General features: G+C 55.4%; 12 protein-coding genes across 39 annotated transcripts; all 12 read left to right on the top strand.

The window, feature by feature from the left end:
• The first annotated feature begins 10,124 nt into the window (after positions 1-10,124).
• LOC309805686 (uncharacterized protein) lies at positions 10,125-19,165 on the top strand. Its single transcript, XM_082623808.1, has 5 exons — positions 10,125-10,309; positions 12,246-12,280; positions 13,148-13,250; positions 16,411-16,483; positions 18,289-19,165. The coding sequence occupies exons 1-5, from the start codon at positions 10,247-10,249 to the stop codon at positions 18,708-18,710; spliced, it is 696 nt and encodes a 231-aa protein (XP_082479934.1). The 5' UTR covers positions 10,125-10,246; the 3' UTR covers positions 18,711-19,165.
• Positions 19,166-27,398: 8,233 nt separating this feature from the next.
• LOC309804932 (tubulin polymerization-promoting protein) lies at positions 27,399-49,461 on the top strand. Of its 5 annotated transcripts, none has more exons than XM_082622641.1 (4): positions 27,399-27,829; positions 41,679-41,999; positions 48,299-48,452; positions 48,590-49,457. In XM_082622641.1, exons 2-4 carry the CDS (start codon positions 41,683-41,685, stop codon positions 48,782-48,784), a joined length of 666 nt encoding a protein of 221 aa, XP_082478767.1. In that variant the 5' UTR covers positions 27,399-27,829; positions 41,679-41,682; the 3' UTR covers positions 48,785-49,457. The 5 variants fall into 5 exon arrangements, with proteins under 5 accessions (XP_082478767.1, XP_082478766.1, XP_082478765.1 ...); XM_082622640.1 differs by having other exon boundaries at positions 41,682-41,999; XM_082622639.1 differs by lacking the exon at positions 27,399-27,829 and adding an exon at positions 28,539-28,645.
• A 2,164-nt stretch (positions 49,462-51,625) lies between these two features.
• Positions 51,626-78,043, top strand: LOC309804803 (palmitoyltransferase ZDHHC11-like). 4 transcript variants are annotated; one of them, XM_082622406.1, is made up of 8 exons: positions 51,630-53,236; positions 58,414-58,589; positions 58,958-59,059; positions 60,131-60,255; positions 60,893-61,048; positions 63,273-63,385; positions 64,268-67,329; positions 70,924-70,958. In XM_082622406.1, the coding sequence occupies exons 1-7, from the start codon at positions 52,910-52,912 to the stop codon at positions 64,304-64,306; spliced, it is 1,038 nt and encodes a 345-aa protein (XP_082478532.1). In that variant the 5' UTR covers positions 51,630-52,909; the 3' UTR covers positions 64,307-67,329; positions 70,924-70,958. The 4 variants fall into 4 exon arrangements, with proteins under 4 accessions (XP_082478530.1, XP_082478529.1, XP_082478531.1 ...); XM_082622404.1 differs by lacking the exon at positions 70,924-70,958 and adding an exon at positions 76,705-78,043 and having other exon boundaries at positions 51,626-53,236; positions 63,273-67,329; XM_082622403.1 differs by having other exon boundaries at positions 51,626-53,236; positions 63,273-67,329.
• Positions 75,684-85,646, top strand: LOC309804804 (uncharacterized protein). Its single transcript, XM_082622407.1, has 5 exons — positions 75,684-76,768; positions 78,717-78,751; positions 79,625-79,727; positions 82,891-82,963; positions 84,770-85,646. The coding sequence occupies exons 1-5, from the start codon at positions 76,706-76,708 to the stop codon at positions 85,189-85,191; spliced, it is 696 nt and encodes a 231-aa protein (XP_082478533.1). The 5' UTR covers positions 75,684-76,705; the 3' UTR covers positions 85,192-85,646.
• An 8,229-nt stretch (positions 85,647-93,875) lies between these two features.
• Positions 93,876-117,945, top strand: LOC309805687 (tubulin polymerization-promoting protein). Of its 5 annotated transcripts, none has more exons than XM_082623813.1 (4): positions 93,876-94,310; positions 110,164-110,484; positions 116,786-116,939; positions 117,077-117,944. In XM_082623813.1, exons 2-4 carry the CDS (start codon positions 110,168-110,170, stop codon positions 117,269-117,271), a joined length of 666 nt encoding a protein of 221 aa, XP_082479939.1. In that variant the 5' UTR covers positions 93,876-94,310; positions 110,164-110,167; the 3' UTR covers positions 117,272-117,944. The 5 variants fall into 5 exon arrangements, with proteins under 5 accessions (XP_082479939.1, XP_082479938.1, XP_082479937.1 ...); XM_082623812.1 differs by having other exon boundaries at positions 110,167-110,484; XM_082623811.1 differs by lacking the exon at positions 93,876-94,310 and adding an exon at positions 95,020-95,126.
• Positions 117,946-120,108: 2,163 nt separating this feature from the next.
• On the top strand, positions 120,109-146,898 carry LOC309803851 (putative palmitoyltransferase ZDHHC11B). Of its 4 annotated transcripts, none has more exons than XR_014294006.1 (8): positions 120,112-121,724; positions 126,891-127,066; positions 127,435-127,536; positions 128,608-128,732; positions 129,370-129,525; positions 131,750-131,862; positions 132,971-136,039; positions 145,414-146,898. XR_014294006.1 is itself a non-coding variant. In XM_082620691.1 (7 exons), the coding sequence occupies exons 1-7, from the start codon at positions 121,317-121,319 to the stop codon at positions 133,007-133,009; spliced, it is 1,119 nt and encodes a 372-aa protein (XP_082476817.1). In that variant the 5' UTR covers positions 120,112-121,316; the 3' UTR covers positions 133,010-139,624. The 4 variants fall into 4 exon arrangements, 2 of the variants coding, with proteins under 2 accessions (XP_082476816.1, XP_082476817.1); XR_014294007.1 differs by lacking the exon at positions 145,414-146,898 and adding an exon at positions 139,632-139,666; XM_082620691.1 differs by lacking the exon at positions 145,414-146,898 and having other exon boundaries at positions 132,971-139,624.
• Positions 144,393-154,355, top strand: LOC309803852 (uncharacterized protein). Its single transcript, XM_082620692.1, has 5 exons — positions 144,393-145,477; positions 147,426-147,460; positions 148,334-148,436; positions 151,600-151,672; positions 153,479-154,355. The coding sequence occupies exons 1-5, from the start codon at positions 145,415-145,417 to the stop codon at positions 153,898-153,900; spliced, it is 696 nt and encodes a 231-aa protein (XP_082476818.1). The 5' UTR covers positions 144,393-145,414; the 3' UTR covers positions 153,901-154,355.
• Positions 154,356-162,634: 8,279 nt separating this feature from the next.
• On the top strand, positions 162,635-185,401 carry LOC309803722 (tubulin polymerization-promoting protein-like). 5 transcript variants are annotated; one of them, XM_082620354.1, is made up of 4 exons: positions 162,635-163,022; positions 177,621-177,941; positions 184,240-184,393; positions 184,531-185,400. In XM_082620354.1, the coding sequence occupies exons 2-4, from the start codon at positions 177,625-177,627 to the stop codon at positions 184,723-184,725; spliced, it is 666 nt and encodes a 221-aa protein (XP_082476480.1). In that variant the 5' UTR covers positions 162,635-163,022; positions 177,621-177,624; the 3' UTR covers positions 184,726-185,400. The 5 variants fall into 5 exon arrangements, with proteins under 5 accessions (XP_082476480.1, XP_082476479.1, XP_082476478.1 ...); XM_082620353.1 differs by having other exon boundaries at positions 177,624-177,941; XM_082620352.1 differs by lacking the exon at positions 162,635-163,022 and adding an exon at positions 163,732-163,838.
• Positions 185,402-187,561: 2,160 nt separating this feature from the next.
• LOC309804230 (putative palmitoyltransferase ZDHHC11B) lies at positions 187,562-212,989 on the top strand. 5 transcript variants are annotated; one of them, XM_082621462.1, is made up of 8 exons: positions 187,565-189,174; positions 194,340-194,515; positions 194,884-194,985; positions 196,057-196,181; positions 196,807-196,962; positions 199,188-199,300; positions 200,183-203,249; positions 206,840-211,503. In XM_082621462.1, exons 1-7 carry the CDS (start codon positions 188,734-188,736, stop codon positions 200,219-200,221), a joined length of 1,152 nt encoding a protein of 383 aa, XP_082477588.1. In that variant the 5' UTR covers positions 187,565-188,733; the 3' UTR covers positions 200,222-203,249; positions 206,840-211,503. The 5 variants fall into 5 exon arrangements, with proteins under 5 accessions (XP_082477585.1, XP_082477584.1, XP_082477586.1 ...); XM_082621459.1 differs by lacking the exon at positions 206,840-211,503 and adding an exon at positions 212,622-212,989 and having other exon boundaries at positions 187,562-189,174; positions 199,188-203,249; XM_082621458.1 differs by having other exon boundaries at positions 187,562-189,174; positions 199,188-203,249.
• On the top strand, positions 212,476-221,566 carry LOC309804231 (uncharacterized protein). The gene is made up of 5 exons (XM_082621463.1): positions 212,476-212,685; positions 214,634-214,668; positions 215,544-215,646; positions 218,812-218,884; positions 220,690-221,566. The coding sequence occupies exons 1-5, from the start codon at positions 212,623-212,625 to the stop codon at positions 221,109-221,111; spliced, it is 696 nt and encodes a 231-aa protein (XP_082477589.1). The 5' UTR covers positions 212,476-212,622; the 3' UTR covers positions 221,112-221,566.
• A 7,793-nt stretch (positions 221,567-229,359) lies between these two features.
• LOC309804561 (tubulin polymerization-promoting protein) lies at positions 229,360-253,491 on the top strand. Of its 5 annotated transcripts, none has more exons than XM_082621982.1 (4): positions 229,360-230,230; positions 245,711-246,031; positions 252,329-252,482; positions 252,620-253,488. In XM_082621982.1, exons 2-4 carry the CDS (start codon positions 245,715-245,717, stop codon positions 252,812-252,814), a joined length of 666 nt encoding a protein of 221 aa, XP_082478108.1. In that variant the 5' UTR covers positions 229,360-230,230; positions 245,711-245,714; the 3' UTR covers positions 252,815-253,488. The 5 variants fall into 5 exon arrangements, with proteins under 5 accessions (XP_082478108.1, XP_082478107.1, XP_082478106.1 ...); XM_082621981.1 differs by having other exon boundaries at positions 245,714-246,031; positions 252,620-253,487; XM_082621980.1 differs by lacking the exon at positions 229,360-230,230 and adding an exon at positions 230,940-231,046 and having other exon boundaries at positions 252,620-253,487.
• Positions 253,492-257,392: 3,901 nt separating this feature from the next.
• LOC309805549 (putative palmitoyltransferase ZDHHC11B) lies at positions 257,393-270,514 on the top strand. Of its 2 annotated transcripts, XM_082623546.1 has the most exons (7): positions 257,396-259,008; positions 264,175-264,350; positions 264,719-264,820; positions 265,892-266,016; positions 266,654-266,809; positions 269,035-269,147; positions 270,030-270,514. In XM_082623546.1, exons 1-7 carry the CDS (start codon positions 258,601-258,603, stop codon positions 270,066-270,068), a joined length of 1,119 nt encoding a protein of 372 aa, XP_082479672.1. In that variant the 5' UTR covers positions 257,396-258,600; the 3' UTR covers positions 270,069-270,514. The 2 variants fall into 2 exon arrangements, with proteins under 2 accessions (XP_082479671.1, XP_082479672.1); XM_082623545.1 differs by lacking the exon at positions 270,030-270,514 and having other exon boundaries at positions 257,393-259,008; positions 269,035-269,653.
• The last annotated feature ends 5,976 nt before the right edge of the window (positions 270,515-276,490 follow it).

Below are 276,490 nucleotides of genomic sequence, written 5' to 3' on the forward strand. Positions count from 1 at the left end.
GCTGCTCAGCAAAATTAACATCCACTCTTCAAAGGCCAGCATGAAGAAAATGAAAATAAAAGCCACAGACACAAATGATTATTTGCAGATCATAGACTTGTACCCAGAAAATGTGTAGAAATTTCAAAACTCAATTATAAGAAAATCGACCCAGCTTTTTAAATGGGCAAAAGATTTGAACACACTGCACCAAAGGGGATCTATGGGTGGCAGATAAGCACATGAAAAGATGGTCAACATAATTCATTGTTAAGGAAACACAAATGAAAACCACAGTGAGACATCACACATGCCCATCAGAGTGGCCATAATCAAAGAGACCAGCCCCGAGTGTCGGTGAGGCTGTAGATGGCGGTGGGGATGCGGAACTACATCACTTTGCAAGGAGGTTCGGCATTTTCTTAAAAAGTGAAATATATACGTCTCAGTGACCCAGTCACCCCACTCCCTGTCTCTTGCCAAAGAGAAATGGAAACGCGCACACATGTGTAAGGGTGCGGGGGAGGGTGCCCCCCTCCCCTCCTGTGAGGTCCCTTCCCAGGACCCAGGGGACTCTTAGGTACCACTGCTGCAAATCAACTGAAAGTGTCAACAACGTGCTTTCATTTTATGACTTTCCTTTATCTCCCACAGGAGCTGGATAACGACCTGAGATCGTCTGTGCAGGGGTAAGTCGTCATCTGCCTAGAGCAGCTATATTCTCCTCTTAACTGGCTTGCTTTAAAAAGTCTTTCTTACGGGCTTCCCTGGTGGCGCAGTGGTTGAGAGTTCGCCTGCCGATGCAGGGGACACGGGTTCGTGCCCCGGTCCGGGGGGATCCCACATGCCACGGAGCGGCTGGGCCCGTGAGCCATGGCCGCTGAGCCTGTGCGTCCGGAGCCTGTGCTCCGCAACGGGAGAGGCCTGCGTACTGCAAAAAAAAAAAAAAAAAAAAAAGTCTTCCTTAGCCCAAGGAACATCCTCCATATTCTTTCCTAATATTTTTGTAATTTTTACGTGCTTTCTTTACATTTGGCTTTTAAACCATCTTCTATTTATTTTTGTATTTACTGAGGTTATTTTATTACAGCATAACTGTTGGTTGCCACCTCATTAATTAAATGGTCCACTTTTCCTCATCCAATCGAAAGGCCGTTTTCCTGATACCCCGAGCGTCCGCAGACGCTGGGCTTGTCTGCTTCTGGACACCAGTCTGTCCCTCTGCTGAGGCTACTAAGGACACTGTGCTCTTTTCACGATAGGACTTCATTTAGCTACCTTTTAACATCTAGTAGGTGAATGCCCCTCTTAAGATTTTTGCTTTTCATTACTTTTGACAATTCTTTCCTGTATTTATTTTTCCATATAAACTTGAAGATCATTTTGTGCAGTTCCAAGAAACCTGGGAGTTTGAACTGGAGTTACGTTAGGTGTGCACTTTACGTGGGAGGCACAAAGCCTGCCTCCCCACCTTCACAGCTCAGCGTCTGTGTGGGGAGCAGACCAGGAAGCCAGTCTGCGGGTGGGGAGGTGGGGAATCGAGGGGCTGGAAGTGCCGGGCACACCGTAGTAAGGCTCCTTCTTCCCGGAAACCTGCAGGGGAAGCTCCAGCGTTCCTGGCAGGGAAGATTGGCCCAGGGGTCCTGGGGGGCTTCACGTCTCCCTTGCCACAGCTCACCTGGCAGAGAGACTCAGAAAAGGAGAAGTGCACCATTAGTCAATTCCCCAAAAGCTGAGAATTGCTGCAGATTTTTGCTTAGTTTAATAATCAGGGCATATAGTTTAGTGTGAAAGAACATTCCTTTTCAAATAGCCCACTATTTTTGTTTCTAAATTTATTAGAAACCTGATTGGTACTAGTATTGTGACAACCTAAGTCATTTTGAATTTCACTTTCAAGTGTCTATGGTCCTTTAAATAAAATCTAAGAATATTTTTTCTTTTATTTCTTTCTGGCAAGAAGGATTGAAGCGTACCTGGAATCAGCGTGGTGAGCTGAGCTCGAAAACCAAACCGAAACAAGACAAAAACCTAGGTTTTTTTCAGGTTGCCTAATCAATGCATATGCATTATAGAAAATTTGGAAACTGCACAACTTCCCAGTGTAAATACGAACATCCCTTCTTGCCCCCCTCCACCAACTGCCACTGCTGGCATTTTGATTAGTATCTTTTAGGTCTTCCTTTTAAATACTTTTTGTGTGCATTGTATACATGATGGGTTTTTTTCTAAAATTATAATCATACTGTAGAACTCTTTAGAAGTCTTTTTTAAAAACTCCATATATTGTGAACATTGTTAACAGAAAAAATAATGATTTTTATGAATATAAATCATGCCAACTTTGGAATGTACCGTATTCCTCATTTTTGGAATACTATTCTTTATTTTCAATCTAGTCTTCACTTTTGCATCCCTTTATTGAAAGGGTTGATTGTGGGAGAAGTGTGATGCAACGAAATACAAGTTTACAAGCCCTCCAGACCCAATGGGCAATAAAACACCAATGACCTTTTTTTTGCTGCAGAAATGTTCCTGGGGTGACCTGGGAGTCAACCTAACAGTTGACGAGTAGACACAGCCCGATTTGGGGGAAAGTTTGCTGGAGTAGGTCCTAGAAACCTGGGAATATGTTTAAATCACAAGACACTGAAGTGTCTCACAGGCGTGTTTTGGTGGAAAACACTGTGGGACTTCGTAAAGTGTGTCTCTAGTAGCAGTTATCAGACCAGTTTACTGGGAGTGTTTCTTCTGTTCTGGACTGTTTGCCTGCCGTGGAACAGTAAATAGAATAGATTATATTGATAGAAATTGACCAGCTAGGATGAAAATAAAGTGGGGAGAGGACCACACACAGGCAGACACTTCCTGTCTGATTTTAGAGGCGTGGCCTGTGCCAGTTCCCATTGCTACACAGCAAATCCCCACAGGCTTAGTGGCAAAGACGACGTGTGAACTCTCGGTTCCCGCAGTCACACGCCTGCGGGCGCATCAGTCTCTGCTTGGCACTTCACACAGAGCCGCCAGGGCTCCTGGGGCAGTGGCCTCTGCAGAAGGTGGGTCTGGAATGTTGACAGAGCCAGTCCCGTCCTCACGCTCCATCTCTAAGTCGGTAGCGGGGGGCCGAGTCCTCCTCATGCTTCAAACCTCCCCAACTTCCCCCTTCCATGTTCCTCGGTTTGTGGAGGTCCGTGTGATGACACTGACCTACCTGGGCATCAAAGACAAGCCTCCCGTATTCATTTCCTGGAGCCCCTGCGGGAAAGTGCCACAAAGTGGCAATGTTGTGGCCCCGAGGCACGTCACTGTGCACTTGTAAAGAGCCCCTGCACCGCTGCTGCTCACAAACTGGCAAGTGCAGTTGTCCTGGGGGGGCTCAGTGGGGCGAAGCCCGTCTTCCTGGCATCCCACTGGCAAGCAGCCATGGTCCTTTACATGCACAGCCCCTGCAGGCTGTTTTACATCGAGCGTTCACACGGCCTCCCAGGGCTGCTGCTCTAAGGAGGAAACGGCAGCATTGACGCTGGCGTGAGGCTTTGCAGCCTTACCCGCCCCGCGTGCGCTCCTGCCCCCAGCCAGCTCCCTCCTCGCTGACCTCAGTGTTCCCTCCGCCTGCCCCATCCTAGCAGAAAGAAGCCCAAGGCTTTCCTGCCAACTTCCATGCACCTGGGTCTGTGCTCCACCACCGTAAAGCCAGAGGACACCTCGTCATCAAAGGTAAGCCCACGGCCACCAGCGTGAGACTCACCACGGGGGTCAGAGCCGAAGGTGGGTCTCAGGCCCTCCAAGAATGAGGGCAGAGCAGTATTTGGAATCGCTTGTTTGATGAATTGAAGCATTTATGTGGTTCCCAGGGATGCCCCTTACGTGGGAACAAAGGTAGGTGGGGAACAGAAGAGAAAGTGAGGGGCAGAGGTACTCTTAACTGTGAGGCTTGTGTTGTGTGTGTGTGTGTGAGTGTGTGTGTGATGCATGTGTGTGAAGTGTGTGAAGTGTGTGATGTGTGTGATGTGTTTGTGATGTGTGTGTGTGAGTGTGATGCATGTGTGATGTGTGTGTGAGATGTGAGTGTGCCATATCATTTCCATAACTTCACAGGATCAAGCCTGCAGGGCTGACTCATTGTAGGCCCTCCCAGAGGTCAGATGCTCCAGGGGTTTCTGGTAGGCTACTTGTGAGCAGGCGTTGCTACTATGCCAATTTCTGAAGGTTGCTGGTGACTTTATTTTCTCTGTGGAGGAGCTTCATCTCACCACAAAGCCTGGAGGGCATCAGAGAAGGTGGATCCTTGTAATAATTTAGAAATAGCAAGAGGGTCAGCACCCACCTTTAGCAGCAGTGAAGTTGTCAGCAGTCTTTTTCCTTGCTTGCGCTCGTGCTAGCAACTTCTACTAGAAGCTCGGAAGCAACTTCGTGGAAACTGTCATCCTGCCCACCCACCCCAGACCCAACCACCAAAGGTGACCTTCACTGCAAGCCAGGAGCAGGCGTCCATGGGTTTTCCTTTGCTGTCGTTAAAGCCAGGGTGACCCTATGTTCCAGTTTGCCTGAGACAGTCCCATTTGACACCTGCTGCCAGTCCTGACCATGTGGTCACCACTCTGATGGACACTTGTCATTGATCATTATGTTAAATCTCACTAAGACTCTCCTGGACACATTATTATATCCATTTGGTGGCCAACAGGAGAGAAGGAGGCCAAGCTCAACTCCTAAGAGCAGGCAGATCTTCTAAGACTCTGAGATTTGAAACCTTTCTCTCTCCTGCACTGGAGAACACATTATCTTTGGCATTTAAGAACATGAAATTCCAAATTACCAATGCACAGGTGACTTTCTAATGCAAAAATATAACATTATGGGTTTGGGTCTCTTAAACTTTTCTATACTTAATTGTAAGTGTTCTAAGGTTGAAATATTGCTTTATTACTTAAGAAAGGGATTTACCATTCTACTTAGTTGGTACAAATTCCCAAAACCAATTCAAGAAGAAATGGAACATTCAAATGGTCATATAACAAGTAAAGACACTGAACTAGTAATTTTAAATTCTCCACAAAGAAAATCCTAGGCCCTAATGGCCTCATTGGTGAATTCTAACTGTTATTTTAAGGGGAAAAAAACCCAAATCAATTATGCACAAACTTCCAGAAAATAGAGGAGGAAGAAATACTTCCCAACTCATTTCTGTGAGGCTAGTACATAATACTAAAGCCAGATAATGTCATCAAAAAAGAGTATCATTAAAAAAAAAGAGTATCATAAGCCAATATCACTCATGAATACAGAGGCAAATATCATTAACAAAATTTAGCCAACCAAATGCAGTCACATATATACAGAACTATACACTGTGACTAAGTGAGCTTTATTCCAGAAATGCAAGGTTGGCTTTAACATCTGAAAACGTATTAATGTAGTAAACATATTAATAAAATAAAATACAGTAAACATACAAGCACATCAATCAATCAGAAAAAACATTTGCTAGTAACACATCTAGTTATGATAAAACAATTTCACAACCTAGGGGGGAAAACACCCTAAATCTGATAAAGAACACTGGTGAAACTTACAACTAATTCATACTTAATTCATACTGAAGGCTTTCCCCTTAAGATTGGGAGCAAGACAAGAATGTCCATTCCAAACTTCTATTTGACATTTTACTAAAGTTCCAGCCAGTGCAGTAAAGCAAGAAATATAAGTTAAAGGCATATAGATTTGAAAATGAAACGGTGTTTATTTGTAGGAAACATGATCTAACAAATCTGCAGAAAAGCTAGTAGAAATAATAAGATAGCTTAGCAAGGTGGTAGGATATAAAATCAATGTTAAAAACTGAATTACATTTCCGTATACTGGCAGTGAAAAGTCTGAAAATGGTATTAAGAAAACTATTCCATTCACAGTAGAATCAAAAAATAATAAAATCACGAAACAAGCCCCAAAATCTTTATATGTGAAGCTACAAACTATTGCTGAGAGAAATTAGACACAATCCAAATAAATGGAAAGATTTACAATATTTATGGATTGGAACACTCAATATTGTCACGATAGAAAATTTCCCCCAAATTGATCTACAAACTTACATGATCCCCATTGAATTCCCAGCAAGATTTTTTCTTTAAGGAAATAGCAAGCTGTATGTGGAAATTCGGAGGACTTAGAGTGGCCAAAATCATTCAGAAAAAGAAGAACCAAATTGGAGGGTTTAGACAATCTGACTTCAAATTTCACTACAAAGCTACTGTATGGTTGCCAGCATAAGGATAGACATAGAGATCAATGAAACAGAATAGAAACTCCAGAAATAAAACCTTTACATTTATGGTAAATGGAATTTTAAACAAATGTGCCAAGGCAATTCAATGGGGAGAAATGTATTTTCAGTAAATGATACTGGAACAATTGGATACCCACAAGGAAAAAAAAAATGAACTTAATGTCCTACTTCACAGCATACAAAAAAATAACTCAAAATCAATCTTGGACCTAAATTTCAGGGCTAAACTACAACACTTTAGGAAGAAAACAGAATAAAATCTTTGTGATCTTGAGTTAGGCAAAGTTTTCTTTAATATGACACCAAAGCACTATTAAAGAAAAATATGAAAAATTGGACTTCATCCAAATTTAAAATATTTGCCCTTCAAAAGTCACCGCTACAAAAATAAAGATATAAGTCACAGACTGGAATAAATACTTCCAAACCATATACTTGTATCCAGAATATAAAGAGTTTTCAAAACTCAATTATAAGAAAAGTGACCCAGTTTTTTAAATGGGCAAAAGACTTGAACAAACTGCCCCAAAAAGGATATATGGGTGGCAAATATGCACACGAAAAGATGGTCAACATCATTAGGCATTAGGGGAATGAAAATTAAAACTAAAATAAGACCCCACTACACATGAATCAGAATGGCTAAAATTAAAAAGGCTAACAATACCAAGTGTTGGTGAACCTGTAGAGGAGTTGGATGTCTTAATACATGGAAAGGAAAATGAGAATTTAAAGTGACACCACTTTGGAAAGTAGTTTGGCAGTTTCTTTAAAACTTAAATATATTCTTATCATTTGACCCAGCAATCCCATTCCTGACTAGGAGAAATGAAGCCACCTCTGTACATGTAACCTGGGTTGGGAGGAAAGATACTATCCCACCAGTGAGATCCTTTCCCAGGCCTCAGAAGCCCCTGAGACACCATTGCTTGAAATCAACTATAACAAACTTGAATTTTCTGAACAAATAACCTCAACATCGACAATTTCTTCCTTTACAATTTTACTGATTTTTATTTATTCTCACAGCAACCAGTTGCCAGCCTGAGTTCACCTGTACAGAGGTAGGTTAGATGCTTACTGGAGTTGTTGTATCTATCTGAAAAATAGCTATATTCTCTTCTTAACTCAAATTACTTCGAAAAATAATTCATCTGTGATGGAATATTTTTAAATAATGTGTAACACAATGGAAGCTAAAATTGTTTCACCTAAGATTACTAACAATTATAGCCATTCATGTCTCTCATTTTTACTTATCTTACTTGCAAAAACTACAGTAATTCTTCTCGCCCTTCTTTACAACTACTCTCTGAACTAATACACAAAAACAAGACAAGGCTCTTTACTTTCCGTGCCAGTGGGAGAACATGGGCTCCGCTGAGTCCGAATGTCCCTTTGACGGCCTCTACTAACGTTAGGGTTCAATTAAGCCCCCAACAGTCAGGCTGACTCATGTTGAGTCGCTGTTGAGTCAGTTAGATGCTAAGGTAAGTGACACTCTGCCCCAGGAGCACTGCACACACGCACATGACCTCTTCACCTTCAGAATCACAAAAGCAGACCATGGCCCATTATAAAGGTCATCATCCAGGGTAAGAACACATTTTAAGAGTACACGCTGTCTCCGTGATGAAATTGTATGCAGTCATGAAAAGTCATCTTCTCACAGAAGGTGGAGAAACAGGGAATTTACTTGCAATGTTATGGTGGGTGTTTTCATTTACTAGGGCTGCCACAGCAAAATACCACAAAACAAGCAGCTTAAACATTAGAAACAGGTCTCACTGTTCTGGAGGCTGGAAGTCTGAAATCAAGTGTTGGCAGGGTGGGTTGGGATCTGAGGGTGGGGGGATCTGTTCCAGGCCTGGCTCCTTGGCTTGTAGACGGTGATCTTCTCCCTGTGTCTCTTCACATCATCTTCCCTCTATGCCTGTCTCTGTGCACAAATTTCCCCTTTTTACAAGGCCACCACGGGTATTGGATGCTTCTTCCCAGCACCACTGCTCCATGTGGAAGCACAGGGAAGCCTCGATTCATCTCTCCTCAGTGGAAAAGGGGCCAGAAGTGCAGCCCCCACCCTTCTGGAGGGACGTGCTGGGAGCTGGGGATGGGGAGTGCTGGGGCTGTGCCCCTGTGGGTCACTCTCCCTCCATCCTGCATCCAGCAGAGCTGAGAGGTTCCCTGGACCAGGAAAGGGGAGCTTAGAAGAAATGCACCACTAGGCAGTTTCTCAGATGCTGAGAGTTACTTAGATTTTTGCTCAGTCTAACAATCAGCCAGTAAATACAATTTAGTGTAAAAAGATCATTCTCTTTCAAACAACCCAAGAAATTTTCTTCTAAATTGACTTCCTGAGAAATCTGACTGGCAAGACTATCATGTAAATCCAAGTCATTATGAATTTCACTTTACAGCATCATCTAACCATGACCCTTTAAGTAAAATCTGAGAACGTTTCTCTTTTATCCTTTTCTGGTAAGAATGATAGAAACTTAACTGGAACCAGGATGGTAAACTTTCACCTCAGAACAATTGTTTTCAGATTTCCAAATCAATGCATATTTATTATAGGAAATTTGGAAATACAAAATTCCCAGTATAAAAACAAAAGACACTCAGCGTCCCCCACCCGCCAATAACTACTGCTGGAATTTTGATTTGTATCTTTTAAGTCTTCCCTTCTAATAATTTTTCTGTGCATTGTATACATAATGTTTTATTTTATAAAATAATGATCATATACAATTCCTTAGGAGCCTCATGTATTGTGAAGTTCATTCTGTTAAAAGAAAAAAATCAAGACTTTTTCTCCTACCTTGGGCATGTGTCATATTCATCTTTACCATCTTGATTCTTTTTCTTTTCCAATCCAGCCTCTCCTCCTCCAACTGGAAAAGGAGCTAGCATTGTTTAATGAAAGGGTTAATGATGGGTAACATGTGATACAAGTACAATATAAGTTACATTGTAACTTATGTACAATAAGTTGAGATGAGATGGGAAATAAATTACCAGTAGTCTTTTGTGTGGCAGAAAATGTTGCTAGGGTAACATAGTCGTTTGGATCCAGTTGAGGAAATCTGCACTTTTGATGGCCATTCCCAGCCTCACCCCTACGGCTGACCCTGTTAGAGCAGGTCGGATCTCGGCTCACAGAGACCAGGGGAAATACGTAAGTCACGTGACACCTGCCAGGGGAAGAATTGCGCCCCATACGTGCCCGTGGATGTGACGGTGTTCTGTGGGCAAGTTGCCACGGAGAACCTCACGGAGGACTTTACACAGTGTCTCTTACTCTAGCAGCGGTTGTCGTACCAACTTCTAAAGAGTATTTCTTCTGGACTGTTTATCTGTTACGGAATGTTACATGGATGGGATGAGGATGTGAACAAGGAATAAGATCTTACATGTGAAGACGCACATCAACACTTGCTGTCTCATGGTTTCCTTGGGGCAGAAACCTGGTCGAGTGAAACTGGGTCTCTTCTCTGCACCCCACAGACAGCAACCGTGTGCCCCCAGGTTTCGTTCATCCCTGGAGGTTCTGGGGGAGAATCCACTTCCAAGCCCACTGGGGACAGTGACAGAATTCACTTCTCACCTTTTCTCGTCCCCCTGAATCGCAAGTTAGCAATGGCAGTTTAAGTCCTTCTTACGTTCAAATCTCTCTGAATTATTCTTCCTGGGTTCTCCGTTTTTAGAGGCTCAGATGATTACACTGGGCCCACGTGGCTAATTCAACACGATGCTTTTGTGTTCGTTTTAGGTCTAGTGCAACGAATCCTCACAAACTAAGGGGCTTGAAAGAGGAGGCATTTGTTCTCTCAGCGTCAGAGGCCCGACCCCAGGGCTCAGCAGAGCTGCTCTCTCTCTGAGCCTTGTATGGTCGCGCAGCCTCTCACAGCCCATTCTGAGCCCCCAAAAGTCCACATTTGCTGATATGTGTCCTTTCTTCCTTCTGTATGTCCCACCAGCATGAAGCTCACAGAGCTGGACTCCACCATCAGCAACCTAGGCGAGAGCTCCTCGGGGCTGCAGGTAAGCACGGCGCGGGGCCAGGGGCCAGGCTCAGGGACCCGGGGGAGGACCGCACAGCGCAGGAGTTGCCTGTTTGACTCGCTTGTTTTAAACATTTATAGTGTTTCTGGGGCTGCTACTCTAACGGAATGTTCCTACGTCCATTCTTACATCCAGACGGGCATCTAGATCTTGTGTTAGGCAAAGTTTTCTTTTATACGATGCCAAAAGCACTGTCTATGAAAGAGAACAGTGGCATGCGTGTACCTGGCGAGATGATCGCATCTCACGTCGTCACCTTGTGTGTGAGAGACAGAACCTTGAGATCTAGTCTCAGCAAATTCCAAGGACAGTCACCAGGATGCACGTTAGATCATAAGGTTTATTTTAGAAGGTCTTCCTTTGGGTAAACCTATTAATAAACTTTTGGTCCCAGGAATTGCACTCCTGAGAATGAAAATAGACTCTAAGCCTTCCCGGGTTCAACCCAGTTCTGCCGGTTACCTGGGCGGGGAGCCCTGTGCATGTCTACTCCTGTGCAGACCTCTAAGTTTATTGATGATGACTGCAGAGATGTTTCACTAGCACAGTACCCAACACTTGGGAGCACGCAACTGTTTCTTACCATTAACTTGAAGATCCAATCGTAAATGTGGACAAAGCTCTATTGCAAAGATGTTCACCATAACATTGTTTACAATAATGAAAAATCTGAAATAATCTAAAAATCCAAATTCAGGTGAATGATTAAGTAAAATGGGATGAATATCCAGTCCTGACAGATGATGGGCCAATTGAAAATTCTGGCTTTGAAGATGAAATAATAAAGTTGAATGCTTCTGATGTAATAGGTGGGGAAAAGCAGTATATAAAATTACATATATGGCATGTTTGCAACTGTATAAAACAAAAACCAAATCCTATAAATAGGGAAAAAAAGATTGACAGAAAATGCATGAAAATGCATTAGGATGATTGAACTCTGGGTAACTTTTAGTTTTCTTTTTCTATTTTCCAAAGTGTTATCTGCGGTTGCATGATTTTTGAGTAAAAATACATGAAATATTTCATTTTTTAGGTTAAAAAAGGAAGAAAAAAAAGTGATACATTGGACATCATCAAAGCTTAGGGTTAGGGTTAGATTCGAACAAACTCTTTACCAAAAGGGATCAATGGACAGCGAATAAGCACCTGAGAAGAGGCTCAGTGTCACTAGACACCGAGGAAATACAAATCAGAACTGCAATAAGGTATCACCACACACCCGCCAGCGTGGCTGTAAGCGAAAAGTTCACTGATACCAAGTGTAGTGAAGAGGCAGGAGGTGGAGGCCTGTGCCCTGCGGGTGAGATGTGGATGACAGGCCAGGCCAGCAGCACCTGGAGCCAAATACATGCTTGCATGTGACCCAGCCGCCCCACTCCCGTCCTCACCAAACAGGAGTGAAAACACGTGCACGTGTGGCAGTGTATTTCTCTGCTTGGGCTGCAGAGGCCAGGCAGCCCAAACTACACGTTTATTTTCTTACAATTCCGGAGGCTAGAAGTCTGCAGTCAGGGCGTGGTCAAGGTTGGAGCATCTCTCCTTGGCCATCACACGGCCTTCATCCTAATCTCCTCCTCATGTGAGGAGACCAGGCACAGTGGACTAGGATGCACCCTAATGACCTCATTCCACATTAATTGCTGCTCTAAAGGCCCTATTTCCAAATGCAGTCACAAAGTCACGAGGGGCTAGGACTTCAACATAGAAATGGAGGGGATGCAATTCAGGCCAGAACCCGAGGACTGGGGGTAGGGTACCACCCACCAGAGATCCTTCCCTGGACCTGGGAGCCCCTGAGGTACCCTTACTCAAAGTCCACTGATGATGGACTTGATTTTGTGTAAGATAAGCTCCATGTCGAGGGCTTCTTTTTTAACTTGATGAATCATCATTTACTCCTTTCCCCCCACAGGAACTGGATGCCAACCTGAGTTCATCCACAGTGGGGTAAGTCTGTGAGCTTTTCTCCCTGACAATGGGCTGTATACTCCTCTTAACGCAGATTCCTGAGGAGGGTGGTTTATCTGTGATGGGGTATTTGAAGGAAGACATAATAGAAAATACAATTATTCAGGTAACTCTCTGACACTGTCACCCACGGCTGTCCCCCAGCCTGGAAAGTCCTGAGTTCTCCCTGTCACCTTCTTTACAACTTACACCTGAGCTAATGGACACATACGAGTCATGCTTGTTTGATTTCTCTGTGAACATGTAGGACGCCCTTCCGATGGTTTCCAATAGTGTCCTCCTGACGCAGGCCTGAGTCCAGTGGGCGCTGAGTCTGTTCGCCTTCCAGGAACACGGGCCAGCCCACTGCCCACCTCCCTGCCTCAAGGGCAGGAAGTGGCCCTTTACAAAGGCCCCGACCCAGTTTCAAGCACACGTGTTAAAGCGTATGCTCTGTCCCCTGGCAAAACTGTGTGTGGCCACGAGAGCCTTATATCTTAGAATAGCGTGTAACAATGGACACACTCACAACTTGACAGTAAGTAAATTACTCTTTATTCACTTACTCAGCAACAGGGAGAGTGTTAAATAAAAAGCTACTTTTACAAAACATTTCCTATGTTGTAAGCATTTGGAGATTGCACCCTTACCCTCCAAGCTCAATCACTTTCATCTGGTGTCATTTAATACAATTTAAAATAAAAATTAAAAGGAACAAGTCATTTACTTGAATCTCACACCACACACACACACACACATGCACGCACATGCTCGCACACCTCTCCAGCCCTCAGACACTGCACGTGGTCTCCTTCCGTGTCCCCCACATGCCAACCCCCGCCTCCCTGCTGCTTCTGTTTCCCACAGCTCCAGCAGAGTGAAGTGGAAGGGGTTCCTGCTGCCACGGTCCAGGCGCTCAAGTGTGACCCCCCTCAGGACCATGGGCCCAGAGAGCTCCCTGAAACTCCAGGTGAGCCCGGGGGACCGACCTCTGAGCCCCAAGTGCAGAGTGAGGCTCTGTGTAGAAGTCAGGCTCCCCAGACTGAGGTTAGGATGACTGGTTTGCCTGTGACCCAGGAGTGCTGCTCAGGGCAGCCCAGCTGAGTGCAGAGCAGCAGAGAAAGGGGGGGCCAAGGCTGTTCTTGGCCGCGGGATGGTGTGTGTGTGTGTGATAGAAGCAGACGGACCCCAAAACAGAGGCACCACCAGCGGCCCTTGTGGGAGTCCTGATGTCCACAAGCAGCTTTGAAAGACTGTCTAGTACCTTTTCATTTTAGCCTGAAGAATTTGGAGGGGCTGTGTAAACTGTGTTAAGTCTATTGGTGATAGATTCCCTCGGCATTTATTTACCTGAAGATGTCTTGATTTCTCCATCATTCTTAAAAGATACTTTTGTTGTGTATAGAATTCTTGGTTGGCAGGGGTTTTTTTTTTCCTTCGTGACATTATGTCACCCCAATGACTCCTGGCCTCCATGGAATCTGATGAGAAATCACTGTTTATCACAATGAGGATCCCTTGTTTGTGATCAGTTGCTTCTCTCTTGCTGCTTTCAAAATTCTCTCTTTAGGTTCTGAGAATTTGGCTGTAATATCTCAGTGTGGATTGTTTTAGTTTACCTTGCTTGAAGTTTGTTAAGCTTCTTGGATTTGTAGATGCATGTTTTTCATCTTTGGGAAGCTTTCAGTCATTATTTCTTCAGGTATTTTTCTGTTCTCTTCCCCTCTCCCCTCCTCCTGGGACTCCCAAATGTGTATGTTGATACCTTCGATGGTGTCCCACAGGTCCATCAGCCTCTGTCCACTTTCCTTCATTCTTTTTTCTTTACGGTCTTCAGACTGGATAATTTCAGTTTCATCAAGTTTTCTGATCCTTTTTCCTGCCTGCTCAAATATGCTGATCTCCTCCAGTGAATTTTTTATTTCGGTTTTCGTGTTTTTCAGCTCCAGAATTCGTTTAGTGTCTTTTTCTAATTTCTACCTCTTTACTGATATTCTTATCTGTCCGTACACCATTTTCCTGATGTCCTTTACTTCTTTGTCCATGATGTCCTCTGCCGCACTGAGCATTTTTGAGACAGCCGATTCAATATCCTTGACTATTAATTTGAAAGTCTGGGCTTCCTGTTTCTTTGTATGTTTTATAATTTTTTGTTGAGAACTGGATATTCCGAGTATTATAATGTGGTAACTCTGGAAGTCAGATTCGCTCCTCAGGGATTATAGATTTTTGCCTGTTGAAGGTTGGAACTATGTGCTTGTGACTTTTCCAAACTATTTTTGCCAAGTGTGTATTTCTCGTCACTGAAATTTCTCTTCCGTTATCTCTGTGGTCAGCTAGTGACCTGACAAAGCCTTTCTTAAATGTCTGGCTGCAAATAGAGGGGAAAGGTTCTGTCCCTTTAAATCTTCCAGAAGGTGGCACTGACGGAAGCTCTTGCTGCCAAGGGGGCCAAAACCAAGGCAGGCACCTGTGCCTGCCCCTCAGGGCAAGGCCAGACCAAGCAAAACACACAACCCCAAACTTGTGGAGTGCATCAGCCAGCTGCTCTGGGAATGAAGGTTCTTCTGCCCAAAGCTGCAGCAGGACTAAAGAACAGAGGGTGGCGGCCTCTCCCTCCCCCCCAAGATGTTACAGTATCTGATCAGTCTCCAAGTGTGAGATGGGTGACTGACAGCTCCTTACAGCATGAGGGTTACCTCAGTGGAGGACAAACGTCTAAAGCTTGCGACTGCACCCCTTTTCCCTAGCAAACCATTGCTGCACTTTTGATACACAACCTTCTTCAACACAGTCATCAGCCACATCCTTCCCCACAAATCTCCATTCCCCAGTCCTCCACTGTTTCACCTACCTGCTTTGTCTGGTTTTTATTTTCATTCCAAAGTAATATTTTGTTTCCCCTTAGTTCCAGTAATTTTTAGATGGTTTGGCAACACCTCACCTCGCCTTTGCTTCCTGGGCATCACTTCCTCTGTGTATTGTTTCTCACACTGCCCTGTCTCTACCAAGATTACTGCTCCAGTGCTTTCATCTGGGGGCAGACACCCCATTGTTGCCTGTGGACTCAGGAAGGTTTGTAGCAGCGATCGTTTGCCTGGCTGCTCGGCCTGCAGTGGTCCCAGCAAGTTATCCATTGGGGGTACCCCCCCCCACAACCACAGCAGCACCCTGCCCCCCTCACGGTGGATTCCACGAGGGTCTCTCCCACCTTCCACAGCACACTCCTCTGACCATGTCCTTCTGTGCCCATTTGCTTCCTCCTCTTTGGGAGCTGTCTTTTCTGGCCCAGCAAGGGTTTCCCTTCTTGCTTTCCCCTGAGGTTATATCTTTACCCCTTTGTGTATCTATTTATCTATTGACTATAATTTTAAAGTATTGGATCAGGGAAGGGAGACTATAGCGTATTTTAGACATGCTGTTTTGATTTAGAAGTCTCCTAGTGACATGTTTACTTGTAAGTCTTTCCAAAGTTTCAAAGAACAATTTTGCATAGTCGCAGTCTCTGGTTCCTGCCACATTCAGCACTGGAAGTTGAAATGATCACCATCCCTGACCCTTTGGCAAATCTGGCAAGAGCTGTGGTCACCCTTCCTGTTGGCTAGCTGGCAGACATGGGACAATAAAGTCTTCAGTCTGCTGGGCCAGGTTAGCACCAGGGCAAGGAAAAAAATGCCTGTATTCAGATGTGGGTGTAAAACACTAGGGGCTCCCTGGTAGCCAGACCCCAGCACCACAGAGCAGCGAGTTATATGGAGAAGTTGCCAGGTTTGCGATGACTTGTGTGTGCCCCAGGCACCCCCCATTTCTCGTGCTGGGAACCCACACAGGTCTCCTTGGCTTCCATGAGACCCTCACACGCATTAGGCAAAGCACACTTGTCTTTATCCTGATGTACATGCTGGAGAAAAAGCCAACATTCTCCACCAGAAGCAGTGGTGGTTCTAGCCACACACAGAGATGAATGCTCTGAGGCTCTAGAGGTGACCGACTGCCCACATCTCAGAGCTCATCCAGGGGAGAGGCAGGCTTGTCTGTCTCTAAAACATCCTCTTGTCACTACATTTTGTCCCCTTTGGCAGTTTAACAAATACTGCATCATGGATTCCCTATTACTTCTCTTTCTGTAGAATGCAAAGGATCAACAAGAAATAAAGCTGCAAATGGAAGGAGACATGGCTGAAAACCAAGGCTCAGCTTCAGGTTAGCTATTTGGCAATTTGGGTCATGTTGAGATCTACCCAAGTGTGATTTTCTACAGAGTTAAATATTTTCTAAGGAAAAAAAAAAAGGAGAGAGAAATCAGCATGGAAACTCAGGGCTGGGACAGTTGTCTCTGTGATGTGTCCGCAGACAGCTCCTGACATCCCATGTGTTTGCCTTCCCCACTCTGTGCCAAAAAGCAGTCCAAGGGGTGGAGCTGGACCCTGGCCGAAGCACCAGCAGCGAACGTCTGCCCCTGCCTGAGGGCTGGCTCTGGGCGTCCTTCTGTGGCCACCAATCCGAGCTGTGGACCCCAACCAGTAATGGTGGCCAAGCTCATGGTGGCCACAGGGGGCAAGGTCCCACCAGAGAGTCTGGATGGCGACTGGAACAGAAGGTCCAGTGTGCTCCATGGACACTCCAACTTGGCTCCACCACATCCCACCTGCCGGGGTCTCGAGTGATTTCACGCAGTGTCTTCATTGTTTGCGAGTCTTCATCCTTCCAGAGTTTAAAAAAATATTCACCACTCAGCCTTTCACCAACTAACGTTCATGACGATATCGTCTCATGAGTGTGCATCCCGGTAGAGCCCACAGGGCACCTCCTTGAGCTGTTAACTCTTCAGCACGCTCGATGTAGGACTCGGAGACTCTGACTCCTGGAAGGGAGATGGAGGCTGGAAGGGTTAACTGATGTTACGTTATTCCACGTAAGCTGGATTTGAAGGCTCACAAACACAAACATGGCATCAATGAAGCAGGGAGGGGAGAAGAGAGAGGCTGTTCCATGAGCCCGAGTGTGCAGGTTGATTCTGAGGACAGAGGGTGCTCCCGACAAGTGAGCACCATAGGTGTGTGAGGGTGCGCCCACGTGTGGAGGTCCTCCTAAAGGTGATGATGAACCAGCCAGGCGCTGAGGGGTTCTCAGGCTGGGACTGAGGCAGGGAGACCCCTAGAGAGAAGCCCAGGGCACCTGCCAACCCTGGTGACCTTGATCTTCACCGACGTACAGGAGGTAGAAACAGAAGGCCAAGTTCAGAGCCAACTTAACTTTATGGGTTAAGTTGTCCCATAAAACTGGAACCCCAAAATGTGGAGGTGAGCCAGAGGACCCCAATTCTCTAGCCCCAAAGGACATAGGAATAATCAGCCTCAAACCTTGGGGATGTGAGGAAAAGAGAAAACTCATTGCTGACTATTCGGAACACCAGGCTGTCCCTAACTTTGTGAAAGGGGGCTGATCCCCTGAGCCCTCAAGCTGAGAAGTGACATAGAGGGTTAGGGTCATCCTGGGTGCCAGGCGGAGACCCTCTGAGACTCGCCCTTCATTGCTTGCTGCTCCTTCATCAACGACATCACAAAGAGAACTGCACAGAAGGTGAGCAGCTCTCAGTAAAATGACCGACTTCACATGGGGACAGAGCACTGGCGTGAGAATCCACAGAAACTGTAGCAGAAACAGACACAGAGGCCTCGGGACTCATCAGACGAAAACACCAAATAACTATGAGGATTTATTTTGTTTAGAGAACTAAAAGGCAAAGTTCAAAATATCTGAAGAGAACAGAAAACTATTCCTTAATTACCAAACACATTTGAGGAAGGATGAACTAAAACTTACAGAAATGCAAAAGGGCAGGACAAGAGGTGCATAGAGCTGAGCCTGGTCTTTGCTGCAACGGCCGCTCTGTGCCGGGTGGGGCGCCGTGTGCCGTGTGCGGGGCCGTGTGCCTGGGCTCGGAGCCCCCCACCCCTGCACACACCCCTCCGAGGTGCTCACGGGAATGTCTCCTTTTTCTGCAGGAGCCCAGGGACCTGCGCCGACTGAGAGCCCCTTCCAGGGCTCCTTCTCCGCCAGTGTGCTGCCTGTGAAGTCGGTCCCGGAAACGCGCACTCTCCTGTTCCCTCTGCGTGGCCACAGGAAAGACACGTCGTCCCAGAGGCACTGTGACGTCCTCCCCAGCAGCCAGAAGCCCTGGAGCTTGGAGGCCACGGTCTTCTACCTCCCCGGGAGCTGCCAGGAGGAGCCTCATGAGTGGGCAATGGTCAAGAGCCTGCCCGTCATCGAGGAAGAAGAGTATGGGATGAAGGTGACCCCTGTCATCAGTGTGCAGAAGGATTGCAGCCCCAAGGAGGCCACTGAGCCCGGCATCCCCACCAAGGTCACCGTGATCATAGTGAATGAGGTCCCAGAGCCCGAGGACCGGGCTGCCCAGCCTCAATAGAGCAAGCGTGTCCCCCAGGGCCCCAGGACGCCCCTTCCTCCAGAGCTGCTCACACAGCCTGGCCTCATTTCCAATTCTAGGAGGAGACCTGGGTGGGCCCTGCCGTCCACGGCCAGACCCCGCGGTCCACCTTCAGACCCCACACCCTCTGTGAGAGTCAGGAGGGAAGAGGGAGCATGAGCCCCTCTGCTTCTGGCTACGTGGGAAGAGTTTTATGATCTCTGCATTTCACTCACTCTAGAAGCCATATTTTAAAGACTTTCATATTTTTCTAAACACGTCTAAGTGTTATTCCAGAAAGAAAGAGGATTCAAGATGGAGTGGGTGCCATGTTTTTACTCTGTTGACTATTAATGTTTTTAACTGTATGAATTTAAGTAGCTTTTAAGAAAATTCTTCAGAATTCCTTAGTAAGTTTTATAAGAAAAAATAAAAATTAATTTTAATGGCAATAACCTTGAAATCAGTCTTGGTAAATTTTAAGTCCCCGGGTTTCAAGTGGCTGCTTCTGTGAAGGCCTGGCCGCCGCTCCCTGGCCTGCCCACCACACTAGTGCTGGGCTCTGAAGTCCAGTGTGAACCAGGCCTGGTTTGGGCCTCCAGAACTGGCTCCCAAGCCCATTCCCGGGGGCAGCCACCCCAGCCTTGTCCCGGTCACTCCCCTGAATCGGGCCCCCTGCAGGCGGTGACCATCCAGGGCACAGCCTGCCTCACCCGCACGGCCGTGGTCATCCCCACCAGCACGGTCCGAGGCCCTGGGCAGGCTACTGAGCTCCCATTTCCTCCACTGAGCCGCACGCTGATGACGTCCCCTCCTAGAGGGTCAGCCTCCAGGCCGCCTGTGTGGCCCCTCATCGGGAGAGCACACGCATGTGTCGTGCGTGATGCAAGGAGCCCCTTGGCCTCACCTGCTCATGACCATGTTCTTCAGTCACAGAGTCCGTTTCCAGCGCCCTCCTCCTGATGGAACGTGTTCTCCCTTGGGGACCACCTAGAAGACCCCCACACGCCCTTGGGCCTCTCCAGGGTGGGGGTGCCCTCCTACAGCCCACCTCCCCCACCGCACACACTTCTCATTCCCATCAACACAGTCGGGGGGCCCTGCCTCCAAGCCGAAGACAGCTGCGCCCTCTCACCTGCGGGAAACCTGGAGCGGCCCCTCCCTGTCCCTGTTTTCCTGCCACCTCCAGCCCTCTCTGCCCTCCCCACAGGGTTTGGGTGTCCCTCTGGGCTGCCAGCAGCACTCTGGCTCCTGCCCCCAGGCCCCCAAGTCTGCAGAGACCTGGTCCCCACAGGACCTGCTAGTGGAACTTCTGTCACCCCAGTTACTTGAAATCGGATTATGGCACCAGGTGGCAGCTCCCCCGGCCCCATGGCATGGGGACCTCCAAGTCCACGTGGGCTCTTGGGACTGAGGGAACCCAGCCGCTCATCTGACCTCAACCTTAAGAAAAGAGGAGCCTCTGGCTTCCAGAGGGGAGGTGGTCTCTGCCTCCCACCCAAGCTCACAAAGAAGATCCAGAAGATCCCCCAAATAGAGAACAGGTTCAGAAGCTGGGTGGCTAGAACGTACTGACAAAAAGCATGCAGGGACTACATGATAGGCGTTAGGGCTATGGCCCTCTGAGTCATGAATATGGACTGAGGACCTAGGACACGAGATATGAAGAAAGGGCTCCCAGGCTGTATGGTGACGTTTTTACTGCAGAACAATAAGCACTTGCTTAAAAACGCATTTTTATTGCGTCCTGCATTGAAGAAAGTGAGGAGACTCTCAAGAAACTAGAGAAAGTGAGCTGGGAGACAAGTAGTGAGCACACAGAAGGGGGGGCTTCTTTGAAACTAGGCCTTGAACCAAGAGCAGGGCTGGGTGCAAGATTCCAGGACTAAATCAGGGACTCCAGCAGAAATAAACTGAAATAAGGCGGCCGAAGTTGAGACCCTAGATTTCTTAGATTTCTAGATTTCAGGGTTTAAGATCAATCAAAATAAGCTCACAATGAAAGATCAGAGAAAACACACCATTGTGAGTGGAAGTCAACAGAAACAGTAGAAGTGGATTTAGGCCCCAGAAACTTGAGATTTGGAATTAGAAAGATGGAATATTCAATAGGGTGCATGAAATATTTAAATATACGAAAATCACAGAAATAAGCAAAAAGAAGATTTTCTTCATGATCAGGAAGATATGTAAAAGATGCAAATAGACTTTTTTTTTTTTTTTTTTTTTTTTTTTTGCGGTTCGCGGGCCTCTCACTGTTGTGGCCTCTCCCGTTGCAGAGCACAGGCCCCGGACGCACAGGCTCAGCAGCCATGGCTCTCGGGCCCAGCCACTCCACGGCATGTGGGATCCGCCCAGACTGGGGCACGAACCCGCTTCCCCTGCATCGGCAGGCAGACTCTCAACCACTGTGCCACCAGGGAAGCCCTGCAAATAGACTTTTTAGAAATAAATATACTTGTTAAAATAAACGTAACAGGTAAACGAAACATCAGATTAAACATAGTTGAAGAAAGAGTTATTAAACAGGAAAATCATCTGAAGAAATTACTCAGAATGCAGACACAGCAGAGAGGATGAGAGATGGACAGAAAGAAGGGAAGGTTGGCAGAGACAGAGGAAAGATGGGGTCTCAGATGCTAGAGGACAGGAAGACAAGAACGCAGGGAGGGAAGTGTTATAAGGGCTCCCCTGAACTAACAAAGGACATGAAAGTACAGGTACAGGAGGCATAACGTATAACAAGCTGCATAAATAAAAAAGTAACCCACACCTAGACACCTTGGAGAGAAAGGCAGGGCACCAGACCATCTGACCTTGAAAACAACCAGAAAGAGAACGGATCACCTACAGAGAACAGCAGACTTCTGGACAGTAACAACGAAAGGAGGGAAGTGATGTCCACCAAGTGTGACAGAAATGGGTGTCAACCCAGCGGCGTGTACCCAACAGTGCACACTTAGGACAAAGAGCCGAAACACATTCTTAGATAAATAAAAGCTGAGTTCACCACCATCAAAGGAAAACGTGTAACGCAAACATTGGCAGAAGCCACGGGAAAAATGGAGACGTGCTTCCAACACACCCCTCTCGGCTGTGTCAGGCCACCACATTGGAAAGGAAGTAAAAATACAGATGGGACAACACGACGAACAAGCCCGATTTAGGGGGCATCATCAGGACCCTGGACTCGTTTTCTGGAACATGTGGGTTCTGCTCAGGCACACAGGGATTATTTCCCAGAACAAAGCCCGAGCAACCCTCTGGTCACGGGGCGGGTGGGTGAGGGACCTCACCTCTGTCCCCACCTCCGCCCTGTGGGGTGCCGTCTCCTGCTGCCTTACGGGCTCCCCGTGACCACGGAGTTGAGCAGTGGGACTGATGTACACGCTGAGCCTCCCCTGGGTCTTCATGTTTGGGCTTCATCGAGCTTTTTGCACCTCTGGGTTTAGTTTACATCACATTTGGAAACATTTTGGCATTCATTTTTTTTCTAACATCTTTTCTGCACTCCAACCCCAATATTTTCTCCCCTTCTTCAAGAGCTTCAACTAAACATACATTAGGCTGCTTCAAGCTGTCCCACAGGTCACTGATGATTTTTTTTTTTTTTGGTGGTGCCACACAGCATGTGGGATCTTAACTCCCTAACCAGGGATCAAACCCGTGCCCCCTGCAATGGAAGCACAGAGTCCTAACTAGCAGACCGCCAGGGAAGTCCCTGTGATGATTTTTTTTAATTCTCTTTCATCTCTGTTTCATCTTGGAGAGTCGGCATTGCTACACTTCTCCATGGTCTAACCTGCCAGTAACCCCTTGTGTACTTTATCCCATGCATCGTAGTTTTTACCTCCGTGAATTTAACCGGTAGTGTTGGTATAGTCTTAGAACACGTGGAATACGTTATAATACTGTTTTATTGCCCTGTGTCGGTTCTAGGTCCATTTCAATGGATTCATCTATCTTCTCACTATGGGTCTTATTTTTTTTTTTGCTTCTTTGCACACCTCATAGTTCCCATTGAATGCCAGTGACTGTTAAGGGTACCTTTTGGGTGCTAGATATTTCTGTATTCTTATACAGTAAATTTTCTTGAAGTTTGGTCTGAGATGCAGTTTGGTCCCTCTGCCTTGCTGCTAAGATTTGTAGGCAAGACCAGGGCAGAGCTCGGACTGCGGTCTCCCATCCCCTCTCCAGAGCAATCCCTTTCTTTCCAGGCACCCCAACGCCCAAGAATTGTGAAGTCTTCTTGTTGGCTGGTACACGCGTCGCTCATGACCTTGTGTGTGTCAGGCTCTGCCCCCTCTGACATTTGCAGTGGTCCACTCCCAGCCTTGCGGGTGTCCTCACCTAGGTGAGGGGATCAGCACTCGGCTGCACACTCTAGGGGGCTGTGCAGCTCTCTCTGTGCTACTCTGTCCACTTTGGACCTCCCAGTCTCTCCGCTTTGTCCCCTCACCTGGGGAGGCTGCCGGCTCCGCCCGGGTCCTCTCCCTGCACCTGGACGCTATCTAGGACGCCAGCTGGGGCTCCCGTCACTCGGGTCACTGTCCTTTGTCACCTGCTGTCCAGTGCCTTGCACACCATTGCTTCATAGATTTCATCCAGTTTGGGGCTGTTTCACATCTAGTTCCTGTGGTTACTCCATCTTGCCTGGAAGTGGAAGAGTCTGTTCAGTGATAATTTGAGGCATATTGGCTACTGCTGCGCACACACCCATTTTCCTTTGCAAACTCAGGAAATGCAATGACGGGAGCGGAGCCAACTGAACCCACACAGGCTCAGGCAGCTGCTGTTGTCACCGGTGAAGACGTGCCAGGGCCGAGGGGTCGCAGACCCCAACCCCCAGCAGGGACGCGCCCCCGAACAGCAGGAAATGGGGGCGGCGCTTCTCAAGGGCGTGTGTTCACAGAACGCAGGGGGAGGGTAGCTGACCCAGTAGCTACTGCCTTAACAGACTAGGAATCGTGCTGAGATCTCCGTGTGCTAAGAAGGCAGCACAGAAGAAGAGGTTCTCAGTTTAATGAAGTGGGAAAGGCTCGGACTGGGCTGAGGGGCGGACTCTGCTCCCACGGGGCAGCTGACCCCGGCGTGGTTTCCGGGGACACATGGTGCCCCTGTCCCGGGATCCCTTCCAGACGACGAGACACGGTGTCAGGCAGAGCCAGTGACTCCCCTGCAGTGGACGTCTTCTGATGGATTTTCACAGATGCTGGAAGAACAAGCTTATCAAAATGGCTTTGATTTCTGTTAAACTGTTTCGATTTTTATAACCTCTATGACGTGGATGCACATCCACGTCCTCTTGAAGGGACCACAGAAAGCCGCCCTGTTCACACACCCACCTCAAGCCCTGCAGTTTAGAACGCCGTCCGCCGTGACTTCGGGGTGTCCGACTGTCCTACTGTCCTCTGGCCCTCACGCCCGGAGTGCGCAGGCGTTAAACGAACTTGATGGCACATTCAGGAAACCGTGTGCATGCCTGTGCTGGCACCATACGCTCTCAGCCTCATGCAACGTTGGGAAAAAGGAAAAGCCAAGGTAGGCTGCCTCGGGTGGACACAGGGGCACCACCTCGGCCACTATGATCACAGCAACGATGACCAACAGCCCCGGGGAAGAACTCAGAGTCTGTCACTGTGCTCAGAGCCCACGCACCATGTTGCCAGGGTTAGCACCGCAGGTTTGGCATGACCAGAGGTGCAGAAGGATGCGTGGGCAGGAGGGGTCCCCAAAGCCAAGGGGACACACCAGGCCTCCACCCCGAGTTGGTGAGCTGATGCCCCTTGAGACTGTCTTAGAAGCAAAGTTAACAACAGACCCCAGGTCCTGAAAGTCTTATTAGAATAAAAATTAGGGAATCATCTTAAACCATCAGAAATGTATATGGCTTTCTTAAATAAGACTTTATGCCCAGGTTTATGACTGCAAGGATAAGTCTACGAGCCACAAAAGCAGGTTTCCAAGGTGAGTACCAAGCACGTGCTGGTGGTGGGCGCCAGCCCTGCCCCAAGCCTGCTGTGTGTCCTGGGTCAGCTATTCAGCTTCTCTGAGTCCCAGGGGCACCGCCTGAAAATCGGGACAGCGATCAGCGCTGCGCACGCCTAGGACCCCCAGGAGGATCCCGTGCTGGCCCAGGGCTCGGCCGCCACCATCATGAGATTCTTCACAATCTGGAACGAGGGCCCCAAGGTTTCATTTTGACTGGATCCCGCACCTGACGTCGGCGGCCCCGATCGGACATCCACTCCAGGCGGGATGTGCAGCAGGGCAGGGACAGCGTGGGCCACAGAGCGGGCACTGGGCGTCCACGGTCACCGTGCTGGGCTGTGGTGAGGACATTCCTCCCCAGGAGCCATCTGTCTGTCCATCCCGTGCACCTCACCCCGAGGAGGGGGCCCTGCTGGGCACCGACCAGCAGCGAGCAGACAGAGCGGTCCCCAGCTGGCTAAGGCACCCCACCCTGGGCAGCAGCTCCCCAAGGGGCTCAGAGCTGGCTGGAGGTCGTCCCTCCTTCCTTGGCTGCCCGGGGTTATTTTGGCTCCATTGGGTCTAGGCTTCGATGAAGGGCAACTCTTCCCTGGTTGAGCAGCACCAAGCGGGAGTCGCCAAAGCTCTGTCCCCCTGGCGAGATGGATGGGCCGCCTTGTGCCCACCAGTGTCCCCCTGCCGCCTGGGTGAGAGCCTGCACGTGCCCGCGGTCCACGAGCAGCTTCCCACGTGGGGGAACACCGCGTGGCCGAGGATGGAAGCTGCCTGGGCCTCCGAGCATGTGGTCAGGAATGCATTTCAACCAAGAGGACGGACTTCAGGTTTTAAAATAAGGAACACTCTCATGCCTAGTATGTGGAGTTAGGTATATAGCCTGAGGCTCCAGCCATTTCCCGCCCACAGACGCCCTCTGCCTCCCGTCTGGGTGGCCCTCGGTGGGGGGCGCCCAGGGTCCAGAGCCTGAGGTAGCCAGTGGGAGCTAGGGTGGACAAGGCATGGGAAACAGAACGTGCCAGGAAGCCAGGCCAATGAGCTGAGCACCGTCCTGGGGGGAGCACAGAGGTGGTCTCTGTAGATGTAAGTAGGGGCCTCTACAGGAGGGCACCTCGGATTACCCTCGTGGGCCCTAAATCCACGAGAGTGTCCTTAGGAGACAAAGGGAGGAAACAGACACGGGGGAGGAGGCCACGTGAAGTCACAGCCCGAGGTCAGGGTGATGGGGCCACAAGCCCAGGGATGCCTGGAGGCCCCCAAAGCCGGAGAGGCAGGAAGGGTCCCCAGACCCCTGCAGGGAGCACGGCTGCCGACGCCTTGACTTTGGACTGTGAGGGCTTCTGTTGTTTAAGCCGCCAGCATGCAGTCCTTTGCCCCGTGGCCCTGAAAAACCAGCACAGTGTCTTACAAGTACAGATGATTCCGCTCACGGGCGGCCTCCGTGTGGCCACCGTGCAGACGTGCGTGTGCCAGCTCGAGTTGGGTTTTGATAACTGGGGTGTAGACGGAGGCCGTCCCAGTCTTGTCAGTGGACCAAGGGCCAGGGGGCAGTGTCATCCCCCACAAAGGGTGCGCTGGTGCAGCAGCCAGAGCCAGAAGAAGGGTCCTCCGACTCCCACACCAGGATGGAACCTGCCATCCCATCCTATCCTGAAGGGGACTCTCCCAGCTTGGTAAGAGCCCATGTCACTATTCCAGGCGATTTTTTGAGTGTGGCCAGGACTGACCCTATGCTGTGAACTCAAAGCACAATCTCATTCACAGACGACCAGTGGTAGCCTCCAGGAATGGTACAGCCGGCAACCCCGCTGGCTGGCTTCTGGCGCCTGCGCCGTGGGGCGTGGCTCCGTGGGCTGTAGCTCTAGCCACCCCATCGTGGGGGTGGGAGTGCTGGGAGCCCGCCCCGTCCCCCAGGCCCTGCCTCTGGGATGACTCTGTCCCTCACACACTTCTGCCCCCGGAGTCTGGCACTCACCTCCCAGAGCAGTTCTGCCATCGGCAAACCCGCACATTTATGCCACAGCGCTTGCACAGGTTTTGAAAGTGGACCGAATGCTCGCCTTTTGGCTAATACGATACCGGGAACATAATAACGAGTAGTGTTTTTCGTTCTTTCGTTTGCATCGTTAATAGTAACTTCAGCGGTGCTCGGGGCTGTGTGGGACAGAGAAGGTGCAGCCCAGCTTCAACCTAAAGAGTCAGGACCGCAGGTCACGAGGAGCGGGCCTCAGGGGGACCTCCTGCTTTCCCTGTCCTTGCGACTCTAAGATCCTGGACTTGCCTGGTGTCCAGAGCGTGAAACTTTTCAGGGAAATGAGAAATAGAAGCCCATCTTCGGCCAGTTTTGGGCAGGAGCAGAAACCAGAGGGGCTGAGAGAAAGGCACGTCACCCCAGGACCACGGTGGGGATGGGCGGGCTCAGCCTGCCTGTCCCTGGTTCCCAAAGGGTCGAGAAAACCGCATCCTCTCTCCCGGGGGCGGGCGGTCTGTTGGACAGCAGCACCTGTGACCCCTTCTCTGGCTCAGCACCCCGGCTTCCCCTGCTGCCTGGCCCGGCCGGAATCCCAGGTGAAGTCGGAAGCTGCTGCCCGCAATTCCGACTCAGACGAGACCTGAGAGCTGGGCAGAGCCTGGGGTCAGGTGTGGGGTCTCTGCAGCCAGGACGAGCACAGAGACTGGGTGTGGGGGGGGAGGGAAGTCTGTGGCCAGATGGGCCATGGAGGTGTGTATGTGTAAGGCTCAGGGTGGGGGCTTTGCAGCCAAGAGGGGAGGACAGGGCCTGCGGTGGGCTCCTTGGCCAGCGCCAGGTACCACGGCAGTGAAACTAAAGGCCACGCTTCCCCCTGGAGCCCGGGCATCTGGACAGTTTGGGGCGGCTTGCTCCACTGGAGGGGGGCCTGGAGGATAGAGAGGGAGACCCCTGCACCCCAAGTCTCAGGACTAGAACCTCCCTGTCACCCCGGCCCCAGAACCTTCGGCTGAGCAAACTCCTGGTGAAGGCGGGGACGCGCCCTGTCTCCGAACCCACCCCTCCTGGCGCAGAGCCGGCCTGGTGGAGAGGAAGCAGCAGGTGTCCCGAGAAGAGAGACGAAGAGACCCTGGAAGAGGCTCTGAGGTCTGCAGCTTTCACCCAGGTAACCCGCGGAGGCCCCGGTCGGACGCAGGAAGATGGCCCGCCTCCAGCTGGAGTCGGAGCCCGGGTTGGGGCGCCGCCGCTCGCCCCCGGGAAGGCGTCCCAGCTGCGCACCGCGCCCAGGGCCCGGCACGGAGCCGCCTCCCCGCCTCTGGCCCACCCCAGCCAGGCGCTCGCCTCACCCTCCCACTGTCCCCCAAACTCTCGCGGGGCGGCCCCACTCCCCGCCCCACCCTGCTCCCCTCCTTGAGGCCCGAGCCCGGTCACCCCGGACCCCAGCGTTGGCCCGAGCGTCTCCGCAGAGAGGCCAGCGTCCAGCCGACCCAGCCGGGAGGCCCGTCCTCGCGCCCATCCGTCGACCCGCGTCCGGGGTCCCGGAGGGCCAGGTGGGACCGCACGGGCGACACCCCGCCCCGCGGAGCCGTGTGGCCCTGGGGCCAGCGCCGACCCGCCTTGTAAGGCAGGGTCCGCGCTCGGACGGCCTCAGTGCGCCTGGCAGCCCGGGAGGGAGGGGGCGGGGCGGAGCCGCCAAGAGAGTGCGGGGCGGGCCTGGGGGGCGGGTCCGAGAGGGGGCCAGTGGGGGCTGGGGGCGGGTCCTGGGACGGGTCCTCCAATAGGAGCGCGGGGAGGGCAGGGCGTGGGGCGGACCGGGCGCGGAAACTGGGGGCCAGGGGGCGCGCCGGCGGGTCTGGGGGCGGGCCTGAGGCCGGGGGCGGAGCCGGCGGGCTGGGAGCTGCGGCGCGAGCGCAGGCCGGGTACCGGGTTGCTCGCGCGCGAGTCGCGGAGGCGCCGCCGCTGCAGTCGCCGCATCTCCGAGGTAAGGGGCAGCGGGGCTCCGTCCCGGGGCGCGGCGCGCAGGGCCACCTGCGCCTGCGGGCCGGGGCGCGCCACCCATTCCCGGCGCCCGCCCGCGCCCCTTCCCCGAGGCCCAGTGCGTCCGTGCGCCCCGCGCCCCGGAGCTGCCGGCTATCCGCGCGGCGCTCGGGCCCCCGTGGCTGCGTCCGGGCGCGGGTTTGGGGACGCGGGGGCGCGGGCTGGAGCGACCGGCGATGCAAAGGGCAGGTTTATAATTGGGCCCTAAATGAGGCTCCTCGGCCTTTCTTCGTGTCGGTGCGTAACGCGATAGAGGACTCCCCTCGCAGCCCCTTCCCTCTCCGTGTCCTGCTGCATAAACACCGTTCACATGCCCAGGCCTGGGGTGGCGGCTGCCAGCGAGACTGCGGGACATTAGGGCTTAGAGGGTTTGAAATGAAGCCACTGTCATACAGCACGAATTTAAGGAGCCCCAGGGCCACAGAAAGGGCCGTTTGTGTCCAGGGGCCGAGAATGTACGTGATCCTTTGGCGAGAACTCGGCCGTCCCTCGGTCCGGCATTAACGTCGCCATATCGGTGCAGGTGAGAGGGTCAGGCCTACACTTTGCAAATCCAGAAGCATCCCCGGAGGGGTGTTCTGTTTTCTTATCGCATGTGGGCACATAACCCGGCAATCAAGATAAAGAGGTTGGCTGCCAGTGTATTTTTTCCACACGCCCCTGGGGACCAGTGCCCCGCCCTTGAAGGAGGATCCAGAGAAACCCTTTATTCTGCGGTTTCAGTTATGTAAATGAAGCCTTGAAATGAGGTGGGAAGAAAACCCTCCCTGTGACTGCTGTTTTGATAGGCGCTTTGTGCTCTGATGATGGGACACCTTTTAGGCTAAGCTGGCTATGCTGTCATCCGTCTGTGTGTTTACTGGCTAATTCATCTGACGTTTATAAACGATAAAAGACCTAGCTCCCACGGCCCCCCCCCGCCACCACCTCCCAGGACTCCCCGTGGCCAATCTCTCAGGGAGGGTGCGCTGGGGGGGTGCTCCCCAGGGCCTGGGCCAGCCCCTGCCGCCTAGGAGGTGATCAGTAAACCCTGACCTGAACTCCAAGTGCCCTAGGACCACATCCGGGGATGGAGCAATGGGCCTGGGGAGGGAGAGCTTGGAGCTGGCAGGAAATGGGGGGAGGGGCGGGGGCCATGGGACAGGCGCCTTGCGAGTGCCTTAAACTGGACTCCATGACCCCTTCTCTGGTACCAGCCCCTGTTCCCACCACGTGGTTGGAATCCCAGGGCTCAGTGATGAGTGATGGGGGAAGGGGGTGCTGGTGAATTGCCTGGGGGCATCTGCAGAATGCGTGCCACACAAGGGTATGTGTGTTTTCCTGGGGAAGGGGCCTTCGTGATTTCCAGAAGGATCTGTGACTCAGAAAGGTACCCTAATTTATGTACTACATTAAAAAATTCTTCTCCATCTTTTTGGAATGACGAAGTGATGGAGATTAGTGGGAGCTGTGTTGGCCGAATTCTTATCTCCTCGGTGTTGTTTGGCTGATCTTCGTGAACCCTTTGAAGTTGCAATAAATAAGCTGTTTTAACTGTATACAAGGTTATAGATGCTCATTGTGGGAAATGTGCAAATCACAGGAGAGTTTCGTGAAGAAAATTAAAATCACTCGTCACTGATTGAGGATTAAGAGAAATCTTTGAGCAGCCAAACTGTCCTCTGGGGCTGCGTCCTCGTGGCTTCCCTCCCTGGTGGGCAGTGGAGCCGCTCCCTGCAGAAGAGGCTGAGAATTAGAAGCTTCCTCAGGGAGAGGCTTGCTGGCTTAGCGCCAGGGCTATTTATAGCTGGTGATGTTGCTGTGAGGCCAGAGGAGCACGTACAGGAGCCGCCATCCGGGGCCACTGGGGCCACGAGGCACAGCCCCCACTGCACCTTGAAGTATCAGGGCCTCCCTGGGTCGGGAGGTCTGTGCCCTGGGCCCAGCCTGGCACCATCTGGAAACCACCCCAGACCGAGGGTGCCGGGCACTGTGCAGAGGCCACCTGAGCCCCAAACCCTGGACCAGGCGGATGCTGGGATTAGGCAGGAGAATCGACACACGCCCAACTCCTGCTGCTTGAGCAGCAGGTGTTTCCTGGGAAGGAAGGTGGGGAGCTGCCTGGGGGGTGCCCAGCGGCATCTGGGGCTCAGACGTGGTCTCCGGCGCCCCGCTCTTCAGCCCCTCCTCGGGAGACCAGCCCCCTCTTGGGGTGGGGAGGTAACCATGGTGTCACAACCCATGGAACCCCCAAGCTTGGCACCCCCAGTCCACAGCATCCCCGCCACAAGTCCCAGCTCAGCAGAGTCTCTTCAGAGGGGGAACGTCCTCAGTGGCATCCACATGGCAGTTCCTGGAAATGGCTTTGATTGGCCCTGCTGGGGTGACAGGGGAGGGTGCGGGTTCTGTGATCTGCAGCCCCCAAGAAGGGCATATGGGGGAAGGGCCGCTCCCCACAGGGACGTGGCATGCTGTCTCCAAATCTCGTTTGCTGACAGGGAAGCAAGACTGTTTTGCGCTTGCAGATTTCCCCTTTAACTGTACGGGATGTGCAGTGACGTGCAGTGAAGCTCAATTGTAATTTAATGTCTAAATGTCCAAATGTAGGACCTTCCTTGGTGAAGAAATGTAACAAGTCTTTCACAGGGTGTGAGGAAATGATGGTGTTCTGACTTTGGTACCAAACCCAAGTGTCTTCTGCGACCCCCCATTAGCTGGGGGTGTGTGTGAGCTTACCCTCGGGAGAGCACATTCATGGCCACTTTTCCTTTTCTTAATTAGATTTGTGAAAAGGAAGGACTGGCCCTTACCTTTTTTCAAGCCTAAAAGTTAAGAACACCTGGAGCCCTTTCCTGCCCATCGCCTTGTGTCCCACAGAACAGTGTCCCCGTGTGTCCCCCTGTGTCCCCAGCATGTCCCATGTCCAGTTGTCCCAGCACAACCTCCCCTCTTTGGGCCACAGTCCCAAGGTCTCATCCTGTAACCCTGTTGCACCCATTTGTTCAACAGACATCAGGTGCCAGGTGAGCCCGGCCAGGTCAGCCCCGGGAAGCTCTCGCTCCAGCGGGAATGTCACAAAAGCCAGCATCCTCCGGGGGCCTCGTTCAGGCCTCACGCTCCCACTGCCTCTGGGCGCGGGGGGCCACGGGCCTCGGAGCCTGGGAGGAGCCCCCAGCACCAAGCTGCCTTCCTGGGAAGGCGGTTCCCGCAGCTCATCTGGGCCTCGTCTGCCCGGCCCTGGCCCTGCTGGCTGCTCGGCCCCCAGGCCTCCAGAGGTCCCGGGCCGCTCCTTCTTCCTCCTGCCAGGGGTTGTGGCTGCCCCCCAGCCCGTTCCTGGGGAGGGACTCTGCTTTTGCTGTGGTTTTACTCCCTGCGCCTGTTTCCCGCCCCCCCTCCGGTTTAGTGTTTAACCTTCCTGCCTCACAGCACGTGCTCTGCGATGCTGGCGCGTTTCGGGCAGTACCGCGTGGAGCCGGTGCCTGCTGCGTTCCGTGAGCCCCTCACCGTCCGCTGATCCCTTGTGTGGGCCACGGGCCTTGGGGTTATTTCCATTCTCTGGCGTGGCTGCCTGGAGCCCCCCTGCGTGTTCCTCGGAGAACACGTGCGAATGTTTCTGCTGGGCCCTCGGCGCCCCGTCTTAGCCGATGGTACCGGCGGCTCCCCGGAGTTGAAGCCCCTTGACGGCCGCGCTCCACAGCCGCCGGCAGTGGGCAGGGCGCAGTGGCCTCTTGGCGGGTGGCCTTCTGGAGGGTGCGTGCCAGAGCCTGCGTTTCAGGCTAAGGTAACGAAGCCAGGCGTCCCCGCCAGTGACTGGGTGTCTGGATGTGCTGGGCCTCCTCGAGTCCCTTGCCCGTTTCTCTAGAGCTGTCTTTTTCTGGTTGATCCACAGGGTTCTTTCTAGATTCTGGAGACGGCAATGTGTGTTGCATGTAAGAGACACCTTCTCTGCCCACAGCTGTCTTTTCAATCCTTAGTGATATCTTCTGATGAATGGAAGTTCTGAGTTTTAATCTGGTGCCATTTAAGAATCTTTTCCTTTAGGGTTAGTGGTTTTTGTGTCCTGTGTAGAGTCTTTCCCACCCAGGACATCAGATACTCTCAAACATCCCCTTCCTGAGGCTTAATGATTTTGCCTTTCCTGCTTCAATCTGTACCTGAATTAATTTCCATTTTTCTCCATGTGTCTGTTCAGTCAGCCCATCTCCTTTTGTTGAAAAAGTTTTCTTCCCCGCTTTTCCTTTGTTGTCCACACTGTCTCTGCACCTGTGCGGGTGGATTGGAGGCTCTCTTCTGCCCAGTGGTTTATTTTCTGTCCTTGTACCAAGACCACACACCACACTGGCTTCATTTCCAGAACTTTCCATCAAGTCTCGAAACCGCTGGGCAAACCCTCCACCTGTTCTCCCTTCAAGATCGCTGGTTAATTCATGGTTTTTTGCCTTTTTGTGTATATTTTACAGTCAGCTTGTCTCACTACCCAGACATAAAAAGTGTTAGAATTTTTATTTGGATTAAATTAAAACTGTGGATGAATTTAGGGACAATTGACCTCTTTGTATTTCAGACTTAACCCATGTTCATAATATCACTGTTCTTTCAATGATGCTTCATAGTCTCTGTGTGGACGGTCTTACACATCTTTTGTTAAATGTATTCCTAGGTAATTCATATTTCCTCACTTTTTTTTAAATGGTATATTTCTAAATACCTTTTATTGTCTGGTTTTGCTGCTACATGGAAATAGATTTTTGTATGTTGACCATGTATCCAGAAACCTTGCTAAACTCACGTTGATTCTAATAGTTTTCCTGGGATCCCTTTGGATTTTGTGTGTACACAGTCATAGAAACTGCAAATAATGCCAGTTTTATTTCTTCCTTTCTACGTTTATATATTTATTTCCTTTCCGTATCTTACCACACTGACACAGTGAGTAGAAGTGGTGATAGGCAAGCGTCTTTCTCTTACTCCAGTTTGAAAGGAAAATTTTTCGATATTCAAAGTGTGATGATTTTGTAGCTTTTTGTAGGTACCCATTATCAAATTAAGGAATTTATTTCCTTTTCTAATTTGCTCAGAATTTTTACGGTGAATAAATGCTGAAATCCATCAAGTGCTTTGGCTGCATTTATTAAGATGATAATATGATTTTGGTTCTGTGTTGTGTTATGTGGTGAATTATATTAAGTTAATGTTAAATGAACCTTGCACTCCTGGCATAAACCAAACTTGATTGTAAGGTATTGATCCTTTTTATCTATTACTGGATTCAGTTTGTTAATATTTTGTTTAGGGTTTTTGTATCTGTGTTTGTAAGTGAGATTGGCATCCATTTTTCTTTTCTTGTAACGCCCTTATCAGGTTTTGGTACCAGGATTATTTTAGCCAGAATGAGTCGGGTGGGGTGTTTCATCTTTTACTCTTCTCTGGAAGAATTTGTGTAAGACTGACAGTATTTCTTCTTTCAGTATAAGGAAGAATCTGCTGGTAAAGTCATCCAGGCCTGGGGTTTTCTTTGTGAGAAGGTTTTAAATAAGAATTCAAATCCTCAATAATTATAAGAATTAATAATAGATACAAGAGCAATGATAAGAATATATTTCTTGGGCTTCCCTGGTGGCGCAGTGGTTGAGAGTCCGCCTGCCGATGCAGGGGACGCGGGTTCGTGCCCCGATCCCGGAAGATCCCACATGCCGCGGGGCGGCTGGGCCCGCGAGCCATGGCCGCGGAGCCTGTGCGTCCGGAGCCTGTGCTCCGCAACGGGAGAGGCCACAGCAGTGAGAGGCCCGCGTACAGCAAAAAAAAAAAAAAAAAAAAAAAAAAAAAAAAAGAATATATTTCTTCTTGTTACTGTTTGGTAAAATGGCTTTTGTTTTGTTTTTAGGAATTTGTCTGTTTCATTTAAATTATCAAACATGTTGGTCCAAAATTGTTTATAATATTCTCTTATTATATTTTAATCCCTTAATATCTGTCGAGCTTGTAGGGATGTCCTCATTTTCCATCTGATATGGGATATTTTGACCTTCTCTTTTTTTTACTTGATTAGCGTCCCCAGTATTTATCAATTTTATCAGTGTTTTCAAGGCATTAAGTTTTGATGTCGTTGGTCCTCTGTATTATAGATTTGTTTTCTACTTTATTAATTTTTACTTTTATCTTCATTGTTTCTAACACCTTTGTCCTTAATTTGCTGAGGTTTTTTTCCTAACTTCCTGGATGGCAGCTTACCTCACATATGATGGTGTACCCACATACCATTTTCCTATGTGTGTACACCATACACATGCACATGTGTATGTACATGTGTGCACACACACACGTTTCCGCCATGTCTAGCTGTTTTCTTTTGGGTATTTCTGATCCACGAGTTCTTTAACCTGCTCTGCTGTGAATCCCATCCACTGAGTTCTGAATTTTAGTTATAGTGTGTTTGTTTTACGGTTAGAATTTCCAAGGTGTTCTTTTTTCAGATCTGCTACCTGCATTCTTACAGGCCCCATTCTTGGCTGGAATTCCTCACCTTGTTCTTTTTCTTCTTTGCACACGGCGCGCACTGCCCATTTCTTCTCTGCACACGGTGCACGTAGTTACTTTAAACTCAATGTCTGATCCAGCTCCAGTAACTGGAGCCTCTCGTCGTTTCTGCTTCCTGTTGTTTCTGCAAGTTCTTGGCACTTGTTCCCCCTCTTGGGCCTGGTTATTTTTTTTATCATCATATGTGGATATTGTGTTTTTCCGTCTCCAACGGTCGTCTCCTCCTCAGGAGTGCTTGTGTGTGTCCTGCCGCTGTTTGGGGCACCAGCGCTCCAGATCCCCGCATCCACGCTGGGGGTAGAGGGGAGCCGGCCTGACCGCCCCTGACTCCCAGGCGCCCGTCCGCCCACCCCCAGGGCAGGGCTGGTCTGTTCAGGGTGCCCTGCCCTCCCGGGTGGGGGGCCTGGGGCTTTTCAGTCCCCGTGGTTGGTGGGAAGCCTCCCAGCTGTCTGGCACGGGGTGGGTGGGGAGTGAGGGCTGGGCTGCAGACCACTGCGGAGACCCTCGGGCTGCCTCCGGCTTTGCGCTTCACACCTGCGCCGGCTGATCTCCTCTTCGGCTGCTTGGGGCCAGGAGAGGCTTTGCGGCCTGCAGGCGACACTGCCGCCCACCTGCCAGCCGTCAGACCCAGGCAGCGGCCCTTCCCCGCAGGCCCCTCTGCTCTTCCTGGCCCTGCGGTTGGCTTCCCCGGGCCCCGGCCTGCCCCCCACGCTGTGGGCTCCGTGGGGTCTCGGGCGGCCTGAGAGGCCTGGCCCCAGGACCTGCCGTGCGGGCACGTGGTGACCGCAGGGCGCCTGTCGTCGGGGAGAGGCCAGGCCATCCGCGGGCAGCTCCACGTTCCTGGAGCTAACAGACTTCCTGTTGAGGGTCTCACGTGCACGCCAACTCGAGGCCGGACCCCGTCTGCGGGGAGGGGCCTCTGCCCGCTATCGCCCCTGGGTTCTGTGCCGCCGCCCAGGCTTCACTCCTCTGGGCCTTTGCAGGCGCTTTTCTCCGGGGCAGGGACCCCCTTCTGGTGTCCCTGCTGTGTGCGGGTCCTGCGGCCGCTGTGACAAAGGACCACAGACTTTTGACTGAAAACTACAGAAATATGTCCTCTCCCAGTTCTGAGGCCAGACTCCCAGTCCGAGATTGAGGTGTCGCAGGGCCGTGCTCCCTCCAGAGGCACCAGGGAGGGTCCCTCCTGCCTCTTCCAGCTCCCGGGGCTCCGGGCATCCCTGGGCTTATGGCGACGTCCCTCCCGTCTTGGCCTCCGTCTTCACGTGGCTTCTCTGTCTGTGTGTCTCCTCTTCCGTCCCTTGTAAGGACACCTGTCAATGGACTTAGGGCCACCCTGGTCCAGAGTGGACCCATCTCGAGATCCTTAGCTTGATGACGTCTGCAGAGACCCTTCTTCCAAACGAGGCTCCTCCACCTTGCGAGGACGTGGACACACCTGGCTCGGGAACACCATTCACCCACTACACGTGCCCTGCACAGGGTCCGCCCGACCGCAGGTTGGCTGCAGATGCCGTGTTCTTGGATTTTGTAAGAAACTTGCTGACAAACAGTAGAGACCGGCTCTGGGACCGGGGGACTGAGGCCCAGGACATGGTTCCTGGGAGGCCAAGGGGTCCCAACGGAGTGAGTCCCCCAAAAAGCCCCAGCTTCGTGGTGACCCAGAGAAGCTCCTGCTGTCCGCATCAGTTCTTCTGAGGGGCAGGGGTGGCAAACCTGTCCTGGCCCCTTCCTCCCCCCCGCCCCCGTCCCCTCCCCCGCCAGCCCGACCAGCAGGAGCCCCCAGGCCCGCGGGTGCGGCTCCCGCAAGATGGCCACGGCCCCCAGGAAGGCGCCCGCTCAGCCACCCACCTTCTTCCCTCTCGTCCCAGAGAAACCGCGTTTGACTTGGGCGCAGGGGACAGTGTGGCTGTGACTGTGGTTCCCAGGCTGCCCCGAGGGATGGCCTAGCCTCAGTGCAGGAGGTCCCAACCCCACGGGCCTTTCCGGGCCTACGGCCTGAAGCATGTGACCCGGGACCTGAGTGGCATCCTGCTCGGACGGTGCGGCCGCTCGCCCCGTGCTGTCGGGGCCCCTGCAGGGACCGTGGAAGGCAGCGCCGAGCCGGCAGGGCTGCGTCCACGCCTGAGGCTCCGGGACCGTCTGCTCTGCGGGGCAGGCACTCAGAGGCCGCTTTGTGCCCGCCTGGGAGGCCCCGCTGCCTGGGACGAGTGGTCATTCACATCGAGTGTCGGGCAGCCGAGCTGTGGTGGCCGTATTATGACTAAAATGTGGACAGTTGCCAAAGGGCTGTGTCGTGTTCCAGTGGACTCTGAAAGAAAGAGCCAGAGCTGCGGGCCGGCGGCCCAGACGGTGCGCAGCCCCGACGCCTCTGTTCCCCTCGGGCTGTTCCCTCGGAGGCTGTGCCTCTTCCAGGGGCTGCACCGAGGGCGAAGCTGGACCCCGACCCTGGGGACCTAAGCCCTGGTGGACAGAGGGGAGCAGGGGGAGGCGACGGCATCCATCCCCCGGCTTCTGGCCGCTTGGTCTTTTGCATTTTCTGTCCTAACCCTCACCCGCCCACCTCATCTTGGCTGCACGGGTACAGCGCGCCCACCCGGCAGGGGTCAAGGAGGTTCTCCCCGGGACCAGCTGACCAGGCGCCCTGGCCTCCTGTGCGGCCCCGGAGCAACTTGGGACTTATCTGGGGGCTGCTGCTGTTACTCCCTCGCCCCCTCCGTGCGCCATCAGTCCTGGGACTGGGCCCGGTGGGCTGAGCCGTCCAAAGGGGCTGGGCTGCCCTGGGAGGCGCCTGCTTGCCCTGCACTCTCTCCTCCTCTCCTTCCCGCACTTGGCACAGAGCCTCTGGGTTGCCTCTGCGCGTCCAGCGGCATCCGGCGAGGGGCGTTCTGTGCCCAGGCCCCTGCACGGCCGAGGTCAGGTGCGCTCAGCAGACTGTCAGCCCGGTGGGCGTCAGGAGCTCCGTCGAGGTCCAAGGAGGGCTAGTTTGTCAGATGCTCGGGAACCTGGCATTTCCAGGGCCCGTGCGGTTCTTGCGCAGAAGCAGGGTCTCAGCTGGACCCCGGGCCTCGGGGGCACATCAGCGGGCGCAGCCACGGCCCAGGGACTTGGGCTCTCGGCCCTGGTGGAGGGTGCCGCCCCTGGGCCCGGCTTGCTGTAGACATCTGGAGGGTGCTGGCACCACGCCGGCCCTGAGAACGCAGGAGGGTGGCACGTGGGGTGGGCCGACGGGGCCGAGGACCAGGAGCTCGAGAGCCCAGGGCTCCCACCGCGGCTCGTGCCTCCAGAAGGTTCCTTCTGGCGTCCGCTGTCCCGGGAGCCCTTTCCCACCTGCGGGCCGGTCTCCCGGTCCCGAGCAGCCTCTAGGACGAGGTCGGGGACAAGAACCCCAGTCGAGCTCTAGCGCGTCGTCAGCGACACCCCCAGGGCATCCCGGCGGCCACAGAGCGCTGAGGCCTCTGGATCCCCTGGCTCTCCGACCCTTCAAGTAGGGGGCTCGCCAGTGGGGCTGATGTGTTGCGGGGAGGTTCCGGACTTGGGGTGCGATGCCCGGTGACCCGGCAGAGCCCGTGGTGGGGTTCGGGCGCCGTGACCCGAGTTTCCCCCGGGTCAGTTTCCCGCCGGCCCAGCTCGCTCGGCGTGAGGTGGAGCCGGGTTCCGAGTTCCGGGAGGTTTGGCGTCAAGGAGGCCGGCGGGACGGGGCCTGAGGCCTGAGCAGCGCCCCCGCAGGGCCTGGGAGGCGGGGAGTCCCCTGTGCGGGTCCCAGCCCCCAGACATGCGCATCCCCTGGCCCGCATCCTGCCCCCAGAAGCACGCCCCCCCAGACCCCCCACCCGAGGGCCGGCAGCTTTCCCAGGCCGCCCTCCAGCGAGCCTTGGCCATCCTGGTGCACTCAACACCCGCCTGGGGCTTCGGGCCCAGAGGACCAGGGAGGTGGAATGGGCCCCGGGGGCTGGAAGGCACCTGGATCCCAAGGGGCAAGATGCTTGAGGCCTGGTCCGATGCAGGAAGTGCCTGCAGGTAGGGTGTACATATGGGCAGCGTGAGGAGGGGCATTGGGAACGAGAGGCTGAGAGTTGGTCTGGGGGGCCCGGGGGTGGAGGTGCGTTCACACCTGCGGGAGCAGGAACACACACTCCACCTGTGGTCTCAGTGCACACCTGTGTTCTGCTCGAGGAGGGGGAGCCAGGGGAGGCGGAGCTGCTGTTGCCTTTAAAACAACACGTGGCCCAGCTCACATGCACACGTGGCCCAGCTCACAGGCACACCTGGCCCAGCTCACATGCACACCTGGCCCAGCTCACATGCACACCTGGCTCAGCTCACATGCACACGTGGCCCAGCTCACATGTACACCTGGCCCAGCTCACATGCACACCTGGCCCAGCTCACATGCACACTTGGCCCTGCTCACATTTACACGTGGCCCAGCTCACATGCACACCTGGCCCAGCTCACATGCACACGTGGCCCAGCTCACATGCACACGTGGCCCAGCTCACATGCACACCTGGCTCAGCTCACAGGCACACCTGGCACAGCTCACAGGCACACCTGCCCCATCTCACAGGCACACCTGGCTCAGCTCACAGGCACACCTGGCCCAGCTCACAGGCACACCTGGCCCAGCTCACTGGCACACCTGGCCCATCTCACAGGCACACCTGCCCCATCTCACAGGCACACCTGGCTCAGCTCACATGCACACCTGGCCCATCTCACAGGCACACCTGGTCCTGTTGCAGGCACATTGCTAACATGGATTCCCAGCCCTCCTGGCTGGGGGCACTGTGTGCTGATGTCACGCAGAAGCTGTGACTGTGGCAGATAAGGGTCTGTCCTGGGTCACCTTTTCTACAGGTTTTGCTTCAGATAGTCACGTCTTAAGGGCGTTGCCCGGGAGAATCATTCTGGAGACACAGGCCTCGTGGCACCTTTTTGGGGCGCGGACAGCCTGTGAGGGGCTGGTGGGCCAGGGGGTCACGTGGTGTCTGAAGACAGCTGGGCCCCCATGGTGGGTGGTCCCTGGAGCCTGGTGGACACTCTGGGGCCGGCTTCCCCAGGTCCGCTCGTCCTGCATCTCCTTCCACTCTGGTCTGTGAGTCCACCTGGCAGCTGCCTTGCCCTCTCCACACCCTCATTTGAAAATGCAAATCCGGTCATGCCGTCCATCCCCACACCCACCGTGAACCCTCATCAGCTCCCAGCTCCGGAGCCCGCGGGGTCAGCCGTGCCTCAGCAGGGCCTGGCCAGGGGACACTCACACAGTGTTCTCTCCACCTCACCTGCCCACCCCCGTTCCTCCTACCCCTGGCCCGGGCCCCACCCCGTGGACCAGCGGCTGACAAGCCTCACGTGGAGGGAGCCGGGCCTCCTGTTTGCCACGTCCACGGCCGGCCACAGCGACGCCTGGCCACGGGGCGCAGCCCTCACGTGGATGCCGTTTGTCCTCGATGGCTCCAACACCGGCTGTGTCGTTTCTGCTCCCCGCACCGTCCTGCTTCTCCCCACAGCAGGAAGTCACCTTGGAGAGCTTCCCATCTGCATGTAGGGTCTCACTCCTGTTAGTTTTGTTAAAGTAATTTTCAAGTTACTTTATTAAGCTACAAACGTGGAGCCCAGGACGGAGAGCTGGGTCCTGGGGCTCATCACCACATCCCCAGTCATGTCCACCCTGCCCTGAGCCCCTGGTGTCCTGGACCATCCTCACCAGCCACTGTGCCTTCTTGAGCTGCACTGCCTTTTCTGTTTGGGGAACTTGTAGGTCCTGAGTTCAGCAGGGCCCTGCTCGGGACCCCCACAATGCCAGGTTGCCTACTGCCCCCCGCTGACCACTAGCCGTGACTCTGGGGGTGGGCATTGGTGCTGAGCTCCCGGCTCCCCAGAGCTGCTGGAGGTGGAGGTGTCTTCTCAGCCCCATGGGGACCCGGGCCCAGCTTTGGGCATTCACTGGGCTCCTGACGCCATCAGCCACCCCCCAACGTGAGCCCCCCCTACCCTGGGCGCAGGCCGCAGCCCCGCTTGGCCCTCGGAGTCTCCACAGACCCCTGCTCTCGCCTGGGGCTTCCCTCTTCTACTAGCGGTCTGTTCGGCCCGCTGGACCCTAGTCAGCAGACTGGGCCCTGAGGTGGGCGCAGCAGCGTGACCGGTTCTGGATCCCTTCCCCGAGGATGGTGTCACCCCACTGATGCCCGGGAAGGTGTCACTCAGGGAGCCCCCAGAGCAGGAGGGTCCTGAGTCCCCCAGGAGGCTGGCTCGTGCCCCACCGTGCTGGAGGCTTTGACTGTCGGGGACTTGGCGGCCAGGGCGCCAGGGCTGGAGGGGCCTCGCCGTGTTCTGCAGCAGATGGACACTTTGTCCCGGGGTCGCACAGTTGCTGGCGGGCCACAGCCCCTGTCCGCGGGCAGCGGGGGCCTTGGGCATCTGCCCGCAAAAGCAGGTGACCTCTTGTTGCTTCCTCCCAGTAGCATGGCTGACAGCAGGCCCAAGCCCCCCAAGCCCGCCAACAAGACGCCCCCCAAGTCCCCAGGGGACCCCGCAAAGGACAGGACAGCCAAGAGGCTGTCACTGGAGTCGGAGGGCGCCAGCGAGGGCGCGGCCGCCGCGGGCCCGGAGCTCAGCGCCCTGGAGGAGGCCTTCCGGAGGTTTGCGGTGCACGGGGACACCAGGGCCACCGGGAAGGAGATGCATGGCAAGAACTGGTCCAAGCTGTGCAGGGACTGCCAGGTGATCGACGGCAGGAACGTGACCGTCACCGATGTGGACATCGTCTTCAGCAAGATCAAGTACGTGTGCGCCTGGGACCAGGGGGGTGGGAGCGGGGCTCTGCGTTCTCTCGGGCGGCCAGGAGGGCAACGCCTCAGGACACTCTCCCTGCCCGGAAGAAGATGCCCGGGAGTTTGAACCAGAACAGGCCCCAGTGGGGCCGGGAGCCCAGGTCAGGGACGTGCCGCAGCCGCCTGCCGCAGCCTGAGGGGTCTCAAGTGGCAGAGCCCGGCCCGTGGGGGGCTGCTGGGGGCCGGGGGCACGAGTCCGGGAGGTGGGCGTCTGTGGCGCCGCTCCCCTCAGCTCTGGGGGACGTTCGCGTGTGAAGAAGAGCGGGGATGACGAACGGTGGGCGCCGTGTGCTTGTCCGTGTGTGTGTCTGCACGCGTGTGCACACGGGCTCGGGCGTGTGGTCCGGGCGTCGATAGGCCCCCTCCCCCTTCTCCCGCCCTTCACACCCCGGGACCACACCTTGAGGACAGCAACAGCATCTCCGAGGCATCACACAGACACGCACACACGCGCACGTGCATGCCCACACGTGTAGAACTCAGGTCTCCACTCTGCTGGTCACGGCTCACCCGGAGGACAGATGCCCTGGACAGGCCTTGGAGACCGCGTGTGCAGGAGGCACGGGCAGTGGAGGCACACGGGCCCTTGTGCCCCCTGGGAAAGGGAGCCCCATCTGGTCCCCGTCCCGCTCTGGAGGGCAGGACACTGCTCAGACACTCAGGGAGGAGGCTTGGCCCCTGGCGCCCAGGCACTGCGGGGGCCCCACCTCAGAGCCTGGCTGCTCTGGGCCCCAGGGTCTCTGCCTCGGCTCGTCGCGGGAAGTGGGCGGCTGCAGCCCCGGTCCGGCGAGGGGTCGTGGTCAAGACACGGTCAAGACCAGTCTGTGGCTACTCCCCCTCTGCCCTCCTGGACCTGAACTCCCTGTGGGGTCCCTGTGACCTGTGTCCCACTTGGGAGAGCCTGTTCTGGGGGAGGGTCCCCCAGACCTCCCAGCTGTGCAGCGGGGGACCTTGCCCTTGGGAACGGAGAGGGAGACAGTGCTCCCTGGGGGGTCCTGGGGGGGTGGTGCCCTGAGTCGGGTCGTGGGGTCCTGCAGGACAGGCTGGGAGCCACACCTGGGGGACCAGGTCTGAGGAGTGTGGGGCGCGGTGGGGACGCGCGCGTCCCGGCGTGCGGGTCGTGGGACCGCGGCCGCTCCAGGTGGCAGCCGTGGCAGAAGCGCCGCAGCTCGCGGGAGCCGTGGGCGCGGAACCACACGGGTCGCTGACTGCCGATGGCTGTTTCTGTTTGGGGCGGTTGCCATGACTCTGCAGCCCTGCCGCCAGCCCGGTATCTGCAGCCTCTGTTTAGGCCGGTCGTCATGGCAGCGCTTGTTTGTTTGGATGTTGCTATGTGTTAAGTTTTAAACACGGTTCTTGCAGCTCTTCCCCAGGCCTCGACTGAAGACTGCCGTCTCCGGGACCAGGGCTTCCCCCGGCCCCGTGCCCGCCCCCCCCACCCCCCAGCCCCAGGGCGGAAGGAATTAACTCAGGACCCCGTTCCCATAAGCACGAGTGTCACCCCAACAGTCCCGCCGGGGGCCCGTGGGCCGCAGGGTCCCCTGCGTGTGTGCCCAGGTGGGAAGGCCGGGGAGGCGGATGGCGGCTCTGCTGGCCCTTCCTGGCCCCCACTCGCCGGCTTTCTGGCCAACGGTGGCGTTGCCCGTGACTCTGGAGCCCTGTCTGGGCTGCAGGTTAGGAGGACGCACGCCGGGGCGGGGGACGCGGCCCATTCTTGCTGCACGGGCTGCGGAGGGAACCGTCTGAAGCGCAGAGCTTGGCGCATCGGTGCAGAGACCCAGGCCACGCGGGATGCCTGCGGGAGCGGTGGGCAGGGCAGAGCCGGGTGCGCTGTGCAGTCCCAGACACGCCAGCGGGGCCCAGCGCCTGCTCGGTGCCTGGCGCCCGGGCCTGCCCTGCCCTGCCCTGCCCCTCCCTGCAGGCTGGTGGGTGAGGCTGTGGCATTCGGGGCCCTGACCCCAGCACGTGCTTCCAGCTGTGGCGTTGGGGGTCTCACAGTGTCCTCCGCGGGGGCCTCTCCTGGCCGCCCGAGGCTGTGCAGGGCATCCAGCAGCTTCTGCCCTGGCCTCCTTGGGGCCTGCCTGGCGTGTCTACAGAGGGCCAAGGCTTGTGGGGGCAGGAATCGGGCAAGTCCGTCCATGCTGGCTCCTCAAACCGCTGATATTGGTGTTGGACGCCAGTGCACACAGGCCTTTTGATGACCTTCCCCAAACATCCAGAAGTGGTTTCAACGACCTCAGGTGCATCTGTCCCCAGAACCCGTCCCTGAGCCTCCAGCCTGCGTTAGGCCCTCGCGAGGTCGGGAGGAACTTAGGATGCTCTTCCCTGCTTGGGGGGCAGCTGACTGTCGGGGTCACAGGTGCCCTTCAGGCGGCCGGCCTGGAGGCCGCCAGACCTGGGTGTGAGCAGCCTCCTTCCAGGTTGCCAGCAGCGTGGTCCCTGGGGCCCAGGAGCAGGGGGCTGGCATCTGCCCGCTCCCAAGGCCTGGTACCAGACGTGTGGGCAGCTGCCACATCACACTGCATCCTCACCCTGCATCCAGGTCCTCCAGACAGCGCTCCCGTGGCCACCCGCACAGCCCCGCTGGCCCAGGGTCTGATGGGAATATCCCGGGGGCTCCCTCCTCTGGCCCTCGTTGGTGCCTTAGCCTCCCCCTCCAGACCCCACTTCCTGCTCTCTGGACGGGTCACCCAGGTCCCAGCTTCTGCTGCTCAGGGGAGCCTGGGAGTCGGCTTTCTCCAGCCCCCAAGTGGCATGTTATCTGTGGTCCAGAGGGGGCCCCTTGCTCCGTCCTAGGACATGTTAGCCAAAGTCCAGCGGCCTTCATGACGCTGGCCCTGGAGACACAGACCTCTGTCCTCGGAGGGCTGTGCTGCCCCCCCCCGCCGCCCAGATCCCTGGCCACCGAGTGTCCCTGGTGACCTTCGGGAGTGGCCGGGCTCAGCCCTCTGCCTGCCCTGCGTTGGGCCTGGAGGTCTGGGGACACAGGGCCTGGGAAGCACAACCCATGGGGCCTCGTGTGTGACCAGTGACCCCATTACTGCTGGACCAGCTTTCCAGCAGAACAACGGCCTTCTGAGCAGGGCACTGGTTGGCCCCAGTGCTGAGCCGGGAGGAGGGGGTTTGGTGGGGGGACCCTCTCCGGTTCTGTGCACTCGGGAGAACAGGCTCCCTGTGTGTGCGGAGCCGTGTAAAGTGATCACGTGTCTCCAGGGAAGAGGCTGGCAGTGTCATTCGAGAACTCCCCAGGGACTGTTCCCAGCGGGGGCCGCGGGGCCCCCTGGGGAAAGCTCCCTGCCAGCCCAGACCAGGCTCTGAGACCCTGTCTGGCGGTCACGGTGGGGACATGTGGGGACACCCGGCCCCGCCAGGTGGAGCAGGCAGGTCAGCGCCCTGGGCCCGCACGTCCACTCGATCTGAATGCGGCCTCTGACGGAGGCCCCGTCGGCCATGCCCCGCCCCCAGCCCGAGTGACTCACACTGGTGGTGCCTGGTGCCCCAGCGGCCGGTCACCAGGCTGGCAGGCAGGCCTGGCGTCCGTGAATAGAGACAGGAGCGCCTTGGACAACCCAGGACAAACAAGTGGGGCCCCACGACCGTCGTGGGTCAGCGACCAGCAGGGATGGCAGGTTCCCCGCCCCAACAAGGCCAGGACCACGCTGCCCGGGACAGCTGGGCCAAGGGATCCCCCCAGCCCGGCCCACGGACCTCAGAGCCGCTGTGGTGTCGCAGCCAGGCTTTGAGGGGTGGAACCCACCGCCGGACACGGGGGCTCTGATGAGGCCTGCGGTCCAGGTGCCCCTCCCGACAGCCGTCCAGGCCTCTCGGGCTCCGCTCCCCACCCGCCCACATGGCCTCGCTGGCGGCACGACTTGGTCGTCCTCCCCGTGGCCCCTGCGGCTGTGTCCTCCCTCCACTGTCTCCCCGACCCCGGGGTGGCCGGTCAGCACGTCCCGTGTCCTCAGACTCGCGTGTCAAGTGCCTGTGAGTCCCGGCATGCGCAGGGGACGTCCTGAGGCATGTTTATCGCTTACCGCTGGGCTGTTGGAGTTCTGGTGACTGAACAGAACCACGAATAGGAGAGTGATACACACAGGTTTACGTGCGAGTGAGACCCAGGAGGGGTCAGGGGCTGTGCATGGGCTGCCGGCCCACCTTCTGGGGGTTGCTGCCGCCTGCACCCTTCCACACCGTGGTGTCCTTTTATCTGGTTTACTTACTTCCGCTGTCCCAGTGGGTGTGTGGCAGGGCCGCATCCCGGTTTAACCTGATTTCCCTGGTGCCCAGTGACGTGGAGCGTCCTTCACGGGCTGGTTTGCACTTGTAGGTCTTTGACAAAGTGTCCGGTTCAAATATTTGCCCAACTTTTTTTTTTTTTCTTTCTTGCGGTACACGGGCCTCTCACTGTTGTGGCCTCTCCCGTTGCGGAGCACAGGCTCCGGACGCGCAGGCCCAGCGACCATGGCTCACGGGCCCAGCCGCTCCGCAGCATGTGGGATCTTCCTGGACCGGGGCACGAACCCGTGTCCCCTGCATCGGCAGGCGGACTCTCAACCACTGCGCCACCAGGGAAACCCTGCCCAACTTTTTACATTGGGTTTTTTCTTGTTGTTGAGGTATAAGAGTTCTTTGTGTGTTTCAGATACAAGTCCTTTATCAGATTTTCTCCATCTGTGGCTTGTCTTTTACTTCTCTTAACAGTATCTCTTGAAGAGCATGGTTTTAAAATTTTTGGTCAAGTCCAATTCATTGTTTTTCTTTTATGGACTGTTTTTGGGGGGTCATTCCTGAGAAAATCTTTGCCTAAGCCAAGGTCACGAAGAGTTTCATTTGGATGCTTATCCAGAAGCTGGATGGTTCGGGGTCTGTGATAAATGCAGGACTGTGGTCCAGTTGAGTTAAACTTGTAGACGGCGTGGGGCACAGGCCAGGCCCTCTCCTCTGTGCGCAGCCTCCAGCCGCTGAAAGGACAGTTCCACCTCCATTCACTGGCTTTTGCAACCTTGTCAAAAACCCTTACATGTGGCCTGTTTCTGACTGTCCTGCGGCCGCTCTGCGGCCGTGCCTGTGGCTTTGCGGCCGGTGCTGACGTGGGGGCAGCCCCCTCCCACTCTGCCCTCCCCTCTCCAGCCGGTCCCCTGGGTGCCGTCAGCTGCGCTGTCTCGAGCCCTTGGCTTCTGCAGGCAGCCTTTCTGTTGGTCCCCGGGGCACCTCCCCCCACTCCTCTTACTGTAGAACATTGAGAACCTCACCGGATGGATTCGCTGGGGAAGATCCAAGGTGGCATAAGTGCTTTTCAGTTAAAACTCATAGAGACCAAGAGCCAGTCTAGAGCCATTTTGAAATTGCGAGAATGGACTTCCCTGGTGGCGCAGTGGTTGGGAATCCGCCTGCCGATGCGGGGGACATGGGTTCGAGCCCTGGTCTGGGAAGATCCCACATGCCGCGGAGCAGCTGGGCCTGTGCGCCACAACTACTGAGCCTGCGCGCCTGGAGCCCGTGCTCCACAATGGGGGAGGCCACTGCAGTGAGAAGCCCACGCACCTCAACCAAGAGTAGTCCCCGCTCGCCACCGCAACTAGAGAAAGCCCGCGCGAAGCAACGCAGCCAAAAAGGGAGGGAGGGAGGAGAAAGAAATTGCGAGAATGACCTACCAGATCCCGGGCGGCCGTGGGATGCCTCCGGATGAGGAGCTGCTCCCGGGTCCCGGCTGTGCCCCAGCGCGCCCAGTGCTGGTCAGGCCCCGGCCATGGGGAGGCGGCCCCCAATCCTGTCCCCGAGTGGGGACCGTGCCCCCCACCCCCTGGCGACCCCGCGCAGGCCGGTGGCCCCAGCCAGGACTGCAGCTGCCTTGTGCCGTGGGATCTGACGTGCTTTTCACCCTTTCCCTCTGATGAAGGCGACATGCTCGCCCACTTTAGCACCAGACCAGGATGTGTTGGTGTCCAGTCGTTTATGAAGGACGTGCTTCCTGTCAACTTCACTCCAGGACGATTTGTATTTGCTGCCATTGCCGACGGCAGCCGACTATTGGGTGTAACGCCGCAGACCAGGGCGGGGCAGGGCACGTTCTGTGTTTTAATGGATGACTCGCTCTGGGCTGTGGGAAAGAGGTGGGGTGAGGGGTCCCCTGATGTCACCGAGGCCCTGGGTGGGGTGCGGGTCCCAGCCCAGTGACTGCTCAGCGCCTCCTCCCCGTGGGGGTGCCTGGGCCCGGTGGGCGCCCCCTGAGCCCCCTCTCCCTGCAGGGGCAAGTCCTGCAGGACCATCTCATTCGAGCAGTTCAAGGAAGCACTGGAGGAGCTGGCCAAGAAGAGATTCAAAGACAAGAGCGGAGAAGAGGCCGTCCGGGAGGTGCACAGGCTCATCGAGGGCAAGGCCCCCATCATCTCGGGGGTGACGGTGAGTTCGGTGCGCGGGTCTCGGGAAGGAGGCAGAAGCGTGGCTCCCGGGCACCGGCGGCCCCCGTCCACGGTCTGGGCCCCTGGGCTGGACTCGCCCTGGCGGCTTCCCTGACCTCGTTCCCCGCTCTCTTGCAGAAAGCCATCTCCTCGCCCACCGTGTCGCGGCTCACGGATACCACCAAGTTCACGGGCTCCCACAAGGAGCGCTTCGACCCGTCGGGCAGGGGCAAGGGCAGGGCGGGCCGCGTGGACCTGGTGGACGAGTCGGGCTACGTGCCGGGCTACAAGCATGCGGGCACCTACGACCAGAAGGTGCAGGGGGGCAAGTAGCCGGCGGGGCCTCCTCCCGTCGCCCGGTCCCCCGCCGCCTCACACTTCGTTACATTCCTGTGCTTGCAGGCAGAACTCGGACCCGGGGCGGGGCGGGGCGGCCGCGGAGGCTCCAGGCCCGCCTCCCTCCCACCCGGGCCCGCACCCCCGCCACCCCAGCTTTGGCCCCGACTCACCTTTCCTAACACACCTGCCTCGTGCCCGCCAGGAAGTGGGCAGATGGCCCTTTCCAAAGTGTCTCCCGGGTCCAGACCACACCGGCCACTGGTTTGCAGCAAAGGGGGCGTTTTAAAGGAGCTGGTGGGCAGACCCTCACGGGGCAGTGTTGACCCACAAGCGCCAAGGCACCAACCAGCAGCCCCAGTAAAGCGGAGGGAGCCCCGGACAGGGCGCCGCGGGGCCTGGCGAGCCGCACGGAGGTGTGGGAGGCGGGGCTCACAGGTGGAGCCTGACAAGAAGGTGGGGACAGTCCCGTCTCGGGGCAGAGGGCCCGGCCCCGCGTGAACGTCCCACGGATGACGCGCGCTCGCAGCCCTGCGTGGCCCTCGTCACCCCGCGTGTCCCCTCGGCCGCGCGGGGAGGCGGGGCTCAGGCCGCAGGGCGCGGCTCACGAGGAGAGACGCGGGACGAGCGTGGGCCGCGGCCCCTCCACCCCATCAGCTCTCTCCTCCCCCAGGTCCTCTTGGTCGGAACAACCCAGCTGATCCCGACGTCCCAGCGCAGGTCCTGGAGAGGAAGGACTTAGGCCACGGTTGCCAGGTGTGTGTGCAGGGGGCCCTGGGTCAGGGTCGGGGGGGCCCGGGCGCCACCTCGCGCCACCACATGGCGGGCCTGCTGACGGGCTGGCGGGTGTCCGCACGGCCAGCGCCGTGGGCTCCGGCTTTCACTGAAGACCCACCCGCTCGGCCCTGCATTCTGAACTTGAAGTGCCCGGGGTGTCAGGGTGACTCTCAGGTCTGATGGAGTAAATCTTTTCAGAAGACCTCTGGGAAAAGGTGAGTGGGTGCGCTTGAGTCTCCAAGCCTCCTGGGGGCTTGCTCTGTCTCACCTTCAGTGACAGGCTGGCTGGTCCATCTCAGGACAGAAGACTCAGCACTTGAACTTGATAAATGCCAGTTACATCATGTCATAGGTGATGTCATTGTTCCTTCTTCCGGGACACCTGTAGGACTCTGTGTCCTGGAAGCTCGCATTTTCACCACCGTAGATGTCTTCTTTCCACTGTCTGGTTCTTGGAGGATAATTTAGTCTTCAATCTCCTTGCAGTGCGGACATTGCTTCACTTTTCTTGGGGTGGGGGCAGTGTGGATGGGGTGGGAACAGATGGGGGACGGGGTTGGGGAGGGGCTCTGTCCGCACTGCGGACAGGTTAGGAGATCTGGGACCCCCCCTGCTTCCATGGCGACCACGGCCTGTGAATCTTGGCCATGGTCGTGTCGGGGGCCTGGAGGTGATGATGACCTTACGGGTCATCCCAGCACCAAACACAGACTCTGGAGCCCCAGGGAGGCTGGAAAACAAGATGCAGGAACCAAAATGGGGCAAAAAGTGGACCCAGGCACCATCATGCCCCAAACGGCTAATTTCCTGAGCCCGACACCAGCGGTCTGCCCTATAGTGAAATCAGGATGTCCCAGAGGAGGTGGCACCAGGACAGGGCACGGAGGGAGAAGGCGGCTGTTCCCAGGGTGGGCAGGGGCACAAGATGGCCCCAGGGCCCCGGCCCAGGAAATAGCCTGGAAAACACTGAGCAGTGAGAAATGAGCCCAGAAACCTGAGAGTGTGTGCAGCTGTGGCGAGTGGTGTGTGCTATGTGCTGTGTGTCTGTGTGGCGTGTGTGATTGTGTGTGTGTGTGTGGTGTGTGTATTTGTGGCGACGTGTGTGGCATGTGTCTGTGGCATGTGCGGATTGTGTGTTTTGTGTGTGTGTATGTGTGTGGTATATGTGTGTGTGTGGTGTGTGTGTGTGTGTGGTGTGTGTGCGTGCCTGCGTGTGTGGCGTGTGCTGTGTGTCCGCGTGCAGCAGCAGTGTGGAGCTGTGTCTCAGGACGGTTGGGGCAGGAGAGCCTGTCGCCTAGCGACCGGCAGGGTTCCGGTGGCCGTGGCGACGGGGGACCAGGCTCCTGGCAGAGGGCTGAACGCAGAGGAGCTGGCAGGACAAGCCAAGGCTGCAGTGGGAGGTGGAGCCTGACAAGAAGGTGGGGACAGTCCCGTCTCGGGGCAGAGGGCCCGGCCCCGCGTGAACGTCCCACGGATGACGCGCGCTCGCAGCCCTGCGTGGCCCTCGTCACCCCGCGTGTCCCCTCGGCCGCGCGGGGAGGCGGGGCTCAGGCCGCAGGGCGCGGCTCACGAGGAGAGACGCGGGACGAGCGTGGGCCGCGGCCCCTCCACCCCATCAGCTCTCTCCTCCCCCAGGTCCTCTTGGTCGGAACAACCCAGCTGATCCCGACGTCCCAGCGCAGGTCCTGGAGAGGAAGGACTTAGGCCACGGTTGCCAGGTGTGTGTGCAGGGGGCCCTGGGTCAGGGTCGGGGGGGCCCGGGCGCCACCTCGCGCCACCACATGGCGGGCCTGCTGACGGGCTGGCGGGTGTCCGCACGGCCAGCGCCGTGGGCTCCGGCTTTCACTGAAGACCCACCCGCTCGGCCCTGCATTCTGAACTTGAAGTGCCCGGGGTGTCAGGGTGACTCTCAGGTCTGATGGAGTAAATCTTTTCAGAAGACCTCTGGGAAAAGGTGAGTGGGTGCGCTTGAGTCTCCAAGCCTCCTGGGGGCTTGCTCTATCTCACCTTCAGTGACAGGCTGGCTGGTCCATCTCAGGACAGAAGACTCAGCACTTGAACTTGATAAATGCCAGTTACATCATGTCATAGGTGATGTCATTGTTCCTTCTTCCGGGACACCTGTAGGACTCTGTGTCCTGGAAGCTCGCATTTTCACCACCGTAGATGTCTTCTTTCCACTGTCTGGTTCTTGGAGGATAATTTAGTCTTCAATCTCCTTGCAGTGCGGACATTGCTTCACTTCTCTTGTTTCTCTCACGCCCTCTTCCTTTTCCTCTTCTGGAAACCCTGACAGACACACATTGTGTCTGTGTCACTTAAATTTGCTCTCACAATTATCCCTTCCACACGTCTCTGTTTCAAGATCTGCAGTAATCCCTTGATGTGACCTTGCACGTGACTGGAGTTTGATTTTTGGCAACATCTTTTCTGTTAGTTGGCCCTTCCATCTGAATGCTTTCATCTGGGAATCATGTTTCAATACCAAGCCTGCCTTTCTGGGTTCTGAACCCCTGGTGCCTTGGTTGTGTTGTACAGATGTGCTATTAGATGCTCATGAAACCCACGCAAACTCAGGGCTGCTGTGTCCCGATGTCCACATGGCGTCACATCCAGAGGGCCAGAGCAGATGACCAAAAGCTGTGGCCAGCAGCTGAAACCTGCTCTTAGGACAATCCCCAAGGGGAAGTCACAGCTCACAGAAAAAAAGAGTCTTAGAATATTTTTCAACATTTCTGTCTCTTCCCAGAGTAACACATTAATATCAGCTGTATTTTCTGTGCATTTCTTCCTGAAGAGACAATGAAGGCCGTGCACGGGGCCTTCTAACCTCAACATTCCACCTGTAACAGCCGTTAACATCCTTGCCCCCTCCAGCACCCCCAAACACCCGACAGCCTCCCTGGCCATGTCCCTCCCTTTCCCAGTGGCCCTGCCCACCTGACTGGCTGGTTCCCTCCCACCCCTGGAGGGCCTGTTCCTGTGGAAGGAAAAACACAGGACTCTGGAAATGTGGCCTCTCCTGCCACAGGGGAAACTTGTAGGATTTCTGGTGGATGAAAGTGTCACATGATCACACCAGCTAAAGTTGGCTTTTCCTGCCCCGCCCTCGGTTTCCCCGGGGATGAGGACCTTTTCCTCACTGGGTCCACCATATCCCATGAGTCTTCTGATGAGGCGTGTGCATCTATAAACCAGCCCCCAGACTCATTGCTGCAAGTGGCCCCCAGGCCATGAGGGGCTGGGAGCTGCCCGCCCAGCGGTCATGGTGGGGGGCAGGGGGTGCCCTTTGTTCCTCATCCAGGGGGCCACACCCCCCCCCAAGAGCTGTTTTCCGCAGCTGTGATGTCACCGGGGCCCCGGGCAATGCTGGGCCGTGGGTCCCACCCCGAGTCCCCGGGCCACGAGGGCAGGAGAACATGGCCTGCCATGCCCCGTCCTGCCTTGCAGATGGCGTTCTGTGCCAGGATCTCGAGGCTCACCCTCCGAGGAACCATGTCCAGGAAGAGCACGGAGACTGTGCCACCCAGGCGGTCCAGGGTGAATGGCTGGTCGCAGCCCATCCACTGCTTTCAGGTCGTGATCTGGATCGTGTTCCTGATCCTGACCTTCACCACCTTTGGCATCTTCATTCCCTTCCTGCCACCCGAGTGGAGATACATTGCCTACAGTGTATCCTTTTACTGGGGGCATTGCTGTCATCTAAGGGGGCGAGGGGGTCCCGGAGGGGCCTCCAGTAGGCCTGGCTCCAGGCCACCCGCAGAGGTGGTCAGACCTGCCCTCCGCCCCGGCTCCCACTGTCACAGTGCTGGAAACCCCACAGCTGTCCTCCAGGCCGCCGCCGCCTCAGGGTCTGGGCTACAAGTGCCCACCAGCGCTGGGGCCGGGAGAGGGTGCCCAGCTGGCAGCAGGGGTGGGAGGGTCCCGGGTGGACAGAGACCCCAGGAGCGGGGGAGCCGCAGACGGGCCACGCACTTTCCCAACCATGGCTGAGCGGTTGCTCTGTGCTGTCCAAGAGGATTGGTGGGTTTTAATAAGGACTTGAAGAGCTCGCGTGCCCCCGCGAGGGTCACCTATGTGGAGCCGAGGCGCTGACGTCTGTGATAATGTGTGGTGGCTGTGTTCTGGGCGAGAGACGTCTGCTCTGAATGCTGGGGTGGGCGTCGGGGTGGCGCGGGACTCCACCAGGAACCCCGGCCCTCACACTGAGGGTCGCCACACGTTACAGCCAGTGGACAGGCTGGGCTGCTGCGATGTGGGCATTGGAACCAGCTTCTAAGAGTGGGGTGTTTGCGCCTGTGGCTACACTGCCTGCCTCGTCTCCTAGGCTGCCCCGTGCCCCTGGCCAGGTGTGTGTCAGTGGTGGGGATCGGGCGCGAGGGAGGTGTCAGGACCAAGAAGGGCCCTCTGTCTCCCGGGGCCTCCCAGCCCCTTATCGTGGCGCCTTTCAGCTTTGAAGAAGTGGAGAGAGCAGTGTGATGGACCCCAGCTACCAGGTACTCAGCTTCACCAGTTAAGATTTTGCCAGTGTTGTTTCATATCTCACACACATACACTGAGTATCTTTAAAAACCCCAGACATCATGAAATTTCACTGGAATGCCCCAGTTTGCATCTGACAGAGACTTTTGTCTCCACACCACCATTCTTCTTATCTCATCTAAAAAATCCCATGGGACGTTACCAAGATTGACACTTGTTGTTTTGCAGATGTGGGGCCCCCTGAGCCCCAATCAGTCAGAAAAAGCAGGGCATCTGCCTGGAGTGCCTCTCACTCAGATGAGGCCCATTTTTTCCCCTCGAGGTCATAGAGATAGATTTCTTTGTGGTAAGGTTTGCAGTGATCAGTTTCCTGAATAGGAAAAGAGCTCTTCAGCTTTTCTGTTTCATCTTCTGTCTGTTTTGGCAAGTCATGTTTTTCAAGACATTTTAGTATTTTGTCTAAATTGTCAAATTTCTTGGAATAAAATTATTTGCACTATTTCCTGTTATCTGTAAGATCTGCCGTGATGCCACTGCTGATCAGTCTTCCTAGGGTTTATTGCTTTTATCAATTATTCAGAGAGTCAGCTTTTGGACTTACTGATTTTCCCTGTTTTATTTTTTTGAATTTCTGCTTTTATTTTTACTATTTATTTTCAATGTATTGTGGCTTTAATTTCCTCTTTTTCTACCTTCTTTTTTTCTTTTAAGATTTATCTTTATCCATTTATTTATTTATTTTGGCTGTGCCAGGTCTTTGCTGTGGCACGTGGGATCTTCACTGTGGCACGTGGGAGCTTTTAGTTGCAACAAGTGAACTCTTAGTTGCGGCATGCGGGATCTAGCTCTCCGACCAGGGATCAAACGCAGAGTCTTACCCACTGGACCACCAGGGAAGTTCTGTTTTTTCTACCTTCTTAAGGTGGAAACTTAGGCCATTGATTTTAGACCTTTTTTCTTTTTGTCGTATCTGAAGCTATAATTTCCCCCCTAGGTGCAAGCACACACAGACCTACAAACACACAAATATACATACAATGCACAAGTCACAAACCAGCCACACATATGGGCACCCACTCTGCCACACGCACAGAGGCACGGAGGCACAAAGATGGAGGCCAGAGGTCCAACTGGTTTGGCAGGGCCGTGCTCCCTCTGAAGTTCCCAGGACCTGTCCCAGCTCCGGTGGCCTCAGGCATCCCTTGGCTTTAGATGCCACCACCTCTGCGTCCTCACAGGGTTGTCCCGCTGTGCGTGTCTGAGTCCTGATCTTCTCCTCTTATAAGGACCCCAGTCCTATGAGATCAGGACCCACCATGAGGACCTCATCTCAACTTGATCATCTGCAAAGACCCCATTTTCAAGTAAAATCATTCACAGTTCCTGGGGTTAGGACTTCAACATCTTTTGGGGACACAGTTCAGCCTCACCTGTGGGTCTTTGCTTATGTGCTGGCTATGATGCTGTATCTTCATTCTCTTTCGGCCCAAAACTTAGCTGAGTTTTGGCCCTTGGAGCCTTTTTGAGTGTCCTGTGTGCTTTGTCCAGTAGCCACTGTGAGTGCTTACCTGCTTTGTGCACAGCAAGGAGCCCCGGGGTCAAGTGCACCCCGTCCCACGTGGACGGCCATTTCTTCCCAGAGTCCTGGCCCCCTGGTGGGCCTCTTGCCTCTGGGTGGCTCAGCACCCAGTCTGTGTGGCCCCCTCCTGCCTGTCCCAAGCGGTGGATGCAGGATGGCGTCCCTGGCTGTTCAGAGCTCAGACGGCCTTCAGGACATGTTTTCTGGTCCAGTTTCCTGCCCCCCAGACCCGCCACTGCCCCAGCGATGTTCCTCAGGCCCAGGCAGCTGCACTTGGGCGCCAGATGGGCGCCATGCTCTGGCCACTAGGGCGCGCCAGCGTCACTCGGCGCCTGCAGCGACCCAGGAGCAGGGAGAGCAGTGTCCCGGGTCAGGGCCGCGGGATTTCAGGAAGCCGGGTGGCATTCCGTGGGCCCGGTGGAGACGGGGAAGCGTCAGCAAGGCTGCACGTGCAGCGTGGGGGTCACCGTGCGGAAGCCTGGCCGCCCTTGGCCTGCGGAAAGCACTGGGCGGGGTGGGGCTCCTCTGGGACCCAGGCAGCGGTAGGGCAGCTCCGCGGGGGCCGCGCCCTCCCGCTGCAGGACCGGCGAGGCGGCCGTGTGACAGGGCGGGCATCCTGGGCTGGCGCCCGGTGCTGTTTGTTTACTGAACAAAGATAGTTGCTAGGGGACCGCCGCGTCCTCAGAACAGCTCGGGGCCCTGCTTTGCAGGGGAAGTGAGAAGGCAGACCGGGTTCTTTTTATTATTTACTTGAACCTAAGACGCTCCTGAGATAAAATTACATCGAAAGTGAAAGCTGGCAGCTTGAGGGCGCGACACCCCGCCTGTGGCACCTTCTATTCTGGGGGCTCGGTGACGGCCACTGAGTGTGTGACCGACAGCGGGAGTGGCCGGGTCGTCTCTGGCAAACGCAGACGCGGGCAGGCAGGTGGGCCCACGCGCGTACCTGTGGCAGACGTGTGACGTCTGAGGGGCCGTGGCAGCTTGGCCCACCGCATCGGGGTCTCGGGAACCCCCGGGCACCTGCAGGTTTAGGGGCTCTGCAGGGCTGCCTGTCAGGCTTGGGTTGGGCCCCCGGGCACCTCCCCCGTGAGGCTGAGGGTCTGAGCGTGGGCTGCTGTCCCCCCGCCCTCCCTGGCGGCGGTCTCGTGTGGAGCCGAGTGTGGACGTGTGGACAGAGCCCTTGGGCCACACTGGGCTCCAGCCTCCCAGCTGCCCTCCTGTCCACCCTCCCGGCCCCGCCCCCCGCCGTCTGATGGGGACCGGCCTACTCTAGCTCCGCAGAGCAGGGCCGCACCTGGGCCGCAGCGCGACTTCCTGCCACATCTCCTGTCCCGGGCTGTGCCCCCGCCTGTGTCCTGCGCTCAGGACACGCTCCCGTTGCCACAGCAACCACACAAACAGTGCTGTGTCAGCTGTGCCTCAGGCCTCGGGACGCGGGCGTAGGGGCACCAGCGTGCCCGGACCTTGCTGGCATCTCCAGATGGGACAGTGCAGGCTGGCCGCTGACCACCTGCCCACTGCCCCACACCCTGCCCAGGAGCGTGGCTCCGTCTGCTGGACAGCAGGGGCAGGGAGGTCCAGGCCACAGGAAGGGTGTCACTGCGGGATCTGGTCAGTCCCGTTCCCTGTGTCGGTCCCCTGGCCTGGCTGGTCCTCGGCTCTCTCGCCCTCACCGTGGTCTCTGTGCCCCCTGGCTGGGCCGGGCCTCTGGTGCCCCACGCCTGGCACCCAGGGCCCTGGGTCTGCACTGGAGGCTGGAGGACAAGGGAGGCCAAGCAGCTTTGGCCAGACCAGCTCCCCACTGAGGCTCACCGTGCAGCAGGGATGCTTGGTCCAGGCAGGACCGCGCCTGTGAGCACAAGCCCCAGAGCCCCAGGGCGGCTCCACTGCGGCTGAGCATTACAGGCAGGGCCAGCAGGCCCTGGACCCCCAACGCGGTGCAGCCTGAGAAGGACCCCAGAAGAGGGGCCTCTTTGCTCAGAGTCTGCACTGCCGGTGGGCCTCTGTACAGGCACCGTAGACCCTGTGCACATGCGGCTTTGCCACGAGACCCTGTGGGCGGGCGGAGAGAGGCGTCTCCGCACCACGCCCAGGCCGCCCTCGCAGGAGCTGGACCTGTGAACCCGAACCCTCCCAGCTCAGACCCATCCTGGGAAGCAGGGCAGGGCTGATGGGGAGGCCAGGCCGACACTTCCTCCCCTTCTGTTTGGTTTCCATGGGGACCGTGTGTCAGTTCCTGAAGAGGAGGTGGAGAGGGTGGGATCTGAGGAATTGATTTTACCCTGGGAGCCCTGGAGGGCGTGGGAGCTGGAGTGGGCCTGGGGGGGTCCTGGGCTTGGGGGAGACAGCGAGAGACAGAGACAGACAGACAGACAGCCCCGGCCCACTCACCACAGAGGCTCACTGGGGGTACTGGAACCCTCCCTCCCTCCCTCCCTCCTTCTCCTGATGGCATGTGCGCTCAGTGTGGCCTCCCTGCCCCAAGGACCTCCACAGCCTGGCTTCGGCGCCAGGCTCGGTGCCCGCGGACACACACGGGCCTCTCCCGCTGTCCCAGCGAAGCTCCGCTTGGGTCGCAGGGCCACGGCCTCCGGCGGGCCCTGCTCTGTCCCTCAGGGGCAAAGGACTCGGGCGGGTTCTGCTGGGCGCGCAGGAGCCAGAGGGGCCGCTCCCATTCCCGGCCAGGCACAGGCTCCCGTGGCTGCCTGGGGCCTGGCCACCCGGCCACCCGGAGTGGGCCCCTCGCGCGTGCCGCCCAGGCCGAGCTGTCCTTGACAACCCCCAGGTGACCGGCGGGATTTGGCTCTTCTACATCTTGGCCCACCTGGTGGTGGTTTCCATCGACCCGGCCGAAGCCAGTGTCCGCCTCAAGAACTACTCACGGTCTGTGCCGACCTTCGACCGGTCCAAACACGCACATGTCATCGAGAGGCAGTACTGTCACCTGTGCAGGGTCACTGTGTGAGTACCCAGCCGTGCGAGGGGACCCCCGCGCCGTCCCGCGGGGGTGGGCTGGGCTCGGGAGCACCTGGTCCCCAGCAGCCGACGGGCGCCGCCCCTTTTGCAGAGAAGCAGGGGCCCCGACACACAGCCCCCCGCCAGGCCGGGGCAGGAGCGCTGTGGCCTTGGGTCTCACACAAGCCTCTGCCGCCGACCGGATCCCAGCCCGGGGCTGCTCAGGGCCCCAAGGGTGTCAGTAGGGGCCGGGAGGGATCTGACTCGGCCTCCGGGCCTCAGGCCCTGGTACCTTGTGACGGCGCCCAGCGTGAGGTTGGCCCTGCAGGCAGACAGGGGCTCTGACGGGCGGCCCCTCCCGACCTTCCTTCCAGGAATGTGAAGTCCAAACATTGTATCACCTGCAACAAGTGTGTCTCAGGCTTCGACCATCACTGCAAATGGCTTAACAACTGCGTGGGGAGCAGGAATTACTGGTGAGGGGTCTCCCCGCCTGGGACGTGGGGCCTGGGGTGGCACTCACCCCTCACGCGGCTTGCTCCCCCTCCTCCGGGACGAGCCTCCTTAAGGGGCCTCCTAACTGGCCGAGCACCTCAAGGTCCACCTGCCGTGGGGACGGGTGAGGGGTGTGGCCCTGCCGTGAAGAGCACCGAGGGGGCCAGGAGGTCCCGACGGCGGCTCCAAGCACAGAGCTGGCTGAGAGGGCTCTCCTGGCGGGCGCCTCCCCATGTCCACTGGGCAGGGTCGGCAGGACGGCGGGGTGGGGGGGCCTGGCACGCAACAGGGTTGGCCTGTGCGGGGTTATCTGGGGCATTGGGGGAGGACCTCAGGGCAGGACCTCACGGCGACTTCAGGTGAACCACAGACACTGTTTAACACTGAAAATGTTAAAGGTATTACAGCAGAAAGACTAAAGGAAGGCGTTTTAGTGGAACCGTATTCCAGGAATTGCCACCCAGGGTTTATTTGTTCGGACGGGGAGACCATTCTCGGGGTCTTTTGTGCGCAGAGTGCAGCAGTGATTTGGGTCTAAAACCGAAGCACGCAGCCCTGACGGGTGTGCTTTTCGAAGGCAGTGTGGCCCCGCTCCTTGGCGCTGGCATCAGCACCCCGGCCGGCCGTGCCCTTGGTGGTGGCTGGGAGGGAGCCGGGTCTGAACCAGCAGGAGAAGGGGACCCGGGAGGGGCCGGCTTGGACCAGTCGTGCCCCGTGTCTGAGCCTCCGTCTCCCTCTTGTGAGCTGGGGTGCTTAGTGTTAGGGTTAGGGCCCTCCTGTAGGACCGAGTGAGATCTCAGGTGCGTGTTGTGGAGCAACAGAAACCGCAGGGGAGGCCCCGGGGCCGTGGGTCTGTGCGGTCACCCCGAGAGCAGGAGAGAGAAGCCCAAAGGTCGGGAGCCAGAGGGGGACAGGCTGCGGGACGGCGGCCGGGGCACACCCTCAGCAGGGGCGACCCCGGGTCGCGCACACTGCCCTGGGCCCCGGCGCGCGTGCCGCTGGCTCCCAGGGCCCGGGCTGTGCAGCCGCCCGAGCAGGCTCTCGTCCCACAGGTACTTCTTCGCCTCAGTGGCCTCAGCGTCGGCCGGACTGCTGTGTGTGGTCGCCATGCTGCTGTACATCTTCACCCAGTACTTCATCAACCCCGCCAGGCTGCGCACCGACCCACACTACGGGAGTATGCACTGCCCCGGGCCCGGGCCCGGGCCCGGGCCTCCCCTCCCGCCACCTTCCTTCTGGGGGGCCACGTAGGGCAGCCCGGGGTCGAGCACCTGTCCAGGCTGAGTTGTGGGGTGAAGACGCTTGAGCTGGAATTCGGTCTTCACTGGCCAGCACATGACCCTTCTCTGTTTTTCTTCACTTAATTGTTGGAAGCCGCATGGCTGTGGTGTCAGGTCCCCTTGGGTCACAGAGGACTGTATCCTGGAAATGCCCCAGGTGGGGGCTCTGACCTTCCAGCTCTAGTTAGAGTGGGGAGGGCCCAGCGGGGCAGCGCAGTGGACGCCGGGGTCAGGCTCTGTGACCTGGGCACCTAGTTACCCTCTCCCAGCCTTACCTTCCAGATCCAGAAAGTGGATCGTGATATACCCACCGCAGTCAGGAGGGGCTGCAAGGGTACTTAGGCCAGGCAGAGCACACCTGAGCGAGGAGGAAGGGCTCACCTGGGCAGGGAGGGGCTCACCTGGGCAGGGAGTCACTCCCTCGGGCTGGTGTTCCCTCCCCCACTGCCAAGCTCTGCCTCCAGGTACTCACCTGACGAGAGGTGCGACCTTGTCAGCAGGAGCTGGATGCGCGTCTCTCTCCCCCCGGCACAGGTGTCTCCGACCAGAACACGTGGCTACTGCTCCTTCCGCTTTTCCCTGTGAGGACGGGCGCCCCGGTCTTCCTGGGCATCGTGGTGCTGATGCTGCTGCTTGAGCTCGCCAGCCTCCTGCTGGTCGGTCAGCTGCTCGTGTTCCACCTCTACTTGAGTACGTGCCCCCTGGGCTGCCCCGTGTTGGCCAGCCTTCGCCCCTATGTTCACATGGGTCCCCGGGCAGGCAGCCTCCGCCAGAAACAAGCTCAGAGCACAAAGGACAAGTCACAGGAAGAGAAGAAACACCCCGCGAGGGGCAGGAGGGCTGAGTTCTGTTCCAAGACCTGCGGGAAACATAAAGGAGGTTCAGGAAGTGGTCAGGACGGTGTTCAGAGACGGAAAAAGGAACAGAATCCATGAGGCAGGAACAGGACACTGTGGAAAAGAGCAGGGAGGTTTAGAAGAGCAACAACCAGAAACCCTAACAACGAAGAGCACTGAACTCAGCGATGGCGTCTCCACTAACCAAACTCGCTTGACGGAGAACCGGTGGTTTTCTCGTGTCCGCACGGCAGCTGCCCGGGGCAGACTCCATCTGCCTTTAAAATGAGGGGAGGAGGCCTGTCCCGCACCCTGTGAAGCCTTTGTTTGGAAGTCACGACCGTCACCAACCTCTGCGGCCCCAAAGGGAAGGCAAGGCGCCTGTGGTGGCCGTGCCGGGTGCTCCGGCGCCCGCCATGCCCTGCTGAGCCAGAGACGAGGGCAGAACCCGCCCTGGAAGCCCCGGACGGCTCCCCCAGCTCCTGCGTGCACGGCGGGGCCAGCAGGGCCCTGGGCTCGGGGCCGGGGTGCGTGTCGGGGGCCGCTGCGTCTGTCCAGGCGGAGCATGCCCAAGCGCTGCTCTCTGCACTTCTGCAGCTGATGGGACGCGGTGAGTCCGCAGGAGTGAGGAGGGGCCTGGAGAAGTCAAGCCCACAGGACTCGGTGGCCGGCTGGACATGTAAGGACAGGAGTGTCCAGGGGCTAGTGGTGCCACCGTCACCGAGCATGAGGACACACAGGAGGCCTGTACAGGGGGAGACGTGCGGGGCTCAGGACCGAGTGGGTTTATTTTAGGGTCTTTGAACCTCCAAGAATGGATTTCCAGGAAAACGTTGGGATTTAGCTATTGGTAGTTACAGTAAGAGTACCCTGGAACGTATCTACTTAACATCCTCGCGACCCCTCAGTCTCTGCGGGGTCAGACTCAGCGCAGTGGCGAGTCGGAATTCAGTCCAGGCTCAGCGCAGTGGCGAGTGCTCAGCGTGCAATCGGAGTGAAACCCTCGGGCCGGAGGCCCAAGGGAGAGCCGGGCACCGCAAGTGGGAGAGAAAGCGCCATGGAAGATGCTGAGGAAGAAGAGGGTCCTCCAGCGGCCCGAGCTGGCGGGTGGGCCCTGCAAGGCGAGTGGACACAGGTGGCCCTTCCTCAGTGAGGCCGGGCTCCGGCCACAGCTCCCAGGCCACGCGGTGTGTGAGGCTCTGCGTCCGTGTCCCCTCCTCTGCTTGATCACTGCAGTCCGATCGCCACACCTCACGCGAAGTGCGCTCAGAAGAGGGTGAGCTCCGGAGGCACGCAGGGGTGTCTCAGTCTGGATTTGGTGGTGTTTGTGCAAACCCACACGGAAGAATGAATATTTTCACGAGAATACAAACAGGGTCAAGTTTACATCCTCAAGTGTGACACAGGTTCTGAGGGAATGTGTGCAGTTAATCAAGAAAGATAAGGCAAACGAAGCAAAAGCCCTTGGAGGAACCCTCAGGGAAGCGGACGGGGAAGGGGTTCTGAGCCTCGGGCCCCCGCGGGGTAGCAGCCGAGCGGGTCTTGTGAGGCCTTGTGAGGACTTGTGAGGGCAGGCGGCCCTCCGTCTGCTCCTCAAGCGGCAAATAGGCTTCTGTGGGTGGCCCTTTTCGCTTTTCAGAAATGATGGTCAACCCTCTGTTCTCACGTTTGTTAGTTTTCAGGGAAAGGTTGGCCCCTCCGCGAAGGCACACGAGTGAAACGGGCACGGCGCGTGCTTTCGTTAATAGTGCTTTTCTACTGGCAAACGTGTTTGAGAGTTTCTGCTAACAACCTGGGGTCCTTCCGCCACGTGTGGGAGCTGGTATCTCACCTTGATTAACACGGAGCTGGGCTCAGCACTCCCCCGTCCACCTTGGCTTTACGGGCCTGTGAGGGACGCAGGGCCATGGCTCCCCTGCCCGGGACGGGGCTGGTGGGCCGCTGCTGGCCGCGGCCCAAGGCCAGCCGGGCTTGGGGTGGCCTGGGAACCAGCCGCCACCGCCCCGGACACAGAGGGCGGGGCCGCTGCGCAGCTCATGGAGGATGACTCTGCCCCTTGCCTCCGTCCTCCTTTCTAGGGGCCAAGAAGCTGAGCACATATGATTACCTAAATCAGGACGAAGAAGAACAGAGCTCGAATCCCCCGGCAGTGCAGAGAGGTGTGACCCCACAAGGAAACGAGTTGTCACAGGTACTGGACGTCTCTCTGCTTCACCATCCAGGTTCATGCAGGGCCGGGGCAAGACCCAAGGTCACCTTGCAGCTAGGACCACTTAGGCACAGTCCTTCGCTTCTGTGTTGGTGTGTGTGTGTGTGGCTGTATGTGCATGTGCGTGAGTTTGGCATGTAGTGTGCACGTGTGTGTTGTGTCATTTCCGAGCTCACTCTCCCCAAGGTTGAGTCAGCAGGGCCGACTCCGTTCAGGCCGCCCATTTCTTCAGCTGCTCAGCAAAATTAACATCCACTCTTCAAAGGCCAGCATGAAGAAAATGAAAATAAAAGCCACAGACACAAATGATTATTTGCAGATCATAGACTTGTACCCAGAAAATGTGTAGAAATTTCAAAACTCAATTATAAGAAAATCGACCCAGCTTTTTAAATGGGCAAAAGATTTGAACACACTGCACCAAAGGGGATCTATGGGTGGCAGATAAGCACATGAAAAGATGGTCAACATAATTCATTGTTAAGGAAACACAAATGAAAACCACAGTGAGACATCACACATGCCCATCAGAGTGGCCATAATCAAAGAGACCAGCCCCGAGTGTCGGTGAGGCTGTAGATGGCGGTGGGGATGCGGAACTACATCACTTTGCAAGGAGGTTCGGCATTTTCTTAAAAAGTGAAATATATACGTCTCAGTGACCCAGTCACCCCACTCCCTGTCTCTTGCCAAAGAGAAATGGAAACGCGCACACATGTGTAAGGGTGCGGGGGAGGGTGCCCCCCTCCCCTCCTGTGAGGTCCCTTCCCAGGACCCAGGGGACTCTTAGGTACCACTGCTGCAAATCAACTGAAAGTGTCAACAACGTGCTTTCATTTTATGACTTTCCTTTATCTCCCACAGGAGCTGGATAACGACCTGAGATCGTCTGTGCAGGGGTAAGTCGTCATCTGCCTAGAGCAGCTATATTCTCCTCTTAACTGGCTTGCTTTAAAAAGTCTTTCTTACGGGCTTCCCTGGTGGCGCAGTGGTTGAGAGTTCGCCTGCCGATGCAGGGGACACGGGTTCGTGCCCCGGTCCGGGGGGATCCCACATGCCACGGAGCGGCTGGGCCCGTGAGCCATGGCCGCTGAGCCTGTGCGTCCGGAGCCTGTGCTCCGCAACGGGAGAGGCCTGCGTACTGCAAAAAAAAAAAAAAAAAAAAAAGTCTTTCTTAGCCCAAGGAACATCCTCCATATTCTTTCCTAATATTTTTGTAATTTTTACTTGCTTTCTTTACATTTGGCTTCTAAACCATCTTCTATTTATTTTTGTATTTACTGAGGTTATTTTATTACAGCATAACTGTTGGTTGCCACCTCATTAATTAAATGGTCCACTTTTCCTCATCCAATCGAAAGGCCGTTTTCCTGATACCCCGAGCGTCCGCAGACGCTGGGCTTGTCTGCTTCTGGACACCAGTCTGTCCCTCTGCTGAGGCTACTAAGGACACTGTGCTCTTTTCACGATAGGACTTCATTTAGCTACCTTTTAACATCTAGTAGGTGAATGCCCCTCTTAAGATTTTTGCTTTTCATTACTTTTGACAATTCTTTCCTGTATTTATTTTTCCATATAAACTTGAAGATCATTTTGTGCAGTTCCAAGAAACCTGGAGTTTGAACTGGAGTTACGTTAGGTGTGCACTTTACGTGGGAGGCACAAAGCCTGCCTCCCCACCTTCACAGCTCAGCGTCTGTGTGGGGAGCAGACCAGGAAGCCAGTCTGCGGGTGGGGAGGTGGGGAATCGAGGGGCTGGAAGTGCCGGGCACACCGTAGTAGGGCTCCTTCTTCCCGGAAACCTGCAGGGGAAGCTCCAGCGTTCCTGGCAGGGAAGATTGGCCCAGGGGTCCTGGGGGGCTTCACGTCTCCCTTGCCACAGCTCACCTGGCAGAGAGACTCAGAAAAGGAGAAGTGCACCATTAGTCAATTCCCCAAAAGCTGAGAATTGCTGCAGATTTTTGCTTAGTTTAATAATCAGGGCATATAGTTTAGTGTGAAAGAACATTCCTTTTCAAATAGCCCACTATTTTTGTTTCTAAATTTATTAGAAACCTGATTGGTACTAGTATTGTGACAACCTAAGTCATTTTGAATTTCACTTTCAAGTGTCTATGGTCCTTTAAATAAAATCTAAGAATATTTTTTCTTTTATTTCTTTCTGGCAAGAAGGATTGAAGCGTACCTGGAATCAGCGTGGTGAGCTGAGCTCGAAAACCAAACCGAAACAAGACAAAAACCTAGGTTTTTTTCAGGTTGCCTAATCAATGCATATGCATTATAGAAAATTTGGAAACTGCACAACTTCCCAGTGTAAATACGAACATCCCTTCTTGCCCCCCTCCACCAACTGCCACTGCTGGCATTTTGATTAGTATCTTTTAGGTCTTCCTTTTAAATACTTTTTGTGTGCATTGTATACATGATGGGTTTTTTTCTAAAATTATAATCATACTGTAGAACTCTTTAGAAGTCTTTTTTAAAAACTCCATATATTGTGAACATTGTTAACAGAAAAAATAATGATTTTTATGAATATAAATCATGCCAACTTTGGAATGTACCGTATTCCTCATTTTTGGAATACTATTCTTTATTTTCAATCTAGTCTTTACTTTTGCATCCCTTTATTGAAAGGGTTGATTGTGGGAGAAGTGTGATGCAACGAAATACAAGTTTACAAGCCCTCCAGACCCAATGGGCAATAAAACACCAATGACCTTTTTTTTGCTGCAGAAATGTTCCTGGGGTGACCTGGGAGTCAACCTAACAGTTGACGAGTAGACACAGCCCGATTTGGGGGAAAGTTTGCTGGAGTAGGTCCTAGAAACCTGGGAATATGTTTAAATCACAAGACACTGAAGTGTCTCACAGGCGTGTTTTGGTGGAAAACACTGTGGGACTTCGTAAAGTGTGTCTCTAGTAGCAGTTATCAGACCAGTTTACTGGGAGTGTTTCTTCTGTTCTGGACTGTTTGCCTGCCGTGGAACAGTAAATAGAATAGATTATATTGATAGAAATTGACCAGCTAGGATGAAAATAAAGTGGGGAGAGGACCACACACAGGCAGACACTTCCTGTCTGATTTTAGAGGCGTGGCCTGTGCCAGTTCCCATTGCTACACAGCAAATCCCCACAGGCTTAGTGGCAAAGACGACGTGTGAACTCTCGGTTCCCGCAGTCACACGCCTGCGGGCGCATCAGTCTCTGCTTGGCACTTCACACAGAGCCGCCAGGGCTCCTGGGGCAGTGGCCTCTGCAGAAGGTGGGTCTGGAATGTTGACAGAGCCAGTCCCGTCCTCACGCTCCATCTCTAAGTCGGTAGCGGGGGGCCGAGTCCTCCTCATGCTTCAAACCTCCCCAACTTCCCCCTTCCATGTTCCTCGGTTTGTGGAGGTCCGTGTGATGACACTGACCTACCTGGGCATCAAAGACAAGCCTCCCGTATTCATTTCCTGGAGCCCCTGCGGGAAAGTGCCACAAAGTGGCAATGTTGTGGCCCCGAGGCACGTCACTGTGCACTTGTAAAGAGCCCCTGCACCGCTGCTGCTCACAAACTGGCAAGTGCAGTTGTCCTGGGGGGGCTCAGTGGGGCGAAGCCCGTCTTCCTGGCATCCCACTGGCAAGCAGCCATGGTCCTTTACATGCACAGCCCCTGCAGGCTGTTTTACATCGAGCGTTCACACGGCCTCCCAGGGCTGCTGCTCTAAGGAGGAAACGGCAGCATTGACGCTGGCGTGAGGCTTTGCAGCCTTACCCGCCCCGCGTGCGCTCCTGCCCCCAGCCAGCTCCCTCCTCGCTGACCTCAGTGTTCCCTCCGCCTGCCCCATCCTAGCAGAAAGAAGCCCAAGGCTTTCCTGCCAACTTCCATGCACCTGGGTCTGTGCTCCACCACCGTAAAGCCAGAGGACACCTCGTCATCAAAGGTAAGCCCACGGCCACCAGCGTGAGACTCACCACGGGGGTCAGAGCCGAAGGTGGGTCTCAGGCCCTCCAAGAATGAGGGCAGAGCAGTATTTGGAATCGCTTGTTTGATGAATTGAAGCATTTATGTGGTTCCCAGGGATGCCCCTTACGTGGGAACAAAGGTAGGTGGGGAACAGAAGAGAAAGTGAGGGGCAGAGGTACTCTTAACTGTGAGGCTTGTGTTGTGTGTGTGTGTGTGAGTGTGTGTGTGATGCATGTGTGTTCTGTGTGTGAAGTGTGTGTGATGTGTGTGATGTGTTTGTGATGTGTGTGTGTGAGTGTGATGCATGTGTGATGTGTGTGTGAGATGTGAGTGTGCCATATCATTTCCATAACTTCACAGGATCAAGCCTGCAGGGCTGACTCATTGTAGGCCCTCCCAGAGGTCAGATGCTCCAGGGGTTTCTGGTAGGCTACTTGTGAGCAGGCGTTGCTACTATGCCAATTTCTGAAGGTTGCTGGTGACTTTATTTTCTCTGTGGAGGAGCTTCATCTCACCACGAAGCCTGGAGGGCATCAGAGAAGGTGGATCCTTGTAATAATTTAGAAATAGCAAGAGGGTCAGCACCCACCTTTAGCAGCAGTGAAGTTGTCAGCAGTCTTTTTCCTTGCTTGCGCTCGTGCTAGCAACTTCTACTAGAAGCTCGGAAGCAACTTCGTGGAAACTGTCATCCTGCCCACCCACCCCAGACCCAACCACCAAAGGTGACCTTCACTGCAAGCCAGGAGCAGGCGTCCATGGGTTTTCCTTTGCTGTCGTTAAAGCCAGGGTGACCCTATGTTCCAGTTTGCCTGAGACAGTCCCATTTGACACCTGCTGCCAGTCCTGACCATGTGGTCACCACTCTGATGGACACTTGTCATTGATCATTATGTTAAATCTCACTAAGACTCTCCTGGACACATTATTATATCCATTTGGTGGCCAACAGGAGAGAAGGAGGCCAAGCTCAACTCCTAAGAGCAGGCAGATCTTCTAAGACTCTGAGATTTGAAACCTTTCTCTCTCCTGCACTGGAGAACACATTATCTTTGGCATTTAAGAACATGAAATTCCAAATTACCAATGCACAGGTGACTTTCTAATGCAAAAATATAACATTATGGGTTTGGGTCTCTTAAACTTTTCTATACTTAATTGTAAGTGTTCTAAGGTTGAAATATTGCTTTATTACTTAAGAAAGGGATTTACCATTCTACTTAGTTGGTACAAATTCCCAAAACCAATTCAAGAAGAAATGGAACATTCAAATGGTCATATAACAAGTAAAGACACTGAACTAGTAATTTTAAATTCTCCACAAAGAAAATCCTAGGCCCTAATGGCCTCATTGGTGAATTCTAACTGTTATTTTAAGGGGAAAAAAACCCAAATCAATTATGCACAAACTTCCAGAAAATAGAGGAGGAAGAAATACTTCCCAACTCATTTCTGTGAGGCTAGTACATAATACTAAAGCCAGATAATGTCATCAAAAAAGAGTATCATTAAAAAAAAAGAGTATCATAAGCCAATATCACTCATGAATACAGAGGCAAATATCATTAACAAAATTTAGCCAACCAAATGCAGTCACATATATACAGAACTATACACTGTGACTAAGTGAGCTTTATTCCAGAAATGCAAGGTTGGCTTTAACATCTGAAAACGTATTAATGTAGTAAACATATTAATAAAATAAAATACAGTAAACATACAAGCACATCAATCAATCAGAAAAAACATTTGCTAGTAACACATCTAGTTATGATAAAACAATTTCACAACCTAGGGGGGAAAACACCCTAAATCTGATAAAGAACACTGGTGAAACTTACAACTAATTCATACTTAATTCATACTGAAGGCTTTCCCCTTAAGATTGGGAGCAAGACAAGAATGTCCATTCCAAACTTCTATTTGACATTTTACTAAAGTTCCAGCCAGTGCAGTAAAGCAAGAAATATAAGTTAAAGGCATATAGATTTGAAAATGAAACGGTGTTTATTTGTAGGAAACATGATCTAACAAATCTGCAGAAAAGCTAGTAGAAATAATAAGATAGCTTAGCAAGGTGGTAGGATATAAAATCAATGTTAAAAACTGAATTACATTTCCGTATACTGGCAGTGAAAAGTCTGAAAATGGTATTAAGAAAACTATTCCATTCACAGTAGAATCAAAAAATAATAAAATCACGAAACAAGCCCCAAAATCTTTATATGTGAAGCTACAAACTATTGCTGAGAGAAATTAGACACAATCCAAATAAATGGAAAGATTTACAATATTTATGGATTGGAACACTCAATATTGTCACGATAGAAAATTTCCCCCAAATTGATCTACAAACTTACATGATCCCCATTGAATTCCCAGCAAGATTTTTTCTTTAAGGAAATAGCAAGCTGTATGTGGAAATTCGGAGGACTTAGAGTGGCCAAAATCATTCAGAAAAAGAAGAACCAAATTGGAGGGTTTAGACAATCTGACTTCAAATTTCACTACAAAGCTACTGTATGGTTGCCAGCATAAGGATAGACATAGAGATCAATGAAACAGAATAGAAACTCCAGAAATAAAACCTTTACATTTATGGTAAATGGAATTTTAAACAAATGTGCCAAGGCAATTCAATGGGGAGAAATGTATTTTCAGTAAATGATACTGGAACAATTGGATACCCACAAGGAAAAAAAAAATGAACTTAATGTCCTACTTCACAGCATACAAAAAAATAACTCAAAATCAATCTTGGACCTAAATTTCAGGGCTAAACTACAACACTTTAGGAAGAAAACAGAATAAAATCTTTGTGATCTTGAGTTAGGCAAAGTTTTCTTTAATATGACACCAAAGCACTATTAAAGAAAAATATGAAAAATTGGACTTCATCCAAATTTAAAATATTTGCCCTTCAAAAGTCACCGCTACAAAAATAAAGATATAAGTCACAGACTGGAATAAATACTTCCAAACCATATACTTGTATCCAGAATATAAAGAGTTTTCAAAACTCAATTATAAGAAAAGTGACCCAGTTTTTTAAATGGGCAAAAGACTTGAACAAACTGCCCCAAAAAGGATATATGGGTGGCAAATATGCACACGAAAAGATGGTCAACATCATTAGGCATTAGGGGAATGAAAATTAAAACTAAAATAAGACCCCACTACACATGAATCAGAATGGCTAAAATTAAAAAGGCTAACAATACCAAGTGTTGGTGAACCTGTAGATGTCTTAATACATGGAAAGGAAAATGAGAATTTAAAGTGACACCACTTTGGAAAGTAGTTTGGCAGTTTCTTTAAAACTTAAATATATTCTTATCATTTGACCCAGCAATCCCATTCCTGACTAGGAGAAATGAAGCCACCTCTGTACATGTAACCTGGGTTGGGAGGAAAGATACTATCCCACCAGTGAGATCCTTTCCCAGGCCTCAGAAGCCCCTGAGACACCATTGCTTGAAATCAACTATAACAAACTTGAATTTTCTGAACAAATAACCTCAACATCGACAATTTCTTCCTTTACAATTTTACTGATTTTTATTTATTCTCACAGCAACCAGTTGCCAGCCTGAGTTCACCTGTACAGAGGTAGGTTAGATGCTTACTGGAGTTGTTGTATCTATCTGAAAAATAGCTATATTCTCTTCTTAACTCAAATTACTTCGAAAAATAATTCATCTGTGATGGAATATTTTTAAATAATGTGTAACACAATGGAAGCTAAAATTGTTTCACCTAAGATTACTAACAATTATAGCCATTCATGTCTCTCATTTTTACTTATCTTACTTGCAAAAACTACAGTAATTCTTCTCGCCCTTCTTTACAACTACTCTCCGAACTAATACACAAAAACAAGACAAGGCTCTTTACTTTCCGTGCCAGTGGGAGAACATGGGCTCCGCTGAGTCCGAATGTCCCTTTGACGGCCTCTACTAACGTTAGGGTTCAATTAAGCCCCCAACAGTCAGGCTGACTCATGTTGAGTCGCTGTTGAGTCAGTTAGATGCTAAGGTAAGTGACACTCTGCCCCAGGAGCACTGCACACACGCACATGACCTCTTCACCTTCAGAATCACAAAAGCAGACCATGGCCCATTATAAAGGTCATCATCCAGGGTAAGAACACATTTTAAGAGTACACGCTGTCTCCGTGATGAAATTGTATGCAGTCATGAAAAGTCATCTTCTCACAGAAGGTGGAGAAACAGGGAATTTACTTGCAATGTTATGGTGGGTGTTTTCATTTACTAGGGCTGCCACAGCAAAATACCACAAAACAAGCAGCTTAAACATTAGAAACAGGTCTCACTGTTCTGGAGGCTGGAAGTCTGAAATCAAGTGTTGGCAGGGTGGGTTGGGATCTGAGGGTGGGGGGATCTGTTCCAGGCCTGGCTCCTTGGCTTGTAGACGGTGATCTTCTCCCTGTGTCTCTTCACATCATCTTCCCTCTATGCCTGTCTCTGTGCACAAATTTCCCCTTTTTACAAGGCCACCACGGGTATTGGATTTAGTACCCACCCTAATCCAAAATTTTTTATTTTCTTTTATTTATTTACTTTTGGCTGCATTGGGTCTTCGTTGCTGCGCACTGGCTTTCTCTAGTTGCAGTGAGCAGGGGCTACTCTTCATTGCTGTGCGTGGGCTTCTCATTGTGGTGGCTTCTCTTGTTGTGGAGCACGGGCTCTAGGCATGTGGGCTTCAGTAGTTTTGTGGCTCACAGAATCTAGAGCGCAGGCTCAGTAGTTGCGGCACACGGGCTTAGTTGCTCCGCAGCAGGTGGGATCTTCCTGGACCAGGGCTCGAACCCATATCCCTTGGACTGGCAGGCGGATTCTTAACCACGGTGCCACCAGGGAAGCCCCCATGACCTCACTTTAAGTTGATGACTTCTGAAACACCCTGTCTCCAAATAAGGTCACACATTCTGACGTCCTGGGAATTATGGCTCCAATGCAGTCATCCCTCAGTATCCGTGGGGGATTTGTTCCAGGAGCCCCTGCATTTACCAAAATCCATGGATGCTCAAGTCCCATAAGTAGCCATCCATATCTGTGGGTTCTGGATCCGAGGACTCAACAAACCACAGATAGAAATTTCAGTCCAAGTTTGGGTGAATTCTTGGATGTGAGACCCATAAATCTGGAGGGCCAACTGTATATTGGAAAAAACGCACGTATAAGTGAACCCGCACTGTTCAAAGCCATGTTGTTCAAGGGTCAACTGTTCATTTTTTTGAAGGGACACAATTTAACCCACAAGAGTCTGCCTTCTGGCCCTCCAAAATCCATGCTCTTCTGTCGCCACATCACAACTTCCCCCAGTTCGAGCATCAGCTCTAAGTCCCAAATCTCACCACCTAAATCATCCAAATCAGTGGTTGCTGAGACTCAGGGTATGATTGATTCATCCTGGACAAAATTCCACTCCATCTGTGAACCTGTGAAACCAGACAAGTTATTTGCTTCCAAAATACATTGACGGGACAGGCATAAGCTAGACATACCCATTCCAGAAGGAAGAAATCGGAAGGAATAAAGGGTCACCAGTCCCGAGCAAATCTGAAACCCAGCAGGGAAAATTCCTTAGATTTCAAGTGTTGAGAAAAGTCCCCTTTGGCTTGGTCACCTGTGCTATCGCCAGGCCCACCACATGACGGCCCACCACGCCCTGCTCCATGCCAGGAAGCTGGGCTTGTTATCCATTTAAAGTTGAGAGTCGGTTGAGATTAACACCTCTCTGCTTCTTCATTATTATATCTGTAACACATGCTCTTATGTCAATATAGAGACCAGGGAAAACCCCCAACACCACCTCAAGGCTGATATCTGAGCAGCCGCCACCTTTGCTTTCTATCCATACACAAAAGCTTACAGGAAAAAGATCAAATCACGCCATACCTGTCAGTCTGCAGCTCCCTATTTTATACCCACAATGGTATATCGTGGATGGCTTTTGTGACACTGCACATAGACGTGATTCCTTCTCATCAGGAAAGTCATCCTCTTCCATGGAGAGACCGTGAGTTCGTCAGCTATCCCCCGGCACACCCTGAGGTTATGTCCAGCTTTGGCTCTTTCAGACAGTTTACCGGAAGCGTCTTTGGGCCAATATTGTTAGGTACAGTTGGTTTTATTTCTGTAGGACATCCACAGGGCAAAGGGCTTGGCTGTGCACTTTAAATCTTCATAGATCTTCACGATTACTTTCCCCAAAGTTAGAGTAATTCACACTTCCATCAATTTCCTCAGAGTTTTCAATACAAGATACTAACAGTATATTTAGTTTTATCCAAATAAAACAAGTAATTGTTTCTATGTGCATTCCTCTTAATACCAGTGGGAATGTACATCATTTCATCTGTTTTGACCATTATATTGTGTGCATGTGCACACACATTCTCTTGTGTGCATTGCATTAGGTTTCCACATATTTTCCCCATTTTTATACTGGGCTATTTGTATATTTCTTAGCAAGTTTAAGAGCTCTTTGCCTACTGAAGATATTGATTAATTCTTTGTTCTATGCGTTTCAAATATATTTCATCCAGTCTGTCATTTAAAAAAAATTTCGGGGCTTCCCTGGTGGCACAGTGGTTGAGAGTCCGCCTGCCGATGCAGGGGACACGGGTTCGTGCCCCGGTCCGGGAAGATCCCACATGCCGCGGAGCGGCTGGGCCCGTGAGCCATGGCCGCTGAGCCTGCGCGTCCGGAGCCTGTGCTCCGCAACGCGGGAGGCCACAACAGCGAGAGGCCCACGTACTGCAAAAAAAAAAAAAAATTTCTGTATTGTGTCTTTTGCAATGTAGAGGTCACAAATTTTTCTGAAGCTGAATTTGTCAAAATTTTCTTTTGTCTTACTTTTAAAAGCCTTCCTTACTCTCAGTTTCTACAAATAGCCTCCAATAGCCTTTCTAATATTTTCATAGTTTTTATTTGCTTTCTTTACATTTTGATTCTCAGGCCATCTTGACTTTTGGAAACAGTGAGACAGGTAACAAAGTCATTTTATCCGAACGATACAACTGTTGGTTGCCACCTCATTTATTAAGTAGCCCACCTTCCCCGTGGAAGTGAGAAGCTCTCTCTTTAGTGTCTGGACCCATCTGCACTCATCCTGGATGCCTGCTTCTGCCTCAGTTACCTCTTTCTACTGCAGCAGCATCCCTCTATTCCCTGTTAGACAAATTCCTATCAAGATGTCTTCATTTTTCAAAATTTTTGACAATTCTTACACATTTATTTTTCCAGATAAACTTTGAAATGGTTTTGTCCAGTTCCAAGACACCTGGGTTTGGGGTTGGTGTTGCCTTCAATATGGCTTCACTTGGGAGGGACCAGTGCTTCTTCCCAGCACCACTGCTCCATGTGGAAGCACAGGGAAGCCTCGATTCATCTCTCCTCAGTGGAAAAGGGGCCAGAAGTGCAGCCCCCACCCTTCTGGAGGGACGTGCTGGGAGCTGGGGATGGGGAGTGCTGGGGCTGTGCCCCTGTGGGTCACTCTCTCTCCATCCTGCATCCAGCAGAGCTGAGAGGTTCCCTGGACCAGGAAAGGGGAGCTTAGAAGAAATGCACCACTAGGCAGTTTCTCAGATGCTGAGAGTTACTTAGATTTTTGCTCAGTCTAACAATCAGCCAGTAAATACAATTTAGTGTAAAAAGATCATTCTCTTTCAAACAACCCAAGAAGTTTTCTTCTAAATTGACTTCCTGAGAAATCTGACTGGCAAGACTATCATGTAACTCCAAGTCATTATGAATTTCACTTTACAGCATCATCTAACCATGACCCTTTAAGTAAAATCTGAGAACGTTTCTCTTTTATCCCTTTCTGGTAAGAATGATAGAAACTTAACTGGAACCAGGATGGTAAACTTTCACCTCAGAACAATTGTTTTCAGATTTCCAAATCAATGCATATTTATTATAGGAAATTTGGAAATACAAAATTCCCAGTATAAAAACAAAAGACACTCAGCGTCCCCCACCCGCCAATAACTACTGCTGGAATTTTGATTTGTATCTTTTAAGTCTTCCCTTCTAATAATTTTTCTGTGCATTGTATACATAATGTTTTATTTTATAAAATAATGATCATATACAATTCCTTAGGAGCCTCATGTATTGTGAAGTTCATTCTGTTAAAAGAAAAAAATCAAGACTTTTTCTCCTACCTTGGGCATGTGTCATATTCATCTTTACCATCTTGATTCTTTTTCTTTTCCAATCCAGCCTCTCCTCCTCCAACTGGAAAAGGAGCTAGCATTGTTTAATGAAAGGGTTAATGATGGATAACATGTGATACAAGTACAATATAAGTTACATTGTAACTTATGTACAATAAGTTGAGATGAGATGGGAAATAAATTACCAGTAGTCTTTTGTGTGGCAGAAAATGTTGCTAGGGTAACATAGTCGTTTGGATCCAGTTGAGGAAATCTGCACTTTTGATGGCCATTCCCAGCCTCACCCCTACGGCTGACCCTGTTAGAGCAGGTCGGATCTCGGCTCACAGAGACCAGGGGAAATACGTAAGTCACGTGACACCTGCCAGGGGAAGAAATGCGCCCCATACGTGCCCGTGGATGTGACGGTGTTCTGTGGGCAAGTTGCCACGGAGAACCTCACGGAGGACTTTACACAGTGTCTCTTACTCTAGCAGCGGTTGTCGTACCAACTTCTAAAGAGTATTTCTTCTGGACTGTTTATCTGTTACGGAATGTTACATGGATGGGATGAGGATGTGAACAAGGAATAAGATCTTACATGTGAAGACGCACATCAACACTTGCTGTCTCATGGTTTCCTTGGGGCAGAAACCTGGTCGAGTGAAACTGGGTCTCTTCTCTGCACCCCACAGACAGCAACCGTGTGCCCCCAGGTTTCGTTCATCCCTGGAGGTTCTGGGGGAGAATCCACTTCCAAGCCCACTGGGGACAGTGACAGAATTCACTTCTCACCTTTTCTCGTCCCCCTGAATCGCAAGTTAGCAATGGCAGTTTAAGTCCTTCTTACGTTCAAATCTCTCTGAATTATTCTTCCTGGGTTCTCCGTTTTTAGAGGCTCAGATGATTACACTGGGCCCACGTGGCTAATTCAACACGATGCTTTTGTGTTCGTTTTAGGTCTAGTGCAACGAATCCTCACAAACTAAGGGGCTTGAAAGAGGAGGCATTTGTTCTCTCTCAGCGTCAGAGGCCCGACCCCAGGGCTCAGCAGAGCTGCTCTCTCTCTGAGCCTTGTATGGTCGCGCAGCCTCTCACAGCCCATTCTGAGCCCCCAAAAGTCCACATTTGCTGATATGTGTCCTTTCTTCCTTCTGTATGTCCCACCAGCATGAAGCTCACAGAGCTGGACTCCACCATCAGCAACCTAGGCGAGAGCTCCTCGGGGCTGCAGGTAAGCACGGCGCGGGGCCAGGGGCCAGGCTCAGGGACCCGGGGGAGGACCGCACAGCGCAGGAGTTGCCTGTTTGACTCGCTTGTTTTAAACATTTATAGTGTTTCTGGGGCTGCTACTCTAACGGAATGTTCCTACGTCCATTCTTACATCCAGACGGGCATCTAGATCTTGTGTTAGGCAAAGTTTTCTTTTATACGATGCCAAAAGCACTGTCTATGAAAGAGAACAGTGGCATGCGTGTACCTGGCGAGATGATCGCATCTCACGTCGTCACCTTGTGTGTGAGAGACAGAACCTTGAGATCTAGTCTCAGCAAATTCCAAGGACAGTCACCAGGATGCACGTTAGATCATAAGGTTTATTTTAGAAGGTCTTCCTTTGGGTAAACCTATTAATAAACTTTTGGTCCCAGGAATTGCACTCCTGAGAATGAAAATAGACTCTAAGCCTTCCCGGGTTCAACCCAGTTCTGCCGGTTACCTGGGCGGGGAGCCCTGTGCATGTCTACTCCTGTGCAGACCTCTAAGTTTATTGATGATGACTGCAGAGATGTTTCACTAGCACAGTACCCAACACTTGGGAGCACGCAACTGTTTCTTACCATTAACTTGAAGATCCAATCGTAAATGTGGACAAAGCTCTATTGCAAAGATGTTCACCATAACATTGTTTACAATAATGAAAAATCTGAAATAATCTAAAAATCCAAATTCAGGTGAATGATTAAGTAAAATGGGATGAATATCCAGTCCTGACAGATGATGGGCCAATTGAAAATTCTGGCTTTGAAGATGAAATAATAAAGTTGAATGCTTCTGATGTAATAGGTGGGGAAAAGCAGTATATAAAATTACATATATGGCATGTTTGCAACTGTATAAAACAAAAACCAAATCCTATAAATAGGGAAAAAAAGATTGACAGAAAATGCATGAAAATGCATTAGGATGATTGAACTCTGGGTAACTTTTAGTTTTCTTTTTCTATTTTCCAAAGTGTTATCTGCGGTTGCATGATTTTTGAGTAAAAATACATGAAATATTTCATTTTTTAGGTTAAAAAAGGAAGAAAAAAAAGTGATACATTGGACATCATCAAAGCTTAGGGTTAGGGTTAGGGTTAGGGTTAGATTCGAACAAACTCTTTACCAAAAGGGATCAATGGACAGCGAATAAGCACCTGAGAAGAGGCTCAGTGTCACTAGACACCGAGGAAATACAAATCAGAACTGCAATAAGGTATCACCACACACCCGCCAGCGTGGCTGTAAGCGAAAAGTTCACTGATACCAAGTGTAGTGAAGAGGCAGGAGGTGGAGGCCTGTGCCCTGCGGGTGAGATGTGGATGACAGGCCAGGCCAACAGCACCTGGAGCCAAATACATGCTTGCATGTGACCCAGCCGCCCCACTCCCGTCCTCACCAAACAGGAGTGAAAACACATGCACGTGTGGCAGTGTATTTCTCTGCTTGGGCTGCAGAGGCCAGGCAGCCCAAACTACACGTTTATTTTCTTACAATTCCGGAGGCTAGAAGTCTGCAGTCAGGGCGTGGTCAAGGTTGGAGCATCTCTCCTTGGCCATCACACGGCCTTCATCCTAATCTCCTCCTCATGTGAGGAGACCAGGCACAGTGGACTAGGATGCACCCTAATGACCTCATTCCACATTAATTGCTGCTCTAAAGGCCCTATTTCCAAATGCAGTCACAAAGTCACGAGGGGCTAGGACTTCAACATAGAAATGGAGGGGATGCAATTCAGGCCAGAACCCGAGGACTGGGGGTAGGGTACCACCCACCAGAGATCCTTCCCTGGACCTGGGAGCCCCTGAGGTACCCTTACTCAAAGTCCACTGATGATGGACTTGATTTTGTGTAAGATAAGCTCCATGTCAAGGGCTTCTTTTTTAACTTGATGAATCATCATTTACTCCTTTCCCCCCACAGGAACTGGATGCCAACCTGAGTTCATCCACAGTGGGGTAAGTCTGTGAGCTTTTCTCCCTGACAATGGGCTGTATACTCCTCTTAACGCAGATTCCTGAGGAGAGTGGTTCATCTGTGATGGGGTATTTGAAGGAAGACATAATAGAAAATACAATTATTCAGGCAACTCTCTGACACTGTCACCCACGGCTGTCCCCCAGCCTGGAAAGTCCTGAGTTCTCCCTGTCACCTTCTTTACAACTTACACCTGAGCTAATGGACACATACGAGTCATGCTTGTTTGATTTCTCTCTCTGTGAACATGTAGGACGCCCTTCCGATGGTTTCCAATAGTGTCCTCCTGACGCAGGCCTGAGTCCGGTGGGCGCTGAGTCTGTTCGCCTTCCAGGAACACGGGCCAGCCCACTGCCCACCTCCCTGCCTCAAGGGCAGGAAGTGGCCCTTTACAAAGGCCCCGACCCAGTTTCAAGCACACGTGTTAAAGCGTATGCTCTGTCCCCTGGCAAAACTGTGTGTGGCCACGAGAGCCTTATATCTTAGAATAGCGTGTAACAATGGACACACTCACAACTTGACAGTAAGTAAATTACTCTTTATTCACTTACTCAGCAACAGGGAGAGTGTTAAATAAAAAGCTACTTTTACAAAACATTTCCTATGTTGTAAGCATTTGGAGATTGCACCCTTACCCTCCAAGCTCAATCACTTTCATCTGGTGTCATTTAATACAATTTAAAATAAAAATTAAAAGGAACAAGTCATTTACTTGAATCTCACACACCACACACACACACACACACGCACGCACATGCTCACACACCTCTCCAGCCCTCAGACACTGCACGTGGTCTCCTTCCGTGTCCCCCACATGCCAACCCCCGCCTCCCTGCTGCTTCTGTTTCCCACAGCTCCAGCAGAGTGAAGTGGAAGGGGTTCCTGCTGCCACGGTCCAGGCGCTCAAGTGTGACCCCCCTCAGGACCATGGGCCCAGAGAGCTCCCTGAAACTCCAGGTGAGCCCGGGGGACCGACCTCTGAGCCCCAAGTGCAGAGTGAGGCTCTGTGTAGAAGTCAGGCTCCCCAGACTGAGGTTAGGATGACTGGTTTGCCTGTGACCCAGGAGTGCTGCTCAGGGCAGCCCAGCTGAGTGCAGAGCAGCAGAGAAAGGGGGGGCCAAGGCTGTTCTTGGCCGCGGGATGGTGTGTGTGTGTGTGATAGAAGCAGACGGACCCCAAAACAGAGGCACCACCAGCGGCCCTTGTGGGAGTCCTGATGTCCACAAGCAGCTTTGAAAGACTGTCTAGTACCTTTTCATTTTAGCCTGAAGAATTTGGAGGGGCTGTGTAAACTGTGTTAAGTCTATTGGTGATAGATTCCCTCGGCATTTATTTACCTGAAGATGTCTTGATTTCTCCATCATTCTTAAAAGATACTTTTGTTGTGTATAGAATTCTTGGTTGGCAGGGGTTTTTTTTTTCCTTCGTGACATTATGTCACCCCAATGACTCCTGGCCTCCATGGAATCTGATGAGAAATCACTGTTTATCACAATGAGGATCCCTTGTTTGTGATCAGTTGCTTCTCTCTTGCTGCTTTCAAAATTCTCTCTTTAGGTTCTGAGAATTTGGCTGTAATATCTCAGTGTGGATTGTTTTAGTTTACCTTGCTTGAAGTTTGTTAAGCTTCTTGGATTTGTAGATGCATGTTTTTCATCTTTGGGAAGCTTTCAGTCATTATTTCTTCAGGTATTTTTCTGTTCTCTTCCCCTCTCCCCTCCTCCTGGGACTCCCAAATGTGTATGTTGATACCTTCGATGGTGTCCCACAGGTCCATCAGCCTCTGTCCACTTTCCTTCATTCTTTTTTCTTTACGGTCTTCAGACTGGATAATTTCAGTTTCATCAAGTTTTCTGATCCTTTTTCCTGCCTGCTCAAATATGCTGATCTCCTCCAGTGAATTTTTTATTTCGGTTTTCGTGTTTTTCAGCTCCAGAATTCGTTTAGTGTCTTTTTCTAATTTCTACCTCTTTACTTATCTGATATTCTTATCTGTCCGTACACCATTTTCCTGATGTCCTTTACTTCTTTGTCCATGATGTCCTCTGCCGCACTGAGCATTTTTGAGACAGCCGATTCAATATCCTTGACTATTAATTTGAAAGTCTGGGCTTCCTGTTTCTTTGTATATTTTATAATTTTTTGTTGAGAACTGGATATTCCGAGTATTATAATGTGGTAACTCTGGAAGTCAGATTCGCTCCTCAGGGATTATAGATTTTTGCCTGTTGAAGGTTGGAACTATGTGCTTGTGACTTTTCCAAACTATTTTTGCCAAGTGTGTATTTCTCGTCACTGCAATTTCTCTTCCGTTATCTCTGTGGTCAGCTAGTGACCTGACAAAGACTTTCTTAAATGTCTGGCTGCAAAAAGAGGGGAAAGGTTCTGTCCCTTTAAATCTTCCAGAAGGTGGCACTGACGGAAGCGCTTGCTGCCAAGGGGGCCAAAACCAAGGCAGGCACCTGTGCCTGCCCCTCAGGGCAAGGCCAGACCAAGCAAAACACACAACCCCAAACTTGTGGAGTGCATCAGCCAGCTGCTCTGGGAATGAAGGTTCTTCTGCCCAAAGCCGCAGCAGGACTAAAGAACAGAGGGTGGCGGCCTCTCCCTCCCCCCCAAGATGTTACAGTATCTGATCAGTCTCCAAGTGTGAGATGGGTGACTGACAGCTCCTTACAGCATGAGGGTTACCTCAGTGGAGGACAAACGTCTAAAGCTTGCGACTGCACCCCTTTTCCCTAGCAAACCATTGCTGCACTTTTGATACACAACCTTCTTCAACACAGTCATCAGCCACATCCTTCCCCACAAATCTCCATTCCCCAGTCCTCCACTGTTTCACCTACCTGCTTTGTCTGGTTTTTATTTTCATTCCAAAGTAATATTTTGTTTCCCCTTAGTTCCAGTAATTTTTAGATGGTTTGGCAACACCTCACCTCGCCTTTGCTTCCTGGGCATCACTTCCTCTGTGTATTGTTTCTCACACTGCCCTGTCTCTACCAAGATTACTGCTCCAGTGCTTTCATCTGGGGGCAGACACCCCATTGTTGCCTGTGGACTCAGGAAGGTTTGTAGCAGCGATCGTTTGCCTGGCTGCTCGGCCTGCAGTGGTCCCAGCAAGTTATCCATTGGGGGTACCCCCCCACAACCACAGCAGCACCCTGCCCCCCTCACGGTGGATTCCATGAGGGTCTCTCCCACCTTCCACAGCACACTCCTCTGACCATGTCCTTCTGTGCCCATTTGCTTCCTCCTCTTTGGGAGCTGTCTTTTCTGGCCCAGCAAGGGTTTCCCTTCTTGCTTTCCCCTGAGGTTATATCTTTACCCCTTTGTGTATCTATTTATCTATTGACTATAATTTTAAAGTATTGGATCAGGGAAGGGAGACTATAGCGTATTTTAGACATGCTGTTTTGATTTAGAAGTCTCCTAGTGACATGTTTACTTGTAAGTCTTTCCAAAGTTTCAAAGAACAATTTTGCATAGTCGCAGTCTCTGGTTCCTGCCACATTCAGCACTGGAAGTTGAAATGATCACCATCCCTGACCCTTTGGCAAATCTGGCAAGAGCTGTGGTCACCCTTCCTGTTGGCTAGCTGGCAGACATGGGACAATAAAGTCTTCAGTCTGCTGGGCCAGGTTAGCACCAGGGCAAGGAAAAAAATGCCTGTATTCAGATGTGGGTGTAAAACACTAGGGGCTCCCTGGTAGCCAGACCCCAGCACCACAGAGCAGCGAGTTATATGGAGAAGTTGCCAGGTTTGCGATGACTTGTGTGTGCCCCAGGCACCCCCCATTTCTCGTGCTGGGAACCCACACAGGTCTCCTTGGCTTCCATGAGCCCCTCACACGCATTAGGCAAAGCACACTTGTCTTTATCCTGATGTACATGCTGGAGAAAAAGCCAACATTCTCCACCAGAAGCAGTGGTGGTTCTAGCCACACACAGAGATGAATGCTCTGAGGCTCTAGAGGTGACCGACTGCCCACATCTCAGAGCTCATCCAGGGGAGAGGCAGGCTTGTCTGTCTCTAAAACATCCTCTTGTCACTACATTTTGTCCCCTTTGGCAGTTTAACAAATACTGCATCATGGATTCCATATTACTTCTCTTTCTGTAGAATGCAAAGGATCAACAAGAAATAAAGCTGCAAATGGAAGGAGACATGGCTGAAAACCAAGGCTCAGCTTCAGGTTAGCTATTTGGCAATTTGGGTCATGTTGAGATCTACCCAAGTGTGATTTTCTACAGAGTTAAATATTTTCTAAGGAAAAAAAAAAAAGGAGAGAGAAATCAGCATGGAAACTCAGGGCTGGGACAGTTGTCTCTGTGATGTGTCCGCAGACAGCTCCTGACATCCCATGTGTTTGCCTTCCCCACTCTGTGCCAAAAAGCAGTCCAAGAGGTGGAGCTGGACCCTGGCCGAAGCACCAGCAGCGAACGTCTGCCCCTGCCTGAGGGCTGGCTCTGGGCGTCCTTCTGTGGCCACCAATCCGAGCTGTGGACCCCAACCAGTGATGGTGGCCAAGCTCATGGTGGCCACAGGGGGCAAGGTCCCACCAGAGAGTCTGGATGGCGACTGGAACAGAAGGTCCAGTGTGCTCCATGGACACTCCAACTTGGCTCCACCACATCCCACCTGCCGGGGTCTCGAGTGATTTCACGCAGTGTCTTCATTGTTTGTGAGTCTTCATCCTTCCAGAGTTTAAAAAAATATTCACCACTCAGCCTTTCACCAACTAACGTTCATGACGATATCGTCTCATGAGTGTGCATCCCGGTAGAGCCCACAGGGCACCTCCTTGAGCTGTTAACTCTTCAGCACGCTCGATGTAGGACTCGGAGACTCTGACTCCTGGAAGGGAGATGGAGGCTGGAAGGGTTAACTGATGTTACGTTATTCCACGTAAGCTGGATTTGAAGGCTCACAAACACAAACATGGCATCAATGAAGCAGGGAGGGGAGAAGAGAGAGGCTGTTCCATGAGCCCGAGTGTGCAGGTTGATTCTGAGGACAGAGGGTGCTCCCGACAAGTGAGCACCATAGGTGTGTGAGGGTGCGCCCACGTGTGGAGGTCCTCCTAAAGGTGATGATGAACCAGCCAGGCGCTGAGGGGTTCTCAGGCTGGGACTGAGGCAGGGAGACCCCTAGAGAGAAGCCCAGGGCACCTGCCAACCCTGGTGACCTTGATCTTCACCGACGTACAGGAGGTAGAAACAGAAGGCCAAGTTCAGAGCCAACTTAACTTTATGGGTTAAGTTGTCCCATAAAACTGGAACCCCAAAATGTGGAGGTGAGCCAGAGGACCCCAATTCTCTAGCCCCAAAGGACATAGGAATAATCAGCCTCAAACCTTGGGGATGTGAGGAAAAGAGAAAACTCATTGCTGACTATTCGGAACACCAGGCTGTCCCTAACTTTGTGAAAGGGGGCTGATCCCCTGAGCCCTCAAGCTGAGAAGTGACATAGAGGGTTAGGGTCATCCTGGGTGCCAGGCGGAGACCCTCTGAGACTCGCCCTTCATTGCTTGCTGCTCCTTCATCAACGACATCACAAAGAGAACTGCACAGAAGGTGAGCAGCTCTCAGTAAAATGACCGACTTCACATGGGGACAGAGCACTGGCGTGAGAATCCACAGAAACTGTAGCAGAAACAGACACAGAGGCCTCGGGACTCATCAGACGAAAACACCAAATAACTATGAGGATTTATTTTGTTTAGAGAACTAAAAGGCAAAGTTCAAAATATCTGAAGAGAACAGAAAACTATTCCTTAATTACCAAACACATTTGAGGAAGGATGAACTAAAACTTACAGAAATGCAAAAGGGCAGGACAAGAGGTGCATAGAGCTGAGCCTGGTCTTTGCTGCAACGGCCGCTCTGTGCCGGGTGGGGCGCCGTGTGCCGTGTGCGGGGCCGTGTGCCTGGGCTCGGAGCCCCCCACCCCTGCACACACCCCTCCGAGGTGCTCACGGGAATGTCTCCTTTTTCTGCAGGAGCCCAGGGACCTGCGCCGACTGAGAGCCCCTTCCAGGGCTCCTTCTCCGCCAGTGTGCTGCCTGTGAAGTCGGTCCCGGAAACGCGCACTCTCCTGTTCCCTCTGCGTGGCCACAGGAAAGACACGTCGTCCCAGAGGCACTGTGACGTCCTCCCCAGCAGCCAGAAGCCCTGGAGCTTGGAGGCCACGGTCTTCTACCTCCCCGGGAGCTGCCAGGAGGAGCCTCATGAGTGGGCAATGGTCAAGAGCCTGCCCGTCATCGAGGAAGAAGAGTATGGGATGAAGGTGACCCCTGTCATCAGTGTGCAGAAGGATTGCAGCCCCAAGGAGGCCACTGAGCCCGGCATCCCCACCAAGGTCACCGTGATCATAGTGAATGAGGTCCCAGAGCCCGAGGACCGGGCTGCCCAGCCTCAATAGAGCAAGCGTGTCCCCCAGGGCCCCAGGACGCCCCTTCCTCCAGAGCTGCTCACACAGCCTGGCCTCATTTCCAATTCTAGGAGGAGACCTGGGTGGGCCCTGCCGTCCACGGCCAGACCCCGCGGTCCACCTTCAGACCCCACACCCTCTGTGAGAGTCAGGAGGGAAGAGGGAGCATGAGCCCCTCTGCTTCTGGCTACGTGGGAAGAGTTTTATGATCTCTGCATTTCACTCACTCTAGAAGCCATATTTTAAAGACTTTCATATTTTTCTAAACACGTCTAAGTGTTATTCCAGAAAGAAAGAGGATTCAAGATGGAGTGGGTGCCATGTTTTTACTCTGTTGACTATTAATGTTTTTAACTGTATGAATTTAAGTAGCTTTTAAGAAAATTCTTCAGAATTCCTTAGTAAGTTTTATAAGAAAAAATAAAAATTAATTTTAATGGCAATAACCTTGAAATCAGTCTTGGTAAATTTTAAGTCCCCGGGTTTCAAGTGGCTGCTTCTGTGAAGGCCTGGCCGCCGCTCCCTGGCCTGCCCACCACACTAGTGCTGGGCTCTGAAGTCCAGTGTGAACCAGGCCTGGTTTGGGCCTCCAGAACTGGCTCCCAAGCCCATTCCCGGGGGCAGCCACCCCAGCCTTGTCCCGGTCACTCCCCTGAATCGGGCCCCCTGCAGGCGGTGACCATCCAGGGCACAGCCTGCCTCACCCGCACGGCCGTGGTCATCCCCACCAGCACGGTCCGAGGCCCTGGGCAGGCTACTGAGCTCCCATTTCCTCCACTGAGCCGCACGCTGATGACGTCCCCTCCTAGAGGGTCAGCCTCCAGGCCGCCTGTGTGGCCCCTCATCGGGAGAGCACACGCATGTGTCGTGCGTGACGCAAGGAGCCCCTTGGCCTCACCTGCTCATGACCATGTTCTTCAGTCACAGAGTCCGTTTCCAGCGCCCTCCTCCTGATGGAACGTGTTCTCCCTTGGGGACCACCTAGAAGACCCCCACACGCCCTTGGGCCTCTCCAGGGTGGGGGTGCCCTCCTACAGCCCACCTCCCCCACCGCACACACTTCTCATTCCCATCAACACAGTCGGGGGGCCCTGCCTCCAAGCCGAAGACAGCTGCGCCCTCTCACCTGCGGGAAACCTGGAGCGGCCCCTCCCTGTCCCTGTTTTCCTGCCACCTCCAGCCCTCTCTGCCCTCCCCACAGGGTTTGGGTGTCCCTCTGGGCTGCCAGCAGCACTCTGGCTCCTGCCCCCAGGCCCCCAAGTCTGCAGAGACCTGGTCCCCACAGGACCTGCTAGTGGAACTTCTGTCACCCCAGTTACTTGAAATCGGATTATGGCACCAGGTGGCAGCTCCCCTGGCCCCATGGCATGGGGACCTCCAAGTCCACGTGGGCTCTTGGGACTGAGGGAACCCAGCCGCTCATCTGACCTCAACCTTAAGAAAAGAGGAGCCTCTGGCTTCCAGAGGGGAGGTGGTCTCTGCCTCCCACCCAAGCTCACAAAGAAGATCCAGAAGATCCCCCAAATAGAGAACAGGTTCAGAAGCTGGGTGGCTAGAACGTACTGACAAAAAGCATGCAGGGACTACATGATAGGCATTAGGGCTATGGCCCTCTGAGTCATGAATGTGGACTGAGGACCTAGGACACGAGATATGAAGAAAGGGCTCCCAGGCTGTATGGTGACGTTTTTACTGCAGAACAATAAGCACTTGCTTAAAAACGCATTTTTATTGCGTCCTGCATTGAAGAAAGTGAGGAGACTCTCAAGAAACTAGAGAAAGTGAGCTGGGAGACAAGTAGTGAGCACACAGAAGGGGGGGCTTCTTTGAAACTAGGCCTTGAACCAAGAGCAGGGCTGGGTGCAAGATTCCAGGACTAAATCAGGGACTCCAGCAGAAATAAACTGAAATAAGGCGGCCGAAGTTGAGACCCTAGATTTCTTAGATTTCTAGATTTCAGGGTTTAAGATCAATCAAAATAAGCTCACAATGAAAGATCAGAGAAAACACACCATTGTGAGTGGAAGTCAACAGAAACAGTAGAAGTGGATTTAGGCCCCAGAAACTTGAGATTTGGAATTAGAAAGATGGAATATTCAATAGGGTGCATGAAATATTTAAATATACGAAAATCACAGAAATAAGCAAAAAGAAGATTTTCTTCATGATCAGGAAGATATGTAAAAGATGCAAATAGACTTTTTTTTTTTTTTTTTTTTTTTTTTTGCGGTTCGCGGGCCTCTCACTGTTGTGGCCTCTCCCGTTGCAGAGCACAGGCCCCGGACGCACAGGCTCAGCAGCCATGGCTCTCGGGCCCAGCCACTCCACGGCATGTGGGATCCGCCCAGACTGGGGCACGAACCCGCTTCCCCTGCATCGGCAGGCAGACTCTCAACCACTGTGCCACCAGGGAAGCCCTGCAAATAGACTTTTTAGAAATAAATATACTTGTTAAAATAAACGTAACAGGTAAACGAAACATCAGATTAAACATAGTTGAAGAAAGAGTTATTAAACAGGAAAATCATCTGAAGAAATTACTCAGAATGCAGACACAGCAGAGAGGATGAGAGATGGACAGAAAGAAGGGAAGGTTGGCAGAGACAGAGGAAAGATGGGGTCTCAGATGCTAGAGGACAGGAAGACAAGAACGCAGGGAGGGAAGTGTTATAAGGGCTCCCCTGAACTAACAAAGGACATGAAAGTACAGGTACAGGAGGCATAACGTATAACAAGCTGCATAAATAAAAAAGTAACCCACACCTAGACACCTTGGAGAGAAAGGCAGGGCACCAGACCATCTGACCTTGAAAACAACCAGAAAGAGAACGGATCACCTACAGAGAACAGCAGACTTCTGGACAGTAACAACGAAAGGAGGGAAGTGATGTCCACCAAGTGTGACAGAAATGGGTGTCAACCCAGCGGCGTGTACCCAACAGTGCACACTTAGGACAAAGAGCCGAAACACATTCTTAGATAAATAAAAGCTGAGTTCACCACCATCAAAGGAAAACGTGTAACGCAAACATTGGCAGAAGCCACGGGAAAAATGGAGACGTGCTTCCAACACACCCCTCTCGGCTGTGTCAGGCCACCACATTGGAAAGGAAGTAAAAATACAGATGGGACAACACGACGAACAAGCCCGATTTAGGGGGCATCATCAGGACCCTGGACTCGTTTTCTGGAACATGTGGGTTCTGCTCAGGCACACAGGGATTATTTCCCAAAACAAAGCCCGAGCAACCCTCTGGTCACGGGGCGGGTGGGTGAGGGACCTCACCTCTGTCCCCACCTCCGCCCTGTGGGGTGCCGTCTCCTGCTGCCTTACGGGCTCCCCGTGACCACGGAGTTGAGCAGTGGGACTGATGTACACGCTGAGCCTCCCCTGGGTCTTCATGTTTGGGCTTCATCGAGCTTTTTGCACCTCTGGGTTTAGTTTACATCACATTTGGAAACATTTTGGCATTCATTTTTTTTCTAACATCTTTTCTGCACTCCAACCCCAATATTTTCTCCCCTTCTTCAAGAGCTTCAACTAAACATACATTAGGCTGCTTCAAGCTGTCCCACAGGTCACTGATGATTTTTTTTTTTTTTTGGTGGTGCCACACAGCATGTGGGATCTTAACTCCCCAACCAGGGATCAAACCCGTGCCCCCTGCAATGGAAGCACAGAGTCCTAACTAGCAGACCGCCAGGGAAGTCCCTGTGATGATTTTTTTTAATTCTCTTTCATCTCTGTTTCATCTTGGAGAGTCGGCATTGCTACACTTCTCCATGGTCTAACCTGCCAGTAACCCCTTGTGTACTTTATCCCATGCATCGTAGTTTTTACCTCCGTGAATTTAACCGGTAGTGTTGGTATAGTCTTAGAACACGTGGAATACGTTATAATACTGTTTTATTGCCCTGTGTCGGTTCTAGGTCCATTTCAATGGATTCATCTATCTTCTCACTATGGGTCTTATTTTTTTTTTTGCTTCTTTGCACACCTCATAGTTCCCATTGAATGCCAGTGACTGTTAAGGGTACCTTTTGGGTGCTAGATATTTCTGTATTCTTATACAGTAAATTTTCTTGAAGTTTGGTCTGAGATGCAGTTTGGTCCCTCTGCCTTGCTGCTAAGATTTGTAGGCAAGACCAGGGCAGAGCTCGGACTGCGGTCTCCCATCCCCTCTCCAGAGCAATCCCTTTCTTTCCAGGCACCCCAACGCCCAAGAATTGTGAAGTCTTCTTGTTGGCTGGTACACGCGTCACTCATGACCTTGTGTGTGTCAGGCTCTGCCCCCTCTGACATTTGCAGTGGTCCACTCCCAGCCTTGCGGGTGTCCTCACCTAGGTGAGGGGATCAGCACTCGGCTGCACACTCTAGGGGGCTGTGCAGCTCTCTCTGTGCTACTCTGTCCACTTTGGACCTCCCAGTCTCTCCGCTTTGTCCCCTCACCTGGGGAGGCTGCCGGCTCCGCCCGGGTCCTCTCCCTGCACCTGGACGCTATCTAGGATGCCAGCTGGGGCTCCCGTCACTCGGGTCACTGTCCTTTGTCACCTGCTGTCCAGTGCCTTGCACACCATTGCTTCATAGATTTCATCCAGTTTGGGGCTGTTTCACATCTAGTTCCTGTGGTTACTCCATCTTGCCTGGAAGTGGAAGAGTCTGTTCAGTGATAATTTGAGGCATATTGGCTACTGCTGCGCACACACCCATTTTCCTTTGCAAACTCAGGAAATGCAATGACGGGAGCGGAGCCAACTGAACCCACACAGGCTCAGGCAGCTGCTGTTGTCACCGGTGAAGACGTGCCAGGGCCGAGGGGTCGCAGACCCCAACCCCCAGCAGGGACGCGCCCCCGAACAGCAGGAAATGGGGGCGGCGCTTCTCAAGGGCGTGTGTTCACAGAACGCAGGGGGAGGGTAGCTGACCCAGTAGCTACTGCCTTAACAGACTAGGAATCGTGCTGAGATCTCCGTGTGCTGAGAAGGCAGCACAGAAGAAGAGGTTCTCAGTTTAATGAAGTGGGAAAGGCTCGGACTGGGCTGAGGGGCGGACTCTGCTCCCACGGGGCAGCTGACCCCGGCGTGGTTTCCGGGGACACATGGTGCCCCTGTCCCGGGATCCCTTCCAGACGACGAGACACGGTGTCAGGCAGAGCCAGTGACTCCCCTGCAGTGGACGTCTTCTGATGGATTTTCACAGATGCTGGAAGAACAAGCTTATCAAAATGGCTTTGATTTCTGTTAAACTGTTTCGATTTTTATAACCTCTATGACGTGGATGCACATCCACGTCCTCTTGAAGGGACCACAGAAAGCCGCCCTGTTCACACACCCACCTCAAGCCCTGCAGTTTAGAACGCCGTCCGCCGTGACTTCGGGGTGTCCGACTGTCCTACTGTCCTCTGGCCCTCACGCCCGGAGTGCGCAGGCGTTAAACGAACTTGATGGCACATTCAGGAAACCGTGTGCATGCCTGTGCTGGCACCATACGCTCTCAGCCTCATGCAACGTTGGGAAAAAGGAAAAGCCAAGGTAGGCTGCCTCGGGTGGACACAGGGGCACCACCTCGGCCACTATGATCACAGCAACGATGACCAACAGCCCCGGGGAAGAACTCAGAGTCTGTCACTGTGCTCAGAGCCCACGCACCATGTTGCCAGGGTTAGCACCGCAGGTTTGGCATGACCAGAGGTGCAGAAGGATGCGTGGGCAGGAGGGGTCCCCAAAGCCAAGGGGACACACCAGGCCTCCACCCCGAGTTGGTGAGCTGATGCCCCTTGAGACTGTCTTAGAAGCAAAGTTAACAACAGACCCCAGGTCCTGAAAGTCTTATTAGAATAAAAATTAGGGAATCATCTTAAACCATCAGAAATGTATATGGCTTTCTTAAATAAGACTTTATGCCCAGGTTTATGGCTGCAAGGATAAGTCTACGAGCCACAAAAGCAGGTTTCCAAGGTGAGTACCAAGCACGTGCTGGTGGTGGGCGCCAGCCCTGCCCCAAGCCTGCTGTGTGTCCTGGGTCAGCTATTCAGCTTCTCTGAGTCCCAGGGGCACCGCCTGAAAATCGGGACAGCGATCAGCGCTGCGCACGCCTAGGACCCCCAGGAGGATCCCGTGCTGGCCCAGGGCTCGGCCGCCACCATCATGAGATTCTTCACAATCTGGAACGAGGGCCCCAAGGTTTCATTTTGACTGGATCCCGCACCTGACGTCGGCGGCCCCGATCGGACATCCACTCCAGGCGGGATGTGCAGCAGGGCAGGGACAGCGTGGGCCACAGAGCGGGCACCGGGCGTCCACGGTCACCGTGCTGGGCTGTGGTGAGGACATTCCTCCCCAGGAGCCATCTGTCTGTCCATCCCGTGCACCTCACCCCGAGGAGGGGGCCCTGCTGGGCACCGACCAGCAGCGAGCAGACAGAGCGGTCCCCAGCTGGCTAAGGCACCCCACCCTGGGCAGCAGCTCCCCAAGGGGCTCAGAGCTGGCTGGAGGTCGTCCCTCCTTCCTTGGCTGCCCGGGGTTATTTTGGCTCCATTGGGTCTAGGCTTCGATGAAGGGCAACTCTTCCCTGGTTGAGCAGCACCAAGCGGGAGTCGCCAAAGCTCTGTCCCCCTGGCGAGATGGATGGGCCGCCTTGTGCCCACCAGTGTCCCCCTGCCGCCTGGGTGAGAGCCTGCACGTGCCCGCGGTCCACGAGCAGCTTCCCACGTGGGGGAACACCGCGTGGCCGAGGATGGAAGCTGCCTGGGCCTCCGAGCATGTGGTCAGGAATGCATTTCAACCAAGAGGACGGACTTCAGGTTTTAAAATAAGGAACACTCTCATGCCTAGTATGTGGAGTTAGGTATATAGCCTGAGGCTCCAGCCATTTCCCGCCCACAGACGCCCTCTGCCTCCCGTCTGGGTGGCCCTCGGTGGGGGGCGCCCAGGGTCCAGAGCCTGAGGTAGCCAGTGGGAGCTAGGGTGGACAAGGCATGGGAAACAGAACGTGCCAGGAAGCCAGGCCAATGAGCTGAGCACCGTCCTGGGGGGAGCACAGAGGTGGTCTCTGTAGATGTAAGTAGGGGCCTCTACAGGAGGGCACCTCGGATTACCCTCGTGGGCCCTAAATCCACGAGAGTGTCCTTAGGAGACAAAGGGAGGAAACAGACACGGGGGAGGAGGCCACGTGAAGTCACAGCCCGAGGTCAGGGTGATGGGGCCACAAGCCCAGGGATGCCTGGAGGCCCCCAAAGCCGGAGAGGCAGGAAGGGTCCCCAGACCCCTGCAGGGAGCACGGCTGCCGACGCCTTGACTTTGGACTGTGAGGGCTTCTGTTGTTTAAGCCGCCAGCATGCAGTCCTTTGCCCCGTGGCCCTGAAAAACCAGCACAGTGTCTTACAAGTACAGATGATTCCGCTCACGGGCGGCCTCCGTGTGGCCACCGTGCAGACGTGCGTGTGCCAGCTCGAGTTGGGTTTTGATAACTGGGGTGTAGACGGAGGCCGTCCCAGTCTTGTCAGTGGACCAAGGGCCAGGGGGCAGTGTCATCCCCCACAAAGGGTGCGCTGGTGCAGCAGCCAGAGCCAGAAGAAGGGTCCTCCGACTCCCACACCAGGATGGAACCTGCCATCCCATCCTATCCTGAAGGGGACTCTCCCAGCTTGGTAAGAGCCCATGTCACTATTCCAGGCGATTTTTTGAGTGTGGCCAGGACTGACCCTATGCTGTGAACTCAAAGCACAATCTCATTCACAGACGACCAGTGGTAGCCTCCAGGAATGGTACAGCCGGCAACCCCGCTGGCTGGCTTCTGGCGCCTGCGCCGTGGGGCGTGGCTCCGTGGGCTGTAGCTCTAGCCACCCCATCGTGGGGGTGGGAGTGCTGGGAGCCCGCCCCGTCCCCCAGGCCCTGCCTCTGGGATGACTCTGTCCCTCACACACTTCTGCCCCCGGAGTCTGGCACTCACCTCCCAGAGCAGTTCTGCCATCGGCAAACCCGCACATTTATGCCACAGCGCTTGCACAGGTTTTGAAAGTGGACCGAATGCTCGCCTTTTGGCTAATACGATACTGGGAACATAATAACGAGTAGTGTTTTTCGTTCTTTCGTTTGCATCGTTAATAGTAACTTCAGCGGTGCTCGGGGCTGTGTGGGACAGAGAAGGTGCAGCCCAGCTTCAACCTAAAGAGTCAGGACCGCAGGTCACGAGGAGCGGGCCTCGGGGGGACCTCCTGCTTTCCCTGTCCTTGCGACTCTAAGATCCTGGACTTGCCTGGTGTCCAGAGCGTGAAACTTTTCAGGGAAATGAGAAATAGAAGCCCATCTTCGGCCAGTTTTGAGCAGGAGCAGAAACCAGAGGGGCTGAGAGAAAGGCACGTCACCCCAGGACCACGGTGGGGATGGGCGGGCTCAGCCTGCCTGTCCCTGGTTCCCAAAGGGTCGAGAAAACCGCATCCTCTCTCCCGGGGGCGGGCGGTCTGTTGGACAGCAGCACCTGTGACCCCTTCTCTGGCTCAGCACCCCGGCTTCCCCTGCTGCCTGGCCCGGCCGGAATCCCAGGTGAAGTCGGAAGCTGCTGCCCGCAATTCCGACTCAGACGAGACCTGAGAGCTGGGCAGAGCCTGGGGTCAGGTGTGGGGTCTCTGCAGCCAGGACGAGCACAGAGACTGGGTGGGGGGGGGGAGGGAAGTCTGTGGCCAGATGGGCCATGGAGGTGTGTATGTGTAAGGCTCAGGGTGGGGGCTTTGCAGCCAAGAGGGGAGGACAGGGCCTGCGGTGGGCTCCTTGGCCAGCGCCAGGTACCACGGCAGTGAAACTAAAGGCCACGCTTCCCCCTGGAGCCCGGGCATCTGGACAGTTTGGGGCGGCTTGCTCCACTGGAGGGGGGCCTGGAGGATAGAGAGGGAGACCCCTGCACCCCAAGTCTCAGGACTAGAACCTCCCTGTCACCCCGGCCCCAGAACCTTCGGCTGAGCAAACTCCTGGTGAAGGCGGGGACGCGCCCTGTCTCCGAACCCACCCCTCCTGGCGCAGAGCCGGCCTGGTGGAGAGGAAGCAGCAGGTGTCCCGAGAAGAGAGACGAAGAGACCCTGGAAGAGGCTCTGAGGTCTGCAGCTTTCACCCAGGTAACCCGCGGAGGCCCCGGTCGGACGCAGGAAGATGGCCCGCCTCCAGCTGGAGTCGGAGCCCGGGTTGGGGCGCCGCCGCTCGCCCCCGGGAAGGCGTCCCAGCTGCGCACCGCGCCCAGGGCCCGGCACGGAGCCGCCTCCCCGCCTCTGGCCCACCCCAGCCAGGCGCTCGCCTCACCCTCCCACTGTCCCCCAAACTCTCGCGGGGCGGCCCCACTCCCCGCCCCACCCTGCTCCCCTCCTTGAGGCCCGAGCCCGGTCACCCCGGACCCCAGCGTTGGCCCGAGCGTCTCCGCAGAGAGGCCAGCGTCCAGCCGACCCAGCCGGGAGGCCCGTCCTCGCGCCCATCCGTCGACCCGCGTCCGGGGTCCCGGAGGGCCAGGTGGGACCGCACGGGCGACACCCCGCCCCGCGGAGCCGTGTGGCCCTGGGGCCAGCGCCGACCCGCCTTGTAAGGCAGGGTCCGCGCTCGGACGGCCTCAGTGCGCCTGGCAGCCCGGGAGGGAGGGGGCGGGGCGGAGCCGCCAAGAGAGTGCGGGGCGGGCCTGGGGGGCGGGTCCGAGAGGGGGCCAGTGGGGGCTGGGGGCGGGTCCTGGGACGGGTCCTCCAATAGGAGCGCGGGGAGGGCAGGGCGTGGGGCGGACCGGGCGCGGAAACTGGGGGCCAGGGGGCGCGCCGGCGGGTCTGGGGGCGGGCCTGAGGCCGGGGGCGGAGCCGGCGGGCTGGGAGCTGCGGCGCGAGCGCAGGCCGGGTACCGGGTTGCTCGCGCGCGAGTCGCGGAGGCGCCGCCGCTGCAGTCGCCGCATCTCCGAGGTAAGGGGCAGCGGGGCTCCGTCCCGGGGCGCGGCGCGCAGGGCCACCTGCGCCTGCGGGCCGGGGCGCGCCACCCATTCCCGGCGCCCGCCCGCGCCCCTTCCCCGAGGCCCAGTGCGTCCGTGCGCCCCGCGCCCCGGAGCTGCCGGCTATCCGCGCGGCGCTCGGGCCCCCGTGGCTGCGTCCGGGCGCGGGTTTGGGGACGCGGGGGCGCGGGCTGGAGCGACCGGCGATGCAAAGGGCAGGTTTATAATTGGGCCCTAAATGAGGCTCCTCGGCCTTTCTTCGTGTCGGTGCGTAACGCGATAGAGGACTCCCCTCGCAGCCCCTTCCCTCTCCGTGTCCTGCTACATAAACACCGTTCACATGCCCAGGCCTGGGGTGGCGGCTGCCAGCGAGACTGCGGGACATTAGGGCTTAGAGGGTTTGAAATGAAGCCACTGTCATACAGCACGAATTTAAGGAGCCCCAGGGCCACAGAAAGGGCCGTTTGTGTCCAGGGGCCGAGAATGTACGTGATCCTTTGGCGAGAACTCGGCCGTCCCTCGGTCCGGCATTAACGTCGCCATATCGGTGCAGGTGAGAGGGTCAGGCCTACACTTTGCAAATCCAGAAGCATCCCCGGAGGGGTGTTCTGTTTTCTTATCGCATGTGGGCACATAACCCGGCAATCAAGATAAAGAGGTTGGCTGCCAGTGTATTTTTTCCACACGCCCCTGGGGACCAGTGCCCCGCCCTTGAAGGAGGATCCAGAGAAACCCTTTATTCTGCGGTTTCAGTTATGTAAATGAAGCCTTGAAATGAGGTGGGAAGAAAACCCTCCCTGTGACTGCTGTTTTGATAGGCGCTTTGTGCTCTGATGATGGGACACCTTTTAGGCTAAGCTGGCTATGCTGTCATCCGTCTGTGTGTTTACTGGCTAATTCATCTGACGTTTATAAACGATAAAAGACCTAGCTCCCACGGCCCCCCCCGCCACCACCTCCCAGGACTCCCCGTGGCCAATCTCTCAGGGAGGGTGCGCTGGGGGGGTGCTCCCCAGGGCCTGGGCCAGCCCCTGCCGCCTAGGAGGTGATCAGTAAACCCTGACCTGAACTCCAAGTGCCCTAGGACCACATCCGGGGATGGAGCAATGGGCCTGGGGAGGGAGAGCTTGGAGCTGGCAGGAAATGGGGGGAGGGGCGGGGGCCATGGGACAGGCGCCTTGCGAGTGCCTTAAACTGGACTCCATGACCCCTTCTCTGGTACCAGCCCCTGTTCCCACCACGTGGTTGGAATCCCAGGGCTCAGTGATGAGTGATGGGGGAAGGGGGTGCTGGTGAATTGCCTGGGGGCATCTGCAGAATGCGTGCCACACAAGGGTATGTGTGTTTTCCTGGGGAAGGGGCCTTCGTGATTTCCAGAAGGATCTGTGACTCAGAAAGGTACCCTAATTTATGTACTACATTAAAAAATTCTTCTCCATCTTTTTGGAATGACGAAGTGATGGAGATTAGTGGGAGCTGTGTTGGCCGAATTCTTATCTCCTCGGTGTTGTTTGGCTGATCTTCGTGAACCCTTTGAAGTTGCAATAAATAAGCTGTTTTAACTGTATACAAGGTTATAGATGCTCATTGTGGGAAATGTGCAAATCACAGGAGAGTTTCGTGAAGAAAATTAAAATCACTCGTCACTGATTGAGGATTAAGAGAAATCTTTGAGCAGCCAAACTGTCCTCTGGGGCTGCGTCCTCGTGGCTTCCCTCCCTGGTGGGCAGTGGAGCCGCTCCCTGCAGAAGAGGCTGAGAATTAGAAGCTTCCTCAGGGAGAGGCTTGCTGGCTTAGCGCCAGGGCTATTTATAGCTGGTGATGTTGCTGTGAGGCCAGAGGAGCACGTACAGGAGCCGCCATCCGGGGCCACTGGGGCCACGAGGCACAGCCCCCACTGCACCTTGAAGTATCAGGGCCTCCCTGGGTCGGGAGGTCTGTGCCCTGGGCCCAGCCTGGCACCATCTGGAAACCACCCCAGACCGAGGGTGCCGGGCACTGTGCAGAGGCCACCTGAGCCCCAAACCCTGGACCAGGCGGATGCTGGGATTAGGCAGGAGAATCGACACACGCCCAACTCCTGCTGCTTGAGCAGCAGGTGTTTCCTGGGAAGGAAGGTGGGGAGCTGCCTGGGGGGTGCCCAGCGGCATCTGGGGCTCAGACGTGGTCTCCGGCGCCCCGCTCTTCAGCCCCTCCTCGGGAGACCAGCCCCCTCTTGGGGTGGGGAGGTAACCATGGTGTCACAACCCATGGAACCCCCAAGCTTGGCACCCCCAGTCCACAGCATCCCCGCCACAAGTCCCAGCTCAGCAGAGTCTCTTCAGAGGGGGAACGTCCTCAGTGGCATCCACATGGCAGTTCCTGGAAATGGCTTTGATTGGCCCTGCTGGGGTGACAGGGGAGGGTGCGGGTTCTGTGATCTGCAGCCCCCAAGAAGGGCATATGGGGGAAGGGCCGCTCCCCACAGGGACGTGGCATGCTGTCTCCAAATCTCGTTTGCTGACAGGGAAGCAAGACTGTTTTGCGCTTGCAGATTTCCCCTTTAACTGTACGGGATGTGCAGTGACGTGCAGTGAAGCTCAATTGTAATTTAATGTCTAAATGTCCAAATGTAGGACCTTCCTTGGTGAAGAAATGTAACAAGTCTTTCACAGGGTGTGAGGAAATGATGGTGTTCTGACTTTGGTACCAAACCCAAGTGTCTTCTGCGACCCCCCATTAGCTGGGGGTGTGTGTGAGCTTACCCTCGGGAGAGCACATTCATGGCCACTTTTCCTTTTCTTAATTAGATTTGTGAAAAGGAAGGACTGGCCCTTACCTTTTTTCAAGCCTAAAAGTTAAGAACACCTGGAGCCCTTTCCTGCCCATCGCCTTGTGTCCCACAGAACAGTGTCCCCGTGTGTCCCCCTGTGTCCCCAGCATGTCCCATGTCCAGTTGTCCCAGCACAACCTCCCCTCTTTGGGCCACAGTCCCAAGGTCTCATCCTGTAACCCTGTTGCACCCATTTGTTCAACAGACATCAGGTGCCAGGTGAGCCCGGCCAGGTCAGCCCCGGGAAGCTCTCGCTCCAGCGGGAATGTCACAAAAGCCAGCATCCTCCGGGGGCCTCGTTCAGGCCTCACGCTCCCACTGCCTCTGGGCGCGGGGGGCCACGGGCCTCGGAGCCTGGGAGGAGCCCCCAGCACCAAGCTGCCTTCCTGGGAAGGCGGTTCCCGCAGCTCATCTGGGCCTCGTCTGCCCGGCCCTGGCCCTGCTGGCTGCTCGGCCCCCAGGCCTCCAGAGGTCCCGGGCCGCTCCTTCTTCCTCCTGCCAGGGGTTGTGGCTGCCCCCCAGCCCGTTCCTGGGGAGGGACTCTGCTTTTGCTGTGGTTTTACTCCCTGCGCCTGTTTCCCGCCCCCCCTCCGGTTTAGTGTTTAACCTTCCTGCCTCACAGCACGTGCTCTGCGATGCTGGCGCGTTTCGGGCAGTACCGCGTGGAGCCGGTGCCTGCTGCGTTCCGTGAGCCCCTCACCGTCCGCTGATCCCTTGTGTGGGCCACGGGCCTTGGGGTTATTTCCATTCTCTGGCGTGGCTGCCTGGAGCCCCCCTGCGTGTTCCTCGGAGAACACGTGCGAATGTTTCTGCTGGGCCCTCGGCGCCCCGTCTTAGCCGATGGTACCGGCGGCTCCCCGGAGTTGAAGCCCCTTGACGGCCGCGCTCCACAGCCGCCGGCAGTGGGCAGGGCGCAGTGGCCTCTTGGCGGGTGGCCTTCTGGAGGGTGCGTGCCAGAGCCTGCGTTTCAGGCTAAGGTAACGAAGCCAGGCGTCCCCGCCAGTGACTGGGTGTCTGGATGTGCTGGGCCTCCTCGAGTCCCTTGCCCGTTTCTCTAGAGCTGTCTTTTTCTGGTTGATCCACAGGGTTCTTTCTAGATTCTGGAGACGGCAATGTGTGTTGCATGTAAGAGACACCTTCTCTGCCCACAGCTGTCTTTTCAATCCTTAGTGATATCTTCTGATGAATGGAAGTTCTGAGTTTTAATCTGGTGCCATTTAAGAATCTTTTCCTTTAGGGTTAGTGGTTTTTGTGTCCTGTGTAGAGTCTTTCCCACCCAGGACATCAGATACTCTCAAACATCCCCTTCCTGAGGCTTAATGATTTTGCCTTTCCTGCTTCAATCTGTACCTGAATTAATTTCCATTTTTCTCCATGTGTCTGTTCAGTCAGCCCATCTCCTTTTGTTGAAAAAGTTTTCTTCCCCGCTTTTCCTTTGTTGTCCACACTGTCTCTGCACCTGTGCGGGTGGATTGGAGGCTCTCTTCTGCCCAGTGGTTTATTTTCTGTCCTTGTACCAAGACCACACACCACACTGGCTTCATTTCCAGAACTTTCCATCAAGTCTCGAAACCGCTGGGCAAACCCTCCACCTGTTCTCCCTTCAAGATCGCTGGTTAATTCATGGTTTTTTGCCTTTTTGTGTATATTTTACAGTCAGCTTGTCTCACTACCCAGACATAAAAAGTGTTAGAATTTTTATTTGGATTAAATTAAAACTGTGGATGAATTTAGGGACAATTGACCTCTTTGTATTTCAGACTTAACCCATGTTCATAATATCACTGTTCTTTCAATAATGCTTCATAGTCTCTGTGTGGACGGTCTTACACATCTTTTGTTAAATGTATTCCTAGGTAATTCATATTTCCTCACTTTTTTTTAAATGGTATATTTCTAAATACCTTTTATTGTCTGGTTTTGCTGCTACATGGAAATAGATTTTTGTATGTTGACCATGTATCCAGAAACCTTGCTAAACTCACGTTGATTCTAATAGTTTTCCTGGGATCCCTTTGGATTTTGTGTGTACACAGTCATAGAAACTGCAAATAATGCCAGTTTTATTTCTTCCTTTCTACGTTTATATATTTATTTCCTTTCCGTATCTTACCACACTGACACAGTGAGTAGAAGTGGTGATAGGCAAGCGTCTTTCTCTTACTCCAGTTTGAAAGGAAAATTTTTCAATATTCAAAGTGTGATGATTTTGTAGCTTTTTGTAGGTACCCATTATCAAATTAAGGAATTTATTTCCTTTTCTAATTTGCTCAGAATTTTTACGGTGAATAAATGCTGAAATCCATCAAGTGCTTTGGCTGCATTTATTAAGATGATAATATGATTTTGGTTCTGTGTTGTGTTATGTGGTGAATTATATTAAGTTAATGTTAAATGAACCTTGCACTCCTGGCATAAACCAAACTTGATTGTAAGGTATTGATCCTTTTTATCTATTACTGGATTCAGTTTGTTAATATTTTGTTTAGGGTTTTTGTATCTGTGTTTGTAAGTGAGATTGGCATCCATTTTTCTTTTCTTGTAACGCCCTTATCAGGTTTTGGTACCAGGATTATTTTAGCCAGAATGAGTCGGGTGGGGTGTTTCATCTTTTACTCTTCTCTGGAAGAATTTGTGTAAGACTGACAGTATTTCTTCTTTCAGTATAAGGAAGAATCTGCTGGTAAAGTCATCCAGGCCTGGGGTTTTCTTTGTGAGAAGGTTTTAAATAAGAATTCAAATCCTCAATAATTATAAGAATTAATAATAGATACAAGAGCAATGATAAGAATATATTTCTTCTTGTTACTGTTTGGTAAAATGGCTTTTGTTTTGTTTTTAGGAATTTGTCTGTTTCATTTAAATTATCAAACATGTTGGTCCAAAATTGTTTATAATATTCTCTTATTATATTTTAATCCCTTAATATCTGTCGAGCTTGTAGGGATGTCCTCATTTTCCATCTGATATGGGATATTTTGACCTTCTCTTTTTTTTACTTGATTAGCGTCCCCAGTATTTATCAATTTTATCAGTGTTTTCAAGGCATTAAGTTTTGATGTCGTTGGTCCTCTGTATTATAGATTTGTTTTCTACTTTATTAATTTTTACTTTTATCTTCATTGTTTCTAACACCTTTGTCCTTAATTTGCTGAGGTTTTTTTCCTAACTTCCTGGATGGCAGCTTACCTCACATATGATGGTGTACCCACATACCATTTTCCTATGTGTGTACACCATACACATGCACATGTGTATGTACATGTGTGCACACACACACGTTTCCGCCATGTCTAGCTGTTTTCTTTTGGGTATTTCTGATCCACGAGTTCTTTAACCTGCTCTGCTGTGAATCCCATCCACTGAGTTCTGAATTTTAGTTATTGTGTGTTTGTTTTACGGTTAGAATTTCCAAGGTGTTCTTTTTTCAGATCTGCTACCTGCATTCTTACAGGCCCCATTCTTGGCTGGAATTCCTCACCTTGTTCTTTTTCTTCTTTGCACACGGCGCGCACTGCCCATTTCTTCTCTGCACACGGTGCACGTAGTTACTTTAAACTCAATGTCTGATCCAGCTCCAGTAACTGGAGCCTCTCGTCGTTTCTGCTTCCTGTTGTTTCTGCAAGTTCTTGGCACTTGTTCCCCCTCTTGGGCCTGGTTATTTTTTTTATCATCATATGTGGATATTGTGTTTTTCCGTCTCCAACGGTCGTCTCCTCCTCAGGAGTGCTTGTGTGTGTCCTGCCGCTGTTTGGGGCACCAGCGCTCCAGATCCCCGCATCCACGCTGGGGGTAGAGGGGAGCCGGCCTGACCGCCCCTGACTCCCAGGCGCCCGTCCGCCCACCCCCAGGGCAGGGCTGGTCTGTTCAGGGTGCCCTGCCCTCCCGGGTGGGGGGCCTGGGGCTTTTCAGTCCCCGTGGTTGGTGGGAAGCCTCCCAGCTGTCTGGCACGGGGTGGGTGGGGAGTGAGGGCTGGGCTGCAGACCACTGCGGAGACCCTCGGGCTGCCTCCGGCTTTGCGCTTCACACCTGCGCCGGCTGATCTCCTCTTCGGCTGCTTGGGGCCAGGAGAGGCTTTGCGGCCTGCAGGCGACACTGCCGCCCACCTGCCAGCCGTCAGACCCAGGCAGCGGCCCTTCCCCGCAGGCCCCTCTGCTCTTCCTGGCCCTGCGGTTGGCTTCCCCGGGCCCCGGCCTGCCCCCCACGCTGTGGGCTCCATGGGGTCTCGGGCGGCCTGAGAGGCCTGGCCCCAGGACCTGCCGTGCGGGCACGTGGTGACCGCAGGGCGCCTGCCGTCGGGGAGAGGCCAGGCCATCCGCGGGCAGCTCCACGTTCCTGGAGCTAACAGACTTCCTGTTGAGGGTCTCACGTGCACGCCAACTCGAGGCCGGACCCCGTCTGCGGGGAGGGGCCTCTGCCCGCTATCGCCCCTGGGTTCTGTGCCGCCGCCCAGGCTTCACTCCTCTGGGCCTTTGCAGGCGCTTTTCTCCGGGGCAGGGACCCCCTTCTGGTGTCCCTGCTGTGTGCGGGTCCTGCGGCCGCTGTGACAAAGGACCACAGACTTTTGACTGAAAACTACAGAAATATGTCCTCTCCCAGTTCTGAGGCCAGACTCCCAGTCCGAGATTGAGGTGTCGCAGGGCCGTGCTCCCTCCAGAGGCACCAGGGAGGGTCCCTCCTGCCTCTTCCAGCTCCCGGGGCTCCGGGCATCCCTGGGCTTATGGCGACGTCCCTCCCGTCTTGGCCTCCGTCTTCACGTGGCTTCTCTGTCTGTGTGTCTCCTCTTCCGTCCCTTGTAAGGACACCTGTCAATGGACTTAGGGCCACCCTGGTCCAGAGTGGACCCATCTCGAGATCCTTAGCTTGATGACGTCTGCAGAGACCCTTCTTCCAAACGAGGCTCCTCCACCTTGCGAGGACGTGGACACACCTGGCTCGGGAACACCATTCACCCACTACACGTGCCCTGCACAGGGTCCGCCCGACCGCAGGTTGGCTGCAGATGCCGTGTTCTTGGATTTTGTAAGAAACTTGCTGACAAACAGTAGAGACCGGCTCTGGGACCGGGGGACTGAGGCCCAGGACATGGTTCCTGGGAGGCCAAGGGGTCCCAACGGAGTGAGTCCCCCAAAAAGCCCCAGCTTCGTGGTGACCCAGAGAAGCTCCTGCTGTCCGCATCAGTTCTTCTGAGGGGCAGGGGTGGCAAACCTGTCCTGGCCCCTTCCTCCCCCCCGCCCCCGTCCCCTCCCCCGCCAGCCCGACCAGCAGGAGCCCCCAGGCCCGCGGGTGCGGCTCCCGCAAGATGGCCACGGCCCCCAGGAAGGCGCCCGCTCAGCCACCCACCTTCTTCCCTCTCGTCCCAGAGAAACCGCGTTTGACTTGGGCGCAGGGGACAGTGTGGCTGTGACTGTGGTTCCCAGGCTGCCCCGAGGGATGGCCTAGCCTCAGTGCAGGAGGTCCCAACCCCACGGGCCTTTCCGGGCCTACGGCCTGAAGCATGTGACCCGGGACCTGAGTGGCATCCTGCTCGGACGGTGCGGCCGCTCGCCCCGTGCTGTCGGGGCCCCTGCAGGGACCGTGGAAGGCAGCGCCGAGCCGGCAGGGCTGCGTCCACGCCTGAGGCTCCGGGACCGTCTGCTCTGCGGGGCAGGCACTCAGAGGCCGCTTTGTGCCCGCCTGGGAGGCCCCGCTGCCTGGGACGAGTGGTCATTCACATCGAGTGTCGGGCAGCCGAGCTGTGGTGGCCGTATTATGACTAAAATGTGGACAGTTGCCAAAGGGCTGTGTCGTGTTCCAGTGGACTCTGAAAGAAAGAGCCAGAGCTGCGGGCCGGCGGCCCAGACGGTGCGCAGCCCCGACGCCTCTGTTCCCCTCGGGCTGTTCCCTCGGAGGCTGTGCCTCTTCCAGGGGCTGCACCGAGGGCGAAGCTGGACCCCGACCCTGGGGGCCTAAGCCCTGGTGGACAGAGGGGAGCAGGGGGAGGCGACGGCATCCATCCCCCGGCTTCTGGCCGCTTGGTCTTTTGCATTTTCTGTCCTAACCCTCACCCGCCCACCTCATCTTGGCTGCACGGGTACAGCGCGCCCACCCGGCAGGGGTCAAGGAGGTTCTCCCCGGGACCAGCTGACCAGGCGCCCTGGCCTCCTGTGCGGCCCCGGAGCAACTTGGGACTTATCTGGGGGCTGCTGCTGTTACTCCCTCGCCCCCTCCGTGCGCCATCAGTCCTGGGACTGGGCCCGGTGGGCTGAGCCGTCCAAAGGGGCTGGGCTGCCCTGGGAGGCGCCTGCTTGCCCTGCACTCTCTCCTCCTCTCCTTCCCGCACTTGGCACAGAGCCTCTGGGTTGCCTCTGCGCGTCCAGCGGCATCCGGCGAGGGGCGTTCTGTGCCCAGGCCCCTGCACGGCCGAGGTCAGGTGCGCTCAGCAGACTGTCAGCCCGGTGGGCGTCAGGAGCTCCGTCGAGGTCCAAGGAGGGCTAGTTTGTCAGATGCTCGGGAACCTGGCATTTCCAGGGCCCGTGCGGTTCTTGCGCAGAAGCAGGGTCTCAGCTGGACCCCGGGCCTCGGGGGCACATCAGCGGGCGCAGCCACGGCCCAGGGACTTGGGCTCTCGGCCCTGGTGGAGGGTGCCGCCCCTGGGCCCGGCTTGCTGTAGACATCTGGAGGGTGCTGGCACCACGCCGGCCCTGAGAACGCAGGAGGGTGGCACGTGGGGTGGGCCGACGGGGCCGAGGACCAGGAGCTCGAGAGCCCAGGGCTCCCACCGCGGCTCGTGCCTCCAGAAGGTTCCTTCTGGCGTCCGCTGTCCCGGGAGCCCTTTCCCACCTGCGGGCCGGTCTCCCGGTCCCGAGCAGCCTCTAGGACGAGGTCGGGGACAAGAACCCCAGTCGAGCTCTAGCGCGTCGTCAGCGACACCCCCAGGGCATCCCGGCGGCCACAGAGCGCTGAGGCCTCTGGATCCCCCGGCTCTCCGACCCTTCAAGTAGGGGGCTCGCCAGTGGGGCTGATGTGTTGCGGGGAGGTTCCGGACTTGGGGTGCGATGCCCGGTGACCCGGCAGAGCCCGTGGTGGGGTTCGGGCGCCGTGACCCGAGTTTCCCCCGGGTCAGTTTCCCGCCGGCCCAGCTCGCTCGGCGTGAGGTGGAGCCGGGTTCCGAGTTCCGGGAGGTTTGGCGTCAAGGAGGCCGGCGGGACGGGGCCTGAGGCCTGAGCAGCGCCCCCGCAGGGCCTGGGAGGCGGGGAGTCCCCTGTGCGGGTCCCAGCCCCCAGACATGCGCATCCCCTGGCCCGCATCCTGCCCCCAGAAGCACGCCCCCCCAGACCCCCCACCCGAGGGCCGGCAGCTTTCCCAGGCCGCCCTCCAGCGAGCCTTGGCCATCCTGGTGCACTCAACACCCGCCTGGGGCTTCGGGCCCAGAGGACCAGGGAGGTGGAATGGGCCCCGGGGGCTGGAAGGCACCTGGATCCCAAGGGGCAAGATGCTTGAGGCTTGGTCCGATGCAGGAAGTGCCTGCAGGTAGGGTGTACATATGGGCAGCGTGAGGAGGGGCATTGGGAACGAGGGGCTGAGAGTTGGTCTGGGGGGCCCGGGGGTGGAGGTGCGTTCACACCTGCGGGAGCAGGAACACACACTCCACCTGTGGTCTCAGTGCACACCTGTGTTCTGCTCGAGGAGGGGGAGCCAGGGGAGGCGGAGCTGCTGTTGCCTTTAAAACAACACGTGGCCCAGCTCACATGCACACCTGGCCCAGCTCACATGCACACCTGGCCCAGCTCACATTTACACGTGGCCCAGCTCACATGCACACCTGGCTCAGCTCCCATGCACACTTGGCCCTGCTCACATTTACACGTGGCCCAGCTCACATGCACACCTGGCCCAGCTCACATGCACACCTGGCCCAGCTCACATGCACACTTGGCCCAGCTCACATGTACACCTGGCCCAGCTCACATGCACACCTGGCCCAGCTCACATGCACACTTGGCCCAGCTCACATGTACACCTGGCCCAGCTCACATGCACACCTGGCCCAGCTCACATGCACACTTGGCCCAGCTCACATGCACACTTGGCCCTGCTCACATTTACACGTGGCCCAGCTCACATGTACACCTGGCCCAGCTCACATGCACACCTGGCCCAGCTCACATGCACACTTGGCCCAGCTCACATGTACACCTGGCCCAGCTCACATGCACACCTGGCCCAGCTCACATGCACACCTGGCTCAGCTCCCATGCACACTTGGCCCAGCTCACATGTACACCTGGCCCAGCTCACATGCACACCTGGCCCAGCTCACATGCACACTTGGCCCAGCTCACATGCACACTTGGCCCTGCTCACATTTACACGTGGCCCAGCTCACATGCACATGTGGCCCAGCTCACATGCACACCTGGCCCAGCTCACATTTACACGTGGCCCTGCTCACATGCACACGTGGCCCAGCTCACAGGCACACGTGGCCCAGCTCACATGTACACGTGGCCCAGCTCACATGCACACCTGGCCCAGCTCACATGCACACTTGGCCCTGCTCACATTTACACGTGGCCCAGCTCACATGCACATGTGGCCCAGCTCACATGCACACCTGGCTCAGCTCACATGCACACTTGGCCCTGCTCACATGCACACGTGGCCCAGCTCACAGGCACACCTGGCCCAGCTCACATGTACAAGTGGCCCAGCTCACATGCACACCTGGCCCAGCTCACATGCACACGTGGCTCAGCTCACATGCACACCTGGCCCAGCTCACATGCACACCTGGCTCAGCTCCCATGCACACTTGGCCCAGCTCACATGTACACCTGGCCCAGCTCACATGCACACCTGGCCCAGCTCACATGCACACGTGGCTCAGCTCACATGCACACCTGGCCCAGCTCACATTTACACGTGGCCCAGCTCACATGCACACCTGGCTCAGCTCACATGCACACTTGGCCCTGCTCACATGCACACGTGGCCCAGCTCACAGGCACACCTGCCCCAGCTCACATTTACACGTGGCTCAGCTCACATGCACACCTGGCCCAGCTCACATGCACACGTGGCCCAGCTCACATTTACACGTGGCCCTGCTCACATGCACACCTGGCCCAGCTCACATGCACACCTGGCCCAGCTCACATGCACACTTGGCCCAGCTCACAGGCACACCTGCCCCAGCTCACATTTACACGTGGCTCAGCTCACATGCACACGTGGCCCAGCTCACATGCACACGTGGCCCAGCTCACATTTACACGTGGCCCTGCTCACATGCACACCTGGCCCAGCTCACATGCACACCTGGCCCAGCTCACATTTACACCTGGCTCAGCTCACATGCACACCTGGCTCAGCTCACATGCACACCTGGCTCAACTCACATGCACCCTTGGCCCTGCTCACATGCACACCTGGCCCAGCTCACATTTACACGTGGCTCAGCTCACATGCACACCTGGCCCAGCTCACATTTACACGTGGCTCAGCTCACATGCACACCTGGCCCTGCTCACATGCACACCTGGCTCAGCTCACATGCACACCTGGCTCAGCTCACAGACACACCTGGCCCATCTCACAGGCACACCTGGCCCAGCTCACATGCACACCTGGCCCTGCTCACAGGCACACCTGGCTCAGCTCACATGCACACCAGGCTCAGCTCACAGACACACCTGGCCCATCTCACAGGCACACCTGGCTCAGCTCACAGACACACCTGGCCCATCTCACAGGCACACCTGGCCCAGCTCACAGACACACCTGGCCCATCTCACATGCACACCTGGCCCATCTCAAAGGCACACCTGGCCCAGCTCACAGGCACACCTGGCCCAGCTCACAGGCACACCTGGCTCAGCTCACGTACACACCTGGCCCATCTCACAGGCACACCTGGCCCAGCTCACAGACACACCTGGCCCATCTCACATGCACACCTGGCCCATCTCAAAGGCATACCTGGCCCAGCCCACCGGCACACCTGGCCCAGCTCACAGGCACACCTGGCCCATCTCACATGCACACCTGGCCCATGTCAAAGGCACACCTGGCCCAGCTCACAGGCACACCTGGCCCAGCTCACAGTCAACCTGGCTCAGCTCACGTACACACCTGCTCCATCTCACAGGCACACCTGGCTCAGCTCACAGGCACACCTGGCACAGCTCACATGCACACCTGCCCCATCTCACAGGCACACCTGGCTCAGCTCACAGGCACACCTGGCACAGCTCACAGGCACACCTGGCTCAGCTCACAGGCACACCTGGCACAGCTCACAGGCACACCTGCCCCATCTCACAGGCACACCTGGCCCAGCTCACAGGCACACCTGGCCCAGCTCACAGGCACACCTGGCCCAGCTCACTGGCACACCTGGCCCATCTCACAGGCACACCTGCCCCATCTCACAGGCACACCTGGCTCAGCTCACATGCACACCTGGCCCATCTCACAGGCACACCTGGTCCTGTTGCAGGCACATTGCTAACATGGATTCCCAGCCCTCCTGGCTGGGGGCACTGTGTGCTGATGTCACGCAGAAGCTGTGACTGTGGCAGATAAGGGTCTGTCCTGGGTCACCTTTTCTACAGGTTTTGCTTCAGATAGTCACGTCTTAAGGGCGTTGCCCGGGAGAATCATTCTGGAGACACAGGCCTCGTGGCACCTTTTTGGGGCGCGGACAGCCTGTGAGGGGCTGGTGGGCCAGGGGGTCACGTGGTGTCTGAAGACAGCTGGGCCCCCATGGTGGGTGGTCCCTGGAGCCTGGTGGACACTCTGGGGCCGGCTTCCCCAGGTCCGCTCGTCCTGCATCTCCTTCCACTCTGGTCTGTGAGTCCACCTGGCAGCTGCCTTGCCCTCTCCACACCCTCATTTGAAAATGCAAATCCGGTCATGCCGTCCATCCCCACACCCACCGTGAACCCTCATCAGCTCCCAGCTCCGGAGCCCGCGGGGTCAGCCGTGCCTCAGCAGGGCCTGGCCAGGGGACACTCACACAGTGTTCTCTCCACCTCACCTGCCCACCCCCGTTCCTCCTACCCCTGGCCCGGGCCCCACCCCGTGGACCAGCGGCTGACAAGCCTCACGTGGAGGGAGCCGGGCCTCCTGTTTGCCACGTCCACGGCCGGCCACAGCGACGCCTGGCCACGGGGCGCAGCCCTCACGTGGATGCCGTTTGTCCTCGATGGCTCCAACACCGGCTGTGTCGTTTCTGCTCCCCGCACCGTCCTGCTTCTCCCCACAGCAGGAAGTCACCTTGGAGAGCTTCCCATCTGCATGTAGGGTCTCACTCCTGTTAGTTTTGTTAAAGTAATTTTCAAGTTACTTTATTAAGCTACAAACGTGGAGCCCAGGACGGAGAGCTGGGTCCTGGGGCTCATCACCACATCCCCAGTCATGTCCACCCTGCCCTGAGCCCCTGGTGTCCTGGACCATCCTCACCAGCCACTGTGCCTTCTTGAGCTGCACTGCCTTTTCTGTTTGGGGAACTTGTAGGTCCTGAGTTCAGCAGGGCCCTGCTCGGGACCCCCACAATGCCAGGTTGCCTACTGCCCCCCGCTGACCACTAGCCGTGACTCTGGGGGTGGGCATTGGTGCTGAGCTCCCGGCTCCCCAGAGCTGCTGGAGGTGGAGGTGTCTTCTCAGCCCCATGGGGACCCGGGCCCAGCTTTGGGCATTCACTGGGCTCCTGACGCCATCAGCCACCCCCCAACGTGAGCCCCCCCTACCCTGGGCGCAGGCCGCAGCCCCGCTCGGCCCTCGGAGTCTCCACAGACCCCTGCTCTCGCCTGGGGCTTCCCTCTTCTACTAGCGGTCTGTTCGGCCCGCTGGACCCTAGTCAGCAGACTGGGCCCTGAGGTGGGCGCAGCAGCGTGACCGGTTCTGGATCCCTTCCCCGAGGATGGTGTCACCCCACTGATGCCCGGGAAGGTGTCACTCAGGGAGCCCCCAGAGCAGGAGGGTCCTGAGTCCCCCAGGAGGCTGGCTCGTGCCCCACCGTGCTGGAGGCTTTGACTGTCGGGGACTTGGCGGCCAGGGCGCCAGGGCTGGAGGGGCCTCGCCGTGTTCTGCAGCAGATGGACACTTTGTCCCGGGGTCGCACAGTTGCTGGCGGGCCACAGCCCCTGTCCGCGGGCAGCGGGGGCCTTGGGCATCTGCCCGCAAAAGCAGGTGACCTCTTGTTGCTTCCTCCCAGTAGCATGGCTGACAGCAGGCCCAAGCCCCCCAAGCCCGCCAACAAGACGCCCCCCAAGTCCCCAGGGGACCCCGCAAAGGACAGGACAGCCAAGAGGCTGTCACTGGAGTCGGAGGGCGCCAGCGAGGGCGCGGCCGCCGCGGGCCCGGAGCTCAGCGCCCTGGAGGAGGCCTTCCGGAGGTTTGCGGTGCACGGGGACACCAGGGCCACCGGGAAGGAGATGCATGGCAAGAACTGGTCCAAGCTGTGCAGGGACTGCCAGGTGATCGACGGCAGGAACGTGACCGTCACCGATGTGGACATCGTCTTCAGCAAGATCAAGTACGTGTGCGCCTGGGACCAGGGGGGTGGGAGCGGGGCTCTGCGTTCTCTCGGGCGGCCAGGAGGGCGACGCCTCAGGACACTCTCCCTGCCCGGAAGAAGATGCCCGGGAGTTTGAACCAGAACAGGCCCCAGTGGGGCCGGGAGCCCAGGTCAGGGACGTGCCGCAGCCGCCTGCCGCAGCCTGAGGGGTCTCAAGTGGCAGAGCCCGGCCCGTGGGGGGCTGCTGGGGGCCGGGGGCACGAGTCCGGGAGGTGGGCGTCTGTGGCGCCGCTCCCCTCAGCTCTGGGGGACGTTCGCGTGTGAAGAAGAGCGGGGATGACGAACGGTGGGCGCCGTGTGCTTGTCCGTGTGTGTGTCTGCACGCGTGTGCACACGGGCTCGGGCGTGTGGTCCGGCCGTCGATAGGCCCCCTCCCCCTTCTCCCGCCCTTCACACCCCGGGACCACACCTTGAGGACAGCAACAGCATCTCCGAGGCATCACACAGACACGCACACACGCGCACGTGCATGCCCACACGTGTAGAACTCAGGTCTCCACTCTGCTGGTCACGGCTCACCCGGAGGACAGATGCCCTGGACAGGCCTTGGAGACCGCGTGTGCAGGAGGCACGGGCAGTGGAGGCACACGGGCCCTTGTGCCCCCTGGGAGAGGGAGCCCCATCTGGTCCCCGTCCCGCTCTGGAGGGCAGGACACTGCTCAGACACTCAGGGAGGAGGCTTGGCCCCTGGCGCCCAGGCACTGCGGGGGCCCCACCTCAGAGCCTGGCTGCTCTGGGCCCCAGGGTCTCTGCCTCGGCTCGTCGCGGGAAGTGGGCGGCTGCAGCCCCGGTCCGGCGAGGGGTCGTGGTCAAGACACGGTCAAGACCAGTCTGTGGCTACTCCCCCTCTGCCCTCCTGGACCTGAACTCCCTGTGGGGTCCCTGTGACCTGTGTCCCACTTGGGAGAGCCTGTTCTGGGGGAGGGTCCCCCAGACCTCCCAGCTGTGCAGCGGGGGACCTTGCCCTTGGGAACGGAGAGGGAGACAGTGCTCCCTGGGGGGTCCTGGGGGGGTGGTGCCCTGAGTCGGGTCGTGGGGTCCTGCAGGACAGGCTGGGAGCCACACCTGGGGGACCAGGTCTGAGGAGTGTGGGGCGCGGTGGGGACGCGCGCGTCCCGGCGTGCGGGTCGTGGGACCGCGGCCGCTCCAGGTGGCAGCCGTGGCAGAAGCGCCGCAGCTCGCGGGAGCCGTGGGCGCGGAACCACACGGGTCGCTGACTGCCGATGGCTGTTTCTGTTTGGGGCGGTTGCCATGACTCTGCAGCCCTGCCGCCAGCCCGGTATCTGCAGCCTCTGTTTAGGCCGGTCGTCATGGCAGCGCTTGTTTGTTTGGATGTTGCTATGTGTTAAGTTTTAAACACGGTTCTTGCAGCTCTTCCCCAGGCCTCGACTGAAGACTGCCGTCTCCGGGACCAGGGCTTCCCCCGGCCCCGTGCCCGCCCCCCCCACCCCCCAGCCCCAGGGCGGAAGGAATTAACTCAGGACCCCGTTCCCATAAGCACGAGTGTCACCCCAACAGTCCCGCCGGGGGCCCGTGGGCCGCAGGGTCCCCTGCGTGTGTGCCCAGGTGGGAAGGCCGGGGAGGCGGATGGCGGCTCTGCTGGCCCTTCCTGGCCCCCACTCGCCGGCTTTCTGGCCAACGGTGGCGTTGCCCGTGACTCTGGAGCCCTGTCTGGGCTGCAGGTTAGGAGGACGCACGCCGGGGCGGGGGACGCGGCCCATTCTTGCTGCACGGGCTGCGGAGGGAACCGTCTGAAGCGCAGAGCTTGGCGCATCGGTGCAGAGACCCAGGCCACGCGGGATGCCTGCGGGAGCGGTGGGCAGGGCAGAGCCGGGTGCGCTGTGCAGTCCCAGACACGCCAGCGGGGCCCAGCGCCTGCTCGGTGCCTGGCGCCCGGGCCTGCCCTGCCCTGCCCTGCCCCTCCCTGCAGGCTGGTGGGTGAGGCTGTGGCATTCGGGGCCCTGACCCCAGCACGTGCTTCCAGCTGTGGCGTTGGGGGTCTCACAGTGTCCTCCGCGGGGGCCTCTCCTGGCCGCCCGAGGCTGTGCAGGGCATCCAGCAGCTTCTGCCCTGGCCTCCTTGGGGCCTGCCTGGCGTGTCTACAGAGGGCCAAGGCTTGTGGGGGCAGGAATCGGGCAAGTCCGTCCATGCTGGCTCCTCAAACCGCTGATATTGGTGTTGGACGCCAGTGCACACAGGCCTTTTGATGACCTTCCCCAAACATCCAGAAGTGGTTTCAACGACCTCAGGTGCATCTGTCCCCAGAACCCGTCCCTGAGCCTCCAGCCTGCGTTAGGCCCTCGCGAGGTCGGGAGGAACTTAGGATGCTCTTCCCTGCTTGGGGGGCAGCTGACTGTCGGGGTCACAGGTGCCCTTCAGGCGGCCGGCCTGGAGGCCGCCAGACCTGGGTGTGAGCAGCCTCCTTCCAGGTTGCCAGCAGCGTGGTCCCTGGGGCCCAGGAGCAGGGGGCTGGCATCTGCCCGCTCCCAAGGCCTGGTACCAGACGTGTGGGCAGCTGCCACATCACACTGCATCCTCACCCTGCATCCAGGTCCTCCAGACAGCGCTCCCGTGGCCACCCGCACAGCCCCGCTGGCCCAGGGTCTGATGGGAATATCCCGGGGGCTCCCTCCTCTGGCCCTCGTTGGTGCCTTAGCCTCCCCCTCCAGACCCCACTTCCTGCTCTCTGGACGGGTCACCCAGGTCCCAGCTTCTGCTGCTCAGGGGAGCCTGGGAGTCGGCTTTCTCCAGCCCCCAAGTGGCATGTTATCTGTGGTCCAGAGGGGGCCCCTTGCTCCGTCCTAGGACATGTTAGCCAAAGTCCAGCGGCCTTCATGACGCTGGCCCTGGAGACACAGACCTCTGTCCTCGGAGGGCTGTGCTGCCCCCCCCCGCCGCCCAGATCCCTGGCCACCGAGTGTCCCTGGTGACCTTCGGGAGTGGCCGGGCTCAGCCCTCTGCCTGCCCTGCGTTGGGCCTGGAGGTCTGGGGACACAGGGCCTGGGAAGCACAACCCATGGGGCCTCGTGTGTGACCAGTGACCCCATTACTGCTGGACCAGCTTTCCAGCAGAACAACGGCCTTCTGAGCAGGGCACTGGTTGGCCCCAGTGCTGAGCCGGGAGGAGGGGGTTTGGTGGGGGGACCCTCTCCGGTTCTGTGCACTCGGGAGAACAGGCTCCCTGTGTGTGCGGAGCCGTGTAAAGTGATCACGTGTCTCCAGGGAAGAGGCTGGCAGTGTCATTCGAGAACTCCCCAGGGACTGTTCCCAGCGGGGGCCGCGGGGCCCCCTGGGGAAAGCTCCCTGCCAGCCCAGACCAGGCTCTGAGACCCTGTCTGGCGGTCACGGTGGGGACATGTGGGGACACCCGGCCCCGCCAGGTGGAGCAGGCAGGTCAGCGCCCTGGGCCCGCACGTCCACTCGATCTGAATGCGGCCTCTGACGGAGGCCCCGTCGGCCATGCCCCGCCCCCAGCCCGAGTGACTCACACTGGTGGTGCCTGGTGCCCCAGCGGCCGGTCACCAGGCTGGCAGGCAGGCCTGGCGTCCGTGAATAGAGACAGGAGCGCCTTGGACAACCCAGGACAAACAAGTGGGGCCCCACGACCGTCGTGGGTCAGCGACCAGCAGGGATGGCAGGTTCCCCGCCCCAACAAGGCCAGGACCACGCTGCCCGGGACAGCTGGGCCAAGGGATCCCCCCAGCCCGGCCCACGGACCTCAGAGCCGCTGTGGTGTCGCAGCCAGGCTTTGAGGGGTGGAACCCACCGCCGGACACGGGGGCTCTGATGAGGCCTGCGGTCCAGGTGCCCCTCCCGACAGCCGTCCAGGCCTCTCGGGCTCCGCTCCCCACCCGCCCACATGGCCTCGCTGGCGGCACGACTTGGTCGTCCTCCCCGTGGCCCCTGCGGCTGTGTCCTCCCTCCGCTGTCTCCCCGACCCCGGGGTGGCCGGTCAGCACGTCCCGTGTCCTCAGACTCACGTGTCAAGTGCCTGTGAGTCCCGGCATGCGCAGGGGACGTCCTGAGGCATGTTTATCGCTTACCGCTGGGCTGTTGGAGTTCTGGTGACTGAACAGAACCACGAATAGGAGAGTGATACACACAGGTTTACGTGCGAGTGAGACCCAGGAGGGGTCAGGGGCTGTGCATGGGCTGCCGGCCCACCTTCTGGGGGTTGCTGCCGCCTGCACCCTTCCACACCGTGGTGTCCTTTTATCTGGTTTACTTACTTCCGCTGTCCCAGTGGGTGTGTGGCAGGGCCGCATCCCGGTTTAACCTGATTTCCCTGGTGCCCAGTGACGTGGAGCGTCCTTCACGGGCTGGTTTGCACTTGTAGGTCTTTGACAAAGTGTCCGGTTCAAATATTTGCCCAACTTTTTTTTTTTTTTTTTTTTTTTGCGGTACACGGGCCTCTCACTGTTGTGGCCTCTCCCGTTGCGGAGCACGGGCTCCGGACGCGCAGGCCCAGCGACCATGGCTCACGGGCCCAGCCGCTCCGCAGCATGTGGGATCTTCCTGGACCGGGGCACGAACCCGTGTCCCCTGCATCGGCAGGCGGACTCTCAACCACTGCGCCACCAGGGAAACCCTGCCCAACTTTTTACATTGGGTTTTTTCTTGTTGTTGAGGTATAAGAGTTCTTTGTGTGTTTCAGATACAAGTCCTTTATCAGATTTTCTCCATCTGTGGCTTGTCTTTTACTTCTCTTAACAGTATCTCTTGAAGAGCATGGTTTTAAAATTTTTGGTCAAGTCCAATTCATTGTTTTTCTTTTATGGACTGTTTTTGGGGGGTCATTCCTGAGAAAATCTTTGCCTAAGCCAAGGTCACGAAGAGTTTCATTTGGATGCTTATCCAGAAGCTGGATGGTTCGGGGTCTGTGATAAATGCAGGACTGTGGTCCAGTTGAGTTAAACTTGTAGACGGCGTGGGGCACAGGCCAGGCCCTCTCCTCTGTGCGCAGCCTCCAGCCGCTGAAAGGACAGTTCCACCTCCATTCACTGGCTTTTGCAACCTTGTCAAAAACCCTTACATGTGGCCTGTTTCTGACTGTCCTGCGGCCGCTCTGCGGCCGGCCTGTGGCTTTGCGGCCGGTGCTGACGTGGGGGCAGCCCCCTCCCACTCTGCCCTCCCCTCTCCAGCCGGTCCCCTGGGTGCCGTCAGCTGCGCTGTCTCGAGCCCTTGGCTTCTGCAGGCAGCCTTTCTGTTGGTCCCCGGGGCACCTCCCCCCACTCCTCTTACTGTAGAACATTGAGAACCTCACCGGATGGATTCGCTGGGGAAGATCCAAGGTGGCATAAGTGCTTTTCAGTTAAAACTCATAGAGACCAAGAGCCAGTCTAGAGCCATTTTGAAATTGCGAGAATGGACTTCCCTGGTGGCGCAGTGGTTGGGAATCCGCCTGCCGATGCGGGGGACATGGGTTCGAGCCCTGGTCTGGGAAGATCCCACATGCCGCGGAGCAGCTGGGCCTGTGCGCCACAACTACTGAGCCTGCGCGCCTGGAGCCCGTGCTCCACAATGGGGGAGGCCACTGCAGTGAGAAGCCCACGCACCTCAACCAAGAGTAGTCCCCGCTCGCCACCGCAACTAGAGAAAGCCCGCGCGAAGCAACGCAGCCAAAAAGGGAGGGAGGGAGGAGAAAGAAATTGCGAGAATGACCTACCAGATCCCGGGCGGCCGTGGGATGCCTCCGGATGAGGAGCTGCTCCCGGGTCCCGGCTGTGCCCCAGCGCGCCCAGTGCTGGTCAGGCCCTGGCCATGGGGAGGCGGCCCCCAATCCTGTCCCCGAGTGGGGACCGTGCCCCCCACCCCCTGGCGACCCCGCGCAGGCCGGTGGCCCCAGCCAGGACTGCAGCTGCCTTGTGCCGTGGGATCTGACGTGCTTTTCACCCTTTCCCTCTGATGAAGGCGACATGCTCGCCCACTTTAGCACCAGACCAGGATGTGTTGGTGTCCAGTCGTTCATGAAGGACGTGCTTCCTGTCAACTTCACTCCAGGACGATTTGTATTTGCTGCCATTGCCGACGGCAGCCGACTATTGGGTGTAACGCCGCAGACCAGGGCGGGGCAGGGCACGTTCTGTGTTTTAATGGATGACTCGCTCTGGGCTGTGGGAAAGAGGTGGGGTGAGGGGTCCCCTGATGTCACCGAGGCCCTGGGTGGGGTGCGGGTCCCAGCCCAGTGACTGCTCAGCGCCTCCTCCCCGTGGGGGTGCCTGGGCCCGGTGGGCGCCCCCTGAGCCCCCTCTCCCTGCAGGGGCAAGTCCTGCAGGACCATCTCATTCGAGCAGTTCAAGGAAGCACTGGAGGAGCTGGCCAAGAAGAGATTCAAAGACAAGAGCGGAGAAGAGGCCGTCCGGGAGGTGCACAGGCTCATCGAGGGCAAGGCCCCCATCATCTCGGGGGTGACGGTGAGTTCGGTGCGCGGGTCTCGGGAAGGAGGCAGAAGCGTGGCTCCCGGGCACCGGCGGCCCCCGTCCACGGTCTGGGCCCCTGGGCTGGACTCGCCCTGGCGGCTTCCCTGACCTCGTTCCCCGCTCTCTTGCAGAAAGCCATCTCCTCGCCCACCGTGTCGCGGCTCACGGATACCACCAAGTTCACGGGCTCCCACAAGGAGCGCTTCGACCCGTCGGGCAGGGGCAAGGGCAGGGCGGGCCGCGTGGACCTGGTGGACGAGTCGGGCTACGTGCCGGGCTACAAGCATGCGGGCACCTACGACCAGAAGGTGCAGGGGGGCAAGTAGCCGGCGGGGCCTCCTCCCGTCGCCCGGTCCCCCGCCGCCTCACACTTCGTTACATTCCTGTGCTTGCAGGCAGAACTCGGACCCGGGGCGGGGCGGGGCGGCCGCGGAGGCTCCAGGCCCGCCTCCCTCCCACCCGGGCCCGCACCCCCGCCACCCCAGCTTTGGCCCCGACTCACCTTTCCTAACACACCTGCCTCGTGCCCGCCAGGAAGTGGGCAGATGGCCCTTTCCAAAGTGTCTCCCGGGTCCAGACCACACCGGCCACTGGTTTGCAGCAAAGGGGGCGTTTTAAAGGAGCTGGTGGGCAGACCCTCACGGGGCAGTGTTGACCCACAAGCGCCAAGGCACCAACCAGCAGCCCCAGTAAAGCGGAGGGAGCCCCGGACAGGGCGCCGCGGGGCCTGGCGAGCCGCACGGAGGTGTGGGAGGCGGGGCTCACAGGTGGAGCCTGACAAGAAGGTGGGGACAGTCCCGTCTCGGGGCAGAGGGCCCGGCCCCGCGTGAACGTCCCACGGATGACGCGCGCTCGCAGCCCTGCGTGGCCCTCGTCACCCCGCGTGTCCCCTCGGCCGCGCGGGGAGGCGGGGCTCAGGCCGCAGGGCGCGGCTCACGAGGAGAGACGCGGGACGAGCGTGGGCCGCGGCCCCTCCACCCCATCAGCTCTCTCCTCCCCCAGGTCCTCTTGGTCGGAACAACCCAGCTGATCCCGACGTCCCAGCGCAGGTCCTGGAGAGGAAGGACTTAGGCCACGGTTGCCAGGTGTGTGTGCAGGGGGCCCTGGGTCAGGGTCGGGGGGGCCCGGGCGCCACCTCGCGCCACCACATGGCGGGCCTGCTGACGGGCTGGCGGGTGTCCGCACGGCCAGCGCCGTGGGCTCCGGCTTTCACTGAAGACCCACCCGCTCGGCCCTGCATTCTGAACTTGAAGTGCCCGGGGTGTCAGGGTGACTCTCAGGTCTGATGGAGTAAATCTTTTCAGAAGACCTCTGGGAAAAGGTGAGTGGGTGCGCTTGAGTCTCCAAGCCTCCTGGGGGCTTGCTCTGTCTCACCTTCAGTGACAGGCTGGCTGGTCCATCTCAGGACAGAAGACTCAGCACTTGAACTTGATAAATGCCAGTTACATCATGTCATAGGTGATGTCATTGTTCCTTCTTCCGGGACACCTGTAGGACTCTGTGTCCTGGAAGCTCGCATTTTCACCACCGTAGATGTCTTCTTTCCACTGTCTGGTTCTTGGAGGATAATTTAGTCTTCAATCTCCTTGCAGTGCGGACATTGCTTCACTTTTCTTGGGGTGGGGGCAGTGTGGATGGGGTGGGAACAGATGGGGGACGGGGTTGGGGAGGGGCTCTGTCCGCACTGCGGACAGGTTAGGAGATCTGGGACCCCCCCTGCTTCCATGGCGACCACGGCCTGTGAATCTTGGCCATGGTCGTGTCGGGGGCCTGGAGGTGATGATGACCTTACGGGTCATCCCAGCACCAAACACAGACTCTGGAGCCCCAGGGAGGCTGGAAAACAAGATGCAGGAACCAAAATGGGGCAAAAAGTGGACCCAGGCACCATCATGCCCCAAACGGCTAATTTCCTGAGCCCGACACCAGCGGTCTGCCCTATAGTGAAATCAGGATGTCCCAGAGGAGGTGGCACCAGGACAGGGCACGGAGGGAGAAGGCGGCTGTTCCCAGGGTGGGCAGGGGCACAAGATGGCCCCAGGGCCCCGGCCCAGGAAATAGCCTGGAAAACACTGAGCAGTGAGAAATGAGCCCAGAAACCTGAGAGTGTGTGCAGCTGTGGCGAGTGGTGTGTGCTATGTGCTGTGTGTCTGTGTGGCGTGTGTGATTGTGTGTGTGTGTGTGGTGTGTGTATTTGTGGCGACGTGTGTGGCATGTGTCTGTGGCATGTGCGGATTGTGTGTTTTGTGTGTGTGTATGTGTGTGGTATATGTGTGTGTGTGGTGTGTGTGTGTGTGTGGTGTGTGTGCGTGCCTGCGTGTGTGGCGTGTGCTGTGTGTCCGCGTGCAGCAGCAGTGTGGAGCTGTGTCTCAGGACGGTTGGGGCAGGAGAGCCTGTCGCCTAGCGACCGGCAGGGTTCCGGTGGCCGTGGCGACGGGGGACCAGGCTCCTGGCAGAGGGCTGAACGCAGAGGAGCTGGCAGGACAAGCCAAGGCTGCAGTGGGAGGTGGAGCCTGACAAGAAGGTGGGGACAGTCCCGTCTCGGGGCAGAGGGCCCGGCCCCGCGTGAACGTCCCACGGATGACGCGCGCTCGCAGCCCTGCGTGGCCCTCGTCACCCCGCGTGTCCCCTCGGCCGCGCGGGGAGGCGGGGCTCAGGCCGCAGGGCGCGGCTCACGAGGAGAGACGCGGGACGAGCGTGGGCCGCGGCCCCTCCACCCCATCAGCTCTCTCCTCCCCCAGGTCCTCTTGGTCGGAACAACCCAGCTGATCCCGACGTCCCAGCGCAGGTCCTGGAGAGGAAGGACTTAGGCCACGGTTGCCAGGTGTGTGTGCAGGGGGCCCTGGGTCAGGGTCGGGGGGGCCCGGGCGCCACCTCGCGCCACCACATGGCGGGCCTGCTGACGGGCTGGCGGGTGTCCGCACGGCCAGCGCCGTGGGCTCCGGCTTTCACTGAAGACCCACCCGCTCGGCCCTGCATTCTGAACTTGAAGTGCCCGGGGTGTCAGGGTGACTCTCAGGTCTGATGGAGTAAATCTTTTCAGAAGACCTCTGGGAAAAGGTGAGTGGGTGCGCTTGAGTCTCCAAGCCTCCTGGGGGCTTGCTCTATCTCACCTTCAGTGACAGGCTGGCTGGTCCATCTCAGGACAGAAGACTCAGCACTTGAACTTGATAAATGCCAGTTACATCATGTCATAGGTGATGTCATTGTTCCTTCTTCCGGGACACCTGTAGGACTCTGTGTCCTGGAAGCTCGCATTTTCACCACCGTAGATGTCTTCTTTCCACTGTCTGGTTCTTGGAGGATAATTTAGTCTTCAATCTCCTTGCAGTGCGGACATTGCTTCACTTCTCTTGTTTCTCTCACGCCCTCTTCCTTTTCCTCTTCTGGAAACCCTGACAGACACACATTGTGTCTGTGTCACTTAAATTTGCTCTCACAATTATCCCTTCCACACGTCTCTGTTTCAAGATCTGCAGTAATCCCTTGATGTGACCTTGCACGTGACTGGAGTTTGATTTTTGGCAACATCTTTTCTGTTAGTTGGCCCTTCCATCTGAATGCTTTCATCTGGGAATCATGTTTCAATACCAAGCCTGCCTTTCTGGGTTCTGAACCCCTGGTGCCTTGGTTGTGTTGTACAGATGTGCTATTAGATGCTCATGAAACCCACGCAAACTCAGGGCTGCTGTGTCCCGATGTCCACATGGCGTCACATCCAGAGGGCCAGAGCAGATGACCAAAAGCTGTGGCCAGCAGCTGAAACCTGCTCTTAGGACAATCCCCAAGGGGAAGTCACAGCTCACAGAAAAAAAGAGTCTTAGAATATTTTTCAACATTTCTGTCTCTTCCCAGAGTAACACATTAATATCAGCTGTATTTTCTGTGCATTTCTTCCTGAAGAGACAATGAAGGCCGTGCACGGGGCCTTCTAACCTCAACATTCCACCTGTAACAGCCGTTAACATCCTTGCCCCCTCCAGCACCCCCAAACACCCGACAGCCTCCCTGGCCATGTCCCTCCCTTTCCCAGTGGCCCTGCCCACCTGACTGGCTGGTTCCCTCCCACCCCTGGAGGGCCTGTTCCTGTGGAAGGAAAAACACAGGACTCTGGAAATGTGGCCTCTCCTGCCACAGGGGAAACTTGTAGGATTTCTGGTGGATGAAAGTGTCACATGATCACACCAGCTAAAGTTGGCTTTTCCTGCCCCGCCCTCGGTTTCCCCGGGGATGAGGACCTTTTCCTCACTGGGTCCACCATATCCCATGAGTCTTCTGATGAGGCGTGTGCATCTATAAACCAGCCCCCAGACTCATTGCTGCAAGTGGCCCCCAGGCCATGAGGGGCTGGGAGCTGCCCGCCCAGCGGTCATGGTGGGGGGCAGGGGGTGCCCTTTGTTCCTCATCCAGGGGGCCACACCCCCCCCCCAAGAGCTGTTTTCCGCAGCTGTGATGTCACCGGGGCCCCGGGCAATGCTGGGCCGTGGGTCCCACCCCGAGTCCCCGGGCCACGAGGGCAGGAGAACATGGCCTGCCATGCCCCGTCCTGCCTTGCAGATGGCGTTCTGTGCCAGGATCTCGAGGCTCACCCTCCGAGGAACCATGTCCAGGAAGAGCACGGAGACTGTGCCACCCAGGCGGTCCAGGGTGAATGGCTGGTCGCAGCCCATCCACTGCTTTCAGGTCGTGATCTGGATCGTGTTCCTGATCCTGACCTTCACCACCTTTGGCATCTTCATTCCCTTCCTGCCACCCGAGTGGAGATACATTGCCTACAGTGTATCCTTTTACTGGGGGCATTGCTGTCATCTAAGGGGGCGAGGGGGTCCCGGAGGGGCCTCCAGTAGGCCTGGCTCCAGGCCACCCGCAGAGGTGGTCAGACCTGCCCTCCGCCCCGGCTCCCACTGTCACAGTGCTGGAAACCCCACAGCTGTCCTCCAGGCCGCCGCCGCCTCAGGGTCTGGGCTACAAGTGCCCACCAGCGCTGGGGCCGGGAGAGGGTGCCCAGCTGGCAGCAGGGGTGGGAGGGTCCCGGGTGGACAGAGACCCCAGGAGCGGGGGAGCCGCAGACGGGCCACGCACTTTCCCAACCATGGCTGAGCGGTTGCTCTGTGCTGTCCAAGAGGATTGGTGGGTTTTAATAAGGACTTGAAGAGCTCGCGTGCCCCCGCGAGGGTCACCTATGTGGAGCCGAGGCGCTGACGTCTGTGATAATGTGTGGTGGCTGTGTTCTGGGCGAGAGACGTCTGCTCTGAATGCTGGGGTGGGCGTCGGGGTGGCGCGGGACTCCACCAGGAACCCCGGCCCTCACACTGAGGGTCGCCACACGTTACAGCCAGTGGACAGGCTGGGCTGCTGCGATGTGGGCATTGGAACCAGCTTCTAAGAGTGGGGTGTTTGCGCCTGTGGCTACACTGCCTGCCTCGTCTCCTAGGCTGCCCCGTGCCCCTGGCCAGGTGTGTGTCAGTGGTGGGGATCGGGCGCGAGGGAGGTGTCAGGACCAAGAAGGGCCCTCTGTCTCCCGGGGCCTCCCAGCCCCTTATCGTGGCGCCTTTCAGCTTTGAAGAAGTGGAGAGAGCAGTGTGATGGACCCCAGCTACCAGGTACTCAGCTTCACCAGTTAAGATTTTGCCAGTGTTGTTTCATATCTCACACACATACACTGAGTATCTTTAAAAACCCCAGACATCATGAAATTTCACTGGAATGCCCCAGTTTGCATCTGACAGAGACTTTTGTCTCCACACCACCATTCTTCTTATCTCATCTAAAAAATCCCATGGGACGTTACCAAGATTGACACTTGTTGTTTTGCAGATGTGGGGCCCCCTGAGCCCCAATCAGTCAGAAAAAGCAGGGCATCTGCCTGGAGTGCCTCTCACTCAGATGAGGCCCATTTTTTCCCCTCGAGGTCATAGAGATAGATTTCTTTGTGGTAAGGTTTGCAGTGATCAGTTTCCTGAATAGGAAAAGAGCTCTTCAGCTTTTCTGTTTCATCTTCTGTCTGTTTTGGCAAGTCATGTTTTTCAAGACATTTTAGTATTTTGTCTAAATTGTCAAATTTCTTGGAATAAAATTATTTGCACTATTTCCTGTTATCTGTAAGATCTGCCGTGATGCCACTGCTGATCAGTCTTCCTAGGGTTTATTGCTTTTATCAATTATTCAGAGAGTCAGCTTTTGGACTTACTGATTTTCCCTGTTTTATTTTTTTGAATTTCTGCTTTTATTTTTACTATTTATTTTCAATGTATTGTGGCTTTAATTTCCTCTTTTTCTACCTTCTTTTTTTCTTTTAAGATTTATCTTTATCCATTTATTTATTTATTTTGGCTGTGCCAGGTCTTTGCTGTGGCACGTGGGATCTTCACTGTGGCACGTGGGAGCTTTTAGTTGCAACAAGTGAACTCTTAGTTGCGGCATGCGGGATCTAGCTCTCCGACCAGGGATCAAACGCAGAGTCTTACCCACTGGACCACCAGGGAAGTTCTGTTTTTTCTACCTTCTTAAGGTGGAAACTTAGGCCATTGATTTTAGACCTTTTTTCTTTTTGTCGTATCTGAAGCTATAATTTCCCCCCTAGGTGCAAGCACACACAGACCTACAAACACACAAATATACATACAATGCACAAGTCACAAACCAGCCACACATATGGGCACCCACTCTGCCACACGCACAGAGGCACGGAGGCACAAAGATGGAGGCCAGAGGTCCAACTGGTTTGGCAGGGCCGTGCTCCCTCTGAAGTTCCCAGGACCTGTCCCAGCTCCGGTGGCCTCAGGCATCCCTTGGCTTTAGATGCCACCACCTCTGCGTCCTCACAGGGTTGTCCCGCTGTGCGTGTCTGAGTCCTGATCTTCTCCTCTTATAAGGACCCCAGTCCTATGAGATCAGGACCCACCATGAGGACCTCATCTCAACTTGATCATCTGCAAAGACCCCATTTTCAAGTAAAATCATTCACAGTTCCTGGGGTTAGGACTTCAACATCTTTTGGGGACACAGTTCAGCCTCACCTGTGGGTCTTTGCTTATGTGCTGGCTATGATGCTGTATCTTCATTCTCTTTCGGCCCAAAACTTAGCTGAGTTTTGGCCCTTGGAGCCTTTTTGAGTGTCCTGTGTGCTTTGTCCAGTAGCCACTGTGAGTGCTTACCTGCTTTGTGCACAGCAAGGAGCCCCGGGGTCAAGTGCACCCCGTCCCACGTGGACGGCCATTTCTTCCCAGAGTCCTGGCCCCCTGGTGGGCCTCTTGCCTCTGGGTGGCTCAGCACCCAGTCTGTGTGGCCCCCTCCTGCCTGTCCCAAGCGGTGGATGCAGGATGGCGTCCCTGGCTGTTCAGAGCTCAGACGGCCTTCAGGACATGTTTTCTGGTCCAGTTTCCTGCCCCCCAGACCCGCCACTGCCCCAGCGATGTTCCTCAGGCCCAGGCAGCTGCACTTGGGCGCCATGCTCTGGCCACTAGGGCGCGCCAGCGTCACTCGGCGCCTGCAGCGACCCAGGAGCAGGGAGAGCAGTGTCCCGGGTCAGGGCCGCGGGATTTCAGGAAGCCGGGTGGCATTCCGTGGGCCCGGTGGAGACAGGGAAGCGTCAGCAAGGCTGCACGTGCAGCGTGGGGGTCACCGTGCGGAAGCCTGGCCGCCCTTGGCCTGCGGAAAGCACTGGGCGGGGTGGGGCTCCTCTGGGACCCAGGCAGCGGTAGGGCAGCTCCGCGGGGGCCGCGCCCTCCCGCTGCAGGACCGGCGAGGCGGCCGTGTGACAGGGCGGGCATCCTGGGCTGGCGCCCGGTGCTGTTTGTTTACTGAACAAAGATAGTTGCTAGGGGACCGCCGCGTCCTCAGAACAGCTCGGGGCCCTGCTTTGCAGGGGAAGTGAGAAGGCAGACCGGGTTCTTTTTATTATTTACTTGAACCTAAGACGCTCCTGAGATAAAATTACATCGAAAGTGAAAGCTGGCAGCTTGAGGGCGCGACACCCCGCCTGTGGCACCTTCTATTCTGGGGGCTCGGTGACGGCCACTGAGTGTGTGACCGACAGCGGGAGTGGCCGGGTCGTCTCTGGCAAACGCAGACGCGGGCAGGCAGGTGGGCCCACGCGCGTACCTGTGGCAGACGTGTGACGTCTGAGGGGCCGTGGCAGCTTGGCCCACCGCATCGGGGTCTCGGGAACCCCCGGGCACCTGCAGGTTTAGGGGCTCTGCAGGGCTGCCTGTCAGGCTTGGGTTGGGCCCCCGGGCACCTCCCCCGTGAGGCTGAGGGTCTGAGCGTGGGCTGCTGTCCCCCCGCCCTCCCTGGCGGCGGTCTCGTGTGGAGCCGAGTGTGGACGTGTGGACAGAGCCCTTGGGCCACACTGGGCTCCAGCCTCCCAGCTGCCCTCCTGTCCACCCTCCCGGCCCCGCCCCCCGCCGTCTGATGGGGACCGGCCTACTCTAGCTCCGCAGAGCAGGGCCGCACCTGGGCCGCAGCGCGACTTCCTGCCACATCTCCTGTCCCGGGCTGTGCCCCCGCCTGTGTCCTGCGCTCAGGACACGCTCCCGTTGCCACAGCAACCACACAAACAGTGCTGTGTCAGCTGTGCCTCAGGCCTCGGGACGCGGGCGTAGGGGCACCAGCGTGCCCGGACCTTGCTGGCATCTCCAGATGGGACAGTGCAGGCTGGCCGCTGACCACCTGCCCACTGCCCCACACCCTGCCCAGGAGCGTGGCTCCGTCTGCTGGACAGCAGGGGCAGGGAGGTCCAGGCCACAGGAAGGGTGTCACTGCGGGATCTGGTCAGTCCCGTTCCCTGTGTCGGTCCCCTGGCCTGGCTGGTCCTCGGCTCTCTCGCCCTCACCGTGGTCTCTGTGCCCCCTGGCTGGGCCGGGCCTCTGGTGCCCCACGCCTGGCACCCAGGGCCCTGGGTCTGCACTGGAGGCTGGAGGACAAGGGAGGCCAAGCAGCTTTGGCCAGACCAGCTCCCCACTGAGGCTCACCGTGCAGCAGGGATGCTTGGTCCAGGCAGGACCGCGCCTGTGAGCACAAGCCCCAGAGCCCCAGGGCGGCTCCACTGCGGCTGAGCATTACAGGCAGGGCCAGCAGGCCCTGGACCCCCAACGCGGTGCAGCCTGAGAAGGACCCCAGAAGAGGGGCCTCTTTGCTCAGAGTCTGCACTGCCGGTGGGCCTCTGTACAGGCACCGTAGACCCTGTGCACATGCGGCTTTGCCACGAGACCCTGTGGGCGGGCGGAGAGAGGCGTCTCCGCACCACGCCCAGGCCGCCCTCGCAGGAGCTGGACCTGTGAACCCGAACCCTCCCAGCTCAGACCCATCCTGGGAAGCAGGGCAGGGCTGATGGGGAGGCCAGGCCGACACTTCCTCCCCTTCTGTTTGGTTTCCATGGGGACCGTGTGTCAGTTCCTGAAGAGGAGGTGGAGAGGGTGGGATCTGAGGAATTGATTTTACCCTGGGAGCCCTGGAGGGCGTGGGAGCTGGAGTGGGCCTGGGGGGGTCCTGGGCTTGGGGGAGACAGCGAGAGACAGAGACAGACAGACAGACAGCCCCGGCCCACTCACCACAGAGGCTCACTGGGGGTACTGGAACCCTCCCTCCCTCCCTCCCTCCTTCTCCTGATGGCATGTGCGCTCAGTGTGGCCTCCCTGCCCCAAGGACCTCCACAGCCTGGCTTCGGCGCCAGGCTCGGTGCCCGCGGACACACACGGGCCTCTCCCGCTGTCCCAGCGAAGCTCCGCTTGGGTCGCAGGGCCACGGCCTCCGGCGGGCCCTGCTCTGTCCCTCAGGGGCAAAGGACTCGGGCGGGTTCTGCTGGGCGCGCAGGAGCCAGAGGGGCCGCTCCCATTCCCGGCCAGGCACAGGCTCCCGTGGCTGCCTGGGGCCTGGCCACCCGGCCACCCGGAGTGGGCCCCTCGCGCGTGCCGCCCAGGCCGAGCTGTCCTTGACAACCCCCAGGTGACCGGCGGGATTTGGCTCTTCTACATCTTGGCCCACCTGGTGGTGGTTTCCATCGACCCGGCCGAAGCCAGTGTCCGCCTCAAGAACTACTCACGGTCTGTGCCGACCTTCGACCGGTCCAAACACGCACATGTCATCGAGAGGCAGTACTGTCACCTGTGCAGGGTCACTGTGTGAGTACCCAGCCGTGCGAGGGGACCCCCGCGCCGTCCCGCGGGGGTGGGCTGGGCTCGGGAGCACCTGGTCCCCAGCAGCCGACGGGCGCCGCCCCTTTTGCAGAGAAGCAGGGGCCCCGACACACAGCCCCCCGCCAGGCCGGGGCAGGAGCGCTGTGGCCTTGGGTCTCACACAAGCCTCTGCCGCCGACCGGATCCCAGCCCGGGGCTGCTCAGGGCCCCAAGGGTGTCAGTAGGGGCCGGGAGGGATCTGACTCGGCCTCCGGGCCTCAGGCCCTGGTACCTTGTGACGGCGCCCAGCGTGAGGTTGGCCCTGCAGGCAGACAGGGGCTCTGACGGGCGGCCCCTCCCGACCTTCCTTCCAGGAATGTGAAGTCCAAACATTGTATCACCTGCAACAAGTGTGTCTCAGGCTTCGACCATCACTGCAAATGGCTTAACAACTGCGTGGGGAGCAGGAATTACTGGTGAGGGGTCTCCCCGCCTGGGACGTGGGGCCTGGGGTGGCACTCACCCCTCACGCGGCTTGCTCCCCCTCCTCCGGGACGAGCCTCCTTAAGGGGCCTCCTAACTGGCCGAGCACCTCAAGGTCCACCTGCCGTGGGGACGGGTGAGGGGTGTGGCCCTGCCGTGAAGAGCACCGAGGGGGCCAGGAGGTCCCGACGGCGGCTCCAAGCACAGAGCTGGCTGAGAGGGCTCTCCTGGCGGGCGCCTCCCCATGTCCACTGGGCAGGGTCGGCAGGACGGCGGGGTGGGGGGGCCTGGCACGCAACAGGGTTGGCCTGTGCGGGGTTATCTGGGGCATTGGGGGAGGACCTCAGGGCAGGACCTCACGGCGACTTCAGGTGAACCACAGACACTGTTTAACACTGAAAATGTTAAAGGTATTACAGCAGAAAGACTAAAGGAAGGCGTTTTAGTGGAACCGTATTCCAGGAATTGCCACCCAGGGTTTATTTGTTCGGACGGGGAGACCATTCTCGGGGTCTTTTGTGCGCAGAGTGCAGCAGTGATTTGGGTCTAAAACCGAAGCACGCAGCCCTGACGGGTGTGCTTTTCGAAGGCAGTGTGGCCCCGCTCCTTGGCGCTGGCATCAGCACCCCGGCCGGCCGTGCCCTTGGTGGTGGCTGGGAGGGAGCCGGGTCTGAACCAGCAGGAGAAGGGGACCCGGGAGGGGCCGGCTTGGACCAGTCGTGCCCCGTGTCTGAGCCTCCGTCTCCCTCTTGTGAGCTGGGGTGCTTAGTGTTAGGGTTAGGGCCCTCCTGTAGGACCGAGTGAGATCTCAGGTGCGTGTTGTGGAGCAACAGAAACCGCAGGGGAGGCCCCGGGGCCGTGGGTCTGTGCGGTCACCCCGAGAGCAGGAGAGAGAAGCCCAAAGGTCGGGAGCCAGAGGGGGACAGGCTGCGGGACGGCGGCCGGGGCACACCCTCAGCAGGGGCGACCCCGGGTCGCGCACACTGCCCTGGGCCCCGGCGCGCGTGCCGCTGGCTCCCAGGGCCCGGGCTGTGCAGCCGCCCGAGCAGGCTCTCGTCCCACAGGTACTTCTTCGCCTCAGTGGCCTCAGCGTCGGCCGGACTGCTGTGTGTGGTCGCCATGCTGCTGTACATCTTCACCCAGTACTTCATCAACCCCGCCAGGCTGCGCACCGACCCACACTACGGGAGTATGCACTGCCCCGGGCCCGGGCCCGGGCCCGGGCCTCCCCTCCCGCCACCTTCCTTCTGGGGGGCCACGTAGGGCAGCCCGGGGTCGAGCACCTGTCCAGGCTGAGTTGTGGGGTGAAGACGCTTGAGCTGGAATTCGGTCTTCACTGGCCAGCACATGACCCTTCTCTGTTTTTCTTCACTTAATTGTTGGAAGCCGCATGGCTGTGGTGTCAGGTCCCCTTGGGTCACAGAGGACTGTATCCTGGAAATGCCCCAGGTGGGGGCTCTGACCTTCCAGCTCTAGTTAGAGTGGGGAGGGCCCAGCGGGGCAGCGCAGTGGACGCCGGGGTCAGGCTCTGTGACCTGGGCACCTAGTTACCCTCTCCCAGCCTTACCTTCCAGATCCAGAAAGTGGATCGTGATATACCCACCGCAGTCAGGAGGGGCTGCAAGGGTACTTAGGCCAGGCAGAGCACACCTGAGCGAGGAGGAAGGGCTCACCTGGGCAGGGAGGGGCTCACCTGGGCAGGGAGTCACTCCCTCGGGCTGGTGTTCCCTCCCCCACTGCCAAGCTCTGCCTCCAGGTACTCACCTGACGAGAGGTGCGACCTTGTCAGCAGGAGCTGGATGCGCGTCTCTCTCCCCCCGGCACAGGTGTCTCCGACCAGAACACGTGGCTACTGCTCCTTCCGCTTTTCCCTGTGAGGACGGGCGCCCCGGTCTTCCTGGGCATCGTGGTGCTGATGCTGCTGCTTGAGCTCGCCAGCCTCCTGCTGGTCGGTCAGCTGCTCGTGTTCCACCTCTACTTGAGTACGTGCCCCCTGGGCTGCCCCGTGTTGGCCAGCCTTCGCCCCTATGTTCACATGGGTCCCCGGGCAGGCAGCCTCCGCCAGAAACAAGCTCAGAGCACAAAGGACAAGTCACAGGAAGAGAAGAAACACCCCGCGAGGGGCAGGAGGGCTGAGTTCTGTTCCAAGACCTGCGGGAAACATAAAGGAGGTTCAGGAAGTGGTCAGGACGGTGTTCAGAGACGGAAAAAGGAACAGAATCCATGAGGCAGGAACAGGACACTGTGGAAAAGAGCAGGGAGGTTTAGAAGAGCAACAACCAGAAACCCTAACAACGAAGAGCACTGAACTCAGCGATGGCGTCTCCACTAACCAAACTCGCTTGACGGAGAACCGGTGGTTTTCTCGTGTCCGCACGGCAGCTGCCCGGGGCAGGCTCCATCTGCCTTTAAAATGAGGGGAGGAGGCCTGTCCCGCACCCTGTGAAGCCTTTGTTTGGAAGTCACGACCGTCACCAACCTCTGCGGCCCCAAAGGGAAGGCAAGGCGCCTGTGGTGGCCGTGCCGGGTGCTCCGGCGCCCGCCATGCCCTGCTGAGCCAGAGACGAGGGCAGAACCCGCCCTGGAAGCCCCGGACGGCTCCCCCAGCTCCTGCGTGCACGGCGGGGCCAGCAGGGCCCTGGGCTCGGGGCCGGGGTGCGTGTCGGGGGCCGCTGCGTCTGTCCAGGCGGAGCATGCCCAAGCGCTGCTCTCTGCACTTCTGCAGCTGATGGGACGCGGTGAGTCCGCAGGAGTGAGGAGGGGCCTGGAGAAGTCAAGCCCACAGGACTCGGTGGCCGGCTGGACATGTAAGGACAGGAGTGTCCAGGGGCTAGTGGTGCCACCGTCACCGAGCATGAGGACACACAGGAGGCCTGTACAGGGGGAGACGTGCGGGACTCAGGACCGAGTGGGTTTATTTTAGGGTCTTTGAACCTCCAAGAATGGATTTCCAGGAAAACGTTGGGATTTAGCTATTGGTAGTTACAGTAAGAGTACCCTGGAACGTATCTACTTAACATCCTCGCGACCCCTCAGTCTCTGCGGGGTCAGACTCAGCGCAGTGGCGAGTCGGAATTCAGTCCAGGCTCAGCGCAGTGGCGAGTGCTCAGCGTGCAATCGGAGTGAAACCCTCGGGCCGGAGGCCCAAGGGAGAGCCGGGCACCGCAAGTGGGAGAGAAAGCGCCATGGAAGATGCTGAGGAAGAAGAGGGTCCTCCAGCGGCCCGAGCTGGCGGGTGGGCCCTGCAAGGCGAGTGGACACAGGTGGCCCTTCCTCAGTGAGGCCGGGCTCCGGCCACAGCTCCCAGGCCACACGGTGTGTGAGGCTCTGCGTCCGTGTCCCCTCCTCTGCTTGATCACTGCAGTCCGATCGCCACACCTCACGCGAAGTGCGCTCAGAAGAGGGTGAGCTCCGGAGGCACGCAGGGGTGTCTCAGTCTGGATTTGGTGGTGTTTGTGCAAACCCACACGGAAGAATGAATATTTTCACGAGAATACAAACAGGGTCAAGTTTACATCCTCAAGTGTGACACAGGTTCTGAGGGAATGTGTGCAGTTAATCAAGAAAGATAAGGCAAACGAAGCAAAAGCCCTTGGAGGAACCCTCAGGGAAGCGGACGGGGAAGGGGTTCTGAGCCTCGGGCCCCCGCGGGGTAGCAGCCGAGCGGGTCTTGTGAGGCCTTGTGAGGACTTGTGAGGGCAGGCGGCCCTCCGTCTGCTCCTCAAGCGGCAAATAGGCTTCTGTGGGTGGCCCTTTTCGCTTTTCAGAAATGATGGTCAACCCTCTGTTCTCACGTTTGTTAGTTTTCAGGGAAAGGTTGGCCCCTCCGCGAAGGCACACGAGTGAAACGGGCACGGCGCGTGCTTTCGTTAATAGTGCTTTTCTACTGGCAAACGTGTTTGAGAGTTTCTGCTAACAACCTGGGGTCCTTCCGCCACGTGTGGGAGCTGGTATCTCACCTTGATTAACACGGAGCTGGGCTCAGCACTCCCCCGTCCACCTTGGCTTTACGGGCCTGTGAGGGACGCAGGGCCATGGCTCCCCTGCCCGGGACGGGGCTGGTGGGCCGCTGCTGGCCGCGGCCCAAGGCCAGCCGGGCTTGGGGTGGCCTGGGAACCAGCCGCCACCGCCCCGGACACAGAGGGCGGGGCCGCTGCGCAGCTCATGGAGGATGACTCTGCCCCTTGCCTCCGTCCTCCTTTCTAGGGGCCAAGAAGCTGAGCACATATGATTACCTAAATCAGGACGAAGAAGAACAGAGCTCGAATCCCCCGGCAGTGCAGAGAGGTGTGACCCCACAAGGAAACGAGTTGTCACAGGTACTGGACGTCTCTCTGCTTCACCATCCAGGTTCATGCAGGGCCGGGGCAAGACCCAAGGTCACCTTGCAGCTAGGACCACTTAGGCACAGTCCTTCGCTTCTGTGTTGGTGTGTGTGTGTGTGGCTGTATGTGCCTGTGCGTGAGTTTGGCATGTAGTGTGCACGTGTGTGTTGTGTCATTTCCGAGCTCACTCTCCCCAAGGTTGAGTCAGCAGGGCCGACTCCGTTCAGGCCGCCCATTTCTTCAGCTGCTCAGCAAAATTAACATCCACTCTTCAAAGGCCAGCATGAAGAAAATGAAAATAAAAGCCACAGACACAAATGATTATTTGCAGATCATAGACTTGTACCCAGAAAATGTGTAGAAATTTCAAAACTCAATTATAAGAAAATCGACCCAGCTTTTTTTTTTTTTTTTTTTTTTTTGCGGTATGCGGGCCTCTCACTGTTGTGGCCTCTCCCGTTGCGGAGCACAGGCTCCGGATGCGCAGGCCCAGCGGCCATGGCTCACGGGCCCAGCCGCTCCGCGGCATATGGGATCCTCCCAGACCGGGGCATGAACCCGTATCCCCTGCATCGGCAGGCGGACTCTCAACCACTGCGCCACCAGGGAGGCCCTCGACCCAGCTTTTTAAATGGGCAAAAGATTTGAACACACTGCACCAAAGGGGATCTATGGGTGGCAGATAAGCACATGAAAAGATGGTCAACATAATTCATCGTTAAGGAAACACAAATGAAAACCACAGTGAGACATCACACATGCCCATCAGAGTGGCCATAATCAAAGAGACCAGCCCCGAGTGTCGGTGAGGCTGTAGATGGCGGTGGGGATGCGGAACTACATCACTTTGCAAGGAGGTTCGGCATTTTCTTAAAAAGTGAAATATATACGTCTCAGTGACCCAGTCACCCCACTCCCTGTCTCTTGCCAAAGAGAAATGGAAACGCGCACACATGTGTAAGGGTGCGGGAGAGGGTGCCCCCCTCCCCTCCCGTGAGGTCCCTTCCCAGGACCCAGGGGACTCTTAGGTACCACTGCTGCAAATCAACTGAAAGTGTCAACAACGTGCTTTCATTTTATGACTTTCCTTTATCTCCCACAGCAGCTGGATAACGACCTGAGATCGTCTGTGCAGGGGTAAGTCGTCATCTGCCTAGAGCAGCTATATTCTCCTCTTAACTGGCTTGCTTTAAAAAGTCTTTCTTACGGGCTTCCCTGGTGGCGCAGTGGTTGAGAGTTCGCCTGCCGATGCAGGGGACACGGGTTCGTGCCCCGGTCCGGGGGGATCCCACATGCCACGGAGCGGCTGGGCCCATGAGCCATGGCCGCTGAGCCTGTGCGTCCGGAGCCTGTGCTCCGCAACGGGAGAGGCCTGCGTACTGCAAAAAAAAAAAAAAAAAAAAAAAAAAAAAGTCTTTCTTAGCCCAAGGAACATCCTCCATATTCTTTCCTAATACTTTTGTAATTTTTACTTGCTTTCTTTACATTTGGCTTTTAAACCATCTTCTATTTATTTTTGTATTTACTGAGGTTATTTTATTACAGCATAACTGTTGGTTGCCACCTCATTAATTAAATGGTCCACTTTTCCTCATCCAATCGAAAGGCCGTTTTCCTGATACCCCGAGCGTCCGCAGACGCTGGGCTTGTCTGCTTCTGGACACCAGTCTGTCCCTCTGCTGAGGCTACTAAGGACACTGTGCTCTTTTCACGATAGGACTTCATTTAGCTACCTTTTAACATCTAGTAGGTGAATGCCCCTCTTAAGATTTTTGCTTTTCATTACTTTTGACAATTCTTTCCTGTATTTATTTTTCCATATAAACTTGAAGATCATTTTGTGCAGTTCCAAGAAACCTGGAGTTTGAACTGGAGTTACGTTAGGTGTGCACTTTACGTGGGAGGCACAAAGCCTGCCTCCCCACCTTCACAGCTCAGCGTCTGTGTGGGGAGCAGACCAGGAAGCCAGTCTGCGGGTGGGGAGGTGGGGAATCGAGGGGCTGGAAGTGCCGGGCACACCGTAGTAGGGCTCCTTCTTCCCGGAAACCTGCAGGGGAAGCTCCAGCGTTCCTGGCAGGGAAGATTGGCCCAGGGGTCCTGGGGGACTTCACGTCTCCCTTGCCACAGCTCACCTGGCAGAGAGACTCAGAAAAGGAGAAGTGCACCGTTAGTCAATTCCCCAAAAGCTGAGAATTGCTGCAGGTTTTTGCTTAGTTTAATAATCAGGGCATATAGTTTAGTGTGAAAGAACATTCCTTTTCAAATAGCCCACTATTTTTGTTTCTAAATTTATTAGAAACCTGATTGGTACTAGTATTGTGACAACCTAAGTCATTTTGAATTTCACTTTCAAGTGTCTATGGTCCTTTAAATAAAATCTAAGAATATTTTTTCTTTTATTTCTTTCTGGCAAGAAGGATTGAAGCGTACCTGGAATCAGCGTGGTGAGCTGAGCTCGAAAACCAAACCGAAACAAGACAAAAACCTAGGTTTTTTTCAGGTTGCCTAATCAATGCATATGCATTATAGAAAATTTGGAAACTGCACAACTTCCCAGTGTAAATACGAACATCCCTTCTTGCCCCCCTCCACCAAGTGCCACTGCTGGCATTTTGATTAGTATCTTTTAGGTCTTCCTTTTAAATACTTTTTGTGTGCATTGTATACATGATGGGTTTTTTTCTAAAATTATAATCATACTGTAGAACTCTTTAGAAGTCTTTTTTAAAAACTCCATATATTGTGAACATTGTTAACAGAAAAAATAATGATTTTTATGAATATAAATCATGCCAACTTTGGAATGTACCGTATTCCTCATTTTTGGAATACTATTCTTTATTTTCAATCTAGTCTTCACTTTTGCATCCCTTTATTGAAAGGGTTGATTGTGGGAGAAGTGTGATGCAACGAAATACAAGTTTACAAGCCCTCCAGACCCAATGGGCAATAAAACACCAATGACCTTTTTTTTGCTGCAGAAATGTTCCTGGGGTGACCTGGGAGTCAACCTAACAGTTGACGAGTAGACACAGCCCGATTTGGGGGAAAGTTTGCTGGAGTAGGTCCTAGAAACCTGGGAATATGTTTAAATCACAAGACACTGAAGTGTCTCACAGGCGTGTTTTGGTGGAAAACACTGTGGGACTTCGTAAAGTGTGTCTCTAGTAGCAGTTATCAGACCAGTTTACTGGGAGTGTTTCTTCTGTTCTGGACTGTTTGCCTGCCGTGGAACAGTAAATAGAATAGATTATATTGATAGAAATTGACCAGCTAGGATGAAAATAAAGTGGGGAGAGGACCACACACAGGCAGACACTTCCTGTCTGATTTTAGAGGCGTGGCCTGTGCCAGTTCCCATTGCTACACAGCAAATCCCCACAGGCTTAGTGGCAAAGACGACGTGTGAACTCTCGGTTCCCGCAGTCACACGCCTGCGGGCGCATCAGTCTCTGCTTGGCACTTCACACAGAGCCGCCAGGGCTCCTGGGGCAGTGGCCTCTGCAGAAGGTGGGTCTGGAATGTTGACAGAGCCAGTCCCGTCCTCACGCTCCATCTCTAAGTCGGTAGCGGGGGGCCGAGTCCTCCTCATGCTTCAAACCTCCCCAACTTCCCCCTTCCATGTTCCTCGGTTTGTGGAGGTCCGTGTGATGACACTGACCTACCTGGGCATCAAAGACAAGCCTCCCGTATTCATTTCCTGGAGCCCCTGCGGGAAAGTGCCACAAAGTGGCAATGTTGTGGCCCCGAGGCACGTCACTGTGCACTTGTAAAGAGCCCCTGCACCGCTGCTGCTCACAAACTGGCAAGTGCAGTTGTCCTGGGGGGGCTCAGTGGGGCGAAGCCCGTCTTCCTGGCATCCCACTGGCAAGCAGCCATGGTCCTTTACATGCACAGCCCCTGCAGGCTGTTTTACATCGAGCGTTCACACGGCCTCCCAGGGCTGCTGCTCTAAGGAGGAAACGGCAGCATTGACGCTGGCGTGAGGCTTTGCAGCCTTACCCGCCCCGCGTGCGCTCCTGCCCCCAGCCAGCTCCCTCCTCGCTGACCTCAGTGTTCCCTCCGCCTGCCCCATCCTAGCAGAAAGAAGCCCAAGGCTTTCCTGCCAACTTCCATGCACCTGGGTCTGTGCTCCACCACCGTAAAGCCAGAGGACACCTCGTCATCAAAGGTAAGCCCACGGCCACCAGCGTGAGACTCACCACGGGGGTCAGAGCCGAAGGTGGGTCTCAGGCCCTCCAAGAATGAGGGCAGAGCAGTATTTGGAATCGCTTGTTTGATGAATTGAAGCATTTATGTGGTTCCCAGGGATGCCCCTTACGTGGGAACAAAGGTAGGTGGGGAACAGAAGAGAAAGTGAGGGGCAGAGGTACTCTTAACTGTGAGGCTTGTGTTGTGTGTGTGTGTGTGAGTGTGTGTGTGATGCATGTGTGTTCTGTGTGTGAAGTGTGTGTGATGTGTGTGATGTGTTTGTGATGTGTGTGTGTGAGTGTGATGCATGTGTGATGTGTGTGTGAGATGTGAGTGTGCCATATCATTTCCATAACTTCACAGGATCAAGCCTGCAGGGCTGACTCATTGTAGGCCCTCCCAGAGGTCAGATGCTCCAGGGGTTTCTGGTAGGCTACTTGTGAGCAGGCGTTGCTACTATGCCAATTTCTGAAGGTTGCTGGTGACTTTATTTTCTCTGTGGAGGAGCTTCATCTCACCACGAAGCCTGGAGGGCATCAGAGAAGGTGGATCCTTGTAATAATTTAGAAATAGCAAGAGGGTCAGCACCCACCTTTAGCAGCAGTGAAGTTGTCAGCAGTCTTTTTCCTTGCTTGCGCTCGTGCTAGCAACTTCTACTAGAAGCTCGGAAGCAACTTCGTGGAAACTGTCATCCTGCCCACCCACCCCAGACCCAACCACCAAAGGTGACCTTCACTGCAAGCCAGGAGCAGGCGTCCATGGGTTTTCCTTTGCTGTCGTTAAAGCCAGGGTGACCCTATGTTCCAGTTTGCCTGAGACAGTCCCATTTGACACCTGCTGCCAGTCCTGACCATGTGGTCACCACTCTGATGGACACTTGTCATTGATCATTATGTTAAATCTCACTAAGACTCTCCTGGACACATTATTATATCCATTTGGTGGCCAACAGGAGAGAAGGAGGCCAAGCTCAACTCCTAAGAGCAGGCAGATCTTCTAAGACTCTGAGATTTGAAACCTTTCTCTCTCCTGCACTGGAGAACACATTATCTTTGGCATTTAAGAACATGAAATTCCAAATTACCAATGCACAGGTGACTTTCTAATGCAAAAATATAACATTATGGGTTTGGGTCTCTTAAACTTTTCTATACTTAATTGTAAGTGTTCTAAGGTTGAAATATTGCTTTATTACTTAAGAAAGGGATTTACCATTCTACTTAGTTGGTACAAATTCCCAAAACCAATTCAAGAAGAAATGGAACATTCAAATGGTCATATAACAAGTAAAGACACTGAACTAGTAATTTTAAATTCTCCACAAAGAAAATCCTAGGCCCTAATGGCCTCATTGGTGAATTCTAACTGTTATTTTAAGGGGAAAAAAACCCAAATCAATTATGCACAAACTTCCAGAAAATAGAGGAGGAAGAAATACTTCCCAACTCATTTCTGTGAGGCTAGTACATAATACTAAAGCCAGATAATGTCATCAAAAAAGAGTATCATTAAAAAAAAGAGTATCATAAGCCAATATCACTCATGAATTCAGAGGCAAATATCATTAACAAAATTTAGCAAACCAAATGCAGTCACATATATACAGAACTATACACTGTGACTAAGTGAGCTTTATTCCAGAAATGCAAGGTTGGTTTAACATCTGAGAACGTATTCATGTAGTAAACATATTAATAAAATAAAATACAGTAAACATACAAGCACATCAATCAATCAGAAAAAACATTTGCTAGTAACACATCTAGTTATGATAAAACAATTTCACAACCTAGGGGGGAAAACACCCTAAATCTGATAAAGAACACTGGTGAAACTTACAACTAATTCATACTTAATTCATACTGAAGGCTTTCCCCTTAAGATTGGGAGCAAGACAAGAATGTCCATTCCAAACTTCTATTTGACATTTTACTAAAGTTCCAGCCAGTGCAGTAAAGCAAGAAATATAAGTTAAAGGCATATAGATTTGAAAATGAAACGGTGTTTATTTGTAGGAAACATGATCTAACAAATCTGCAGAAAAGCTAGTAGAAATAATAAGATAGCTTAGCAAGGTGGTAGGATATAAAATCAATGTTAAAAACTGAATTACATTTCCGTATACTGGCAGTAAAAATTCTGAAAATGGTATTAAGAAAACTATTCCATTCACAGTAGAATCAAAAAATAATAAAATCACGAAACAAGCCCAAAAATCTTTATATGTGAAGCTACAAACTATTGCTGAGAGAAATTAGACACAATCCAAATAAATGGAAAGATTTACAATATTTATGGATTGGAACACTCAATATTGTCACGATAGAAAATTTCCCCCAAATTGATCTACAAACTTACATGATCCCCATTGAATTCCCAGCAAGATTTTTTCTTTAAGGAAATAGCAAGCTGTATGTGGAAATTCGGAGGACTTAGAGTGGCCAAAATCATTCAGAAAAAGAAGAACCAAATTGGAGGATTTAGACAATCTGACTTCAAATTTCACCACAAAGCTACTGTATGGTTGCCAGCATAAGGATAGACATAGAGATCAATGAAACAGAATAGAAACTCCAGAAATAAAACCTTTACATTTATGGTAAATGGAATTTTAAACAAATGTGCCAAGGCAATTCAATGGGGAGAAATGTATTTTCAGTAAATGATACTGGAACAATTGGATACCCACAAGGAAGAAAAAAATGAACTTAATGTCCTACTTCACAGCATACAAAAAAATAACTCAAAATCAATCTTGGACCTAAATTTCAGGGCTAAACTACAACACTTTAGGAAGAAAACAGAATAAAATCTTTGTGATCTTGAGTTAGGCAAAGTTTTCTTTAATATGACACCAAAGCACTATTAAAGAAAAATATGAAAAATTGGACTTCATCCAAATTTAAAATATTTGCCCTTCAAAAGTCACCACTACAAAAATAAAGATATAAGTCACAGACTGGAATAAATACTTCCAAACCATATACTTGTATCCAGAATATAAAGAATTTTCAAAACTCAATTATAAGAAAAGTGACCCAGTTTTTTAAATGGGCAAAAGACTTGAACAAACTGCCCCAAAAAGGATATATGGGTGGCAAATATGCACACGAAAAGATGGTCAACATCATTAGGCATTAGGGGAATGAAAATTAAAACTAAAATAAGACCCCACTACACATGAATCAGAATGGCTAAAATTAAAAAGGCTAACAATACCAAGTGTTGGTGAACCTGTAGATGTCTTAATACATGGAAAGGAAAATGAGAATTTAAAGTGACACCACTTTGGAAAGTAGTTTGGCAGTTTCTTTAAAACTTAAATATATTCTTATCATTTGACCCAGCAATCCCATTCCTGACTAGGAGAAATGAAGCCACCTCTGTACATGTAACCTGGGTTGGGAGGAAAGATACTATCCCACCAGTGAGATCCTTTCCCAGGCCTCAGAAGCCCCTGAGACACCATTGCTTGAAATCAACTATAACAAACTTGAATTTTCTGAACAAATAACCTCAACATCGACAATTTCTTCCTTTACAATTTTACTGATTTTTATTTATTCTCACAGCAACCAGTTGCCAGCCTGAGTTCACCTGTACAGAGGTAGGTTAGATGCTTACTGGAGTTGTTGTATCTATCTGAAAAATAGCTATATTCTCTTCTTAACTCAAATTACTTCGAAAAATAATTCATCTGTGATGGAATATTTTTAAATAATGTGTAACACAATGGAAGCTAAAATTGTTTCACCTAAGATTACTAACAATTATAGCCATTCATGTCTCTCATTTTTACTTATCTTACTTGCAAAAACTACAGTAATTCTTCTCGCCCTTCTTTACAACTACTCTCCGAACTAATACACAAAAACAAGACAAGGCTCTTTACTTTCCGTGCCAGTGGGAGAACATGGGCTCCGCTGAGTCCGAATGTCCCTTTAACGGCCTCTACTAACGTTAGGGTTCAATTAAGCCCCCAACAGTCAGGCTGACTCATGTTGAGTCGCTGTTGAGTCAGTTAGATGCTAAGGTAAGTGACACTCTGCCCCAGGAGCACTGCACACACGCACATGACCTCTTCACCTTCAGAATCACAAAAGCAGACCATGGCCCATTATAAAGGTCATCATCCAGGGTAAGAACACATTTTAAGAGTACACGCTGTCTCCGTGATGAAATTGTATGCAGTCATGAAAAGTCATCTTCTCACAGAAGGTGGAGAAACAGGGAATTTACTTGCAATGTTATGGTGGGTGTTTTCATTTACTAGGGCTGCCACAGCAAAATACCACAAAACAAGCAGCTTAAACATTAGAAACAGGTCTCACTGTTCTGGAGGCTGGAAGTCTGAAATCAAGTGTTGGCAGGGTGGGTTGGGATCTGAGGGTGGGGGGATCTGTTCCAGGCCTGGCTCCTTGGCTTGTAGACGGTGATCTTCTCCCTGTGTCTCTTCACATCATCTTCCCTCTATGCCTGTCTCTGTGCACAAATTTCCCCTTTTTACAAGGCCACCACGGGTATTGGATTTAGTACCCACCCTAATCCAAAATTTTTTATTTTCTTTTATTTATTTACTTTTGGCTGCATTGGGTCTTCGTTGCTGCGCACTGGCTTTCTCTAGTTGCAGTGAGCAGGGGCTACTCTTCATTGCTGTGCGTGGGCTTCTCATTGTGGTGGCTTCTCTTGTTGTGGAGCACGGGCTCTAGGCATGTGGGCTTCAGTAGTTTTGTGGCTCACAGAATCTAGAGCGCAGGCTCAGTAGTTGCGGCACACGGGCTTAGTTGCTCCGCAGCAGGTGGGATCTTCCTGGACCAGGGCTCGAACCCATATCCCTTGGACTGGCAGGCGGATTCTTAACCACGGTGCCACCAGGGAAGCCCCCATGACCTCACTTTAAGTTGATGACTTCTGAAACACCCTGTCTCCAAATAAGGTCACACATTCTGACGTCCTGGGAATTATGGCTCCAATGCAGTCATCCCTCAGTATCCGTGGGGGATTTGTTCCAGGAGCCCCTGCATTTACCAAAATCCATGGATGCTCAAGTCCCATAAGTAGCCATCCATATCTGTGGGTTCTGGATCCGAGGACTCAACAAACCACAGATAGAAATTTCAGTCCAAGTTTGGGTGAATTCTTGGATGTGAGACCCATAAATCTGGAGGGCCAACTGTATATTGGAAAAAACGCACGTATAAGTGAACCCGCACTGTTCAAAGCCATGTTGTTCAAGGGTCAACTGTTCATTTTTTTGAAGGGACACAATTTAACCCACAAGAGTCTGCCTTCTGGCCCTCCAAAATCCATGCTCTTCTGTCGCCACATCACAACTTCCCCCAGTTCGAGCATCAGCTCTAAGTCCCAAATCTCACCACCTAAATCATCCAAATCAGTGGTTGCTGAGACTCAGGGTATGATTGATTCATCCTGGACAAAATTCCACTCCATCTGTGAACCTGTGAAACCAGACAAGTTATTTGCTTCCAAAATACATTGACGGGACAGGCATAAGCTAGACATACCCATTCCAGAAGGAAGAAATCGGAAGGAATAAAGGGTCACCAGTCCCGAGCAAATCTGAAACCCAGCAGGGAAAATTCCTTAGATTTCAAGTGTTGAGAAAAGTCCCCTTTGGCTTGGTCACCTGTGCTATCGCCAGGCCCACCACATGACGGCCCACCACGCCCTGCTCCATGCCAGGAAGCTGGGCTTGTTATCCATTTAAAGTTGAGAGTCGGTTGAGATTAACACCTCTCTGCTTCTTCATTATTATATCTGTAACACATGCTCTTATGTCAATATAGAGACCAGGGAAAACCCCCAACACCACCTCAAGGCTGATATCTGAGCAGCCGCCACCTTTGCTTTCTATCCATACACAAAAGCTTACAGGAAAAAGATCAAATCACGCCATACCTGTCAGTCTGCAGCTCCCTATTTTATACCCACAATGGTATATCGTGGATGGCTTTTGTGACACTGCACATAGACGTGATTCCTTCTCATCAGGAAAGTCATCCTCTTCCATGGAGAGACCGTGAGTTCGTCAGCTATCCCCCGGCACACCCTGAGGTTATGTCCAGCTTTGGCTCTTTCAGACAGTTTACCGGAAGCGTCTTTGGGCCAATATTGTTAGGTACAGTTGGTTTTATTTCTGTAGGACATCCACAGGGCAAAGGGCTTGGCTGTGCACTTTAAATCTTCATAGATCTTCACGATTACTTTCCCCAAAGTTAGAGTAATTCACACTTCCATCAATTTCCTCAGAGTTTTCAATACAAGATACTAACAGTATATTTAGTTTTATCCAAATAAAACAAGTAATTGTTTCTATGTGCATTCCTCTTAATACCAGTGGGAATGTACATCATTTCATCTGTTTTGACCATTATATTGTGTGCATGTGCACACACATTCTCTTGTGTGCATTGCATTAGGTTTCCACATATTTTCCCCATTTTTATACTGGGCTATTTGTATATTTCTTAGCAAGTTTAAGAGCTCTTTGCCTACTGAAGATATTGATTAATTCTTTGTTCTATGCGTTTCAAATATATTTCATCCAGTCTGTCATTTAAAAAAAATTTCGGGGCTTCCCTGGTGGCACAGTGGTTGAGAGTCCGCCTGCCGATGCAGGGGACACGGGTTCGTGCCCCGGTCCGGGAAGATCCCACATGCCGCGGAGCGGCTGGGCCCGTGAGCCATGGCCGCTGAGCCTGCGCGTCCGGAGCCTGTGCTCCGCAACGCGGGAGGCCACAACAGCGAGAGGCCCACGTACTGCAAAAAAAAAAAAAAAATTTCTGTATTGTGTCTTTTGCAATGTAGAGGTCACAAATTTTTCTGAAGCTGAATTTGTCAAAATTTTCTTTTGTCTTACTTTTAAAAGCCTTCCTTACTCTCAGTTTCTACAAATAGCCTCCAATAGCCTTTCTAATATTTTCATAGTTTTTATTTGCTTTCTTTACATTTTGATTCTCAGGCCATCTTGACTTTTGGAAACAGTGAGACAGGTAACAAAGTCATTTTATCCCAACGATACAACTGTTGGTTGCCACCTCATTTATTAAGTAGCCCACCTTCCCCGTGGAAGTGAGAAGCTCTCTCTTTAGTGTCTGGACCCATCTGCACTCATCCTGGATGCCTGCTTCTGCCTCAGTTACCTCTTTCTACTGCAGCAGCATCCCTCTATTCCCTGTTAGACAAATTCCTATCAAGATGTCTTCATTTTTCAAAATTTTTGACAATTCTTACACATTTATTTTTCCAGATAAACTTTGAAATGGTTTTGTCCAGTTCCAAGACACCTGGGTTTGGGGTTGGTGTTGCCTTCAATATGGCTTCACTTGGGAGGGACCAGTGCTTCTTCCCAGCACCACTGCTCCATGTGGAAGCACAGGGAAGCCTCGATTCATCTCTCCTCAGTGGAAAAGGGGCCAGAAGTGCAGCCCCCACCCTTCTGGAGGGACGTGCTGGGAGCTGGGGATGGGGAGTGCTGGGGCTGTGCCCCTGTGGGTCACTCTCTCTCCATCCTGCATCCAGCAGAGCTGAGAGGTTCCCTGGACCAGGAAAGGGGAGCTTAGAAGAAATGCACCACTAGGCAGTTTCTCAGATGCTGAGAGTTACTTAGATTTTTGCTCAGTCTAACAATCAGCCAGTAAATACAATTTAGTGTAAAAAGATCATTCTCTTTCAAACAACCCAAGAAGTTTTCTTCTAAATTGACTTCCTGAGAAATCTGACTGGCAAGACTATCATGTAACTCCAAGTCATTATGAATTTCACTTTACAGCATCATCTAACCATGACCCTTTAAGTAAAATCTGAGAACGTTTCTCTTTTATCCCTTTCTGGTAAGAATGATAGAAACTTAACTGGAACCAGGATGGTAAACTTTCACCTCAGAACAATTGTTTTCAGATTTCCAAATCAATGCATATTTATTATAGGAAATTTGGAAATACAAAATTCCCAGTATAAAAACAAAAGACACTCAGCGTCCCCCACCCGCCAATAACTACTGCTGGAATTTTGATTTGTATCTTTTAAGTCTTCCCTTCTAATAATTTTTCTGTGCATTGTATACATAATGTTTTATTTTATAAAATAATGATCATATACAATTCCTTAGGAGCCTCATGTATTGTGAAGTTCATTCTGTTAAAAGAAAAAAATCAAGACTTTTTCTCCTACCTTGGGCATGTGTCATATTCATCTTTACCATCTTGATTCTTTTTCTTTTCCAATCCAGCCTCTCCTCCTCCAACTGGAAAAGGAGCTAGCATTGTTTAATGAAAGGGTTAATGATGGATAACATGTGATACAAGTACAATATAAGTTACATTGTAACTTATGTACAATAAGTTGAGATGAGATGGGAAATAAATTACCAGTAGTCTTTTGTGTGGCAGAAAATGTTGCTAGGGTAACATAGTCGTTTGGATCCAGTTGAGGAAATCTGCACTTTTGATGGCCATTCCCAGCCTCACCCCTACGGCTGACCCTGTTAGAGCAGGTCGGATCTCGGCTCACAGAGACCAGGGGAAATACGTAAGTCACGTGACACCTGCCAGGGGAAGAAATGCGCCCCATACGTGCCCGTGGATGTGACGGTGTTCTGTGGGCAAGTTGCCACGGAGAACCTCACGGAGGACTTTACACAGTGTCTCTTACTCTAGCAGCGGTTGTCGTACCAACTTCTAAAGAGTATTTCTTCTGGACTGTTTATCTGTTACGGAATGTTACATGGATGGGATGAGGATGTGAACAAGGAATAAGATCTTACATGTGAAGACGCACATCAACACTTGCTGTCTCATGGTTTCCTTGGGGCAGAAACCTGGTCGAGTGAAACTGGGTCTCTTCTCTGCACCCCACAGACAGCAACCGTGTGCCCCCAGGTTTCGTTCATCCCTGGAGGTTCTGGGGGAGAATCCACTTCCAAGCCCACTGGGGACAGTGACAGAATTCACTTCTCACCTTTTCTCGTCCCCCTGAATCGCAAGTCAGCAATGGCAGTTTAAGTCCTTCTTACGTTCAAATCTCTCTGAATTATGCTTCCTGGGTTCTCCGTTTTTAGAGGCTCAGATGATTACACTGGGCCCACGTGGCTAATTCAACACGATGCTTTTGTGTTCGTTTTAGGTCTAGTGCAACGAATCCTCACAAACTAAGGGGCTTGAAAGAGGAGGCATTTGTTCTCTCTCAGCGTCAGAGGCCCGACCCCAGGGCTCAGCAGAGCTGCTCTCTCTCTGAGCCTTGTATGGTCGCGCAGCCTCTCACAGCCCATTCTGAGCCCCCAAAAGTCCACATTTGCTGATATGTGTCCTTTCTTCCTTCTGTATGTCCCACCAGCATGAAGCTCACAGAGCTGGACTCCACCATCAGCAACCTAGGCGAGAGCTCCTCGGGGCTGCAGGTAAGCACGGCGCGGGGCCAGGGGCCAGGCTCAGGGACCCGGGGGAGGACCGCACAGCGCAGGAGTTGCCTGTTTGACTCGCTTGTTTTAAACATTTATAGTGTTTCTGGGGCTGCTACTCTAACGGAATGTTCCTACGTCCATTCTTACATCCAGACGGGCATCTAGATCTTGTGTTAGGCAAAGTTTTCTTTTATACGATGCCAAAAGCACTGTCTATGAAAGAGAACAGTGGCATGCGTGTACCTGGCGAGATGATCGCATCTCACGTCGTCACCTTGTGTGTGAGAGACAGAACCTTGAGATCTAGTCTCAGCAAATTCCAAGGACAGTCACCAGGATGCACGTTAGATCATAAGGTTTATTTTAGAAGGTCTTCCTTTGGGTAAACCTATTAATAAACTTTTGGTCCCAGGAATTGCACTCCTGAGAATGAAAATAGACTCTAAGCCTTCCCGGGTTCAACCCAGTTCTGCCGGTTACCTGGGCGGGGAGCCCTGTGCATGTCTACTCCTGTGCAGACCTCTAAGTTTATTGATGATGACTGCAGAGATGTTTCACTAGCACAGTACCCAACACTTGGGAGCACGCAACTGTTTCTTACCATTAACTTGAAGATCCAATCGTAAATGTGGACAAAGCTCTATTGCAAAGATGTTCACCATAACATTGTTTACAATAATGAAAAATCTGAAATAATCTAAAAATCCAAATTCAGGTGAATGATTAAGTAAAATGGGATGAATATCCAGTCCTGACAGATGATGGGCCAATTGAAAATTCTGGCTTTGAAGATGAAATAATAAAGTTGAATGCTTCTGATGTAATAGGTGGGGAAAAGCAGTATATAAAATTACATATATGGCATGTTTGCAACTGTATAAAACAAAAACCAAATCCTATAAATAGGGAAAAAAAGATTGACAGAAAATGCATGAAAATGCATTAGGATGATTGAACTCTGGGTAACTTTTAGTTTTCTTTTTCTATTTTCCAAAGTGTTATCTGCGGTTGCATGATTTTTGAGTAAAAATACATGAAATATTTCATTTTTTAGGTTAAAAAAGGAAGAAAAAAAAGTGATACATTGGACATCATCAAAGCTTAGGGTTAGGGTTAGGGTTAGGGTTAGATTCGAACAAACTCTTTACCAAAAGGGATCAATGGACAGCGAATAAGCACCTGAGAAGAGGCTCAGTGTCACTAGACACCGAGGAAATACAAATCAGAACTGCAATAAGGTATCACCACACACCCGCCAGCGTGGCTGTAAGCGAAAAGTTCACTGATACCAAGTGTAGTGAAGAGGCAGGAGGTGGAGGCCTGTGCCCTGCGGGTGAGATGTGGATGACAGGCCAGGCCAGCAGCACCTGGAGCCAAATACATGCTTGCATGTGACCCAGCCGCCCCACTCCCGTCCTCACCAAACAGGAGTGAAAACACATGCACGTGTGGCAGTGTATTTCTCTGCTTGGGCTGCAGAGGCCAGGCAGCCCAAACTACACGTTTATTTTCTTACAATTCCGGAGGCTAGAAGTCTGCAGTCAGGGCGTGGTCAAGGTTGGAGCATCTCTCCTTGGCCATCACACGGCCTTCATCCTAATCTCCTCCTCATGTGAGGAGACCAGGCACAGTGGACTAGGATGCACCCTAATGACCTCATTCCACATTAATTGCTGCTCTAAAGGCCCTATTTCCAAATGCAGTCACAAAGTCACGAGGGGCTAGGACTTCAACATAGAAATGGAGGGGATGCAATTCAGGCCAGAACCCGAGGACTGGGGGTAGGGTACCACCCACCAGAGATCCTTCCCTGGACCTGGGAGCCCCTGAGGTACCCTTACTCAAAGTCCACTGATGATGGACTTGATTTTGTGTAAGATAAGCTCCATGTCAAGGGCTTCTTTTTTAACTTGATGAATCATCATTTACTCCTTTCCCCCCACAGGAACTGGATGCCAACCTGAGTTCATCCACAGTGGGGTAAGTCTGTGAGCTTTTCTCCCTGACAATGGGCTGTATACTCCTCTTAACGCAGATTCCTGAGGAGAGTGGTTCATCTGTGATGGGGTATTTGAAGGAAGACATAATAGAAAATACAATTATTCAGGCAACTCTCTGACACTGTCACCCACGGCTGTCCCCCAGCCTGGAAAGTCCTGAGTTCTCCCTGTCACCTTCTTTACAACTTACACCTGAGCTAATGGACACATACGAGTCATGCTTGTTTGATTTCTCTCTCTGTGAACATGTAGGACGCCCTTCCGATGGTTTCCAATAGTGTCCTCCTGACGCAGGCCTGAGTCCGGTGGGCGCTGAGTCTGTTCGCCTTCCAGGAACACGGGCCAGCCCACTGCCCACCTCCCTGCCTCAAGGGCAGGAAGTGGCCCTTTACAAAGGCCCCGACCCAGTTTCAAGCACACGTGTTAAAGCGTATGCTCTGTCCCCTGGCAAAACTGTGTGTGGCCACGAGAGCCTGATATCTTAGAATAGCGTGTAACAATGGACACACTCACAACTTGACAGTAAGTAAATTACTCTTTATTCACTTACTCAGCAACAGGGAGAGTGTTAAATAAAAAGCTACTTTTACAAAACATTTCCTATGTTGTAAGCATTTGGAGATTGCACCCTTACCCTCCAAGCTCAATCACTTTCATCTGGTGTCATTTAATACAATTTAAAATAAAAATTAAAAGGAACAAGTCATTTACTTGAATCTCACACACCACACACACACACACACACGCACGCACATGCTCACACACCTCTCCAGCCCTCAGACACTGCACGTGGTCTCCTTCCGTGTCCCCCACATGCCAACCCCCGCCTCCCTGCTGCTTCTGTTTCCCACAGCTCCAGCAGAGTGAAGTGGAAGGGGTTCCTGCTGCCACGGTCCAGGCGCTCAAGTGTGACCCCCCTCAGGACCATGGGCCCAGAGAGCTCCCTGAAACTCCAGGTGAGCCCGGGGGACCGACCTCTGAGCCCCAAGTGCAGAGTGAGGCTCTGTGTAGAAGTCAGGCTCCCCAGACTGAGGTTAGGATGACTGGTTTGCCTGTGACCCAGGAGTGCTGCTCAGGGCAGCCCAGCTGAGTGCAGAGCAGCAGAGAAAGGGGGGGCCAAGGCTGTTCTTGGCCGCGGGATGGTGTGTGTGTGTGTGATAGAAGCAGACGGACCCCAAAACAGAGGCACCACCAGCGGCCCTTGTGGGAGTCCTGATGTCCACAAGCAGCTTTGAAAGACTGTCTAGTACCTTTTCATTTTAGCCTGAAGAATTTGGAGGGGCTGTGTAAACTGTGTTAAGTCTATTGGTGATAGATTCCCTCGGCATTTATTTACCTGAAGATGTCTTGATTTCTCCATCATTCTTAAAAGATACTTTTGTTGTGTATAGAATTCTTGGTTGGCAGGGGTTTTTTTTTTCCTTCGTGACATTATGTCACCCCAATGACTCCTGGCCTCCATGGAATCTGATGAGAAATCACTGTTTATCACAATGAGGATCCCTTGTTTGTGATCAGTTGCTTCTCTCTTGCTGCTTTCAAAATTCTCTCTTTAGGTTCTGAGAATTTGGCTGTAATATCTCAGTGTGGATTGTTTTAGTTTACCTTGCTTGAAGTTTGTTAAGCTTCTTGGATTTGTAGATGCATGTTTTTCATCTTTGGGAAGCTTTCAGTCATTATTTCTTCAGGTATTTTTCTGTTCTCTTCCCCTCTCCCCTCCTCCTGGGACTCCCAAATGCGTATGTTGATACCTTCGATGGTGTCCCACAGGTCCATCAGCCTCTGTCCACTTTCCTTCATTCTTTTTTCTTTACGGTCTTCAGACTGGATAATTTCAGTTTCATCAAGTTTTCTGATCCTTTTTCCTGCCTGCTCAAATATGCTGATCTCCTCCAGTGAATTTTTTATTTCGGTTTTCGTGTTTTTCAGCTCCAGAATTCGTTTAGTGTCTTTTTCTAATTTCTACCTCTTTACTTATCTGATATTCTTATCTGTCCGTACACCATTTTCCTGATGTCCTTTACTTCTTTGTCCATGATGTCCTCTGCCGCACTGAGCATTTTTGAGACAGCCGATTCAATATCCTTGACTATTAATTTGAAAGTCTGGGCTTCCTGTTTCTTTGTATGTTTTATAATTTTTTGTTGAGAACTGGATATTCCGAGTATTATAATGTGGTAACTCTGGAAGTCAGATTCGCTCCTCAGGGATTATAGATTTTTGCCTGTTGAAGGTTGGAACTATGTGCTTGTGACTTTTCCAAACTATTTTTGCCAAGTGTGTATTTCTCGTCACTGCAATTTCTCTTCCGTTATCTCTGTGGTCAGCTAGTGACCTGACAAAGACTTTCTTAAATGTCTGGCTGCAAAAAGAGGGGAAAGGTTCTGTCCCTTTAAATCTTCCAGAAGGTGGCACTGACGGAAGCGCTTGCTGCCAAGGGGGCCAAAACCAAGGCAGGCACCTGTGCCTGCCCCTCAGGGCAAGGCCAGACCAAGCAAAACACACAACCCCAAACTTGTGGAGTGCATCAGCCAGCTGCTCTGGGAATGAAGGTTCTTCTGCCCAAAGCCGCAGCAGGACTAAAGAACAGAGGGTGGCGGCCTCTCCCTCCCCCCCAAGATGTTACAGTATCTGATCAGTCTCCAAGTGTGAGATGGGTGACTGACAGCTCCTTACAGCATGAGGGTTACCTCAGTGGAGGACAAACGTCTAAAGCTTGCGACTGCACCCCTTTTCCCTAGCAAACCATTGCTGCACTTTTGATACACAACCTTCTTCAACACAGTCATCAGCCACATCCTTCCCCACAAATCTCCATTCCCCAGTCCTCCACTGTTTCACCTACCTGCTTTGTCTGGTTTTTATTTTCATTCCAAAGTAATATTTTGTTTCCCCTTAGTTCCAGTAATTTTTAGATGGTTTGGCAACACCTCACCTCGCCTTTGCTTCCTGGGCATCACTTCCTCTGTGTATTGTTTCTCACACTGCCCTGTCTCTACCAAGATTACTGCTCCAGTGCTTTCATCTGGGGGCAGACACCCCATTGTTGCCTGTGGACTCAGGAAGGTTTGTAGCAGCGATCGTTTGCCTGGCTGCTCGGCCTGCAGTGGTCCCAGCAAGTTATCCATTGGGGGTACCCCCCCACAACCACAGCAGCACCCTGCCCCCCTCACGGTGGATTCCATGAGGGTCTCTCCCACCTTCCACAGCACACTCCTCTGACCATGTCCTTCTGTGCCCATTTGCTTCCTCCTCTTTGGGAGCTGTCTTTTCTGGCCCAGCAAGGGTTTCCCTTCTTGCTTTCCCCTGAGGTTATATCTTTACCCCTTTGTGTATCTATTTATCTATTGACTATAATTTTAAAGTATTGGATCAGGGAAGGGAGACTATAGCGTATTTTAGACATGCTGTTTTGATTTAGAAGTCTCCTAGTGACATGTTTACTTGTAAGTCTTTCCAAAGTTTCAAAGAACAATTTTGCATAGTCGCAGTCTCTGGTTCCTGCCACATTCAGCACTGGAAGTTGAAATGATCACCATCCCTGACCCTTTGGCAAATCTGGCAAGAGCTGTGGTCACCCTTCCTGTTGGCTAGCTGGCAGACATGGGACAATAAAGTCTTCAGTCTGCTGGGCCAGGTTAGCACCAGGGCAAGGAAAAAAATGCCTGTATTCAGATGTGGGTGTAAAACACTAGGGGCTCCCTGGTAGCCAGACCCCAGCACCACAGAGCAGCGAGTTATATGGAGAAGTTGCCAGGTTTGCGATGACTTGTGTGTGCCCCAGGCACCCCCCATTTCTCGTGCTGGGAACCCACACAGGTCTCCTTGGCTTCCATGAGCCCCTCACACGCATTAGGCAAAGCACACTTGTCTTTATCCTGATGTACATGCTGGAGAAAAAGCCAACATTCTCCACCAGAAGCAGTGGTGGTTCTAGCCACACACAGAGATGAATGCTCTGAGGCTCTAGAGGTGACCGACTGCCCACATCTCAGAGCTCATCCAGGGGAGAGGCAGGCTTGTCTGTCTCTAAAACATCCTCTTGTCACTACATTTTGTCCCCTTTGGCAGTTTAACAAATACTGCATCATGGATTCCCTATTACTTCTCTTTCTGTAGAATGCAAAGGATCAACAAGAAATAAAGCTGCAAATGGAAGGAGACATGGCTGAAAACCAAGGCTCAGCTTCAGGTTAGCTATTTGGCAATTTGGGTCATGTTGAGATCTACCCAAGTGTGATTTTCTACAGAGTTAAATATTTTCTAAGGAAAAAAAAAAAAGGAGAGAGAAATCAGCATGGAAACTCAGGGCTGGGACAGTTGTCTCTGTGATGTGTCCGCAGACAGCTCCTGACATCCCATGTGTTTGCCTTCCCCACTCTGTGCCAAAAAGCAGTCCAAGAGGTGGAGCTGGACCCTGGCCGAAGCACCAGCAGCGAACGTCTGCCCCTGCCTGAGGGCTGGCTCTGGGCGTCCTTCTGTGGCCACCAATCCGAGCTGTGGACCCCAACCAGTGATGGTGGCCAAGCTCATGGTGGCCACAGGGGGCAAGGTCCCACCAGAGAGTCTGGATGGCGACTGGAACAGAAGGTCCAGTGTGCTCCATGGACACTCCAACTTGGCTCCACCACATCCCACCTGCCGGGGTCTCGAGTGATTTCACGCAGTGTCTTCATTGTTTGTGAGTCTTCATCCTTCCAGAGTTTAAAAAAATATTCACCACTCAGCCTTTCACCAACTAACGTTCATGACGATATCGTCTCATGAGTGTGCATCCCGGTAGAGCCCACAGGGCACCTCCTTGAGCTGTTAACTCTTCAGCACGCTCGATGTAGGACTCGGAGACTCTGACTCCTGGAAGGGAGATGGAGGCTGGAAGGGTTAACTGATGTTACGTTATTCCACGTAAGCTGGATTTGAAGGCTCACAAACACAAACATGGCATCAATGAAGCAGGGAGGGGAGAAGAGAGAGGCTGTTCCATGAGCCCGAGTGTGCAGGTTGATTCTGAGGACAGAGGGTGCTCCCGACAAGTGAGCACCATAGGTGTGTGAGGGTGCGCCCACGTGTGGAGGTCCTCCTAAAGGTGATGATGAACCAGCCAGGCGCTGAGGGGTTCTCAGGCTGGGACTGAGGCAGGGAGACCCCTAGAGAGAAGCCCAGGGCACCTGCCAACCCTGGTGACCTTGATCTTCACCGACGTACAGGAGGTAGAAACAGAAGGCCAAGTTCAGAGCCAACTTAACTTTATGGGTTAAGTTGTCCCATAAAACTGGAACCCCAAAATGTGGAGGTGAGCCAGAGGACCCCAATTCTCTAGCCCCAAAGGACATAGGAATAATCAGCCTCAAACCTTGGGGATGTGAGGAAAAGAGAAAACTCATTGCTGACTATTCGGAACACCAGGCTGTCCCTAACTTTGTGAAAGGGGGCTGATCCCCTGAGCCCTCAAGCTGAGAAGTGACATAGAGGGTTAGGGTCATCCTGGGTGCCAGGCGGAGACCCTCTGAGACTCGCCCTTCATTGCTTGCTGCTCCTTCATCAACGACATCACAAAGAGAACTGCACAGAAGGTGAGCAGCTCTCAGTAAAATGACCGACTTCACATGGGGACAGAGCACTGGCGTGAGAATCCACAGAAACTGTAGCAGAAACAGACACAGAGGCCTCGGGACTCATCAGACGAAAACACCAAATAACTATGAGGATTTATTTTGTTTAGAGAACTAAAAGGCAAAGTTCAAAATATCTGAAGAGAACAGAAAACTATTCCTTAATTACCAAACACATTTGAGGAAGGATGAACTAAAACTTACAGAAATGCAAAAGGGCAGGACAAGAGGTGCATAGAGCTGAGCCTGGTCTTTGCTGCAACGGCCGCTCTGTGCCGGGTGGGGCGCCGTGTGCCGTGTGCGGGGCCGTGTGCCTGGGCTCGGAGCCCCCCACCCCTGCACACACCCCTCCGAGGTGCTCACGGGAATGTCTCCTTTTTCTGCAGGAGCCCAGGGACCTGCGCCGACTGAGAGCCCCTTCCAGGGCTCCTTCTCCGCCAGTGTGCTGCCTGTGAAGTCGGTCCCGGAAACGCGCACTCTCCTGTTCCCTCTGCGTGGCCACAGGAAAGACACGTCGTCCCAGAGGCACTGTGACGTCCTCCCCAGCAGCCAGAAGCCCTGGAGCTTGGAGGCCACGGTCTTCTACCTCCCCGGGAGCTGCCAGGAGGAGCCTCATGAGTGGGCAATGGTCAAGAGCCTGCCCGTCATCGAGGAAGAAGAGTATGGGATGAAGGTGACCCCTGTCATCAGTGTGCAGAAGGATTGCAGCCCCAAGGAGGCCACTGAGCCCGGCATCCCCACCAAGGTCACCGTGATCATAGTGAATGAGGTCCCAGAGCCCGAGGACCGGGCTGCCCAGCCTCAATAGAGCAAGCGTGTCCCCCAGGGCCCCAGGACGCCCCTTCCTCCAGAGCTGCTCACACAGCCTGGCCTCATTTCCAATTCTAGGAGGAGACCTGGGTGGGCCCTGCCGTCCACGGCCAGACCCCGCGGTCCACCTTCAGACCCCACACCCTCTGTGAGAGTCAGGAGGGAAGAGGGAGCATGAGCCCCTCTGCTTCTGGCTACGTGGGAAGAGTTTTATGATCTCTGCATTTCACTCACTCTAGAAGCCATATTTTAAAGACTTTCATATTTTTCTAAACACGTCTAAGTGTTATTCCAGAAAGAAAGAGGATTCAAGATGGAGTGGGTGCCATGTTTTTACTCTGTTGACTATTAATGTTTTTAACTGTATGAATTTAAGTAGCTTTTAAGAAAATTCTTCAGAATTCCTTAGTAAGTTTTATAAGAAAAAATAAAAATTAATTTTAATGGCAATAACCTTGAAATCAGTCTTGGTAAATTTTAAGTCCCCGGGTTTCAAGTGGCTGCTTCTGTGAAGGCCTGGCCGCCGCTCCCTGGCCTGCCCACCACACTAGTGCTGGGCTCTGAAGTCCAGTGTGAACCAGGCCTGGTTTGGGCCTCCAGAACTGGCTCCCAAGCCCATTCCCGGGGGCAGCCACCCCAGCCTTGTCCCGGTCACTCCCCTGAATCGGGCCCCCTGCAGGCGGTGACCATCCAGGGCACAGCCTGCCTCACCCGCACGGCCGTGGTCATCCCCACCAGCACGGTCCGAGGCCCTGGGCAGGCTACTGAGCTCCCATTTCCTCCACTGAGCCGCACGCTGATGACGTCCCCTCCTAGAGGGTCAGCCTCCAGGCCGCCTGTGTGGCCCCTCATCGGGAGAGCACACGCATGTGTCGTGCGTGACGCAAGGAGCCCCTTGGCCTCACCTGCTCATGACCATGTTCTTCAGTCACAGAGTCCGTTTCCAGCGCCCTCCTCCTGATGGAACGTGTTCTCCCTTGGGGACCACCTAGAAGACCCCCACACGCCCTTGGGCCTCTCCAGGGTGGGGGTGCCCTCCTACAGCCCACCTCCCCCACCGCACACACTTCTCATTCCCATCAACACAGTCGGGGGGCCCTGCCTCCAAGCCGAAGACAGCTGCGCCCTCTCACCTGCGGGAAACCTGGAGCGGCCCCTCCCTGTCCCTGTTTTCCTGCCACCTCCAGCCCTCTCTGCCCTCCCCACAGGGTTTGGGTGTCCCTCTGGGCTGCCAGCAGCACTCTGGCTCCTGCCCCCAGGCCCCCAAGTCTGCAGAGACCTGGTCCCCACAGGACCTGCTAGTGGAACTTCTGTCACCCCAGTTACTTGAAATCGGATTATGGCACCAGGTGGCAGCTCCCCTGGCCCCATGGCATGGGGACCTCCAAGTCCACGTGGGCTCTTGGGACTGAGGGAACCCAGCCGCTCATCTGACCTCAACCTTAAGAAAAGAGGAGCCTCTGGCTTCCAGAGGGGAGGTGGTCTCTGCCTCCCACCCAAGCTCACAAAGAAGATCCAGAAGATCCCCCAAATAGAGAACAGGTTCAGAAGCTGGGTGGCTAGAACGTACTGACAAAAAGCATGCAGGGACTACATGATAGGCATTAGGGCTATGGCCCTCTGAGTCATGAATGTGGACTGAGGACCTAGGACACGAGATATGAAGAAAGGGCTCCCAGGCTGTATGGTGACGTTTTTACTGCAGAACAATAAGCACTTGCTTAAAAACGCATTTTTATTGCGTCCTGCATTGAAGAAAGTGAGGAGACTCTCAAGAAACTAGAGAAAGTGAGCTGGGAGACAAGTAGTGAGCACACAGAAGGGGGGGCTTCTTTGAAACTAGGCCTTGAACCAAGAGCAGGGCTGGGTGCAAGATTCCAGGACTAAATCAGGGACTCCAGCAGAAATAAACTGAAATAAGGCGGCCGAAGTTGAGACCCTAGATTTCTTAGATTTCTAGATTTCAGGGTTTAAGATCAATCAAAATAAGCTCACAATGAAAGATCAGAGAAAACACACCATTGTGAGTGGAAGTCAACAGAAACAGTAGAAGTGGATTTAGGCCCCAGAAACTTGAGATTTGGAATTAGAAAGATGGAATATTCAATAGGGTGCATGAAATATTTAAATATACGAAAATCACAGAAATAAGCAAAAAGAAGATTTTCTTCATGATCAGGAAGATATGTAAAAGATGCAAATAGACTTTTTTTTTTTTTTTTTTTTTTTTTTTGCGGTTCGCGGGCCTCTCACTGTTGTGGCCTCTCCCGTTGCAGAGCACAGGCCCCGGACGCACAGGCTCAGCAGCCATGGCTCTCGGGCCCAGCCACTCCACGGCATGTGGGATCCGCCCAGACTGGGGCACGAACCCGCTTCCCCTGCATCGGCAGGCAGACTCTCAACCACTGTGCCACCAGGGAAGCCCTGCAAATAGACTTTTTAGAAATAAATATACTTGTTAAAATAAACGTAACAGGTAAACGAAACATCAGATTAAACATAGTTGAAGAAAGAGTTATTAAACAGGAAAATCATCTGAAGAAATTACTCAGAATGCAGACACAGCAGAGAGGATGAGAGATGGACAGAAAGAAGGGAAGGTTGGCAGAGACAGAGGAAAGATGGGGTCTCAGATGCTAGAGGACAGGAAGACAAGAACGCAGGGAGGGAAGTGTTATAAGGGCTCCCCTGAACTAACAAAGGACATGAAAGTACAGGTACAGGAGGCATAACGTATAACAAGCTGCATAAATAAAAAAGTAACCCACACCTAGACACCTTGGAGAGAAAGGCAGGGCACCAGACCATCTGACCTTGAAAACAACCAGAAAGAGAACGGATCACCTACAGAGAACAGCAGACTTCTGGACAGTAACAACGAAAGGAGGGAAGTGATGTCCACCAAGTGTGACAGAAATGGGTGTCAACCCAGCGGCGTGTACCCAACAGTGCACACTTAGGACAAAGAGCCGAAACACATTCTTAGATAAATAAAAGCTGAGTTCACCACCATCAAAGGAAAACGTGTAACGCAAACATTGGCAGAAGCCACGGGAAAAATGGAGACGTGCTTCCAACACACCCCTCTCGGCTGTGTCAGGCCACCACATTGGAAAGGAAGTAAAAATACAGATGGGACAACACGACGAACAAGCCCGATTTAGGGGGCATCATCAGGACCCTGGACTCGTTTTCTGGAACATGTGGGTTCTGCTCAGGCACACAGGGATTATTTCCCAAAACAAAGCCCGAGCAACCCTCTGGTCACGGGGCGGGTGGGTGAGGGACCTCACCTCTGTCCCCACCTCCGCCCTGTGGGGTGCCATCTCCTGCTGCCTTACGGGCTCCCCGTGACCACGGAGTTGAGCAGTGGGACTGATGTACACGCTGAGCCTCCCCTGGGTCTTCATGTTTGGGCTTCATCGAGCTTTTTGCACCTCTGGGTTTAGTTTACATCACATTTGGAAACATTTTGGCATTCATTTTTTTTCTAACATCTTTTCTGCACTCCAACCCCAATATTTTCTCCCCTTCTTCAAGAGCTTCAACTAAACATACATTAGGCTGCTTCAAGCTGTCCCACAGGTCACTGATGATTTTTTTTTTTTTTTGGTGGTGCCACACAGCATGTGGGATCTTAACTCCCCAACCAGGGATCAAACCCGTGCCCCCTGCAATGGAAGCACAGAGTCCTAACTAGCAGACCGCCAGGGAAGTCCCTGTGATGATTTTTTTTAATTCTCTTTCATCTCTGTTTCATCTTGGAGAGTCGGCATTGCTACACTTCTCCATGGTCTAACCTGCCAGTAACCCCTTGTGTACTTTATCCCATGCATCGTAGTTTTTACCTCCGTGAATTTAACCGGTAGTGTTGGTATAGTCTTAGAACACGTGGAATACGTTATAATACTGTTTTATTGCCCTGTGTCGGTTCTAGGTCCATTTCAATGGATTCATCTATCTTCTCACTATGGGTCTTATTTTTTTTTTTGCTTCTTTGCACACCTCATAGTTCCCATTGAATGCCAGTGACTGTTAAGGGTACCTTTTGGGTGCTAGATATTTCTGTATTCTTATACAGTAAATTTTCTTGAAGTTTGGTCTGAGATGCAGTTTGGTCCCTCTGCCTTGCTGCTAAGATTTGTAGGCAAGACCAGGGCAGAGCTCGGACTGCGGTCTCCCATCCCCTCTCCAGAGCAATCCCTTTCTTTCCAGGCACCCCAACGCCCAAGAATTGTGAAGTCTTCTTGTTGGCTGGTACACGCGTCACTCATGACCTTGTGTGTGTCAGGCTCTGCCCCCTCTGACATTTGCAGTGGTCCACTCCCAGCCTTGCGGGTGTCCTCACCTAGGTGAGGGGATCAGCACTCGGCTGCACACTCTAGGGGGCTGTGCAGCTCTCTCTGTGCTACTCTGTCCACTTTGGACCTCCCAGTCTCTCCGCTTTGTCCCCTCACCTGGGGAGGCTGCCGGCTCCGCCCGGGTCCTCTCCCTGCACCTGGACGCTATCTAGGATGCCAGCTGGGGCTCCCGTCACTCGGGTCACTGTCCTTTGTCACCTGCTGTCCAGTGCCTTGCACACCATTGCTTCATAGATTTCATCCAGTTTGGGGCTGTTTCACATCTAGTTCCTGTGGTTACTCCATCTTGCCTGGAAGTGGAAGAGTCTGTTCAGTGATAATTTGAGGCATATTGGCTACTGCTGCGCACACACCCATTTTCCTTTGCAAACTCAGGAAATGCAATGACGGGAGCGGAGCCAACTGAACCCACACAGGCTCAGGCAGCTGCTGTTGTCACCGGTGAAGACGTGCCAGGGCCGAGGGGTCGCAGACCCCAACCCCCAGCAGGGACGCGCCCCCGAACAGCAGGAAATGGGGGCGGCGCTTCTCAAGGGCGTGTGTTCACAGAACGCAGGGGGAGGGTAGCTGACCCAGTAGCTACTGCCTTAACAGACTAGGAATCGTGCTGAGATCTCCGTGTGCTGAGAAGGCAGCACAGAAGAAGAGGTTCTCAGTTTAATGAAGTGGGAAAGGCTCGGACTGGGCTGAGGGGCGGACTCTGCTCCCACGGGGCAGCTGACCCCGGCGTGGTTTCCGGGGACACATGGTGCCCCTGTCCCGGGATCCCTTCCAGACGACGAGACACGGTGTCAGGCAGAGCCAGTGACTCCCCTGCAGTGGACGTCTTCTGATGGATTTTCACAGATGCTGGAAGAACAAGCTTATCAAAATGGCTTTGATTTCTGTTAAACTGTTTCGATTTTTATAACCTCTATGACGTGGATGCACATCCACGTCCTCTTGAAGGGACCACAGAAAGCCGCCCTGTTCACACACCCACCTCAAGCCCTGCAGTTTAGAACGCCGTCCGCCGTGACTTCGGGGTGTCCGACTGTCCTACTGTCCTCTGGCCCTCACGCCCGGAGTGCGCAGGCGTTAAACGAACTTGATGGCACATTCAGGAAACCGTGTGCATGCCTGTGCTGGCACCATACGCTCTCAGCCTCATGCAACGTTGGGAAAAAGGAAAAGCCAAGGTAGGCTGCCTCGGGTGGACACAGGGGCACCACCTCGGCCACTATGATCACAGCAACGATGACCAACAGCCCCGGGGAAGAACTCAGAGTCTGTCACTGTGCTCAGAGCCCACGCACCATGTTGCCAGGGTTAGCACCGCAGGTTTGGCATGACCAGAGGTGCAGAAGGATGCGTGGGCAGGAGGGGTCCCCAAAGCCAAGGGGACACACCAGGCCTCCACCCCGAGTTGGTGAGCTGATGCCCCTTGAGACTGTCTTAGAAGCAAAGTTAACAACAGACCCCAGGTCCTGAAAGTCTTATTAGAATAAAAATTAGGGAATCATCTTAAACCATCAGAAATGTATATGGCTTTCTTAAATAAGACTTTATGCCCAGGTTTATGACTGCAAGGATAAGTCTACGAGCCACAAAAGCAGGTTTCCAAGGTGAGTACCAAGCACGTGCTGGTGGTGGGCGCCAGCCCTGCCCCAAGCCTGCTGTGTGTCCTGGGTCAGCTATTCAGCTTCTCTGAGTCCCAGGGGCACCGCCTGAAAATCGGGACAGCGATCAGCGCTGCGCACGCCTAGGACCCCCAGGAGGATCCCGTGCTGGCCCAGGGCTCGGCCGCCACCATCATGAGATTCTTCACAATCTGGAACGAGGGCCCCAAGGTTTCATTTTGACTGGATCCCGCACCTGACGTCGGCGGCCCCGATCGGACATCCACTCCAGGCGGAATGTGCAGCAGGGCAGGGACAGCGTGGGCCACAGAGCAGGCACCGGGCGTCCGCGGTCACCGTGCTGGGCTGTGGTGAGGACATTCCTCCCCAGGAGCCATCTGTCTGTCCATCCCGTGCACCTCACCCCGAGGAGGGGGCCCTGCTGGGCACCGACCAGCAGCGAGCAGACAGAGCGGTCCCCAGCTGGCTAAGGCACCCCACCCTGGGCAGCAGCTCCCCAAGGGGCTCAGAGCTGGCTGGAGGTCGTCCCTCCTTCCTTGGCTGCCCGGGGTTATTTTGGCTCCATTGGGTCTAGGCTTCGATGAAGGGCAACTCTTCCCTGGTTGAGCAGCACCAAGCGGGAGTCGCCAAAGCTCTGTCCCCCTGGCGAGATGGATGGGCCGCCTTGTGCCCACCGGTGTCCCCCTGCCACCTGGGTGAGAGCCTGCACGTGCCCGCGGTCCACGAGCAGCTTCCCACGTGGGGGGACACCGCGTGGCCGAGGATGGAAGCTGCCTGGGCCTCCGAGCATGTGGTCAGGAATGCATTTCAACCAAGAGGACGGACTTCAGGTTTTAAAATAAGGAACACTCTCATGCCTAGTATGTGGAGTTAGGTATATAGCCTGAGGCTCCAGCCATTTCCCGCCCACAGACGCCCTCTGCCTCCCGTCTGGGTGGCCCTCGGTGGGGGGCGCCCAGGGTCCAGAGCCTGAGGTAGCCAGTGGGAGCTAGGGTGGACAAGGCATGGGAAACAGAACGTGCCAGGAAGCCAGGCCAATGAGCTGAGCACCGTCCTGGGGGGAGCACAGAGGTGGTCTCTGTAGATGTAAGTAGGGGCCTCTACAGGAGGGCACCTCGGATTACCCTCGTGGGCCCTAAATCCACGAGAGTGTCCTTAGGAGACAAAGGGAGGAAACAGACACGGGGGAGGAGGCCACGTGAAGACACAGCCCGAGGTCAGGGTGATGGGGCCACAAGCCCAGGGATGCCTGGAGGCCCCCAAAGCTGGAGAGGCAGGAAGGGTCCCCAGACCCCTGCAGGGAGCACGGCTGCCGACACCTTGACTTTGGACTGTGAGGGCTTCTGTTGTTTAAGCCGCCAGCATGCAGTCCTTTGCCCCGTGGCCCTGAAAAACCAGCACAGTGTCTTACAAGTACAGATGATTCCGCTCACGGGCGGCCTCCGTGTGGCCACCGTGCAGACGTGCGTGTGCCAACTCGAGTTGGGTTTTGATAACTGGGGTGTAGACGGAGGCCGTCCCAGTCTTGTCAGTGGACCAAGGGCCAGGGGGCAGTGTCATCCCCCACAAAGGGTGCGCTGGTGCAGCAGCCAGAGCCAGAAGAAGGGTCCTCCGACTCCCACACCAGGATGGAACCTGCCATCCCATCCTATCCTGAAGGGGACTCTCCCAGCTTGGTAAGAGCCCATGTCACTATTCCAGGCGATTTTTTGAGTGTGGCCAGGACTGACCCTATGCTGTGAACTCAAAGCACAATCTCATTCACAGACGACCAGTGGTAGCCTCCAGGAATGGTACAGCCGGCAACCCCGCTGGCTGGCTTCTGGCACCTGCGCCGTGGGGCGTGGCTCCGTGGGCTGTAGCTCTAGCCACCCCATCGTGGGGGTGGGAGTGCTGGGAGCCCGCCCCGTCCCCCAGGCCCTGCCTCTGGGATGACTCTGTCCCTCACACACTTCTGCCCCCGGAGTCTGGCACTCACCTCCCAGAGCAGTTCTGCCATCGGCAAACCCGCACATTTATGCCACAGCGCTTGCACACGTTTTGAAAAGTGGACCGAATGCTCGCCTTTTGGCTAATACGATACTGGGAACATAATAACGAGTAGTGTTTTTCGTTCTTTCGTTTGCATCGTTAATAGTAACTTCAGCGGTGCTCGGGGCTGTGTGGGACAGAGAAGGTGCAGCCCAGCTTCAACCTAAAGAGTCAGGACCGCAGGTCACGAGGAGCGGGCCTCAGGGGGACCTCCTGCTTTCCCTGTCCTTGCGACTCTAAGATCCTGGACTTGCCTGGTGTCCAGAGCGTGAAACTTTTCAGGGAAATGAGAAATAGAAGCCCATCTTCGGCCAGTTTTGAGCAGGAGCAGAAACCAGAGGGGCTGAGAGAAAGGCACGTCACCCCAGGACCACGGTGGGGATGGGCGGGCTCAGCCTGCCTGTCCCTGGTTCCCAAAGGGTCGAGAAAACCGCATCCTCTCTCCCGGGGGCGGGCGGTCTGTTGGACAGCAGCACCTGTGACCCCTTCTCTGGCTCAGCACCCCGGCTTCCCCTGCTGCCTGGCCCGGCCGGAATCCCAGGTGAAGTCGGAAGCTGCTGCCCGCAATTCCGATTCAGACGAGACCTGAGAGCTGGGCAGAGCCTGGGGTCAGGTGTGGGGTCTCTGCAGCCAGGACGGAGCACAGAGACTGGGTGGGTGGTGGGGAGGGAAGTCTGTGGCCAGATGGGCCATGGAGGTGTGTATGTGTAAGGCTCAGGGTGGGGGCTTTGCAGCCAAGAGGGGAGGACAGGGCCTGCGGTGGGCTCCTTGGCCAGCGCCAGGTACCACGGCAGTGAAACTAAAGGCCACGCTTCCCCCTGGAGCCCGGGCATCTGGACAGTTTGGGGCGGCTTGCTCCACTGGAGGGGGGCCTGGAGGATAGAGAGGGAGACCCCTGCACCCCAAGTCTCAGGACTAGAACCTCCCTGTCACCCCGGCCCCAGAACCTTCGGCTGAGCAAACTCCTGGTGAAGGCGGGGACGCGCCCTGTCTCCGAACCCACCCCTCCTGGCGCAGAGCCGGCCTGGTGGAGAGGAAGCAGCAGGTGTCCCGAGAAGAGAGACGAAGAGACCCTGGAAGAGGCTCTGAGGTCTGCAGCTTTCACCCAGGTAACCCGCGGAGGCCCCGGTCGGACGCAGGAAGATGGCCCGCCTCCAGCTGGAGTCGGAGCCCGGGTTGGGGCGCCGCCGCTCGCCCCCGGGAAGGCGTCCCAGCTGCGCACCGCGCCCAGGGCCCGGCACGGAGCCGCCTCCCCGCCTCTGGCCCACCCCAGCCAGGCGCTCGCCTCACCCTCCCACTGTCCCCCAAACTCTTGCGGGGCGGCCCCACTCCCCGCCCCACCCTGCTCCCCTCCTTGGGGCCCGAGCCCGGTCACCCCGGACCCCAGCGTTGGCCCGAGCGTCTCCGCAGAGAGGCCAGCGTCCAGCCGACCCAGCCGGGAGGCCCGTCCTCGCGCCCATCCGTCGACCCGCGTCCGGGGTCCCGGAGGGCCAGGTGGGACCGCACGGGCGACACCCCGCCCCGCGGAGCCGTGTGGCCCTGGGGCCAGCGCCGACCCGCCTTGTAAGGCAGGGTCCGCGCTCGGACGGCCTCAGTGCGCCTGGCAGCCCGGGAGGGAGGGGGCGGGGCGGAGCCGCCAAGAGAGTGCGGGGCGGGCGTGGGGGGCGGGTCCGAGAGGGGGCCAGTGGGGGCTGGGGGCGGGTCCTTGGACGGGTCCTCCAGTAGGAGCGCGGGGAGGGCAGGGCGAGGGGCGGACCGGGCGCGGAAACTGGGGGCCAGGGGGCGCGCCGGCGGGTCTGGGGGCGGGCCTGAGGCCGGGGGCGGAGCCGGCGGGCTGGGAGCTGCGGCGCGAGCGCAGGCCGGGTACCGGGTTGCTCGCGCGCGAGTCGCGGAGGCGCCGCCGCTGCAGTCGCCGCATCTCCGAGGTAAGGGGCAGCGGGGCTCCGTCCCGGGGCGCGGCGCGCAGGGCCACCTGCGCCTGCGGGCCGGGGCGCGCCACCCATTCCCGGCGCCCGCCCGCGCCCCTTCCCCGAGGCCCAGTGCGTCCGTGCGCCCCGCGCCCCGGAGCTGCCGGCTATCCGCGCGGCGCTCGGGCCCCCGTGGCTGCGTCCGGGCGCGGGTTTGGGGACGCGGGGGCGCGGGCTGGAGCGACCGGCGATGCAAAGGGCAGGTTTATAATTGGGCCCTAAATGAGGCTCCTCGGCCTTTCTTCGTGTCGGTGCGTAACGCGATAGAGGACTCCCCTCGCAGCCCCTTCCCTCTCCGTGTCCTGCTACATAAACACCGTTCACATGCCCAGGCCTGGGGTGGCGGCTGCCAGCGAGACTGCGGGACATTAGGGCTTAGAGGGTTTGAAATGAAGCCACTGTCATACAGCACGAATTTAAGGAGCCCCAGGGCCACAGAAAGGGCCGTTTGTGTCCAGGGGCCGAGAATGTACGTGATCCTTTGGCGAGAACTCGGCCGTCCCTCGGTCCGGCATTAACGTCGCCATATCGGTGCAGGTGAGAGGGTCAGGCCTACACTTTGCAAATCCAGAAGCATCCCCGGAGGGGTGTTCTGTTTTCTTATCGCATGTGGGCACATAACCCGGCAATCAAGATAAAGAGGTTGGCTGCCAGTGTATTTTTTCCACACGCCCCTGGGGACCAGTGCCCCGCCCTTGAAGGAGGATCCAGAGAAACCCTTTATTCTGCGGTTTCAGTTATGTAAATGAAGCCTTGAAATGAGGTGGGAAGAAAACCCTCCCTGTGACTGCTGTTTTGATAGGCGCTTTGTGCTCTGATGATGGGACACCTTTTAGGCTAAGCTGGCTATGCTGTCATCCGTCTGTGTGTTTACTGGCTAATTCATCTGACGTTTATAAACGATAAAAGACCTAGCTCCCACGGCCCCCCCGCCACCACCTCCCAGGACTCCCCGTGGCCAATCTCTCAGGGAGGGTGCGCTGGGGGGGTGCTCCCCAGGGCCTGGGCCAGCCCCTGCCGCCTAGGAGGTGATCAGTAAACCCTGACCTGAACTCCAAGTGCCCTAGGACCACATCCGGGGATGGAGCAATGGGCCTGGGGAGGGAGAGCTTGGAGCTGGCAGGAAATGGGGGGAGGGGCGGGGGCCATGGGACAGGCGCCTTGCGAGTGCCTTAAACTGGACTCCATGACCCCTTCTCTGGTACCAGCCCCTGTTCCCACCACGTGGTTGGAATCCCAGGGCTCAGTGATGAGTGATGGGGGAAGGGGGTGCTGGTGAATTGCCTGGGGGCATCTGCAGAATGCGTGCCACACAAGGGTATGTGTGTTTTCCTGGGGAAGGGGCCTTCGTGATTTCCAGAAGGATCTGTGACTCAGAAAGGTACCCTAATTTATGTACTACATTAAAAAATTCTTCTCCATCTTTTTGGAATGACGAAGTGATGGAGATTAGTGGGAGCTGTGTTGGCCGAATTCTTATCTCCTCGGTGTTGTTTGGCTGATCTTCGTGAACCCTTTGAAGTTGCAATAAATAAGCTGTTTTAACTGTATACAAGGTTATAGATGCTCATTGTGGGAAATGTGCAAATCACAGGAGAGTTTCGTGAAGAAAATTAAAATCACTCGTCACTGATTGAGGATTAAGAGAAATCTTTGAGCAGCCAAACTGTCCTCTGGGGCTGCGTCCTCGTGGCTTCCCTCGCTGGTGGGCAGTGGAGCCGCTCCCTGCAGAAGAGGCTGAGAATTAGAAGCTTCCTCAGGGAGAGGCTTGCTGGCTTAGCGCCAGGGCTATTTATAGCTGGTGATGTTGCTGTGAGGCCAGAGGAGCACGTACAGGAGCCGCCATCCGGGGCCACTGGGGCCACGAGGCACAGCCCCCACTGCACCTTGAAGTATCAGGGCCTCCCTGGGTCGGGAGGTCTGTGCCCTGGGCCCAGCCTGGCACCATCTGGAAACCACCCCAGACCGAGGGTGCCGGGCACTGAGCAGAGGCCACCTGAGCCCCAAACCCTGGACCAGGCGGATGCTGGGATTAGGCAGGAGAATCGACACACGCCCAACTCCTGCTGCTTGAGCAGCAGGTGTTTCCTGGGAAGGAAGGTGGGGAGCTGCCTGGGGGGTGCCCAGCGGCATCTGGGGCTCAGATGTGGTCTCCGGCGCCCCGCTCTTCAGCCCCTCCTCGGGAGACCAGCCCCCTCTTGGGGTGGGGAGGTAACCATGGTGTCACAACCCATGGAACCCCCAAGCTTGGCACCCCCAGTCCACAGCATCCCCACCACGAGTCCCAGCTCAGCAGAGTCTCTTCAGAGGGGGAACATCCTCAGTGGCATCCACATGGCAGTTCCTGGAAATGGCTTTGATTGGCCCTGCTGGGGTGACAGGGGAGGGTGCGGGTTCTGTGATCTGCAGCCCCCAAGAAGGGCATATGGGGGAAGGGCCGCTCCCCACAGGGACGTGGCATGCTGTCTCCAAATCTCGTTTGCTGACAGGGAAGCAAGACTGTTTTGCGCTTGCAGATTTCCCCTTTAACTGTACGGGATGTGCAGTGACGTGCAGTGAAGCTCAATTGTAATTTAATGTCTAAATGTCCAAATGTAGGACCTTCCTTGGTGAAGAAATGTAACAAGTCTTTCACAGGGTGTGAGGAAATGATGGTGTTCTGACTTTGGTACCAAACCCAAGTGTCTTCTGCGACCCCCCATTAGCTGGGGGTGTGTGTGAGCTTACCCTCGGGAGAGCACATTCATGGCCACTTTTCCTTTTCTTAATTAGATTTGTGAAAAGGAAGGACTGGCCCTTACCTTTTTTCAAGCCTAAAAGTTAAGAACACCTGGAGCCCTTTCCTGCCCATCGCCTTGTGTCCCACAGAACAGTGTCCCCGTGTGTCCCCCTGTGTCCCCAGCATGTCCCATGTCCAGTTGTCCCAGCACAATCTCCCCTCTTTGGGCCACAGTCCCAAGGTCTCATCCTGTAACCCTGTTGCACCCATTTGTTCAACAGACATCAGGTGCCAGGTGAGCCCGGCCAGGTCAGCCCCGGGAAGCTCTCGCTCCAGCGGGAATGTCACAAAAGCCAGCATCCTCCGGGGGCCTCGTTCAGGCCTCACGCTCCCACTGCCTCTGGGCGCGGGGGGCCACGGGCCTCGGAGCCTGGGAGGAGCCCCCAGCACCAAGCTGCCTTCCTGGGAAGGCGGTTCCCGCAGCTCATCTGGGCCTCGTCTGCCCGGCCCTGGCCCTGCTGGCTGCTCGGCCCCCAGGCCTCCAGAGGTCCCGGGCCGCTCCTTCTTCCTCCTGCCAGGGGTTGTGGCTGCCCCCCAGCCCGTTCCTGGGGAGGAACTCTGCTTTTGCTGTGGTTTTACTCCCTGCGCCTGTTTCCCGCCCCCCCTCCGGTTTAGTGTTTAACCTTCCTGCCTCACAGCACGTGCTCTGCGATGCTGGCGCGTTTCGGGCAGTACCGCGTGGAGCCGGTGCCTGCTGCGTTCCGTGAGCCCCTCACCGTCCGCTGATCCCTTGTGTGGGCCACGGGCCTTGGGGTTATTTCCATTCTCTGGCGTGGCTGCCTGGAGCCCCCCTGCGTGTTCCTCGGAGAACACGTGCGAATGTTTCTGCTGGGCCCTCGGCGCCCCGTCTTAGCCGATGGTACCGGCGGCTCCCCGGAGTTGAAGCCCCTTGACGGCCGCGCTCCACAGCCGCCGGCAGTGGGCAGGGCGCAGTGGCCTCTTGGCGGGTGGCCTTCTGGAGGGTGCGTGCCAGAGCCTGCGTTTCAGGCTAAGGTAACGAAGCCAGGCGTCCCCGCCAGTGACTGGGTGTCTGGATGTGCTGGGCCTCCTCGAGTCCCTTGCCCGTTTCTCTAGAGCTGTCTTTTTCTGGTTGATCCACAGGGTTCTTTCTAGATTCTGGAGACGGCAATGTGTGTTGCATGTAAGAGACACCTTCTCTGCCCACAGCTGTCTTTTCAATCCTTAGTGATATCTTCTGATGAATGGAAGTTCTGAGTTTTAATCTGGTGCCATTTAAGAATTTTTTCCTTTAGGGTTAGTGGTTTTTGTGTCCTGTGTAGAGTCTTTCCCACCCAGGACATCAGATACTCTCAAACATCCCCTTCCTGAGGCTTAATGATTTTGCCTTTCCTGCTTCAATCTGTACCTGAATTAATTTCCATTTTTCTCCATGTGTCTGTTCAGTCAGCCCATCTCCTTTTGTTGAAAAAGTTTTCTTCCCCGCTTTTCCTTTGTTGTCCACACTGTCTCTGCACCTGTGCGGGTGGATTGGAGGCTCTCTTCTGCCCAGTGGTTTATTTTCTGTCCTTGTACCAAGACCACACACCACACTGGCTTCATTTCCAGAACTTTCCATCAAGTCTCGAAACCGCTGGGCAAACCCTCCACCTGTTCTCCCTTCAAGATCGCTGGTTAATTCATGGTTTTTTGCCTTTTTGTGTATATTTTACAGTCAGCTTGTCTCACTACCCAGACATAAAAAGTGTTAGAATTTTTATTTGGATTAAATTAAAACTGTGGATGAATTTAGGGACAATTGACCTCTTTGTATTTCAGACTTAACCCATGTTCATAATATCACTGTTCTTTCAATAATGCTTCATAGTCTCTGTGTGGACGGTCTTACACATCTTTTGTTAAATGTATTCCTAGGTAATTCATATTTCCTCACTTTTTTTTAAATGGTATATTTCTAAATACCTTTTATTGTCTGGTTTTGCTGCTACATGGAAATAGATTTTTGTATGTTGACCATGTATCCAGAAACCTTGCTAAACTCACGTTGATTCTAATAGTTTTCCTGGGATCCCTTTGGATTTTGTGTGTACACAGTCATAGAAACTGCAAATAATGCCAGTTTTATTTCTTCCTTTCTACGTTTATATATTTATTTCCTTTCCGTATCTTACCACACTGACACAGTGAGTAGAAGTGGTGATAGGCAAGCGTCTTTCTCTTACTCCAGTTTGAAAGGAAAATTTTTCAATATTCAAAGTGTGATGATTTTGTAGCTTTTTGTAGGTACCCATTATCAAATTAAGGAATTTATTTCCTTTTCTAATTTGCTCAGAATTTTTACGGTGAATAAATGCTGAAATCCATCAAGTGCTTTGGCTGCATTTATTAAGATGATAATATGATTTTGGTTCTGTGTTGTGTTATGTGGTGAATTATATTAAGTTAATGTTAAATGAACCTTGCACTCCTGGCATAAACCAAACTTGATTGTAAGGTATTGATCCTTTTTATCTATTACTGGATTCAGTTTGTTAATATTTTGTTTAGGGTTTTTGTATCTGTGTTTGTAAGTGAGATTGGCATCCATTTTTCTTTTCTTGTAACGCCCTTATCAGGTTTTGGTACCAGGATTATTTTAGCCAGAATGAGTCGGGTGGGGTGTTTCATCTTTTACTCTTCTCTGGAAGAATTTGTGTAAGACTGACAGTATTTCTTCTTTCAGTATAAGGAAGAATCTGCTGGTAAAGTCATCCAGGCCTGGGGTTTTCTTTGTGAGAAGGTTTTAAATAAGAATTCAAATCCTCAATAATTATAAGAATTAATAATAGATACAAGAGCAATGATAAGAATATATTTCTTCTTGTTACTGTTTGGTAAAATGGCTTTTGTTTTGTTTTTAGGAATTTGTCTGTTTCATTTAAATTATCAAACATGTTGGTCCAAAATTGTTTATAATATTCTCTTATTATATTTTAATCCCTTAATATCTGTCGAGCTTGTAGGGATGTCCTCATTTTCCATCTGATATGGGATATTTTGACCTTCTCTTTTTTTTACTTGATTAGCGTCCCCAGTATTTATCAATTTTATCAGTGTTTTCAAGGCATTAAGTTTTGATGTCGTTGGTCCTCTGTATTATAGATTTGTTTTCTAATTTATTAATTTGTACTTTTATCTTCATTGTTTCTAACACCTTTGTCCTTAATTTGCTGAGGTTTTTTTCCTAACTTCCTGGATGGCAGCTTACCTCACATATGATGGTGTACCCACATACCATTTTCCTATGTGTGTACACCATACACATGCACATGTGTATGTACATGTGTGCACACACACACGTTTCCGCCATGTCTAGCTGTTTTCTTTTGGGTATTTCTGATCCACGAGTTCTTTAACCTGCTCTGCTGTGAATCCCATCCACTGAGTTCTGAATTTTAGTTATTGTGTGTTTGTTTTACGGTTAGAATTTCCAAGGTGTTCTTTTTTCAGATCTGCTACCTGCATTCTTACAGGCCCCATTCTTGGCTGGAATTCCTCACCTTGTTCTTTTTCTTCTTTGCACACGGCGCGCACTGCCCATTTCTTCTCTGCACACGGTGCACGTAGTTACTTTAAACTCAATGTCTGATCCAGCTCCAGTAACTGGAGCCTCTCGTCGTTTCTGCTTCCTGTTGTTTCTGCAAGTTCTTGGCACTTGTTCCCCCTCTTGGGCCTGGTTATTTTTTTTATCATCATACGTGGATATTGTGTTTTTCCGTCTCCAACGGTCGTCTCCTCCTCAGGAGTGCTTGTGTGTGTCCTGCCGCTGTTTGGGGCACCAGCGCTCCAGATCCCCGCATCCACGCTGGGGGTAGAGGGGAGCCGGCCTGACCGCCCCTGACTCCCAGGCGCCCGTCCGCCCACCCCCAGGGCAGGGCTGGTCTGTTCAGGGTGCCCTGCCCTCCCGGGTGGGGGGCCTGGGGCTTTTCAGTCCCCGTGGTTGGTGGGAAGCCTCCCAGCTGTCTGGCACGGGGTGGGTGGGGAGTGAGGGCTGGGCTGCAGACCACTGCGGAGACCCTCGGGCTGCCTCCGGCTTTGCGCTTCACACCTGCGCCGGCTGATCTCCTCTTCGGCTGCTTGGGGCCAGGAGAGGCTTTGCGGCCTGCAGGCGACACTGCCGCCCACCTGCCAGCCGTCAGACCCAGGCAGCGGCCCTTCCCCGCAGGCCCCTCTGCTCTTCCTGGCCCTGCGGTTGGCTTCCCCGGGCCCCGGCCTGCCCCCCACGCTGTGGGCTCCGTGGGGTCTCGGGCGGCCTGAGAGGCCTGGCCCCAGGACCTGCCGTGCGGGCACGTGGTGACCGCAGGGCGCCTGCCGTCGGGGAGAGGCCAGGCCATCCGCGGGCAGCTCCACGTTCCTGGAGCTAACAGACTTCCTGTTGAGGGTCTCACGTGCACGCCAACTCGAGGCCGGACCCCGTCTGCGGGGAGGGGCCTCTGCCCGCTATCGCCCCTGGGTTCTGTGCCGCCGCCCAGGCTTCACTCCTCTGGGCCTTTGCAGGCGCTTTTCTCCGGGGCAGGGACCCCCTTCTGGTGTCCCTGCTGTGTGCGGGTCCTGCGGCCGCTGTGACAAAGGACCACAGACTTTTGACTGAAAACTACAGAAATATGTCCTCTCCCAGTTCTGAGGCCAGACCCCCAGTCCGAGATTGAGGTGTCGCAGGGCCGTGCTCCCTCCAGAGGCACCAGGGAGGGTCCCTCCTGCCTCTTCCAGCTCCCGGGGCTCCGGGCATCCCTGGGCTTATGGCGACGTCCCTCCCGTCTTGGCCTCCGTCTTCACGTGGCTTCTCTGTCTGTGTGTCTCCTCTTCCGTCCCTTGTAAGGACACCTGTCAATGGACTTAGGGCCACCCTGGTCCAGAGTGGACCCATCTCGAGATCCTTAGCTTGATGACGTCTGCAGAGACCCTTCTTCCAAACGAGGCTCCTCCACCTTGCGAGGACGTGGACACACCTGGCTCGGGAACACCATTCACCCACTACACGTGCCCTGCACAGGGTCCGCCCGACCGCAGGTTGGCTGCAGATGCCGTGTTCTTGGATTTTGTAAGAAACTTGCTGACAAACAGTAGAGACCGGCTCTGGGACCGGGGGACTGAGGCCCAGGACATGGTTCCTGGGAGGCCAAGGGGTCCCAACGGAGTGAGTCCCCCAAAAAGCCCCAGCTTCGTGGTGACCCAGAGAAGCTCCTGCTGTCCGCATCAGTTCTTCTGAGGGGCAGGGGTGGCAAACCTGTCCTGGCCCCTTCCTCCCCCCCGCCCCCGTCCCCTCCCCCGCCAGCCCGACCAGCAGGAGCCCCCAGGCCCGCGGGTGCGGCTCCCGCAAGATGGCCACGGCCCCCAGGAAGGCGCCCGCTCAGCCACCCACCTTCTTCCCTCTCGTCCCAGAGAAACCGCGTTTGACTTGGGCGCAGGGGACAGTGTGGCTGTGACTGTGGTTCCCAGGCTGCCCCAAGGGATGGCCTAGCCTCAGTGCAGGAGGTCCCAACCCCACGGGCCTTTCCGGGCCTACGGCCTGAAGCATGTGACCCGGGACCTGAGTGGCATCCTGCTCGGACGGTGCGGCCGCTCGCCCCGTGCTGTCGGGGCCCCTGCAGGGACCGTGGAAGGCAGCGCCGAGCCGGCAGGGCTGCGTCCACGCCTGAGGCTCCGGGACCGTCTGCTCTGCGGGGCAGGCACTCAGAGGCCGCTTTGTGCCCGCCTGGGAGGCCCCGCTGCCTGGGACGAGTGGTCATTCACATCGAGTGTCGGGCAGCCGAGCTGTGGTGGCCGTATTATGACTAAAATGTGGACAGTTGCCAAAGGGCTGTGTCGTGTTCCAGTGGGCTCTGAAAGAAAGAGCCAGAGCTGCGGGCCGGCGGCCCAGACGGTGCGCAGCCCCGACGCCTCTGTTCCCCTCGGGCTGTTCCCTCGGAGGCTGTGCCTCTTCCAGGGGCTGCACCGAGGGCGAAGCTGGACCCCGACCCTGGGGGCCTAAGCCCTGGTGGACAGAGGGGAGCAGGGGGAGGCGACGGCATCCATCCCCCGGCTTCTGGCCGCTTGGTCTTTTGCATTTTCTGTCCTAACCCTCACCCGCCCACCTCATCTTGGCTGCACGGGTACAGCGCGCCCACCCGGCAGGGGTCAAGGAGGTTCTCCCCGGGACCAGCTGACCAGGCGCCCTGGCCTCCTGTGCGGCCCCGGAGCAACTTGGGACTTATTTGGGGGCTGCTGCTGTTATTCCCTCGCCCCCTCCGTGCGCCATCAGTCCTGGGACTGGGCCCGGTGGGCTGAGCCGTCCAAAGGGGCTGGGCTGCCCTGGGAGGCGCCTGCTTGCCCTGCACTCTCTCCTCCTCTCCTTCCCGCACTTGGCACAGAGCCTCTGGGTTGCCTCTGCGCGTCCAGCGGCATCCGGCGAGGGGCGTTCTGTGCCCAGGCCCCTGCACGGCCGAGGTCAGGTGCGCTCAGCAGACTGTCAGCCCGGTGGGCGTCAGGAGCTCCGTCGAGGTCCAAGGAGGGCTAGTTTGTCAGATGCTCGGGAACCTGGCATTTCCAGGGCCCGTGCGGTTCTTGCGCAGAAGCGGGGTCTCAGCTGGACCCCGGGCCTCGGGGGCACATCAGCGGGCGCAGCCACGGCCCAGGGACTTGGGCTCTCGGCCCTGGTGGAGGGTGCCGCCCCTGGGCCCGGCTTGCTGTAGACATCTGGAGGGTGCTGGCACCACGCCGGCCCTGAGAACGCAGGAGGGTGGCACGTGGGGTGGGCCGACGGGGCCGAGGACCAGGAGCTCGAGAGCCCAGGGCTCCCACCGCGGCTCGTGCCTCCAGAAGGTTCCTTCTGGCGTCCGCTGTCCCGGGAGCCCTTTCCCACCTGCGGGCCGGTCTCCCGGTCCCGAGCAGCCTCTAGGACGAGGTCGGGGACAAGAACCCCAGTCGAGCTCTAGCGCGTCGTCAGCGACACCCCCAGGGCATCCCGGCGGCCACAGAGCGCTGAGGCCTCTGGATCCCCCGGCTCTCCGACCCTTCAAGTAGGGGGCTCGCCAGTGGGGCTGATGTGTTGCGGGGAGGTTCCGGACTTGGGGTGCGATGCCCGGTGACCCGGCAGAGCCCGTGGTGGGGTTCGGGCGCCGTGACCCGAGTTTCCCCCGGGTCAGTTTCCCGCCGGCCCAGCTCGCTCGGCGTGAGGTGGAGCCGGGTTCCGAGTTCCGGGAGGTTTGGCGTCAAGGAGGCCGGCGGGACGGGGCCTGAGGCCTGAGCAGCGCCCCCGCAGGGCCTGGGAGGCGGGGAGTCCCCTGTGCGGGTCCCAGCCCCCAGACATGCGCATCCCCTGGCCCGCATCCTGCCCCCAGAAGCACGCCCCCCCAGACCCCCCACCCGAGGGCCGGCAGCTTTCCCAGGCCGCCCTCCAGCGAGCCTTGGCCATCCTGGTGCACTCAACACCCGCCTGGGGCTTCGGGCCCAGAGGACCAGGGAGGTGGAATGGACCCCGGGGGCTGGGAGGCACCTGGATCCCAAGGGGCAAGATGCTTGAGGCCTGGTCCGATGCAGGAAGTGCCTGCAGGTAGGGTGTACATATGGGCAGCGTGAGGAGGGGCATTGGGAACGAGAGGCTGAGAGTTGGTCTGGGGGGCCCGGGGGTGGAGGTGCGTTCACACCTGCGGGAGCAGGAACACACACTCCACCTGTGGTCTCAGTGCACACCTGTGTTCTGCTCGAGGAGGGGGAGCCAGGGGAGGCGGAGCTGCTGTTGCCTTTAAAACAACACGTGGCCCAGCTCACATGCACACCTGGCCCAGCTCACATGCACACCTGGCTCAGCTCACATGCACACTTGGCCCAGCTCACATGCACACCTGGCCCAGCTCACATGCACACCTGGCCCAGCTCACATGCACACTTGGCCCAGCTCACATGCACACTTGGCCCTGCTCACATTTACACGTGGCCCAGCTCACATGCACATGTGGCCCAGCTCACATGCACACCTGGCCCAGCTCACATTTACACGTGGCCCTGCTCACATGCACACGTGGCCCAGCTCACAGGCACACGTGGCCCAGCTCACATGTACACGTGGCCCAGCTCACATGCACACCTGGCCCAGCTCACATGCACACTTGGCCCTGCTCACATTTACACGTGGCCCAGCTCACATGCACAAGTGGCCCAGCTCACATGCACACCTGGCTCAGCTCACATGCACACTTGGCCCTGCTCACATGCACACCTGGCTCAGCTCACATGCACACCTGGCTCAGCTCACAGACACACCTGGCCCATCTCACAGGCACACCTGGCCCAGCTCACATGCACACCTGGCCCTGCTCACAGGCACACCTGGCTCAGCTCACATGCACACCTGGCTCAGCTCACAGACACACCTGGCCCATCTCACAGGCACACCTGGCTCAGCTCACAGACACACCTGGCCCATCTCACAGGCACACCTGGCCCAGCTCACAGACACACCTGGCCCATCTCACATGCACACCTGGCCCATCTCAAAGGCATACCTGGCCCAGCCCACCGGCACACCTGGCCCTGCTCACAGGCACACCTGGCCCATCTCACATGCACACCTGGCCCATCTCAAAGGCACACCTGGCCCAGCTCACAGGCACACCTGGCCCAGCTCACAGGCACACCTGGCTCAGCTCACGTACACACCTGGCCCATCTCACAGGCACACCTGGCCCAGCTCACAGACACACCTGGCCCATCTCACATGCACACCTGGCCCATCTCAAAGGCATACCTGGCCCAGCCCACCGGCACACCTGGCCCAGCTCACAGGCACACCTGGCCCATCTCACATGCACACCTGGCCCATCTCAAAGGCACACCTGGCCCAGCTCACAGGCACACCTGGCCCAGCTCACAGTCAACCTGGCTCAGCTCACGTACACACCTGCTCCATCTCACAGGCACACCTGGCTCAGCTCACAGGCACACCTGGCACAGCTCACATGCACACCTGCCCCATCTCACAGGCACACCTGGCTCAGCTCACAGGCACACCTGGCACAGCTCACAGGCACACCTGGCTCAGCTCACAGGCACACCTGGCACAGCTCACAGGCACACCTGCCCCATCTCACAGGCACACCTGGCTCAGCTCACAGGCACACCTGGCCCAGCTCACAGGCACACCTGGCCCAGCTCACTGGCACACCTGGCCCATCTCACAGGCACACCTGCCCCATCTCACAGGCACACCTGGCTCAGCTCACATGCACACCTGGCCCATCTCACAGGCACACCTGGTCCTGTTGCAGGCACATTGCTAACATGGATTCCCAGCCCTCCTGGCTGGGGGCACTGTGTGCTGATGTCACGCAGAAGCTGTGACTGTGGCAGATAAGGGTCTGTCCTGGGTCACCTTTTCTACAGGTTTTGCTTCAGATAGTCACGTCTTAAGGGCGTTGCCCGGGAGAATCATTCTGGAGACACAGGCCTCGTGGCACCTTTTTGGGGCGCGGACAGCCTGTGAGGGGCTGGTGGGCCAGGGGGTCACGTGGTGTCTGAAGACAGCTGGGCCCCCATGGTGGGTGGTCCCTGGAGCCTGGTGGACACTCTGGGGCCGGCTTCCCCAGGTCCGCTCGTCCTGCATCTCCTTCCACTCTGGTCTGTGAGTCCACCTGGCAGCTGCCTTGCCCTCTCCACACCCTCATTTGAAAATGCAAATCCGGTCATGCCGTCCATCCCCACACCCACCGTGAACCCTCATCAGCTCCCAGCTCCGGAGCCCGCGGGGTCAGCCGTGCCTCAGCAGGGCCTGGCCAGGGGACACTCACACAGTGTTCTCTCCACCTCACCTGCCCACCCCCGTTCCTCCTACCCCTGGCCCGGGCCCCACCCCGTGGACCAGCGGCTGACAAGCCTCACGTGGAGGGAGCCGGGCCTCCTGTTTGCCACGTCCACGGCCGGCCACAGCGACGCCTGGCCACGGGGCGCAGCCCACACGTGGATGCCGTTTGTCCTCGATGGCTCCAACACCGGCTGTGTCGTTTCTGCTCCCCGCACCGTCCTGCTTCTCCCCACAGCAGGAAGTCACCTTGGAGAGCTTCCCATCTGCATGTAGGGTCTCACTCCTGTTAGTTTTGTTAAAGTAATTTTCAAGTTACTTTATTAAGCTACAAACGTGGAGCCCAGGACGGAGAGCTGGGTCCTGGGGCTCATCACCACATCCCCAGTCATGTCCACCCTGCCCTGAGCCCCTGGTGTCCTGGACCATCCTCACCAGCCACTGTGCCTTCTTGAGCTGCACTGCCTTTTCTGTTTGGGGAACTTGTAGGTCCTGAGTTCAGCAGGGCCCTGCTCGGGACCCCCACAATGCCAGGTTGCCTACTGCCCCCCGCTGACCACTAGCCGTGACTCTGGGGGTGGGCATTGGTGCTGAGCTCCCGGCTCCCCAGAGCTGCTGGAGGTGGAGGTGTCTTCTCAGCCCCATGGGGACCCGGGCCCAGCTTTGGGCATTCACTGGGCTCCTGACGCCATCAGCCACCCCCCAACGTGAGCCCCCCCTACCCTGGGCGCAGGCCGCAGCCCCGCTCGGCCCTCGGAGTCTCCACAGACCCCTGCTCTCGCCTGGGGCTTCCCTCTTCTACTAGCGGTCTGTTCGGCCCGCTGGACCCTAGTCAGCAGACTGGGCCCTGAGGTGGGCGCAGCAGCGTGACCGGTTCTGGATCCCTTCCCCGAGGATGGTGTCACCCCACTGATGCCCGGGAAGGTGTCACTCAGGGAGCCCCCAGAGCAGGAGGGTCCTGAGTCCCCCAGGAGGCTGGCTCGTGCCCCACCGTGCTGGAGGCTTTGACTGTCGGGGACTTGGCGGCCAGGGCGCCAGGGCTGGAGGGGCCTCGCCGTGTTCTGCAGCAGATGGACACTTTGTCCCGGGGTCGCACAGTTGCTGGCGGGCCACAGCCCCTGTCCGCGGGCAGCGGGGGCCTTGGGCATCTGCCCGCAAAAGCAGGTGACCTCTTGTTGCTTCCTCCCAGTAGCATGGCTGACAGCAGGCCCAAGCCCCCCAAGCCCGCCAACAAGACGCCCCCCAAGTCCCCAGGGGACCCCGCAAAGGACAGGACAGCCAAGAGGCTGTCACTGGAGTCGGAGGGCGCCAGCGAGGGCGCGGCCGCCGCGGGCCCGGAGCTCAGCGCCCTGGAGGAGGCCTTCCGGAGGTTTGCGGTGCACGGGGACACCAGGGCCACCGGGAAGGAGATGCATGGCAAGAACTGGTCCAAGCTGTGCAGGGACTGCCAGGTGATCGACGGCAGGAACGTGACCGTCACCGATGTGGACATCGTCTTCAGCAAGATCAAGTACGTGTGCGCCTGGGACCAGGGGGGTGGGAGCGGGGCTCTGCGTTCTCTCGGGCGGCCAGGAGGGCGACGCCTCAGGACACTCTCCCTGCCCGGAAGAAGATGCCCGGGAGTTTGAACCAGAACAGGCCCCAGTGGGGCCGGGAGCCCAGGTCAGGGACGTGCCGCAGCCGCCTGCCGCAGCCTGAGGGGTCTCAAGTGGCAGAGCCCGGCCCGTGGGGGGCTGCTGGGGGCCGGGGGCACGAGTCCGGGAGGTGGGCGTCTGTGGCGCCGCTCCCCTCAGCTCTGGGGGACGTTCGCGTGTGAAGAAGAGCGGGGATGACGAACGGTGGGCGCCGTGTGCTTGTCCGTGTGTGTGTCTGCACGCGTGTGCACACGGGCTCAGGCATGTGGTCCGGGCGTCGATAGGCCCCCTCCCCCTTCTCCCGCCCTTCACACCCCGGGACCACACCTTGAGGACAGCAACAGCATCTCCGAGGCATCACACAGACACGCACACACGCGCACGTGCATGCCCACACGTGTAGAACTCAGGTCTCCACTCTGCTGGTCACGGCTCACCCGGAGGACAGATGCCCTGGACAGGCCTTGGAGACCGCGTGTGCAGGAGGCACGGGCAGTGGAGGCACACGGGCCCTTGTGCCCCCTGGGAAAGGGAGCCCCATCTGGTCCCCGTCCCGCTCTGGAGGGCAGGACACTGCTCAGACACTCAGGGAGGAGGCTTGGCCCCTGGCGCCCAGGCACTGCGGGGGCCCCACCTCAGAGCCTGGCTGCTCTGGGCCCCAGGGTCTCTGCCTCGGCTCGTCGCGGGAAGTGGGCGGCTGCAGCCCCGGTCCGGCGAGGGGTCGTGGTCAAGACACGGTCAAGACCAGTCTGTGGCTACTCCCCCTCTGCCCTCCTGGACCTGAACTCCCTGTGGGGTCCCTGTGACCTGTGTCCCACTTGGGAGAGCCTGTTCTGGGGGAGGGTCCCCCAGACCTCCCAGCTGTGCAGCGGGGGACCTTGCCCTTGGGAACGGAGAGGGAGACAGTGCTCCCTGGGGGGTCCTGGGGGGGTGGTGCCCTGAGTCGGGTCGTGGGGTCCTGCAGGACAGGCTGGGAGCCACACCTGGGGGACCAGGTCTGAGGAGTGTGGGGCGCGGTGGGGACGCGCGCGTCCCGGCGTGCGGGTCGTGGGACCGCGGCCGCTCCAGGTGGCAGCCGTGGCAGAAGCGCCGCAGCTCGCGGGAGCCGTGGGCGCGGAACCACACGGGTCGCTGACTGCCGATGGCTGTTTCTGTTTGGGGCGGTTGCCATGACTCTGCAGCCCTGCCGCCAGCCCGGTATCTGCAGCCTCTGTTTAGGCCGGTCGTCATGGCAGCGCTTGTTTGTTTGGATGTTGCTATGTGTTAAGTTTTAAACACGGTTCTTGCAGCTCTTCCCCAGGCCTCGACTGAAGACTGCCGTCTCCGGGACCAGGGCTTCCCCCGGCCCCGTGCCCGCCCCCCCCACCCCCCAGCCCCAGGGCGGAAGGAATTAACTCAGGACCCCGTTCCCATAAGCACGAGTGTCACCCCAACAGTCCCGCCGGGGGCCCGTGGGCCGCAGGGTCCCCTGCGTGTGTGCCCAGGTGGGAAGGCCGGGGAGGCGGATGGCGGCTCTGCTGGCCCTTCCTGGCCCCCACTCGCCGGCTTTCTGGCCAACGGTGGCGTTGCCCGTGACTCTGGAGCCCTGTCTGGGCTGCAGGTTAGGAGGACGCACGCCGGGGCGGGGGACGCGGCCCATTCTTGCTGCACGGGCTGCGGAGGGAACCGTCTGAAGCGCAGAGCTTGGCGCATCGGTGCAGAGACCCAGGCCACGCGGGATGCCTGCGGGAGCGGTGGGCAGGGCAGAGCCGGGTGCGCTGTGCAGTCCCAGACACGCCAGCGGGGCCCAGCGCCTGCTCGGTGCCTGGCGCCCGGGCCTGCCCTGCCCTGCCCTGCCCCTCCCTGCAGGCTGGTGGGTGAGGCTGTGGCATTCGGGGCCCTGACCCCAGCACGTGCTTCCAGCTGTGGCGTTGGGGGTCTCACAGTGTCCTCCGCGGGGGCCTCTCCTGGCCGCCCGAGGCTGTGCAGGGCATCCAGCAGCTTCTGCCCTGGCCTCCTTGGGGCCTGCCTGGCGTGTCTACAGAGGGCCAAGGCTTGTGGGGGCAGGAATCGGGCAAGTCCGTCCATGCTGGCTCCTCAAACCGCTGATATTGGTGTTGGACGCCAGTGCACACAGGCCTTTTGATGACCTTCCCCAAACATCCAGAAGTGGTTTCAACGACCTCAGGTGCATCTGTCCCCAGAACCCGTCCCTGAGCCTCCAGCCTGCGTTAGGCCCTCGCGAGGTCGGGAGGAACTTAGGATGCTCTTCCCTGCTTGGGGGGCAGCTGACTGTCGGGGTCACAGGTGCCCTTCAGGCGGCCGGCCTGGAGGCCGCCAGACCTGGGTGTGAGCAGCCTCCTTCCAGGTTGCCAGCAGCGTGGTCCCTGGGGCCCAGGAGCAGGGGGCTGGCATCTGCCCGCTCCCAAGGCCTGGTACCAGACGTGTGGGCAGCTGCCACATCACACTGCATCCTCACCCTGCATCCAGGTCCTCCAGACAGCGCTCCCGTGGCCACCCGCACAGCCCCGCTGGCCCAGGGTCTGATGGGAATATCCCGGGGGCTCCCTCCTCTGGCCCTCGTTGGTGCCTTAGCCTCCCCCTCCAGACCCCACTTCCTGCTCTCTGGACGGGTCACCCAGGTCCCAGCTTCTGCTGCTCAGGGGAGCCTGGGAGTCGGCTTTCTCCAGCCCCCAAGTGGCATGTTATCTGTGGTCCAGAGGGGGCCCCTTGCTCCGTCCTAGGACATGTTAGCCAAAGTCCAGCGGCCTTCATGACGCTGGCCCTGGAGACACAGACCTCTGTCCTCGGAGGGCTGTGCTGCCCCCCCCCGCCGCCCAGATCCCTGGCCACCGAGTGTCCCTGGTGACCTTCGGGAGTGGCCGGGCTCAGCCCTCTGCCTGCCCTGCGTTGGGCCTGGAGGTCTGGGGACACAGGGCCTGGGAAGCACAACCCATGGGGCCTCGTGTGTGACCAGTGACCCCATTACTGCTGGACCAGCTTTCCAGCAGAACAACGGCCTTCTGAGCAGGGCACTGGTTGGCCCCAGTGCTGAGCCGGGAGGAGGGGGTTTGGTGGGGGGACCCTCTCCGGTTCTGTGCACTCGGGAGAACAGGCTCCCTGTGTGTGCGGAGCCGTGTAAAGTGATCACGTGTCTCCAGGGAAGAGGCTGGCAGTGTCATTCGAGAACTCCCCAGGGACTGTTCCCAGCGGGGGCCGCGGGGCCCCCTGGGGAAAGCTCCCTGCCAGCCCAGACCAGGCTCTGAGACCCTGTCTGGCGGTCACGGTGGGGACATGTGGGGACACCCGGCCCCGCCAGGTGGAGCAGGCAGGTCAGCGCCCTGGGCCCGCACGTCCACTCGATCTGAATGCGGCCTCTGACGGAGGCCCCGTCGGCCATGCCCCGCCCCCAGCCCGAGTGACTCACACTGGTGGTGCCTGGTGCCCCAGCGGCCGGTCACCAGGCTGGCAGGCAGGCCTGGCGTCCGTGAATAGAGACAGGAGCGCCTTGGACAACCCAGGACAAACAAGTGGGGCCCCACGACCGTCGTGGGTCAGCGACCAGCAGGGATGGCAGGTTCCCCGCCCCAACAAGGCCAGGACCACGCTGCCCGGGACAGCTGGGCCAAGGGATCCCCCCAGCCCGGCCCACGGACCTCAGAGCCGCTGTGGTGTCGCAGCCAGGCTTTGAGGGGTGGAACCCACCGCCGGACACGGGGGCTCTGATGAGGCCTGCGGTCCAGGTGCCCCTCCCGACAGCCGTCCAGGCCTCTCGGGCTCCGCTCCCCACCCGCCCACATGGCCTCGCTGGCGGCACGACTTGGTCGTCCTCCCCGTGGCCCCTGCGGCTGTGTCCTCCCTCCACTGTCTCCCCGACCCCGGGGTGGCCGGTCAGCACGTCCCGTGTCCTCAGACTCACGTGTCAAGTGCCTGTGAGTCCCGGCATGCGCAGGGGACGTCCTGAGGCATGTTTATCGCTTACCGCTGGGCTGTTGGAGTTCTGGTGACTGAACAGAACCACGAATAGGAGAGTGATACACACAGGTTTACGTGCGAGTGAGACCCAGGAGGGGTCAGGGGCTGTGCATGGGCTGCCGGCCCACCTTCTGGGGGTTGCTGCCGCCTGCACCCTTCCACACCGTGGTGTCCTTTTATCTGGTTTACTTACTTCCGCTGTCCCAGTGGGTGTGTGGCAGGGCCGCATCCCGGTTTAACCTGATTTCCCTGGTGCCCAGTGACGTGGAGCGTCCTTCACGGGCTGGTTTGCACTTGTAGGTCTTTGACAAAGTGTCCGGTTCAAATATTTGCCCAACTTTTTTTTTTTTTCTTTCTTGCGGTACACGGGCCTCTCACTGCTGTGGCCTCTCCCGTCGCGGAGCACAGGCTCCGGACGCGCAGGCCCAGCGACCATGGCTCACGGGCCCAGCCGCTCCGCAGCATGTGGGATCTTCCTGGACCGGGGCACGAACCCGTGTCCCCTGCATCGGCAGGCGGACTCTCAACCACTGCGCCACCAGGGAAACCCTGCCCAACTTTTTACATTGGGTTTTTTCTTGTTGTTGAGGTATAAGAGTTCTTTGTGTGTTTCAGATACAAGTCCTTTATCAGATTTTCTCCATCTGTGGCTTGTCTTTTACTTCTCTTAACAGTATCTCTTGAAGAGCATGGTTTTAAAATTTTTGGTCAAGTCCAATTCATTGTTTTTCTTTTATGGACTGTTTTTGGGGGGTCATTCCTGAGAAAATCTTTGCCTAAGCCAAGGTCACGAAGAGTTTCATTTGGATGCTTATCCAGAAGCTGGATGGTTCGGGGTCTGTGATAAATGCAGGACTGTGGTCCAGTTGAGTTAAACTTGTAGACGGCGTGGGGCACAGGCCAGGCCCTCTCCTCTGTGCGCAGCCTCCAGCCGCTGAAAGGACAGTTCCACCTCCATTCACTGGCTTTTGCAACCTTGTCAAAAACCCTTACATGTGGCCTGTTTCTGACTGTCCTGCGGCCGCTCTGCGGCCGTGCCTGTGGCTTTGCGGCCGGTGCTGACGTGGGGGCAGCCCCCTCCCACTCTGCCCTCCCCTCTCCAGCCGGTCCCCTGGGTGCCGTCGGCTGCGCTGTCTCGAGCCCTTGGCTTCTGCAGGCAGCCTTTCTGTTGGTCCCCGGGGCACCTCCCCCCACTCCTCTTACTGTAGAACATTGAGAACCTCACCGGATGGATTCGCTGGGGAAGATCCAAGGTGGCATAAGTGCTTTTCAGTTAAAACTCATAGAGACCAAGAGCCAGTCTAGAGCCATTTTGAAATTGCGAGAATGGACTTCCCTGGTGGCGCAGTGGTTGGGAATCCGCCTGCCGATGCGGGGGACATGGGTTCGAGCCCTGGTCTGGGAAGATCCCACATGCCGCGGAGCAGCTGGGCCTGTGCGCCACAACTACTGAGCCTGCGCGCCTGGAGCCCGTGCTCCACAATGGGGGAGGCCACTGCAGTGAGAAGCCCACGCACCTCAACCAAGAGTAGTCCCCGCTCGCCACCGCAACTAGAGAAAGCCCGCGCGAAGCAACGCAGCCAAAAAGGGAGGGAGGGAGGAGAAAGAAATTGCGAGAATGACCTACCAGATCCCGGGCGGCCGTGGGATGCCTCCGGATGAGGAGCTGCTCCCGGGTCCCGGCTGTGCCCCAGCGCGCCCAGTGCTGGTCAGGCCCTGGCCATGGGGAGGCGGCCCCCAATCCTGTCCCCGAGTGGGGACCGTGCCCCCACCCCCTGGCGACCCCGCGCAGGCCGGTGGCCCCAGCCAGGACTGCAGCTGCCTTGTGCCGTGGGATCTGACGTGCTTTTCACCCTTTCCCTCTGATGAAGGCGACATGCTCGCCCACTTTAGCACCAGACCAGGATGTGTTGGTGTCCAGTCGTTCATGAAGGACGTGCTTCCTGTCAACTTCACTCCAGGACGATTTGTATTTGCTGCCATTGCCGACGGCAGCCGACTATTGGGTGTAACGCCGCAGACCAGGGCGGGGCAGGGCACGTTCTGTGTTTTAATGGAAGACTCGCTCTGGGCTGTGGGAAAGAGGTGGGGTGAGGGGTCCCCTGATGTCACCGAGGCCCTGGGTGGGGTGCGGGTCCCAGCCCAGTGACTGCTCAGCGCCTCCTCCCCGTGGGGGTGCCTGGGCCCGGTGGGCGCCCCCTGAGCCCCCTCTCCCTGCAGGGGCAAGTCCTGCAGGACCATCTCATTCGAGCAGTTCAAGGAAGCACTGGAGGAGCTGGCCAAGAAGAGATTCAAAGACAAGAGCGGAGAAGAGGCCGTCCGGGAGGTGCACAGGCTCATCGAGGGCAAGGTCCCCATCATCTCGGGGGTGACGGTGAGTTCGGTGCGCGGGTCTCGGGAAGGAGGCAGAAGCGTGGCTCCCGGGCACCGGCGGCCCCCGTCCACGGTCTGGGCCCCTGGGCTGGACTCGCCCTGGCGGCTTCCCTGACCTCGTTCCCCGCTCTCTTGCAGAAAGCCATCTCCTCGCCCACCGTGTCGCGGCTCACGGATACCACCAAGTTCACGGGCTCCCACAAGGAGCGCTTCGACCCGTCGGGCAGGGGCAAGGGCAGGGCGGGCCGCGTGGACCTGGTGGACGAGTCGGGCTACGTGCCGGGCTACAAGCATGCGGGCACCTACGACCAGAAGGTGCAGGGGGGCAAGTAGCCGGCGGGGCCTCCTCCCGTCGCCCAGTCCCCCACCGCCTCACACTTCGTTACATTCCTGTGCTTGCAGGCAGAACTCGGACCCGGGGCGGGGCGGGGCGGCCGCGGAGGCTCCAGGCCCGCCTCCCTCCCACCCGGGCCCGCACCCCCGCCACCCCAGCTTTGGCCCCGACTCACCTTTCCTAACACACCTGCCTCGTGCCCGCCAGGAAGTGGGCAGATGGCCCTTTCCAAAGTGTCTCCCGGGTCCAGACCACACCGGCCACTGGTTTGCAGCAAAGGGGGCGTTTTAAAGGAGCTGGTGGGCAGACCCTCACGGGGCAGTGTTGACCCACAAGCGCCAAGGCACCAACCAGCAGCCCCAGTAAAGCGGAGGGAGCCCCGGACAGGGCGCCGCGGGGCCTGGCGAGCCGCACGGAGGTGTGGGAGGCGGGGCTCACAGGTGGAGCCTGACAAGAAGGTGGGGACAGTCCCGTCTCGGGGCAGAGGGCCCGGCCCCGCGTGAACGTCCCACGGATGACGCGCGCTCGCAGCCCTGCGTGGCCCTCGTCACCCCGCGTGTCCCCTCGGCCGCGCGGGGAGGCGGGGCTCAGGCCGCAGGGCGCGGCTCACGAGGAGAGACGCGGGACGAGCGTGGGCCGCGGCCCCTCCACCCCATCAGCTCTCTCCTCCCCCAGGTCCTCTTGGTCGGAACAACCCAGCTGATCCCGACGTCCCAGCGCAGGTCCTGGAGAGGAAGGACTTAGGCCACGGTTGCCAGGTGTGTGTGCAGGGGGCCCTGGGTCAGGGTCGGGGGGGCCCGGGCGCCACCTCGCGCCACCACATGGCGGGCCTGCTGACGGGCTGGCGGGTGTCCGCACGGCCAGCGCCGTGGGCTCCGGCTTTCACTGAAGACCCACCCGCTCGGCCCTGCATTCTGAACTTGAAGTGCCCGGGGTGTCAGGGTGACTCTCAGGTCTGATGGAGTAAATCTTTTCAGAAGACCTCTGGGAAAAGGTGAGTGGGTGCGCTTGAGTCTCCAAGCCTCCTGGGGGCTTGCTCTATCTCACCTTCAGTGACAGGCTGGCTGGTCCATCTCAGGACAGAAGACTCAGCACTTGAACTTGATAAATGCCAGTTACATCATGTCATAGGTGATGTCATTGTTCCTTCTTCCGGGACACCTGTAGGACTCTGTGTCCTGGAAGCTCGCATTTTCACCACCGTAGATGTCTTCTTTCCACTGTCTGGTTCTTGGAGGATAATTTAGTCTTCAATCTCCTTGCAGTGCGGACATTGCTTCACTTTTCTTGGGGTGGGGGCAGTGTGGATGGGGTGGGAACAGATGGGGGACGGGGTTGGGGAGGGGCTCTGTCCGCACTGCGGACAGGTTAGGAGATCTGGGACCCCCCCTGCTTCCATGGCGACCACGGCCTGTGAATCTTGGCCATGGTCGTGTCGGGGGCCTGGAGGTGACGATGACCTTACGGGTCATCCCAGCACCAAACACAGACTCTGGAGCCCCAGGGAGGCTGGAAAACAAGATGCAGGAACCAAAATGGGGCAAAAAGTGGACCCAGGCACCATCATGCCCCAAACGGCTAATTTCCTGAGCCCGACACCAGCGGTCTGCCCTATAGTGAAATCAGGATGTCCCAGAGGAGGTGGCACCAGGACAGGGCACGGAGGGAGAAGGCGGCTGTTCCCAGGGTGGGCAGGGGCACAAGATGGCCCCAGGGCCCCGGCCCAGGAAATAGCCTGGAAAACACTGAGCAGTGAGAAATGAGCCCAGAAACCCGAGAGTGTGTGCAGCTGTGGCGAGTGGTGTGTGCTATGTGCTGTGTGTCTGTGTGGCGTGTGTGATTGTGTGTGTGTGTGTGGTGTGTGTATTTGTGGCGACGTGTGTGGCATGTGTCTGTGGCATGTGCGGATTGTGTGTTTTGTGTGTGTGTATGTGTGTGGTGTATGTGTGTGTGTGGTGTGTGTGTGTGTGTGTGTGGTGTGTGTGCGTGCCTGCGTGTGTGGCGTGTGCTGTGTGTCCGCGTGCAGCAGCAGTGTGGAGCTGTGTCTCAGGACGGTTGGGGCAGGAGAGCCTGTCGCCTAGCGACCGGCAGGGTTCCGGTGGCCGTGGCGACTGGGGACCAGGCTCCTGGCAGAGGGCTGAACGCAGAGGAGCTGGCAGGACAAGCCAAGGCTGCAGTGGGAGGTGGAGCCTGACAAGAAGGTGGGGACAGTCCCGTCTCGGGGCAGAGGGCCCGGCCCCGCGTGAACGTCCCACGGATGACGCGCGCTCGCAGCCCTGCGTGGCCCTCGTCACCCCGCGTGTCCCCTCGGCCGCGCGGGGAGGCGGGGCTCAGGCCGCAGGGCGCGGCTCACGAGGAGAGACGCGGGACGAGCGTGGGCCGCGGCCCCTCCACCCCATCAGCTCTCTCCTCCCCTTGGTCGGAACAACCCAGCTGATCCCGACGTCCCAGCGCAGGTCCTGGAGAGGAAGGACTTAGGCCACGGTTGCCAGGTGTGTGTGCAGGGGGCCCTGGGTCAGGGTCGGGGGGGCCCGGGCGCCACCTCGCGCCACCACATGGCGGGCCTGCTGACGGGCTGGCGGGTGTCCGCACGGCCAGCGCCGTGGGCTCCGGCTTTCACTGAAGACCCACCCGCTCGGCCCTGCATTCTGAACTTGAAGTGCCCGGGGTGTCAGGGTGACTCTCAGGTCTGATGGAGTAAATCTTTTCAGAAGACCTCTGGGAAAAGGTGAGTGGGTGCGCTTGAGTCTCCAAGCCTCCTGGGGGCTTGCTCTATCTCACCTTCAGTGACAGGCTGGCTGGTCCATCTCAGGACAGAAGACTCAGCACTTGAACTTGATAAATGCCAGTTACATCATGTCATAGGTGATGTCATTGTTCCTTCTTCCGGGACACCTGTAGGACTCTGTGTCCTGGAAGCTCGCATTTTCACCACCGTAGATGTCTTCTTTCCACTGTCTGGTTCTTGGAGGATAATTTAGTCTTCAATCTCCTTGCAGTGCGGACATTGCTTCACTTCTCTTGTTTCTCTCACGCCCTCTTCCTTTTCCTCTTCTGGAAACCCTGACAGACACACATTGTGTCTGTGTCACTTAAATTTGCTCTCACAATTATCCCTTCCACACGTCTCTGTTTCAAGATCTGCAGTAATCCCTTGATGTGACCTTGCACGTGACTGGAGTTTGATTTTTGGCAACATCTTTTCTGTTAGTTGGCCCTTCCATCTGAATGCTTTCATCTGGGAATCATGTTTCAATACCAAGCCTGCCTTTCTGGGTTCTGAACCCCTGGTGCCTTGGTTGTGTTGTACAGATGTGCTATTAGATGCTCATGAAACCCACGCAAACTCAGGGCTGCTGTGTCCCGATGTCCACATGGCGTCACATCCAGAGGGCCAGAGCAGATGACCAAAAGCTGTGGCCAGCAGCTGAAACCTGCTCTTAGGACAATCCCCAAGGGGAAGTCACAGCTCACAGAAAAAAAGAGTCTTAGGATATTTTTCAACATTTCTGTCTCTTCCCAGAGTAACACATTAATATCAGCTGTATTTTCTGTGCATTTCTTCCTGAAGAGACAATGAAGGCCGTGCACGGGGCCTTCTAACCTCAACATTCCACCTGTAACAGCCGTTAACATCCTTGCCCCCTCCAGCACCCCCAAACACCCGACAGCCTCCCTGGCCATGTCCCTCCCTTTCCCAGTGGCCCTGCCCACCTGACTGGCTGGTTCCCTCCCACCCCTGGAGGGCCTGTTCCTGTGGAAGGAAAAACACAGGACTCTGGAAATGTGGCCTCTCCTGCCACAGGGGAAACTTGTAGGATTTCTGGTGGATGAAAGTGTCACATGATCACACCAGCTAAAGTTGGCTTTTCCTGCCCCGCCCTCGGTTTCCCCGGGGATGAGGACCTTTTCCTCACTGGGTCCACCATATCCCATGAGTCTTCTGATGAGGCGTGTGCATCTATAAACCAGCCCCCAGACTCATTGCTGCAAGTGGCCCCCAGGCCATGAGGGGCTGGGAGCTGCCCGCCCAGCGGTCATGGTGGGGGGCAGGGGGTGCCCTTTGTTCCTCATCCAGGGGGCCACACACCCCCCCCCAAGAGCTGTTTTCCGCAGCTGTGATGTCACCGGGGCCCCGGGCAATGCTGGGCCGTGGGTCCCACCCCGAGTCCCCGGGCCACGAGGGCAGGAGAACATGGCCTGCCATGCCCCGTCCTGCCTTGCAGATGGCGTTCTGTGCCAGGATCTCGAGGCTCACCCTCCGAGGAACCATGTCCAGGAAGAGCACGGAGACTGTGCCACCCAGGCGGTCCAGGGTGAATGGCTGGTCGCAGCCCATCCACTGCTTTCAGGTCGTGATCTGGATCGTGTTCCTGATCCTGACCTTCACCACCTTTGGCATCTTCATTCCCTTCCTGCCACCCGAGTGGAGATACATTGCCTACAGTGTATCCTTTTACTGGGGGCATTGCTGTCATCTAAGGGGGCGAGGGGGTCCCGGAGGGGCCTCCAGTAGGCCTGGCTCCAGGCCACCCGCAGAGGTGGTCAGACCTGCCCTCCGCCCCGGCTCCCACTGTCACAGTGCTGGAAACCCCACAGCTGTCCTCCAGGCCGCCGCCGCCTCAGGGTCTGGGCTACAAGTGCCCACCAGCGCTGGGGCCGGGAGAGGGTGCCCAGCTGGCAGCAGGGGTGGGAGGGTCCCGGGTGGACAGAGACCCCAGGAGCGGGGGAGCCGCAGACGGGCCACGCACTTTCCCAACCATGGCTGAGCGGTTGCTCTGTGCTGTCCAAGAGGATTGGTGGGTTTTAATAAGGACTTGAAGAGCTCGCGTGCCCCCGCGAGGGTCACCTATGTGGAGCCGAGGCGCTGACGTCTGTGATAATGTGTGGTGGCTGTGTTCTGGGCGAGAGACGTCTGCTCTGAATGCTGGGGTGGGCGTCGGGGTGGCGCGGGACTCCACCAGGAACCCCGGCCCTCACACTGAGGGTCGCCACACGTTACAGCCAGTGGACAGGCTGGGCTGCTGCGATGTGGGCATTGGAACCAGCTTCTAAGAGTGGGGTGTTTGCGCCTGTGGCTACACTGCCTGCCTCGTCTCCTAGGCTGCCCCGTGCCCCTGGCCAGGTGTGTGTCAGTGGTGGGGATCGGGCGCGAGGGAGGTGTCAGGACCAAGAAGGGCCCTCTGTCTCCCGGGGCCTCCCAGCCCCTTATCGTGGCGCCTTTCAGCTTTGAAGAAGTGGAGAGAGCAGTGTGATGGACCCCAGCTACCAGGTACTCAGCTTCACCAGTTAAGATTTTGCCAGTGTTGTTTCATATCTCACACACATACACTGAGTATCTTTAAAAACCCCAGACATCATGAAATTTCACTGGAATGCCCCAGTTTGCATCTGACAGAGACTTTTGTCTCCACACCACCATTCTTCTTATCTCATCTAAAAAATCCCATGGGACGTTACCAAGATTGACACTTGTTGTTTTGCAGATGTGGGGCCCCCTGAGCCCCAATCAGTCAGAAAAAGCAGGGCATCTGCCTGGAGTGCCTCTCACTCAGATGAGGCCCATTTTTTCCCCTCGAGGTCATAGAGATAGATTTCTTTGTGGTAAGGTTTGCAGTGATCAGTTTCCTGAATAGGAAAAGAGCTCTTCAGCTTTTCTGTTTCATCTTCTGTCTGTTTTGGCAAGTCATGTTTTTCAAGACATTTTAGTATTTTGTCTAAATTGTCAAATTTCTTGGAATAAAATTATTTGCACTATTTCCTGTTATCTGTAAGATCTGCCGTGATGCCACTGCTGATCAGTCTTCCTAGGGTTTATTGCTTTTATCAGTTATTCAGAGAGTCAGCTTTTGGACTTACTGATTTTCCCTGTTTTATTTTTTTGAATTTCTGCTTTTATTTTTACTATTTATTTTCAATGTATTGTGGCTTTAATTTCCTCTTTTTCTACCTTCTTTTTTTCTTTTAAGATTTATCTTTATCCATTTATTTATTTATTTTGGCTGTGCCAGGTCTTTGCTGTGGCACGTGGGATCTTCACTGTGGCACGTGGGAGCTTTTAGTTGCAACAAGTGAACTCTTAGTTGCGGCATGCGGGATCTAGCTCTCCGACCAGGGATCAAACGCAGAGTCTTACCCACTGGACCACCAGGGAAGTTCTGTTTTTTCTACCTTCTTAAGGTGGAAACTTAGGCCATTGATTTTAGACCTTTTTTCTTTTTGTCGTATCTGAAGCTATAATTTCCCCCCTAGGTGCAAGCACACACAGACCTACAAACACACAAATATACATACAATGCACAAGTCACAAACCAGCCACACATATGGGCACCCACTCTGCCACACGCACAGAGGCACGGAGGCACAAAGATGGAGGCCAGAGGTCCAACTGGTTTGGCAGGGCCGTGCTCCCTCTGAAGTTCCCAGGACCTGTCCCAGCTCCGGTGGCCTCAGGCATCCCTTGGCTTTAGATGCCACCACCTCTGCGTCCTCACAGGGTTGTCCCGCTGTGCGTGTCTGAGTCCTGATCTTCTCCTCTTATAAGGACCCCAGTCCTATGAGATCAGGACCCACCATGAGGACCTCATCTCAACTTGATCATCTGCAAAGACCCCATTTTCAAGTAAAATCATTCACAGTTCCTGGGGTTAGGACTTCAACATCTTTTGGGGACACAGTTCAGCCTCACCTGTGGGTCTTTGCTTATGTGCTGGCTATGATGCTGTATCTTCATTCTCTTTCGGCCCAAAACTTAGCTGAGTTTTGGCCCTTGGAGCCTTTTTGAGTGTCCTGTGTGCTTTGTCCAGTAGCCACTGTGAGTGCTTACCTGCTTTGTGCACAGCAAGGAGCCCCGGGGTCAAGTGCACCCCGTCCCACGTGGACGGCCATTTCTTCCCAGAGTCCTGGCCCCCTGGTGGGCCTCTTGCCTCTGGGTGGCTCAGCACCCAGTCTGTGTGGCCCCCTCCTGCCTGTCCCAAGCGGTGGATGCAGGATGGCGTCCCTGGCTGTTCAGAGCTCAGACGGCCTTCAGGACATGTTTTCTGGTCCAGTTTCCTGCCCCCCAGACCCGCCACTGCCCCAGCGATGTTCCTCAGGCCCAGGCAGCTGCACTTGGGCGCCATGCTCTGGCCACTAGGGCGCGCCAGCGTCACTCGGCGCCTGCAGCGACCCAGGAGCAGGGAGAGCAGTGTCCCGGGTCAGGGCCGCGGGATTTCAGGAAGCCGGGTGGCATTCCGTGGGCCCGGTGGAGACAGGGAAGCGTCAGCAAGGCTGCACGTGCAGCGTGGGGGTCACCGTGCGGAAGCCTGGCCGCCCTTGGCCTGCGGAAAGCACTGGGCGGGGTGGGGCTCCTCTGGGACCCAGGCAGCGGTAGGGCAGCTCCGCGGGGGCCGCGCCCTCCCGCTGCAGGACCGGCGAGGCGGCCGTGTGACAGGGCGGGCATCCTGGGCTGGCGCCCGGTGCTGTTTGTTTACTGAACAAAGATAGTTGCTAGGGGACCGCCGCGTCCTCAGAACAGCTCGGGGCCCTGCTTTGCAGGGGAAGTGAGAAGGCAGACCGGGTTCTTTTTATTATTTACTTGAACCTAAGACGCTCCTGAGATAAAATTACATCGAAAGTGAAAGCTGGCAGCTTGAGGGCGCGACACCCCGCCTGTGGCACCTTCTATTCTGGGGGCTCGGTGACGGCCACTGAGTGTGTGACCGACAGCGGGAGTGGCCGGGTCGTCTCTGGCAAACGCAGACGCGGGCAGGCAGGTGGGCCCACGCGCGTACCTGTGGCAGACGTGTGACGTCTGAGGGGCCGTGGCAGCTTGGCCCACCGCATCGGGGTCTCGGGAACCCCCGGGCACCTGCAGGTTTAGGGGCTCTGCAGGGCTGCCTGTCAGGCTTGGGTTGGGCCCCCGGGCACCTCCCCCGTGAGGCTGAGGGTCTGAGCGTGGGCTGCTGTCCCCCCGCCCTCCCTGGCGGCGGTCTCGTGTGGAGCCGAGTGTGGACGTGTGGACAGAGCCCTTGGGCCACACTGGGCTCCAGCCTCCCAGCTGCCCTCCTGTCCACCCTCCCGGCCCCGCCCCCCGCCGTCTGATGGGGACCGGCCTACTCTAGCTCCGCAGAGCAGGGCCGCACCTGGGCCGCAGTGCGACTTCCTGCCACATCTCCTGTCCCGGGCTGTGCCCCCGCCTGTGTCCTGCGCTCAGGACACGCTCCCGTTGCCACAGCAACCACACAAACAGTGCTGTGTCAGCTGTGCCTCAGGCCTCGGGACGCGGGCGTAGGGGCACCAGCGTGCCCGGACCTTGCTGGCATCTCCAGATGGGACAGTGCAGGCTGGCCGCTGACCACCTGCCCACTGCCCCACACCCTGCCCAGGAGCGTGGCTCCGTCTGCTGGACAGCAGGGGCAGGGAGGTCCAGGCCACAGGAAGGGTGTCACTGCGGGATCTGGTCAGTCCCGTTCCCTGTGTCGGTCCCCTGGCCTGGCTGGTCCTCGGCTCTCTCGCCCTCACCGTGGTCTCTGTGCCCCCTGGCTGGGCCGGGCCTCTGGTGCCCCACGCCTGGCACCCAGGGCCCTGGGTCTGCACTGGAGGCTGGAGGACAAGGGAGGCCAAGCAGCTTTGGCCAGACCAGCTCCCCACTGAGGCTCACCGTGCAGCAGGGATGCTTGGTCCAGGCAGGACCGCGCCTGTGAGCACAAGCCCCAGAGCCCCAGGGCGGCTCCACTGCGGCTGAGCATTACAGGCAGGGCCAGCAGGCCCTGGACCCCCAACGCGGTGCAGCCTGAGAAGGACCCCAGAAGAGGGGCCTCTTTGCTCAGAGTCTGCACTGCCGGTGGGCCTCTGTACAGGCACCGTAGACCCTGTGCACATGCGGCTTTGCCACGAGACCCTGTGGGCGGGCGGAGAGAGGCGTCTCCGCACCACGCCCAGGCCGCCCTCGCAGGAGCTGGACCTGTGAACCCGAACCCTCCCAGCTCAGACCCATCCTGGGAAGCAGGGCAGGGCTGATGGGCAGGCCAGGCCGACACTTCCTCCCCTTCTGTTTGGTTTCCATGGGGACCGTGTGTCAGTTCCTGAAGAGGAGGTGGAGAGGGTGGGATCTGAGGAATTGATTTTACCCTGGGAGCCCTGGAGGGCGTGGGAGCTGGAGTGGGCCTGGGGGGTCCTGGGCTTGGGGGAGACAGCGAGAGACAGAGACAGACAGACAGACAGCCCCGGCCCACTCACCACAGAGGCTCACTGGGGGTACTGGAACCCTCCCTCCCTCCCTCCCTCCTTCTCCTGATGGCATGTGCGCTCAGTGTGGCCTCCCTGCCCCAAGGACCTCCACAGCCTGGCTTCGGCGCCAGGCTCGGTGCCCGCGGACACACACGGGCCTCTCCCGCTGTCCCAGCGAAGCTCCGCTTGGGTCGCAGGGCCACGGCCTCCGGCGGGCCCTGCTCTGTCCCTCAGGGGCAAAGGACTCGGGCGGGTTCTGCTGGGCGCACAGGAGCCAGAGGGGCCGCTCCCATTCCCGGCCAGGCACAGGCTCCCGTGGCTGCCTGGGGCCTGGCCACCCGGCCACCCGGAGTGGGCCCCTCGCGCGTGCCGCCCAGGCCGAGCTGTCCTTGACAACCCCCAGGTGACCGGCGGGATTTGGCTCTTCTACATCTTGGCCCACCTGGTGGTGGTTTCCATCGACCCGGCCGAAGCCAGTGTCCGCCTCAAGAACTACTCACGGTCTGTGCCGACCTTCGACCGGTCCAAACACGCACATGTCATCGAGAGGCAGTACTGTCACCTGTGCAGGGTCACTGTGTGAGTACCCAGCCGTGCGAGGGGACCCCCGCGCCGTCCCGCGGGGGTGGGCTGGGCTCGGGAGCACCTGGTCCCCAGCAGCCGACGGGCGCCGCCCCTTTTGCAGAGAAGCAGGGGCCCCGACACACAGCCCCCCGCCAGGCCGGGGCAGGAGCGCTGTGGCCTTGGGTCTCACACAAGCCTCTGCCGCCGACCGGATCCCAGCCCGGGGCTGCTCAGGGCCCCAAGGGTGTCAGTAGGGGCCGGGAGGGATCTGACTCAGCCTCCGGGCCTCAGGCCCTGGTACCTTGTGACGGCGCCCAGCGTGAGGTTGGCCCTGCAGGCAGACAGGGGCTCTGACGGGCGGCCCCTCCCGACCTTCCTTCCAGGAATGTGAAGTCCAAACATTGTATCACCTGCAACAAGTGTGTCTCAGGCTTCGACCATCACTGCAAATGGCTTAACAACTGCGTGGGGAGCAGGAATTACTGGTGAGGGGTCTCCCCGCCTGGGACGTGGGGCCTGGGGTGGCACTCACCCCTCACGCGGCTTGCTCCCCCTCCTCCGGGACGAGCCTCCTTAAGGGGCCTCCTAACTGGCCGAGCACCTCAAGGTCCACCTGCCGTGGGGACGGGTGAGGGGTGTGGCCCTGCCGTGAAGAGCACCGAGGGGGCCAGGAGGTCCCGACGGCGGCTCCAAGCACAGAGCTGGCTGAGAGGGCTCTCCTGGCGGGCGCCTCCCCATGTCCACTGGGCAGGGTCGGCAGGACGGCGGGGTGGGGGGGCCTGGCACGCAACAGGGTTGGCCTGTGCGGGGTTATCTGGGACATTGGGGGAGGACCTCAGGGCAGGACCTCACGGCGACTTCAGGTGAACCACAGACACTGTTTAACACTGAAAATGTTAAAGGTATTACAGCAGAAAGACTAAAGGAAGGCGTTTTAGTGGAACCGTATTCCAGGAATTGCCACCCAGGGTTTATTTGTTCGGACGGGGAGACCATTCTCGGGGTCTTTTGTGCGCAGAGTGCAGCAGTGATTTGGGTCTAAAACCGAAGCACGCAGCCCTGACGGGTGTGCTTTTCGAAGGCAGTGTGGCCCCGCTCCTTGGCGCTGGCATCAGCACCCCGGCCGGCCGTGCCCTTGGTGGTGGCTGGGAGGGAGCCGGGTCTGAACCAGCAGGAGAAGGGGACCCGGGAGGGGCCGGCTTGGACCAGTCGTGCCCCGTGTCTGAGCCTCCGTCTCCCTCTTGTGAGCTGGGGTGCTTAGTGTTAGGGTTAGGGCCCTCCTGTAGGACCGAGTGAGATCTCAGGTGCGTGTTGTGGAGCAACAGAAACCGCAGGGGAGGCCCCGGGGCCGTGGGTCTGTGCGGTCACCCCGAGAGCAGGAGAGAGAAGCCCAAAGGTCGGGAGCCAGAGGGGGACAGGCTGCGGGACGGCGGCCGGGGCACACCCTCAGCAGGGGCGACCCCGGGTCGCGCACACTGCCCTGGGCCCCGGCGCGCGTGCCGCTGGCTCCCAGGGCCCGGGCTGTGCAGCCGCCCGAGCAGGCTCTCGTCCCACAGGTACTTCTTCGCCTCAGTGGCCTCAGCGTCGGCCGGACTGCTGTGTGTGGTCGCCATGCTGCTGTACATCTTCACCCAGTACTTCATCAACCCCGCCAGGCTGCGCACCGACCCACACTACGGGAGTATGCACTGCCCCGGGCCCGGGCCTCCCCTCCCGCCACCTTCCTTCTGGGGGGCCACGTAGGGCAGCCCGGGGTCGAGCACCTGTCCAGGCTGAGTTGTGGGGTGAAGACGCTTGAGCTGGAATTCGGTCTTCACTGGCCAGCACATGACCCTTCTCTGTTTTTCTTCACTTAATTGTTGGAAGCCGCATGGCTGTGGTGTCAGGTCCCCTCGGGTCACAGAGGACTGTATCCTGGAAATGCCCCAGGTGGGGGCTCTGACCTTCCAGCTCTAGTTAGAGTGGGGAGGGCCCAGCGGGGCAGCGCAGTGGACACCGGGGTCAGGCTCTGTGACCTGGGCACCTAGTTACCCTCTCCCAGCCTTACCTTCCAGATCCAGAAAGTGGATCGTGATATACCCACCGCAGTCAGGAGGGGCTGCAAGGGTACTTAGGCCAGGCAGAGCACACCTGGGCGAGGAGGAAGGGCTCACCTGGGCAGGGAGGGGCTCACCTGGGCAGGGAGTCACTCCCTCGGGCTGGTGTTCCCTCCCCCACTGCCAAGCTCTGCCTCCAGGTACTCACCTGACGAGAGGTGCGACCTTGTCAGCAGGAGCTGGATGCGCGTCTCTCTCCCCCCGGCACAGGTGTCTCCGACCAGAACACGTGGCTACTGCTCCTTCCGCTTTTCCCTGTGAGGACGGGCGCCCCGGTCTTCCTGGGCATCGTGGTGCTGATGCTGCTGCTTGAGCTCGCCAGCCTCCTGCTGGTCGGTCAGCTGCTCGTGTTCCACCTCTACTTGAGTACGTGCCCCCTGGGCTGCCCCGTGTTGGCCAGCCTTCGCCCCTGTGTTCACATGGGTCCCCGGGCAGGCAGCCTCCGCCAGAAACAAGCTCAGAGCACAAAGGACAAGTCACAGGAAGAGAAGAAACACCCCGCGAGGGGCAGGAGGGCTGAGTTCTGTTCCAAGTCCTGCGGGAAACATAAAGGAGGTTCAGGAAGTGGTCAGGACGGTGTTCAGAGACGGAAAAAGGAACAGAATCCATGAGGCAGGAACAGGACACTGTGGAAAAGAGCAGGGAGGTTTAGAAGAGCAACAACCAGAAACCCTAACAACGAAGAGCACTGAACTCAGCGATGGCGTCTCCACTAACCAAACTCGCTTGAGGGAGAACCGGTGGTTTTCTCGTGTCCGCACGGCAGCTGCCCGGGGCAGGCTCCATCTGCCTTTAAAATGAGGGGAGGAGGCCTGTCCCGCACCCTGTGAAGCCTTTGTTTGGAAGTCACGACCGTCACCAACCTCTGCGGCCCCAAAGGGAAGGCAAGGCGCCTGTGGTGGCCGTGCCGGGTGCTCCGGCGCCCGCCATGCCCTGCTGAGCCAGAGACGAGGGCAGAACCCGCCCTGGAAGCCCCGGACGGCTCCCCCAGCTCCTGCGTGCACGGCGGGGCCAGCAGGGCCCTGGGCTCGGGGCCGGGGTGCGTGTCGGGGGCCGCTGCGTCTGTCCAGGCGGAGCATGCCCAAGCGCTGCTCTCTGCACTTCTGCAGCTGATGGGACGCGGTGAGTCCGCAGGAGTGAGGAGGGGCCTGGAGAAGTCAAGCCCACAGGACTCGGTGGCCGGCTGGACATGTAAGGACAGGAGTGTCCAGGGGCTAGTGGTGCCACCGTCACCGAGCATGAGGACACACAGGAGGCCTGTACAGGGGGAGACGTGCGGGACTCAGGACCGAGTGGGTTTATTTTAGGGTCTTTGAACCTCCAAGAATGGATTTCCAGGAAAACGTTGGGATTTAGCTATTGGTAGTTACAGTAAGAGTACCCTGGAACGTATCTACTTAACATCCTCGCGACCCCTCAGTCTCTGCGGGGTCAGACTCAGCGCAGTGGCGAGTCGGAATTCAGTCCAGGCTCAGCGCAGTGGCGAGTGCTCAGCGTGCAATCGGAGTGAAACCCTCGGGCCGGAGGCCCAAGGGAGAGCCGGGCACCGCAAGTGGGAGAGAAAGCGCCACGGAAGATGCTGAGGAAGAAGAGGGTCCTCCAGCGGCCCGAGCTGCCGGGTGGGCCCTGCAAGGCGAGTGGACACAGGTGGCCCTTCCTCAGTGAGGCCGGGCTCCGGCCACAGCTCCCAGGCCACGCGGTGTGTGAGGCTCTGCGTCCGTGTCCCCTCCTCTGCTTGATCACTGCAGTCCGATCGCCACACCTCACGCGAAGTGCGCTCAGAAGAGGGTGAGCTCCGGAGGCACGCAGGGGTGTCTCAGTCTGGATTTGGTGGTGTTTGTGCAAACCCACACGGAAGAATGAATATTTTCACGAGAATACAAACAGGGTCAAGTTTACATCCTCAAAGTGTGACACAGGTTCTGAGGGAATGTGTGCAGTTAATCAAGAAAGATAAGGCAAACGAAGCAAAAGCCCTTGGAGGAACCGTCAGGGAAGCGGACGGGGAAGGGGTTCTGAGCCTCGGGCCCCCGCGGGGTAGCAGCCGAGCGGGTCTTGTGAGGCCTTGTGAGGACTTGTGAGGGCAGGCGGCCCTCCGTCTGCTCCTCAAGCGGCAAATAGGCTTCTGTGGGTGGCCCTTTTCGCTTTTCAGAAATGATGGTCAACCCTCTGCTCTCACGTTTGTTAGTTTCCACGGAAAGGTTGGCCCCTCCGCGAAGGCACATGAGTGAAACGGGCACAGAGCATGCTTTCGTTAATAGTGCTTTTCTACTGGCAAACGTGTTTGAGAGTTTCTTCTAACAACCTGGGGTCCTTCCGCCACGTGTGGGAGCTGGTATCTCACCTTGATTAACACGGAGCTGGGCTCAGCACTCCCCCGTCCACCTTGGCTTTACGGGCCTGTGAGGGACGCAGGGCCATGGCTCCCCTGCCCGGGACGGGGCTGGTGGGCCGCTGCTGGCCGCGGCCCAAGGCCAGCCGGGCTTGGGGTGGCCTGGGAACCAGCCGCCACCGCCCCGGACACAGAGGGCGGGGCCGCTGCGCAGCTCATGGAGGATGACTCTGCCCCTTGCCTCCGTCCTCCTTTCTAGGGGCCAAGAAGCTGAGCACATATGATTACCTAAATCAGGACGAAGAAGAACAGAGCTCGAATCCCCCGGCAGTGCAGAGAGGTGTGACCCCACAAGGAAACGAGTTGTCACAGGTACTGGACGTCTCTCTGCTTCACCATCCAGGTTCATGCAGGGCCGGGGCAAGACCCAAGGTCACCTTGCAGCTAGGACCACTTAGGCACAGTCCTTCGCTTCTGTGTTGGTGTGTGTGTGTGTGGCTGTATGTGCCTGTGCGTGAGTTTGGCATGTAGTGTGCACGTGTGTGTTGTGTCATTTCCGAGCTCACTCTCCCCAAGGTTGAGTCAGCAGGGCCGACTCCGTTCAGGCCGCCCATTTCTTCAGCTGCTCAGCAAAATTAACATCCACTCTTCAAAGGCCAGCATGAAGAAAATGAAAATAAAAGCCACAGACACAAATGATTATTTGCAGATCATAGACTTGTACCCAGAAAATGTGTAGAAATTTCAAAACTCAATTATAAGAAAATCGACCCAGCTTTTTAAATGGGCAAAAGATTTGAACACACTGCACCAAAGGGGATCTATGGGTGGCAGATAAGCACATGAAAAGATGGTCAACATAATTCATTGTTAAGGAAACACAAATGAAAACCACAGTGAGACATCACACATGCCCATCAGAGTGGCCATAATCAAAGAGACCAGCCCCGAGTGTCGGTGAGGCTGTAGATGGCGGTGGGGATGCGGAACTACATCACTTTGCAAGGAGGTTCGGCATTTTCTTAAAAAGTGAAATATATACGTCTCAGTGACCCAGTCACCCCACTCCCTGTCTCTTGCCAAAGAGAAATGGAAACGCGCACACATGTGTAAGGGTGCGGGGGAGGGTGCCCCCCTCCCCTCCTGTGAGGTCCCTTCCCAGGACCCAGGGGACTCTTAGGTACCACTGCTGCAAATCAACTGAAAGTGTCAACAACGTGCTTTCATTTTATGACTTTCCTTTATCTCCCACAGGAGCTGGATAACGACCTGAGATCGTCTGTGCAGGGGTAAGTCGTCATCTGCCTAGAGCAGCTATATTCTCCTCTTAACTGGCTTGCTTTAAAAAGTCTTTCTTACGGGCTTCCCTGGTGGCGCAGTGGTTGAGAGTTCGCCTGCCGATGCAGGGGACACGGGTTCGTGCCCCGGTCCGGGGGGATCCCACATGCCACGGAGCGGCTGGGCCCATGAGCCATGGCCGCTGAGCCTGTGCGTCCGGAGCCTGTGCTCCGCAACGGGAGAGGCCTGCGTACTGCAAAAAAAAAAAAAAAAAAAAAAAAAAAGTCTTTCTTAGCCCAAGGAACATCCTCCATATTCTTTCCTAATACTTTTGTAATTTTTACTTGCTTTCTTTACATTTGGCTTTTAAACCATCTTCTATTTATTTTTGTATTTACTGAGGTTATTTTATTACAGCATAACTGTTGGTTGCCACCTCATTAATTAAATGGTCCACTTTTCCTCATCCAATCGAAAGGCCGTTTTCCTGATACCCCGAGCGTCCGCAGACGCTGGGCTTGTCTGCTTCTGGACACCAGTCTGTCCCTCTGCTGAGGCTACTAAGGACACTGTGCTCTTTTCACGATAGGACTTCATTTAGCTACCTTTTAACATCTAGTAGGTGAATGCCCCTCTTAAGATTTTTGCTTTTCATTACTTTTGACAATTCTTTCCTGTATTTATTTTTCCATATAAACTTGAAGATCATTTTGTGCAGTTCCAAGAAACCTGGAGTTTGAACTGGAGTTACGTTAGGTGTGCACTTTACGTGGGAGGCACAAAGCCTGCCTCCCCACCTTCACAGCTCAGCGTCTGTGTGGGGAGCAGACCAGGAAGCCAGTCTGCGGGTGGGGAGGTGGGGAATCGAGGGGCTGGAAGTGCCGGGCACACCGTAGTAGGGCTCCTTCTTCCCGGAAACCTGCAGGGGAAGCTCCAGCGTTCCTGGCAGGGAAGATTGGCCCAGGGGTCCTGGGGGACTTCACGTCTCCCTTGCCACAGCTCACCTGGCAGAGAGACTCAGAAAAGGAGAAGTGCACCGTTAGTCAATTCCCCAAAAGCTGAGAATTGCTGCAGGTTTTTGCTTAGTTTAATAATCAGGGCATATAGTTTAGTGTGAAAGAACATTCCTTTTCAAATAGCCCACTATTTTTGTTTCTAAATTTATTAGAAACCTGATTGGTACTAGTATTGTGACAACCTAAGTCATTTTGAATTTCACTTTCAAGTGTCTATGGTCCTTTAAATAAAATCTAAGAATATTTTTTCTTTTATTTCTTTCTGGCAAGAAGGATTGAAGCGTACCTGGAATCAGCGTGGTGAGCTGAGCTCGAAAACCAAACCGAAACAAGACAAAAACCTAGGTTTTTTTCAGGTTGCCTAATCAATGCATATGCATTATAGAAAATTTGGAAACTGCACAACTTCCCAGTGTAAATACGAACATCCCTTCTTGCCCCCCTCCACCAACTGCCACTGCTGGCATTTTGATTAGTATCTTTTAGGTCTTCCTTTTAAATACTTTTTGTGTGCATTGTATACATGATGGGTTTTTTTCTAAAATTATAATCATACTGTAGAACTCTTTAGAAGTCTTTTTTAAAAACTCCATATATTGTGAACATTGTTAACAGAAAAAATAATGATTTTTATGAATATAAATCATGCCAACTTTGGAATGTACCGTATTCCTCATTTTTGGAATACTATTCTTTATTTTCAATCTAGTCTTTACTTTTGCATCCCTTTATTGAAAGGGTTGATTGTGGGAGAAGTGTGATGCAACGAAATACAAGTTTACAAGCCCTCCAGACCCAATGGGCAATAAAACACCAATGACCTTTTTTTTGCTGCAGAAATGTTCCTGGGGTGACCTGGGAATCAACCTAACAGTTGACGAGTAGACACAGCCCGATTTGGGGGAAAGTTTGCTGGAGTAGGTCCTAGAAACCTGGGAATATGTTTAAATCACAAGACACTGAAGTGTCTCACAGGCGTGTTTTGGTGGAAAACACTGTGGGACTTCGTAAAGTGTGTCTCTAGTAGCAGTTATCAGACCAGTTTACTGGGAGTGTTTCTTCTGTTCTGGACTGTTTGCCTGCCGTGGAACAGTAAATAGAATAGATTATATTGATAGAAATTGACCAGCTAGGACGAAAATAAAGTGGGGAGAGGACCACACACAGGCAGACACTTCCTGTCTGATTTTAGAGGCGTGGCCTGTGCCAGTTCCCATTGCTACACAGCAAATCCCCACAGGCTTAGTGGCAAAGACGACGTGTGAACTCTCGGTTCCCGCAGTCACACGCCTGCGGGCGCATCAGTCTCTGCTTGGCACTTCACACAGAGCCGCCAGGGCTCCTGGGGCAGTGGCCTCTGCAGAAGGTGGGTCTGGAATGTTGACAGAGCCAGTCCCGTCCTCACGCTCCATCTCTAAGTCGGTAGCGGGGGGCCGAGTCCTCCTCATGCTTCAAACCTCCCCAACTTCCCCCTTCCATGTTCCTCGGTTTGTGGAGGTCCGTGTGATGACACTGACCTACCTGGGCATCAAAGACAAGCCTCCCGTATTCATTTCCTGGAGCCCCTGCGGGAAAGTGCCACAAAGTGGCAATGTTGTGGCCCCGAGGCACGTCACTGTGCACTTGTAAAGAGCCCCTGCACCGCTGCTGCTCACAAACTGGCAAGTGCAGTTGTCCTGGGGGGGCTCAGTGGGGCGAAGCCCGTCTTCCTGGCATCCCACTGGCAAGCAGCCATGGTCCTTTACATGCACAGCCCCTGCAGGCTGTTTTACATCGAGCGTTCACACGGCCTCCCAGGGCTGCTGCTCTAAGGAGGAAACGGCAGCATTGACGCTGGCGTGAGGCTTTGCAGCCTTACCCGCCCCGCGTGCGCTCCTGCCCCCAGCCAGCTCCCTCCTCGCTGACCTCAGTGTTCCCTCCGCCTGCCCCATCCTAGCAGAAAGAAGCCCAAGGCTTTCCTGCCAACTTCCATGCACCTGGGTCTGTGCTCCACCACCGTAAAGCCAGAGGACACCTCGTCATCAAAGGTAAGCCCACGGCCACCAGCGTGAGACTCACCACGGGGGTCAGAGCCGAAGGTGGGTCTCAGGCCCTCCAAGAATGAGGGCAGAGCAGTATTTGGAATCGCTTGTTTGATGAATTGAAGCATTTATGTGGTTCCCAGGGATGCCCCTTACGTGGGAACAAAGGTAGGTGGGGAACAGAAGAGAAAGTGAGGGGCAGAGGTACTCTTAACTGTGAGGCTTGTGTTGTGTGTGTGTGTGTGAGTGTGTGTGTGATGCATGTGTGTTCTGTGTGTGATGTGTGTTTGTGAAGTGTGTGTGATGTGTTTGTGATGTGTGTGTGTGAGTGTGATGCATGTGTGATGTGTGTGTGAGATGTGAGTGTGCCATATCATTTCCATAACTTCACAGGATCAAGCCTGCAGGGCTGACTCATTGTAGGCCCTCCCAGAGGTCAGATGCTCCAGGGGTTTCTGGTAGGCTACTTGTGAGCAGGCGTTGCTACTATGCCAATTTCTGAAGGTTGCTGGTGACTTTATTTTCTCTGTGGAGGAGCTTCATCTCACCACGAAGCCTGGAGGGCATCAGAGAAGGTGGATCCTTGTAATAATTTAGAAATAGCAAGAGGGTCAGCACCCACCTTTAGCAGCAGTGAAGTTGTCAGCAGTCTTTTTCCTTGCTTGCGCTCGCGCTAGCAACTTCTACTAGAAGCTCGGAAGCAACTTCGTGGAAACTGTCATCCTGCCCAACCACCAAAGGTGACCTTCACTGCAAGCCAGGAGCAGGCGTCCATGGGTTTTTCTTTGCTGTCGTTAAAGCCAGGGTGACCCTATGTTCCAGTTTGCCTGAGACAGTCCCATTTGACACCTGCTGCCAGTCCTGACCACGTGGTCACCACTCTGATGGACACTTGTCATTGATCATTATGTTAAATCTCACTAAGACTCTCCTGGACACATTATTATATCCATTTGGTGGCCAACAGGAGAGAAGGAGGCCAAGCTCAACTCCTAAGAGCAGGCAGATCTTCTAAGACTCTGAGATTTGAAACCTTTCTCTCTCCTGCACTGGAGAACACATTATCTTTGGCATTTAAGAACATGAAATTCCAAATTACCAATGCACAGGTGACTTTCTAATGCAAAAATATAACATTATGGGTTTGGGTCTCTTAAACTTTTCTATACTTAATTGTAAGTGTTCTAAGGTTGAAATATTGCTTTATTACTTAAGAAAGGGATTTACCATTCTACTTAGTTGGTACAAATTCCCAAAACCAATTCAAGAAGAAATGGAACATTCAAATGGTCATATAACAAGTAAAGACACTGAACTAGTAATTTTAAATTCTCCACAAAGAAAATCCTAGGCCCTAATGGCCTCATTGGTGAATTCTAACTGTTATTTTAAGGGGAAAAAAACCCAAATCAATTATGCACAAACTTCCAGAAAATAGAGGAGGAAGAAATACTTCCCAACTCATTTCTGTGAGGCTAGTACATAATACTAAAGCCAGATAATGTCATCAAAAAAGAGTATCATTAAAAAAAAGAGTATCATAAGCCAATATCACTCATGAATTCAGAGGCAAATATCATTAACAAAATTTAGCAAACCAAATGCAGTCACATATATACAGAACTATACACTGTGACTAAGTGAGCTTTATTCCAGAAATGCAAGGTTGGTTTAACATCTGAGAACGTATTCATGTAGTAAACATATTAATAAAATAAAATACAGTAAACATACAAGCACATCAATCAATCAGAAAAAACATTTGCTAGTAACACATCTAGTTATGATAAAACAATTTCACAACCTAGGGGGGAAAACACCCTAAATCTGATAAAGAACACTGGTGAAACTTACAACTAATTCATACTTAATTCATACTGAAGGCTTTCCCCTTAAGATTGGGACCAAGACAAGAATGTCCATTCCAAACTTCTATTTGACATTTTACTAAAGTTCCAGCCAGTGCAGTAAAGCAAGAAATATAAGTTAAAGGCATATAGATTTGAAAATGAAACGGTGTTTATTTGTAGGAAACATGATCTAACAAATCTGCAGAAAAGCTAGTAGAAATAATAAGATAGCTTAGCAAGGTGGTAGGATATAAAATCAATGTTAAAAACTGAATTACATTTCCGTATACTGGCAGTAAAAATTCTGAAAATGGTATTAAGAAAACTATTCCATTCACAGTAGAATCAAAAAATAATAAAATAACGAAACAAGCCCAAAAATCTTTATATGTGAAGCTACAAACTATTGCTGAGAGAAATTAGACACAATCCAAATAAATGGAAAGATTTACAATATTTATGGATTGGAACACTCAATATTGTCACGATAGAAAATTTCCCCCAAATTGATCTACAAACTTACATGATCCCCATTGAATTCCCAGCAAGATTTTTTCTTTAAGGAAATAGCAAGCTGTATGTGGAAATTCGGAGGACTTAGAGTGGCCAAAATCATTCAGAAAAAGAAGAACCAAATTGGAGGATTTAGACAATCTGACTTCAAATTTCACCACAAAGCTACTGTATGGTTGCCAGCATAAGGATAGACATAGAGATCAATGAAACAGAATAGAAACTCCAGAAATAAAACCTTTACATTTATGGTAAATGGAATTTTAAACAAATGTGCCAAGGCAATTCAATGGGGAGAAATGTATTTTCAGTAAATGATACTGGAACAATTGGATACCCACAAGGAAGAAAAAAATGAACTTAATGTCCTACTTCACAGCATACAAAAAAATAACTCAAAATCAATCTTGGACCTAAATTTCAGGGCTAAACTACAACACTTTAGGAAGAAAACAGAATAAAATCTTTGTGATCTTGAGTTAGGCAAAGTTTTCTTTAATATGACACCAAAGCACTATTAAAGAAAAATATGAAAAATTGGACTTCATCCAAATTTAAAATATTTGCCCTTCAAAAGTCACCGCTACAAAAATAAAGATATAAGTCACAGACTGGAATAAATACTTCCAAACCATATACTTGTATCCAGAATATAAAGAGTTTTCAAAACTCAATTATAAGAAAAGTGACCCAGTTTTTTAAATGGGCAAAAGACTTGAACAAACTGCCCCAAAAAGGATATATGGGTGGCAAATATGCACACGAAAAGATGGTCAACATCATTAGGCATTAGGGGAATGAAAATTAAAACTAAAATAAGACCCCACTACACATGAATCAGAATGGCTAAAATTAAAAAGGCTAACAATACCAAGTGTTGGTGAACCTGTAGAGGAGTTGGATGTCTTAATACATGGAAAGGAAAATGAGAATTTAAAGTGACACCACTTTGGAAAGTAGTTTGGCAGTTTCTTTAAAACTTAAATATATTCTTATCATTTGACCCAGCAATCCCATTCCTGACTAGGAGAAATGAAGCCACCTCTGTACATGTAACCTGGGTCGGGAGGAAAGATACTATCCCACCAGTGAGATCCTTTCCCAGGCCTCAGAAGCCCCTGAGACACCATTGCTTGAAATCAACTATAACAAACTTGAATTTTCTGAACAAATAACCTCAACATCGACAATTTCTTCCTTTACAATTTTATTGATTTTTATTTATTCTCACAGCAACCAGTTGCCAGCCTGAGTTCACCTGTACAGAGGTAGGTTAGATGCTTAGTAGAGTTGTTGTATCTATCTGAAAAATAGCTATATTCTCTTCTTAATTCAAATTACTTCGAAAAATAATTCATCTGTGATGGAATATTTTTAAATAATGTGTAACACAATGGAAGCTAACATTGTTTCACCTAAGATTACTAACAATTATAGCCATTCATGTCTCTCATTTTTACTTATCTTACTTGCAAAAACTACAGTAATTCTTCTCGCCCTTCTTTACAACTACTCTCTGAACTAATACACAAAAACAAGACAAGGCTCTTTACTTTCCGTGCCAGTGGGAGAACATGGGCTCCGCTGAGTCCGAATGTCCCTTTGACGGCCTCTACTAACGTTAGGGTTCAATTAAGCCCCCAACAGTCAGGCTGACTCATGTTGAGTCGCTGTTGAGTCAGTTAGATGCTAAGGTAAGTGACACTCTGCCCCAGGAGCACTGCACACACGCACATGACCTCTTCACCTTCAGAATCACAAAAGCAGACCATGGCCCATTATAAAGGTCATCATCCAGGGTAAGAACACATTTTAAGAGTACACGCTGTCTCCGTGATGAAATTGTATGCAGTCATGAAAAGTCATCTTCTCACAGAAGGTGGAGAAACAGGGAATTTACTTGCAATGTTATGGTGGGTGTTTTCATTTACTAGGGCTGCCACAGCAAAATACCACAAAACAAGCAGCTTAAACATTAGAAACAGGTCTCACTGTTCTGGAGGCTGGAAGTCTGAAATCAAGTGTTGGCAGGGTGGGTTGGGATCTGAGGGTGGGGGGATCTGTTCCAGGCCTGGCTCCTTGGCTTGTAGACGGTGATCTTCTCCCTGTGTCTCTTCACATCATCTTCCCTCTATGCCTGTCTCTGTGCACAAATTTCCCCTTTTTACAAGGCCACCACGGGTATTGGATTTAGTACCCACCCTAATCCAAAATTTTTTATTTTCTTTTATTTATTTACTTTTGGCTGCATTGGGTCTTCGTTGCTGCGCACTGGCTTTCTCTAGTTGCAGTGAGCAGGGGCTACTCTTCATTGCTGTGCGTGGGCTTCTCATTGTGGTGGCTTCTCTTGTTGTGGAGCACGGGCTCTAGGCATGTGGGCTTCAGTAGTTTTGTGGCTCACAGAATCTAGAGCGCAGGCTCAGTAGTTGCGGCACACGGGCTTAGTTGCTCCGCAGCAGGTGGGATCTTCCTGGACCAGGGCTCGAACCCATATCCCTTGGACTGGCAGGCGGATTCTTAACCACGGTGCCACCAGGGAAGCCCCCATGACCTCACTTTAAGTTGATGACTTCTGAAACACCCTGTCTCCAAATAAGGTCACACATTCTGACGTCCTGGGAATTATGGCTCCAATGCAGTCATCCCTCAGTATCCGTGGGGGATTTGTTCCAGGAGCCCCTGCATTTACCAAAATCCATGGATGCTCAAGTCCCATAAGTAGCCATCCATATCTGTGGGTTCTGGATCCGAGGACTCAACAAACCACAGATAGAAATTTCAGTCCAAGTTTGGGTGAATTCTTGGATGTGAGACCCATAAATCTGGAGGGCCAACTGTATATTGGAAAAAACGCACGTATAAGTGAACCCGCACTGTTCAAAGCCATGTTGTTCAAGGGTCAACTGTTCATTTTTTTGAAGGGACACAATTTAACCCACAAGAGTCTGCCTTCTGGCCCTCCAAAATCCATGCTCTTCTGTCGCCACATCACAACTTCCCCCAGTTCGAGCATCAGCTCTAAGTCCCAAATCTCACCACCTAAATCATCCAAATCAGTGGTTGCTGAGACTCAGGGTATGATTGATTCATCCTGGACAAAATTCCACTCCATCTGTGAACCTGTGAAACCAGACAAGTTATTTGCTTCCAAAATACATTGACGGGACAGGCATAAGCTAGACATACCCATTCCAGAAGGAAGAAATCGGAAGGAATAAAGGGTCACCAGTCCCGAGCAAATCTGAAACCCAGCAGGGAAAATTCCTTAGATTTCAAGTGTTGAGAAAAGTCCCCTTTGGCTTGGTCACCTGTGCTATCGCCAGGCCCACCACATGACGGCCCACCACGCCCTGCTCCATGCCAGGAAGCTGGGCTTGTTATCCATTTAAAGTTGAGAGTCGGTTGAGATTAACACCTCTCTGCTTCTTCATTATTATATCTGTAACACATGCTCTTATGTCAATATAGAGACCAGGGAAAACCCCCAACACCACCTCAAGGCTGATATCTGAGCAGCCGCCACCTTTGCTTTCTATCCATACACAAAAGCTTACAGGAAAAAGATCAAATCACGCCATACCTGTCAGTCTGCAGCTCCCTATTTTATACCCACAATGGTATATCGTGGATGGCTTTTGTGACACTGCACATAGACGTGATTCCTTCTCATCAGGAAAGTCATCCTCTTCCATGGAGAGACCGTGAGTTCGTCAGCTATCCCCCGGCACACCCTGAGGTTATGTCCAGCTTTGGCTCTTTCAGACAGTTTACCGGAAGCGTCTTTGGGCCAATATTGTTAGGTACAGTTGGTTTTATTTCTGTAGGACATCCACAGGGCAAAGGGCTTGGCTGTGCACTTTAAATCTTCATAGATCTTCACGATTACTTTCCCCAAAGTTAGAGTAATTCACACTTCCATCAATTTCCTCAGAGTTTTCAATACAAGATACTAACAGTATATTTAGTTTTATCCAAATAAAACAAGTAATTGTTTCTATGTGCATTCCTCTTAATACCAGTGGGAATGTACATCATTTCATCTGTTTTGACCATTATATTGTGTGCATGTGCACACACATTCTCTTGTGTGCATTGCATTAGGTTTCCACATATTTTCCCCATTTTTATACTGGGCTATTTGTATATTTCTTAGCAAGTTTAAGAGCTCTTTGCCTACTGAAGATATTGATTAATTCTTTGTTCTATGCGTTTCAAATATATTTCATCCAGTCTGTCATTTAAAAAAAATTTCGGGGCTTCCCTGGTGGCACAGTGGTTGAGAGTCCGCCTGCCGATGCAGGGGACACGGGTTCGTGCCCCGGTCCGGGAAGATCCCACATGCCGCGGAGCGGCTGGGCCCGTGAGCCATGGCCGCTGAGCCTGCGCGTCCGGAGCCTGTGCTCCGCAACGCGGGAGGCCACAACAGCGAGAGGCCCACGTACTGCAAAAAAAAAAAAAAAATTTCTGTATTGTGTCTTTTGCAATGTAGAGGTCACAAATTTTTCTGAAGCTGAATTTGTCAAAATTTTCTTTTGTCTTACTTTTAAAAGCCTTCCTTACTCTCAGTTTCTACAAATAGCCTCCAATAGCCTATCTAATATTTTCATAGTTTTTATTTGCTTTCTTTACATTTTGATTCTCAGGCCATCTTGACTTTTGGAAACAGTGAGACAGGTAACAAAGTCATTTTATCCGAACGATACAACTGTTGGTTGCCACCTCATTTATTAAGTAGCCCACCTTCCCCGTGGAAGTGAGAAGCTCTCTCTTTAGTGTCTGGACCCATCTGCACTCATCCTGGATGCCTGCTTCTGCCTCAGTTACCTCTTTCTACTGCAGCAGCATCCCTCTATTCCCTGTTAGACAAATTCCTATCAAGATGTCTTCATTTTTCAAAATTTTTGACAATTCTTACACATTTATTTTTCCAGATAAACTTTGAAATGGTTTTGTCCAGTTCCAAGACACCTGGGTTTGGGGTTGGTGTTGCCTTCAATATGGCTTCACTTGGGAGGGACCAGTGCTTCTTCCCAGCACCACTGCTCCATGTGGAAGCACAGGGAAGCCTCGATTCATCTCTCCTCAGTGGAAAAGGGGCCAGAAGTGCAGCCCCCACCCTTCTGGAGGGACGTGCTGGGAGCTGGGGATGGGGAGTGCTGGGGCTGTGCCCCTGTGGGTCACTCTCTCTCCATCCCGCATCCAGCAGAGCTGAGAGGTTCCCTGGACCAGGAAAGGGGAGCTTAGAAGAAATGCACCACTAGGCAGTTTCTCAGATGCTGAGAGTTACTTAGATTTTTGCTCAGTCTAACAATCAGCCAGTAAATACAATTTAGTGTAAAAAGATCATTCTCTTTCAAACAACCCAAGAAGTTTTCTTCTAAATTGACTTCCTGAGAAATCTGACTGGCAAGACTATCATGTAAATCCAAGTCATTATGAATTTCACTTTACAGCATCATCTAACCATGACCCTTTAAGTAAAATCTGAGAACGTTTCTCTTTTATCCCTTTCTGGTAAGAATGATAGAAACTTAACTGGAACCAGGATGGTAAACTTTCACCTCAGAACAATTGTTTTCAGATTTCCAAATCAATGCATATTTATTATAGGAAATTTGGAAATACAAAATTCCCAGTATAAAAACAAAAGACACTCAGCGTCCCCCACCCGCCAATAACTACTGCTGGAATTTTGATTTGTATCTTTTAAGTCTTCCCTTCTAATAATTTTTCTGTGCATTGTATACATAATGTTTTATTTTATACAATAATGATCATATACAATTCCTTAGGAGCCTCATGTATTGTGAAGTTCATTCTGTTAAAAGAAAAAAATCAAGACTTTTTCTCCTACCTTGGGCATGTGTCATATTCATCTTTACCATCTTGATTCTTTTTCTTTTCCAATCCAGCCTCTCCTCCTCCAACTGGAAAAGGAGCTAGCATTGTTTAATGAAAGGGTTAATGATGGATAACATGTGATACAAGTACAATATAAGTTACATTGTAACTTATGTACAATAAGTTGAGATGAGATGGGAAATAAATTACCAGTAGTCTTTTGTGTGGCAGAAAATGTTGCTAGGGTAACATAGTCGTTTGGATCCAGTTGAGGAAATCTGCACTTTTGATGGCCATTCCCAGCCTCACCCCTACGGCTGACCCTGTTAGAGCAGGTCGGATCTCGGTTCACAGAGACCAGGGGAAATACGTAAGTCACGTGACACCTGCCAGGGGAAGAAATGCGCCCCATACGTGCCCGTGGATGTGACGGTGTTCTGTGGGCAAGTTGCCACGGAGAACCTCACGGAGGACTTTACACAGTGTCTCTTACTCTAGCAGCGGTTGTCGTACCAACTTCTAAAGAGTATTTCTTCTGGACTGTTTATCTGTTACGGAATGTTACATGGATGGGATGAGGATGTGAACAAGGAATAAGATCTTACATGTGAAGACGCACATCAACACTTGCTGTCTCATGGTTTCCTTGGGGCAGAAACCTGGTCGAGTGAAACTGGGTCTCTTCTCTGCACCCCACAGACAGCAACCGTGTGCCCCCAGGTTTCGTTCATCCCTGGAGGTTCTGGGGGAGAATCCACTTCCAAGCCCACTGGGGACAGTGACAGAATTCACTTCTCACCTTTTCTCGTCCCCCTGAATCGCAAGTTAGCAATGGCAGTTTAAGTCCTTCTTACGTTCAAATCTCTCTGAATTATTCTTCCTGGGTTCTCCGTTTTTAGAGGCTCAGATGATTACACTGGGCCCACGTGGCTAATTCAACACGATGCTTTTGTGTTCGTTTTAGGTCTAGTGCAACGAATCCTCACAAACTAAGGGGCTTGAAAGAGGAGGCATTTGTTCTCTCTCAGCGTCAGAGGCCCGACCCCAGGGCTCAGCAGAGCTGCTCTCTCTCTGAGCCTTGTATGGTCGCGCAGCCTCTCACAGCCCATTCTGAGCCCCCAAAAGTCCACATTTGCTGATATGTGTCCTTTCTTCCTTCTGTATGTCCCACCAGCATGAAGCTCACAGAGCTGGACTCCACCATCAGCAACCTAGGCGAGAGCTCCTCGGGGCTGCAGGTAAGCACGGCGCGGGGCCAGGGGCCAGGCTCAGGGACCCGGGGGAGGACCGCACAGCGCAGGAGTTGCCTGTTTGACTCGCTTGTTTTAAACATTTATAGTGTTTCTGGGGCTGCTACTCTAACGGAATGTTCCTACGTCCATTCTTACATCCAGACGGGCATCTAGATCTTGTGTTAGGCAAAGTTTTCTTTTATACGATGCCAAAAGCACTGTCTATGAAAGAGAACAGTGGCATGCGTGTACCTGGCGAGATGATCGCATCTCACGTCGTCACCTTGTGTGTGAGAGACAGAACCTTGAGATCTAGTCTCAGCAAATTCCAAGGACAGTCACCAGGATGCACGTTAGACCATAAGGTTTATTTTAGAAGGTCTTCCTTTGGGTAAACCTATTAATAAACTTTTGGTCCCAGGAATTGCACTCCTGAGAATGAAAATAGACTCTAAGCCTTCCCGGGTTCAACCCAGTTCTGCCGGTTACCTGGGCGGGGAGCCCTGTGCATGTCTACTCCTGTGCAGACCTCTAAGTTTATTGATGATGATTGCAGAGATGTTTCACTAGCACAGTACCCAACACTTGGGAGCACGCAACTGTTTCTTACCATTAACTTGAAGATCCAATCGTAAATGTGGACAAAGCTCTATTGCAAAGATGTTCACCATAACATTGTTTACAATAATGAAAAATCTGAAATAATCTAAAAATCCAAATTCAGGTGAATGATTAAGTAAAATGGGATGAATATCCAGTCCTGACAGATGATGGGCCAATTGAAAATTCTGGCTTTGAAGATGAAATAATAAAGTTGAATGCTTCTGATGTAATAGGTGGGGAAAAGCAGTATATAAAATTACATATATGGCATGTTTGCAACTGTATAAAACAAAAACCAAATCCTATAAATAGGGAAAAAAAGATTGACAGAAAATGCATGAAAATGCATTAGGATGATTGAACTCTGGGTAACTTTTAGTTTTCTTTTTCTATTTTCCAAAGTGTTATCTGCGGTTGCATGATTTTTGAGTAAAAATACATGAAATATTTCATTTTTTAGGTTAAAAAAGGAAGAAAAAAAAGTGATACATTGGACATCATCAAAGCTTAGGGTTAGGGTTAGGGTTAGGGTTAGATTCGAACAAACTCTTTACCAAAAGGGATCAATGGACAGCGAATAAGCACCTGAGAAGAGGCTCAGTGTCACTAGACACCGAGGAAATACAAATCAGAACTGCAATAAGGTATCACCACACACCCGCCAGCGTGGCTGTAAGCGAAAAGTTCACTGATACCAAGTGTAGTGAAGAGGCAGGAGGTGGAGGCCTGTGCCCTGCGGGTGAGATGTGGATGACAGGCCAGGCCAGCAGCACCTGGAGCCAAATACATGCTTGCATGTGACCCAGCCTCCCCACTCCCGTCCTCACCAAACAGGAGTGAAAACACATGCACGTGTGGCAGTGTATTTCTCTGCTTGGGCTGCAGAGGCCAGGCAGCCCAAACTACACGTTTATTTTCTTACAATTCCGGAGGCTAGAAGTCTGCAGTCAGGGCGTGGTCAAGGTTGGAGCATCTCTCCTTGGCCATCACACGGCCTTCATCCTAATCTCCTCCTCATGTGAGGAGACCAGGCACAGTGGACTAGGATGCACCCTAATGACCTCATTCCACATTAATTGCTGCTCTAAAGGCCCTATTTCCAAATGCAGTCACAAAGTCACGAGGGGCTAGGACTTCAACATAGAAATGGAGGGGATGCAATTCAGGCCAGAACCCGAGGACTGGGGGTAGGGTACCACCCACCAGAGATCCTTCCCTGGACCTGGGAGCCCCTGAGGTACCCTTACTCAAAGTCCACTGATGATGGACTTGATTTTGTGTAAGATAAGCTCCATGTCGAGGGCTTCTTTTTTAACTTGATGAATCATCATTTACTCCTTTCCCCCCACAGGAACTGGATGCCAACCTGAGTTCATCCACAGTGGGGTAAGTCTGTGAGCTTTTCTCCCTGACAATGGGCTGTATACTCCTCTTAACGCAGATTCCTGAGGAGAGTGGTTCATCTGTGATGGGGTATTTGAAGGAAGACATAATAGAAAATACAATTATTCAGGCAACTCTCTGACACTGTCACCCACGGCTGTCCCCCAGCCTGGAAAGTCCTGAGTTCTCCCTGTCACCTTCTTTACAACTTACACCTGAGCTAATGGACACATACGAGTCATGCTTGTTTGATTTCTCTCTCTGTGAACATGTAGGACGCCCTTCCGATGGTTTCCAATAGTGTCCTCCTGACGCAGGCCTGAGTCCGGTGGGCGCTGAGTCTGTTCGCCTTCCAGGAACACGGGCCAGCCCACTGCCCACCTCCCTGCCTCAAGGGCAGGAAGTGGCCCTTTACAAAGGCCCCGACCCAGTTTCAAGCACACGTGTTAAAGCGTATGCTCTGTCCCCTGGCAAAACTGTGTGTGGCCACGAGAGCCTTATATCTTAGAATAGCGTGTAACAATGGACACACTCACAACTTGACAGTAAGTAAATTACTCTTTATTCACTTACTCAGCAACAGGGAGAGTGTTAAATAAAAAGCTACTTTTACAAAACATTTCCTATGTTGTAAGCATTTGGAGATTGCACCCTTACCCTCCAAGCTCAATCACTTTCATCTGGTGTCATTTAATACAATTTAAAATAAAAATTAAAAGGAACAAGTCATTTACTTGAATCTCACACACCACACACACACACACACACACGCACGCACATGCTCACACACCTCTCCAGCCCTCAGACACTGCACGTGGTCTCCTTCCGTGTCCCCCACATGCCAACCCCCGCCTCCCTGCTGCTTCTGTTTCCCACAGCTCCAGCAGAGTGAAGTGGAAGGGGTTCCTGCTGCCACGGTCCAGGCGCTCAAGTGTGACCCCCCTCAGGACCATGGGCCCAGAGAGCTCCCTGAAACTCCAGGTGAGCCCGGGGGACCGACCTCTGAGCCCCAAGTGCAGAGTGAGGCTCTGTGTAGAAGTCAGGCTCCCCAGACTGAGGTTAGGATGACTGGTTTGCCTGTGACCCAGGAGTGCTGCTCAGGGCAGCCCAGCTGAGTGCAGAGCAGCAGAGAAAGGGGGGGCCAAGGCTGTTCTTGGCCGCGGGATGGTGTGTGTGTGTGTGATAGAAGCAGACGGACCCCAAAACAGAGGCACCACCAGCGGCCCTTGTGGGAGTCCTGATGTCCACAAGCAGCTTTGAAAGACTGTCTAGTACCTTTTCATTTTAGCCTGAAGAATTTGGAGGGGCTGTGTAAACTGTGTTAAGTCTATTGGTGATAGATTCCCTCGGCATTTATTTACCTGAAGATGTCTTGATTTCTCCATCATTCTTAAAAGATACTTTTGTTGTGTATAGAATTCTTGGTTGGCAGGGGTTTTTTTTTTCCTTCGTGACATTATGTCACCCCAATGACTCCTGGCCTCCATGGAATCTGATGAGAAATCACTGTTTATCACAATGAGGATCCCTTGTTTGTGATCAGTTGCTTCTCTCTTGCTGCTTTCAAAATTCTCTCTTTAGGTTCTGAGAATTTGGCTGTAATATCTCAGTGTGGATTGTTTTAGTTTACCTTGCTTGAAGTTTGTTAAGCTTCTTGGATTTGTAGATGCATGTTTTTCATCTTTGGGAAGCTTTCAGTCATTATTTCTTCAGGTATTTTTCTGTTCTCTTCCCCTCTCCCCTCCTCCTGGGACTCCCAAATGTGTATGTTGATACCTTCGATGGTGTCCCACAGGTCCATCAGCCTCTGTCCACTTTCCTTCATTCTTTTTTCTTTACGGTCTTCAGACTGGATAATTTCAGTTTCATCAAGTTTTCTGATCCTTTTTCCTGCCTGCTCAAATATGCTGATCTCCTCCAGTGAATTTTTTATTTCGGTTTTCGTGTTTTTCAGCTCCAGAATTCGTTTAGTGTCTTTTTCTAATTTCTACCTCTTTACTTATCTGATATTCTTATCTGTCCGTACACCATTTTCCTGATGTCCTTTACTTCTTTGTCCATGATGTCCTCTGCCGCACTGAGCATTTTTGAGACAGCCGATTCAATATCCTTGACTATTAATTTGAAAGTCTGGGCTTCCTGTTTCTTTGTATGTTTTATAATTTTTTGTTGAGAACTGGATATTCCGAGTATTATAATGTGGTAACTCTGGAAGTCAGATTCGCTCCTCAGGGATTATAGATTTTTGCCTGTTGAAGGTTGGAACTATGTGCTTGTGACTTTTCCAAACTATTTTTGCCAAGTGTGTATTTCTCGTCACTGCAATTTCTCTTCCGTTATCTCTGTGGTCAGCTAGTGACCTGACAAAGACTTTCTTAAATGTCTGGCTGCAAAAAGAGGGGAAAGGTTCTGTCCCTTTAAATCTTCCAGAAGGTGGCACTGACGGAAGCGCTTGCTGCCAAGGGGGCCAAAACCAAGGCAGGCACCTGTGCCTGCCCCTCAGGGCAAGGCCAGACCAAGCAAAACACACAACCCCAAACTTGTGGAGTGCATCAGCCAGCTGCTCTGGGAATGAAGGTTCTTCTGCCCAAAGCCGCAGCAGGACTAAAGAACAGAGGGTGGCGGCCTCTCCCTCCCCCCCAAGATGTTACAGTATCTGATCAGTCTCCAAGTGTGAGATGGGTGACTGACAGCTCCTTACAGCATGAGGGTTACCTCAGTGGAGGACAAACGTCTAAAGCTTGCGACTGCACCCCTTTTCCCTAGCAAACCATTGCTGCACTTTTGATACACAACCTTCTTCAACACAGTCATCAGCCACATCCTTCCCCACAAATCTCCATTCCCCAGTCCTCCACTGTTTCACCTACCTGCTTTGTCTGGTTTTTATTTTCATTCCAAAGTAATATTTTGTTTCCCCTTAGTTCCAGTAATTTTTAGATGGTTTGGCAACACCTCACCTCGCCTTTGCTTCCTGGGCATCACTTCCTCTGTGTATTGTTTCTCACACTGCCCTGTCTCTACCAAGATTACTGCTCCAGTGCTTTCATCTGGGGGCAGACACCCCATTGTTGCCTGTGGACTCAGGAAGGTTTGTAGCAGCGATCGTTTGCCTGGCTGCTCGGCCTGCAGTGGTCCCAGCAAGTTATCCATTGGGGGTACCCCCCCCCACAACCACAGCAGCACCCTGCCCCCCTCACGGTGGATTCCATGAGGGTCTCTCCCACCTTCCACAGCACACTCCTCTGACCATGTCCTTCTGTGCCCATTTGCTTCCTCCTCTTTGGGAGCTGTCTTTTCTGGCCCAGCAAGGGTTTCCCTTCTTGCTTTCCCCTGAGGTTATATCTTTACCCCTTTGTGTATCTATTTATCTATTGACTATAATTTTAAAGTATTGGATCAGGGAAGGGAGACTATAGCGTATTTTAGACATGCTGTTTTGATTTAGAAGTCTCCTAGTGACATGTTTACTTGTAAGTCTTTCCAAAGTTTCAAAGAACAATTTTGCATAGTCGCAGTCTCTGGTTCCTGCCACATTCAGCACTGGAAGTTGAAATGATCACCATCCCTGACCCTTTGGCAAATCTGGCAAGAGCTGTGGTCACCCTTCCTGTTGGCTAGCTGGCAGACATGGGACAATAAAGTCTTCAGTCTGCTGGGCCAGGTTAGCACCAGGGCAAGGAAAAAAATGCCTGTATTCAGATGTGGGTGTAAAACACTAGGGGCTCCCTGGTAGCCAGACCCCAGCACCACAGAGCAGCGAGTTATATGGAGAAGTTGCCAGGTTTGCGATGACTTGTGTGTGCCCCAGGCACCCCCCATTTCTCGTGCTGGGAACCCACACAGGTCTCCTTGGCTTCCATGAGACCCTCACACGCATTAGGCAAAGCACACTTGTCTTTATCCTGATGTACATGCTGGAGAAAAAGCCAACATTCTCCACCAGAAGCAGTGGTGGTTCTAGCCACACACAGAGATGAATGCTCTGAGGCTCTAGAGGTGACCGACTGCCCACATCTCAGAGCTCATCCAGGGGAGAGGCAGGCTTGTCTGTCTCTAAAACATCCTCTTGTCACTACATTTTGTCCCCTTTGGCAGTTTAACAAATACTGCATCATGGATTCCATATTACTTCTCTTTCTGTAGAATGCAAAGGATCAACAAGAAATAAAGCTGCAAATGGAAGGAGACATGGCTGAAAACCAAGGCTCAGCTTCAGGTTAGCTATTTGGCAATTTGGGTCATGTTGAGATCTACCCAAGTGTGATTTTCTACAGAGTTAAATATTTTCTAAGGAAAAAAAAAAAGGAGAGAGAAATCAGCATGGAAACTCAGGGCTGGGACAGTTGTCTCTGTGATGTGTCCGCAGACAGCTCCTGACATCCCATGTGTTTGCCTTCCCCACTCTGTGCCAAAAAGCAGTCCAAGGGGTGGAGCTGGACCCTGGCCGAAGCACCAGCAGCGAACGTCTGCCCCTGCCTGAGGGCTGGCTCTGGGCGTCCTTCTGTGGCCACCAATCCGAGCTGTGGGCCCCAACCAGTGATGGTGGCCAAGCTCATGGTGGCCACAGGGGGCAAGGTCCCACCAGAGAGTCTGGATGGCGACTGGAACAGAAGGTCCAGTGTGCTCCATGGACACTCCAACTTGGCTCCACCACATCCCACCTGCCGGGGTCTCGAGTGATTTCACGCAGTGTCTTCATTGTTTGTGAGTCTTCATCCTTCCAGAGTTTAAAAAAATATTCACCACTCAGCCTTTCACCAACTAACGTTCATGACGATATCGTCTCATGAGTGTGCATCCCGGTAGAGCCCACAGGGCACCTCCTTGAGCTGTTAACTCTTCAGCACGCTCGATGTAGGACTCGGAGACTCTGACTCCTGGAAGGGAGATGGAGGCTGGAAGGGTTAACTGGTGTTACGTTATTCCACGTAAGCTGGATTTGAAGGCTCACAAACACAAACATGGCATCAATGAAGCAGGGAGGGGAGAAGAGAGAGGCTGTTCCATGAGCCCGAGTGTGCAGGTTGATTCTGAGGACAGAGGGTGCTCCCGACAAGTGAGCACCATAGGTGTGTGAGGGTGCGCCCACGTGTGGAGGTCCTCCTAAAGGTGATGATGAACCAGCCAGGCGCTGAGGGGTTCTCAGGCTGGGACTGAGGCAGGGAGACCCCTAGAGAGAAGCCCAGGGCACCTGCCAACCCTGGTGACCTTGATCTTCACCGACGTACAGGAGGTAGAAACAGAAGGCCAAGTTCAGAGCCAACTTAACTTTATGGGTTAAGTTGTCCCATAAAACTGGAACCCCAAAATGTGGAGGTGAGCCAGAGGACCCCAATTCTCTAGCCCCAAAGGACATAGGAATAATCAGCCTCAAACCTTGGGGATGTGAGGAAAAGAGAAAACTCATTGCTGACTATTCGGAACACCAGGCTGTCCCTAACTTTGTGAAAGGGGGCTGATCCCCTGAGCCCTCAAGCTGAGAAGTGACATAGAGGGTTAGGGTCATCCTGGGTGCCAGGCGGAGACCCTCTGAGACTCGCCCTTCATTGCTTGCTGCTCCTTCATCAACGACATCACAAAGAGAACTGCACAGAAGGTGAGCAGCTCTCAGTAAAATGACCGACTTCACATGGGGACAGAGCACTGGCGTGAGAATCCACAGAAACTGTAGCAGAAACAGACACAGAGGCCTCGGGACTCATCAGACGAAAACACCAAATAACTATGAGGATTTATTTTGTTTAGAGAACTAAAAGGCAAAGTTCAAAATATCTGAAGAGAACAGAAAACTATTCCTTAATTACCAAACACATTTGAGGAAGGATGAACTAAAACTTACAGAAATGCAAAAGGGCAGGACAAGAGGTGCATAGAGCTGAGCCTGGTCTTTGCTGCAACGGCCGCTCTGTGCCGGGTGGGGCGCCGTGTGCCGTGTGCGGGGCCGTGTGCCTGGGCTCGGAGCCCCCCACCCCTGCACACACCCCTCCGAGGTGCTCACGGGAATGTCTCCTTTTTCTGCAGGAGCCCAGGGACCTGCGCCGACTGAGAGCCCCTTCCAGGGCTCCTTCTCCGCCAGTGTGCTGCCTGTGAAGTCGGTCCCGGAAACGCGCACTCTCCTGTTCCCTCTGCGTGGCCACAGGAAAGACACGTCGTCCCAGAGGCACTGTGACGTCCTCCCCAGCAGCCAGAAGCCCTGGAGCTTGGAGGCCACGGTCTTCTACCTCCCCGGGAGCTGCCAGGAGGAGCCTCATGAGTGGGCAATGGTCAAGAGCCTGCCCGTCATCGAGGAAGAAGAGTATGGGATGAAGGTGACCCCTGTCATCAGTGTGCAGAAGGATTGCAGCCCCAAGGAGGCCACTGAGCCCGGCATCCCCACCAAGGTCACCGTGATCATAGTGAATGAGGTCCCAGAGCCCGAGGACCGGGCTGCCCAGCCTCAATAGAGCAAGCGTGTCCCCCAGGGCCCCAGGACGCCCCTTCCTCCAGAGCTGCTCACACAGCCTGGCCTCATTTCCAATTCTAGGAGGAGACCTGGGTGGGCCCTGCCGTCCACGGCCAGACCCCGCGGTCCACCTTCAGACCCCACACCCTCTGTGAGAGTCAGGAGGGAAGAGGGAGCATGAGCCCCTCTGCTTCTGGCTACGTGGGAAGAGTTTTATGATCTCTGCATTTCACTCACTCTAGAAGCCATATTTTAAAGACTTTCATATTTTTCTAAACACGTCTAAGTGTTATTCCAGAAAGAAAGAGGATTCAAGATGGAGTGGGTGCCATGTTTTTACTCTGTTGACTATTAATGTTTTTAACTGTATGAATTTAAGTAGCTTTTAAGAAAATTCTTCAGAATTCCTTAGTAAGTTTTATAAGAAAAAATAAAAATTAATTTTAATGGCAATAACCTTGAAATCAGTCTTGGTAAATTTTAAGTCCCCGGGTTTCAAGTGGCTGCTTCTGTGAAGGCCTGGCCGCCGCTCCCTGGCCTGCCCACCACACTAGTGCTGGGCTCTGAAGTCCAGTGTGAACCAGGCCTGGTTTGGGCCTCCAGAACTGGCTCCCAAGCCCATTCCCGGGGGCAGCCACCCCAGCCTTGTCCCGGTCACTCCCCTGAATCGGGCCCCCTGCAGGCGGTGACCATCCAGGGCACAGCCTGCCTCACCCGCACGGCCGTGGTCATCCCCACCAGCACGGTCCGAGGCCCTGGGCAGGCTACTGAGCTCCCATTTCCTCCACTGAGCCGCACGCTGATGACGTCCCCTCCTAGAGGGTCAGCCTCCAGGCCGCCTGTGTGGCCCCTCATCGGGAGAGCACACGCATGTGTCGTGCGTGACGCAAGGAGCCCCTTGGCCTCACCTGCTCATGACCATGTTCTTCAGTCACAGAGTCCGTTTCCAGCGCCCTCCTCCTGATGGAACGTGTTCTCCCTTGGGGACCACCTAGAAGACCCCCACACGCCCTTGGGCCTCTCCAGGGTGGGGGTGCCCTCCTACAGCCCACCTCCCCCACCGCACACACTTCTCATTCCCATCAACACAGTCGGGGGGCCCTGCCTCCAAGCCGAAGACAGCTGCGCCCTCTCACCTGCGGGAAACCTGGAGCGGCCCCTCCCTGTCCCTGTTTTCCTGCCACCTCCAGCCCTCTCTGCCCTCCCCACAGGGTTTGGGTGTCCCTCTGGGCTGCCAGCAGCACTCTGGCTCCTGCCCCCAGGCCCCCAAGTCTGCAGAGACCTGGTCCCCACAGGACCTGCTAGTGGAACTTCTGTCACCCCAGTTACTTGAAATCGGATTATGGCACCAGGTGGCAGCTCCCCTGGCCCCATGGCATGGGGACCTCCAAGTCCACGTGGGCTCTTGGGACTGAGGGAACCCAGCCGCTCATCTGACCTCAACCTTAAGAAAAGAGGAGCCTCTGGCTTCCAGAGGGGAGGTGGTCTCTGCCTCCCACCCAAGCTCACAAAGAAGATCCAGAAGATCCCCCAAATAGAGAACAGGTTCAGAAGCTGGGTGGCTAGAACGTACTGACAAAAAGCATGCAGGGACTACATGATAGGCGTTAGGGCTATGGCCCTCTGAGTCATGAATATGGACTGAGGACCTAGGACACGAGATATGAAGAAAGGGCTCCCAGGCTGTATGGTGACGTTTTTACTGCAGAACAATAAGCACTTGCTTAAAAACGCATTTTTATTGCGTCCTGCATTGAAGAAAGTGAGGAGACTCTCAAGAAACTAGAGAAAGTGAGCTGGGAGACAAGTAGTGAGCACACAGAAGGGGGGGCTTCTTTGAAACTAGGCCTTGAACCAAGAGCAGGGCTGGGTGCAAGATTCCAGGACTAAATCAGGGACTCCAGCAGAAATAAACTGAAATAAGGCGGCCGAAGTTGAGACCCTAGATTTCTTAGATTTCTAGATTTCAGGGTTTAAGATCAATCAAAATAAGCTCACAATGAAAGATCAGAGAAAACACACCATTGTGAGTGGAAGTCAACAGAAACAGTAGAAGTGGATTTAGGCCCCAGAAACTTGAGATTTGGAATTAGAAAGATGGAATATTCAATAGGGTGCATGAAATATTTAAATATACGAAAATCACAGAAATAAGCAAAAAGAAGATTTTCTTCATGATCAGGAAGATATGTAAAAGATGCAAATAGACTTTTTTTTTTTTTTTTTTTTTTTTTTTTGCGGTTCGCGGGCCTCTCACTGTTGTGGCCTCTCCCGTTGCAGAGCACAGGCCCCGGACGCACAGGCTCAGCAGCCATGGCTCTCGGGCCCAGCCACTCCACGGCATGTGGGATCCGCCCAGACTGGGGCACGAACCCGCTTCCCCTGCATCGGCAGGCAGACTCTCAACCACTGTGCCACCAGGGAAGCCCTGCAAATAGACTTTTTAGAAATAAATATACTTGTTAAAATAAACGTAACAGGTAAACGAAACATCAGATTAAACATAGTTGAAGAAAGAGTTATTAAACAGGAAAATCATCTGAAGAAATTACTCAGAATGCAGACACAGCAGAGAGGATGAGAGATGGACAGAAAGAAGGGAAGGTTGGCAGAGACAGAGGAAAGATGGGGTCTCAGATGCTAGAGGACAGGAAGACAAGAACGCAGGGAGGGAAGTGTTATAAGGGCTCCCCTGAACTAACAAAGGACATGAAAGTACAGGTACAGGAGGCATAACGTATAACAAGCTGCATAAATAAAAAAGTAACCCACACCTAGACACCTTGGAGAGAAAGGCAGGGCACCAGACCATCTGACCTTGAAAACAACCAGAAAGAGAACGGATCACCTACAGAGAACAGCAGACTTCTGGACAGTAACAACGAAAGGAGGGAAGTGATGTCCACCAAGTGTGACAGAAATGGGTGTCAACCCAGCGGCGTGTACCCAACAGTGCACACTTAGGACAAAGAGCCGAAACACATTCTTAGATAAATAAAAGCTGAGTTCACCACCATCAAAGGAAAACGTGTAACGCAAACATTGGCAGAAGCCACGGGAAAAATGGAGACGTGCTTCCAACACACCCCTCTCGGCTGTGTCAGGCCACCACATTGGAAAGGAAGTAAAAATACAGATGGGACAACACGACGAACAAGCCCGATTTAGGGGGCATCATCAGGACCCTGGACTCGTTTTCTGGAACATGTGGGTTCTGCTCAGGCACACAGGGATTATTTCCCAGAACAAAGCCCGAGCAACCCTCTGGTCACGGGGCGGGTGGGTGAGGGACCTCACCTCTGTCCCCACCTCCGCCCTGTGGGGTGCCGTCTCCTGCTGCCTTACGGGCTCCCCGTGACCACGGAGTTGAGCAGTGGGACTGATGTACACGCTGAGCCTCCCCTGGGTCTTCATGTTTGGGCTTCATCGAGCTTTTTGCACCTCTGGGTTTAGTTTACATCACATTTGGAAACATTTTGGCATTCATTTTTTTTCTAACATCTTTTCTGCACTCCAACCCCAATATTTTCTCCCCTTCTTCAAGAGCTTCAACTAAACATACATTAGGCTGCTTCAAGCTGTCCCACAGGTCACTGATGATTTTTTTTTTTTTTTGGTGGTGCCACACAGCATGTGGGATCTTAACTCCCCAACCAGGGATCAAACCCGTGCCCCCTGCAATGGAAGCACAGAGTCCTAACTAGCAGACCGCCAGGGAAGTCCCTGTGATGATTTTTTTTAATTCTCTTTCATCTCTGTTTCATCTTGGAGAGTCGGCATTGCTACACTTCTCCATGGTCTAACCTGCCAGTAACCCCTTGTGTACTTTATCCCATGCATCGTAGTTTTTACCTCCGTGAATTTAACCGGTAGTGTTGGTATAGTCTTAGAACACGTGGAATACGTTATAATACTGTTTTATTGCCCTGTGTCGGTTCTAGGTCCATTTCAATGGATTCATCTATCTTCTCACTATGGGTCTTATTTTTTTTTTTGCTTCTTTGCACACCTCATAGTTCCCATTGAATGCCAGTGACTGTTAAGGGTACCTTTTGGGTGCTAGATATTTCTGTATTCTTATACAGTAAATTTTCTTGAAGTTTGGTCTGAGATGCAGTTTGGTCCCTCTGCCTTGCTGCTAAGATTTGTAGGCAAGACCAGGGCAGAGCTCGGACTGCGGTCTCCCATCCCCTCTCCAGAGCAATCCCTTTCTTTCCAGGCACCCCAACGCCCAAGAATTGTGAAGTCTTCTTGTTGGCTGGTACACGCGTCGCTCATGACCTTGTGTGTGTCAGGCTCTGCCCCCTCTGACATTTGCAGTGGTCCACTCCCAGCCTTGCGGGTGTCCTCACCTAGGTGAGGGGATCAGCACTCGGCTGCACACTCTAGGGGGCTGTGCAGCTCTCTCTGTGCTACTCTGTCCACTTTGGACCTCCCAGTCTCTCCGCTTTGTCCCCTCACCTGGGGAGGCTGCCGGCTCCGCCCGGGTCCTCTCCCTGCACCTGGACGCTATCTAGGACGCCAGCTGGGGCTCCCGTCACTCGGGTCACTGTCCTTTGTCACCTGCTGTCCAGTGCCTTGCACACCATTGCTTCATAGATTTCATCCAGTTTGGGGCTGTTTCACATCTAGTTCCTGTGGTTACTCCATCTTGCCTGGAAGTGGAAGAGTCTGTTCAGTGATAATTTGAGGCATATTGGCTACTGCTGCGCACACACCCATTTTCCTTTGCAAACTCAGGAAATGCAATGACGGGAGCGGAGCCAACTGAACCCACACAGGCTCAGGCAGCTGCTGTTGTCACCGGTGAAGACGTGCCAGGGCCGAGGGGTCGCAGACCCCAACCCCCAGCAGGGACGCGCCCCCGAACAGCAGGAAATGGGGGCGGCGCTTCTCAAGGGCGTGTGTTCACAGAACGCAGGGGGAGGGTAGCTGACCCAGTAGCTACTGCCTTAACAGACTAGGAATCGTGCTGAGATCTCCGTGTGCTGAGAAGGCAGCACAGAAGAAGAGGTTCTCAGTTTAATGAAGTGGGAAAGGCTCGGACTGGGCTGAGGGGCGGACTCTGCTCCCACGGGGCAGCTGACCCCGGCGTGGTTTCCGGGGACACATGGTGCCCCTGTCCCGGGATCCCTTCCAGACGACGAGACACGGTGTCAGGCAGAGCCAGTGACTCCCCTGCAGTGGACGTCTTCTGATGGATTTTCACAGATGCTGGAAGAACAAGCTTATCAAAATGGCTTTGATTTCTGTTAAACTGTTTCGATTTTTATAACCTCTATGACGTGGATGCACATCCACGTCCTCTTGAAGGGACCACAGAAAGCCGCCCTGTTCACACACCCACCTCAAGCCCTGCAGTTTAGAACGCCGTCCGCCGTGACTTCGGGGTGTCCGACTGTCCTACTGTCCTCTGGCCCTCACGCCCGGAGTGCGCAGGCGTTAAACGAACTTGATGGCACATTCAGGAAACCGTGTGCATGCCTGTGCTGGCACCATACGCTCTCAGCCTCATGCAACGTTGGGAAAAAGGAAAAGCCAAGGTAGGCTGCCTCGGGTGGACACAGGGGCACCACCTCGGCCACTATGATCACAGCAACGATGACCAACAGCCCCGGGGAAGAACTCAGAGTCTGTCACTGTGCTCAGAGCCCACGCACCATGTTGCCAGGGTTAGCACCGCAGGTTTGGCATGACCAGAGGTGCAGAAGGATGCGTGGGCAGGAGGGGTCCCCAAAGCCAAGGGGACACACCAGGCCTCCACCCCGAGTTGGTGAGCTGATGCCCCTTGAGACTGTCTTAGAAGCAAAGTTAACAACAGACCCCAGGTCCTGAAAGTCTTATTAGAATAAAAATTAGGGAATCATCTTAAACCATCAGAAATGTATATGGCTTTCTTAAATAAGACTTTATGCCCAGGTTTATGACTGCAAGGATAAGTCTACGAGCCACAAAAGCAGGTTTCCAAGGTGAGTACCAAGCACGTGCTGGTGGTGGGCGCCAGCCCTGCCCCAAGCCTGCTGTGTGTCCTGGGTCAGCTATTCAGCTTCTCTGAGTCCCAGGGGCACCGCCTGAAAATCGGGACAGCGATCAGCGCTGCGCACGCCTAGGACCCCCAGGAGGATCCCGTGCTGGCCCAGGGCTCGGCCGCCACCATCATGAGATTCTTCACAATCTGGAACGAGGGCCCCAAGGTTTCATTTTGACTGGATCCCGCACCTGACGTCGGCGGCCCCGATCGGACATCCACTCCAGGCGGGATGTGCAGCAGGGCAGGGACAGCGTGGGCCACAGAGCGGGCACTGGGCGTCCACGGTCACCGTGCTGGGCTGTGGTGAGGACATTCCTCCCCAGGAGCCATCTGTCTGTCCATCCCGTGCACCTCACCCCGAGGAGGGGGCCCTGCTGGGCACCGACCAGCAGCGAGCAGACAGAGCGGTCCCCAGCTGGCTAAGGCACCCCACCCTGGGCAGCAGCTCCCCAAGGGGCTCAGAGCTGGCTGGAGGTCGTCCCTCCTTCCTTGGCTGCCCGGGGTTATTTTGGCTCCATTGGGTCTAGGCTTCGATGAAGGGCAACTCTTCCCTGGTTGAGCAGCACCAAGCGGGAGTCGCCAAAGCTCTGTCCCCCTGGCGAGATGGATGGGCCGCCTTGTGCCCACCAGTGTCCCCCTGCCGCCTGGGTGAGAGCCTGCACGTGCCCGCGGTCCACGAGCAGCTTCCCACGTGGGGGAACACCGCGTGGCCGAGGATGGAAGCTGCCTGGGCCTCCGAGCATGTGGTCAGGAATGCATTTCAACCAAGAGGACGGACTTCAGGTTTTAAAATAAGGAACACTCTCATGCCTAGTATGTGGAGTTAGGTATATAGCCTGAGGCTCCAGCCATTTCCCGCCCACAGACGCCCTCTGCCTCCCGTCTGGGTGGCCCTCGGTGGGGGGCGCCCAGGGTCCAGAGCCTGAGGTAGCCAGTGGGAGCTAGGGTGGACAAGGCATGGGAAACAGAACGTGCCAGGAAGCCAGGCCAATGAGCTGAGCACCGTCCTGGGGGGAGCACAGAGGTGGTCTCTGTAGATGTAAGTAGGGGCCTCTACAGGAGGGCACCTCGGATTACCCTCGTGTGCCCTAAATCCACGAGAGTGTCCTTAGGAGACAAAGGGAGGAAACAGACACGGGGGAGGAGGCCACGTGAAGTCACAGCCCGAGGTCAGGGTGATGGGGCCACAAGCCCAGGGATGCCTGGAGGCCCCCAAAGCTGGAGAGGCAGGAAGGGTCCCCAGACCCCTGCAGGGAGCACGGCTGCCGACGCCTTGACTTTGGACTGTGAGGGCTTCTGTTGTTTAAGCCGCCAGCATGCAGCCCTTTGCCCCGTGGCCCTGAAAAACCAGCACAGTGTCTTACAAGTACAGATGATTCCGCTCACGGGCGGCCTCCGTGTGGCCACCGTGCAGACGTGCGTGTGCCAGCTCGAGTTGGGTTTTGATAACTGGGGTGTAGACGGAGGCCGTCCCAGTCTTGTCAGTGGACCAAGGGCCAGGGGGCAGTGTCATCCCCCACAAAGGGTGCGCTGGTGCAGCAGCCAGAGCCAGAAGAAGGGTCCTCCGACTCCCACACCAGGATGGAACCTGCCATCCCATCCTATCCTGAAGGGGACTCTCCCAGCTTGGTAAGAGCCCATGTCACTATTCCAGGCGATTTTTTGAGTGTGGCCAGGACTGACCCTATGCTGTGAACTCAAAGCACAATCTCATTCACAGACGACCAGTGGTAGCCTCCAGGAATGGTACAGCCGGCAACCCCGCTGGCTGGCTTCTGGCGCCTGCGCCGTGGGGCGTGGCTCCGTGGGCTGTAGCTCTAGCCACCCCATCGTGGGGGTGGGAGTGCTGGGAGCCCGCCCCGTCCCCCAGGCCCTGCCTCTGGGATGACTCTGTCCCTCACACACTTCTGCCCCCGGAGTCTGGCACTCACCTCCCAGAGCAGTTCTGCCATCGGCAAACCCGCACATTTATGCCACAGCGCTTGCACAGGTTTTGAAAGTGGACCGAATGCTCGCCTTTTGGCTAATACGATACCGGGAACATAATAACGAGTAGTGTTTTTCGTTCTTTCGTTTGCATCGTTAATAGTAACTTCAGCGGTGCTCGGGGCTGTGTGGGACAGAGAAGGTGCAGCCCAGCTTCAACCTAAAGAGTCAGGACCGCAGGTCACGAGGAGCGGGCCTCGGGGGGACCTCCTGCTTTCCCTGTCCTTGCGACTCTAAGATCCTGGACTTGCCTGGTGTCCAGAGCGTGAAACTTTTCAGGGAAATGAGAAATAGAAGCCCATCTTCGGCCAGTTTTGAGCAGGAGCAGAAACCAGAGGGGCTGAGAGAAAGGCACGTCACCCCAGGACCACGGTGGGGATGGGCGGGCTCAGCCTGCCTGTCCCTGGTTCCCAAAGGGTCGAGAAAACCGCATCCTCTCTCCCGGGGGCGGGCGGTCTGTTGGACAGCAGCACCTGTGACCCCTTCTCTGGCTCAGCACCCCGGCTTCCCCTGCTGCCTGGCCCGGCCGGAATCCCAGGTGAAGTCGGAAGCTGCTGCCCGCAATTCCGACTCAGACGAGACCTGAGAGCTGGGCAGAGCCTGGGGTCAGGTGTGGGGTCTCTGCAGCCAGGACGAGCACAGAGACTGGGTGGGGGGGGGAGGGAAGTCTGTGGCCAGATGGGCCATGGAGGTGTGTATGTGTAAGGCTCAGGGTGGGGGCTTTGCAGCCAAGAGGGGAGGACAGGGCCTGCGGTGGGCTCCTTGGCCAGCGCCAGGTACCACGGCAGTGAAACTAAAGGCCACGCTTCCCCCTGGAGCCCGGGCATCTGGACAGTTTGGGGCGGCTTGCTCCACTGGAGGGGGGCCTGGAGGATAGAGAGGGAGACCCCTGCACCCCAAGTCTCAGGACTAGAACCTCCCTGTCACCCCGGCCCCAGAACCTTCGGCTGAGCAAACTCCTGGTGAAGGCGGGGACGCGCCCTGTCTCCGAACCCACCCCTCCTGGCGCAGAGCCGGCCTGGTGGAGAGGAAGCAGCAGGTGTCCCGAGAAGAGAGACGAAGAGACCCTGGAAGAGGCTCTGAGGTCTGCAGCTTTCACCCAGGTAACCCGCGGAGGCCCCGGTCGGACGCAGGAAGATGGCCCGCCTCCAGCTGGAGTCGGAGCCCGGGTTGGGGCGCCGCCGCTCGCCCCCGGGAAGGCGTCCCAGCTGCGCACCGCGCCCAGGGCCCGGCACGGAGCCGCCTCCCCGCCTCTGGCCCACCCCAGCCAGGCGCTCGCCTCACCCTCCCACTGTCCCCCAAACTCTCGCGGGGCGGCCCCACTCCCCGCCCCACCCTGCTCCCCTCCTTGAGGCCCGAGCCCGGTCACCCCGGACCCCAGCGTTGGCCCGAGCGTCTCCGCAGAGAGGCCAGCGTCCAGCCGACCCAGCCGGGAGGCCCGTCCTCGCGCCCATCCGTCGACCCGCGTCCGGGGTCCCGGAGGGCCAGGTGGGACCGCACGGGCGACACCCCGCCCCGCGGAGCCGTGTGGCCCTGGGGCCAGCGCCGACCCGCCTTGTAAGGCAGGGTCCGCGCTCGGACGGCCTCAGTGCGCCTGGCAGCCCGGGAGGGAGGGGGCGGGGCGGAGCCGCCAAGAGAGTGCGGGGCGGGCCTGGGGGGCGGGTCCGAGAGGGGGCCAGTGGGGGCTGGGGGCGGGTCCTGGGACGGGTCCTCCAATAGGAGCGCGGGGAGGGCAGGGCGTGGGGCGGACCGGGCGCGGAAACTGGGGGCCAGGGGGCGCGCCGGCGGGTCTGGGGGCGGGCCTGAGGCCGGGGGCGGAGCCGGCGGGCTGGGAGCTGCGGCGCGAGCGCAGGCCGGGTACCGGGTTGCTCGCGCGCGAGTCGCGGAGGCGCCGCCGCTGCAGTCGCCGCATCTCCGAGGTAAGGGGCAGCGGGGCTCCGTCCCGGGGCGCGGCGCGCAGGGCCACCTGCGCCTGCGGGCCGGGGCGCGCCACCCATTCCCGGCGCCCGCCCGCGCCCCTTCCCCGAGGCCCAGTGCGTCCGTGCGCCCCGCGCCCCGGAGCTGCCGGCTATCCGCGCGGCGCTCGGGCCCCCGTGGCTGCGTCCGGGCGCGGGTTTGGGGACGCGGGGGCGCGGGCTGGAGCGACCGGCGATGCAAAGGGCAGGTTTATAATTGGGCCCTAAATGAGGCTCCTCGGCCTTTCTTCGTGTCGGTGCGTAACGCGATAGAGGACTCCCCTCGCAGCCCCTTCCCTCTCCGTGTCCTGCTACATAAACACCGTTCACATGCCCAGGCCTGGGGTGGCGGCTGCCAGCGAGACTGCGGGACATTAGGGCTTAGAGGGTTTGAAATGAAGCCACTGTCATACAGCACGAATTTAAGGAGCCCCAGGGCCACAGAAAGGGCCGTTTGTGTCCAGGGGCCGAGAATGTACGTGATCCTTTGGCGAGAACTCGGCCGTCCCTCGGTCCGGCATTAACGTCGCCATATCGGTGCAGGTGAGAGGGTCAGGCCTACACTTTGCAAATCCAGAAGCATCCCCGGAGGGGTGTTCTGTTTTCTTATCGCATGTGGGCACATAACCCGGCAATCAAGATAAAGAGGTTGGCTGCCAGTGTATTTTTTCCACACGCCCCTGGGGACCAGTGCCCCGCCCTTGAAGGAGGATCCAGAGAAACCCTTTATTCTGCGGTTTCAGTTATGTAAATGAAGCCTTGAAATGAGGTGGGAAGAAAACCCTCCCTGTGACTGCTGTTTTGATAGGCGCTTTGTGCTCTGATGATGGGACACCTTTTAGGCTAAGCTGGCTATGCTGTCATCCGTCTGTGTGTTTACTGGCTAATTCATCTGACGTTTATAAACGATAAAAGACCTAGCTCCCACGGCCCCCCCCCGCCACCACCTCCCAGGACTCCCCGTGGCCAATCTCTCAGGGAGGGTGCGCTGGGGGGGTGCTCCCCAGGGCCTGGGCCAGCCCCTGCCGCCTAGGAGGTGATCAGTAAACCCTGACCTGAACTCCAAGTGCCCTAGGACCACATCCGGGGATGGAGCAATGGGCCTGGGGAGGGAGAGCTTGGAGCCGGCAGGAAATGGGGGGAGGGGCGGGGGCCATGGGACAGGCGCCTTGCGAGTGCCTTAAACTGGACTCCATGACCCCTTCTCTGGTACCAGCCCCTGTTCCCACCACGTGGTTGGAATCCCAGGGCTCAGTGATGAGTGATGGGGGAAGGGGGTGCTGGTGAATTGCCTGGGGGCATCTGCAGAATGCGTGCCACACAAGGGTATGTGTGTTTTCCTGGGGAAGGGGCCTTCGTGATTTCCAGAAGGATCTGTGACTCAGAAAGGTACCCTAATTTATGTACTACATTAAAAAATTCTTCTCCATCTTTTTGGAATGACGAAGTGATGGAGATTAGTGGGAGCTGTGTTGGCCGAATTCTTATCTCCTCGGTGTTGTTTGGCTGATCTTCGTGAACCCGTTGAAGTTGCAATAAATAAGCTGTTTTAACTGTATACAAGGTTATAGATGCTCATTGTGGGAAATGTGCAAATCACAGGAGAGTTTCGTGAAGAAAATTAAAATCACTCGTCACTGATTGAGGATTAAGAGAAATCTTTGAGCAGCCAAACTGTCCTCTGGGGCTGCGTCCTCGTGGCTTCCCTCGCTGGTGGGCAGTGGAGCCGCTCCCTGCAGAAGAGGCTGAGAATTAGAAGCTTCCTCAGGGAGAGGCTTGCTGGCTTAGCGCCAGGGCTATTTATAGCTGGTGATGTTGCTGTGAGGCCAGAGGAGCACGTACAGGAGCCGCCATCCGGGGCCACTGGGGCCACGAGGCACAGCCCCCACTGCACCTTGAAGTATCAGGGCCTCCCTGGGTCGGGAGGTCTGTGCCCTGGGCCCAGCCTGGCACCATCTGGAAACCACCCCAGACCGAGGGTGCCGGGCACTGTGCAGAGGCCACCTGAGCCCCAAACCCTGGACCAGGCGGATGCTGGGATTAGGCAGGAGAATCGACACACGCCCAACTCCTGCTGCTTGAGCAGCAGGTGTTTCCTGGGAAGGAAGGTGGGGAGCTGCCTGGGGGGTGCCCAGCGGCATCTGGGGCTCAGACGTGGTCTCCGGCGCCCCGCTCTTCAGCCCCTCCTCGGGAGACCAGCCCCCTCTTGGGGTGGGGAGGTAACCATGGTGTCACAACCCATGGAACCCCCAAGCTTGGCACCCCCAGTCCACAGCATCCCCGCCACAAGTCCCAGCTCAGCAGAGTCTCTTCAGAGGGGGAACGTCCTCAGTGGCATCCACATGGCAGTTCCTGGAAATGGCTTTGATTGGCCCTGCTGGGGTGACAGGGGAGGGTGCGGGTTCTGTGATCTGCAGCCCCCAAGAAGGGCATATGGGGGAAGGGCCGCTCCCCACAGGGACGTGGCATGCTGTCTCCAAATCTCGTTTGCTGACAGGGAAGCAAGACTGTTTTGCGCTTGCAGATTTCCCCTTTAACTGTACGGGATGTGCAGTGACGTGCAGTGAAGCTCAATTGTAATTTAATGTCTAAATGTCCAAATGTAGGACCTTCCTTGGTGAAGAAATGTAACAAGTCTTTCACAGGGTGTGAGGAAATGATGGTGTTCTGACTTTGGTACCAAACCCAAGTGTCTTCTGCGACCCCCCATTAGCTGGGGGTGTGTGTGAGCTTACCCTCGGGAGAGCACATTCATGGCCACTTTTCCTTTTCTTAATTAGATTTGTGAAAAGGAAGGACTGGCCCTTACCTTTTTTCAAGCCTAAAAGTTAAGAACACCTGGAGCCCTTTCCTGCCCATCGCCTTGTGTCCCACAGAACAGTGTCCCCGTGTGTCCCCCTGTGTCCCCAGCATGTCCCATGTCCAGTTGTCCCAGCACAATCTCCCCTCTTTGGGCCACAGTCCCAAGGTCTCATCCTGTAACCCTGTTGCACCCATTTGTTCAACAGACATCAGGTGCCAGGTGAGCCCGGCCAGGTCAGCCCCGGGAAGCTCTCGCTCCAGCGGGAATGTCACAAAAGCCAGCATCCTCCGGGGGCCTCGTTCAGGCCTCACGCTCCCACTGCCTCTGGGCGCGGGGGGCCACGGGCCTCGGAGCCTGGGAGGAGCCCCCAGCACCAAGCTGCCTTCCTGGGAAGGCGGTTCCCGCAGCTCATCTGGGCCTCGTCTGCCCGGCCCTGGCCCTGCTGGCTGCTCGGCCCCCAGGCCTCCAGAGGTCCCGGGCCGCTCCTTCTTCCTCCTGCCAGGGGTTGTGGCTGCCCCCCAGCCCGTTCCTGGGGAGGGACTCTGCTTTTGCTGTGGTTTTACTCCCTGCGCCTGTTTCCCGCCCCCCCTCCGGTTTAGTGTTTAACCTTCCTGCCTCACAGCACGTGCTCTGCGATGCTGGCGCGTTTCGGGCAGTACCGCGTGGAGCCGGTGCCTGCTGCGTTCCGTGAGCCCCTCACCGTCCGCTGATCCCTTGTGTGGGCCACGGGCCTTGGGGTTATTTCCATTCTCTGGCGTGGCTGCCTGGAGCCCCCCTGCGTGTTCCTCGGAGAACACGTGCGAATGTTTCTGCTGGGCCCTCGGCGCCCCGTCTTAGCCGATGGTACCGGCGGCTCCCCGGAGTTGAAGCCCCTTGACGGCCGCGCTCCACAGCCGCCGGCAGTGGGCAGGGCGCAGTGGCCTCTTGGCGGGTGGCCTTCTGGAGGGTGCGTGCCAGAGCCTGCGTTTCAGGCTAAGGTAACGAAGCCAGGCGTCCCCGCCAGTGACTGGGTGTCTGGATGTGCTGGGCCTCCTCGAGTCCCTTGCCCGTTTCTCTAGAGCTGTCTTTTTCTGGTTGATCCACAGGGTTCTTTCTAGATTCTGGAGACGGCAATGTGTGTTGCATGTAAGAGACACCTTCTCTGCCCACAGCTGTCTTTTCAATCCTTAGTGATATCTTCTGATGAATGGAAGTTCTGAGTTTTAATCTGGTGCCATTTAAGAATCTTTTCCTTTAGGGTTAGTGGTTTTTGTGTCCTGTGTAGAGTCTTTCCCACCCAGGACATCAGATACTCTCAAACATCCCCTTCCTGAGGCTTAATGATTTTGCCTTTCCTGCTTCAATCTGTACCTGAATTAATTTCCATTTTTCTCCATGTGTCTGTTCAGTCAGCCCATCTCCTTTTGTTGAAAAAGTTTTCTTCCCCGCTTTTCCTTTGTTGTCCACACTGTCTCTGCACCTGTGCGGGTGGATTGGAGGCTCTCTTCTGCCCAGTGGTTTATTTTCTGTCCTTGTACCAAGACCACACACCACACTGGCTTCATTTCCAGAACTTTCCATCAAGTCTCGAAACCGCTGGGCAAACCCTCCACCTGTTCTCCCTTCAAGATCGCTGGTTAATTCATGGTTTTTTGCCTTTTTGTGTATATTTTACAGTCAGCTTGTCTCACTACCCAGACATAAAAAGTGTTAGAATTTTTATTTGGATTAAATTAAAACTGTGGATGAATTTAGGGACAATTGACCTCTTTGTATTTCAGACTTAACCCATGTTCATAATATCACTGTTCTTTCAATGATGCTTCATAGTCTCTGTGTGGACGGTCTTACACATCTTTTGTTAAATGTATTCCTAGGTAATTCATATTTCCTCACTTTTTTTTAAATGGTATATTTCTAAATACCTTTTATTGTCTGGTTTTGCTGCTACATGGAAATAGATTTTTGTATGTTGACCATGTATCCAGAAACCTTGCTAAACTCACGTTGATTCTAATAGTTTTCCTGGGATCCCTTTGGATTTTGTGTGTACACAGTCATAGAAACTGCAAATAATGCCAGTTTTATTTCTTCCTTTCTACGTTTATATATTTATTTCCTTTCCGTATCTTACCACACTGACACAGTGAGTAGAAGTGGTGATAGGCAAGCGTCTTTCTCTTACTCCAGTTTGAAAGGAAAATTTTTCAATATTCAAAGTGTGATGATTTTGTAGCTTTTTGTAGGTACCCATTATCAAATTAAGGAATTTATTTCCTTTTCTAATTTGCTCAGAATTTTTACGGTGAATAAATGCTGAAATCCATCAAGTGCTTTGGCTGCATTTATTAAGATGATAATATGATTTTGGTTCTGTGTTGTGTTATGTGGTGAATTATATTAAGTTAATGTTAAATGAACCTTGCACTCCTGGCATAAACCAAACTTGATTGTAAGGTATTGATCCTTTTTATCTATTACTGGATTCAGTTTGTTAATATTTTGTTTAGGGTTTTTGTATCTGTGTTTGTAAGTGAGATTGGCATCCATTTTTCTTTTCTTGTAACGCCCTTATCAGGTTTTGGTACCAGGATTATTTTAGCCAGAATGAGTCGGGTGGGGTGTTTCATCTTTTACTCTTCTCTGGAAGAATTTGTGTAAGACTGACAGTATTTCTTCTTTCAGTATAAGGAAGAATCTGCTGGTAAAGTCATCCAGGCCTGGGGTTTTCTTTGTGAGAAGGTTTTAAATAAGAATTCAAATCCTCAATAATTATAAGAATTAATAATAGATACAAGAGCAATGATAAGAATATATTTCTTCTTGTTACTGTTTGGTAAAATGGCTTTTGTTTTGTTTTTAGGAATTTGTCTGTTTCATTTAAATTATCAAACATGTTGGTCCAAAATTGTTTATAATATTCTCTTATTATATTTTAATCCCTTAATATCTGTCGAGCTTGTAGGGATGTCCTCATTTTCCATCTGATATGGGATATTTTGACCTTCTCTTTTTTTTACTTGATTAGCGTCCCCAGTATTTATCAATTTTATCAGTGTTTTCAAGGCATTAAGTTTTGATGTCGTTGGTCCTCTGTATTATAGATTTGTTTTCTACTTTATTAATTTTTACTTTTATCTTCATTGTTTCTAACACCTTTGTCCTTAATTTGCTGAGGTTTTTTTCCTAACTTCCTGGATGGCAGCTTACCTCACATATGATGGTGTACCCACATACCATTTTCCTATGTGTGTACACCATACACATGCACATGTGTATGTACATGTGTGCACACACACACGTTTCCGCCATGTCTAGCTGTTTTCTTTTGGGTATTTCTGATCCACGAGTTCTTTAACCTGCTCTGCTGTGAATCCCATCCACTGAGTTCTGAATTTTAGTTATTGTGTGTTTGTTTTACGGTTAGAATTTCCAAGGTGTTCTTTTTTCAGATCTGCTACCTGCATTCTTACAGGCCCCATTCTTGGCTGGAATTCCTCACCTTGTTCTTTTTCTTCTTTGCACACGGCGCGCACTGCCCATTTCTTCTCTGCACACGGTGCACGTAGTTACTTTAAACTCAATGTCTGATCCAGCTCCAGTAACTGGAGCCTCTCGTCGTTTCTGCTTCCTGTTGTTTCTGCAAGTTCTTGGCACTTGTTCCCCCTCTTGGGCCTGGTTATTTTTTTTATCATCATATGTGGATATTGTGTTTTTCCGTCTCCAACGGTCGTCTCCTCCTCAGGAGTGCTTGTGTGTGTCCTGCCGCTGTTTGGGGCACCAGCGCTCCAGATCCCCGCATCCACGCTGGGGGTAGAGGGGAGCCGGCCTGACCGCCCCTGACTCCCAGGCGCCCGTCCGCCCACCCCCAGGGCAGGGCTGGTCTGTTCAGGGTGCCCTGCCCTCCCGGGTGGGGGGCCTGGGGCTTTTCAGTCCCCGTGGTTGGTGGGAAGCCTCCCAGCTGTCTGGCACGGGGTGGGTGGGGAGTGAGGGCTGGGCTGCAGACCACTGCGGAGACCCTCGGGCTGCCTCCGGCTTTGCGCTTCACACCTGCGCCGGCTGATCTCCTCTTCGGCTGCTTGGGGCCAGGAGAGGCTTTGCGGCCTGCAGGCGACACTGCCGCCCACCTGCCAGCCGTCAGACCCAGGCAGCGGCCCTTCCCCGCAGGCCCCTCTGCTCTTCCTGGCCCTGCGGTTGGCTTCCCCGGGCCCCGGCCTGCCCCCCACGCTGTGGGCTCCATGGGGTCTCGGGCGGCCTGAGAGGCCTGGCCCCAGGACCTGCCGTGCGGGCACGTGGTGACCGCAGGGCGCCTGCCGTCGGGGAGAGGCCAGGCCATCCGCGGGCAGCTCCACGTTCCTGGAGCTAACAGACTTCCTGTTGCGGGTCTCACGTGCACGCCAACTCGAGGCCGGACCCCGTCTGCGGGGAGGGGCCTCTGCCCGCTATCGCCCCTGGGTTCTGTGCCGCCGCCCAGGCTTCACTCCTCTGGGCCTTTGCAGGCGCTTTTCTCCGGGGCAGGGACCCCCTTCTGGTGTCCCTGCTGTGTGCGGGTCCTGCGGCCGCTGTGACAAAGGACCACAGACTTTTGACTGAAAACTACAGAAATATGTCCTCTCCCAGTTCTGAGGCCAGACTCCCAGTCCGAGATTGAGGTGTCGCAGGGCCGTGCTCCCTCCAGAGGCACCAGGGAGGGTCCCTCCTGCCTCTTCCAGCTCCCGGGGCTCCGGGCATCCCTGGGCTTATGGCGACGTCCCTCCCGTCTTGGCCTCCGTCTTCACGTGGCTTCTCTGTCTGTGTGTCTCCTCTTCCGTCCCTTGTAAGGACACCTGTCAATGGACTTAGGGCCACCCTGGTCCAGAGTGGACCCATCTCGAGATCCTTAGCTTGATGACGTCTGCAGAGACCCTTCTTCCAAACGAGGCTCCTCCACCTTGCGAGGACGTGGACACACCTGGCTCGGGAACACCATTCACCCACTACACGTGCCCTGCACAGGGTCCGCCCGACCGCAGGTTGGCTGCAGATGCCGTGTTCTTGGATTTTGTAAGAAACTTGCTGACAAACAGTAGAGACCGGCTCTGGGACCGGGGGACTGAGGCCCAGGACATGGTTCCTGGGAGGCCAAGGGGTCCCAACGGAGTGAGTCCCCCAAAAAGCCCCAGCTTCGTGGTGACCCAGAGAAGCTCCTGCTGTCCGCATCAGTTCTTCTGAGGGGCAGGGGTGGCAAACCTGTCCTGGCCCCTTCCTCCCCCCCGCCCCCGTCCCCTCCCCCGCCAGCCCGACCAGCAGGAGCCCCCAGGCCCGCGGGTGCGGCTCCCGCAAGATGGCCACGGCCCCCAGGAAGGCGCCCGCTCAGCCACCCACCTTCTTCCCTCTCGTCCCAGAGAAACCGCGTTTGACTTGGGCGCAGGGGACAGTGTGGCTGTGACTGTGGTTCCCAGGCTGCCCCGAGGGATGGCCTAGCCTCAGTGCAGGAGGTCCCAACCCCACGGGCCTTTCCGGGCCTACGGCCTGAAGCATGTGACCCGGGACCTGAGTGGCATCCTGCTCGGACGGTGCGGCCGCTCGCCCCGTGCTGTCGGGGCCCCTGCAGGGACCGTGGAAGGCAGCGCCGAGCCGGCAGGGCTGCGTCCACGCCTGAGGCTCCGGGACCGTCTGCTCTGCGGGGCAGGCACTCAGAGGCCGCTTTGTGCCCGCCTGGGAGGCCCCGCTGCCTGGGACGAGTGGTCATTCACATCGAGTGTCGGGCAGCCGAGCTGTGGTGGCCGTATTATGACTAAAATGTGGACAGTTGCCAAAGGGCTGTGTCGTGTTCCAGTGGACTCTGAAAGAAAGAGCCAGAGCTGCGGGCCGGCGGCCCAGACGGTGCGCAGCCCCGACGCCTCTGTTCCCCTCGGGCTGTTCCCTCGGAGGCTGTGCCTCTTCCAGGGGCTGCACCGAGGGCGAAGCTGGACCCCGACCCTGGGGGCCTAAGCCCTGGTGGACAGAGGGGAGCAGGGGGAGGCGACGGCATCCATCCCCCGGCTTCTGGCCGCTTGGTCTTTTGCATTTTCTGTCCTAACCCTCACCCGCCCACCTCATCTTGGCTGCACGGGTACAGCGCGCCCACCCGGCAGGGGTCAAGGAGGTTCTCCCCGGGACCAGCTGACCAGGCGCCCTGGCCTCCTGTGCGGCCCCGGAGCAACTTGGGACTTATTTGGGGGCTGCTGCTGTTATTCCCTCGCCCCCTCCGTGCGCCATCAGTCCTGGGACTGGGCCCGGTGGGCTGAGCCGTCCAAAGGGGCTGGGCTGCCCTGGGAGGCGCCTGCTTGCCCTGCACTCTCTCCTCCTCTCCTTCCCGCACTTGGCACAGAGCCTCTGGGTTGCCTCTGCGCGTCCAGCGGCATCCGGCGAGGGGCGTTCTGTGCCCAGGCCCCTGCACGGCCGAGGTCAGGTGCGCTCAGCAGACTGTCAGCCCGGTGGGCGTCAGGAGCTCCGTCGAGGTCCAAGGAGGGCTAGTTTGTCAGATGCTCGGGAACCTGGCATTTCCAGGGCCCGTGCGGTTCTTGCGCAGAAGCAGGGTCTCAGCTGGACCCCGGGCCTCGGGGGCACATCAGCGGGCGCAGCCACGGCCCAGGGACTTGGGCTCTCGGCCCTGGTGGAGGGTGCCGCCCCTGGGCCCGGCTTGCTGTAGACATCTGGAGGGTGCTGGCACCACGCCGGCCCTGAGAACGCAGGAGGGTGGCACGTGGGGTGGGCCGACGGGGCCGAGGACCAGGAGCTCGAGAGCCCAGGGCTCCCACCGCGGCTCGTGCCTCCAGAAGGTTCCTTCTGGCGTCCGCTGTCCCGGGAGCCCTTTCCCACCTGCGGGCCGGTCTCCCGGTCCCGAGCAGCCTCTAGGACGAGGTCGGGGACAAGAACCCCAGTCGAGCTCTAGCGCGTCGTCAGCGACACCCCCAGGGCATCCCGGCGGCCACAGAGCGCTGAGGCCTCTGGATCCCCCGGCTCTCCGACCCTTCAAGTAGGGGGCTCGCCAGTGGGGCTGATGTGTTGCGGGGAGGTTCCGGACTTGGGGTGCGATGCCCGGTGACCCGGCAGAGCCCGTGGTGGGGTTCGGGCGCCGTGACCCGAGTTTCCCCCGGGTCAGTTTCCCGCCGGCCCAGCTCGCTCGGCGTGAGGTGGAGCCGGGTTCCGAGTTCCGGGAGGTTTGGCGTCAAGGAGGCCGGCGGGACGGGGCCTGAGGCCTGAGCAGCGCCCCCGCAGGGCCTGGGAGGCGGGGAGTCCCCTGTGCGGGTCCCAGCCCCCAGACATGCGCATCCCCTGGCCCGCATCCTGCCCCCAGAAGCACGCCCCCCCAGACCCCCCACCCGAGGGCCGGCAGCTTTCCCAGGCCGCCCTCCAGCGAGCCTTGGCCATCCTGGTGCACTCAACACCCGCCTGGGGCTTCGGGCCCAGAGGACCAGGGAGGTGGAATGGGCCCCGGGGGCTGGAAGGCACCTGGATCCCAAGGGGCAAGATGCTTGAGGCCTGGTCCGATGCAGGAAGTGCCTGCAGGTAGGGTGTACATATGGGCAGCGTGAGGAGGGGCATTGGGAACGAGAGGCTGAGAGTTGGTCTGGGGGGCCCGGGGGTGGAGGTGCGTTCACACCTGCGGGAGCAGGAACACACACTCCACCTGTGGTCTCAGTGCACACCTGTGTTCTGCTCGAGGAGGGGGAGCCAGGGGAGGCGGAGCTGCTGTTGCCTTTAAAACAACACGTGGCCCAGCTCACATGCACACGTGGCCCAGCTCACAGGCACACGTGGCCCAGCTCACATGCACACCTGGCCCAGCTCACATGCACACCTGGCTCAGCTCACATGCACACCTGGCCCAGCTCACATGTACACCTGGCCCAGCTCACATGCACACCTGGCCCAGCTCACATGCACACTTGGCCCAGCTCACATGCACACTTGGCCCAGCTCACATGCACACTTGGCCCTGCTCACATTTACACGTGGCCCAGCTCACATGCACATGTGGCCCAGCTCACATGCACACGTGGCCCAGCTCACAGGCACACGTGGCCCAGCTCACATGTACACGTGGCCCAGCTCACATGCACACCTGGCCCAGCTCACATGCACACTTGGCCCTGCTCACATTTACACTTGGCCCAGCTCACATGCACACCTGGCCCAGCTCACAGGCACACCTGGCCCAGCTCACATTTACACGTGGCCCTGCTCACATGCACACCTGGCCCAGCTCACATGCACACGTGGCTCAGCTCACATGCACACCTGGCCCAGCTCACATGCACACCTGGCTCAGCTCCCATGCACACTTGGCCCTGCTCACATTTACACGTGGCCCAGCTCACATGCACACCTGGCCCAGCTCACATGCACACCTGGCCCAGCTCACATGCACACGTGGCTCAGCTCACATGCACACCTGGCCCAGCTCACATTTACACGTGGCCCAGCTCACATGCACACCTGGCTCAGCTCACATGCACACTTGGCCCAGCTCACATGCACACGTGGCTCAGCTCACATGCACACGTGGCCCAGCTCACATTTACACGTGGCTCAGCTCACATGCACACGTGGCCCAGCTCACATGCACACGTGGCCCAGCTCACATTTACACGTGGCCCTGCTCACATGCACACCTGGCCCAGCTCACATGCACACCTGGCCCAGCTCACATGCACACTTGGCCCAGCTCACAGGCACACCTGCCCCAGCTCACATTTACACGTGGCTCAGCTCACATGCACACTTGGCCCAGCTCACAGGCACACCTGCCCCAGCTCACATTTACACGTGGCTCAGCTCACATGCACACGTGGCCCAGCTCACATGCACACGTGGCCCAGCTCACATTTACACGTGGCCCTGCTCACATGCACACCTGGCCCAGCTCACATGCACACCTGGCCCAGCTCACATTTACACCTGGCTCAGCTCACATGCACACCTGGCTCAGCTCACATGCACACCTGGCTCAACTCACATGCACCCTTGGCCCTGCTCACATGCACACCTGGCCCAGCTCACATTTACACGTGGCTCAGCTCACATGCACACCTGGCTCAGCTCACATGCACACCTGGCCCTGCTCACATGCACACCTGGCCCAGCTCACATTTACACGTGGCTCAGCTCACATGCACACCTGGCCCTGCTCACATGCACACCTGGCTCAGCTCACATGCACACCTGGCTCAGCTCACAGACACACCTGGCCCATCTCACAGGCACACCTGGCCCAGCTCACATGCACACCTGGCCCTGCTCACAGGCACACCTGGCTCAGCTCACATGCACACCTGGCTCAGCTCACAGACACACCTGGCCCATCTCACAGGCACACCTGGCTCAGCTCACAGACACACCTGGCCCATCTCACAGGCACACCTGGCCCAGCTCACAGACACACCTGGCCCATCTCACATGCACACCTGGCCCATCTCAAAGGCACACCTGGCCCAGCTCACAGGCACACCTGGCCCAGCTCACAGGCACACCTGGCTCAGCTCACGTACACACCTGGCCCATCTCACAGGCACACCTGGCCCAGCTCACAGACACACCTGGCCCATCTCACATGCACACCTGGCCCATCTCAAAGGCATACCTGGCCCAGCCCACCGGCACACCTGGCCCAGCTCACAGGCACACCTGGCCCATCTCACATGCACACCTGGCCCATGTCAAAGGCACACCTGGCCCAGCTCACAGGCACACCTGGCCCAGCTCACAGTCAACCTGGCTCAGCTCACGTACACACCTGCTCCATCTCACAGGCACACCTGGCTCAGCTCACAGGCACACCTGGCACAGCTCACATGCACACCTGCCCCATCTCACAGGCACACCTGGCTCAGCTCACAGGCACACCTGGCACAGCTCACAGGCACACCTGGCTCAGCTCACAGGCACACCTGGCACAGCTCACAGGCACACCTGCCCCATCTCACAGGCACACCTGGCTCAGCTCACAGGCACACCTGGCCCAGCTCACAGGCACACCTGGCCCAGCTCACTGGCACACCTGGCCCATCTCACAGGCACACCTGCCCCATCTCACAGGCACACCTGGCTCAGCTCACATGCACACCTGGCCCATCTCACAGGCACACCTGGTCCTGTTGCAGGCACATTGCTAACATGGATTCCCAGCCCTCCTGGCTGGGGGCACTGTGTGCTGATGTCACGCAGAAGCTGTGACTGTGGCAGATAAGGGTCTGTCCTGGGTCACCTTTTCTACAGGTTTTGCTTCAGATAGTCACGTCTTAAGGGCGTTGCCCGGGAGAATCATTCTGGAGACACAGGCCTCGTGGCACCTTTTTGGGGCGCGGACAGCCTGTGAGGGGCTGGTGGGCCAGGGGGTCACGTGGTGTCTGAAGACAGCTGGGCCCCCATGGTGGGTGGTCCCTGGAGCCTGGTGGACACTCTGGGGCCGGCTTCCCCAGGTCCGCTCGTCCTGCATCTCCTTCCACTCTGGTCTGTGAGTCCACCTGGCAGCTGCCTTGCCCTCTCCACACCCTCATTTGAAAATGCAAATCCGGTCATGCCGTCCATCCCCACACCCACCGTGAACCCTCATCAGCTCCCAGCTCCGGAGCCCGCGGGGTCAGCCGTGCCTCAGCAGGGCCTGGCCAGGGGACACTCACACAGTGTTCTCTCCACCTCACCTGCCCACCCCCGTTCCTCCTACCCCTGGCCCGGGCCCCACCCCGTGGACCAGCGGCTGACAAGCCTCACGTGGAGGGAGCCGGGCCTCCTGTTTGCCACGTCCACGGCCGGCCACAGCGACGCCTGGCCACGGGGCGCAGCCCACACGTGGATGCCGTTTGTCCTCGATGGCTCCAACACCGGCTGTGTCGTTTCTGCTCCCCGCACCGTCCTGCTTCTCCCCACAGCAGGAAGTCACCTTGGAGAGCTTCCCATCTGCATGTAGGGTCTCACTCCTGTTAGTTTTGTTAAAGTAATTTTCAAGTTACTTTATTAAGCTACAAACGTGGAGCCCAGGACGGAGAGCTGGGTCCTGGGGCTCATCACCACATCCCCAGTCATGTCCACCCTGCCCTGAGCCCCTGGTGTCCTGGACCATCCTCACCAGCCACTGTGCCTTCTTGAGCTGCACTGCCTTTTCTGTTTGGGGAACTTGTAGGTCCTGAGTTCAGCAGGGCCCTGCTCGGGACCCCCACAATGCCAGGTTGCCTACTGCCCCCCGCTGACCACTAGCCGTGACTCTGGGGGTGGGCATTGGTGCTGAGCTCCCGGCTCCCCAGAGCTGCTGGAGGTGGAGGTGTCTTCTCAGCCCCATGGGGACCCGGGCCCAGCTTTGGGCATTCACTGGGCTCCTGACGCCATCAGCCACCCCCCAACGTGAGCCCCCCCTACCCTGGGCGCAGGCCGCAGCCCCGCTCGGCCCTCGGAGTCTCCACAGACCCCTGCTCTCGCCTGGGGCTTCCCTCTTCTACTAGCGGTCTGTTCGGCCCGCTGGACCCTAGTCAGCAGACTGGGCCCTGAGGTGGGCGCAGCAGCGTGACCGGTTCTGGATCCCTTCCCCGAGGATGGTGTCACCCCACTGATGCCCGGGAAGGTGTCACTCAGGGAGCCCCCAGAGCAGGAGGGTCCTGAGTCCCCCAGGAGGCTGGCTCGTGCCCCACCGTGCTGGAGGCTTTGACTGTCGGGGACTTGGCGGCCAGGGCGCCAGGGCTGGAGGGGCCTCGCCGTGTTCTGCAGCAGATGGACACTTTGTCCCGGGGTCGCACAGTTGCTGGCGGGCCACAGCCCCTGTCCGCGGGCAGCGGGGGCCTTGGGCATCTGCCCGCAAAAGCAGGTGACCTCTTGTTGCTTCCTCCCAGTAGCATGGCTGACAGCAGGCCCAAGCCCCCCAAGCCCGCCAACAAGACGCCCCCCAAGTCCCCAGGGGACCCCGCAAAGGACAGGACAGCCAAGAGGCTGTCACTGGAGTCGGAGGGCGCCAGCGAGGGCGCGGCCGCCGCGGGCCCGGAGCTCAGCGCCCTGGAGGAGGCCTTCCGGAGGTTTGCGGTGCACGGGGACACCAGGGCCACCGGGAAGGAGATGCATGGCAAGAACTGGTCCAAGCTGTGCAGGGACTGCCAGGTGATCGACGGCAGGAACGTGACCGTCACCGATGTGGACATCGTCTTCAGCAAGATCAAGTACGTGTGCGCCTGGGACCAGGGGGGTGGGAGCGGGGCTCTGCGTTCTCTCGGGCGGCCAGGAGGGCGACGCCTCAGGACACTCTCCCTGCCCGGAAGAAGATGCCCGGGAGTTTGAACCAGAACAGGCCCCAGTGGGGCCGGGAGCCCAGGTCAGGGACGTGCCGCAGCCGCCTGCCGCAGCCTGAGGGGTCTCAAGTGGCAGAGCCCGGCCCGTGGGGGGCTGCTGGGGGCCGGGGGCACGAGTCCGGGAGGTGGGCGTCTGTGGCGCCGCTCCCCTCAGCTCTGGGGGACGTTCGCGTGTGAAGAAGAGCGGGGATGACGAACGGTGGGCGCCGTGTGCTTGTCCGTGTGTGTGTCTGCACGCGTGTGCACACGGGCTCGGGCGTGTGGTCCGGGCGTCGATAGGCCCCCTCCCCCTTCTCCCGCCCTTCACACCCCGGGACCACACCTTGAGGACAGCAACAGCATCTCCGAGGCATCACACAGACACGCACACACGCGCACGTGCATGCCCACACGTGTAGAACTCAGGTCTCCACTCTGCTGGTCACGGCTCACCCGGAGGACAGATGCCCTGGACAGGCCTTGGAGACCGCGTGTGCAGGAGGCACGGGCAGTGGAGGCACACGGGCCCTTGTGCCCCCTGGGAAAGGGAGCCCCATCTGGTCCCCGTCCCGCTCTGGAGGGCAGGACACTGCTCAGACACTCAGGGAGGAGGCTTGGCCCCTGGCGCCCAGGCACTGCGGGGGCCCCACCTCAGAGCCTGGCTGCTCTGGGCCCCAGGGTCTCTGCCTCGGCTCGTCGCGGGAAGTGGGCGGCTGCAGCCCCGGTCCGGCGAGGGGTCGTGGTCAAGACACGGTCAAGACCAGTCTGTGGCTACTCCCCCTCTGCCCTCCTGGACCTGAACTCCCTGTGGGGTCCCTGTGACCTGTGTCCCACTTGGGAGAGCCTGTTCTGGGGGAGGGTCCCCCAGACCTCCCAGCTGTGCAGCGGGGGACCTTGCCCTTGGGAACGGAGAGGGAGACAGTGCTCCCTGGGGGGTCCTGGGGGGGTGGTGCCCTGAGTCGGGTCGTGGGGTCCTGCAGGACAGGCTGGGAGCCACACCTGGGGGACCAGGTCTGAGGAGTGTGGGGCGCGGTGGGGACGCGCGCGTCCCGGCGTGCGGGTCGTGGGACCGCGGCCGCTCCAGGTGGCAGCCGTGGCAGAAGCGCCGCAGCTCGCGGGAGCCGTGGGCGCGGAACCACACGGGTCGCTGACTGCCGATGGCTGTTTCTGTTTGGGGCGGTTGCCATGACTCTGCAGCCCTGCCGCCAGCCCGGTATCTGCAGCCTCTGTTTAGGCCGGTCGTCATGGCAGCGCTTGTTTGTTTGGATGTTGCTATGTGTTAAGTTTTAAACACGGTTCTTGCAGCTCTTCCCCAGGCCTCGACTGAAGACTGCCGTCTCCGGGACCAGGGCTTCCCCCGGCCCCGTGCCCGCCCCCCCCACCCCCCAGCCCCAGGGCGGAAGGAATTAACTCAGGACCCCGTTCCCATAAGCACGAGTGTCACCCCAACAGTCCCGCCGGGGGCCCGTGGGCCGCAGGGTCCCCTGCGTGTGTGCCCAGGTGGGAAGGCCGGGGAGGCGGATGGCGGCTCTGCTGGCCCTTCCTGGCCCCCACTCGCCGGCTTTCTGGCCAACGGTGGCGTTGCCCGTGACTCTGGAGCCCTGTCTGGGCTGCAGGTTAGGAGGACGCACGCCGGGGCGGGGGACGCGGCCCATTCTTGCTGCACGGGCTGCGGAGGGAACCGTCTGAAGCGCAGAGCTTGGCGCATCGGTGCAGAGACCCAGGCCACGCGGGATGCCTGCGGGAGCGGTGGGCAGGGCAGAGCCGGGTGCGCTGTGCAGTCCCAGACACGCCAGCGGGGCCCAGCGCCTGCTCGGTGCCTGGCGCCCGGGCCTGCCCTGCCCTGCCCTGCCCCTCCCTGCAGGCTGGTGGGTGAGGCTGTGGCATTCGGGGCCCTGACCCCAGCACGTGCTTCCAGCTGTGGCGTTGGGGGTCTCACAGTGTCCTCCGCGGGGGCCTCTCCTGGCCGCCCGAGGCTGTGCAGGGCATCCAGCAGCTTCTGCCCTGGCCTCCTTGGGGCCTGCCTGGCGTGTCTACAGAGGGCCAAGGCTTGGGGGGGCAGGAATCGGGCAAGTCCGTCCATGCTGGCTCCTCAAACCGCTGATATTGGTGTTGGACGCCAGTGCACACAGGCCTTTTGATGACCTTCCCCAAACATCCAGAAGTGGTTTCAACGACCTCAGGTGCATCTGTCCCCAGAACCCGTCCCTGAGCCTCCAGCCTGCGTTAGGCCCTCGCGAGGTCGGGAGGAACTTAGGATGCTCTTCCCTGCTTGGGGGGCAGCTGACTGTCGGGGTCACAGGTGCCCTTCAGGCGGCCGGCCTGGAGGCCGCCAGACCTGGGTGTGAGCAGCCTCCTTCCAGGTTGCCAGCAGCGTGGTCCCTGGGGCCCAGGAGCAGGGGGCTGGCATCTGCCCGCTCCCAAGGCCTGGTACCAGACGTGTGGGCAGCTGCCACATCACACTGCATCCTCACCCTGCATCCAGGTCCTCCAGACAGCGCTCCCGTGGCCACCCGCACAGCCCCGCTGGCCCAGGGTCTGATGGGAATATCCCGGGGGCTCCCTCCTCTGGCCCTCGTTGGTGCCTTAGCCTCCCCTCCAGACCCCACTTCCTGCTCTCTGGACGGGTCACCCAGGTCCCAGCTTCTGCTGCTCAGGGGAGCCTGGGAGTCGGCTTTCTCCAGCCCCCAAGTGGCATGTTATCTGTGGTCCAGAGGGGGCCCCTTGCTCCGTCCTAGGACATGTTAGCCAAAGTCCAGCGGCCTTCATGACGCTGGCCCTGGAGACACAGACCTCTGTCCTCGGAGGGCTGTGCTGCCCCCCCCCCCGCCCAGATCCCTGGCCACCGAGTGTCCCTGGTGACCTTCGGGAGTGGCCGGGCTCAGCCCTCTGCCTGCCCTGCGTTTGGCCTGGAGGTCTGGGGACACAGGGCCTGGGAAGCACAACCCATGGGGCCTCGTGTGTGACCAGTGACCCCATTACTGCTGGACCAGCTTTCCAGCAGAACAACGGCCTTCTGAGCAGGGCACTGGTTGGCCCCAGTGCTGAGCCGGGAGGAGGGGGTTTGGTGGGGGGACCCTCTCCGGTTCTGTGCACTCGGGAGAACAGGCTCCCTGTGTGTGCGGAGCCGTGTAAAGTGATCACGTGTCTCCAGGGAAGAGGCTGGCAGTGTCATTCGAGAACTCCCCAGGGACTGTTCCCAGCGGGGGCCGCGGGGCCCCCTGGGGAAAGCTCCCTGCCAGCCCAGACCAGGCTCTGAGACCCTGTCTGGCGGTCACGGTGGGGACATGTGGGGACACCCGGCCCCGCCAGGTGGAGCAGGCAGGTCAGCGCCCTGGGCCCGCACGTCCACTCGATCTGAATGCGGCCTCTGACGGAGGCCCCGTCGGCCATGCCCCGCCCCCAGCCCGAGTGACTCACACTGGTGGTGCCTGGTGCCCCAGCGGCCGGTCACCAGGCTGGCAGGCAGGCCTGGCGTCCGTGAATAGAGACAGGAGCGCCTTGGACAACCCAGGACAAACAAGTGGGGCCCCACGACCGTCGTGGGTCAGCGACCAGCAGGGATGGCAGGTTCCCCGCCCCAACAAGGCCAGGACCACGCTGCCCGGGACAGCTGGGCCAAGGGATCCCCCCAGCCCGGCCCACGGACCTCAGAGCCGCTGTGGTGTCGCAGCCAGGCTTTGAGGGGTGGAACCCACCGCCGGACACGGGGGCTCTGATGAGGCCTGCGGTCCAGGTGCCCCTCCCGACAGCCGTCCAGGCCTCTCGGGCTCCGCTCCCCACCCGCCCACATGGCCTCGCTGGCGGCACGACTTGGTCGTCCTCCCCGTGGCCCCTGCGGCTGTGTCCTCCCTCCGCTGTCTCCCCGACCCCGGGGTGGCCGGTCAGCACGTCCCGTGTCCTCAGACTCACGTGTCAAGTGCCTGTGAGTCCCGGCATGCGCAGGGGACGTCCTGAGGCATGTTTATCGCTTACCGCTGGGCTGTTGGAGTTCTGGTGACTGAACAGAACCACGAATAGGAGAGTGATACACACAGGTTTACGTGCGAGTGAGACCCAGGAGGGGTCAGGGGCTGTGCATGGGCTGCCGGCCCACATTCTGGGGGTTGCTGCCGCCTGCACCCTTCCACACCGTGGTGTCCTTTTATCTGGTTTACTTACTTCCGCTGTCCCAGTGGGTGTGTGGCAGGGCCGCATCCCGGTTTAACCTGATTTCCCTGGTGCCCAGTGACGTGGAGCGTCCTTCACGGGCTGGTTTGCACTTGTAGGTCTTTGACAAAGTGTCCGGTTCAAATATTTGCCCAACTTTTTTTTTTTTTCTTTCTTGCGGTACACGGGCCTCTCACTGCTGTGGCCTCTCCCGTTGCGGAGCACAGGCTCCGGACGCGCAGGCCCAGCGACCATGGCTCACGGGCCCAGCCGCTCCGCAGCATGTGGGATCTTCCTGGACCGGGGCACGAACCCGTGTCCCCTGCATCGGCAGGCGGACTCTCAACCACTGCGCCACCAGGGAAACCCTGCCCAACTTTTTACATTGGGTTTTTTCTTGTTGTTGAGGTATAAGAGTTCTTTGTGTGTTTCAGATACAAGTCCTTTATCAGATTTTCTCCATCTGTGGCTTGTCTTTTACTTCTCTTAACAGTATCTCTTGAAGAGCATGGTTTTAAAATTTTTGGTCAAGTCCAATTCATTGTTTTTCTTTTATGGACTGTTTTTTAGGGGTCATTCCTGAGAAAATCTTTGCCTAAGCCAAGGTCACGAAGAGTTTCATTTGGATGCTTATCCAGAAGCTGGATGGTTCGGGGTCTGTGATAAATGCAGGACTGTGGTCCAGTTGAGTTAAACTTGTAGACGGCGTGGGGCACAGGCCAGGCCCTCTCCTCTGTGCGCAGCCTCCAGCCGCTGAAAGGACAGTTCCACCTCCATTCACTGGCTTTTGCAACCTTGTCAAAAACCCTTACATGTGGCCTGTTTCTGACTGTCCTGCGGCCGCTCTGCGGCCGTGCCTGTGGCTTTGCGGCCGGTGCTGACGTGGGGGCAGCCCCCTCCCACTCTGCCCTCCCCTCTCCAGCCGGTCCCCTGGGTGCCGTCAGCTGCGCTGTCTCGAGCCCTTGGCTTCTGCAGGCAGCCTTTCTGTTGGTCCCCGGGGCACCTCCCCCCACTCCTCTTACTGTAGAACATTGAGAACCTCACCGGATGGATTCGCTGGGGAAGATCCAAGGTGGCATAAGTGCTTTTCAGTTAAAACTCATAGAGACCAAGAGCCAGTCTAGAGCCATTTTGAAATTGCGAGAATGGACTTCCCTGGTGGCGCAGTGGTTGGGAATCCGCCTGCCGATGCGGGGGACATGGGTTCGAGCCCTGGTCTGGGAAGATCCCACATGCCGCGGAGCAGCTGGGCCTGTGCGCCACAACTACTGAGCCTGCGCGCCTGGAGCCCGTGCTCCACAATGGGGGAGGCCACTGCAGTGAGAAGCCCACGCACCTCAACCAAGAGTAGTCCCCGCTCGCCACCGCAACTAGAGAAAGCCCGCGCGAAGCAACGCAGCCAAAAAGGGAGGGAGGGAGGAGAAAGAAATTGCGAGAATGACCTACCAGATCCCGGGCGGCCGTGGGATGCCTCCGGATGAGGAGCTGCTCCCGGGTCCCGGCTGTGCCCCAGCGCGCCCAGTGCTGGTCAGGCCCTGGCCATGGGGAGGCGGCCCCCAATCCTGTCCCCGAGTGGGGACCGTGCCCCCCACCCCCTGGCGACCCCGCGCAGGCCGGTGGCCCCAGCCAGGACTGCAGCTGCCTTGTGCCGTGGGATCTGACGTGCTTTTCACCCTTTCCCTCTGATGAAGGCGACATGCTCGCCCACTTTAGCACCAGACCAGGATGTGTTGGTGTCCAGTCGTTCATGAAGGACGTGCTTCCTGTCAACTTCACTCCAGGACGATTTGTATTTGCTGCCATTGCCGACGGCAGCCGACTATTGGGTGTAACGCCGCAGACCAGGGCGGGGCAGGGCACGTTCTGTGTTTTAATGGATGACTCGCTCTGGGCTGTGGGAAAGAGGTGGGGTGAGGGGTCCCCTGATGTCACCGAGGCCCTGGGTGGGGTGCGGGTCCCAGCCCAGTGACTGCTCAGCGCCTCCTCCCCGTGGGGGTGCCTGGGCCCGGTGGGCGCCCCCTGAGCCCCCTCTCCCTGCAGGGGCAAGTCCTGCAGGACCATCTCATTCGAGCAGTTCAAGGAAGCACTGGAGGAGCTGGCCAAGAAGAGATTCAAAGACAAGAGCGGAGAAGAGGCCGTCCGGGAGGTGCACAGGCTCATCGAGGGCAAGGCCCCCATCATCTCGGGGGTGACGGTGAGTTCGGTGCGCGGGTCTCGGGAAGGAGGCAGAAGCGTGGCTCCCGGGCACCGGCGGCCCCCGTCCACGGTCTGGGCCCCTGGGCTGGACTCGCCCTGGCGGCTTCCCTGACCTCGTTCCCCGCTCTCTTGCAGAAAGCCATCTCCTCGCCCACCGTGTCGCGGCTCACGGATACCACCAAGTTCACGGGCTCCCACAAGGAGCGCTTCGACCCGTCGGGCAGGGGCAAGGGCAGGGCGGGCCGCGTGGACCTGGTGGACGAGTCGGGCTACGTGCCGGGCTACAAGCATGCGGGCACCTACGACCAGAAGGTGCAGGGGGGCAAGTAGCCGGCGGGGCCTCCTCCCGTCGCCCGGTCCCCCGCCGCCTCACACTTCGTTACATTCCTGTGCTTGCAGGCAGAACTCGGACCCGGGGCGGGGCGGGGCGGCCGCGGAGGCTCCAGGCCCGCCTCCCTCCCACCCGGGCCCGCACCCCCGCCACCCCAGCTTTGGCCCCGACTCACCTTTCCTAACACACCTGCCTCGTGCCCGCCAGGAAGTGGGCAGATGGCCCTTTCCAAAGTGTCTCCCGGGTCCAGACCACACCGGCCACTGGTTTGCAGCAAAGGGGGCGTTTTAAAGGAGCTGGTGGGCAGACCCTCACGGGGCAGTGTTGACCCACAAGCGCCAAGGCACCAACCAGCAGCCCCAGTAAAGCGGAGGGAGCCCCGGACAGGGCGCCGCGGGGCCTGGCGAGCCGCACGGAGGTGTGGGAGGCGGGGCTCACAGGTGGAGCCTGACAAGAAGGTGGGGACAGTCCCGTCTCGGGGCAGAGGGCCCGGCCCCGCGTGAACGTCCCACGGATGACGCGCGCTCGCAGCCCTGCGTGGCCCTCGTCACCCCGCGTGTCCCCTCGGCCGCGCGGGGAGGCGGGGCTCAGGCCGCAGGGCGCGGCTCACGAGGAGAGACGCGGGACGAGCGTGGGCCGCGGCCCCTCCACCCCATCAGCTCTCTCCTCCCCCAGGTCCTCTTGGTCGGAACAACCCAGCTGATCCCGACGTCCCAGCGCAGGTCCTGGAGAGGAAGGACTTAGGCCACGGTTGCCAGGTGTGTGTGCAGGGGGCCCTGGGTCAGGGTCGGGGGGGCCCGGGCGCCACCTCGCGCCACCACATGGCGGGCCTGCTGACGGGCTGGCGGGTGTCCGCACGGCCAGCGCCGTGGGCTCCGGCTTTCACTGAAGACCCACCCGCTCGGCCCTGCATTCTGAACTTGAAGTGCCCGGGGTGTCAGGGTGACTCTCAGGTCTGATGGAGTAAATCTTTTCAGAAGACCTCTGGGAAAAGGTGAGTGGGTGCGCTTGAGTCTCCAAGCCTCCTGGGGGCTTGCTCTGTCTCACCTTCAGTGACAGGCTGGCTGGTCCATCTCAGGACAGAAGACTCAGCACTTGAACTTGATAAATGCCAGTTACATCATGTCATAGGTGATGTCATTGTTCCTTCTTCCGGGACACCTGTAGGACTCTGTGTCCTGGAAGCTCGCATTTTCACCACCGTAGATGTCTTCTTTCCACTGTCTGGTTCTTGGAGGATAATTTAGTCTTCAATCTCCTTGCAGTGCGGACATTGCTTCACTTTTCTTGGGGTGGGGGCAGTGTGGATGGGGTGGGAACAGATGGGGGACGGGGTTGGGGAGGGGCTCTGTCCGCACTGCGGACAGGTTAGGAGATCTGGGACCCCCCCTGCTTCCATGGCGACCACGGCCTGTGAATCTTGGCCATGGTCGTGTCGGGGGCCTGGAGGTGATGATGACCTTACGGGTCATCCCAGCACCAAACACAGACTCTGGAGCCCCAGGGAGGCTGGAAAACAAGATGCAGGAACCAAAATGGGGCAAAAAGTGGACCCAGGCACCATCATGCCCCAAACGGCTAATTTCCTGAGCCCGACACCAGCGGTCTGCCCTATAGTGAAATCAGGATGTCCCAGAGGAGGTGGCACCAGGACAGGGCACGGAGGGAGAAGGCGGCTGTTCCCAGGGTGGGCAGGGGCACAAGATGGCCCCAGGGCCCCGGCCCAGGAAATAGCCTGGAAAACACTGAGCAGTGAGAAATGAGCCCAGAAACCTGAGAGTGTGTGCAGCTGTGGCGAGTGGTGTGTGCTATGTGCTGTGTGTCTGTGTGGCGTGTGTGATTGTGTGTGTGTGTGTGGTGTGTGTATTTGTGGCGACGTGTGTGGCATGTGTCTGTGGCATGTGCGGATTGTGTGTTTTGTGTGTGTGTATGTGTGTGGTGTATGTGTGTGTGTGGTGTGTGTGTGTGTGGTGTGTGTGCGTGCCTGCGTGTGTGGCGTGTGCTGTGTGTCCGCGTGCAGCAGCAGTGTGGAGCTGTGTCTCAGGACGGTTGGGGCAGGAGAGCCTGTCGCCTAGCGACCGGCAGGGTTCCGGTGGCCGTGGCGACGGGGGACCAGGCTCCTGGCAGAGGGCTGAACGCAGAGGAGCTGGCAGGACAAGCCAAGGCTGCAGTGGGAGGTGGAGCCTGACAAGAAGGTGGGGACAGTCCCGTCTCGGGGCAGAGGGCCCGGCCCCGCGTGAACGTCCCACGGATGACGCGCGCTCGCAGCCCTGCGTGGCCCTCGTCACCCCGCGTGTCCCCTCGGCCGCGCGGGGAGGCGGGGCTCAGGCCGCAGGGCGCGGCTCACGAGGAGAGACGCGGGACGAGCGTGGGCCGCGGCCCCTCCACCCCATCAGCTCTCTCCTCCCCCAGGTCCTCTTGGTCGGAACAACCCAGCTGATCCCGACGTCCCAGCGCAGGTCCTGGAGAGGAAGGACTTAGGCCACGGTTGCCAGGTGTGTGTGCAGGGGGCCCTGGGTCAGGGTCGGGGGGGCCCGGGCGCCACCTCGCGCCACCACATGGCGGGCCTGCTGACGGGCTGGCGGGTGTCCGCACGGCCAGCGCCGTGGGCTCCGGCTTTCACTGAAGACCCACCCGCTCGGCCCTGCATTCTGAACTTGAAGTGCCCGGGGTGTCAGGGTGACTCTCAGGTCTGATGGAGTAAATCTTTTCAGAAGACCTCTGGGAAAAGGTGAGTGGGTGCGCTTGAGTCTCCAAGCCTCCTGGGGGCTTGCTCTATCTCACCTTCAGTGACAGGCTGGCTGGTCCATCTCAGGACAGAAGACTCAGCACTTGAACTTGATAAATGCCAGTTACATCATGTCATAGGTGATGTCATTGTTCCTTCTTCCGGGACACCTGTAGGACTCTGTGTCCTGGAAGCTCGCATTTTCACCACCGTAGATGTCTTCTTTCCACTGTCTGGTTCTTGGAGGATAATTTAGTCTTCAATCTCCTTGCAGTGCGGACATTGCTTCACTTTTCTTGGGGTGGGGGCAGTGTGGATGGGGTGGGAACAGATGGGGGACGGGGTTGGGGAGGGGCTCTGTCCGCACTGCGGACAGGTTAGGAGATCTGGGACCCCCCCTGCTTCCATGGCGACCACGGCCTGTGAATCTTGGCCATGGTCGTGTCGGGGGCCTGGAGGTGACGATGACCTTACGGGTCATCCCAGCACCAAACACAGACTCTGGAGCCCCAGGGAGGCTGGAAAACAAGATGCAGGAACCAAAATGGGGCAAAAAGTGGACCCAGGCACCATCATGCCCCAAACGGCTAATTTCCTGAGCCCGACACCAGCGGTCTGCCCTATAGTGAAATCAGGATGTCCCAGAGGAGGTGGCACCAGGACAGGGCACGGAGGGAGAAGGCGGCTGTTCCCAGGGTGGGCAGGGGCACAAGATGGCCCCAGGGCCCCGGCCCAGGAAATAGCCTGGAAAACACTGAGCAGTGAGAAATGAGCCCAGAAACCTGAGAGTGTGTGCAGCTGTGGCGAGTGGTGTGTGCTATGTGCTGTGTGTCTGTGTGGCGTGTGTGATTGTGTGTGTGTGTGTGGTGTGTGTATTTGTGGCGACGTGTGTGGCATGTGTCTGTGGCATGTGCGGATTGTGTGTTTTGTGTGTGTGTATGTGTGTGGTGTATGTGTGTGTGTGGTGTGTGTGTGTGTGTGTGTGGTGTGTGTGCGTGCCTGCGTGTGTGGCGTGTGCTGTGTGTCCGCGTGCAGCAGCAGTGTGGAGCTGTGTCTCAGGACGGTTGGGGCAGGAGAGCCTGTCGCCTAGCGACCGGCAGGGTTCCGGTGGCCGTGGCGACGGGGGACCAGGCTCCTGGCAGAGGGCTGAACGCAGAGGAGCTGGCAGGACAAGCCAAGGCTGCAGTGGGAGGTGGAGCCTGACAAGAAGGTGGGGACAGTCCCGTCTCGGGGCAGAGGGCCCGGCCCCGCGTGAACGTCCCACGGATGACGCGCGCTCGCAGCCCTGCGTGGCCCTCGTCACCCCGCGTGTCCCCTCGGCCGCGCGGGGAGGCGGGGCTCAGGCCGCAGGGCGCGGCTCACGAGGAGAGACGCGGGACGAGCGTGGGCCGCGGCCCCTCCACCCCATCAGCTCTCTCCTCCCCCAGGTCCTCTTGGTCGGAACAACCCAGCTGATCCCGACGTCCCAGCGCAGGTCCTGGAGAGGAAGGACTTAGGCCACGGTTGCCAGGTGTGTGTGCAGGGGGCCCTGGGTCAGGGTCGGGGGGGCCCGGGCGCCACCTCGCGCCACCACATGGCGGGCCTGCTGACGGGCTGGCGGGTGTCCGCACGGCCAGCGCCGTGGGCTCCGGCTTTCACTGAAGACCCACCCGCTCGGCCCTGCATTCTGAACTTGAAGTGCCCGGGGTGTCAGGGTGACTCTCAGGTCTGATGGAGTAAATCTTTTCAGAAGACCTCTGGGAAAAGGTGAGTGGGTGCGCTTGAGTCTCCAAGCCTCCTGGGGGCTTGCTCTATCTCACCTTCAGTGACAGGCTGGCTGGTCCATCTCAGGACAGAAGACTCAGCACTTGAACTTGATAAATGCCAGTTACATCATGTCATAGGTGATGTCATTGTTCCTTCTTCCGGGACACCTGTAGGACTCTGTGTCCTGGAAGCTCGCATTTTCACCACCGTAGATGTCTTCTTTCCACTGTCTGGTTCTTGGAGGATAATTTAGTCTTCAATCTCCTTGCAGTGCGGACATTGCTTCACTTCTCTTGTTTCTCTCACGCCCTCTTCCTTTTCCTCTTCTGGAAACCCTGACAGACACACATTGTGTCTGTGTCACTTAAATTTGCTCTCACAATTATCCCTTCCACACGTCTCTGTTTCAAGATCTGCAGTAATCCCTTGATGTGACCTTGCACGTGACTGGAGTTTGATTTTTGGCAACATCTTTTCTGTTAGTTGGCCCTTCCATCTGAATGCTTTCATCTGGGAATCATGTTTCAATACCAAGCCTGCCTTTCTGGGTTCTGAACCCCTGGTGCCTTGGTTGTGTTGTACAGATGTGCTATTAGATGCTCATGAAACCCACGCAAACTCAGGGCTGCTGTGTCCCGATGTCCACATGGCGTCACATCCAGAGGGCCAGAGCAGATGACCAAAAGCTGTGGCCAGCAGCTGAAACCTGCTCTTAGGACAATCCCCAAGGGGAAGTCACAGCTCACAGAAAAAAAGAGTCTTAGGATATTTTTCAACATTTCTGTCTCTTCCCAGAGTAACACATTAATATCAGCTGTATTTTCTGTGCATTTCTTCCTGAAGAGACAATGAAGGCCGTGCACGGGGCCTTCTAACCTCAACATTCCACCTGTAACAGCCGTTAACATCCTTGCCCCCTCCAGCACCCCCAAACACCCGACAGCCTCCCTGGCCATGTCCCTCCCTTTCCCAGTGGCCCTGCCCACCTGACTGGCTGGTTCCCTCCCACCCCTGGAGGGCCTGTTCCTGTGGAAGGAAAAACACAGGACTCTGGAAATGTGGCCTCTCCTGCCACAGGGGAAACTTGTAGGATTTCTGGTGGATGAAAGTGTCACATGATCACACCAGCTAAAGTTGGCTTTTCCTGCCCCGCCCTCGGTTTCCCCGGGGATGAGGACCTTTTCCTCACTGGGTCCACCATATCCCATGAGTCTTCTGATGAGGCGTGTGCATCTATAAACCAGCCCCCAGACTCATTGCTGCAAGTGGCCCCCAGGCCATGAGGGGCTGGGAGCTGCCCGCCCAGCGGTCATGGTGGGGGGCAGGGGGTGCCCTTTGTTCCTCATCCAGGGGGCCACACCCCCCCCCCAAGAGCTGTTTTCCGCAGCTGTGATGTCACCGGGGCCCCGGGCAATGCTGGGCCGTGGGTCCCACCCCGAGTCCCCGGGCCACGAGGGCAGGAGAACATGGCCTGCCATGCCCCGTCCTGCCTTGCAGATGGCGTTCTGTGCCAGGATCTCGAGGCTCACCCTCCGAGGAACCATGTCCAGGAAGAGCACGGAGACTGTGCCACCCAGGCGGTCCAGGGTGAATGGCTGGTCGCAGCCCATCCACTGCTTTCAGGTCGTGATCTGGATCGTGTTCCTGATCCTGACCTTCACCACCTTTGGCATCTTCATTCCCTTCCTGCCACCCGAGTGGAGATACATTGCCTACAGTGTATCCTTTTACTGGGGGCATTGCTGTCATCTAAGGGGGCGAGGGGGTCCCGGAGGGGCCTCCAGTAGGCCTGGCTCCAGGCCACCCGCAGAGGTGGTCAGACCTGCCCTCCGCCCCGGCTCCCACTGTCACAGTGCTGGAAACCCCACAGCTGTCCTCCAGGCCGCCGCCGCCTCAGGGTCTGGGCTACAAGTGCCCACCAGCGCTGGGGCCGGGAGAGGGTGCCCAGCTGGCAGCAGGGGTGGGAGGGTCCCGGGTGGACAGAGACCCCAGGAGCGGGGGAGCCGCAGACGGGCCACGCACTTTCCCAACCATGGCTGAGCGGTTGCTCTGTGCTGTCCAAGAGGATTGGTGGGTTTTAATAAGGACTTGAAGAGCTCGCGTGCCCCCGCGAGGGTCACCTATGTGGAGCCGAGGCGCTGACGTCTGTGATAATGTGTGGTGGCTGTGTTCTGGGCGAGAGACGTCTGCTCTGAATGCTGGGGTGGGCGTCGGGGTGGCGCGGGACTCCACCAGGAACCCCGGCCCTCACACTGAGGGTCGCCACACGTTACAGCCAGTGGACAGGCTGGGCTGCTGCGATGTGGGCATTGGAACCAGCTTCTAAGAGTGGGGTGTTTGCGCCTGTGGCTACACTGCCTGCCTCGTCTCCTAGGCTGCCCCGTGCCCCTGGCCAGGTGTGTGTCAGTGGTGGGGATCGGGCGCGAGGGAGGTGTCAGGACCAAGAAGGGCCCTCTGTCTCCCGGGGCCTCCCAGCCCCTTATCGTGGCGCCTTTCAGCTTTGAAGAAGTGGAGAGAGCAGTGTGATGGACCCCAGCTACCAGGTACTCAGCTTCACCAGTTAAGATTTTGCCAGTGTTGTTTCATATCTCACACACATACACTGAGTATCTTTAAAAACCCCAGACATCATGAAATTTCACTGGAATGCCCCAGTTTGCATCTGACAGAGACTTTTGTCTCCACACCACCATTCTTCTTATCTCATCTAAAAAATCCCATGGGACGTTACCAAGATTGACACTTGTTGTTTTGCAGATGTGGGGCCCCCTGAGCCCCAATCAGTCAGAAAAAACAGGGCATCTGCCTGGAGTGCCTCTCACTCAGATGAGGCCCATTTTTTCCCCTCGAGGTCATAGAGATAGATTTCTTTGTGGTAAGGTTTGCAGTGATCAGTTTCCTGAATAGGAAAAGAGCTCTTCAGCTTTTCTGTTTCATCTTCTGTCTGTTTTGGCAAGTCATGTTTTTCAAGACATTTTAGTATTTTGTCTAAATTGTCAAATTTCTTGGAATAAAATTATTTGCACTATTTCCTGTTATCTGTAAGATCTGCCGTGATGCCACTGCTGATCAGTCTTCCTAGGGTTTATTGCTTTTATCAATTATTCAGAGAGTCAGCTTTTGGACTTACTGATTTTCCCTGTTTTATTTTTTTGAATTTCTGCTTTTATTTTTACTATTTATTTTCAATGTATTGTGGCTTTAATTTCCTCTTTTTCTACCTTCTTTTTTTCTTTTAAGATTTATCTTTATCCATTTATTTATTTATTTTGGCTGTGCCAGGTCTTTGCTGTGGCACGTGGGATCTTCACTGTGGCACGTGGGAGCTTTTAGTTGCAACAAGTGAACTCTTAGTTGCGGCATGCGGGATCTAGCTCTCCGACCAGGGATCAAACGCAGAGTCTTACCCACTGGACCACCAGGGAAGTTCTGTTTTTTCTACCTTCTTAAGGTGGAAACTTAGGCCATTGATTTTAGACCTTTTTTCTTTTTGTCGTATCTGAAGCTATAATTTCCCCCCTAGGTGCAAGCACACACAGACCTACAAACACACAAATATACATACAATGCACAAGTCACAAACCAGCCACACATATGGGCACCCACTCTGCCACACGCACAGAGGCACGGAGGCACAAAGATGGAGGCCAGAGGTCCAACTGGTTTGGCAGGGCCGTGCTCCCTCTGAAGTTCCCAGGACCTGTCCCAGCTCTGGTGGCCTCAGGCATCCCTTGGCTTTAGATGCCACCACCTCTGCGTCCTCACAGGGTTGTCCCGCTGTGCGTGTCTGAGTCCTGATCTTCTCCTCTTATAAGGACCCCAGTCCTATGAGATCAGGACCCACCATGAGGACCTCATCTCAACTTGATCATCTGCAAAGACCCCATTTTCAAGTAAAATCATTCACAGTTCCTGGGGTTAGGACTTCAACATCTTTTGGGGACACAGTTCAGCCTCACCTGTGGGTCTTTGCTTATGTGCTGGCTATGATGCTGTATCTTCATTCTCTTTCGGCCCAAAACTTAGCTGAGTTTTGGCCCTTGGAGCCTTTTTGAGTGTCCTGTGTGCTTTGTCCAGTAGCCACTGTGAGTGCTTACCTGCTTTGTGCACAGCAAGGAGCCCCGGGGTCAAGTGCACCCCGTCCCACGTGGACGGCCATTTCTTCCCAGAGTCCTGGCCCCCTGGTGGGCCTCTTGCCTCTGGGTGGCTCAGCACCCAGTCTGTGTGGCCCCCTCCTGCCTGTCCCAAGCGGTGGATGCAGGATGGCGTCCCTGGCTGTTCAGAGCTCAGACGGCCTTCAGGACATGTTTTCTGGTCCAGTTTCCTGCCCCCCAGACCCGCCACTGCCCCAGCGATGTTCCTCAGGCCCAGGCAGCTGCACTTGGGCGCCATGCTCTGGCCACTAGGGCGCGCCAGCGTCACTCGGCGCCTGCAGCGACCCAGGAGCAGGGAGAGCAGTGTCCCGGGTCAGGGCCGCGGGATTTCAGGAAGCCGGGTGGCATTCCGTGGGCCCGGTGGAGACAGGGAAGCGTCAGCAAGGCTGCACGTGCAGCGTGGGGGTCACCGTGCGGAAGCCTGGCCGCCCTTGGCCTGCGGAAAGCACTGGGCGGGGTGGGGCTCCTCTGGGACCCAGGCAGCGGTAGGGCAGCTCCGCGGGGGCCGCGCCCTCCCGCTGCAGGACCGGCGAGGCGGCCGTGTGACAGGGCGGGCATCCTGGGCTGGCGCCCGGTGCTGTTTGTTTACTGAACAAAGATAGTTGCTAGGGGACCGCCGCGTCCTCAGAACAGCTCGGGGCCCTGCTTTGCAGGGGAAGTGAGAAGGCAGACCGGGTTCTTTTTATTATTTACTTGAACCTAAGACGCTCCTGAGATAAAATTACATCGAAAGTGAAAGCTGGCAGCTTGAGGGCGCGACACCCCGCCTGTGGCACCTTCTATTCTGGGGGCTCGGTGACGGCCACTGAGTGTGTGACCGACAGCGGGAGTGGCCGGGTCGTCTCTGGCAAACGCAGACGCGGGCAGGCAGGTGGGCCCACGCGCGTACCTGTGGCAGACGTGTGACGTCTGAGGGGCCGTGGCAGCTTGGCCCACCGCATCGGGGTCTCGGGAACCCCCGGGCACCTGCAGGTTTAGGGGCTCTGCAGGGCTGCCTGTCAGGCTTGGGTTGGGCCCCCGGGCACCTCCCCCGTGAGGCTGAGGGTCTGAGCGTGGGCTGCTGTCCCCCCGCCCTCCCTGGCGGCGGTCTCGTGTGGAGCCGAGTGTGGACGTGTGGACAGAGCCCTTGGGCCACACTGGGCTCCAGCCTCCCAGCTGCCCTCCTGTCCACCCTCCCGGCCCCGCCCCCCGCCGTCTGATGGGGACCGGCCTACTCTAGCTCCGCAGAGCAGGGCCGCACCTGGGCCGCAGCGCGACTTCCTGCCACATCTCCTGTCCCGGGCTGTGCCCCCGCCTGTGTCCTGCGCTCAGGACACGCTCCCGTTGCCACAGCAACCACACAAACAGTGCTGTGTCAGCTGTGCCTCAGGCCTCGGGACGCGGGCGTAGGGGCACCAGCGTGCCCGGACCTTGCTGGCATCTCCAGATGGGACAGTGCAGGCTGGCCGCTGACCACCTGCCCACTGCCCCACACCCTGCCCAGGAGCGTGGCTCCGTCTGCTGGACAGCAGGGGCAGGGAGGTCCAGGCCACAGGAAGGGTGTCACTGCGGGATCTGGTCAGTCCCGTTCCCTGTGTCGGTCCCCTGGCCTGGCTGGTCCTCGGCTCTCTCGCCCTCACCGTGGTCTCTGTGCCCCCTGGCTGGGCCGGGCCTCTGGTGCCCCACGCCTGGCACCCAGGGCCCTGGGTCTGCACTGGAGGCTGGAGGACAAGGGAGGCCAAGCAGCTTTGGCCAGACCAGCTCCCCACTGAGGCTCACCGTGCAGCAGGGATGCTTGGTCCAGGCAGGACCGCGCCTGTGAGCACAAGCCCCAGAGCCCCAGGGCGGCTCCACTGCGGCTGAGCATTACAGGCAGGGCCAGCAGGCCCTGGACCCCCAACGCGGTGCAGCCTGAGAAGGACCCCAGAAGAGGGGCCTCTTTGCTCAGAGTCTGCACTGCCGGTGGGCCTCTGTACAGGCACCGTAGACCCTGTGCACATGCGGCTTTGCCACGAGACCCTGTGGGCGGGCGGAGAGAGGCGTCTCCGCACCACGCCCAGGCCGCCCTCGCAGGAGCTGGACCTGTGAACCCGAACCCTCCCAGCTCAGACCCATCCTGGGAAGCAGGGCAGGGCTGATGGGGAGGCCAGGCCGACACTTCCTCCCCTTCTGTTTGGTTTCCATGGGGACCGTGTGTCAGTTCCTGAAGAGGAGGTGGAGAGGGTGGGATCTGAGGAATTGATTTTACCCTGGGAGCCCTGGAGGGCGTGGGAGCTGGAGTGGGCCTGGGGGGGTCCTGGGCTTGGGGGAGACAGCGAGAGACAGAGACAGACAGACAGACAGCCCCGGCCCACTCACCACAGAGGCTCACTGGGGGTACTGGAACCCTCCCTCCCTCCCTCCCTCCTTCTCCTGATGGCATGTGCGCTCAGTGTGGCCTCCCTGCCCCAAGGACCTCCACAGCCTGGCTTCGGCGCCAGGCTCGGTGCCCGCGGACACACACGGGCCTCTCCCGCTGTCCCAGCGAAGCTCCGCTTGGGTCGCAGGGCCACGGCCTCCGGCGGGCCCTGCTCTGTCCCTCAGGGGCAAAGGACTCGGGCGGGTTCTGCTGGGCGCGCAGGAGCCAGAGGGGCCGCTCCCATTCCCGGCCAGGCACAGGCTCCCGTGGCTGCCTGGGGCCTGGCCACCCGGCCACCCGGAGTGGGCCCCTCGCGCGTGCCGCCCAGGCCGAGCTGTCCTTGACAACCCCCAGGTGACCGGCGGGATTTGGCTCTTCTACATCTTGGCCCACCTGGTGGTGGTTTCCATCGACCCGGCCGAAGCCAGTGTCCGCCTCAAGAACTACTCACGGTCTGTGCCGACCTTCGACCGGTCCAAACACGCACATGTCATCGAGAGGCAGTACTGTCACCTGTGCAGGGTCACTGTGTGAGTACCCAGCCGTGCGAGGGGACCCCCGCGCCGTCCCGCGGGGGTGGGCTGGGCTCGGGAGCACCTGGTCCCCAGCAGCCGACGGGCGCCGCCCCTTTTGCAGAGAAGCAGGGGCCCCGACACACAGCCCCCCGCCAGGCCGGGGCAGGAGCGCTGTGGCCTTGGGTCTCACACAAGCCTCTGCCGCCGACCGGATCCCAGCCCGGGGCTGCTCAGGGCCCCAAGGGTGTCAGTAGGGGCCGGGAGGGATCTGACTCGGCCTCCGGGCCTCAGGCCCTGGTACCTTGTGACGGCGCCCAGCGTGAGGTTGGCCCTGCAGGCAGACAGGGGCTCTGACGGGCGGCCCCTCCCGACCTTCCTTCCAGGAATGTGAAGTCCAAACATTGTATCACCTGCAACAAGTGTGTCTCAGGCTTCGACCATCACTGCAAATGGCTTAACAACTGCGTGGGGAGCAGGAATTACTGGTGAGGGGTCTCCCCGCCTGGGACGTGGGGCCTGGGGTGGCACTCACCCCTCACGCGGCTTGCTCCCCCTCCTCCGGGACAAGCCTCCTTAAGGGGCCTCCTAACTGGCCGAGCACCTCAAGGTCCACCTGCCGTGGGGACGGGTGAGGGGTGTGGCCCTGCCGTGAAGAGCACCGAGGGGGCCAGGAGGTCCCGACGGCGGCTCCAAGCACAGAGCTGGCTGAGAGGGCTCTCCTGGCGGGCGCCTCCCCATGTCCACTGGGCAGGGTCGGCAGGACGGCGGGGTGGGGGGGCCTGGCACGCAACAGGGTTGGCCTGTGCGGGGTTATCTGGGGCATTGGGGGAGGACCTCAGGGCAGGACCTCACGGCGACTTCAGGTGAACCACAGACACTGTTTAACACTGAAAATGTTAAAGGTATTACAGCAGAAAGACTAAAGGAAGGCGTTTTAGTGGAACTGTATTCCAGGAATTGCCACCCAGGGTTTATTTGTTCGGACGGGGAGACCATTCTCGGGGTCTTTTGTGCGCAGAGTGCAGCAGTGATTTGGGTCTAAAACCGAAGCACGCAGCCCTGACGGGTGTGCTTTTCGAAGGCAGTGTGGCCCTGCTCCTTGGCGCTGGCATCAGCACCCCGGCCGGCCGTGCCCTTGGTGGTGGCTGGGAGGGAGCCGGGTCTGAACCAGCAGGAGAAGGGGACCCGGGAGGGGCCGGCTTGGACCAGTCGTGCCCCGTGTCTGAGCCTCCGTCTCCCTCTTGTGAGCTGGGGTGCTTAGTGTTAGGGTTAGGGCCCTCCTGTAGGACCGAGTGAGATCTCAGGTGCGTGTTGTGGAGCAACAGAAACCGCAGGGGAGGCCCCGGGGCCGTGGGTCTGTGCGGTCACCCCGAGAGCAGGAGAGAGAAGCCCAAAGGTCGGGAGCCAGAGGGGGACAGGCTGCGGGACGGCGGCCGGGGCACACCCTCAGCAGGGGCGACCCCGGGTCGCGCACACTGCCCTGGGCCCCGGCGCGCGTGCCGCTGGCTCCCAGGGCCCGGGCTGTGCAGCCGCCCGAGCAGGCTCTCGTCCCACAGGTACTTCTTCGCCTCAGTGGCCTCAGCGTCGGCCGGACTGCTGTGTGTGGTCGCCATGCTGCTGTACATCTTCACCCAGTACTTCATCAACCCCGCCAGGCTGCGCACCGACCCACACTACGGGAGTATGCACTGCCCCGGGCCCGGGCCCGGGCCCGGGCCTCCCCTCCCGCCACCTTCCTTCTGGGGGGCCACGTAGGGCAGCCCGGGGTCGAGCACCTGTCCAGGCTGAGTTGTGGGGTGAAGACGCTTGAGCTGGAATTCGGTCTTCACTGGCCAGCACATGACCCTTCTCTGTTTTTCTTCACTTAATTGTTGGAAGCCGCATGGCTGTGGTGTCAGGTCCCCTTGGGTCACAGAGGACTGTATCCTGGAAATGCCCCAGGTGGGGGCTCTGACCTTCCAGCTCTAGTTAGAGTGGGGAGGGCCCAGCGGGGCAGCGCAGTGGACGCCGGGGTCAGGCTCTGTGACCTGGGCACCTAGTTACCCTCTCCCAGCCTTACCTTCCAGATCCAGAAAGTGGATCGTGATATACCCACCGCAGTCAGGAGGGGCTGCAAGGGTACTTAGGCCAGGCAGAGCACACCTGGGCGAGGAGGAAGGGCTCACCTGGGCAGGGAGGGGCTCACCTGGGCAGGGAGTCACTCCCTCGGGCTGGTGTTCCCTCCCCCACTGCCAAGCTCTGCCTCCAGGTACTCACCTGACGAGAGGTGCGACCTTGTCAGCAGGAGCTGGATGCGCGTCTCTCTCCCCCCGGCACAGGTGTCTCCGACCAGAACACGTGGCTACTGCTCCTTCCGCTTTTCCCTGTGAGGACGGGCGCCCCGGTCTTCCTGGGCATCGTGGTGCTGATGCTGCTGCTTGAGCTCGCCAGCCTCCTGCTGGTCGGTCAGCTGCTCGTGTTCCACCTCTACTTGAGTACGTGCCCCCTGGGCTGCCCCGTGTTGGCCAGCCTTCGCCCCTATGTTCACATGGGTCCCCGGGCAGGCAGCCTCCGCCAGAAACAAGCTCAGAGCACAAAGGACAAGTCACAGGAAGAGAAGAAACACCCCGCGAGGGGCAGAAGGGCTGAGTTCTGTTCCAAGACCTGCGGGAAACATAAAGGAGGTTCAGGAAGTGGTCAGGACGGTGTTCAGAGACGGAAAAAGGAACAGAATCCATGAGGCAGGAACAGGACACTGTGGAAAAGAGCAGGGAGGTTTAGAAGAGCAACAACCAGAAACCCTAACAACGAAGAGCACTGAACTCAGCGATGGCGTCTCCACTAACCAAACTCGCTTGACGGAGAACCGGTGGTTTTCTCGTGTCCGCATGGCAGCTGCCCGGGGCAGGCTCCATCTGCCTTTAAAATGAGGGGAGGAGGCCTGTCCCGCACCCTGTGAAGCCTTTGTTTGGAAGTCACGACCGTCACCAACCTCTGCGGCCCCAAAGGGAAGGCAAGGCGCCTGTGGTGGCCGTGCCGGGTGCTCCGGCGCCCGCCATGCCCTGCTGAGCCAGAGACGAGGGCAGAACCCGCCCTGGAAGCCCCGGACGGCTCCCCCAGCTCCTGCGTGCACGGCGGGGCCAGCAGGGCCCTGGGCTCGGGGCCGGGGTGCGTGTCGGGGGCCGCTGCGTCTGTCCAGGCGGAGCATGCCCAAGCGCTGCTCTCTGCACTTCTGCAGCTGATGGGACGCGGTGAGTCCGCAGGAGTGAGGAGGGGCCTGGAGAAGTCAAGCCCACAGGACTCGGTGGCCGGCTGGACATGTAAGGACAGGAGTGTCCAGGGGCTAGTGGTGCCACCGTCACCGAGCATGAGGACACACAGGAGGCCTGTACAGGGGGAGACGTGCGGGACTCAGGACCGAGTGGGTTTATTTTAGGGTCTTTGAACCTCCAAGAATGGATTTCCAGGAAAACGTTGGGATTTAGCTATTGGTAGTTACAGTAAGAGTACCCTGGAACGTATCTACTTAACATCCTCGCGACCCCTCAGTCTCTGCGGGGTCAGACTCAGCGCAGTGGCGAGTCGGAATTCAGTCCAGGCTCAGCGCAGTGGCGAGTGCTCAGCGTGCAATCGGAGTGAAACCCTCGGGCCGGAGGCCCAAGGGAGAGCCGGGCACCGCAAGTGGGAGAGAAAGCGCCATGGAAGATGCTGAGGAAGAAGAGGGTCCTCCAGCGGCCCGAGCTGGCGGGTGGGCCCTGCAAGGCGAGTGGACACAGGTGGCCCTTCCTCAGTGAGGCCGGGCTCCGGCCACAGCTCCCAGGCCACGCGGTGTGTGAGGCTCTGCGTCCGTGTCCCCTCCTCTGCTTGATCACTGCAGTCCGATCGCCACACCTCACGCGAAGTGCGCTCAGAAGAGGGTGAGCTCCGGAGGCACGCAGGGGTGTCTCAGTCTGGATTTGGTGGTGTTTGTGCAAACCCACACGGAAGAATGAATATTTTCACGAGAATACAAACAGGGTCAAGTTTACATCCTCAAAGTGTGACACAGGTTCTGAGGGAATGTGTGCAGTTAATCAAGAAAGATAAGGCAAACGAAGCAAAAGCCCTTGGAGGAACCCTCAGGGAAGCGGACGGGGAAGGGGTTCTGAGCCTCGGGCCCCCGCGGGGTAGCAGCCGAGCGGGTCTTGTGAGGCCTTGTGAGGACTTGTGAGGGCAGGCGGCCCTCCGTCTGCTCCTCAAGCGGCAAATAGGCTTCTGTGGGTGGCCCTTTTCGCTTTTCAGAAATGATGGTCAACCCTCTGCTCTCACGTTTGTTAGTTTCCACGGAAAGGTTGGCCCCTCCGCGAAGGCACACGAGTGAAACGGGCACGGCGCGTGCTTTCGTTAATAGTGCTTTTCTACTGGCAAACGTGTTTGAGAGTTTCTGCTAACAACCTGGGGTCCTTCCGCCACGTGTGGGAGCTGGTATCTCACCTTGATTAACACGGAGCTGGGCTCAGCACTCCCCCGTCCACCTTGGCTTTACGGGCCTGTGAGGGACGCAGGGCCATGGCTCCCCTGCCCGGGACGGGGCTGGTGGGCCGCTGCTGGCCGCGGCCCAAGGCCAGCCGGGCTTGGGGTGGCCTGGGAACCAGCCGCCACCGCCCCGGACACAGAGGGCGGGGCCGCTGCGCAGCTCATGGAGGATGACTCTGCCCCTTGCCTCCGTCCTCCTTTCTAGGGGCCAAGAAGCTGAGCACATATGATTACCTAAATCAGGACGAAGAAGAACAGAGCTCGAATCCCCCGGCAGTGCAGAGAGGTGTGACCCCACAAGGAAACGAGTTGTCACAGGTACTGGACGTCTCTCTGCTTCACCATCCAGGTTCATGCAGGGCCGGGGCAAGACCCAAGGTCACCTTGCAGCTAGGACCACTTAGGCACAGTCCTTCGCTTCTGTGTTGGTGTGTGTGTGTGTGGCTGTATGTGCATGTGCGTGAGTTTGGCATGTAGTGTGCACGTGTGTGTTGTGTCATTTCCGAGCTCACTCTCCCCAAGGTTGAGTCAGCAGGGCCGACTCCGTTCAGGCCGCCCATTTCTTCAGCTGCTCAGCAAAATTAACATCCACTCTTCAAAGGCCAGCATGAAGAAAATGAAAATAAAAGCCACAGACACAAATGATTATTTGCAGATCATAGACTTGTACCCAGAAAATGTGTAGAAATTTCAAAACTCAATTATAAGAAAATCGACCCAGCTTTTTAAATGGGCAAAAGATTTGAACACACTGCACCAAAGGGGATCTATGGGTGGCAGATAAGCACATGAAAAGATGGTCAACATAATTCATCGTTAAGGAAACACAAATGAAAACCACAGTGAGACATCACACATGCCCATCAGAATGGCCATAATCAAAGAGACCAGCCCCGAGTGTCGGTGAGGCTGTAGATGGCGGTGGGGATGCGGAACTACATCACTTTGCAAGGAGGTTCGGCATTTTCTTAAAAAGTGAAATATATACGTCTCAGTGACCCAGTCACCCCACTCCCTGTCTCTTGCCAAAGAGAAATGGAAACGCGCACACATGTGTAAGGGTGCGGGGGAGGGTGCCCCCCTCCCCTCCTGTGAGGTCCCTTCCCAGGACCCAGGGGACTCTTAGGTACCACTGCTGCAAATCAACTGAAAGTGTCAACAACGTGCTTTCATTTTATGACTTTCCTTTATCTCCCACAGGAGCTGGATAACGACCTGAGATCGTCTGTGCAGGGGTAAGTCGTCATCTGCCTAGAGCAGCTATATTCTCCTCTTAACTGGCTTGCTTTAAAAAGTCTTTCTTACGGGCTTCCCTGGTGGCGCAGTGGTTGAGAGTTCGCCTGCCGATGCAGGGGACACGGGTTCGTGCCCCGGTCCGGGGGGATCCCACATGCCACGGAGCGGCTGGGCCCGTGAGCCATGGCCGCTGAGCCTGTGCGTCCGGAGCCTGTGCTCCGCAACGGGAGAGGCCTGCGTACTGCAAAAAAAAAAAAAAAAAAAAAAGTCTTCCTTAGCCCAAGGAACATCCTCCATATTCTTTCCTAATATTTTTGTAATTTTTACTTGCTTTCTTTACATTTGGCTTTTAAACCATCTTCTATTTATTTTTGTATTTACTGAGGTTATTTTATTACAGCATAACTGTTGGTTGCCACCTCATTAATTAAATGGTCCACTTTTCCTCATCCAATCGAAAGGCCGTTTTCCTGATACCCCGAGCGTCCGCAGACGCTGGGCTTGTCTGCTTCTGGACACCAGTCTGTCCCTCTGCTGAGGCTACTAAGGACACTGTGCTCTTTTCACGATAGGACTTCATTTAGCTACCTTTTAACATCTAGTAGGTGAATGCCCCTCTTAAGATTTTTGCTTTTCATTACTTTTGACAATTCTTTCCTGTATTTATTTTTCCATATAAACTTGAAGATCATTTTGTGCAGTTCCAAGAAACCTGGAGTTTGAACTGGAGTTACGTTAGGTGTGCACTTTACGTGGGAGGCACAAAGCCTGCCTCCCCACCTTCACAGCTCAGCGTCTGTGTGGGGAGCAGACCAGGAAGCCAGTCTGCGGGTGGGGAGGTCGGGAATCGAGGGGCTGGAAGTGCCGGGCACACCGTAGTAAGGCTCCTTCTTCCCGGAAACCTGCAGGGGAAGCTCCAGCGTTCCTGGCAGGGAAGATTGGCCCAGGGGTCCTGGGGGGCTTCACGTCTCCCTTGCCACAGCTCACCTGGCAGAGAGACTCAGAAAAGGAGAAGTGCACCATTAGTCAATTCCCCAAAAGCTGAGAATTGCTGCAGATTTTTGCTTAGTTTAATAATCAGGGCATATAGTTTAGTGTGAAAGAACATTCCTTTTCAAATAGCCCACTATTTTTGTTTCTAAATTTATTAGAAACCTGATTGGTACTAGTATTGTGACAACCTAAGTCATTTTGAATTTCACTTTCAAGTGTCTATGGTCCTTTAAATAAAATCTAAGAATATTTTTTCTTTTATTTCTTTCTGGCAAGAAGGATTGAAGCGTACCTGGAATCAGCGTGGTGAGCTGAGCTCGAAAACCAAACCGAAACAAGACAAAAACCTAGGTTTTTTTCAGGTTGCCTAATCAATGCATATGCATTATAGAAAATTTGGAAACTGCACAACTTCCCAGTGTAAATACGAACATCCCTTCTTGCCCCCCTCCACCAACTGCCACTGCTGGCATTTTGATTAGTATCTTTTAGGTCTTCCTTTTAAATACTTTTTGTGTGCATTGTATACATGATGGGTTTTTTTCTAAAATTATAATCATACTGTAGAACTCTTTAGAAGTCTTTTTTAAAAACTCCATATATTGTGAACATTGTTAACAGAAAAAATAATGATTTTTATGAATATAAATCATGCCAACTTTGGAATGTACCGTATTCCTCATTTTTGGAATACTATTCTTTATTTTCAATCTAGTCTTTACTTTTGCATCCCTTTATTGAAAGGGTTGATTGTGGGAGAAGTGTGATGCAACGAAATACAAGTTTACAAGCCCTCCAGACCCAATGGGCAATAAAACACCAATGACCTTTTTTTTGCTGCAGAAATGTTCCTGGGGTGACCTGGGAATCAACCTAACAGTTGACGAGTAGACACAGCCCGATTTGGGGGAAAGTTTGCTGGAGTAGGTCCTAGAAACCTGGGAATATGTTTAAATCACAAGACACTGAAGTGTCTCACAGGCGTGTTTTGGTGGAAAACACTGTGGGACTTCGTAAAGTGTGTCTCTAGTAGCAGTTATCAGACCAGTTTACTGGGAGTGTTTCTTCTGTTCTGGACTGTTTGCCTGCCGTGGAACAGTAAATAGAATAGATTATATTGATAGAAATTGACCAGCTAGGATGAAAATAAAGTGGGGAGAGGACCACACACAGGCAGACACTTCCTGTCTGATTTTAGAGGCGTGGCCTGTGCCAGTTCCCATTGCTACACAGCAAATCCCCACAGGCTTAGTGGCAAAGACGACGTGTGAACTCTCGGTTCCCGCAGTCACACGCCTGCGGGCGCATCAGTCTCTGCTTGGCACTTCACACAGAGCCGCCAGGGCTCCTGGGGCAGTGGCCTCTGCAGAAGGTGGGTCTGGAATGTTGACAGAGCCAGTCCCGTCCTCACGCTCCATCTCTAAGTCGGTAGCGGGGGGCCGAGTCCTCCTCATGCTTCAAACCTCCCCAACTTCCCCCTTCCATGTTCCTCGGTTTGTGGAGGTCCGTGTGATGACACTGACCTACCTGGGCATCAAAGACAAGCCTCCCGTATTCATTTCCTGGAGCCCCTGCGGGAAAGTGCCACAAAGTGGCAATGTTGTGGCCCCGAGGCACGTCACTGTGCACTTGTAAAGAGCCCCTGCACCGCTGCTGCTCACAAACTGGCAAGTGCAGTTGTCCTGGGGGGGCTCAGTGGGGCGAAGCCCGTCTTCCTGGCATCCCACTGGCAAGCAGCCATGGTCCTTTACATGCACAGCCCCTGCAGGCTGTTTTACATCGAGCGTTCACACGGCCTCCCAGGGCTGCTGCTCTAAGGAGGAAACGGCAGCATTGACGCTGGCGTGAGGCTTTGCAGCCTTACCCGCCCCGCGTGCGCTCCTGCCCCCAGCCAGCTCCCTCCTCGCTGACCTCAGTGTTCCCTCCGCCTGCCCCATCCTAGCAGAAAGAAGCCCAAGGCTTTCCTGCCAACTTCCATGCACCTGGGTCTGTGCTCCACCACCGTAAAGCCAGAGGACACCTCGTCATCAAAGGTAAGCCCACGGCCACCAGCGTGAGACTCACCACGGGGGTCAGAGCCGAAGGTGGGTCTCAGGCCCTCCAAGAATGAGGGCAGAGCAGTATTTGGAATCGCTTGTTTGATGAATTGAAGCATTTATGTGGTTCCCAGGGATGCCCCTTACGTGGGAACAAAGGTAGGTGGGGAACAGAAGAGAAAGTGAGGGGCAGAGGTACTCTTAACTGTGAGGCTTGTGTTGTGTGTGTGTGTGTGAGTGTGTGTGTGATGCATGTGTGTGAAGTGTGTGAAGTGTGTGTGATGTGTGTGATGTGTTTGTGATGTGTGTGTGTGAGTGTGATGCATGTGTGATGTGTGTGTGAGATGTGAGTGTGCCATATCATTTCCATAACTTCACAGGATCAAGCCTGCAGGGCTGACTCATTGTAGGCCCTCCCAGAGGTCAGATGCTCCAGGGGTTTCTGGTAGGCTACTTGTGAGCAGGCGTTGCTACTATGCCAATTTCTGAAGGTTGCTGGTGACTTTATTTTCTCTGTGGAGGAGCTTCATCTCACCACGAAGCCTGGAGGGCATCAGAGAAGGTGGATCCTTGTAATAATTTAGAAATAGCAAGAGGGTCAGCACCCACCTTTAGCAGCAGTGAAGTTGTCAGCAGTCTTTTTCCTTGCTTGCGCTCGTGCTAGCAACTTCTACTAGAAGCTCGGAAGCAACTTCGTGGAAACTGTCATCCTGCCCACCCACCCCAGACCCAACCACCAAAGGTGACCTTCACTGCAAGCCAGGAGCAGGCGTCCATGGGTTTTCCTTTGCTGTCGTTAAAGCCAGGGTGACCCTATGTTCCAGTTTGCCTGAGACAGTCCCATTTGACACCTGCTGCCAGTCCTGACCATGTGGTCACCACTCTGATGGACACTTGTCATTGATCATTATGTTAAATCTCACTAAGACTCTCCTGGACACATTATTATATCCATTTGGTGGCCAACAGGAGAGAAGGAGGCCAAGCTCAACTCCTAAGAGCAGGCAGATCTTCTAAGACTCTGAGATTTGAAACCTTTCTCTCTCCTGCACTGGAGAACACATTATCTTTGGCATTTAAGAACATGAAATTCCAAATTACCAATGCACAGGTGACTTTCTAATGCAAAAATATAACATTATGGGTTTGGGTCTCTTAAACTTTTCTATACTTAATTGTAAGTGTTCTAAGGTTGAAATATTGCTTTATTACTTAAGAAAGGGATTTACCATTCTACTTAGTTGGTACAAATTCCCAAAACCAATTCAAGAAGAAATGGAACATTCAAATGGTCATATAACAAGTAAAGACACTGAACTAGTAATTTTAAATTCTCCACAAAGAAAATCCTAGGCCCTAATGGCCTCATTGGTGAATTCTAACTGTTATTTTAAGGGGAAAAAAACCCAAATCAATTATGCACAAACTTCCAGAAAATAGAGGAGGAAGAAATACTTCCCAACTCATTTCTGTGAGGCTAGTACATAATACTAAAGCCAGATAATGTCATCAAAAAAGAGTATCATTAAAAAAAAGAGTATCATAAGCCAATATCACTCATGAATTCAGAGGCAAATATCATTAACAAAATTTAGCAAACCAAATGCAGTCACATATATACAGAACTATACACTGTGACTAAGTGAGCTTTATTCCAGAAATGCAAGGTTGGTTTAACATCTGAGAACGTATTCATGTAGTAAACATATTAATAAAATAAAATACAGTAAACATACAAGCACATCAATCAATCAGAAAAAACATTTGCTAGTAACACATCTAGTTATGATAAAACAATTTCACAACCTAGGGGGGAAAACACCCTAAATCTGATAAAGAACACTGGTGAAACTTACAACTAATTCATACTTAATTCATACTGAAGGCTTTCCCCTTAAGATTGGGACCAAGACAAGAATGTCCATTCCAAACTTCTATTTGACATTTTACTAAAGTTCCAGCCAGTGCAGTAAAGCAAGAAATATAAGTTAAAGGCATATAGATTTGAAAATGAAACGGTGTTTATTTGTAGGAAACATGATCTAACAAATCTGCAGAAAAGCTAGTAGAAATAATAAGATAGCTTAGCAAGGTGGTAGGATATAAAATCAATGTTAAAAACTGAATTACATTTCCGTATACTGGCAGTAAAAATTCTGAAAATGGTATTAAGAAAACTATTCCATTCACAGTAGAATCAAAAAATAATAAAATAACGAAACAAGCCCAAAAATCTTTATATGTGAAGCTACAAACTATTGCTGAGAGAAATTAGACACAATCCAAATAAATGGAAAGATTTACAATATTTATGGATTGGAACACTCAATATTGTCACGATAGAAAATTTCCCCCAAATTGATCTACAAACTTACATGATCCCCATTGAATTCCCAGCAAGATTTTTTCTTTAAGGAAATAGCAAGCTGTATGTGGAAATTCGGAGGACTTAGAGTGGCCAAAATCATTCAGAAAAAGAAGAACCAAATTGGAGGATTTAGACAATCTGACTTCAAATTTCACCACAAAGCTACTGTATGGTTGCCAGCATAAGGATAGACATAGAGATCAATGAAACAGAATAGAAACTCCAGAAATAAAACCTTTACATTTATGGTAAATGGAATTTTAAACAAATGTGCCAAGGCAATTCAATGGGGAGAAATGTATTTTCAGTAAATGATACTGGAACAATTGGATACCCACAAGGAAGAAAAAAATGAACTTAATGTCCTACTTCACAGCATACAAAAAAATAACTCAAAATCAATCTTGGACCTAAATTTCAGGGCTAAACTACAACACTTTAGGAAGAAAACAGAATAAAATCTTTGTGATCTTGAGTTAGGCAAAGTTTTCTTTAATATGACACCAAAGCACTATTAAAGAAAAATATGAAAAATTGGACTTCATCCAAATTTAAAATATTTGCCCTTCAAAAGTCACCACTACAAAAATAAAGATATAAGTCACAGACTGGAATAAATACTTCCAAACCATATACTTGTATCCAGAATATAAAGAATTTTCAAAACTCAATTATAAGAAAAGTGACCCAGTTTTTTAAATGGGCAAAAGACTTGAACAAACTGCCCCAAAAAGGATATATGGGTGGCAAATATGCACACGAAAAGATGGTCAACATCATTAGGCATTAGGGGAATGAAAATTAAAACTAAAATAAGACCCCACTACACATGAATCAGAATGGCTAAAATTAAAAAGGCTAACAATACCAAGTGTTGGTGAACCTGTAGATGTCTTAATACATGGAAAGGAAAATGAGAATTTAAAGTGACAGCACTTTGGAAAGTAGTTTGGCAGTTTCTTTAAAACTTAAATATATTCTTATCATTTGACCCAGCAATCCCATTCCTGACTAGGAGAAATGAAGCC

The sequence above is a fragment of the Mesoplodon mirus genome (assembly GCF_964341445.2).
Source record: "Mesoplodon mirus genome assembly, chromosome: 5".
NCBI lineage: Eukaryota > Metazoa > Chordata > Mammalia > Artiodactyla > Ziphiidae > Mesoplodon > Mesoplodon mirus.

Bases quoted from the DNA above. Each gene is read 5' to 3' on its own strand.
- LOC309805686 (XM_082623808.1), top strand. From the start codon at position 10,247: ATGAAGCTCACAGAGCTGGACTCCACCATCAGCAACCTAGGCGAGAGC. The intron at 12,281-13,147 runs GTAAGTCTGTGA...TGTTTCCCACAG, and splicing joins CTGAGTTCATCCACAGTGGG to CTCCAGCAGAGTGAAGTGGA. The intron at 13,251-16,410 runs GTGAGCCCGGGG...CTCTTTCTGTAG, and splicing joins AGAGCTCCCTGAAACTCCAG to AATGCAAAGGATCAACAAGA.
- LOC309804932 (XM_082622637.1), top strand. From the start codon at position 38,990: ATGCGCATCCCCTGGCCCGCATCCTGCCCCCAGAAGCACGCCCCCCCA. The intron at 39,235-41,678 runs GTAGGGTGTACA...GCTTCCTCCCAG, and splicing joins GATGCAGGAAGTGCCTGCAG to TAGCATGGCTGACAGCAGGC. The intron at 48,453-48,589 runs GTGAGTTCGGTG...GCTCTCTTGCAG, and splicing joins CCATCATCTCGGGGGTGACG to AAAGCCATCTCCTCGCCCAC.
- LOC309804803 (XM_082622404.1), top strand. From the start codon at position 52,910: ATGTCACCGGGGCCCCGGGCAATGCTGGGCCGTGGGTCCCACCCCGAG. The intron at 60,256-60,892 runs GTATGCACTGCC...CCCCCGGCACAG, and splicing joins CACCGACCCACACTACGGGA to GTGTCTCCGACCAGAACACG. The intron at 61,049-63,272 runs GTACGTGCCCCC...CCTCCTTTCTAG, and splicing joins CGTGTTCCACCTCTACTTGA to GGGCCAAGAAGCTGAGCACA.
- LOC309804804 (XM_082622407.1), top strand. From the start codon at position 76,706: ATGAAGCTCACAGAGCTGGACTCCACCATCAGCAACCTAGGCGAGAGC. The intron at 76,769-78,716 runs GTAAGCACGGCG...TTCCCCCCACAG, and splicing joins AGAGCTCCTCGGGGCTGCAG to GAACTGGATGCCAACCTGAG. The intron at 82,964-84,769 runs GTTAGCTATTTG...CTTTTTCTGCAG, and splicing joins AAACCAAGGCTCAGCTTCAG to GAGCCCAGGGACCTGCGCCG.
- LOC309805687 (XM_082623809.1), top strand. From the start codon at position 110,045: ATGGACACTTTGTCCCGGGGTCGCACAGTTGCTGGCGGGCCACAGCCC. The intron at 110,485-116,785 runs GTACGTGTGCGC...CTCTCCCTGCAG, and splicing joins ATCGTCTTCAGCAAGATCAA to GGGCAAGTCCTGCAGGACCA. The intron at 116,940-117,076 runs GTGAGTTCGGTG...GCTCTCTTGCAG, and splicing joins CCATCATCTCGGGGGTGACG to AAAGCCATCTCCTCGCCCAC.
- LOC309803851 (XM_082620690.1), top strand. From the start codon at position 121,317: ATGGTGGGGGGCAGGGGGTGCCCTTTGTTCCTCATCCAGGGGGCCACA. The intron at 121,725-126,890 runs GTATCCTTTTAC...GACAACCCCCAG, and splicing joins GGAGATACATTGCCTACAGT to GTGACCGGCGGGATTTGGCT. The intron at 128,733-129,369 runs GTATGCACTGCC...CCCCCGGCACAG, and splicing joins CACCGACCCACACTACGGGA to GTGTCTCCGACCAGAACACG.
- LOC309803852 (XM_082620692.1), top strand. From the start codon at position 145,415: ATGAAGCTCACAGAGCTGGACTCCACCATCAGCAACCTAGGCGAGAGC. The intron at 148,437-151,599 runs GTGAGCCCGGGG...CTCTTTCTGTAG, and splicing joins AGAGCTCCCTGAAACTCCAG to AATGCAAAGGATCAACAAGA. The intron at 151,673-153,478 runs GTTAGCTATTTG...CTTTTTCTGCAG, and splicing joins AAACCAAGGCTCAGCTTCAG to GAGCCCAGGGACCTGCGCCG.
- LOC309803722 (XM_082620350.1), top strand. From the start codon at position 177,502: ATGGACACTTTGTCCCGGGGTCGCACAGTTGCTGGCGGGCCACAGCCC. The intron at 177,942-184,239 runs GTACGTGTGCGC...CTCTCCCTGCAG, and splicing joins ATCGTCTTCAGCAAGATCAA to GGGCAAGTCCTGCAGGACCA. The intron at 184,394-184,530 runs GTGAGTTCGGTG...GCTCTCTTGCAG, and splicing joins CCATCATCTCGGGGGTGACG to AAAGCCATCTCCTCGCCCAC.
- LOC309804230 (XM_082621459.1), top strand. From the start codon at position 188,734: ATGAGGGGCTGGGAGCTGCCCGCCCAGCGGTCATGGTGGGGGGCAGGG. The intron at 189,175-194,339 runs GTATCCTTTTAC...GACAACCCCCAG, and splicing joins GGAGATACATTGCCTACAGT to GTGACCGGCGGGATTTGGCT. The intron at 194,516-194,883 runs GTGAGTACCCAG...CCTTCCTTCCAG, and splicing joins CACCTGTGCAGGGTCACTGT to GAATGTGAAGTCCAAACATT.
- LOC309804231 (XM_082621463.1), top strand. From the start codon at position 212,623: ATGAAGCTCACAGAGCTGGACTCCACCATCAGCAACCTAGGCGAGAGC. The intron at 215,647-218,811 runs GTGAGCCCGGGG...CTCTTTCTGTAG, and splicing joins AGAGCTCCCTGAAACTCCAG to AATGCAAAGGATCAACAAGA. The intron at 218,885-220,689 runs GTTAGCTATTTG...CTTTTTCTGCAG, and splicing joins AAACCAAGGCTCAGCTTCAG to GAGCCCAGGGACCTGCGCCG.
- LOC309804561 (XM_082621978.1), top strand. From the start codon at position 241,153: ATGCGCATCCCCTGGCCCGCATCCTGCCCCCAGAAGCACGCCCCCCCA. The intron at 241,398-245,710 runs GTAGGGTGTACA...GCTTCCTCCCAG, and splicing joins GATGCAGGAAGTGCCTGCAG to TAGCATGGCTGACAGCAGGC. The intron at 252,483-252,619 runs GTGAGTTCGGTG...GCTCTCTTGCAG, and splicing joins CCATCATCTCGGGGGTGACG to AAAGCCATCTCCTCGCCCAC.
- LOC309805549 (XM_082623545.1), top strand. From the start codon at position 258,601: ATGGTGGGGGGCAGGGGGTGCCCTTTGTTCCTCATCCAGGGGGCCACA. The intron at 264,821-265,891 runs GTGAGGGGTCTC...CTCGTCCCACAG, and splicing joins GTGGGGAGCAGGAATTACTG to GTACTTCTTCGCCTCAGTGG. The intron at 266,810-269,034 runs GTACGTGCCCCC...CCTCCTTTCTAG, and splicing joins CGTGTTCCACCTCTACTTGA to GGGCCAAGAAGCTGAGCACA.